Source organism: Pseudorasbora parva, chromosome 19 (assembly GCF_024679245.1).
Source record: "Pseudorasbora parva isolate DD20220531a chromosome 19, ASM2467924v1, whole genome shotgun sequence".
NCBI lineage: Eukaryota > Metazoa > Chordata > Actinopteri > Cypriniformes > Gobionidae > Pseudorasbora > Pseudorasbora parva.
The window spans coordinates 30,833,312-31,085,811 of NC_090190.1; the positions used below are offsets into that span (position 1 = coordinate 30,833,312).

Consider the following 252,500-nt stretch of genomic DNA (forward strand, 5'->3'; position numbering starts at 1 on the left):
ATTTATAAGACTGGAAAATATGCCAGGTTTCACATGAATTATATGCGTGCGTAAAACGCCCCCTTTTTTTTTTCCTGATCGTGGCGAGACTAAATTCAGCACCAGGCGCAGGAGATCCATCATCTGATCTGCTGCAACCATAGAGAGCACACCTGTTAGCCTATTCCATTATATTTAGAGGAGAATAAAGAATATTTAAATGGATGCAAATAGTTATTTTTTTTCCCTAATGAACATGATGATGAAAAAATGATCAAAAACTGAACAGACAGAGCAAGCAAAGTTTCAAGAGGTATGAACCGCATTTACGTCAACTCAACGGAATTAAAATTCTTTTTAATCTGATCTTTTTGAGAATGGAGAACTTCACAGTATTCGAGTACAGTAACGAGACCCTGAAAACTTGGACTGACCGCGGTGTCGAATACAAAGTGTTCAGCGTCCTCATAGTTTTCCTCATATGCGCTTTCGGGATAGTTGGAAACGTGATGGTCATCCTGGTGGTCCTCACCACCAAACATATGCGGACCCCGACAAATGGCTATCTGGTTAGTTTGGCTGTCGCAGACCTGATGGTGTTGATCGCAGCCGGACTGCCGAGCATAGCGGACAGTTTGTTCAGTTCATGGATTTTTGGGCACGCGGGGTGCCTGTGCATCACATACTTCCAGTATCTAGGAATCAACGCATCCTCCTGCTCCATAACAGCCTTTACTATAGAGCGATACATCGCTATATGTCACCCGATCAAAGCGCAGTTTTTATGCACGCTCTCGCGCGCGAAGAAGATCATTGTCGGAGTTTGGGTTTGCACGTGTCTTTACTGCATAATGTGGTTTTACCTCACCGATATCCAACATGTTCTCTACAAGGATGTGACTATAATAACGTGCGCTTACAAAGTGTCCAGAAACCTTTACCTACCCATATATTTTGTCGATTTTGGCATCTTTTTTGTACTGCCACTCACTCTCGCCACTGTCCTGTACGGCCTTATTGCGAGAATCTTGTTTCTTAATCCTCTTCCGTCGGACAAGAACGGCCATGACAACTTCTCCAAAGCCAAAAAGAACAAAATGAACAATTCCAGCCGCTGCTCCAGTACAACCGCAGCATCCAGACGACAGGTGAGAGCATCTCCTTGAAGTTTCAAAACTTTCATATTTGGAAACAGCAAAATATTCTTTTAATGTATACAAATACAAATCATATTGCAAAACAAATGTTGTTTCAGGTGTAGTGGCCTTTGTATTGTTCTTCATTAATGAATACATTTAAATAAATAATTATTAGAAAACAGCAAATTATGCAGTTTATTTGTTCCAGAACTATCTATCTATCTATCTATCTATCTATCTATCTATCTATCTATCTATCTATCTATCTATCTATCTATCTATCTATCTATCTATCTATCTATCTATCTATCTATCGTGTAGACCAACAGAGAGACAGGCAGGCTGGCAGGCAGACAGAAAGATAGATAGATAGATAGATAGATAGATAGATAGATAGATAGACAGACAGACAGACAGATAGATAGATAGATAGATAGATAGATAGATAGATAGATAGATAGATAGATAGTATAAAAAATGTAATATTCAAAAATTCAAATTTGACTTCGATAGATAGTAAAATAGAAGTCAAATAAAAATAAATTGTACATTTACATTTTGTAATATTATCAATTATCAATTTTATCTATCTATCTATCTATCTATCTATCTATCTATCTATCTATCTATCTATCTATCTATCTATCTATCTATCTATCTATCTATCTATCTATCTATCTATCTATCTATCTATCTGCATTTATGTCTAACTAACTGCCTACCCATATATATATATATACACACACATCTATGTGTATATGTACATCTGCATATATATGCACATATATATATGCACAGATGTACAGAGAGACAGATATAGAAAGATTGACAGACTGGTAGTTACATGATATCAACATTATGTATTACACTGAATTTCTGTTTCATATCATGGTTATTGTGATTTCTTCATCAAAGGTTACAAAAATGCTGGCAGTGGTGGTCATTCTTTTCGCTGTGCTTTGGATGCCGTACCGCACTCTGGTGGTGGTTAACTCTTTCCTGCAAGATGCCTACCTGGACACCTGGTTTCTGCTCTTCTGCCGCACATGTGTCTACCTCAACAGCGCCATTAACCCTCTTATATACAACGCTATGTCTCAAAAGTTCCGTGCTGCCTTCAGAAGGCTCTGCAGCTGCGGACGCGCCACTCTGGTGAATAAGGCAGCCTATAGTGTGGCCCTAACCTATAGTGTTGCCAAGGAAACGTCAACGGTGGAAAGCATTGGGCATTTTTCAACTGAGATAGATGATTTGACACCAACAGACGAGCTGTTTCCTGATAAGAAGCTTCTGTATCCAGAGAACTGTAACTTTAGCCAGGAGGCTTTCAGTCAGGCCTGATCAACTCACAACACACTCACCATGCATCTCTGAGTACTAGCAACTACACATTAAACTGCAGGGACAGCACTTTGAAAGTTTCACTTTATCTTTAATTAAAATAAAGTCATGCGCAAAACAGCCACATTCATCTTCTCATCTCATCAAACAGTTCCCTGGAAACTGAAAAGAAACCACCATAAGTTGGTTGCATTATTTGCTAAAGTCATGATTCTTAATTAAAATCAGTGTATTGCATATGTGACGCAGGGTAAATTGAATACATATTGATCTGAAAACATGAGGGTTACCATTGTGATTAATGAGTGGCCTTCTTCTCCAGACCCCTGGGAAAAACAATGCTGAAACTGCTTTATTCTGCAGTTGCATTTTGTTTTAAGAATGTTCAATTAGTGTCAACTTAGTTTACATCCCACTATATATATATACACACTGTCAGAAAAAAAGGTACATTTCTGTCACTGGGGCGGTACCCTATAAGGTACAAAACCGAAAAGGTACTAATATGTACATTTAAGGTTCCACTGTGTACCTTTAAGGTACTAATTTGCACTCTTAAAGTACTGATATGTACCTTTTAAGGTACTAATATGTACCATTTAGGGTACAAAGATGTACCTTTTAACTTTTGTACCTCAGGGTACCGCCCCAGTGATAGCACTGTACCTTTTTTTCTTTTTCTGAGAGTGTATATATATATGTGTGTGTGTGTGTGTGTGTGTGTGTGCGCGATGGTGGCCTTGTTTGTAGTACATTGTGGGGACCAAGTGTCCCCATAAGGAAAGATTACAGACCAGCTAGCGGTCCCCATTTTTCAAAAGCTTATAAATCATACAGGAGTTTTTTTGAGAAAGAAAAATGCAGAATGTTTCCTGTGAAGGGGTAGGTTTAGGGGCAGGGGGAGTGTAGGGGGATAGAAAATACTGTTTGTACGGTATAAAAACCATTACGTCTATGGAGAGTCCCCACAAAGATAGTGAACCAGACGTGTGTGTATGTGTGTGTGTGTGTCTAATGCAAAATATTTTGGATTTAAACTTAAAATAGAAGTATAGATATTTTGGTTATTTTGATGGATATATGTTTATTAATGTTTCATTGGCCGTCTGACAATGTCACACTGAAATATATTTAGACTCAAGTTGTAAATGCACTTTTTATGTAGGTTTATTGTAAATAAGAAATAAACTTCAGGATGAACGAATTAAAGGAATGCATGAATAGATCTATTTATGTCAAATGTTGAATTGTAACCATGTGCCATTAGCGCAAACAAATGTAAATTCAAAAATTATCTTTTTCGCACGTTTCCCAAAACACACCCCTTGATTGCCATTGGTCACTCAAAACAGATAGCCCCAAACGCTATTGGTTGAGCCAATGTCCGCCGCCAGCTCAGGTGAATACATTGCTTATATTTAATGACGTTACTCCGAATATTAAACTAGGGTAGATCAAAGTAAAACATTTAACATCAAATATAAAGACTGTTTTGACTATAGCTTATTTAATTACTTAATAAATGAATGTACCTATGAAAAAATGTCTAAAAAAATCTGACGAATGAATATTTCACCTTCTCTCTTGTATCATAAATTGATAGACAGCATATGATTGTATTTGTGAGCTGATAAGCTAAATCCCACTGCTTGGGTTTGTATATTGTTTCTCAACAAATGTGCAAATGTGAAGTTGCATATTTTCTCACTTAACTGTTTTCAATTATTTTTAAATTAATATGCTGTGTTTTAGGTTTTGTTGATAATATATTGGTGGTGTTTATGTGGAAAATAGTCTCTTTATGTCTGTTTCAATGCAGTCCAGTGTCAATGAATAGGCTTTTCTAGTGATATTTAGTGAATAGGCTTGTTTAGTTCAAACTGAGGTTTGCTGAAAGTTAGTATAAGAGAGCATCTACACTGTAAACAAATTAAATATATGATCAGTAAGTTATGACAATGTGTTTTTACATTCAAGATTCAACTCATTTTTTTTAAAGCCAGTTTAATGTAATTTAAGTTGAAATGACAAACATCCAAGCAACCTTTTTTATTATATTTTTAATTTTTATTTTTTTTAGATACAGATTATTTAATTTTTCAAAGTCTCATAAATGATAGATTTATGCTACAGTTTGCAGTTAATGGGTTTGAATCTTGTTTGTCACACACTGAGACGGTTTCAGTGGAGTGTTCTAAAGTGTTCAAGCAAATCATATATCATTTTAACAGCTCTTTTCAGCCTACAAAATTATAAATTATTCAGTATGTTTAATTGTGCTGTAATTGTTCTTTTAGCTTGGCAAATGCTTACCATTATTCTTGGTATACTTTAGTGTACTATTACTGAATCACTCAAACATGTTAATATTCATATTATAAATATTATATATGTATATTTGCTATGTTGCATTTGTGTTATTATTCACGGTTTAACAAAACACAAAAGTATATTAAAAAAAATCTATTTTAAAGCCTCTTTCTGAATAAAATAAATGTATTGGCTAATGAAAGACTCAGTTTAATTCATTATTATGCATTGTCTGGTGACAGTTTCTGAAAATCTTTTCTACTGTTTTACATGAATTTTAATACATGAATTTTAAAACGGTACTGAATAATGCTCTGCATAGATACACTGATCAGACATAACATTATGACCACTGAGAGGTGAAGTGAATAACACTGATCATATCTTATCACGGCACCATGTTAGTGGGTGGGATATATTAGACAGCAAGTGAACATTTTGTCCTCAAAGCTGATAAGCAGGAAAAAATGGGCAAGATTATTATTTGAGCGAGTTTGGCAAGGGCCAAATTGTGATGGCTATACGACTGGGTCAGAGCATCTCCAAAACCAACAGCTCTTGTGGGGTGTTCCCGATCTGCAGTGGTCAGAATCTATCAAAAGTGGTCCATGGAAGGAACGGTGGTGAAACAGCGACAGGGTTATGGCTCATGGCCAAGGCTCATTGATGCACGTGGGGAGGGAAGGCTGGCCTGTGTGGTCTGATCAAACAGACGAGCTGCTGTAGCTCAAATTGCTTGAGAAGTTAATGCTGGTTCTGATAGAAAAGTGTCAGAATAAACAGTACATCACATTTTGTTGAGTATGGGGCTGCATAGCCGCTGATCAGTCAGGGTGCCCATGCTGACCCCTGTCCACCCACAGTGGGCACGTGAGCATCACAACTATGGAGAAATGGAAGAAGGTGGCCTGGTCTGATGAATCACAGTTTCTTTTACATCATGTGGATGGCTTGGCACGGGTGCGTGGCTTACCTGGAGAACACATGGCACCAGGATGCACTATGGGAAGAAGGCAAGCCAGTGGTGGCAGTGTAATGCTTTGGACAATGTTGAGAGACCTTTGGTCCTGTCATCCATGTGGATGTTACTTTAACACGTACCACCTAAGCATTGTTGCAGACCATGTACACCCTTTCATGGAAACAGTATTCCCAGGTGGCTGTGGACTCTTTCAGCAGGACAATGCCACAAAGCAAAAATGGTTCCGGAATAGTCTTATAACAACTACAACTCTTTACAAGAAAGGTTGAATTATTATCACAAGGGGAGTCTGACTATTGTTTTCTTTTACTAATCTTGCAAAAATGCAATACACAAAAAACAGCGGGATTTCAACCACAACAACCCCCCCTCACCAATGCCACCTCTGCTTTCAAAATGGCCGCCCTTCCCCTTTATTGGTCAGCACATCACAATAAGAGTCCCTAGAGGCCAACAAAAGTCCCCTTAACCCTTGTATGGTGTTCGGGTCTGCTGGACCCGTTTTCATTTTTTATCGAAAGAAAAATGATATGAATAATTATTTTTTCAAACTGAGATTCATTGGCCTTGGCTCATTTTCTGTGAGGAATATTTATCAGAACACATTTTCAATGACCACACACGGTACAGCCCCCCTACACATTTATATTACACACAGGATGTTCGGGTCCACTGGACCCGGGGGTAATAAAAGTGTGGGAATTGTAGGTCCTGTGTACCTTTACTCTGTCCTTCTCCTGTCAGGGCCTGCTGTTAGTGTGTGTGTGTTCATGTATATGGTTTATGAGGACACAAATGTGTATAATGACATGGGTATTACAACGTAAACATGGTATATGACGACATCTGTGTCCTCACACTAAAACATACTAAATGGTGTTTTTTGAAATTCAAAAAATGTCAAAAGTTTTCTGTGATGGGCAGGTTTATGGGTATGGTTAGTAGTGGGATAGATTATACAGTCTGTACATTATGTATGCCTATGGAGAGTAACCATACACCACATATCCAAGTGTGCATGCGTGTGTGTGTGTGTGTGTGTGTGTGTGGGTGGATATATATACATACATACATACATACATACATACATACATACATACATACATACATATATATATATATATATTGAGCATGGTGCTGGGCTTTACTGTGACAGTGTTACAGTCTGCGGAGAACAACGAGTTTGAGATGTTGGCTTGCCCTCCAAATTCCCCAGATCGAGCATCTCTGGGATGTACTGCATCAGTTTACATGCATCTACTTAATCTCTGTAATTATTCTTTAATTCCACACAAAGTTAACTTTAAGAAACTGCTGCTACCAAGTACCAAACATTCATGCAAAATTCTCAGCTAATCAATTCAACATTGTGGCAAATGAATGGAAGGACAAATTATATTTTATCAATTGCGTGACCAGTTTGTATACTGGCAAGCTCAGCAGAAAAAAAACGCATAAGAAATATTAAATTTGATGTCACCTTGAACCTACAAGTGCATTATCAAATTACATTTTAGTGAACACCCCAGAGATGTTCATGTGCTCAAAGGCTCCAAGGCACTGTCAGAAATATAGGAATTGACAGTGTGAATATGTTGTTTGGAGCCCATTGTTCCCTCAAAATTCTTATTTTGTGTTTTGAAAGAAAAATAAAGCCCTAGGGTTTGGAATGAGGGTGACAGAAAATACATTTTCAGGTAAACTATCATTTTAAATATGATATGAAATAAAAACATTTTAGTGTTCTTTTTACAAAAAAAGTTAATAATGTGCATTGAATTTTGAATTCTGAGTGTACAGTTAAAATTTTGTTTGATATTCCAGAATAACAGATTATCATTGTACTTTAGCTCTTCTAAACAATGCTGCTTATGCAATAGACCAAGGCTATTTTATCTCATGCAAGAATACACTTTCTGTTTGTCCCTCTAATTACCTCTGCTTTTACCTATTCTTCTTCCTCTTTGAATAATTTCATCCACATATTATGTTTCCTGACACATAATTCAAGATGATTTCAAAATTTGATTCTGCTTGTAATGAAAATAATGGGCCATTCATCAATTAAACGTCAAATTATCTCACAGGCTGCATATGTAAGTATCATGAAGTTGAAGAAAATTCATAGTCAGATCATCCAACTCCGTTGAATGAAATCTGACAAAATTACCATAATTACACAGCATTACGGCGATTACGTAACCATGACTACAACACAGTCAAATATCATTTGATGTCTAGACCTCACCCAAACAGAAATCCAATTAAAATTGAAATATCTATTGCAAACACTGAAATGCATTTAATCCAGCAAAACAACATCAAAAGGTCTTCGAAGAAATACATGCAAATTCTACAGCAATCTCTCTGAAATTCAGCCACTCAAAAGCAATGTACCCAAATAAATCCAAAATATTGGGGGAAATTGGAAAGGCCTGAAGATAAACTGTCCTGCTGTTTTCAGTCAGAATGAAAATAAAACAGTGAAACGAAAACTCCAAACATGCAAAAGTTACTTATAAGTTACTCAAGTCAATTATATAATGTCAAGGTCCTTTTAAGACAGTTCAGTCAGTTCACTCAGCGGCCATATAAGAAAAAAACCATGGGCAACTTTTAAGGCATGCACAGTTTGTCAGGAGTATCATAAATGTTGCTTATTTATTATTAAAGGGTTAGTTCACTCAAAAATTAAATTTCTTTCATTAATGTATTGATGTACAGGGAAGCCCTATACTTTATGTTAAATATAAATATATTGCCTACCGCAAAAAAAACGTCAGCAGTAGCCTATTGACCATACATATCTATTGCCGTCATATATTGACGGCAAAATAGGCTACAGAACATTTTGTTCTGTATTGACAGGTTTAATATTTCAAAATCGATAATTATGTTGTTTTTTATTATTACAATTAGGCCTATATCTGCATTTATGTTAACCTACAGACTTTCAAACACGAAAATGTCATTTTTTAATATGTATTCGTGTCAAAATGGCATATAAACATATTTTCCCATTCTATTTTGCCTGGAAACCCTTGTGTGTTGCGTGAAAAATAGGCGTCTCTTCTATTTGAAGCATGCACGCGTTTTCCGCGCGGCTCACGCAGGCAGTGTGCAAGGTCTAACCGTTTAACATGAGAGCCGAAATAAAAACGGACACGCCAGGCAGCCGAGACGTGACGGCACGCTTGCTGTGTGTCCCCGGCCTAAGACCTCCGTTCATCCTCGGAACATTTTGGTCCAAAAATAACAAAAAATATGATTTTATTCAGCATTGTCTTCTCTTCCATGTTCCTCAAACAAAGAATCAAACAGTCATGATTCAAGATTCGGATCGCGTGTCGAACTGGCATGTCACGTGACATTGGCGATAGAATCACGAATCAATCTGCTGATTCGCGACCGTTTGATTCTTTATTTGAAGTTTGAAAACAAACGCAGAAGAGAAGACAATGCTGAATAAAGTCGTATTTTTGGTTATTTTTGGACCAAAATGTATTGTCGACGCTTCAAAAGAGTCTAACTAACCAACTGATGTCACATATGGACTACTTTGATGATGTTTTCATTACCTTCTGGACGTGGACAGCAAGTGGGCATACACTTACATTCAAAGGACAGAAAGCCCTCGGACTAAATCTAAAATATCTTAAACTGTTCTGAGGATGAACAGAGGTCTTAAGGGTGTGGAACGACATTGGGGTGAGTCATTAATGAAAGAAATTTCATTTTTGGGTAAACTAACCCTTCAACGTCCCTCAAATCTAAAAGGTGATTAGCTTTTGCTATAACTGACCACTGGGAATTCCATTCCTACATATATGATTATTAAAATAACATTCAAATATATTTTATATAAAAACAATAAATAAAACATTTTCTCTAACTGAAAGCTGGGACTTCCATTCATACAGTCACCATTATATTTTCTTTTATTGTACAAGTGCTCGATCTCCTCCTGTATGGAAAATTAGAGCTTTGTATCCACCAGTTACATATGTGAAACGATAGAACCTTGAAAGATTGAACGTTTAGTCTTTAGAACATCATGAACTGGAGAGATTGTATTACTCACCATGGTCACTCTTAGCATTGTGCCAGGGTCCCATAAGGATGACCACACTGATGTCATCTCACTTCCTGTCCACTTTAATTTAAAAAGGATTGAAGTAGATATAACTAGCTCTAGCTAAAAACAGCTTCATACTGTGCTTAGATTATATACCGAAGTAAAATCAAACTCAAAAGAAGTCTGCACCGCTTCAATATGAGCCTCAAAATATACTGAAAATTACACTCATTAAAGAGTCACTCTAAATATAAACTTACAACCAGCAATTTAACAAATTACTCTATAACAGCGGCTTGTTGAGAAAGCCATAATTTTAAGTTTGATATGATCATCACCACGCTACAATCTGGACCACATACCTCCAGTCACAGTTTTGCTGATTAAAACAGTCTAAAATGATCATGCACTCACTTGCACAGATATAGTACGTTGTGCTTCACAAAACCTGACAATGGAAGGACACATTTCCTTCCATGCATAGCCGCAGACCAGTCAAGGTGCCTATATGCTGACCCCTGTCCACCACCAAAAGGCGGCACGGAGCAATGGAAGAAGGTAGCCTGGTCTGATGAATCACTTTTTTTTTTTAACATCACTTGAACGGCCGGATGCATGCGCGTTGCTTACCTGGGGAACCACCACCAGTATGCACTGGGCAATGTTCTGCTGGGAAACCTTTGGTCCTGTCATCCATGTGGATGTTACTTTGGCACGTACCACCTACCTAAGCATTGTTGCAGAGCAGACCATGTTCACACTTTCATGGAAACGCTGTTCCCAGGTGGCTGTGGCCTCTTTCAGCAGTAATGCACCCTGCCACAAAGCAAAAATGGCTCAGGAATGGGTTGAGGAGCACAAAAATGAGTTTGAAGTGTTGACTTGGCCTCCAAATTCCCCAGATCTCAGTCCAGTTGAGCACCTGTGGGATGTGCTAGACAAACAATAGCGATCCACGGAGGCCCTGCCTCACAACGTACAAGATTTTAGGGTCTGCTGCAAACAGAAATAATCAAATAATAAATATTGATAATTTAATGACCACCATTATTACCTCTTTTAAATGCATAGATGTCACCACAGTTATTAAAAAACATGTATTGTGTACAGATGGGTATGAATGACACAGTTGCACAGCAACCTCTAGTGGGCATTAGTGCATTATCCCATACACTGCCAACAAGTGGCAAGCTGTTGTTTGTGAATTCTTTTTTTTTCTCCCAACCAAGATGGCCGACGGCCAGTTAAAAATGCCAAATTGCTCTCGAATATTCATCTATTCCTACTATAGGAGACTCTTGCATGTAAAAAAGTCGTATCATTGTTTTTGAGTATCAGTGTCATCATTATTTATTTTAGATTTCAGCTACAATTCCGTTTACATTTCAAATTACTGTGACTGTTATTCCTATTTTTTTGTTTGTAAATTTTTTGTGTGTTGTCCTGTAATTTGCATGTCAAAAAAGCAATCTGATCACATAATGCACGCTGCTTTACACGTAACATCGAAAATGTAATCTGATTATACTTTATGTACTTTACTCGTTACATCAAAAAGTAATCTGATTACTTAATGTACTGTATCTTACTTGTAATTTGTTACTTTACTCATTACATCATAAAAGTAATCTGATTCTGTAATGCATGACACGTGTAATGCGTTACTTTAACACAAAAAAATGAGTATGTAATGCATGTTACTTGTAATGCGGTGCTTTACTCGTTATGTAAAAAGTAATCTGATTACTTAATGTACTGTATCTTACTTGTAATTTGTTACTTTACTCATTACATCATAAAAGTAATCTGATTCTGTAATGCATGACACGTGTAATGCGTTACTTTAACACAAAAAAAATGACACACAGCTCACACAGCTCATTTCAGATGAGACTGAAAACACCTCAAAGAGGAGAGTTCTAACCCTAACTCTTGCCGGGCCAATCACATTGTGTATAGAGTCGGTGGGCGGGGCCATAATGACGATGGCCGAGTTGCGTTTGCGTGCTTCTAGTAAACACAGAAACTGGCGAACGGTGGCCTTTCGAATCAGCTTTGACCGCGATTCTGGAAGACTTGGAGTTAAGCTTTTCTCTGAGAAAAGAACAAAGAACGGCACTGAAGTCATTCTTAAAAAGGGAAGATGTGTTCGGAGTTTTGCCGACCGGATACGCCGAATGTTTAATCAACAAGCTCTGCTTCACCTTCGTTGCTCTGGTTGGTTGTGTACCGTATCCTATCGCGTGCAGAGGGAGTTTGAAAGACAACCGTTTATCCCGCCCCTCGGATTGAGCCCTATCAATGGTGAGTTTCCAGACCAAACATCTTGATGTGGGTCTGGCTTGTCAGGCTAAATTGGGATTCCACAGTTCTGATATCAAAGCTTCGCGACATTCAATTTGTATGAAGTACTTCTCCATCTTCTTGTTGAACAGAGAAACAAACCCAATTGCATTTAAAATAACTGAAACGGAATTATATTTTTTGTATATTTTACAGTTTATATTTAACACACTTTTATTGACTGGTTCGTTAAATGCACAGTATGTATGTTTTTCCTCTATTATATTTAGTACAATATATCTTAAGGTAAAAACAAAAACGCATACTCACTCAAATGGTGTATAAAAAAGATAGGTTTTTCTTTAAGCAAAATATAATCTGAGAAATTCTGGACATATTCCTGACAGTTTTTTTTTTTTAGATACACCCTAGAATCTCAAGTTGAACTCATTTCATGTTTTGGACTATAGCCAACAAGATACTATTATGACACTAAATCAATTAATCATACAGAGAACACTGCCCCAAAGCCCACAGTTTTGTTCAGTGTCATTGTTCCTCCGTCCACACGCTTTCTCCCCAGATGTAATTAGTCACAAAAGATGGACATGATCTACTGCAGGAAAAAGGACTGTAATTATATATACTTGGCTTTGAGTCACTTATAAAACCTGTGATAAAGTTGCGGCCTCTCTCTCTCTTTTCTTATTTTACTACGCAGAGTATTCAGTCTGAGATTAATAGGCCAGAAAATAAGTTGTTCTTGAGATTAATACATCCATTACGGCTCCTTTTCATACCTCATTTATCCCTGCATCTCCCTTTTCATATTTCTCATCAATTCACAGTTTTCTCGCTCTTTCCCGAAGCATTTCACATCTAAAATAACAGTTTACCATGACATGCAGTTTTATAACCCAGAGCTTATCAAACACCCAAAAGTACAAAATAACAGTGTTTATTTTATGTGCTAGACCACCAAATAACTCTGAGGTCTTGGATATCTGAGTAAACTGCTCAGAAATATCACAAGACAAGCACAGTCTGCTTCAACCTTATAAATAAGCTGCCCTCAAAACACTCACAAATTTCCACAACAAGCATTGCTTGATATAAACCGTGGCTCAAACAAAAGATTTAAAATTGTCACTTGTAAAATTGCTACTTATGTGGGCGACCCTGTTAATATTTACACGATGTACTTGACAATGACATAGAACATAATTTCTTGTCACGAATAATCATACCGTATTTGTCTACTGTTGTTACTTAATCCAATCAAATCCTAAAGGGTTCACATACTTTTTCCAACAAATTTCACTGTGTGATTATCCACTATTACAATGTTGTTTTGTCACACCGCCGACAGTGAAAGATAGATTTTAATAACATTAGTCTTTACTGCTGCTTTGATGTTTATAGTGAGTCCCTGAAGTTAACAGCGATATAAAAGCTAAACATCTACCGAGGTCATTATTTTATTAACATTTCTAATATATCCCTTTGAAGCTTCACAGTAAAAGCCAAGCAGCCATTCCACATCCAAATCCCCTGTCTTTCCATGGAAACAAACACAGAAATGCCTTGCAAAAGAGCATGTCTGCGCCCAAGGGTAAGCTAATGCATCCCAGAAACCCCTGTAATGCAATCCAGAGCATCTTATTGACTGGCCCTCAGGTTTTGTTTGGACACTTGCAGAGATGAACAGATAATTGATACAGATGCTTAAAATTCTATGGCTTATCTGTATTTCTCTTTATAACCTTGTTGTTGTTGTTGTATATAGCACCCCTTCCGTATGAAACACTCCACCTCATTGGAGTCTCAAGACGAGAGTTTAATCCTTTAGGATTGTTCAGTAATAATAAATGAAGAGAGGTGCGCATTCAAAGCGAATACTACAAGGTGCCGAATTCAAAGGCGGGAAAACAAGGGCGCACAAGCTGATGCAGCATTGCAGGATGTATAAAAATATCAACACCAGAAAGAAGAGCACTCATTGCTTTTGATGTTAATAAATTCAGTTTGCGCCATTCACAGTGTGAACGCAGATTATTTTGGGTAAACCGACTGGAGAAAACGGGCTCTGGAGAATAGTTTATCCTTTAAAGAGTAAACATTCCCCGCTCTGTCGGCATATAGTGGCTGCTTTTCTGTATTCTAATGTCTTGTGATGTCATACTGCTTCAAAATGACCATGGCTTTTTTTTTAATGACCGAAAGAGAATAAGGCTCTGTTCTTTTGAAACATCTTTGTTATTAGGTAGACATCATCATAGATAGATATCTCTGAAGATTCCTTTTTTCTCTCTCCTTTTTCAGGTGTCCGAAGAGTGAAATGATGGATCTCAAATTTATCACTGCTGGAAACTGTTCAAATATGGAAAAAAGGCTGGAAAACCAAGTAATTTGCAGGACCTGGGGGATTTTTCTGAAGAACAGTTGGTAGTTTAACTGTTCAAAACAAACAGAAAAAAAAGAAAGAAAAAACTGAAATAGTAACATCCAAAATAGTAAAAAACATAGGAACATCCAGGTAAGTACAAACAGTAAACGTGGTATTTTTTATAAATTGAGCTATTATAGATATTGAGCTATTACAGGACAATACCAAATAAAAATAACATGAATTTGTTTCTTTCGTAAAAATAATTAATATTTTGCAGATTCTGCAAAGTATTTTTTATTACTAATTGTATTGTATGCTAATAATTCCAAAATACATAATAAATTAATGCAAATAGTTGTCAATTATTCCTTGCTAAAAGTAGGGAATCCAGCCTTGACGGAAGAGCATCCCCTTTTCCAGAACTGATCTTCCTCTCAGCTGTTCTGGTGCAGATAATGAATCCAAACATCACAGCCTAATTTAATAACTAACACATGATTTAATCGGAGGCCTGAACAAATAAGCTTCACCCCACTAAACAAAACAGCTGAGACAGATCTATCTTCTAGGCACATCTCATATGCCAACAAATTCTATTTGAAAGGCCTGTAACACAAGGTGAAGAACAAGATTGCAATAGTCTTTACAGACGGGGAGATTAATTGCAAAAAAAAACAAAAGAGAGAAACCAGAGAGAGAGAGATAGAGAGAAACCAGAGAGAGAGAGAGAGAGAAACCAGAGAGAGAGAGAGAGAGAGAGAGAGAGAGAGAGAGAGAGAGAGAGAGAGAGAGAGAGAGAGAGAGAGAGAGAGAGAGAAAGAGAATATGTTGCTTAGTGGTTCAGTTTACAGTTTTTCTTCTGTTCCATTGTTACAGTTAACAAAGTCACTTTTCTTGCGGTAACAACTAGAATAAATGTTCAAATCAAATCAATAAAAAATATTGTTACCACTTTATTTTTACCATAGTGATAACAGTAAATTAACCAAACCCTAATTAATACTACTTAGTACTTAAATGTATAAATGGCACCGTCAAATAAAGTGAAACCTTTATTTTGTGGCCTTATTACAGTGTAAGTATATCTTTAACCAAGTAATAATAATTAATTACATAATAATAATAATAATTCATTACATTTATATACCGCTTTTCTAGGCACTCAAAGCGCTTTACATAGAAGGGGGAATCTCCTCAATCACCACCGATGTGCAGCATGCTCCTCCTCTTGTGACTGGCATGCGGATGATGTGACGGCAGCCATATTGCGCCAGAACGCTCACCACACACCAGCTGATTGGTAGAGAGGAGAATGAAGCCAATCAGGATACGGGGATTATTAAGAGGCCATGATGGACAGAGGGGCCAGTGGGCAAATTTGGCCAGAATGCTGGAGTTACACCCCTAATCTTTTTTTGAAGGACATCCTGGGATTTTTTAATGACCACAGAGTCAGGACCTCGGTTTAACGTCTCATCCGAAAGACGGAGCTCTTTGACAGTATAGTGTCCTCATCACTATACTGGGGTGTTAGGACCCATACAGACCACAGGGTGGCCTCACTAACACCTCTACCAGCAGCAACCTGGTTTTCCCAGTTGGTCTCCCATCCAGGTACTGGCCAGATTCAGCCCTGCTTAGCTTCAGTGGGCTTAGCAAACCAGTCTACGGCTACAGGGTGATATGGCTGCTGATACATGTACAAACAAGATTCAAAAAAAAAAAAAAAAAAATTGGGACTGTACAAATTGTGAATAAAAACAGAATGCAATGTGGAAGTTTCAAATTTCAATATTTTATTTAAAATACAAACGTAGATGACATGTCAAATGTTTAAACTGAGAAAATGCATCAATGAGAAAATAAGTTGATTTTAAATTTCATGGCATCAACACATCTCAAAAAAGTTGGGACGATGCCATGTTTATAGCTTCTTTTTATAACAGTCTGCACGGGAGGGACAGACCAGGGGGGGACGGGAGGGACAGACCAGGGGGGGACGGGAGGGAAAGGGGAAACAGACAAGGAAGGAACAGACAAGGGAGGGGTAAACAAGGGATGGACAAGGAAATCAAAAAGTTCAGGAGGCCATGGTGGCCCACAAAGTTCGAATGGCCAGGGCGGCCCGCCGAGTTTGGGAGGCCCACCGAGTTCAAGTGGCCGGGGCGGCCCGTAGCGTTCAGGCAGCCAGGGCGGCGCGGGTAGAGCAGGGCGCCAGGGAGGCACGGGTAGAGCAGGACGCCAGGGAGGCGCGGGGAGAGCAGGGCGCCTGAGCGGCGCAGGGAGAGCAGGGCGCCTGAGCGGCGCACGGAGAGCAGGGCGCCTGAGCGGCGCAGGGAGAGCAGGGCGCCTGAGCGGCGCAGGGAGAGCAGGACGCCTCAGCGGCGCAGGGAGAGCAGGGCGCCTCAGCGGCGCAGGCAGAGCAGGACGCCTCAGCGGCGCACGGAGAGCAGGACGCCTCAGCGGCGCACGGAGAGCAGGTAGCCTCAGCGGCGCACGGAGAGCAGGGCGCCTCAGCGGCTCACGGAGAGCAGGGCGCCTCAGCGGCGCACGGAGAGCAGGACGCCTCAGTGGCGCAGGCCGAGCAGGACGCCTCAACGCCGCCGGCAGAGCAGGGCGCCTGGGAGGCGCGGTGAGAGCTGGACGCCTGGGAGGCGCGGGTACAGCTGGACGTCTGGGAGGCGCAGTGAGAGCTGGACGCCTGGGAGGCGCGGTGAGAGCTGGACGCCTGGGAGGCGCGGTGAGAGCTGGACGCCTGGGAGGCATCTCCGGCCCAGCGGCGTCCACCGGAACAGAGTCCACCGGCATAGGGACAATCAGAACTGGGACCACCGGAACACAATCCACCGGCACAGGGACCACCGGAACACGATCCACCGGCACTGGGACCACCGGAACACGATCCACCGGCACTGGGACCACCGGAACACGATCCACCGGCACTGGGACCACCGGAACACGATCCACCGGCACTGGGACCACCGGAACACGATCCACCGGCACAGGGACCACCGGAACACGATCCACCGGCACAGGGACCACCGGAACACGATCCACCGGCACAGGGACCACCGGAACACGATCCACCGCCACAAGGACCACCGGAACACGATCCACCGGCACAGGGACCACCGGAACATGATCCACCGGCACAGGGACACCCGGAACACAATCCGCCAGCAGTGGGACCACCGGCACAGGGACCACTGGAACTGAAACCACCGGAATAGGCACGGAGGGAGACTTCCTTCTCCTCCTCCGTTTCAGGACCACTGGGACACGATCCGCCGGAATCGGGACCACCGGAACACGATCCGCCGGTACTGGGACCACCGGCATACGATCCGCCAGCACTGGGACCACCGGCACAGGGACCACTGGAACTGGGACCACAAGAACAGGCATGGAGGGAGCCTTCCTTTTCCTCCTCCTCTTAGAGACCACCGGAGCTTGGGCCACTGCAACTGGGGCCACTGGAACAGGAACCACCGGAGCTATCCAGCCCCTGGTCCTACAGGGACTGGAGTCCAGCTGTTCCACAAACTCCCAAAAGTCCGGGGTTCCCATTCTCTCAACCTCCATGGGGCTGAGAGGCATGTCCAGGCAGAGGTTAAACACCTCTGCCTTCTCCGTCTCATTGAGGTACAGGTGATGCACCTCAATAAGGAATTGGCAGGCGAACTCTCTTACACACGCCCCCTGTTGGCGGATGTATTTAGAGTTCACCTGCCGCATCACCTGTAAGTGCCTGGTTAGCTCCATAGTCCAAAGAGAACAAAAATAAATAAATAAACAAAACACCTCCTGCTGAGTCCTCCTAGTATGGTTGGATCCTTCTGTCACGTCACAGACAAGGGAAAATGGTGCGAGGACTCATGTGCAAAATAAGTGATAGTTTATTATAAAAAAAGAAACATAAATACAAAACAAAACCCACAAGGGGGCAAAAATACATAATCAAAACACAAACTCAAAAACAAACTAAACTGGAATCACGGGGAAGACGGGAAACGCAGACATTACACAAGGATCCAACACAGACTAACAAACACAAGGAGCTTATAAGGGGAAGAAATCAAGAGGGAACAGGTGAGAGAAATCAACACTAATCAGATAACAAGGGGAGGGATCAGACAATGACAGGAGCACATGCTAGACATCACAAAACCCACATGTGCACACAAGACAGGACAGGCATGTGACATGCAGTATGTGGTCTGGCATTGTCATGTTGGAAAATGCAAGGTCTTCCCTGAAATAGATGTCTGGATGGGAGCCTATGTTGTTCTAGAACTTGGATGTACCTTTCAGCATTGATGGTGCTTTTCCAGATGTGTAAGCTGCCCACGCCACACACTCATGCAGCCCAATACTATCAGAGATGCAGGCTTGTGAACTGAGTGCTGATAACTTGGGTACTCCTTGTCCTTGTCCTCTTTAGTCTGGATGACATGGCGTCCATGTTTTCAGATTTTTTTTTTATTCATCTGACTACAGTTTTCCACAGTCCATTTTAAGTGAGCCTTGGCCCAGAGAAACGCCTGCGCTTTTGGAACATGTTTAGATATGGCTTCTTTTTTGACCTATAGAGTTTTAGCTGGCAACAGCGAAATGCACGGTGGATTGTGTTCACCAACAATGTTTTCTGGAAGTATTCCTGAGCCCATGTTGTGATTTCCATTACAGTAGTATTCCTGTGATGCGGTGCCGTCTAAGGGCCTGAAGATTACGGACATCCAGAATGGTTTTCCGCCCTTGACCCTTAGGCACAGAGATTGTTCCAGATTCTCTGAATCTATGGATGATATTATGCACTGTAGATGAGGATAACTTCAAAGTCTTTGTAATTTTTCTCTGAGAAACTCCTTTCTGATATTGCTCCCCTATTTTTCATTGGGGGCATTGGTGATCCTCTGCCCATCTGGACTTCTGAGAGACACTGGCACTCTGAGAGGCTCTTTTTATACCCAATCATGATGCCAATTGACCTAATAAGTTCCAAATTGGTCCTCCAGCTGTTCCTTATATGTACATTTAACTTTTCCGGCCTCTTATTGCTACCTGTCCCAACTTTTTTGGAATGTGTAGCTCTCATGACATGAGCCAATATTTGTCATTTCAAAATCTCACTTTCAACATTTGATATGTTATCTATATATTATTGTGAATATAATATTTTTATAAAAATAATATAAATAATTTATATAAATAAAATATTGAATTACTTTTTTATTCACAATTTGTACAGTGTCCCAACTTCCTTGGAATCGGGTTTGTATTTACTATTGGGCTAGGGTTATGAAAAAAGTTTGGTTCCCTCTCTGCCAGGGGTTATATTTGGGAACCCCATACACATCTCATATTTTGAGAAAAGGCCAATGAAAATTGGCAAGTGGAATTTGCAACTTCCCTGGACATAAAAGGAGCTGGCATGCATAGTACCAGAGCAGTACAACCTCTCTCCACGTCTTGCATGGATAAGTGCAGAAAGAATGTGTGTTTCAGCAATCTGAAAAAGCAAGCACAGACAGACAGAGTATTTTTTTTAAAAAAAGCCTTTCTTTCTGTGTTTCAGCATGCGGTCAATATCTCTCATCCTCGGACGGTCATGATCTCACGTGTTTGGGTTGCACCCAAGACAGCATTCATGGATGGTTCTTGTTCACTGTGAGAACATGAACATGGTAACTTTGCAATCGCAACCGTCTTTTCTAGTAATAGGAGTCACCTTAGCTGCTCCTAATCCCGGTCCTTCTGCAATGCACAAGGCCATGCCAGCTAACGCTCTGGGCAGTCCGATGGCAACAATGGGAGCTTTTCCACTTGGCAAATCCCCATGGACCTCCCATTCCTTGTCTTCCGCGTTGCACCTGTTGGAGCAGAGTTCTCATTTTGTGCTCCAGATGAGGATGAATTATCGATCACAGCACATGTGAATGGGCTAATGCCTTCAGACGCTGAGGACTCAGCTGGACTCCCACCTTCAGGTGGGGTAGCCCAGCTCAAGTTTGATGCTGAGTTGGTGGCCAGTAGCACCATATTTGGCTGATCCTTTCTGAGATAGAGACAGAAAAATTTGTCTGCATCCTGCATGCCCCAATCTTCGAGTCTGGCCTATTCGGATGCAAGCAGGCCACCTTCTCATGTCCAGACACAACTCACACAAGTCCCCACACAAGTAATGTGGCACATTTAGAGGATACGCAGCTTACTCACCTGTCATAAATCAGTTTCAGTTGGGGCTTATGGAGTAAGGTAAGTGTTTCACTCCACCCTGGAGGTACAGTTAGCACTTCCCAACCCATCGTGCTGGCTTATCAGGACAGTCAGACTCAGCTATGCGATTCAGTTCGCCAGACACCCTCCCAGATTCAGCAGTGTTCTCTTTACGGTGTGCAGAAATTAGTCCTATTGGTATAGGGCACAATAGAGACTGTCCATCCAGCTGAGATGAAGGGTTTCTATAGCCCTTAATTACATGCCAAAGAAAGGCGGTGAGTTGCAAACAACACAGTGGCAATAGCATATATAAACCGCCAAAGCAGGTAACACCCACAATGCATGTCCAATCTCGACAGCCATCTCCTCCTCTTGTGACTGGCACAAATATGTGTACATATGTTTCCCCCAGTGAGCCTGATTGCAAAGACGTTGTGCAAAGTCAGGGAGGATGGAGAATGGGTCTTGTTGGTTGCAACATACTGGTCATCTCAGACTTGATTTTTAGAGCTCATGCTCCTTTTCTCTGAGAAATTCTCTGAGTAAGGACGTCCTGACCTACGAACTGGTGTTCTTCCCAAGGGGAACCCCAAAGAGATGCACAATCTGGTCAGTGCTTTCCTTCCTGCAAGATGGGCTATAGTGCCAGCTGTCCCCCATCCACCTTCTAAGTGTATGTGGCTGCTATTGAGGCACATCCCGACTCAATGGATGGTAAATCTCTAGGGAAGCATGACCTGCTAATCAGGTTCATCAAAGGCACCAGGAGGTTTTCCTAGGTCTTATTTCCTCATGGGATCTCTCTGTTGTTTTGCTGGGCCTATAGAGAGCCCCTTTTAAGCCACTGGAGTTAGTCGAGCTTAGGGCCTCTCATTGAAGATGGCACTCCTGGTCACACTCACCTCCATTAAAGGGGTCATGAACAGGCTTTTTAAAAATTATTTTATACTGTTGTCTGAGATCAGCTTATGTTTGCATAATTTTTACATTTAAAACCATTATAACGAATAAGTAATGAACTATTTTTTATCCTGATTTTAAGCCTCTCTCATGCAACATTTTTATGGCCGTGCCGCACTGGAGACTTGGAAGTAAACGCCCACTGCTATAATTGGATAGCAGTGATTTGCATATTATAATGAGCTTCATGTTCCCCCTCAGTTAACACGTGGGAAAACGGCAACCGGAATGATTCGTCCCACAGGACTCGCAAAATGTCTTTAATCAAACAAACACAATGATTTATCTCTCAACGAACCTCAATTAATTGGAATGTTCTTTTTTTATTACTTGGCCCACCTGATCAGTGGATATAACTGAGTACAGTGCATCACTAACACAGACACACACGCATCCCATTATACAAAAAACATTTTCTGTCTTTTCTCAGTCTAGAAGGCACCAAATTCAAAAATAATTTCACATTTCTTCTACATAAATGACCCAGTTAAAAAAAAAAGATTAATCTTCCCAGCGCTGAAGTACCCCTTTAAGCAACATCACTACAAATAAAGGATTTTTCAGCCTGCGGCAGCGTGCTAAGTTATGTTTAGTTAGACACATAATCAATAAATATCAAACGATCTGTAATAATGCAATACTCTCACAAATAAAAAAAAAATTACTCACAAAAAATTTGTTATTGAAATGAATTCTTTCATTCATTTGTGTAATCTCATCCAGTGTGGAAATCCAGTCTCTTTTACAAACAAATCCGTTGTGAAATGAAGGAAGAAATGCGCAATACCAATAATATTGGTATCCAAATTAAGCTTATGTGGAATGTTTATCGCTGGGAAGTTTGATCGGGTTTAGAACCAGGTAGATTAAATAATTAAATTATTTATTTATAGCATGTCAGACACAAGTTGGTGGGCGGGGCTACAGAATCAGGCAATCTTCGTCTTCTGTTGAGGCGGTGTTTCACCACACTCTGACGTCACAGCCTGGCACATTCAGAGATCTCTTGTTGTCTGGGTCTGGTGTCAATTAAAGCTTTTCTTTGACTAACAAGGAAGTTTTCACTTCTGCAACATACAGGATATTCTTATATTACCATGACCTTTTATATATCAAAAGCTCAAGGGAAAGTTGATCTCTCAATTCGTGACCCCTTTAAGAGGTTTGGTGACCTGCCGGTGTTCTCTGTAAGCAAACCATGCCTTGACTTCAATCCGGCATACTCACAAGTGATCCTGAGACCCCGGCAAAGTTGTTCTCACTACTAATTTTAGGGACCAAGTAGTGAACTTGCAAATGCTGCCTTAGGATGAGGCAGACACATCCTGGTCATTGCGGTGTCCAGTACGTGCCCTGCACGCAAAAATTCAGCTCTGAGTAGCTCCTTGTCTGCTTTGGGGGAAGGCAGAACCCCTTCTGCTGTCTCCAAACAGAGTATGGCCCACTGGATAGTGAATTCCATGAGACATTTAGGGTTAGTTCCATACAATTATGCATCATTTGTAGTTATTAGTATCGTGAGTACATGTAATGTGTAAAAAGGACTTAAAAAAAAAAAAGGGTTATCAAATTATTTTATATATGCTAAATACATAAACTATAGTGAAAAATTAAACTATATACTACATGTTTTTTTAATTCAGTTATTTTTAAATTATTTTATAAATTATTATTTATTAAAATGTATGGTCAAGTATGTTTTTTTTTCTGAAATGTGCCACATGTTTGTACAATTTTGATAAATTCTCGTGGCATTTAGTATATGTTGATCTTTGACTGCTGACTCGCGTCTGGTAAAATAATTGCTTTGTCAAAAAGGGTCGCAGGTTTGTTCTGATGGGGTCGTGGCCTGCAGGAAACAAGCAATGATAAATGTAAATACTTCTCAACTTTTGCAATGATTGTGGTCAAAATGTAAAAAAAAAAAAACACTACGAACGAAAACAGACAGGGTCTTACAGATGCTTATTTATTTTATGTATCCATCATTCTAATGGAATGGAATGTGACATTCATGCTCTAGATCGTGCTCTGGAGGAGCATATGGGCATGATATTTTACATATAAAGACAAGTACTAACACACACAAACACTCTGATACATTAGAGAAGTTCATACCAACTGACAATATGACAGCCATGTACACCAATGAAATGTATACAAATGATCAGCAACCAACCCAGGAGCAGAACTGTCAATTCATCCGGCAGAAATACCGGAGAGTTTTAATTGTTCACTTTCAGCACAAACAAGTTGTTGGCAGTCAACACAAACAGTCTCTCATTAGTGGCCCTGAATCCAAGTACAGGGTCATTAGTGTCCACGTTGGCTACCTGTTGTTTGGCGACCTGCCCGACCTGTCGACCCTGTTTCCGGTTGAAGAGCACCGTGTCGACCGGCAAAGGCTGACGGTAAATGAAGACACGTCTGAGGCACTCACAGAGAGCTGCGTAGGAGAAGTTGGGGGCACAGGTCGCAAACTTTTTATCACGTTTTGAAGCCTGAACATACCCTAAATGTGGGATAAGATGAAAGAATTAATATTTATAAGAATTTTGCAAAAGATCATCTCAATGTCTAATTAGACATTAAAAACATCTCTTTACAGGTGTTGGAGTATAGAGAAGACTTCAGATGCTCCAACTCCTGTGAGGACTTCGGATGATGCGGCTCTAAATCAACATGCACCAATGCTAAATTCTGTTATATATCCTAATCATTTACTCTCATTATGTCAACATGTACTCTCATTATGTAGCTCATAGAATCTGACTTAATACGCTTTTTAAATGAATACTTTATTAGCTTACATTACTGAAATGCTTAAAGGTGGGGTAAGTGCTATTTCAAAACCGTTTTACAAAACGGACTCGGGCCGGGTGCAATAACAAACTTGTAGCCAATCACCAGGTAAAGGGCTATTGACGAGAAGAGAGCGCTCCATGCATGCATTGAGTGATGTCATTATTCAAAACACAAGACACACATAATAATGGACATTAGTCGACAACTAATATATGCTGGCTTTAGCTTGAATATGCTCATGTGTCATTTTCGCTTGTTTGCGATCGTATTGTCACTCACTTCAGTGATGATAAAGACCGTTCATTTCCACACCCTATTGAGCGTCTAAATCTCCTCACTGTCTGTTTCAAGTAAGATACTATAATCCTAAATTATGTTTATTTCCTCTTTTCATGATCTATATAACCCTTATCCGGTCATACTTGTAATATGTCGTTAGCTGGACTGTCGGCTCGTGTTCTATCGAGTTGTTCATGAGAAAGGTTTGTGTTTTTGTGATGGATATTCACTTTTTCATAGAATATTCGACCTGGATAATGCTGGATTAGTAACATAGAGACTCTGTCATAACCGTTGCCTGGGATACGTATGTTTGGGGCCGAGCTATCAAAATAGGGGCGAGACCCTTTTTGGGGGTAGGGGCGCGTTTGTTTTGGTGATTTGAAATAACAACGGTTAACAGAAAGCACTTACCCCACCTTTAATTTGGACAGTCACCTCTGATAACATCCTCAATAAACCCATCTCCGGCATGACGAATCCAATCTTATGAATAATCTTACAAAAATCTATTTACCTAATATTAAGACCTGCAATGCCAGAATCATAATCATACACTGTTTGTTCGTCGGCCAGAAGAGTACTGGCACCCCGACTGAGCCTGTTTTCTCCCAAGGTTTTTTCTCCATTCTGGGCCTGAAGGAGTTTTGGTTCCTTGCCACTGTTGCTTTTGGCTTGCTCAGTTAGGGACACCTAAATTTCAACTAGATTACCAATCTGCCCGCATTGACACTATATGTCAATTGAAATTAGCTGGATAACATCACCCTTTTTACCAGAGCGGCTACAGCCAAATAAAATTCTGTTGCATTATCTTCCTGTTAACACTGTGAAGCTGCTTTGAAACAATTAGACTTGTAAAAAGCACTATATAAATAAAGGTGATTTGATTTGATAACAGATCACTCTAAATTGTAGATATGCATTTTCTGTAAAGGCCGTCACATACTCCACAAGAACAGAGAAAATAAGTTCTCGGAGCCCTGGTTTGGGAGTCCTCGCAGCTTGTTCTCGACGCAGCATGTGAGCAGCAAGAAATGTGACTTTTTTTTTTGTGGGTGTTCGAGAACTAATATGTGATTGGTCAGAAATTTGAATGCAGAGAAATGGAGATGTTCGGCACCTGCTTTTCTCGTGAAGCATGGCATGTACTGGACAGAATGAACTTTGTTCTTGTTCTTGCCACCTCGAGAAAACAAACTAATTTCTTTGTTCTTGTGGAGCATTGTACCAAACTTAAAGCTGCTTTAACCATTTTACAAATAAATGTGAAAAGAAAATTGCTTGCCTCAGCTTATAAAAAACAAAATCAGAAGGAAGCTTTAAAGTTTTAAAGTGATGTTTCACGTTATTCACAAACAACTTGTCTTACCGAGTGCATTAAAAGTAGAAATGTGCTCCCATATATTGTCGTCCTGGTTGGCACGGGGCTGCCAGAGCAGTGCATCGACATCGTGCCGTAAGCAGAAAGCAGGCATCTCAGACGGGTCAATATGCACAGAGAAGAGGAACTGGTGGCTTCCAAGGCTCACCTAAAGGTCAAGAAAAGACATGTAAATAATCAAAAATGATCGGTGTATCTAATAAAAAAAACAAAAACAAAAAAACAAAAAAAAAACACTACAATTTAAAAGTTTGGGGTTGGTAAGATGTTTAAAATTAGTCTCTTGTGCTCACAAAAGCAGCATTTATTTGATCAAAAATTGTGAAATATTACAAATGAAAAGAACCATTTTCTTTTTTAATATATTTTCAAATGTAATTTATTCCTTTGATGGCAAAGCTGAATTTTCAGCAGTCATTACTCCAGTCTTAACAAGATGCTTCAGAAATCATTCTAATATGCTGATTTGGTGCTAAAGAAACATTTCTTATCATCAACTTGAAACCATGTTTTTTTTTGTCTATTAAAAAAGAACAACTTTTTGTCTTCCTTTAAAGGGGTGGTTGCATGCGATTTCACTTTTTTTTTAACTTTACTTAGTGTGTAATGTTGCTGCTTGTGCATAAACAGTATCTGCAAAGTTCCAGCGCTGAAAGTTCAATGCAAACGGAGATATTGTCTTTTAAAGTTATGGCAGTTTATTGCCTACAAAAACGGCCAGTTTGGACTACAACAAGCTTCTTCCCGGGTTAGTGACATCATAAACCCTTGCTAGTCACTGCTGATGTGACTTCTGCCCGTAATGGTAAGGGCCGTGGCGTTTCCAGACAACCGGTGCTTGGCACTTCAGCCAATAAAAATACATCAAACTACATTTGACCATCTAACCAATCTAAGACCATTGCGTTTTTCGAACGGATGGGATTCATAGAAGCAGGAAGCAGACGAGCCACTCAAAGGACAGTGGAGGCAGCGGTATGGAATAAAGGTCAAATATAAGAAATATACAGCATTTTAAAAAAAAGAATATTAAGACATGTTATACTGCGCCCCATAAACACAACAAAGCCTTAAAAAAAACACTTTAAAAATCCTATTGACCACAAACTAAAATGTCTAAAGAACATGTAAAATGACAAGCTTTATCTATACCTTGTTAAAAAAAAAAAAAAAAAAAAAAACATAGCAAAATATAACTATTTTCTGTGCTGTTGCCTCTTTAAAATATCTTCTCAGTAGAGATAAAGGCCGGCAAGCAGAATGGATATTGAATTCTTTTGACTCAAATGTTCATTGTGCTGTCTGTCTATTATGCCGTCACTAGCAGAAAATGAAATGAGAAAGAAAAAAAAACTTCATACATATTCTCATAAAAAGATCCCATCTGAAACGACAGCAGGATTGAACCATCGAGAGAAAACAACAGCAATGCAAGATGGTGGCAGCTGTAAGTCAACCATTATAGTCACAGACATGATGTAAAATCTCTCTCTGGTTTTCATGTTGTACTGAGAATGATAAACGTTATGACTTCAATTGTCAAGTGATGTTTTTGTACCTCTGCTTTTACACTTGTCCAAAAAAATCCATTTGGTGAATGCTGGCTCTCCTTAAAAATGCCATTTGCGAAACCTCATCTTGCTCTGCTCACTGGTCTAACGGCACATTAAATTCAAAGCAATGTGACGGTCGCTATTCACAAGTGCTGACAGCTTCACATGCTCAAATGCCTCTTAAAACGGCCAACACTATCGTCCAGCTGCTAAATTACCTCTAGAAAACGGTCTCTACAGATTTAGTATGGAATTAGATTAATTGTTGATATTTATCAATGTAGAAAGGGAATGGGTGATGCTACACTACAGGATTATTTGGTTTTGGCAACCGGAGATTAAAGCTGAAATGACAAATGTATTTCAAGATGAGCAGTGAAAGCTCTATCTAAACCAAAATAAGCTGCCTTGACAGAACTGCATTCACAGAAAACTGCCTTCTAAGACAGCATCCTACCTGAAACATCATACTGTGTATGAGTGACTGATTTGAAGCCCTCTAAATAAGCAGCAATTCTGTGCTATGTGCCACACTAAGTAGCACAACAACTTCAAAGTTTTGGAAGATTCGATATTACTTTGGATAATTATGTAGCAATTTCAGCTTAAAGGAATAGTTCACCCAAATATGAAAATCATACCAAAACGTACCCACCCTCAAGCCATCCGAGGTGTATATGACTTTATTCTTTCAGACGAACACAATCAGAGTTATATTAATTAATAACCATAGGCTTTTGTAAGAAAAATGTCCATATTTAAATCTTTATAAACTATAAATCACTGGCTTCTGGCAACGGCCTTACCCCCATTCACAAGAACAGACTTCTGACCCAACATATGGACGCTTCAGAAGGCATGCATTAATCCACTAGAGATATTTATATAACTTTTATGATGGAAGGATGAATGGATGTTCACCTCGTCATTTACTCACTCTCAACTTGCTCCAAACCTGTATGACTACTGCTGAACACAAAAGAAGATATTTGGAAGAATGTTTGTAACAAAGCAACCATTAGAGCAACTATTCACTACCATAGTATTTTTTCCTTACTATGGTAGTCAATGGTCGCTCTATCTTTGTTATAAAAATTCTTCCACATATCTTCTTTGTTCAGCAGAAGAAAGAAGCTCATACAAGCTTGGAAGAACATAAGGCAAATTAAATTATGACAAATTTCATTTTTTGGGGGAAGTATCCCTTGAAGAAAGATATATTTATCCATCTTCATTGAGCAAGTGCAAAACATTCTAAAACTGCTTTATTCAGGATACACACAATGCAGCAAGAACTTGACCAAGATTAAGTCTCCTAATATCATAACGTTGCTGCCAACCTTTTGTAACAGCTTTTGCAAAGAGCCGTCTCCACTTATGTGATAAAAAGTAACACACAAAGCCAAACACTAGACACTGTAAATATGAGGGTATTATGAAATGTTTCCCTGCATTGTTTATGAGAGCAAATGTACCTGACCCCCTGATGTACACATTTATGCCATCAACAGAAGCCCTCAAAGAGAATAGGAGGGCCGATAATGAAACGCATCTTAAAATAAAGGCCCTTAAAAACCTCTTTTTCATTATGTTCAGAGTCATACTTACTACTGTTTGGTCTCTCAGTGAGAGGTCGAAATGTTTATGGCTCTCCACAAATGGGCACCTGGCTGTGCCAGAACTGCTTCACAAGAACATCACAGAGTCTCATGTTTAATTCATGAACGCAGAGGCTGTGAAGAGCTCAACAATAAAGATGTTTTTCTCTGCTGGTCTGTAGTTCAGATTTTTACTTGGCTTGCCAATATTTACACTGCTTCAGAAGGCATGCATTAACCCACTGGAGATATTTATATTACTTTATGATGGAGGGATGAATGGACGCGCTTCAAAAAATAAAAAATAAAATAAAAAATAAAATTTAAAAAAATCGGGCACTATAGTCAATGCCATTACAAATCTGGGAAGAGCCAGAAATCAGGATATTAATTAATATAACTCCGATTGTGTTCAACTGAAAGAAAGTCATATACTAGGATGGCTTGAGGGCAAGTAAATTATGGGATAATTCTCATTTTTTGGCAATTTTCATTCTTTATAATTTATAAATAAAAATATTTAAATAATACCAAAAATATGAATTTAAAAGCATTACGTGATATGTGCTAAGCATTTCATTTCCCAAAAATGAAAATTCTGTCAATAATTACTTACCCTAATGTCGTTTGACACCCATAAGACACCTGTTCATCTTCAGAACACAAATGAAGATATTTTTGTTGAAATCCGATGGCTCAGAAAGACCTCCATTAACACCAATGTCATTTCCTCTCTAAAGACCCATAAAGGCACTAAAGACATCATTACAAAGCCCATCTCACTACAGTGGCTCTACAATAATTGTATGAAGCAATGAGAAGTAGTTTTTGTGCGAAAAAAAAAAAAAAACTAAATAAATTATATAGTGATGGGCCGATTTCAAAACAAAGATTAGAACGGTTATTAATCAGTGTATCGACTTAGGATTCGGATTGTGTGTGTCAAACTGCTGAAATCACGTGACATTGGCGATCCGAATCCTGAATCGATGCGCTGATTAATAACCTTTCAAAACTTTGTTTTGAAATCGTTCCATCACTATAGTCGTTATTTCGGGGTTTCGGCACACAAAAACTATTCTCGTCGCTTCATGAAATTATTGTAGAGCCACTGTATTGAGATGGACTTTTATCGACGTCTTTAGTGCCTTTTATGGATCTTGAGAGAGGAAATGACATTGGTGCCAATGGAGGCCTTTCTGAGCCATTGGATTTCAACACAAATATCTTCATTTGTGTTCCGAAAATCAACGGAGGTCTGACGGGTGTCGAACGACATGAGGGTAAGTAATTAATGACAGAATTTTCATTTTTGGGTGAACTAACCCTTTAACCTGTTCTTTAATTAACGTAGCCTTATGTTTGAATAAATCAGTCATGTTTTTATGACAGCCTCCATTTCTATTTACAAACCCCCAAATGAGTAGAAACATAATTATGTAATTAAAACATAATTATTATAAAGACTTCTTTATGTGTACTTTAAAGGCAAGTAGCCTACAAGTCAGTTAATTGTAACCTTTAATATTATAGTGATGTACCAACTGGGGTTCCCTGCATAGTTTACAACATTAGTAAAGGCTTGTGAATAGGAATCAAATCCTGAAATGTGTTAATTCACAAAACTAGAGTCCAAAACTATTTGGGGAAAAAAACACACTATTTTTTAAAAACAAAAGCTTCGTTTTTGTTCCACAAAAGAAAGTCATGCAGGTTAAAATATAAACAAAAAAAAATTCAAGTGACAGCTGAAAGGTTAACCATTTCATTTAGAAAAGATCTCATCTCAAAAAATATTAAAATAACCACCCATCACTGCATCTCTAGCATTAGTATGTCTGTTTAACAGAAAGAAAAGCTTATCTCAAATGGTGGTGAGGAGCTCTTGAGATGCACATCATTCACATATACAGTAAATGTCAAACCCTCTTCTTCCCTTGTTGCTGTCACGGCTCTAGTTGAAAGATGAGTGCGTGTCTCTAAAGAGAGGTGCCACTCTTCAAGAACACAAAAAGAAATACAAGTTCTTACAGGTATGGTCTGGCACCCACTGAGGGACACAAACATGCAATCTCTGAAGAGGTCGACATGGGAATGGCTCTCCTCAGTACCTGGAGAGACGCAGCTTTATATTGCAATCTGTGAGCGAGTGCACTCAGAAAAGGTCAGTGTGTTTCGCTGCATCAATGCAAGTGATTTAGATGTGAGAGCAAGAGAGGAAAGGGGGGGGGGGGGGGGGTCTACAGGGATTTTTATTCTGTGGCAAAAGAAAATACAAACATTTGAAAGCCTTTACGAAATGTACTGCATGAACACAAATGTAAAATGTAGGAGTAATGTGTAAAAATAAAATGAGAAGACCTGTACTGAGTTAAAAGAAAAAGGCAGGAAATGATAATTATAATGGATAATAATTAATAATAACTAAATGCGTACTGATTATTATTTTTAATAATGATGATAATTATAGTTGAATCAAATTATTTAGATAAGTGTCTGCAAAAGGGTAAGATTTTTTAAGGGTAAGACTTCTGCTCATCAAGGCTATATTTATAAAAACAAAAAATAAAATAAAAAGCTGTAATACTGTGCAATATTAATAAAATGTAAAATAGCTAAACGTTTCTATTTGAATATATTTTAAAATGTAATTTTTTTTGTGTTATGTCAAAACTGAATTTTGCGCATCATTACTCCAGTCGTAAGTGTCGCATGATCCTTCAGAAATCATTCTGATATGATGATTTGATGATCAAGAAACATCTTTTTCTGTTCATCTGAAATAGAAAGCTTTTGTAACTAAGATTCAAAAGTTTTGGGTCTGTAAGAATTATTATAATCTCGGAGAGAACTCCAAATAAATTAATACATTTAATCAGCAAGGATGCATTAAATGAATCAAGTGACAGGTTAGACATTTATAATGTTGCAAAAGCTTCATATTTCAGATAAATGCTGTTCTTTCTATTCATTAACCCCTTAAGTGTCACCCCCCTTTTTGAAAATATACATGAAAATTCACTATCCAAACTTAAATGGTTGCAATTCAAGAATGCTTTGGAATATAGACATAATAAGTATAGACATAAGTTTGGTCTCATTTTAAAGAAGACAGTCAGCAGAGTATTGCTCAAGTGAAATCACTTAAAAAAATTTAAGTATAAAAAAGTTATGGAAGTTTAAATGTACTGTAAATCAAATACTGTACTAGATATTTAATATTTAATATAAAATATATATGTTACAAAATAATGTGTACTCTAAAATTACTATCAAATCAAAGCCATATGTCTAATCAATTTGTGTTCCAAATTTGAAGTTGATATCACAAAAATTGAAGTTCCCATGAGATTTTGTTTAGGCGTTGTACCACAAATAGCCACCGGGTGTCATTGAAATTCCATTTATTTTTTTTAATGCAATTTCCTGTGTCAAATGTATATATTTTTGTGTAAATATCACAAAACAGTTTGCAGATATAGAACCGTGAGACTAAGACCTTTCCGACGATATGCATTTTGTCAAGATTAGAAAAGGTTTTTATTTTAAATTAAATAAATATGTTAAATAAATATGAAACATGACAACGCCACTTGGGGAGGAGCCCTGCTGGAATAATTTAGAGCAGTGTTTCCATGGTAACGCAAGGTCTGATTTCAAATCGGTTAGCACAGGATGAATCTTGAGTTCGTAAGCTTTCGAATGATATATAGTTTGTCAACATTAGATCAGGATAAATATAGGATATATTGTTTTAAACATGCAGTGGCAAATGGGCCCACTGGTGGGCCAGTGACACTTAAGGGGTTAAATAATCCTGATTTTTTTTTTGTACACAACTGTTTTCAACTTTGATAATAATGTAATAATGATGTTTCTTGAGCAGCAAGTCATCATATTGTGCATCAATGAGCCTTGGCCGCCCGTGAGCCTGTCTCCGGTTCACCACTGTTGCTTCCTTTGACCACTTTTGATAGACACTGACCACTGCAGAGCGGGAACACCCCACAAGAGCTGCAGTTTTGGAGATGCTCTGAACCAGTCGTCTAGCCATCGCAATTTGGCCTTTGTCAATCTCGGACAAATCCTTATGTTTGCCAATTTTTCCTGCTTCGAACACATAAACTTTGATTACAAAATGTTCACTTGCTGCCTAATATATCCCACCTATAAAACCTTACGCTTGTATTAAAGATTAAAGAACTCTATGTTTTAAAAGCGATCATTTAATAACCAGGTGTAATTAGGCTTTTATTTCGTCTTATATGAATATGTACAGTATACTCAATCCCTATACGGAATGACTAAAGTGACTCACAGCTTGATTCTCACAGCTGCACCTATAATAAAAGCCATTTTTGAAGTGTTTAGAGGGCAAAATTATTTATTGTGATTAAATGCGATTTCTGGCATGAAAGAGCTATTGAAATTTAAAAGTAAGCCATCATAATATTAGTGACTTTGCTTTCAGCAACTTCACTTTTAGGTGACTGATCCCTTGATTACATGTCAAAGCACACATTTAGCGCGATATTGTGCCGAACCATAAAGTGCAGGAGTTTTTTCTTGCAGCACAAGACGTCAGGAGAGAAAAATCAATATTGCGCTTTTGTCCTCACACTCTCTTAAATCACAGCTTATTTCATTTCAACACGCTAGCACAGATCGTTCCTTTTATACAAAATAACAGCTGCATTAGGTCAGTAGCAATTTAAACACTGATCTGAAAGCAATGATATCTTTAAGAACACACCAAATTATTATTTTTAAACTACTGCAGCAATTTTCTAAAGCAGAGCTGACGGGTCCTGTAGGTGATATAATAGGTGGTCACTCAGAGCACCAACATGCTGAGGGTCCATAATAAATTGATCTTCCAATACGAAGATGCTTAATGCTCAATTTAACAGGGTTTCTGTATGTTTTATGAAGGTAAACTTAAGATCATTTCAAGACTAAGTAAAGAAAACTTAAGGAAAATAAAATTAAAGAGAAAATACATCACATAAGGCTACATTAACACTAGAGTCTGGTATGGTTACACCTGCTGTCCACATTTCTCAGGAGTCCAACACTATGTCCAACAGCCTTTAGTGCGTGATCACTTCCAGGTCAATGTACACGATATGGCGTAGAGATATGAGCGAGAAATCAACTACGCCATATCGTGTACGTTGTACATTGACCTCACTTACCGAAAGTTGAAGGCTGTTGGACATAGTGGTGTATTAGAGGTAAAAAAAATATATATATATATATAAATATTGTTCGCTTTCTTGCACAAACCGATCGTTTCGTGTCTTAAGACATCAATGTGTCGTCATGAGCCGCAGGGTTTAATATGGATTTGTATGTGCATTTTTTTTAAACTGTCATGTGTTACCATTCACATGCATTATACAACTGACAGACTGCAAAAAAAAAAAAAAAAAAAAAAAAATAATAATAATAATAATAATTTTCAAGACTTTGTACTTAATAGCTTATTGGGAAAAGATCTTAAATCCCATAAAGCACTGCAGACAAATAACAAAAACTTTATGGCTATAATAAATTTTACGTTTATTTGGATATGAGAGTGTAGTGATCGACTCAATTACGTCATTCGCATTGCTTTATGGGAGTGGGCATTTTCTGCAAGCTTTCTTGGCGCGATTTGCTTGTCGCGACTCTCTGATTAGTACAGCATCATGGGTAATGTAGTTTTTCACCAGAAATTCATCTGTTACACGATTATTTTAAAAATAAGTTGAAATAATCTGAACAGATAGATTCAACTAAAGCGTATACTATCGACTGACAACCTTCTGAAATCCCAGTAGGTCTATATTCTAAAGTGTTTGAGTTATTGTTAATAATAATCATTAAAAAAAAAACAAAGCAAATGGAGTTTCTACGCCTGGAACCCGAGTGTTTCACTCAATTATATTTCTATGGCCTTACCACATGGGTGGGCTTCAGAGTGGCACCATCAAAGCGCATCAGTGTAGAGCTGTCCTCTGGAAACATGTCACAGTCCTCCAGTTCCTGGGCATTGCAAGGGGGCTTGTCCTTCTCTGGGTTTGAATTCTGTCAAATCAAATAAGATACAAATATTAACATTTTGGAAACTTGCTCAATGTCTTCATGATGTATTTGTGCTACTTTTGAAATATATTTTATTCAAACATTTTATTGGCATTAAATCCTAAAGGGGTCATGACACAAGAAGTTAAACTTGCCTTGATCTTTTGACATATAAGAGGTATTTGTACCATTAAAATATCCTGCAAGTTTCATAGCTTAAAACATCCTCCTCATTACAAACCAAGCATTTATTTAATCAAGCTCCCGAAACAGCCTGTTTTGATCAAGGGTCAAAATCAAATAGAATCCATTATAAATTACTGACACTGTCCACACTGGATGCGCTGCAGTATAGAGATGTGTGTTCAGTTTCTGACATACTCTACGCATTTGAGTCAGTCAACAACAGGACAAAAGTAAGAATAAAAGAAAGGTTTAAAGTGCCCCTATTATGTTTTTTTTCTTCTTGAATATTCCCTTTCATGCAGTGTGTAATATATATGCAGTATGGCATCATGGAACTTAAGGGTAAAGATATATTATCGTAAATAAAAACAGCTTTAAAGTGTTACAGCTTTAAAACTTGTCATTCTGAGTTGACATTTAACTGGAACAGGGGATTGCTGCTTTGAAATCAAGTCCTTTCGGGCTTATTCTTCTAAACTGTCAGTAGTTGTCAGGAAAACACTTTTACGCCTCAAATGGTGCCTTTTTTTCACCTGTCAAAAACCGCTCTGTGTGTAAAGGAACTGCCTGAGAACCACTTTCGCCACCGTCATGGAAAACATACAAGATGACAGTATAATCGAGTAAAATGTTGATGACATTCATTATCATGTAAACATAATGGGCGATATATTTAATAACAAAAGATTTTTGAGGTCATGTACATATACTGTGCGATATAGCGATATATTGATCATTGAAAATAACCTCTTAAGTGAACCTCAAGGAACATGTTCAAATAATAAAAATTAAAAAATCCTCATGACCCCTTTAAACTATGAAAATCCATCATAAAATGATGAATTTTTATAGCCTAGAAATCTAGACGCACCCTAGCGGCAGCAAATTTAATCTGGCCGCAAGTGTCGTCTAGGAACTCTCAATACCCTTCTGAGCTGTATTCCTCACAATCTGGACGGGCCAATCATGTCGTGTATAGAGTCGGCGGGCGGGGCCATAATGACGACGAGTTGCGTTTGCGTGCTTCTAGTAAACACAGAAACTGGTGAAGGACGGCGGTCTTTCGAATCAGCTTTGACCGTGACTCTGGAAGACTTGGAGTTAAGCTTTTCTCTGAGAAAAGAACGGCACTGAAGTCATTCTTAAGAAGGGAAGATGTGTTCGGAGTTTAGCCGACCGGATACGGTGAATGTTTAATCTATCAACAAGCTCCGCTTCACCTTCGTTGCTCTGGTTGGTGTAGCGCTATCCTATCGCGTGCAGAGGGAGTTTAAAAGACAACCGTTTATCCCGCCCCTCGGATTGAGCCCTGTCTATGGTGAGTTTCCAGACCAAACATCTTGATGTGTGTCTGGCTTGTCAGCCTAGAATTTTTACACATTTAAAGATAAATCTAAACAGGAAGTGAAATAAACAATTGTATTATTTATTGTGTGAAAATTATGTATACATTTTCAAAAAAATGAACCACATAGTCCTACTGCTGTGGTGTGATTCCCACCGAACAGAGCAATTTTGCCCCAATATGTTTCAAAAGTTATTGAAAGGAACTGACCAGGTCCTCAGCAGTGAGATACGAGAGTTTCTGTTGGAGCTGCGATTTCTGTTCGTCATTCATTAGATACTCTCCTCTCCGGTCCCCCAGAACCACCTCGGACCAGAGTGGGCCTTCACTTCGCTTCTGTAGACTGACCTCCAGACTACACACACAAAGACTCCAAATAATTCCAGATAAACATGATTGAACATCTTTTCAAAGTGCATAATAACAGAGCAAAATGATTCATTTGAACTATTACACAGATGACTGAATAAACCCATTTTGGTGTTGGTAGTTCTGTCATTAATAAAGGACTTAATCAAAATTGATTCAGTTTTTCCCTTTGTGTACAAGTACTATTAAACTGGAATATTTCCAATCTATTCGATTGCATCTGATAAAAACAATTCCTTTCATATATTCCATTATATTGTATATGCCTCATAAACAAAGGTTGCTTTGGGTTTCCCCATACAAATGCAAATGATTGATACATTGACTGTAAAAACAACAGAAAGGGAAAACATAAATGCAAGTATAAACACTCGAAACAAAACCCAGACGGAGTCCGACTCACACACTCAAGAGCACAAGAGGGCCCATCAGGGGCCTCTTATTAAAATCAAGGTTTTGGAAACACAGACGAGAGGACCGAGAACAATGCAGAGGGAGGGGGTTGTTTGTGTCTCCGGAGGAGGTGGTGAGTGAACGAGACGTGAGATGATGCTTATTAGAAAGAGGAAAGGACAGCGGATGAAGGGACGGATGTGGAAATTCAAATTAAATGAACAACTAACACTCTAATCATGTTTTTTGAGAAATGACTAGTTCGTAAAACCTTTCAAATCCTGATACATGTGATGAATGTGAACGGAGGCACAGTGACAACTCACACCTCTCATAAACATACAACAATGTGGGCGGTTGTTCTCCATATGCGTTGCTTTAGCTAAGCATTTGCCAAAATCCTCTTGTGCAGATCCATAATATATTTAGACTTTGTCGAAACATAATGTGCAACTTCATAAGCTTTACTAACGTTTTTTAAGTTGGCCACATGAGAAAACTGTTGAGTGCAACTTTCAACAAAATTTTCTTCATCATTATTCATGCCGAACACTTTTTTTCCCCAGTGCAACAAAGGAAAATGTTTAGCAGTATGTCCAGGCTGCTCTTTTCCATATAGTGAAACTATATAAAAAAAATTGTTTAATTTAAATTAAATTAAAAATGTAAAAATTAATTAGTTTAACCATAATTAAATTAAATTTGTTCATCATATAAAGTAATCGTGTCTCTTTAGAAGATTTGGACTAAACCACTCAATTCATATGAATACGTTTCACAATCTCTTTATGAACTTTTTAAAGCTACAAAATGGTGGTTGCATGGACTGTCAATGGAGGCACAGAAATCTCTCAGATTTCATTAAAATATCTTCATTTGAGTTTTGAAGATGAATCATGGAACGACGTGGGTGATTGAATAATGACAGAATTTTTTGGTGAACTATTCAAGTTACTTTATAATACACTTTGTATTATCACAACAACAAAAAAATCTTCACAAAAGTTTAATTGCAAAGCATTACTGATTTTTTTTTATTACAGATACTTCCAAAACAATCACTTTTTGCAATTTCAACAAAAGCCTAGCTGGCTTTATAACATTATTTTGGAAATGAGATTTGAGATCTACAATAGATTATTTTGTTATTTTGTTAAGTTATTCCTGTCTGATCCTCACACAAAAACTTTTGTATGGCTTTAGAAGTCATACAAAATACACAGTCATAAAGACTACTCTTTGGACTTTAAAATATTATAAACACCCTTTTACCTCTTATCATCTTTAATGATCCAAGTGCTGGCCTCAGGATCTACAGGAGCAAACAGCTGCCCATTCAGCAGTGGTGCATAATCTCCTACTCCAACACGTAGACAATCAACAGTGAGCTTGAAGCGGATGTCATCTTTGGTGGTGCCTTTAGGTAAACGCACACAAACAGTCACATCCTCTTCCGTTTGCTGCCAGAAGTAGATGGGATCTGTGATAGGAACAATGGAAGAAGTGATACCTGATTCAAAGCAGATTTTTACAGATGAATGCATAATTCAATTGTTGAGATATCTGGTAGACTTTCACGTGATTTTTAAAACAGGTAAGAAACGCTCCTGGCAAAGATTTGAGTACATCTTAAACAACTCTATAAGTAATAAAACAACAGCTGTTAAAATAATGAGGCCAAGCTGTATTTTGTTATGTAGCCTTGTCTGTTCAATTCCATTGTCTATTCCTTCCATAACATTATTCAGTGTACTATGTGCGTAATACAAAGTATGACGAGTTCTGAGACTTCTAGGCCACTGTGACACTACAGCAAAAGATGGCAAACCAGCATATGCATGACATCCTGTGTAAATGTGTGGCTTTATTTAGTAATGGAAGTCAGAAATCTCTGTGCCCTTTAAAAAAACATTTTTCTACATACTGTTTTTTAAAGGGTGGTTGTGTGTGTTTTTTAAAGCTTGGTTGTGTTTATGGGGCACAGTATAACATGTCTTAATACTTCTTTTTCTTTTTTTAAACGCCGTATTTTTCTTATATTTGACCTTTATTCCACACCGCTGTCTCCACTGTCCTTTGAGCGGCTCGTCTGCTTCCTGCTTCTATGAATCCCATCCGTTCGAAAAACGCAATGGTCTTAGATTGGTTAGATGGTCAAATGTAGTTTGATGTATTTTTATTGGCTGAAGTGCCAAGCACCGGTTGTCTGGAAACGCCACGGCCCTTACCATTACGGGCACAAGTCACATCAGCAGTGACTAGCAAGGGTTTATGATGTCACTAACCCGGGAAGAAGCTTGTTGTAGTCGAAACTGGCCATTTTTGTAGGCAATAAACTGCCATAACTTTGAAAGACAATATCTCCGTTTGCATTGAAATTTTAGGGCAATTCTCAGGGCAATGTGGCAAACCTTTGGCTTTGTGTCAATATAAAGTAAATTACATTTTAAAATGAGAGTAATGATAATAATGCTACAAAATATTTTGATCTCAAATAAATGTTTTACTTCTATTCATAAAATAATCCTGAAAAAAAGAAACATGGTTTCCACAAAAATGGTTTTCAACATTGATAACAATGATAACAATGATGATAATAATAATAATAATAATAAATACTTTTTAATAAGCACTAAATCTGCATATTAGAATGATTACTGAAGGACCATTTGGCACTAATGGCTGTTGAAAATTCAGCTTTGCCATCATATGAATAAACTGAAAATAGATGTTGAAATGTAATAATAATGCAATAATATTTTATAAATATAAATTTAATTTATTTTAAATAATAATAATACTTCACAATATTAGCGTTTTACTGAATTTTTAATCAAATAAATGCAGCCTTGGTGAGCATGAGAGAATTCTTTCAAAAACATAAAAAAATATTTACTGACCCAAAACTGTTAACATATTATAAGTGTTTATGTATCTCATAAGTGTTTATGTATCTTCATTGCATTTACTGTATTTAAGAACCTTACATATTTTACAAAGTAAAGGATTAATTCACTAACAAGTTGTAGTATTATATTATATGTATATGTAGTACTAACAACGCAAAATGAAATGGACCAGAGTTAGAAAAATGGGTTAGCGTAAGGATTTTAGCGAGTTTGATAAGGACCAAATAGTTATGGCTAGACAACTGGGTCAGAGCATCTCAAAAACTGCAGCTCTTGCTAGCCTGATGTGGTCATACTCAATTCTAGTCAGAATATGAGTCTGAAACTGCTCAATTGGGCTGTGATTATGAGGCGTGTTTCAACCGAACCAGGAAAGCCATCAATTGGATAGACCTACAACCAATCAGAGCAACGAAGCGACCCATTGTCAAATGTCAACAGAGCTCAACTGCACTGTGTTGCCAAGTCTGCGTTATTTTTCCCGCGGGTTGTTTTCTATGTCCGCGGGTTGAAGCGACTATTATGTGATCTATAGACCAATGAGTGCGAATTTTATCAGGCAAACTTGCCAAAATAACACACATTTTACCCCCCAAACGCCATTTTCCCCCCGGAGAACCCCCGAGAAGCTATTGTTTAGAGCTAGTAGTTGGCGGGTTTTGTTGTAAAAACTTGGCAACCCTGTCTGCATGCGCGCTGGAATCAGGCTGGAATACACGATCTTGGCCGGTATGGTAAAAAAATAAAAATAATTAATGATACACAGAGTACTTACCCAACATAATCATCATTTGAGAGAAATTGTGAAGGTGAATGCATATACAAACAAGCTCTCCGTTTAGGATTCGAAAAAATATAATCCAAGCCCCTTTGATGACGTGCATGATTACGTTTCTGTTGATCATCTGTCCGTCATCGTCTAAAGCCCGCCCTGATGATTTCATTGGTCCGAACAGTTTCTGTTCGGGGATAATTACTCCTCTATGGAGCAAGGCCAGACCGAAATGCCCGATCTAAAAATGTTGTGGGCGGGGCTAAGTTCGGCTGGCACTGATGTCTACAGTGGTCTGCAGTGGTCAGTATCTATCAAAAAGTAGTCCAAGAAAGGAACAGTTGTGAACCGTTGACAGGATCATGAGCGGCATAGGCTCATATATGCACAAAGGTTGGACAGTGTGGTCTGATCAAACAGACGCATTGGTAGCTCAAATTGCTCAAGAAGTTAATGCTGGTACTGATAGAAAAGTGTCAGAATACACAGTACATCACAGTTTGTTGTGTATGAGGCTGCATAGCCGCAGACAAGTCAGGGTGCCCATGCTGACCCCTGTCCACCACCGAAAGCTTCAAAAGTGGGCACGTGAGCATCAGAAGTGGACCATGGAGCAATGGAAGATGATGACCTGGTCTGATGAATCACATTTCCTTTTACATCACGTGGATGGCAGAGTGCTTGTGCCATGCTTACCTGGAGAACACATGGCACCAGGATGCATTATGGGAAGAAGACAAGCTGGCAGAGGCAGTGTGATGTTTTGGGCAATATGTTCCTTGGGTAAATTGGGAATTTTTTCCAACATTCCTTAACACATACTTAAGCGTTGTTGCAGACCATGTACACCCTTTCCTGGAAATGGTATTCCCTGGTGGCTGTGGCCTCTTTCGGCAGGATAATGCGCCCTGCCACAAAGCAAAAATGGCTCAGGAATGGTTTGAGAAGCACAACAAACTTGAGGTGTTGACTTAGATCTCAATGCAATCGAGCATCTGTGGGATGTGCTGCACAAACAAGTCTGATCCAAGGCCCCGCCTCACAACTTACAGGACTAAAAGGATCTGCAGCTCACATCTTGGTGCCAGATACCACAGCACACCTTCAGCGGTCTAATGGAGTCCATGGTATTTGCATTCATCACAGATTTTTGGACTTGTATCACATTTTAACTAGTGAATCGGATGATAAAAAGATGGATACAGCAAGTGCTAATACACAGCGCTAGAAGCAGGCTCAAATTATTTTTTTACTGAATTCCGCACAAAAGTTTATGGTAGTTGATCTCTTAATCAGAAACTGAAGGTTAAAAGTGAGGTGGATGAGAAAATAAAGGTCGGAGTCTCACCCACAGTCTTAGCTGTGCTGGCAAAACCTTATTACTGAAATTGGAACAATTTTCTCAAGCCATAATGCTGCTTTAGAGTGCAATGAGGACAGAGAGCAGTATGCTCATTATCTTCTTTTGTTGCAGGTCTAGTCAACTTGCGCCTCAACCAGAATCTTGCTGAGCAAAACAGGATAATGAAGAGAAGGGCAAAGATGTTCCATGACATTGATATATCACTCCGACTGTGTGTTTAAAGGTGACATATCATGGAAAAAAAGGATTTTGCTCTTTTGAAATAGAAGCTTGATGTACTATGTTATATTGCACACTGTAAACATAATCAAAGCTTCAAAAACACGCGAAGAATGAGACCTTTAAACTGATCGTAGTGTTTATATCTTTGTATATCTTTGGTAAATCTATAGAACAATTTTAAGGAAAACTAACTTTACCACACTCCGAGAGCCCCCTAGTGGTCGGGAGCATTTCCGTCGTGTTGTGGCTTGATTTCGATATGTTTTCGTTTTAAATTTCGTTGTATTGTGCACTACTGGGTCTCATAACTATCCCTTTAAGTGCTGTGCTGCACATTTACTGCTTTGAAAAAAAAGTGTTTTAACCTGTGTTTGTGTGAGCGTGCGAGATTTACATAATTATTGATATTAGCTAAAATGTTATCGATTTTGTATTGTCCATAAAGACTCCTAATTCACACCACATTGATTCCCCAAACCCTCTGATGACAGTGTTCACCGTACAAGCTTTGGCTTGTTCATTTACCCTGAAATCAACACGCCATCAACAGAATATCAATATCTGGTGTGCGTGTGACCATTAATAGCCTTTTGTGGCATACAAGGCCGACCACTCTTTCTGAAACAAGCTAATGCACCTCCATTTTATCCACCTACCTATGGAGTCTCTCAGAACTCTCAGCCTCTTAAAATGAGAGAAAGAGGAAGAGGATGATGCAAGATCACTTCTTTGTCACAGAAAAAAAAAGCTCAAAGGGTTCACAGGAAACAAATGGCCTTTTAAAAGTTCCCTCTCTCCCAGGTTCAGATGACTAATACAGGTATTAGAGGGGAAAACAGGAAATGACCGAAAGAGGACATTAGATAATACATTTATTAAGATAATCATTTCCTGTCAATATGTTTTGAATTTTTGTTGTATAAGCTTCTGGTGATTTAGAAAGGAAGAACTCTAACACACAAAAACTAATTTAAATGAGGAAATAAACAAACATTTGACCAAAAGGGACTCTACCGTCCACGTCCGAACACCACTAATGAAGCAATATTTGCAATTAGCACTCTCTGACAAAGAAAATGTCAAATGCTCATGAAAATGAGGTACTAGTTTATTCAATATGCCAGACCAATTTCACCACAGAATATATAAATAAACTAGAACTGCTTGGCAGGATTCAGTATATGATATTGCAGCTATTAATTAAACCTTGTTCTGTCACATTGAAAAGAAATTAAAAAGGTATTTTGTTCATGCATTTTTTTCTACATGTCATGCAGCTCCCCTATATTCACATAAAACAAACCGGCCTACTTTGCATAAACTTTCTTTCCAAAATGCAAAAATTAACCCAAATGATGACCACTGCAGCACAGAGGCGCATGATCGTCTCCTGTCCTCATCATAGTCTATTTGAGGAATTCTATTCGAATGATTCGTTCTGATGTTTCTATGGATACAGCAAGCCTCTGATTCATGATTCTATGAAAGTGTGCTTCCTTGAGACTGCAGCACTTGAGAGTTTCTAGATTGATTGGTGACTACTTCAAACGTCTTTTCTTGCAGGCTTTCAGAATTCTGTCAAAGTGCAACCTAGAGCAGTGGTGAAATTGTACCTTCTAGATAGAAGGTCCTGGGACTATTTCAAATCAGCAGCAAAACCACACACACACACAAAAGCCCAAGGGATATTGTTTTGTCTATCCAAATGTAGTTTATTCCAATATGACCCGTTTTCCTGGCAGTTCTCACCTGAGTTTGCCACCTCCATATTCTCAGCAGGTGGTTCTTCTAGCGGAAGCCCGTCCACCTCAGTAAAAGTGAATGGCTTCTCTGAGGCTACTACGACTCCTTTACCCTGAGGCTCCACTGCAGCATAGTGTGGGACAGCCTTGCCCTTCATCACCCTCCTCTTCCTCATACCATATTTCCTCTCCTCACCTGTGAGAAAGAAAGCACTTTAGTAGCTGTATTTTTATACATTCTATAGTTTTTCCTTCTTTTTAAATTTTACTTCTATATCTTTAATTAAAATATTACATTTTTTTTAAAAACCCTTCCCTCGCATCCGAAGCTCTAAAATTATACTTAATTATTTATTTGCCCACAAAGCAATTTTATTTAATTTTGATAATATTTTTTCTATTTTTAATGCAATTTTTTGGGAGTTTTTTTTTTTTTTTTAATTTGCCTTCAGATTTTAATAAATAAATAATACATAAATAGTTATTTAAATCACATAACCCTTATAATTCAGCACAAAATATCTTGCATTGGGTGTCTTTGCGACTATATATCAAATTGGGTCAAATTGACCTGTGATGGAAGGATTTGTTAAGTTTCAACCACAAAATTCCTCGAATCCAGTAAAAAAAAATTTGTGCATTCATGTGACAAAAGTCCTAGTGTCTTGGACAACTCCAATGAACTTCATGAATTTTTTTTTTTTTCATTAGTTTTAAAAAATGTTAGCATAGTAACTTACTCTCATTATACATAGCAAGCAACACAGCTAAACGTTTCCTAAAATATTTTACAAAATGGAATTTTCTTTGAAAAAACAACAACTCAGAGGACCCTGTACAGGGACGGGAATGACATTGTCATTTATATACTTTCCATTTTAAATGTCTGTGGAGGAGCTATGATGTCATATGTGGTACCATTTGAAAGCTTAGAGTCTCTACTTTATGGAGATATGCATCACTTTGGCATTTGTTTTACAACAAGTAATGTATTTACACTAAATTACTCTGGTGCCATTTCCGCCTGGATTTGGCCTACCCAAATTAAAAAGCTTCCTATACACACATACAATGGTCTAGGTTCAAAGTCAACTCAGGCCCTGTGTGCTCTAGGACCCTGCAGACAGTTTGGGATGTTTCCAGCATGTATAATTAATTTAATGACATTGGAATATTGCATTTATATCACTGTATATGGTGGTGGGAGGGGGTTAGCAGGGTCGGGGGAGGGGGGAAAAGGGGGGTCATCCCTTCAGACCCATTTGAATAAATCTGGCATACAACATGACACAGACAAACTTCTTTTTTCCACTATTTTTTGTAATTTAGTGGAAATAGCCCAAACTGTCTGCAGGTTCCTAGAGCACACAGGGCCTGAGTTACACACTTTCAATAAATAATTTATGCAGGGTTCGTACACCTTTTCAAAGGTCAAATTCAAGCACTTTTCAAGCACTTTCAAGGTCAATTTTAATGATTTTTCCAGCACCTAACACCACTGTAAATTACATACCAATACATTGTCAAAATTATTATTTAGTACACTTTATCATCACATTAAAAAGATAATAATGCTATAAACAGCCAAAATCGTGTTTCGTAAAGCAGCAGGATCAGATATTTAACCAAATCACAAGTTTTATTTCTTTTAAATGTATCACTGTCTAAGTAGATTTTGCTTACTATCTAACCTGCCTTTGGGGTAACTGTAAAAACAATTACCCTAAACAAAATCACTCGACGGGTTCACTTAACTTTCAATTCATTTATTGAACATTTTAAAAATGAAAACATTCGTCTTTGAGGTAGACAGTCAATCACATGTACCTCATTGACCTTTTCTATTTTTAATTAAAAAAAATTTGTGTGTGTATGTCTATTAAAAGTCTAGGCAATCAAGTATTTCTTCTGAAGAGATCACTTTATATGATCAGTAAAGAGCAGCAGGTAATCTTTTGTCTTTTTGTAGTTTGAATAACTGCTGCCCCTTTAAGACCTGACGTGAGTGTGGAATCAAAACACTGTTCCTGTTACTCATTCTTCTGAATCGTTTACGGCTGTATTTAGGTTAATACACACCCAGATGAACAGTGTAACATTTTTTGTGTGTATTTGACCATTAATTAGCTGGGAAAAGGAGCTATTTTTTATTTTATTTACTTGTATGTCAGAGGTCGGCTTTATAACGGTATGTGCCCACTTCAGATATGAGCGCAAAATCTGCAGGAATTTGTAGAATTATGTGTCTAATCCCGTGCTAAATTCAGACCGATCGAAAAATACATCAATATTTTTGACAGCACTAAGTTACTTGCAGGGGCAAAGCCATCTTTTCAGAAGTGAGTGGGACAGAATTTTTTTTTTTTTTTTGGACCAATATAATTTATTGCATCTCTTGCTTTTAATTGGGCAAGATATCAAATACACTGCTGAACAATAACCACTAATTAATATCTATAATATTATTCTCCTATTTTTTGTGCCAATTTTATAATTGGTTTATATACTAGCCTACAAACACTTGTGCATTAACTCTCCATAGATTTTATTCAATGTAAAAATATATATATATATATTCTAATGTAAACCAGCTGTTCTCTGTGTGAATATATAGTAAAGTGTGATTTATTCCTGTGATCAAAGCTGAATTTATCATCATTACTCCAGTCTTCAGTGTCTCATGATCCTTCACTAATCATTCTCAGATGAGGGTCTGATGATCAACACACATTTATGATTATTATCAGTTGTGCTGCTCATGGTGATGCTTAATTTTTGATGAAACCATCTAAACATTTGTGGTAAAATTAAAAAAGTGAGAAATTAATACTTTTGTTGATCAGACATGCATTAAATTGATCACAAGTGATATTTTTAATATTACAAAAGATGATAATTTTTAATGAATGCAAATAAATGCTATCCTTTGAACTTTCTATTCATTAAAGAAACCTGAAAAATAACATGTAGGCTATCATGGTTTCCACAACATTTTTAAGCAGCACAACTGTTTTCAGCACAGATAATAATCATAAATGTTTCTTGATTATTAAATCCTGATATGAGAATGATTAGTGAAGGATCATGTCACACTGAAGACTGGAGTAATGATAAATTCAGCTTTGATCACAGGAATAAATTACTATATATTCACATAGGAAAAAAGCTGTTTTAATTTGTAATAATATTTCAAAATAATACTGTTTGAACTATTTTTGATTACATAAATGCAGCCTTGGTGAGCAGAAGATACTAAACATTAAAAGCTGCATTATTCATATGATAGCCTACTTTATTGTCATCAATAGCCTACATTGAGATGGCTTGAAAAACACACATAAAGCATATATATTTTCGCAATCGTCTGATTGTCGTCGTCACGTTTCATCATCATAACGATTGTTTTCCTTCAGCTGCAGCTCCAGCGTGACTGGATATTACGAATCCGCTTTTGGACTTTCCGTGAGAGAGCGCCTCCTCATATTTAGATACGAATAAAATGACAGCAGGTCATGCATAGATTATTTTTTGTCTCTGAATTTAAATCTTGATGTATTCACATTGGTTTCTATGTATACACTTGCCCGTGACCTCAAGAAGCGCCCAATCAACCCAGATTAAAGAAAGCTGTTTTTAGCGTCCCTGTTAACTTGCCCGCCCCCGCGCAGGTAACGCCGGTTCGGATCCCGCTCGGAGCGGGTCGACTAGCATCGGTGAGACCCAGTAAAAGTGCGGGGGACGAAAATACATTTTATTAAAAGTGAGGGGGACACGTCCCCCGCGTAATCTACGCCCATGGTTACTTGTATGATCATCTGACACAATTTTTATGCACTGAGCTGTTTGTAGGTTTAAATTTGTGGCTACGTTCACTGCCTATTCCACAAATGAACATGTCATAACGGACATGCTAATCTTACATTATCACATTATACATATACTCTGTCACTAATGCGAATTCCTAGCTAGCAGTTAATAGCGCAAGTTAAACAAATAGGCGCTAATGTGTAGGCTACAGTAACGTTAAACTACTTTAGTTAGCTTACTTGAAAGTCTATGACTTAGCCTACCTTTCATGTGACTCGAAAGAGCAGACTCGCCCATAGTGAAAAGCTGCATGTATTTTTGCAAACTTTACAGGAGGTACTTCGTGGGGTTTGTGCCAGTTTGATCCAAAATTCGTATTTAGCATCTTTCAGCCAACGTTCAATGAAACGACAACATGGGGGCGGAGTCACACGGAGGCAGATCGCGAGCACAGCAGGTTTCATTTTAGGCTCTCCAACATTTTATTTCTAAATTTAATAAACGAACTATTTAGTCAGATAGGTATTTGTTGTAAAAGAAATAGTTACAATTTCAAGCATTTTTAAGCACCTTATCCAAAATTCAAGCACTTTTCAAACCTTGAAAACACAACATCAAAATTCAAGCACTTTCAAGGATTTCAAGCACCCGTACGAACCCTGTTTATGAGAAAGAATTTTTCTGTATGTGTGTATGGGAGGCTTTTCAATTTGAGTAGGCCAAATCCAGGCCGAAATCCCAAAAGATAGCAAGGAGTGTAAGAGTGTAAGAGAGAGAGATTAAGAATTAAAAATAAGTAGGCTATAATATACAATACATATTAGTAGCCTATTATAAACAGAATATAAAAAATATCATTACAATAAATATAAGTGTAATAAAAATATAATTATCCTTTTAAAAAATAAGTTGAAATAATGGAAATTGATGACTCAGACTATGATTAACCGCCGCAGATAGTTACAGGTCTGCTTACAGTAGGTCTGTCTTTAACAGTTATGTGTTTTCATTAAAAAATAACTTTTCCTATGGAGAAAATTAAACACAATGAAAGTAGTTTCAGTTATGACTTGTTATGGCCGCATGCCACTGTTATGCACCTATATTACATTTCTATATTTATTTTGAACTTTATATTCATCACAGAATCCTGAAAAAAAATGTATTGTGGTTTCCACAAAAACATGTTTTCATTTTTGATAATTATAAATGTCTCAGTTACCAAATATCAGCACATTAGAATGATTTCTGAAGGATCATGGGGCTGAAGACTGGAGTAATGACGCTGAAAATACAGCTTTACATCAGAAAAACTAAATTGTATAAATATATTAAAATAGAAAATAGTTATTTTAAATTGTAATATTTCACAATATTAATCCAGTGTAGCGTCAGTTCTGGTAGGTCCCGTTAGTCAAGCTTGCATCAGCTGACTGTCAGTTGATCACGTCTACCTATAGGAATACGACGTCTATTACATAATTTATATATAAGCTCCTAGGCGAGTATAAGAGAATTACCTTACCAACCCCAGACCTTTGAATGGTAGTGTTTATTTCTGTCCCTATATAGAGTGAAAATGCTTTAAATTTAAACTAACTGATAGTAATGTACAGCTGTAAAAAGCAAGAAATTTCAAAACAGCATTACAATGCTTTTTAGTGCAGTTCCTGTTTATAAATAAGAGCTGAAATCATTTGAACTGAACAACAGGGAGACACTTACTCTCGTCCTGCCCAACAGAATTGTCCACAGTGATCCACTCCAGTGAGATTGAGAAACCGCTTCCTTTGGTATCTGACAGATCTTTTTGGACTCTCAGAAGCAGCACTTCAATGGTATGAACATGAGAGCGCACATGAGCCAGGCTGTGAACAATGATGAACGGCTCTCCCAAATGCTCACTGAACACCGGCTGAATAAAAAACAGCATACATGCAAAATGTAAATGAGGAAAATGTCATAGGAAAATAACAGATAATTTAAACCGTCTAAATCTGATGAGCGTAGATTCATAGGCGGTGTCGTCTTCAACCTCGTTGGAAAGGTATCCAATGGACATTTAAAGGGTTAATTCCCCCAAAAATGAAATTTCTGTCATTAATGACTCACCCTAATGTTGTTCCACTCCCATAAGACCTCCGTTCATCTTCAGAACACAGTTTAAGACATTTTACATTTAGTCCAAAGGCGTATGGAAGTGTATGCACACCATAATGTCCACATCCAGAAAGGGAATAAAAACATCATCAAATTAGTCCATATGTGACATCAGTTAGTTAATTAGAATCTCTTGAAGCATCGAAAATACATTTGTCCAAAAATAACAAAAACTACTTTATTCTACTACTTTATACGACTTTATTCAGCATTGTCTTCTCTTCCGCGTTTGTTTTCAAACCTCAAATAAAGATTCAAACGATTATGAATCAGCGGATTGATTCATGATTCGGATTGCCAATGTCACATGATTTCAGCAGTTTGACACGTGATCCGAATCATGAATCAATCCGCATAACCGCTTGAATCTTTATTTGAGGTTTGAAAACAAACGCGGAAGAGAAGACAATGCTGAATAAAGTCGTAGTTTTTGTTATTTTTGGACCAAAAAGTATTTTCGATGCTTCAAGAGATTCTAATTGACTAACTGATGTCACATATGGACTACTTTGATGATGTTTTTATTCCCTTTCTGGACATAGACAGTATAGTGTGCATACACTTCCATACGCTCTCGGACTAAATATAAAATATCTTAAACTGTGTTCCGAAGATGAACGGAGGTCTTACGGGTGTGGAACAACATTAGGGTGAGTCATTAATGACATACATTTTATTTTTGGGTGAACTAAACCTTTAACATTTTATTAATGTTACGGTGGCATGAAGAAGGGTGCACCGAGAGCAATGGGAGCGAATGCTATGAGATGAGAGAGAGACCTGCGCAAAACACCGGTCTCGGAGCTTTTATTATGCTTATACTGCAGTCGGCCTCTTCCTCTATTTTCGTTGTGTGTGTGTGGTAATGCAGCACTGTTTTACATGGTAAAAACAAAACATACTAAAAACATTTGAGTGTATTAAAAGTTATGTTATAACATTACTCTGTGCATTCACTTGGTAGCTGGTATGAGAGACTTGTTGCGCTTTGCAGTAATCTAGATCAATATTCAAATATCATTAAATATCACTAAATGACATGCAATTAATTTTAAAATACATTGTATGATGGAGAAAGCTCTCTCTGATTATGCAATCTTAGCTACTTGACAAATTGTAACAATTTTGATTGTAACAATAAGACTAACCGCTGTGCGGTGAATAACGATTCATTTTCTGTTGATAAATGTATATCCAAACAGTTGCTCACCTGTCTAATAAAACATACTATATTAAAGAGTCTTTGGTGTTTCAATGGATTCTACGGAAATTAAACGGTACTTCAGCTCTGGGAAGATAAATCTTTATTTAAACTGGGTGATTAATGTAGTGAAATTATTTTTTAATTTGGTCCTTTCTATACTAAAAGACAGAAAATGTATTTTTGTCTCAAGGGGATGAAAGACAACAATTCCCAGAATGCTTCACTGCCCTGTGAGGCCACTCCCAAAGCCACCGCTACTGAATCACTGTGACTGGTGAGAGCTGAGCGTTTTCAGTTTATGCCTTTGGAAGCTTAACTTTTAATCGGAATTAACTTGAGAAGTTATAACACTTACATTGCTCTGCCGGTCGCTCCGTTTACATGAATGCCTGCAGCTGCGAGCTGAGCTGTGAGTGCGAACCCACCCTCCATGCGTGGGTGGAAAACATGCGGAAATAGCTTCCTCTACTGGCTGTAGTCTTTAGCTTTTGGCCCAAAATTTTACCGATAACGCAAATTGACGATATTTCTGTCATCGGAGTAATTTTTCCAGAAATAAAATGCATAAATCTCTCATCTCAGGTGGATATGAAAGGGATGGAGCACGATCATTTGAATATACTCCAGGGTTTCTACTGATAGGAGGCCATATGCTAATCGCTGAAGTAACCCTTTAAGGGTAGCTCGGATATGGCGGCATTGACAGGCGTCGCAAGGACAGGGTGCATAACGCTGGTTAAAATAGCTGATTTCTCTGGATTTCATTATTGTTGGAAACAACAAAATATATAACAGTTCTAGTGGTTTTTGGATATTTGAATCTTAAAATCTTACATACTGTGTCTTTAAAAATGAATAATTTGATGAATGAGAAATGTAAAAATACTGGTCAATTTTCCCTCACCTCCCATTTAAGATGTGAACTTTCTCCCCTCTTGCTGGTGCGCAAAAGAGTCAACTTTCCGGTTCCATCGGAGAGTGCGGCCCAAGTCGCAGAGGTCAGGCTCAGGGAAGAACACAACTGCTCCCCCTCACACAAGCTTGGGTCCAATTCAAAACGGAACATCTCACGAGGTTTGCCCAAAGCTGTGTCCTGGGAAAATTATTTGATGGAGACCTGTCAATTATGCCGTCTATAAAAAGCACACCTAGACATTCTCTAAACCATAAGAAACAGAAGTCTAAGGGCATTTTCAGACCTAAAATTGTTACAGTGATGCAATTTCTTCTCGGTTCAGTTTGCTTTCACAAGAAAAAAATTCTAAACTAACCAAAATTTGTTAATACACGTCACATGCAAGTTTATTAGTCCAAGTGCACCTATTTATGCTCCTAGCGGTCAACTATTTTTAACAAAATAAGAGGGATCGTACAAAACGCATGTTATTTTTTATTCTTTAATAAAATATTTTACATAAAAGATGTTTACATATAGTCCACAAGACAAAAAAAAAAACTGAATTTATACAAATTACCACATTAAAAAGATTACCTGGAAGATCCACAGCTTTTTTTTTTTGTTTAACTGCCCAATGTTTCCATCATCTTTTGCATATTTGAACCCTCTCCAGCAATGATTGATTTTGAGATCCAGGACAATTGAAGGACTCAATCACAACTATTAAATGCTGGATGCTGGAAAACAGAATAATTTGCAGGACCTGGAGGATCTTTGTGAAGTGCATGGGGAAGTTGCTCAGGACAAACAAAGGACTCATGAACAACCATCACAAAACAAAACAAAAACAGCCGTGGCCGTGGATCATGCAGGTAACGACACACAGTATTGAGAATCCAAGGGTATGTAAACTTTTGAATGAGGTCATTTTAATAAATTAAGCATTTTTTTTAGTCTTGTGAACTATATGTAAACATCTTTTATGTTAAATATCTTATTCAAGCCAGTACTAAAAAAAAATAACATGCATTTTGTAGGATCCTCTCATTTTGTTGAAATAATTAACATTTTGCTGGTTCTGCCATATGTATTATTTTGAGCATGACTGTATATGCCTAAACAAACCAAACTACGAAAATGTGCCAGGTTCTGTAACAATCACTCCAGACGAGCCACGTGTGAAAACGTTTTGTAAGCATGATTAATCTGTGTATGTATTTTGGAGGGCCACAGGGGTGAACAATCCAAAAAGAAATACATGCAATTACAGTAAGGTAAGAACATTAATGGATCATTCAGCAAAGGCTATGAATGTCAACTTTCTGGTTATCAGTTCACATGATTAAATCTAATAAAGTACTAAGCTAGCTAACATTGCAGCAAATCCAAGGTTAACATAAATTCAACCCCTAATGTGAAGTAACATCTTTTGTGTACCACAACGACCCACCATCGTCCCACTTTTTAATTCAAGGGCTTATAGAATCAACGTCTTGCCAAAAATCTTTAAAACAAATGAGAGTTCAGCCAATGAAACTTTTAACAAATAAAACTAATAAGTGTCATGCATCCAAGTCTGCATGTTCTTGAACTTCAAAGGCAGCAATTTGAAAAGGATTACAATGAACTTAATAATAACCAATTACACTCTATATAAGCTAGCTATTTTTCCAAAGAATTGGGCAGCAATTGGCCTTTGGTTGCCATGGAGCTTCACACAAGCATTAAGAGAGATCCATCTCAGTTTTCACTTATTTCCCAAAGGTAAAATGCCCCCTGTGTAGTACCTTTGAGAGAATACAAACAGTCCCCAAGTAGAGATAATTGCAGTATGTTAACTGTAATTATAGCGCAACTGGCACATTTCATAACGAGTAATTTCTTAACCCAGCATGTCAGTAGCAAGAATGACATAAATTGCAATCAAATCATCAGCATGATTTAAACTACCTCAGAACAAACCATACTGTTGAGACGCTGCACTTCATCTTTATGTATTTGTGAATTGCATCATATGCATTGGTGACATATCTTATTAAGAAATTGTTTGATTCCGCTGAAAGTAATACATTTGAGAACAAACTCTAATTGAACTCTAAATTCAAAACACTAAATAAAATGAAAATAATCTTAACCCCTTAACTATAACCCGCTTTTTGAGAATAGAATTTATTAAAATTTATTAAAGGGGGGGTGAAATGCTATTTCATGCATACTGATCTTTTTACACTGTTAAAGACTTGGAATCCCATACTAAACATAGACAAAGTTCCAAAAGTTAAGGTGGACGTTTGATGGGAGTATTTCTTTGTCAAAAATACTACTTCCGGTTAGTCATAAGTTTCGGCCAAGCGGCAACCTCCCGCGATCTTGAAGCCAATACGGAAGTAATGTAAACTGTAATTCCTTAACTGGCCACTAGAGGCAGGCTCCAGAAGGGAGCAGAATCTCATTGAGCCCCATGTTAAAATTCTCAACTTTAAAGCAGAAAAAAACATGTTTACAGCCTGGTACAAATTGTGGTTTTGGCTTATAAGGCTAATTTTGATCTTCATGACAACTCTGAGGGGGGTGAATTTTTTTATAACTCATTCGTTTCCGTTATATAAAGCCTTAAGGTTCTGCATAATTAAGGGCGTGGTTACAAGTGGATAGCCATTTATCCGCCGTCTATAGTTATTGCGTCACCTCAGCTCCGCGCACATCCCGCCTTTTTGCCCATTTTCTGTTATCCGGGAGTGACACGCGTTGACTCGCTCACAAGATGGCAACGCCCAGCTCGCCCCTACTTTAAGCTTCAGAACGGCTTATCAGAATCCGATGGGTGACGTCACGGACACTACGTCCATATTTTTTTACAGTCTATGGTTTCGGCAAGTTTTTCGAGATCATGCGTCCCCTTTGACGTTAATGGGGGCGGAATTTCCTTGTATGGGCCTTACGGACAATTCTACCGGAAGCGCGTGAGAGAGAGAGAGGGAGAGAGCGAAAGCAACAGGCTACGCCCATCAAAGCGCTGGCTTGTAGGATGCGCTGAACAGGTGATGTGCACATAACAATGTCACCAAAAAAGTGCGCAGATTCCCCAAAAACCCCGCGTTAAGGCAACAGTGGATGTAATTTGCTTTTCCGGATCAGCAACTGAGTTGCGCGAATGTTTATATCTGTTCGCTGCATTTCGGTGCCGACTGTTTCATAAACAAGGCCCAGCTCGACGCCGGATTTTCCCAATCGCCTAATGCTGAATGATGGAGCAGTCCCAACGTTAGAAGGGTGAGTGAGACTGCTTCAAATGTCTGTGTTTTTTTTAGTCCGCTTACTGTCTACACAAACCATGCGTAAACACACAAACACACGTGCACAACTGCACTTCCCACATGTCCACCTTCAAAGACAAAAATACGACGATATAATTCAAGTATAAATATGTAAATAACACAAGCCGCTAAGCATATTATATAGTTAGTGTATAACTTGTACCACATAGAGACGTCCTGCTCTAGTCGTTTTTGCTGCTGCTCCTGTTCAACTGCAGCCTCGGGGTCTGATTCCGGATCATAGATGTATGGCTGTATCTGATTAAAAGCCATATTTTTATTTTGAATAAAGTTTTTTTCCCGCTGTTGACACAGCTTTACGACGCACTCGACTCAACATAGCAGCAGCGAGCACACGTCATTATTTAGCTCCGCTCACACGACACGCCCCCACCCGCTCGGCTTTTTTCGGAAAGACTCGGAACAGCGCATCTTTCTTATATAATTATTAAAAAAATAAAGACTTTTCGGAGATATGCAGGATGCAATGCTACTCTATAGGTACTCAAGATTGACATGACACTGACTGAAACTGAGTGTTTCACCCCCCCTTTAAAATATTAAAATGCATTATCCAAACTTAAATGGCTGTAATTCAAGAATGCTATGGAATATATGAATATTCTATGGAATATATGAATAAGTTTGGTCTTGTTTTAAAGAAGACACCCAGCAGAATATCTGAAATGAAATGTACTGTACTTAATCGTTTTATTTTATATAAAAAATATTTTTTACAAAATATTTTTTACTCTAAAATTACTATAAAATTAAAAGCCATAAGTCTACCCAAGATGTGTTCCAAATGTGAAGTTGATTTCACAAAAATTTAAGTTTATATTTCCCAATTTTGTTTAGGAGCTGTACCAAAAATTGTCACCCGGTGTCATCCACATTCCATAGATTTTTTTAAAAGTAATTTTCTGTAACAAATGAATAAATGTGTCCAAATATCATTTCTATCACAAAGAACCCACCAAATATGGAATCTTAAGACCCAATATGTGTTTTGTCAAGATTCAAAAAGGTTTTGATTATAAAGAAGTTAAAGTTTGTAATTTGAAACCTGACACCACCCACTAGAGGAGGAGCCAGCTAGAAGAATTTAGAGTAACATTTCCATGGTAATGCTGCATTCACACCAAACATGAATAGAGCGTCAACTTCGCGTCTAGTTGGACGTTTGAATCCATTTGCGTGAATAGAGCGAATAGGACGTGCAAATAAATCGAGTGTTTGAAGCTAAATAGATGCGCGTCTGGATGTCCTGCGGCGTGAAAGACACGGTTAGCTCCTGGAGCGATTCGAAAGCATGTCTATTTAGCTTCAAACACTTGATTTATTTGTGCGTCCAATTCGCTTTATTCGTGTGTTTACATTGACTTAAAGGTCAATGGCTGCTGGTTCACCCAAAAATGAAATTTATGTAATTAGTTTAAGATATTTTATATTTAGTCCGAGAGCTTATGGAAGTGTATGTACAGTATACTGTCCTTGACCATAAAGGTAATATCATCAAAGTAGTCCATATATGACATCAGTTGGTTAATTAGAATCTCTTGAAGAATCAAAAATAAATTTTGGTCCAAAAATCACAAAAAAATATGACTTTATTCAGCATTGTATTCTCTTCCCTGTTTGTTCTCAAATAAAGATTCAAATAGTTGCGAATCAGTGTATTGATTCATGATTCGGATCGCCAATGTCACGTGATTTCAGCAGTTGGGCAGATTGACATGCAGGCATACATACATGACAACATAAAGCAGACAAACTGCTTGCACTATTTTCAGGCGTAATATCATTGCACCGCTGCACCCATAGTACAGCAGAAAAAAATTGTGAACGTTTTTGGTCATTTTTAAGAGAGATGCTAACGGTCTAATCAGATTCAATGACCTATGCTAAGCTATGCTGAAAGTTTTACTGGCTGAATGGTCTATGCTAAGCTATGCTGAAAGTTTTACTGTTGGAAAACAGTAAAACTCAACTGTTTAACTCTAGGGGAGTTGGAAAATGAGCCTATTAACAAAAAAAAGTGGAGTGTTCCTTTAACATGAAAACCATTTGCTCCAGGTGATCTATTCGCATTCGGTGTGAACGCAGCATAAAACATTTTCGAAACTGAATTTTCAAAATTTTCACAGGGTGGATTTTCAATTTATATGCTTTTGAATTATAACTAATTTATGATGCTTACTATAGTATGTGATATGAAAAAGGCAATAAAAAAAGAGCACCAAGAGCCTTGCTTGCAGAACCGATTTAGGGACAACAACATGATCATAAATTGCACATTTACCAATCTTAATAAATTAGTTTTTAAAGATTTTTAGGTGAAGGTAATCTAAAATAGATTGAAACGCACACATAAATATAACAAAAAAAACACACTAATCAATAATACTGGCCAATAACCAATGAGGAAATACTGCAAATTCCTAGATTAAGGCATTAAACTGTGAGCACTATAAATTGCTTTCTATTATTTATAAAATGACTGCGGTTTTAATAAAGTAAATCAGAAAAACAAGATAAGCAAGTTTGATACCGGTGAGCTCAGGATTTGATCAACATCTCAAAATCAAAAAGATAACTTCTGCCCTGACACAACTATAAACCATGAATGCCCTCTGCTGGTAATAGAAGCTACTTCTTTCCTAGTCCAGCCCTCCTCAACATTAAAGGGTTAGTTCACTCACAAATGAAAATTCTGGTCATTCATTAATGTCCTCATGTTGTTCCAAACCCGTAAGACCCATTCATTTTAAGAACAGTTTCAAGATATTTTTGATGAATCCTCTGACTCCTCCATATACATATATTTATTTAACACTTTCAAGGCCCAGAAAGGTAATAAAGACATTATTAAAATAGACCATGTGACTCCCGTGGTTCAACCTTAATGTTATGAAGTGACCAGAATACTTTTTGAACGCAAAATAAGAATAAATAAATAATGACTTTATTCAACAATTTATTGTAGCCTGTCATACTCTTACTCTGTTGATGCAGTGTTAATTAATTGTCTATAGAGGGCTCAGAGAACTTTTGGTTCTCACATTTTTTGGTGAACTAACCCTTTAAACACTAGAATGAGATGATCGTTCAAATTGACACATTCTTGGAGATGTGGCAGCTGACATAGGACACTGATCGAGAAGCACCCACCACTATATCCCTTGGTTCAAAACATTTACCCCGATTTTAAGAGACAATAACTAGTCTTAGACTAAAATGCATGTTTGAGGCATTTGAGGCACACCTGAAAGCAACTAAAATATATCAGTTCCATTGTTTTGTCTCAAGACGCACACCAGTAATGTTTTTTTTTTTTTTTTTCTAAGGCAGGTTTATAAAATTTACTTAAATGTCCTAATTAAACGAAGGCCTAATCCTGACTTAATCTAAACCCTGTCTGTGAATCCGGGCCATACTGTGCATAGAAAAATGTTTTTTAAAACTTTTAAACGCGAAAGCCCCCCATTTTTCAACACACTATTCAAAGGCCCTCCATATTGGCTGTTTTTCCTCTGCTTCTTCTTCTGCTGTAATTATGACAGAATTAATTGTTTTCAAACTTCCTTATTAACAGAAACTGGTGTTGATATAAGTAATTGAAGGTAAAAATAATTTCTGTTACAAATGTTAATTAAGTATTCATTTTTTCATTTTTATTCAATAAATACAATTTAACAATTAACCTAGTTAAATAATGTGATATTCTACATTATGCGATACAATATTGCTATTAGTGTGTAAAATCTATTTAAATTACTATTATTTTTTTTATTTTATTTTTTATTAAAAACTGAGAATGATACCATTTGTGTTTTACATTATTTCTGGTCTACAACTTCTGAAAGTGACTAGCAGTGTTTTGGCAAAAATGTATGTTAAAAAAATGTATTTGGTAGTTTGAGTGTGTAACAAAACACGAAACAGAACTGAAGGGGTCACATGCTTTCAGAGAGGCCACTTGTATGCACATTTTGGTGTGTGGGTCAGACAGCAGACAGCATCAGACTGCAAGTTGTTTTTCGCAAGTTATTGCATATAATGACTCTTTTTAACATTAAGCAAGTCACATAAGTAACAGTCATGTGCCCAGTCGATTCTCTGCTACGTGTATGCCGACCTAAAACATAAACTTTTCACAATGTTGAAGTAGCCTATTAAAATCATTTCGATATTTCGTGCCGTTGCGATATATTTTTATAATTTCGATATATTGCACAGGCCTATTAGGCAGCCACCAATTGTGCAAGTTCTCCCACTTAAAAAGATGAGAGAGGCCTGTAATTTTTATCATAGGTACAATTCAACTAAGAGAGACAGAATGAGTCTCTCACATTGTCTGATTTTTAAAGAATTTATTTGCACATTATGGTAGAAAATAAATATTTGGTCAACAACACAAGTTCACCTCAATACTTTGTTATATAACCGTTGTTGGCAATGACAGAGGTCAAATGTTTTCTGTAAGTCTCCGCAAGGTTTTTACACACTGTTGCTGGTAGTTTGGCCCATTCCTCCCTCCAGATCTCCTCTAGAGCAGTGATGTTTTGGGGCTGTCACTGGGCAACACTCCCTCCAAAGATTTTCTATGGGGTTGAGATCTAGAGACTGGCTAGGCCACTCCAGGATGCTTCTGACGAAGCCATTCCTTATTGCCCGGGTGGTGCGTTTGGGATCATTGTCATGCTGAAAGACCCAGCCACATTTCATCTTCAGTGCCCTTGCTGATGGAAGGAGGTTTTTACTCAAAATCTAGCAAAGCATTGCTACTTGGGCGCAGAGATATCATGGCTCTCATCCTCACGTCCTCTGGCTGTTCAGCGATCGCAATGTGTTGCGTGATATCTCTGCACCCAAGTAGCAGTGCTTCGTCTGTGCTTCCTCATTATATAGTCTCAAGTCAATATCTGCCTAGGAAATCGCTTAGTTTTAATCTGCATCGCTATTTGTACTTGTGAATACGCAGGCCACAAGAAGTAATTAGGTGGGTGGGTTTTTTTGGGACCACTTTTACTCAGGACATGCTAGCTGGGAACATAGGATTCCATTCATTATGCTAAGCTAAGCTAGCGGCGACCCTGCCAAACTAAAAAAAATGCATGCACTGAGACGAAAATGTGCTACTTTGGTCCCAGCTCTCTGCAGGTCACTCACTAGGTCCCTGTGTGGTTTTGGGATTTTTGATCAACGTTCTTGTGATCATTTTGATCCCACAGTGTGAGATCTTGCACGGAGCCCCAGATTGAGGGAGATTATCAGTGGTCTTGTATGTCTTACATTCTCTAATAATTGCTCCCAAAGTTAATTTCTCCACATCAAGTGCTTACCTATTGCAGACTCAGTCTTCCAAGTCTGGTGCAGGTCTACAATTTTGTTTCTGGTGTCCTTCGACTGCACTTTGGTCTTGGCCATTGTGTACTTTGGAGCAAAGTCCTGCACAGGTTCGGGTACCCGCTACCCCGACGGGTCGACCCGCGAATTTTGCTGAAACGGGTGAAAAACATCCAACTGTGTCGGATACGGGTGTGGGTCGGGTCGGACAAGGGGGAAACACAGGTCTAACACGGGTTTAAAACAGTCACGTGCGAACGTAAAAATATATGCATATTTTTAGGAACACATCTACAAAAATATGTCTTGCCTGTATTTCAAGTTAATAAATTAATTTCAAAAGAATATCAGGTTATTTGTGCTCGCACCCTCCCAGGATACTCTCACTTTCAAAAAATCCCTCAAGGCTTCAAGGGGGTCGCACACCGGAGGGGAAGCTCAGCGCCGGACGCGCACATTATATATGCCACACGCGAGCTCAGTTTCGAATCCACTTCTGACAGAAGAGGTGCATAATGTGTAATACATAATCTTGTAGCACAGGGCGAAATCAGTAGGCTACATTGGCACGGCAGGATTTTGAACAACTTCCTGAGTCGCCGTGGACAGGCGGCGAATGCCGCGGCCAGTGTGTGTACACTCATTGAAAACAATGTGTTCGGATTTTAAAGACATGGCACGGTGCTGTAATTACTTTTGACCTGTCAACCAATGTGTAGGACTATATAATGCTTTTCGGGTGCAGGTCGGGTGTCGGTTCTATTTTAAGCAGGTTGAGTCGGGTGCGGACTTTAATTAGTGCTCCATGTCGGAAAACGGGTCGGATGCGGTGTAACACACCGCGGGTACTGGCGGGTGTGGATTTACAAAATCGGACCCGTGCAGGACTCTGCTTTGGAGTCTGAATGTTTAAGGTTGTGGACAGGTGTCTTTTATACTGATAATGAGTTAAAACAGATGCCATTAATACAGGTAACCACTTTTTGTGTTGAATAAAGTTGTAACAAAATATCAACTTTATTCAACAATTTCTTCTAGCCTGTGTCAGACTCGTACGTTGACACAATGTAAACAGTGCAGGGGGTTCCAGAACACCAATTTATCATTGGCTGTAACAACTCACGTTAATCAATCAATCAACTTTATTTATATAGGGCTTTTACAATCACGATTGTGTCAAAGCAGCTTAGTAGTAATAGGATGCACCTTATGACAAAAAGATTTATGGCTTTGACCTTTTGACCTTTTGCCCGATTGAACTTCCGGGGTCACGGTCATGGAGGGGTTTCCGGTATGATTTATGACGTGACCTTTTGACCTTCCGGGGGTTATGGGGATTAGGGGTATAATTTATGACGTGCCCTTTGACCTTCCGGGGTTTATGGGGATTACGGGTATAATTTATCACGTGCCCTTTGACCTTCCGGGGGTTATGGGGATTACCGGTATAATATATAATGTCTTGACAGATGGTTTTATCCTTTGAAGTGGGTATGATATATTTGTGACGGAAAGTTTTATCCTTTGAAGAGGGTATAATATATGATGTTTTGAAGTCGTTAATAATATATGAAGTCGTTAATAATGATAATATATGGTGTTTTTTATCCTTTGAAGAGGTTATGATATATATTTGTGACGGAAAGTTTTATCCTTTGAAGAGGGTATAATATATGATGTTTTGAAGTCGTTAATAATATATGAAGTCGTTAATAATGATAATATATGGTGTTTTTTATCCTTTGAAGAGGTTATGATATATATTTGTGACGGAAAGTTTTATCCTTTGAAGTTCGGGCTATCAGGACCCTCCTCCTCCTCATACCATATTATCATGCTGTACTGTGAAGTGTATCTCTCACAAGCATTCTCTTCTTTTCAAATAATATAAACGAAAATCTACCCCGCAAAAGTTGAATGTTTATAAAATAGTTTAATAAAAACAATATTTAAAAAACCCTGAACCAACCATTTCAGTTTTAAATAAAATGGAGTCACAAAAAAAAAATTGCAAATTGCATCAAAAAGCGTTTATAGATTCGAAGTAAAAAACACACTGCTTATAAAGCAATACAATGTATGAAACGGTTCACACAAAATCATTTAGAGATATTATTTAGTAATATTTAGACAGTCTGCGTCTAACATTTCACATCTTTTAAAAACAAAGTTCCCATACCATCCAGGCATCCTATTTCCTGAATGTCTCCCGAAGCAGCCTCTCTTACCCGTGGGCTGGGGTTTGCGGGTGTGTATTCCTGACACCTTGTTGCCATCCGCTTCAGACCTCGCCTAATATATGGCACAATTATCCATTTTGAAACGTTCCTCATCTGTTGGAGTTGGACTATAGGGCCTCACAGGTCACGACATGCGTTAAATGTTTATAGAGTTGAAGAAAAACATACTGCTTATGAAGCAACGCAATGTATGAAACGTGTTCACAAAAATCATCTAGAGATATTATTTAGTAATATCATAATCATAATATTTAGAGAGTCTGCATCTAACTTTCCACATCTTTTAAAAAATAATTAAATAATACATTAATTAATATAATTTATAAGCTGTTTTGCTCATGGGTCAAAGTTTGATCAGGGGAATACCTGAAACGCACACGCACACACAAACACGGTAATTGGTTCTATAAAATTAACTTTTCTCTATTTTAAATGAATAAAAACAAATGTTACTAAAATTATTTGAACACTTTTAGTTATAGTTTTAGCAAAATATAATAATAAATAAATATAAAAATACCTTTAATTTTTAGAGAGTTGAAGAAGATAAAAAGCAAATAGTATCAGCCAAAACCCCCTCCGATCCTCCCAGAGTACTCCACTATGAAACGAATGCTTCAGACCCCCCTTGGACGGGAGGGGTTAGAGCTGAGACTCATGTCACAGCACATGTTAAGTTTGTCTGCCAATGCCTTTCCAGAGCCAATATTTAGTTTGTACTAATTTTCTTTCAAAGTATAATCTTTAAAGTTTAAATGAGATCTAAATCCAATCTTTAAAGTTTAAATAAAGTCGTATCTTCTTTATCTACCTATGAGACAACCGTATAAGATCTGATGCCACATTGTAGGAATGATTTTCCTTAAATTCAACCTAAAGTATATTCTTACTAAAATCGTCTGTTCAAAAACTTTAGCTTGTTTAAAATGTAAAATCTTAGATCTTATTTCTACAAATATTCAAAGCAGGTCTTAAACTATTAACCTTGTATGAACCCCATGCTATGAAACACATCGACAAAGTTTGCCATCTGTGGTCAAAGACACTGCATAAGTAACGTTTAATTTTACTCGTCTTAGTCTAAGCACGATCTTTAAATAATAACCGGTCATATCTTATACTACTACTATGGTAGCCGTGATCTAGGATTGTAAGTCGCATATGATTTTTATTTTCTTGCGTCTTCCAAACTGGTCTTCATCAGTGTGGAAACATACCCTTTACATAAAATATACTATCAGTTATCTACTCAAAATGCATAGAATTTTGAAAATGTAATGCTCATGTATGTTGTATGTTTTTGAGACAGTTTGTCTGTTGGACAGCATGAACAGACTTTGGAGAGAGCGGATGACGCTAGGAGGGAGATTGCCCTTTGACCCCAACGATTTTGCAGGCTGTTAAAGACCCTGCAAGGTAGTCATTCATTTCAGTTGTTATTCACCAAAACAGCACAGAGTGAATCTTTAACATTTAAAATTGTGCATAAAAACCTTACAATTAAACTTACATTTAAAGATGGTACATGTCCCATGGATCTATATTTTACTTTTCTTAGTTCTACAAAGTTTTAATATCAATTAAACTCCTAGTTGACAATAATGTTTGCTGCAATGCTCACAACTGTAAGATACACTACATATGTAAGATAGCAAAATAAAACACTGTATGACACTAGTTTAACATTTGAAGAAAAAGTTTACCAAATGCATCTACATATCCGTTGTGTTCTGACACAAAGCCGTTAATTGGGACGTATTGTTTTATAAAATGTACTTTTCCTATGTCTGCAAAGTTTCATGCTACTTTTACTAGCCTGATAAAAATGTAGTTAATACATTGTGAAACAAGACAATCACGCTACCAAATACATTTGATTTTAAGAAAAAGGGGTGTTTTAAAATACAACTGAACCAGATTATTTTCTCTTTTGACACACTATTAGAAAAAAAACTTTCTCTGTGATGTTGGAATAGGCCTAGGTCTTTTTAAAGTATCACATCAGGCATGTAACAATCATGCAGTGCAATGATCCAGATGAAGCTTCTTATCAAACAAAGACAATTATATTTATCTTTCACTTGTGAATATTTGTACGCTAGTATCACACTTGCCATTTTTAATAGTCTTTACTATTGCCTTACGCATCCCAATCCAGCTAAATTATCATTTGTTTCACATGTTTATGTCTTTTTCCCTATATCATTTTTGGCTCAATTAAATCGATATCGATTAAAGTTTATGGTCATTGCATCTTCCCTATACGGATACAATCCAAACATGTTCTTTGTAGGAATTATGTGGGACACAAAACTCGGCGTAAATTCAAGAGGCCTAGAGGAAGAAAGCAGTGAAATTGTATAAGAAAAAATGTCCGCTTTATTGCGATACGCATTTTTCCCCCATTGCCTATTCTTAGTCATATGATCAAGATTACTGTTCGCATTTTATTTGCGAACAGTAATTTGTTTTTAGGTAAAGATTCCTATCTGGTCGTTGTCAGTGCAAGTTTGTGCAAATCATTTTAAGCATTTTTATTAAACGTCAGACTAAACTTATTTGTTTTCTTTTGACAAACCTACATTTCAAACGATTCACCTCCAATGCTCCACAACCACAGGGACAACACTCCTGAAACCTAATCTTGGTGAATTTTTCTCACCTAGAACACAAAACTTTGTTCATACCAAACAAGTACGTTTTACACATGTTGACTATTTAACTATTTTTGTAGGTATCATGACATTTTAGAGGAATTACTAAAAGATTAAAACACCAGAATCACAATGTTTGTTGACGATGTGATTGTCATATTTAGTTAAATTTCAGATGACCGTTTTGTTTGTTGAACTTTTTGACAAAGGCTCTTCTTTGAGCACCATCAACATTATAGGAATAAATGAAAATTAAGAAATGACGAGACAGTCTTTCTATTTGACCGTGTTTGACTAAAGTGATATTTCTTTTACTGTCACTACAGTCTCAGTCTCATCTACGATGAGGAATCACATGAACCGTCACCGTGAAAAGTAAGTCTGCTGTTCTACAGCTGAAACATATACGCCTGTTGCATTCATTAAAGTTTGCGCTTGTTAAACCAAGTTAGACTCCTCTTATAAAGGTTATAGACACATTTTGAACATTAGCCTTATACGCGTTTTATCCATGCACAAATCTCTATGTAATTCGAGAAGTACATTTACGAAAGTATCATTTTATAATCAATTTAGGAAAAAAACATTCACAAGCAACTGTCAAAGTTTGTTATTTTGGATTTGTAAATAATGACTTTTACTACTCCACCAGATAGGCATGAGGTTTAGATGATTTTAAATGTGTGACCAAACTCTTCTTTTGACAAACCAACATTTCAAATTATGTAACGAATCGTTTCTTTCAACATCCCACTTGACATTAAAGATTGTGACGTGTCGTCAACTATCATCGACATCTGACCCTGACGTACGACACATCGGTTGTAATAAACAAGATGTGCTAAAAATTCTGTCCGATTTGTTAGCGGGATAATACCGCATCAACATAACCCGTTCCTGTTTTAGGTTCTAGGTCAATTCAAGCATAATCTTTATGCAACAATTAGTACGCGTGCACAATTTACCACAAATGTTTACCGCGGATAAGATAAGAGACATTTAGCTATAATGAAATCATAATACAGAAATCCTTTCTTCTGATCTATTGTAAAAGTTTGTAAAGTAGATTTTTCCCTGCCAGTAGAGGACAGTTTTACATTTTGTTTCAAAGACTACCCTTTGAGCAGAGTCAAACAGGCATAATACAGCATTAAAAAAAAAATTAAACTTATGTTATTTTAGGGGGTCTGTCTGCATAATGCGTCAACATGAAAAGCGAGTCTCGTGTTCTTTGAAATATTACGCTTACCATCCACAGAACAGGGGTTAGAAGCCGTGACATGATTAATCTCACTGAGTGTGTTAAAGCGGCTGGTGTTTTATGGCTATCGAAAGCACCACATTCTTGTTAGTCACATCAAAGCCCCTACCTACTGAATTTAGTATTTAAAGAAGTTAGGAAACGGTCTGCAACTCTAGCGTTACAATGACTACTGAAACATCTTTGGTGGGTGTAACACCGACAAGAAGTTCTGTTGAAACGGAAGAAAACCTTCCTTACGCACTACAGAAAAAACAGAGGATCCATTTGACCAAGTTTCTTCATGAAGATGATTTTGTCAAACAGGAATTTCTGCTAGGTGACGTTTATATCGGGGGGTTTGTTTTTGACAAGACATCACACACGGTCAAACTCTACGCCATGGAATTTTTTGAAGAAGAACTTACATCGGAGACACCTTGCGTGCTTTTCCCCGCTAAAGACTGGTCATTTTTCTACAACCGTGTTTGGAGCGATCTTAATGGGGTTGCTAGTAAAACCTATTACATAAACGAATGGGATGGAGCGACGCCCAATGTGAGGTACAAGGTGACAAAGGACAGTAAGGAACCAAAGCCTGATGATTACGTACTCGTATCAACCTGCAGGAACAAGACGCTACATGAACAAAACCGCCTTAAGGTGCGTAAATGTTATGAGGAGGCTGAAATTCGAAATTCAAAGTATTGGCTTCAAAGCAGCAGTGATTCCGACTCTGATAATGACTTCCCAATTCCAGAGGACTACCCTTTCGAATGCTGTACAAAGAGTCTCGTCCTCTTGTGGAGAGACATGTCTACGCTGCACAGCACCTTTTCACTAATAGACATGTTCTTTAAGCTGAGTTATATGTTGAGTGATACTGAATGATCAATCAATCAATCAATCAGTATTGGCGTATTACATGGTTAAGTCCTTTGTATAGAAAATATTAATACGTTTCAGTAAAACCATGCAGTATTTGTGCAATTACATTGTAATTGTAATGTTCCTTGTTTTGTGTTACTTGACATTATCTTAGTTTTTTTGTTTATTGGAAACAATTTCAATCCCCTCCGTTACAGGCTTAATAATGATTCACTCAAATTGTAGAATATTGTTTAAAATTGTGTGTATTTTTTGAAAAACATTAAAATTATTATTGATGTGTTACATAAACTATGCGCATTGTGTTTTAATTTTACTTGAGACAAATCAATATGACTATGTCAGTAAAAGTCTTTAACTGAAAATATCATCTTAGCATTATCTTAAAAGTCTGCACAAAAAGAAATTTCAACACTATCTAATTTCTGTTTTTTGTTTTGTTTTGTAAATCATAACTGGACTGAGTTACAATTATACACTTCTCTCTGGTGACATGTAGGACTTTTAACATGCCGGTACTTGTAGGACACAATCTGTAGGCGCATTTTCCAAAACTCGAATCACAATTCGCGCAACGACCTTCTGTTTTTACCACACATTAACACAATCCATGTTGGTTTCACACAATATCCAGTCGTTTAAAATAATTCTAAAATGCATACATTTTCTGTTCATACATGCTTAGCCAATACCAAAAATCATGGTTTCTTCCGGTCTTATTTACAAATGCTTAAACAGTACGTCACAAATGAAGAGCTAATGGTCCAATCTTTAAATATAGTATAAAGCCTCTACTTCTGCAACAACAGCAGCATCTTGAACGTATTGGAATACCGTATAAAAGAAAGACCGAAACAACTGATAAGCATAGTAGATCTCTGAAATATTTTCTTAATTGTATTAAATATTTTAACAGCTTCTATGTTTGAAATCATTTAAGATGATTATTATTTACCTCCTAAAGAATCAGCATTGCGAGCTGTCTAATACTGTTTGTAACAAGCTCAGACATTGTTCATAAAATAATCACAAATGATTGAACCTTTTATTTTTTAATAAACCGTTTCTGGACCTTGATACACTTAAGCTCTCTCCTAAAGTTGAAGAACAAGCTGCTCAAACAAGCTCTTTGAAAAACAAGCTGCTTGGTTGACTTGTTTCTTTTTTTGTACTGTGAATGTTCATAGGCATTTATATGCCTTATTGACTTGCTTTTTTCTTTACCCTGTGACATCTAAAATGTTCATTGTGTGCAACCTTTACACTTACATTTCTATTAGTTGCATGTACTGCACATTATTTAATAATGAGGGTTGCCATCATTTGATAACTGTTTTGAAAAAATATTTGTACATTTTAAACATTTCAGAATTTTATTTCAGGTTTTTGTTAGTTTTAAAGGCTTTCCAAGTGTTCTGATACTGAGATGACACTATCTATGCATATAACTGCTAGGATGATATTTTCAGTTAAAGACTTTTACTGACATAGTCATATTGATTTGTCTCAAGTAAAATTAAAACACAATGCGCATAGTTTATGTAACACATCAATAATAATTTTAATGTTTTTCAAAAAATACACACAATTTTAAACAATATTCTACAATTTGAGTGAATCATTATTAAGCCTGTAACGGAGGGGATTGAAATTGTTTCCAATAAACAAAAAAACTAAGATAATGTCAAGTAACACAAAACAAGGAACATTACAATTACAATGTAATTGCACAAATACTGCATGGTTTTACTGAAACGTATTAATATTTTCTATACAAAGGACTTAACCATGTAATACGCCAATACTGATTGATTGATTGATTGATCATTCAGTATCACTCAACATATAACTCAGCTTAAAGAACATGTCTATTAGTGAAAAGGTGCTGTGCAGCGTAGACATGTCTCTCCACAAGAGGACGAGACTCTTTGTACAGCATTCGAAAGGGTAGTCCTCTGGAATTGGGAAGTCATTATCAGAGTCGGAATCACTGCTGCTTTGAAGCCAATACTTTGAATTTCGAATTTCAGCCTCCTCATAACATTTACGCACCTTAAGGCGGTTTTGTTCATGTAGCGTCTTGTTCCTGCAGGTTGATACGAGTACGTAATCATCAGGCTTTGGTTCCTTACTGTCCTTTGTCACCTTGTACCTCACATTGGGCGTCGCTCCATCCCATTCGTTTATGTAATAGGTTTTACTAGCAACCCCATTAAGATCGCTCCAAACACGGTTGTAGAAAAATGACCAGTCTTTAGCGGGGAAAAGCACGCAAGGTGTCTCCGATGTAAGTTCTTCTTCAAAAAATTCCATGGCGTAGAGTTTGACCGTGTGTGATGTCTTGTCAAAAACAAACCCCCCGATATAAACGTCACCTAGCAGAAATTCCTGTTTGACAAAATCATCTTCATGAAGAAACTTGGTCAAATGGATCCTCTGTTTTTTCTGTAGTGCGTAAGGAAGGTTTTCTTCCGTTTCAACAGAACTTCTTGTCGGTGTTACACCCACCAAAGATGTTTCAGTAGTCATTGTAACGCTAGAGTTGCAGACCGTTTCCTAACTTCTTTAAATACTAAATTCAGTAGGTAGGGGCTTTGATGTGACTAACAAGAATGTGGTGCTTTCGATAGCCATAAAACACCAGCCGCTTTAACACACTCAGTGAGATTAATCATGTCACGGCTTCTAACCCCTGTTCTGTGGATGGTAAGCGTAATATTTCAAAGAACACGAGACTCGCTTTTCATGTTGACGCATTATGCAGACAGACCCCCTAAAATAACATAAGTTTAATTTTTTTTTTAATGCTGTATTATGCCTGTTTGACTCTGCTCAAAGGGTAGTCTTTGAAACAAAATGTAAAACTGTCCTCTACTGGCAGGGAAAAATCTACTTTACAAACTTTTACAATAGATCAGAAGAAAGGATTTCTGTATTATGATTTCATTATAGCTAAATGTCTCTTATCTTATCCGCGGTAAACATTTGTGGTAAATTGTGCACGCGTACTAATTGTTGCATAAAGATTATGCTTGAATTGACCTAGAACCTAAAACAGGAACGGGTTATGTTGATGCGGTATTATCCCGCTAACAAATCGGACAGAATTTTTAGCACATCTTGTTTATTACAACCGATGTGTCGTACGTCAGGGTCAGATGTCGATGATAGTTGACGACACGTCACAATCTTTAATGTCAAGTGGGATGTTGAAAGAAACGATTCGTTACATAATTTGAAATGTTGGTTTGTCAAAAGAAGAGTTTGGTCACACATTTAAAATCATCTAAACCTCATGCCTATCTGGTGGAGTAGTAAAAGTCATTATTTACAAATCCAAAATAACAAACTTTGACAGTTGCTTGTGAATGTTTTTTTCCTAAATTGATTATAAAATGATACTTTCGTAAATGTACTTCTCGAATTACATAGAGATTTGTGCATGGATAAAACGCGTATAAGGCTAATGTTCAAAATGTGTCTATAACCTTTATAAGAGGAGTCTAACTTGGTTTAACAAGCGCAAACTTTAATGAATGCAACAGGCGTATATGTTTCAGCTGTAGAACAGCAGACTTACTTTTCACGGTGACGGTTCATGTGATTCCTCATCGTAGATGAGACTGAGACTGTAGTGACAGTAAAAGAAATATCACTTTAGTCAAACACGGTCAAATAGAAAGACTGTCTCGTCATTTCTTAATTTTCATTTATTCCTATAATGTTGATGGTGCTCAAAGAAGAGCCTTTGTCAAAAAGTTCAACAAACAAAACGGTCATCTGAAATTTAACTAAATATGACAATCACATCGTCAACAAACATTGTGATTCTGGTGTTTTAATCTTTTAGTAATTCCTCTAAAATGTCATGATACCTACAAAAATAGTTAAATAGTCAACATGTGTAAAACGTACTTGTTTGGTATGAACAAAGTTTTGTGTTCTAGGTGAGAAAAATTCACCAAGATTAGGTTTCAGGAGTGTTGTCCCTGTGGTTGTGGAGCATTGGAGGTGAATCGTTTGAAATGTAGGTTTGTCAAAAGAAAACAAATAAGTTTAGTCTGACGTTTAATAAAAATGCTTAAAATGATTTGCACAAACTTGCACTGACAACGACCAGATAGGAATCTTTACCTAAAAACAAATTACTGTTCGCAAATAAAATGCGAACAGTAATCTTGATCATATGACTAAGAATAGGCAATGGGGGAAAAATGCGTATCGCAATAAAGCGGACATTTTTTCTTATACAATTTCACTGCTTTCTTCCTCTAGGCCTCTTGAATTTACGCCGAGTTTTGTGTCCCACATAATTCCTACAAAGAACATGTTTGGATTGTATCCGTATAGGGAAGATGCAATGACCATAAACTTTAATCGATATCGATTTAATTGAGCCAAAAATGATATAGGGAAAAAGACATAAACATGTGAAACAAATGATAATTTAGCTGGATTGGGATGCGTAAGGCAATAGTAAAGACTATTAAAAATGGCAAGTGTGATACTAGCGTACAAATATTCACAAGTGAAAGATAAATATAATTGTCTTTGTTTGATAAGAAGCTTCATCTGGATCATTGCACTGCATGATTGTTACATGCCTGATGTGATACTTTAAAAAGACCTAGGCCTATTCCAACATCACAGAGAAAGTTTTTTTTCTAATAGTGTGTCAAAAGAGAAAATAATCTGGTTCAGTTGTATTTTAAAACACCCCTTTTTCTTAAAATCAAATGTATTTGGTAGCGTGATTGTCTTGTTTCACAATGTATTAACTACATTTTTATCAGGCTAGTAAAAGTAGCATGAAACTTTGCAGACATAGGAAAAGTACATTTTATAAAACAATACGTCCCAATTAACGGCTTTGTGTCAGAACACAACGGATATGTAGATGCATTTGGTAAACTTTTTCTTCAAATGTTAAACTAGTGTCATACAGTGTTTTATTTTGCTATCTTACATATGTAGTGTATCTTACAGTTGTGAGCATTGCAGCAAACATTATTGTCAACTAGGAGTTTAATTGATATTAAAACTTTGTAGAACTAAGAAAAGTAAAATATAGATCCATGGGACATGTACCATCTTTAAATGTAAGTTTAATTGTAAGGTTTTTATGCACAATTTTAAATGTTAAAGATTCACTCTGTGCTGTTTTGGTGAATAACAACTGAAATGAATGACTACCTTGCAGGGTCTTTAACAGCCTGCAAAATCGTTGGGGTCAAAGGGCAATCTCCCTCCTAGCGTCATCCGCTCTCTCCAAAGTCTGTTCATGCTGTCCAACAGACAAACTGTCTCAAAAACATACAACATACATGAGCATTACATTTTCAAAATTCTATGCATTTTGAGTAGATAACTGATAGTATATTTTATGTAAAGGGTATGTTTCCACACTGATGAAGACCAGTTTGGAAGACGCAAGAAAATAAAAATCATATGCGACTTACAATCCTAGATCACGGCTACCATAGTAGTAGTATAAGATATGACCGGTTATTATTTAAAGATCGTGCTTAGACTAAGACGAGTAAAATTAAACGTTACTTATGCAGTGTCTTTGACCACAGATGGCAAACTTTGTCGATGTGTTTCATAGCATGGGGTTCATACAAGGTTAATAGTTTAAGACCTGCTTTGAATATTTGTAGAAATAAGATCTAAGATTTTACATTTTAAACAAGCTAAAGTTTTTGAACAGACGATTTTAGTAAGAATATACTTTAGGTTGAATTTAAGGAAAATCATTCCTACAATGTGGCATCAGATCTTATACGGTTGTCTCATAGGTAGATAAAGAAGATACGACTTTATTTAAACTTTAAAGATTGGATTTAGATCTCATTTAAACTTTAAAGATTATACTTTGAAAGAAAATTAGTACAAACTAAATATTGGCTCTGGAAAGGCATTGGCAGACAAACTTAACATGTGCTGTGACATGAGTCTCAGCTCTAACCCCTCCCGTCCAAGGGGGGTCTGAAGCATTCGTTTCATAGTGGAGTACTCTGGGAGGATCGGAGGGGGTTTTGGCTGATACTATTTGCTTTTTATCTTCTTCAACTCTCTAAAAATTAAAGGTATTTTTATATTTATTTATTATTATATTTTGCTAAAACTATAACTAAAAGTGTTCAAATAATTTTAGTAACATTTGTTTTTATTCATTTAAAATAGAGAAAAGTTAATTTTATAGAACCAATTACCGTGTTTGTGTGTGCGTGTGCGTTTCAGGTATTCCCCTGATCAAACTTTGACCCATGAGCAAAACAGCTTATAAATTATATTAATTAATGTATTATTTAATTATTTTTTAAAAGATGTGGAAAGTTAGATGCAGACTCTCTAAATATTATGATTATGATATTACTAAATAATATCTCTAGATGATTTTTGTGAACACGTTTCATACATTGCGTTGCTTCATAAGCAGTATGTTTTTCTTCAACTCTATAAACATTTAACGCATGTCGTGACCTGTGAGGCCCTATAGTCCAACTCCAACAGATGAGGAACGTTTCAAAATGGATAATTGTGCCATATATTAGGCGAGGTCTGAAGCGGATGGCAACAAGGTGTCAGGAATACACACCCGCAAACCCCAGCCCACGGGTAAGAGAGGCTGCTTCGGGAGACATTCAGGAAATAGGATGCCTGGATGGTATGGGAACTTTGTTTTTAAAAGATGTGAAATGTTAGACGCAGACTGTCTAAATATTACTAAATAATATCTCTAAATGATTTTGTGTGAACCGTTTCATACATTGTATTGCTTTATAAGCAGTGTGTTTTTTACTTCGAATCTATAAACGCTTTTTGATGCAATTTGCAATTTTTTTTTTGTGACTCCATTTTATTTAAAACTGAAATGGTTGGTTCAGGGTTTTTTAAATATTGTTTTTATTAAACTATTTTATAAACATTCAACTTTTGCGGGGTAGATTTTCGTTTATATTATTTGAAAAGAAGAGAATGCTTGTGAGAGATACACTTCACAGTACAGCATGATAATATGGTATGAGGAGGAGGAGGGTCCTGATAGCCCGAACTTCAAAGGATAAAACTTTCCGTCACAAATATATATCATAACCTCTTCAAAGGATAAAAAACACCATATATTATCATTATTAACGACTTCATATATTATTAACGACTTCAAAACATCATATATTATACCCTCTTCAAAGGATAAAACTTTCCGTCACAAATATATATCATAACCTCTTCAAAGGATAAAAAACACCATATATTATCATTATTAACGACTTCATATATTATTAACGACTTCAAAACATCATATATTATACCCTCTTCAAAGGATAAAACTTTCCGTCACAAATATATCATACCCACTTCAAAGGATAAAACCATCTGTCAAGACATTATATATTATACCGGTAATCCCCATAACCCCCGGAAGGTCAAAGGGCACGTGATAAATTATACCCGTAATCCCCATAAACCCCGGAAGGTCAAAGGGCACGTCATAAATTATACCCCTAATCCCCATAACCCCCGGAAGGTCAAAAGGTCACGTCATAAATCATACCGGAAACCCCTCCATGACCGTGACCCCGGAAGTTCAATCGGGCAAAAGGTCAAAAGGTCAAAGCCATAAATCTTTTTGTCATAAGGTGCATCCTATTACTACTCAGCTTCACAGTGTCAAACAGGATAATATTGCAACAAAATTAGATTTGGCTGTACAGTCTTTCCGGAGAAAACAGTGATGTTATCAGCTTATTTTCATTTAGCATATAGCGACAATGTTGGCAGATCTGTATTATAGTTTATAGAATTAATTAAAACCTAATTCATACATTTTATTTGTATAATTAGTTGAATAACTTTGATCATAATTGTGAGCATCGTGAGCATCATGGCCCAAGCACAGTCATTCTACCGCAGAACTAGGAAGCGGTGCACTGTTTACACTGCGTCGACAGCTTAAGAGATCTGACGCAGGCTAGAAGAAATTGTTGTATAAAGTTATTTTGTTACAACTTTATTCAACACAAAAATTACTTCATAAAATTAAGGTTGAACCCCTGGAGATGTTTTTAACTGTTTTTACCACCTTTCTGTGCCTTGAAAGTGTTAATTATATAGCTGTCCACAGAGGGTTCAGAGAGCTCTCGAAATTTCTTCACAGATTTCTTCACAAATATCTTCACAAATATCTTAATTTGTGTTCCGAAAATTAACTTACGGGTCTTACGGGTTTGTAATGGCATAAGGGGAGTAATTGATGGCAGAATTTTCATTTTTGGGGTGAACTAACTCTTTACAAATGCATATTGGTTTTTTGACCCACATATATTCGTTTCTGACCTACATATGCACATGGAGAAATACAGTAGCTTTGTCCTCCTGGAAGGAAATGTAATTGCTCAAAATATATGGCCCTTATCCATATTTCAGAAATTACATAACAAAAACTTACCAATGTGACTGTTAGATTGAGTACCCGGCCTTTGCTGTCCACAAAGTAGACGCTATCTTCATACCAGGGGTCTATATGGAGGTAGTTGTACATACCAAATGCTCTCACATGGTCCAGGGTATACTGACTGTCTTTCAGTTTAACCTCAGCCACAGCTGAAAGAAACAAAAGGAAGATTTGCATGACCAATGCCGCAACAATGCTTTGGGCTACCTTTAAGATCATAACAAAGATGCACAGATCTAGTTGTTCATAAAGAGTTGTGGTTTATAAGGACTGTTATAATGACAACACTGCTCTCACAGTGTAGTTAATGAAAGCCTTTTAGTTCATATACTTCACGCTACATTGAATAAAAACTTAAACAATTTATAAATCAGACTATAACAGGTCAAATAAAGAATTTGCTCACCTGCATCCAACTCAACATTGTAAGTAGGAATAGAATCCAGTGAAAGCCTGTAACTTTCAAAACTGGTATCCAGCAACTCTCTGTTTACCTTCAGTGAGCAATTCGGTAAAGCCATATTTCATTAAAATTATATTCCAAATAATCAGTATTCAGTTCGAGAACATGGGTCTCTAATAAAACCAAAATGTAACGTTGCTAGCAACAGGAAATAAGCTTTAACTGTAATGCACTCGCTAAAACCCGGACTAGTTTTCAGACGGACCGACCCAACAGGATTCTGGGAAATTGAGTTTTTTTCAGTTTCGTTTTTATAGTCTCTGTAATACATTAAAGGCCAAATACAATTTTTATATTTGTTTACATTTTATTTTTCATTTGTTTACACCTAAAAAGTTTATTTTTTTGGCCATTTAAAGAAAAAATGTGTAGGCTACTGGAAAACGTCAAATTAAATGTGCTATGCAAATAATCAGGCTGTATTTAGCAATGCATTTTAACTTGTGACCTTTACAGTCTATGCTTGTGACTCATACTGGATTGTATTCACATTTTGTGAAGTAGCCTATTTAGCACAATGTTCTTTTTATGGTAGCCCTCAACGGGTTCAAAATAGAATAGCCTACCGTCTGTGTGAGTTAAAAGGGTGATTTTGCACGAACACTGGCAATTTGTTTATTTTTCATCAATTTCAACACTGATAATTAATGGCTGTGGCTGCATGTGTCATGATCTATGTCAGCTACATCAGGAATATTATTGTAAATGATCTTGAAAGTAATTTGCCATTACTGCAAACGAGTAAAAAATACTTACACTTTAGTCAATTTGGTTTAATTATTTGGCTGTTAAATAAAAAACTACATTTTATTCATCCGGAAAATATAATCTTAATAATCTTAAGTAGTATGACTTAATCACTGAACATCACTGAATGAATATGACAAGATTCAACATTTACATTTACACTTATATTTTGTTTACATCTGCTGTAACTGTACTGTATCTTACTGTATCTTAGTCTCAAAATAGGCCTTTTCCTTTTTTAAAAAGACAGTTTGTTTTATTTTGTACACTTAGCTGGAACCCCCAGCTTCTTGTATTTTCCCCTATCCATTTCAGCTGCTGATATTTGGTGGCTGTGACAATCTGTGCTAGCATGACAGGGATTGCATTTGATCTTAAAGTCATTCATTAGCATTACAGTCTTTATCTAACTTTAATTTTAATTATTTACTTGATAGAATTTCCCTGGAGATAACTTTTGCATGCTTCACTATTCAAATTTGGCCTGTTATGCAAAAAAAAGTTGTAACCTTACACGCAACACAACAAAGAATGAGATCACAATTGGATATAAATACCAGCACAACACACTGCTGGTAAATTATAAAATCCTGCGAATTAGGACCTGATCATCTAAATGACCTGTAATCATCATTATTTTATTGCAGCTAAAGGACATCGAATAGTCTAATTTTCAGGTTTAGTCATCATTTTAATAATATAGAAGTAATGTTGACCGCACAATGATAAGTGAGTTTCAAATAAGTGTTGTTAAGGTACACTGGGAAAGAATAAATGTCTTTGTAGAGTGACAGCAATGAGAGAGAGAGAGAGAGAGAGAGAGAGAGAGAGAGAGAGAGAGAGAGAGAGAGAGAGAGAGAGAGAGAGAGAGAGAGAGAGAGAGAGAGAGAGAGAGAGCAAATCTCCTCTTGCCACCCTGTGGGCAGGTAGTATAAAAAGGGTGAGCTCTTTTTAACAATTGAGCCACTGCAGTTTGGATTTTCCAAGAGTGCTTTAACAGGTATGTCAGTCTTATTGTCTGTGTGAGCTTTGAGCAATTATATATATATATATATATATATATATATATATATATATATATATATATATATATATATATATATATATATATATATATATATATATATATATATATATTCTGGGTGTAAACATGCTGTTATTAATGTCCTATATTAATTTAGCCTATGATATATCTATATTAAATATAGGTAATGTGCTATAGCCCAATGCTTTCACGTGTTTTCGGAATTATCGTAAGTTTCATAGGTAAAAATTGCACACGAACGCCCTATGATGTCGTGTTTACCACTGGGAAGTTCTAAAAATAAAAAATAAACATAGAACTACTGCTGCAGCCTATCAAGTATGATTTTTTAGTTTTATTTTCACCCCAGCTTGTCTGGTCATTAATGCATTGCATATTTTAAAATTTGAATCGTATTATTGTATGAATTGTGAAATTTCCGATAGCACGTGAAGGCTGTTTTAATATGTAAATTAATTAATAATGTTAAAATATAATATATAAAATATAATGTTATGTTAACATATATTTCGCAAGGAAATACAAATGACATGGGTAAACACAAATGGATGTGAATATTGTGTGTGCAGAAGGGATCCAGTAACTGGAGGAAGCTTTGTTTTGAAGCGCGCGCACTGCGAGTCTATCAGGATGAGGCACGTGCGACAGGAGCTTCACCTGCTGCTCATTGTTTGTATTTTACTCTGGAGTCCCGCAGGTACGCACTGGCTTTATTTTCCATTTTTTCCCCCCCACCTCAGTCATTCTGAAAGTTTTGCGTAATTTCATGTAGTTGGTTTCAGGCTTAAAGCATACAGACATTCATGCATTACAATGAATATATATTTTCGTGACTATATCCAATCTCTGTCCTGACAGGAGCGCAACGTGTCAACAAAGTGACCCCAAAATACGGAAGCCTCAATGGCGGCACGAGACTGACTATAGAGGGACAAGGTATTAAAAAAGTAATAAAAATGGTTTTAAATAAATGCAGGCATTCTGGTTTAGCACGTGTTGGTATTACGGTTTAAATCTCTCTCAGGTTTTGCACAAGCCAATCAATTCAATCTCAATGCCAATGACCCAAACTTTGGCAACCGTGTGACGCTGGTGTCCCGCACCAGATCTATCCCTTGTGATGTCGAGAAAGACTCCACTCACTCCAATCAGATCATGTGTTATACAAGGTATCAATGAATTTAGATAGCCAAGTCTTCTTTGATCTCTATTGTAGTCATTGCATTGTATTAAGTGCTCCTGTAAATGAGGAGTGTTCTGAAATGATGAGGCAAAGTCCAAAGTTTATATATAAAATTATTAATGTTGTCACATCTTCCTGGTTAAATAAACTTTACATAAAAATATAAACCAAATGTAATTTCATTTTGTACTTCTACATTAGCTGTGTAATGTTCTATTCATTAAAATTAAGTATAAATGAAGTTATTGTTTTTACATATGTTTGACCTTTATTCCGAAATGATAACTAAAGGCACAATTTTATCATTATATTTGATGATGAACTGATGTTCGTCTGTTCTTTTTATAGTAAACTTTATTTTTCAATAAATTTTCGCCCTTATGTTGATCCAAACCTACATGTATGAGACTAGTTTTCTTCTTTGGAATGCAAGCACAGATGTTTTTGAGGAATATCCAAGCAATAAAATTACCATAAGACCAGTCCATTTGACTTGTGTGCTATTAGTTCTGAATTCTTACAAGTGTGAGAAACAGACCAAAATTAAAACACTTTAAATCTTCCCCCGCTCCTGTAGCTCCCAAATATTTTTCTTGCAATTTGAAAATTACATTTTTTGCATGAACTTTCTTTTGATGTCATTCCAAATTCTTCTATAACAAATCCCATTGCATTTGATTGTATAACATGTTTATTAAAGAATACTTTAGTCTGGCATATTTGTGCATAAAGGAAGTTAAGCCAAATGTAATTCTTTGAAATAGCTGTACCGCATAATGTTATGAAAAATTTTAATGACTTATGTGTTTCTCAAAGTAAGCTTTGTATTGCACCATATTCAGAGCTCTGCCAGAGGATGACTATGAGGTGCGGGTCAGCGTGGATGGTGTGCCCATTCCTTCCAGTAACATTTGTTCTGGATATCAGTGGTATTACTGGTGCATGTTTTATGTAAGTGAGATGGACTTCATTGTGCTGCTTATTAATACATATAATCATATCATCTCAAAATATAACAATATATATAAAAACATGAACTACTTTACAGAGCCGATCATACTATACACCTAGCATTCAAAGGATCAGTCCACTCTCAGGTCCCCCAGGTGAGCTTTGTTATTTTTTGTCATTACTCTGTGATGCCTATATGAAAATATTTTGGTGAAAATATACCTTTCACCAAAAAATAAAGAACATAATGGAATGAACTTTAGGGACTGTGGTGACACTGCGGGGAAGAATCTATACCGATGTGTACGGAAGCAACACTGACAAAAGCTCCAATGGCTTGGATGTGAGATTTTTAAGGTCAGGAAGTATTTAATAAAAAATAAAAAAATATAACTGTATGAATGTTATATATATTCTTTGTGTTGACATAAGGAACTATTTTCTTTGAACAGAGCTTACATGGGAGGCATGCCTTGTGAACTTCTTAAACCCAATTCAGATGAAAAGTAAGTGTGTCTCAGTTAATTCATTAATGATTGTAAACATTGAATGTGAACGGAGTCAGACCCTCCAAAAATAATCATTATTTTTTCTTCAGGTATGGCCTCTCTTTGGATTCTGAGACCAGCCAATGGGGATATATGAGCTGTAAAATGACTGGAACGTATGTTGGTGAGGAAACATTATTAAAACGTTCAAGAATTATTCATTCACTTTAGATTCTTGTCAGATTAAATGTCATTGCCTTGGTTTTCAGGTCATCACAACCTCAGTTACATTCTCGACAGTCAATTCGGGAGGTCAGAAAAGTTTGATTTAAATTCTCTGCTTGTTGACAGAAAAGTAGACAAAACACATATTTTCTTGTTTTAGGAGTTTGCCAGACTTCGGGGTTTTCAGCATCTCAGCACTGAACACGCTTGCCATGTTCCAAACATATGCAGGTGTGGACAACATTTAGTCTTCTTAAATAGTACATCATGGAATTGCCTGCACAAAATCAGATGAAAAAACAAACAAAAAACATGCCCTGGTCTCTTTCAGAGGTGACAGGAGTTTCTCCCTCTGAGGGCAGCATATTGGGCGGCACATTACTGACCATTCAGGGAAATTACTTTGATGAGACTGACCAGCCAGCTATGGTTTTAGTAGGAGGTAACCCTCTAAAAATATAAATTAAATATATTATTTGCTATGTGATAAACCATTAAAACATATATATATATATATATATATATATATATTAAAATGAACTATTGTGAATAATTATAATTATCAAAATTATTATATAAATTATTTATAAAATAATTTTACTATATTTTTTAAAATATATTGTTTTATTATATATTTTTTTCCTTAGGTCGTGAGTGTCAGATTCAGAGCGTATCAAATGAGAGGATTGTCTGCATAACACCTGGTTATGAAAGAACCAATATGACTGTGTTTCCTGGTGAGAACCTTATAATAAATTTGATATTTTGTGGTGACGTATATGTCTTTTCATAGACATTGTTGGCATGACAGTGGAATTCTATGGATGTTCTCCACACGCAAGAACATCTGACACTGTGGACGTGTCACACGTTATCACAATCAACACCATAGCTCACATAATTGATGGCAACGAAACTGGAATTTTAACAATTTCCTTTGTATTCCTCTCTTTAATCTTTCCATATATCTGAACTAAAATAATTGCTGTGATTTCATTTTCAGTATTTTTATTTATTTATTATTTTATATGCAGAATATTTTTTCCTGGTTAATAATGGTAAAAAATAAATAGCCCCAAATATATTAATTTAAGTACAAAATGATGCAAACAAGTTCAGGTCTCCCCTGCTATTTATAAAATGAATTAAAATGAAAATTCCTATAAACAGTACTGTCTTGGTTATATTGAGTGATAATAAAAGGTTCATGTTTGTAGGTGGCAGAGGTTTTAAAATGGAGATGTGGAACAACTCTTCTCCAAACCTTCTGGAGGACGTCCTGAAGTATAATTCCAGTAGGCCTGGATATTCCGTCCAGTGGGTGGATTCCCTGTCCTATGTGTGGCCCAATGAGATTGATAACTTTGTGGCACGATTGAGTGGTTTCTTTGTTCCAACGGAGACCGACAACTACTATTTCAGAATCAAAGCTGACGACCGATGCCAGCTATATTTCAGCAAGACAGGTCTTCCCCAGGATAAGGTACCCGAATGTCAATAAAATAATAATTTCAGTTATCAATGTAAGCAATTATCCTGTTAACTGCATACATTGTTTGAAATTTATGAATGCTTTGGAATACAAGAATATATTAAGTTTAATTTAAACTTAATCTTTTTGTTTTATTTCAGGTTAAGATTGCATCACAGCCTTCCTATACAAACAGTTTCTTCAGCTATAGCACTCAGAGGTCAGAGGTCATGCGCTTGCTGAAGGGAAAACCGTAAGTTGAGGTTTTCAAGTAGTAAATAGTGTGCAAAAAGTCATAAGGTTAGCTCTCTATTAGTCTTTTTGTCACTATTATTCTTATCATTGACTATATTGACTGCAATCATTATATATTTATATATATGTATATATATATATATTACAGGTACTACATTGAGATTCTAGTGCAGGAGTATGGAGTAGTAGCATCAGTGGATGTGGCTTTTTTTAAAGAGATCAGTCCTTTCACGGCCCAGCAAACAACAGAAGCTGTAAATGAGAAACAGCAAATTAACGCAAACTATAATGTTCTACCTGAAAAACAGGTAAGTGAGCTCACAGGAACAAGTTCAAAGATAAGATAAGCCTCATGGATTCATTTTCTGCAATGCACCTGCAGAAACTGAGCAAGTCTCAGATTTGAGTTCCTCTACCTGCTATGTACATTTTTGTTTAAAAAAATTATTTGTTAATTTAGGTGATTCGTTTCATGGGATGGATGCCAATAACCCCCATTAATGAGGTGCAGACTCTGAGAATCAGCAGTAATTGTTTCTCTCTGAGCGTCTGTGAAAATACATACTACTTCCTGACATATGGAGGTCTTAAAACAGGTGCATTAGTTCACAAAGCAGTATGAATGTGTGTTTAATGAAGCTACAATATTTAATTTTCTTTTGCTTCTAATTTTTGCATTCACCCTTCTGGACTACCTCTAGGGATGTCTTTTTGTTTGCATATATGTAATGTTTACTGGAGTTGCTTTGCATGTTGTAGGGCCGATCTCAGTTAGTGCATCAGCGATGGAGTTGCAGAACGCTCTGAATGATTTGTGGACAATTAAACCAGACAGTGTGACGGTCACAAAGAAAGAACTGGACAATGAGTCACTGTACAATGTGACATTCAACTCTAACAGAGGTGAACTTTGAATGATCTTTTTTATTAATATTCTTTTACTGAATTCTGTTTTATGACTTTTGCTCTCAAAATCATATGTAATTTAACAACATTGCATGTGACCAATTACCATCTTCACTAAATTTCAATAAAAAGATAAATTGTATTAAAAATGTTTTTAATGAAAATAATTTATAAATGCTATGGTTAAAACCTAATGTTCTTACTGGTTAATTGGCCAACTATGTGTCACTCTTTATTAAGTCTTCTTTCTTTCTCTCTCTCTCTCTCTCTCTCTCTCTCTCTCTCTCTCTCTCTCTCTCTCTCTCTCTCTCTCTCTCTCTCTCTCTCTCTCTCTCTCTCTCTCTCTCTCTCTCTCTCTACTAAATATATAACTATATAATAAATATAAAACTAAATATATAGCCTGATGATACTATATTTCCAATGTGCACTTTTATGATAAAATTAAGTTAAAATAAGATGTTTGTTAGTAACCAATACAGTAACACTTTAAACTTATATTTTATTCACAATAGAATATAGATTTTGATTTTATTTTGATTTAACCTTTATTTAACCAGGAGAGTCCCATTGAGATTAAGAACCTCTTTTTCAAAGGAGTCCTGGCCAAGAGGCAACAAAGTTATACAATTAAAAACAGTTACAACGTACATACAACATTAAAATAACAGCTTATGGGATAACATATCAAATGTTGAAAGTGAGACATTTTGAAATGTCATGCCAAATATTGGCTCATTTTGGATTTCATGAGAGCTACACATTCCAAAAAAGTTGGGACAGGTAGCAATAAGAGGCCGGAAAAGTTAAATGTACATATAAGGAACAGCTGGAAGTCCAATGTGCAGCTTATTAGGTCAATTGGCATCATGATTGGGTATAAAAAGAGCCTCTCAGAGTGGCAGTGTCTCTCAGAAATCAAGATGGGCAGAGGATCACCAGTTCCTCCAATGCTAAGGCGAAAAATAGTGGAGCAATATCAGAAAGGAGTTTCTCAGAGAAAAATTACAAAGAGTTTGATGTTATCATCATCTACAGTGCATAATATCATTCAGAGAATCTGAAACAATCTCTGCACGTAAGGGTCAAGGCCCGAAAACCATACCGGATGCCCGTGATCATCGGGCCCTTAAACGGCACTGCATCACATACAGGAATACTACTGTTATGGAAATCATATGGAAATCACAACATGGGCTCAGGAATACTTTCAGAAAACATTATCAGTGAACACAATCCACCGTGCCATTAGCTGTTGCCAGCGAAAACTCTATAGGTCAAAAAAAAGTTATTTTTGGAAAACTGGGATGCCACGTCATCATGTTTCTAAAGAGGACAAGGACAGTCCAAGTTTTTATCAGCGCCCAGTTCAGAAGCCTGCATCTCTGATGGTATGGGGTTGCATGAGTGCGTGTGGCATGGGCAGCTTACACATCTGGAAAGGCACCATCAATACTGAAAGGTATATCCAAGTTCTAAAGCAACAAGTGCTCCCATCCAGATGTTGTCTCTTTCAGGGAAGGCCTTGTATTTTCCAACATGACAATGCCAAACCACATACTGCATCAATTATAACATCATGGCTGCGTAGAAGAAAGATCCGGGTACTGAAATGGCTAGACTGCAGTCCAGATCTTTCACTCATAGAAAACTTTTGGCGCATCATAAAGAGGAAGATGCGACAAAGAAGACCTAAGACGGTCGAGCAATTAGAAGCCTATATTAGACAAGAAAGGAACAACATTCCTATTCCTAAACTTGAGCAACTTGTCTCCTCAGACCCCAGACGTTTGCATACTGTAATAAAAATAAGAGGGGATGCCACACAATGGTAAACATGGCCTTGACCCAGCTTTTTTGAGATGTGGTGATGCCATGAAACTTTTTTCTCCCTTAAAATGATACATTTTCTCAGTTTAAACATTTGATATGTTATCTATGTTGTATTCTGAATAAAATATTGACATTTGAAACTTCCACATCATTGCATTTTGTTTTTATTCACAATTTGTACAGTGTCCCAACTTTTTTGGAATCGGGTTTGTATATTAGGGTGTTTGTTGTTGCCTTTATGTTGCTTGTAATGTATTCCAGTACATTTAAGAGTAATTTGGAATGTTGTTTTCTTTTTGGTATTATCTCAGGTGACTTTGAGGATCTTGACTACTCGATCATGGGCGCAGATACGAACATCACAGTTATTGAGAACGTGAAAGGCCAGGCCAGCATGGAGACGGTCACACTGCTGTGGGGTGGAGTTCCGTCCCTTCCTCTGCCTTTCAATGCTTCTGAAACTGAGGTTTTAGTTTGTTTAATATATATTCACTAGAATAAAATAACAGTACTGTGTACAAACATTTTAAATGCTCTCTTAAAATAATAATTTTCTACATGATGGGTTTTAACTCCATTTTGTTTTGTTAAATCAAAGGTGCGTTCAGCACTGGATATGATGATCACCGCTAAATGTCCAGCAGAGATTCCAACCATGGAGAACACTAATGTGAAAATTTTCAGAGATTATGAGACCAACGCCACAGGGGTAAGCAAAGCTGCAAAAGCAGATTATTTGGGGCCAGCTATTAGCTTGGGCCAGTGCAAACCTTTTTTTGCCTCTAAAAGTATATAGTATCTATCAGGGTTGGGTGAGGGATGAGGTGAGGACTCAAGTGCAGAGCAAGGGGCTTTTTATTTGAATATAAAATTAAGGCAGAAAACAGGACCGGCAGGAGGACATGCCTTGATGTGACTCTTTATGAAAATGATCTGGCTGCGTCTGTTCCTTAATTTGCGCATCATCTGTAGATCATGCACAGAACTTCCCACTCCAATTGGCTCTTTTTGCAATTATGCTCTCAGGCTAATTTGCCTTGTTTAGTAAATCTGGCCCCAATGTTTCTACATGGAGAGGAAATTCCTATTTATTGCCAATCAAGTCAAGTTTCCCTTGCAAATAATGTGTGACACTAGATCTAGCCTTATAGATAGACATCAGTTATTTTTTTGAAAACATCACCTTTTTATCCAGCTTGAAGAGCTTTCTCCTTGTCTAAACAGTTTTCAGGTGATCTAAGTCGCAGAGGGGTCCGGGTCACTGATTCAGAGGCTTTCTGTGGCCGCTGGTCTCTGAAGAATCCAGAAATTATCTTCAATGCCAATGACACTACAGCTTCCGGAGCGATCTACAGCCCAATACTGCTACAAACATACAACACTGTAAGCTCCACCAAACACCTCAGTGATCCTTACGAATGAATTTTTCTCAGTATGGAAATGAACTTTTCAAAGATGAAAATATATAATATATCTCTATGTTTTGTAGCTCTGCCTGGCCTACAAAGGGAGTCTGGTTAATGAACTGGGAATATTGTTCAGTTACCTGGCTGCGAATACTTACCGGGAGGAGAACATACGTATATCTGTGCAATTTGACTCATCAGATAAGTAAGTTTAATCTACTAAACATAAAAAGTAATCTGATGAGCAAAACATACACGGATCGGACTGACCAATTTTCTTATACGATTTGTCTTTATTTATAACAGAATCAGATTTGTCTTTATTTATAACAAAATTAAACCAATAACAAGGTCATTTTTATTGTAAGTATAATATTGATGTTGTCATTCTCAGGTGGAACTACAAGTGTGTGGATCTCCTGAGCTCCATACAGACAAACTACATAGGCTCCAACTACAAACTTCTTCAGTTCAGTGTCTACGGAGGGGCCGCTAACTCTGTTTACTTCATAGATGCTGTTCACATTGGACGCGCAATGAATGTTTTGGATCCTAATGGTGAATAGGAAGTTTTAAAAAAAATTTTTATTTTACTTTAAAGTGGCCTTTGTGAATGTAATGTTCTATTTTCTCTGTCCACTTCAGTTATAATCAACAGAAGAAGACCACCTGCTCTAGCTAGTTCAGGGCTTTTCTTTTCAAACATCACTGTGAGCAAACAAGCAAATGCTTCACAAGTCAGCTATGAGATCACCGCGACACCTTACAACTGTGGCTTTGGTGCCCCACTGTTTCAAATAGGCTTTCTGACGGTAAGTTACAGTTAAAATGGAAGACATTTTACAATGTCTTGAACCTTCTGATTTCTCTTACGTGACAGGCGATAGCAGAATATTTGCTTCATAAGATCTGTCTTTGACACTTGAGTTATTGCTATATCTCTGAATTGTTTCTTGCAGATTATGTGGACATAATTGAACAGTTAGTTCACCCAAAAATAACCTAACCTCATGTTGTTTCAAACCCATACGAATTTTGCTCATCTTCAGAAAGAAAGATAATTTTAAAGAAATCTGAGAGATTTCTGTCCCTCCACTTAAAGTCTATTCCCCCAAAATTCTAATGCTTCAATACATTCATATTCACACATTCAAGTGGTTTAATCCAAGTCTTTAGAAGAGACACGATTGCTTTATATGATTAATTTAAATGATCCAAATATCCGAAGATGAACAAAAGTCTTATGGGTTTGAAATGACATGAGGGTGAGTAATTGATTTTAATTTTGGGCAAATTATCCCTTTAAGTGATACATGTAAGCCTTCTGTATTCTCAATCTGTTTGCATTTTTGTCCAGCAGAAGATACTAAACAGCACGGGAGACCTACGGATTCAAAGCCAAGGGAATGCCACCGTCACCATTATGCGTCCTCAGAAAGCTAGCCCCCCTCTTACAGGAACCTTTGACGTTGAGTTCTTAGCCCGTCGTGTTGAAGGTAAGCATGTTGGCAAAAACATGCAGCAAACTGGACTTCTTTCTACATAAACCACAGTCATGTGGTACATGTGTTAAATGTTCCCAGGCCTGGCAGTAGACATAAGTGCTGCTGACCTGCAGTATGCCCTGCAGGGGATCCCAGAGCTCGGACAACTGCAGGTCCAGAGATCTGGAGACTGTAGAGGCTACAGCTGGAACATACAGTGGCTCACCATCCCTGGAAATCAGCCTCTGTTAAAGGCAAGAAAGAGTTCAGAATGCTATAACAATAAACTGAGGTGGGGTTTGCAAGACGGCAGGGAAACCGCTCGTGAGCAAATGCTGTCACCTTTAAGTCAAGTCGTTAAGTCAAGTCACCTTTATTTATGTAGTGCTTTATACAATACAGAAGCTTTACAGCAATAAACAGAAAAATAATGATCAATGGTGCAAACTATTCCAGGCTATTCCAAAGATGCGGTGCTGCCACCACAAATGCGCAATCTCCCTTGGTTTTTGACAGAGATTTTTGGAACATTTAAAAGAAGACTGAGATGATCTTAGGGGTCTAGCAGCACAATGATGCTGTAATAACTAGAGATGCACACTATATCGGCGAAAGTTTTGGGGCGTCTGCCTTTACAGGCACATGATCTTCATGGCTAATTAAATCCCACTATTAATCCATAGGGTTTAATGTGGAGTTGGCCCACTTTTTGCAGCTATAACAGTGTCAACTCTTCTGAGAAGGCTTTCCACAAGGTTTAGGAGTGTGTTTATGGGAATTTTTGACCATTCTTCTAGAAGTGCATTTTTGAGGTCAGGTCTCTTTGCAGGCCAGTTAAATTCCTCCACACCAAATGTCATTATGGACCTTGCTTTGTGCACTGGTGCGCAGTCATGTTGGAACGGGAAGGGGCCATCACCAAACTATTCCCACAAAATTGGGAGCATGAAATTGTCCAAAATGACCTCTTTAAATAAAATAAGCAATTTAAAGGAAAAAGCAGGGCCAGACTTTCTCCAGTGGGAACAAAAATATTAAGCAATTTTAAAAGTTGATAATAATAAGAAATGATTCCTGAGAACCCAATTAGCATATTAAAATGGTTTCTGAAGGATCATATGACTTTGAAATTAAGTAATAACTGCGGAAAATTAATTGCTGATTTTACTGTATTTTTGACCAAATATTGCAGCCTTCGGGAGCATAAGAGGCTTTTTTCAAAAACATTAAAATTCTTAATCGGTAATGCAAATCTTCATTGACTCAAACTTTCCATTTCATAACTGGCTGAATTAACATTTTTTGATCATGTTAACTAGATCAATGCTTCCAATGTGGTCGGCGTGAACCCTTCATTGACATCATGGAAGATCGAGCAAGGAGGCCTCTTCAAACAGAAAATTATGGGAGACTTTCTGCGGGTTCCTACAAATAAACCACAGGTGCATTTCTTACTGCTTTTGTTGCAGTAATTGTGTTTGTACAACATACATTGGTCATTTAAATGCAGCTTATTTTCAAAGGTTGTTCCTCATGTTACCTGATGCCACGTAGTGTGTAGATTTCAATAGTGCTACATATTTGGTCAGATAAAAGGGCTTTTCCGATTGTGTTACTCTGTTTGAATATCCACTGTTCTGGGGATTTAGCATGTTTAGAGTATTGGCTGAACTTAAGACTGAAAGGTGTATTGGTATTATTACTAAAGGTCAGGTTTGTATTCTGTATAGTTTGCGTGTGCATGATCCTATTAATATTTTATTCTAGGAGTTCTCAAGAATGCATTACAAACCAAGTTTATTGGTAAAAGGGGTATACTTTAATATTATTTTCATGTAAATGTTTTAGATTTTCTATTTTAGTACTGGCGTTCAGTCTCCTGTATGCATTTACAGACTGTAAATGTAAACTTAAAGATCACTGTAATATCTACGTACTGAAGCAAAACCAGTTGAGACACACAAGTTTAGGATGTCTAATGACAAAAATCTATATTTCTGTTCTTATATTTAAGGTGGAAGTTTTCATCAACGGTATTTCATCATGGTGCTCGGGGGACTGTGGTTTCACCTGGAGTGAGTCAAAAACCCCAAAAGTGACCGGGATCTCGCCTACAAAAGGTTGAGTAAATGACCAAGTCTCGCATAAAAGCTGTAATCTTCATTCATGTTGGTTTTTATTGGTTTATATTACTGATATAACTTGTGTTTCAGGATCCAGTGGTCTGGGAACAGTTCTTACCATAACTGGATCTGGTTTTGATGGTGGAAACGTCACTGTAATGATTGGAGATGTGGAATGCTCTGTTCTACAGCTTACCAGTAAGTCAAAACCCAGTAATGTCATAAAGTCAATTTTTTTTGCATGCCCACTAATAGTCGACTAAACATTAGTCAATGAGAAGAGGCTTAGTTGCTCAAAATTGTATTCGTCGGTTAGTAGCAGAAAAAAAAATCTGGTGGGCTAATGAAGTCACAGTTCATGTTGGGATTGTTAATGGTGGGTTTACAACCATTAATTACAGTATATCAAGCAGGAAATATAAAATCCATCTGTAAAAGTCAAATTGTTTTTGGTTCTGTTTTCTCTGTTTGCCTATTTGACCTATTTTCCCGTTCAGCTGTTATGCTAAATTTTCTTATTAGCTCGTTTGTTTGCTCTATGTATTTAAGCCCTCAGTTTGAGTTAGTTCCCTTAAGCTACTGTTGTTTTCAAAAAAATTTGTAAATAGTTTTATACTTTTATAATGTAGAGATACGCTTTTTTGGGCTTCAAATTTTGGGCTGCCATTATAATGCTTGGATTAGCCAGGACATTTTTTAATATAACTCTGATTGTATTCTTGTAGAAGAATGCCATATACACATAGGAAGGCTCGAGGGTAGGTAAATAATAGGATCATTTTCATTTTTGGGTGAACTATCCCTTTTAGCAGTGTTGGGGTAGCGATACGATATAAAATTTCGTTTTTCAAGTAACGAGTGAAGTAACACATTACATTTTAATTTACAACAAACATATGCAAAGAAAATAAGCCATTTATTGACTGATACCTCTTCTGTTTCCATATTGAGAGAAATCAGGACTAATGCTGCCTTCGTGTGCTATCAGAATTAACGTAAATAAAAGTTTCCTGGGTAAAAATTGCACATGAACGGCCTGTGATGTCGTGTTTATCACAGGGAAGTTCGGAAATAATTTTGAACCCAAATTCCCGAGATGGGCTTGCCATAAAGTTTTAACATGGTGGCGGGGAGAACTACTGTGGCTACTTTATGTATTTAATTTCACTTTATTAAACAATGTCTTTGCTGACCTTGATGATGATGACCTTTGTTGTAGTCAAGAGCATGACAAGGAAGATAGAGAACCAAAATAATCTTTAATAGGAAATCCACAGCAGGCAGCAGGTGTGCGTGATGGTATAGTGTGTGGAGGCGTAGTGCTGCCGTGACTGGAACTGGTGACTGGAGAGTATGACAGCAATGAGCAAAAAATGGCTTAGTATAAACAAATAATTTTTTTCTGTAATCCAGAAGCAGCTGAAAGGTTTGTTTGAGCTGCACCCTATACTGTACGGATGTGAATTTGCATTTCCTCTCTCCTGAGGCTTATTTGATTCACTTCTGGTGTGAAAGGGCGTTTACATTTCCCAAACATAGAAATAGCTAAATTAACATATTACTTTTCATAAAATGTAACTAAGCAATGCAATTAGATACTTTTTTAGGGAGTAACACAATATTGTAAGACATTACTTTTAAAAGTAACTTTTCCAAACTCTGGTCTTTGGTGCATGTAAACAGTTGAGAAAGGAAATGGATATGTATTATTATATTGGATCCGTGTGTCAGTCACAGGTTGCAGGAAAAACGCACGATGATGAAGAGTATAAGCACAGTCTTTAATAATACTCTATAAGGTAATATAACAGAAGGCAATAGGAAATCACAACATCGATGAGACTGGACACACACAACTGAAACAAAGCAACTTAAGATGGCAAACAAAGATGATAATTACACACACCTTTACTGAATGACAACTGAAATCTGTAACCATAGAAACACGAGTAAAGCTTGGGACATACTCTCAAGAACAAAGAAATGTGTTCGTTTTCTCGATGTGGCAAGAACAAGAACAAAGTTTGTTTTTGCCAGTACATTCCATATCTCACGAGAAAAGCAGGTGCAGATCATCTGCGTTTCTCTGCATTAACCACGCCCACATTAAATGTCTGACCAATCACACAATAGTTCTCGGACACCTGCAAGAAAAAAGTTCTGCTCAGGCGATGTGTTGAGAACAAGCTGCAAGAACTCCCAAACCAGGGCTGCGAGAACAAAATGACGCCCTGGGAGCGAGAACTTTTTTCTCTGTTCTTGTGGAGTATGTTGCAGCCTTAATCAAACAGGCAGGGAAACGGTGAAGACTGAAAACAGAAACGTCCAAACACAACAGAACCATGACACTGTGAGGCTTTTAAAAGATTGCACCATAAAAGTGTTGCCAATAACACAACCTTTACACTATATATGTCAAGTCTTCAGAAGTCACACTATAGCTTTGTGTGACAAAAAATACAATTTTATTCACTCCTTTTAGGTGAGTAAATGAGACCATTTTCCTTTTAGTGAACTTTTTTTTATAACCCAGAAAAAAAAAGATTTTCGAAATTTGTATTTTTTCATGTCATTTAGAGCATAAGAAACAAATGGACACATCATTTTTTTGGAAAGTTATATTGTATTCATATGTTATGATATGTCCTCTGTAGTTGACATCAGGACTCAGTTGTTAAAAAAATTTAATGAAATGAAACTGCATGTATAGGCAAAAACAATGGGATTTATTTTTAATTCACGAATACATTTTTAAGTTTCAGGATTTTTTTTAAAACAAACTTTTTTAAAAGATGATTCTGAGCTATGTTATAAAAGATATAACTGAATGCTTTGATATACCATCTTACTTTATGCAATATGTGGGTAAAATGCCTGGTCATACTTGGATTTTCCCATTCAATACAATGTATCTGTATATTGCATCTAATTTGCATATTATTGTGTTCTTGCTGCAACATGTAATGAAAAAAAGAAGTGTAATAAGGGGAGTAATAATTGGCAACATTTTCATAATAATATGTAATATTTCATAGGAATATTGATATGTAATTTATTTCCCTATTTACTGTTTGTGTCTCCAAAATGCCTGATAAACATGATTTATGTCCTGGTGTCCTCTACAGTGGATATTTATGAAATCAATGCCCTGTTTTGTAACAAAAAGTCATATTTTTATTAGAAACCCCATAGCATTTTCCTGAGATGTTGATTTATAACAAACAATTAGAAAATTAATCAGATTTAAATTATAATTACAAAATATTATCATATTTCCATAAGAGTGCTAGTTGTTGTTGTCCTGGTGAAACCTCCAAACATTTGGTATCTGTGCAAAGCCCTGAATGTGCTCTATAAAGGACATCCTACCTCAAAACTGTGACGTCACAGAAACTCACTAAAATATAATGTCCACTATAGTGGACAAAAGTCTATTACTGAGTCCCAGGAGGTTAAGCAAAGATCTGATCAAAGTGTTTATTTGTTTTTTAGATACTTCTATAACCTGCCAGGTCGGTCCTGCAAGTGCAGGTGTACAGCCAGTCTCTCTGAGTTTCTCTGTGCTGGGAAGAGCCCAATACCAGAATAACAACAGCTTTACACACCTGTTAGGAGTGACTTCCATAAACCCCACAACAGGAAGTTTAGCAGGTACATGTAGCATTACACTTCTCTACATACATATTGTAACAAATATTTTTTTTATATTCACTGAAGTGATGCTTGCATATATGTCTTTCATACATATTGCACATCAGGGTACAAAGGTCTATTAGTAAAAATGCTTCTATTTTATATTTTGGAAATTAAATGTTTTTTTTATTTATTATTAAAAATGATATCAGCAGAACAATTTTAATGACAAGTTGAACAGACACTTAACTTTCAAAATAGCACTTGGTGTGACTAAATCCTATTTACATTAGCTACTAGCGTGATCTCTTTCTGTATTGCTTCACAGGAGGGACGATTCTGACCGTGTCAGGCTATGGATTCAGTAATGATACCGCAGTCACCATTGGCTCTCAGCCATGTAACATTATAAAAGTGGAACTTTTGCAGCTCAGGTGCATTGTTCCAGCTGTAAGTAAAAAGCTTGATTTCCCAAGAAGATTTGAATATATATATTTTTTAATTATTATTATTTATATTCTTTTATTAGTATTATTAACAGAACTCTTAAAGGCGAATTCACTAATAAGTTGTTCCACTTTAAATGAAATGTAATTTTAAAAAAGTTACACAATTTGACTTTCAGAGCTGACTTGAAAGATTGGAAATTGTCACATGCAAATTGCACTTAGTACATGTAATTTTTCTTTCCTTTGGTAAATCCAATATAGAGACAACATTGACAGCTCATCCAAATAAACATCATCATTGGGTACAACACAATCTTAGTGAATTCTCTTCCTTAATGTACCTGTGTAAAAAAAAAACTGTATGCTGTAAAATATTGAATCCATGAAATGTTTATACATGAAAATACATTGAGATTCTTCGGAATGAAAAGTGGTTATAAATAAAATATATTATTTATTATTATTTATTATGTATGACATCAATCAGGGACCAGAAGGTGAACAGACAGTAAAACTGACCACGGCAGAGATGACAGCAGTATCAAATGGCTCTTTCACGTACAGCACTTCTCTGACAGCCTTAATCACATCTATGAGCCCACAAACTACACCAGTATTCGGTGAGATATTAATATTTACATTTTTACCCAATTCTGTTCAGGTATGTTTAACAGTTCATGCATTCCATAGGAATTGAACAGTGCAGATATGTTTAACGTTCCATGCATTTTCCATGTAACAGCAAGTATTCCCTGCCTGGGAATCAAACCCATGACTTTAAAACATTAAAGAAGCTGGGCCCTATTCATTAGACATTACATTAGACCCAGACCGTGTCATTGACAAGTACCCTGGACAGCTTTAGATGTTCAAATATGTTTTTCAATACCTATTCATCTTGTCAAAATTGGTGCCCTGTAGTTGGTCTCATTGTATGTTTGCAAACAGCCAACAACTGATTGTATTCCGATCCGAGATTTTGCTGTAATCCGATACTCTGCCTGTTGAATATATTCTATTCTTAGAACAGCGTTCACTTGCCTCTATTCACAAGAGTGTTGAGTAGTAAATAAGGATCACTGTGCTTTCAGGGCAATTCATTCAAAGATTTAATCCCTTCAATTTACAACTTGGAATAGCAGTGTGTGTGTGTGTGTGCTTGCGTGCGTGTGTGCGTGCATGCGTGCATGCGTGCGTGCATGTCCTTGTTTATATTACATTGTGGGTAGATAAGATAGTAAAACCTGAGGTTTAGGGGCAGGGGCAGTGTATGGGGATAGAATGTACAGTTTGTACAGTATAAAAACCATTACGTCTATGGAGAGTCCCCACAAAGATATGTAACCAGACGTGTGTGTGAGGAACAAAAACGTTCGGTGTCCTAGATAAACACTTGATGGTAAAATTTCTAGTAAGGAGTATGTCAAAAGAAGAATTTTTACTCCCATTTAGCCCTTTGTGAGTGTCCATTTTGGACCATTTATGTAAAAGGGAAATATATGTTGTGATTTCGATCTACCAGTTGCTTTTATTCCAAATAGTCTGTAGTCATGTTACCCTTTTAACTATTGATAGCAACAGAAGATTACAATTTCAAGATGTACGTGACAGAAACTGTAGAAACTGTCAATGTAATTAACCTTAAAAAAGGCTCCAACCTATAATTGATGAATTCCACTGCTTCTATTTTCAAATAAACACTGGTTAGCTTCTGTTCTTAAAAAGACATTGTAATGGGTAGAGTCACATTCAAGTGTCAAGTGTCTCTTTCCATCCCATTGTTCTGATCTGCATTTTCATCTTGTGTACATCTGTAACCCCCCCATATGGCCTCTAGGCAAACTTCAGCTACTAGTATTTTCCAGCTCTTTTGTGCACAATAGATAATTCCACTGGCTTTAGCTGATGTCACGCAATCAGAAAAGCCGGTTTGGCTGTGAAGGACAATAAACAGTGTGATGTTTCTTAAAAGGATCTATAAACAACACTGAAATCTGCTCTAAACAAGCTCAGCAATAAACAATCATAGCCATTGTAATATCAAACATTCACACGGCAGCCATCCAACAATATTACCTGAACAACTGTTAATTTTACCCTATTTTCACTTATCTTTTTTGATAAAGGGCACAGGATCCTCACCATCTTGGGAACAAATTTTGGCAGCTCTAATGGCAGCTCTGTTTTGATTGGTGAAGCTGAGTGCCTATTGATGCAGTGGACCAATAGAAACATCACCTGCCTGTTACCCACACTTCCCCCAGCTATGTACAATGTCGGTGTGAGAATTGGAAACCAGGGTTACCCCTTAACCAGGTCTTGTATCACTTACTATACTCAATATTTATATGTCAATGTTATGCTACAACTGTAGAATCGAGCTGTGCATCAACAGGAATTGTGCATTTACAATGACATTTAATCAAAAGTGAATGTTGTTTGTGTGCAGTGCTGGCGTTAATACCACCATAGAGTATGTTCTAGAGGTCACAAGTTTTTCTCCATCTCTGGGGTCTTTGTACGGCGGAACCACCATCACTATCACTGGCTCTGGGTTCAGCCCTGTCGCAGCAGACAATAATGTCACTCTAGGTAATACAAAGCTAGAATGGAAAAAAGTATCTTTAAAATATTTGATTTAATCTTTGATCTTTAACAGTGTATGACTGAAACCAATCATTTTCAGATCATTTAGTACTGTAGTCATAGTTGTGTGTTTCATACAGGGAACACACAATGCCGAGTGACAGCCGCTTCAGATCATCAACTTGAGTGTGTGACCCAGTCTAGAGATAAAACACACACTGTGACGAACCAAGGTTTCCACCCTGGTAATCTCTTTACTTTTATCTCTTTTTGTGTCACGCACAGAAAACCTGAATACATCAGAGACAGTGAAACAATGAATGTCAGCACATTGACACGACTGATCAAATGCACTAGATCTGTTCGGAAAAAAACAAGATATTCGATAGCACTGTTTGAGTGAAATGAGATTTATTCCCACACAGAATCTGTAACGCCGGAATTCTGTGAAATCCTTAGCAGTTTTCACAAAATATCATATTAGCACTTGTACTAATAAGATGTTTATGTTACCAATTAGACAATTACAGAGATTCTCCCCAACAAGTATTTCATCAGTATTGGTTCCTGAAGTTATAAAAAATCTGCAATTTCAGGGATTTTTTTTAAAATAATTACTTTTTACTTTCCTTTTTAAATTAAAATTTTAAGAAATCATAACACTAAAATAAGTTAACATATTTTAGATTTAGTTAATGTTATCTTTTTTTACAGAACTTAGTAATCTTTGTTAATGTTAGTAAATAAAAATGCAATTGTTCTTTGTTCAAGTTAGTTCACAGTAATACAACTTTTGCCCCCGGTTTCACAGACAAGTAGGGCTGTGCGATCAATCCTAATTAATTTTCAATTTCGATTTTGGCTTCCAATGATTATGAAAACAAGATAATCGACAATGAAATGCCTCATTCCGTCCTACGCCTTCCTTTCCTTTACAATGGTGCACCTTCGTTCCTCCCTAAAAGCCCAAATTTGACATCCAAATCAGCCAAATAAGTGAGCGTTATAAAATGCAGTCTATTGTTGCTAAAGACATGTGGCTGTGAGACATGCTCGATATTAAACAGTGTTATTAAAAGCGTATTATGCTTTTATAAAAGCAACTTAAAGGTGCACTATGCAACTTTTCCATCCGCTAGAGGGCGCCAATTCAAAACAAAAGCATAGTTTGATGTTGCCTACTTTGAGTGCAGCATCTTGGGACATGTGGTTTTCACCTCACAGCCAGTGGAAAAGAATCAGGTTAGGACTCTGGCAGAAATCATGTTCATGGATGCGGTTATTAACGTTACTGTAGTGTAAAGCAGAGCAGGACCGAGTGTTGTGGAGCTGAGCAAGGCCACTGGAGCGATTTGTTATTGAGTTGAACAACACGCCTCATGAGCAGCGGGATTTTTATTATGAAGGGACACAGTCGCCGGGCGCCGGCGCTATTTTCGCTCTTCCGGTCATGATTATGAGGTCACGTAGCTGTGTTTATCATATTAGATACATTTGAGTGTGTTGTTAAATTATGTTATGACGTTATTCTGTGCGTTCACTCAGTGGCTGCTGTGACACTTGTTGCACACTGCTAAGAGTTAAGCGCATCTGCCAAATAAAACCGGAAAATCCAGGGTAACGCAGATAAAATGCAATTGACAGGCGACTACCTCAGACGCTATGCTCAGACGTCCCGGCTCCTTGGTTAAAATAGCAATTGTCTCACAATTTACAAATAGTTGGAAACATTTGGGATATTGTAAGAACTCAACTGAACAAAATATGTAACACTAGCCTAGTGGTTTTGGGGTATTTTACTGCAAAAATACTACATAGTGCACCTTTAAATGCCCTAAATGAACTAAGGCTTAATCTAAGCCGTGTCTGTGAAATCAGCCCTTAATTTTAAAAGAGCATAATTACAGTAAATATTGAAATAAACATTACTAAATGCTGTAGTATTGTTTGTTGCTTATATTAATGTACAGTATTTAACAAATGCTAACAAATTAGAGCTTATCAAAAATGGTTACTGATAAAAACGTATTAATAAATGATGGAAATTTTAAATTGTAATGGAAATACTGGAGATTAAATGCTGGAGATTAAAATCTTAATGTAAAGGAAAAGTTATAGAAATGAATACAGTCTCAACAAATAAAATAACAGAAAAGGAATGAAAAATAAAAACTTAAGGTTTTCTAATTATGTGAAGTCAAATACTTGTTTATATATACGTGTACGTGTACAAATATGTGTATATATATATACATATATATATATATATATATATATATATATATATATATATATATATATATATATATATATATATATATATATATATTATATATATATATATATATATATATATATATATATAATTATTTATTTATTTATTTTTTGAGTTGTGACTACTACATTTATTTATTTGTTTTTATTTGATTGGGACAGTGCATGTTAATGAACACAACATGGAGTACATGCATGTAAACATGCCGGATTGTAGCCGAGGGCTAATTTCCATCCGTAGTCCCACGAGCTAAGGTCACATAGCTCACAAAAACAACCGTTATCAAATGTCCTATAAACTATATTTACATAAGAATCAAAAGTTAATTAGTCATCAGAAATACATCCATATGCACATGACGAAATACAAAAGTTAAAATACGACGCAACATACTCACTAATGTGTGCAACTTTGGTTTGCCCATAACCATTTTTTTAATTGGACTTTGAACAAACTGTATGTAGGGCTGTATGTAGGGCTGTATGTACATGTTCTTGTTTGTCCCCTTTCATACATTTAATGACATCATATGTGTTCAGTGTATGGTCAGGGTTACGCCTGGAGTCCCTCTGCGATAATGGCCTCAGTGGGGGACACAGTGGTCTGGCGTTGGGACGCACCAGCTTTTGTGCCTGGTCTGGGTTACAGGGTCTTCAGTGTGTCCAGTCCCAGCAGCACAGACTATGATGGCATTGCTTTCAGCAGTGGAGTCACCCGAACCGCCAAAGGTACAAAAACTACAACAACAACTATCTGACAACCAATTTAACAAAATCTTATGCACATTAAACTGACAAACAATGCTACACAAAAAATTTGTGAGAGAAACATTTTCTTGAGCACCATTTTTAAAACAAGTCCCTGCTTAAAATTGTACTTATTCTAGTCTCATTCTTATAAACAAATAAATCATATAATACTTTTATATATAAATCATATAATAATTAAATACATCATATAATTTGATGATTTTTATAAATATAAACATCTATTTTTATGGGGTTCCATTTGTGCCAAAAATAAGTTGACTGCCCAGTGCTTTGTACTACATTTGTCCTTGTCATCAGTCTTTGTCAAGTTGTTCGGAAAAATTGGTATATGTTGATGTGTGTGTTCACTGTTTATGTCGATTTGCTCGGTTGTCCTTACTGTATTGATCCTATTTTTTCAGATAAAGTCCGAGCTTTAACTGTATACTGCTGTCCCTACAGTCATCTTAACTGTCGTCCTGTTCAGTCATCTGAACTGTCGTCCTGTTCTGTCGTCTTGTTCAGTCATTTGAACTGTTGTCCTGTTCTGTCATCTTAACCGTCGTCTTGTTCAGTTGTTTGAACTGTTGTCTTGTTCAGTCATTTGAACTGTCGTCTTGTTCAGTCATTTGAACTCTCGTTTTGTTCAGTCATTTGAACCGTCGTCTTGTTCAGTCATTTGAACCGTCGTCTTATTCAGTCATCTGAACTGTCGTCTTGTTCAGTCATCTGAACTGTTGTCTTGTTCAGTCATTTGAACCGTCGTCTTGTTTAGTCATTTGAACCGTCATCTTATTCAGTCATCTGAACTGTCGTCTTGTTCAGTGATTTGAACTCTCGTCTTGTTGAGTGATTTGAACCGTCGTCTTGTTCAGTCATTTGAACCGTCGTCTTGTTCAGTCATTTGAACCGTCGTCTTGTTCAGTCATTTGAACCGTCATCTTATTCAGTCATCTGAACTGTCGTCTTGTTCAGTGATTTGAACTCTCGTCTTGTTGAGTGATTTGAACTGTCGTCTTGTTCAGTGATTTGAACTGTCGTCTTGTTCAGTGATTTGAACTGTCGTCTTGTTCAGTCATTTGAACTGTCGTCCTGTTCTGTCGTCCTGTTCTGTCGTCTTAACTGTCGTCTTGTTCAGTCATCTTAACTGTCGTACTGTTCTGTCATTTGAACTGTCGTCTTGTTCAGTCATTTGAACTGTCGTCTTGTTCTGTCATTTGAACTGTCGTCCTGTTCTGTCGTCTTAACTGTCGTCCTGTTCTGTCGTCTTGTTCAGTCATCTGAACCGTCGTCTTGTTCAGTCATTTGAACCGTCATCTTATTCAGTCATCTGAACTGTCGTCTTGTTCAGTGATTTGAACTCTCGTCTTGTTCAGTGATTTGAACTGTCGTCTTGTTCAGTGATTTGAACTGTCGTCTTGTTCAGTGATTTGAACTGTCGTCTTGTTCAGTCATTTGAACTGTCGTCCTGTTCTGTCGTCCTGTTCTGTCGTCTTAACTGTCGTCTTGTTCAGTCATCTTAACTGTCGTACTGTTCTGTCATTTGAACTGTCGTACTGTTCTGTCATTTGAACTGTCGTCTTGTTCAGTCATTTGAACTGTCGTCTTGTTCTGTCATTTGAACTGTCGTCCTGTTCTGTCGTCTTAACTGTCGTCCTGTTCTGTCGTCTTGTTCAGTCATCTGAACTGTCGTCGTTTTCTGTCGTCATCTGGTTCAGTTGTCTTAAAGGGATAGTTCAGACAAGCTTTTTAGTTTTTATTATGTAACGTTACTCACCATCAGGTTGTTCCAAACCTGCATGAATTTATTTGCTGAACACAAAACAAGTTATTTTCAAAAATATGGCTAACCAAACAGTTGTGGTGACCCTTTGAATTACATTGTATTTTCCCCATACCATGGAGTCAATGGGGCAAGATTTTTTTTTGAAAAACATAATGTTTTAGGGTACAATTTAAAATGAGTAAACTTAGTAAATAATGACAGAATTTTCATTTTTCAAAAACTCACTTTAACTGTCTTCCTATGTTCATCCTTATAGGCTACTATCGTTTAAAATGTGTAGACTACAGACACAACAAATTCACGCAAAATGTAAAAATAAAAGCAAAATAAACTGGACGACAGTGCAGATGACAGAATAGGACGACAATTAAGATGACTGAACAGGACGACAGTTAAGATGACTGAACAGGACGACAGTTAAGATGACTGAACAAGACGACAGAACAGGACGACAGTTAAGATGACTGAACAGGACGACAGTTAAGATGACTGAACAGGACGACAGTTAAGATGACTGAACAGGACGACAGTTAAGATGACTGAACAAGACGACAGAACAGGACGACAGTTAAGATGACTGAACAGGACGACAGTTAAGACGACAGAACAGGACGACAGTTAAGACGACAGAACAGGACGACAGTTCAGATGACAGAACAGGACGACAGTTCAAATGACAGAACAGGACGACAGTTAAGATGACAGAACAGGACGACAGTTAAGATGACTGAACAGGACGACAGTTAAGATGACTGAACAAGACGACAGTTCAAATGACTGAACAAGACGACAGAACAGGATGACAGTTAAGATGACTGAACAAGACGACAGTTAAGATGACTGAACAAGACGACAGTTAAGATGACTGAACAAGACGACAGAACAGGATGACAGTTAAGATGACTGAACAAGACGACAGAACAGGACGACAGTTAAGATGACTGAACAAGACGACAGAACAGGACGACAGTTAAGACGACAGAACAGGACGACAGTTCAGATGACAGAACAGGACGACAGTTCAAATGACAGAACAGGACGACAGTTAAGATGACAGAACAGGACGACAGTTAAGATGACTGAACAGGACGACAGTTAAGATGACTGAACAAGACGACAGAACAGGATGACAGTTAAGATGACTGAACAAGACGACAGAACAGGACGACAGTTAAGATGACTGAACAAGACGACAGAACAGGACGACAGTTCAAATGACTGAACAAGACGACAGTTAAGATGACTGAACAAGACGACAGTTCAAATGACTGAACAAGACAACAGTTCAAACAACTGAACAAGACGACGGTTAAGATGACAGAACAGGACAACAGTTCAAATGACTGAACAAGACGACAGAACAGGACGACAGTTCAGATGACTGAACAGGACGACAGTTAAGATGACTGTAGGGACAGCAGTATACAGTTAAAGCTCGGACTTTGTCTGAAAAAATAGGATCAATGCAGTAAGGACAACAGAGCAAATCGACATAAACAGTGAACACACACATCAACATATACCAATTTTTCCGAACAACTTGACAAAGACTGATGACAAGGACAAATGTATAGTACAAATCACTGGGCAGTCAACTTATTTTTGGCACAAATGGAACCCCATATATTTTAAATCTAAATTAAAACATTCTAAAAGATATCTTGACAAGACAAGTGAATCATTTTTTGTTTAATTTAAGTATTATGTTTGTTTATTTATTTATCAGTCTAAGGTAGTTTTCCTGGACACAAATGACTTGCCCGAAGGCACTGTATAGTTACTTTGAATGGTGAAAGTATCTATACAAATACATTTGAAGTGAATTGAATTGAATTAGTAATTAGCAATTCTACATTGGAAACAGCAGCGGTCTAAGGATATACTATTTTGAATAAATAATTTCTCACTTTTTAAGTGTTACTTTTACTTTTAATGGATGCCAACTTGAAAAGTTATATTTTTGTAAAATAATGTATTTCATTTAGTCACATACAGTACAATATTTTGACTCTGAAACAGTGTTGGTGCGTTTTGATTGTCTTTACCTTTGGGAGCTTTTGCACCGGGTAGTTTGAGGAACTTGTTGCTCCCTGGTGGCTAGTTCCCCGAGAACTAAAAGTTCGCCTAGGAACATTTTCCTATTTGCATTCGCACCACCAGTAGCACCAGTAGGAACTCTGAATTGACGTAAGCCGTGCATGGTGCTGTGACTTTTATTTTGACGGCGTGGCGGATATAAATTTTTACTTCGCTGAGAATGCCAGAGCCTGAGCTTACAGTGCTTCCATTCTCCCTCTTCATTAGTTTAGATCTCTTTAACAGTCCTGTCTGTCTACGTTATTAGATAGAACTGTTAATATATCTATACAAAGAAAGTAGACAGTATATGAAAAGTTATTAACATTTGCTGTGTGGTTGATGCCCAATGTTTTGCTTGGTCCCCTTAAAGTTGGATTTTCTCCTGAAGGTCGAGAGTTCCATCTATCACTGTTTTCCATGTTCATACAGTTATATTGTGGAGCAAATATATAAGATATAATCTGTGTGTGTGTGTGCACAGCTTTTAAAAAAAATAGCAGGTGCTGGTTTTTCGCTCAGCCAATCAGCATACACATTGACTAGTAGTTCCTATTGTGCTGGGTTAGACACTAGTCTGACCCCTACTCAGAGCTAATTTAGTTCCCCCAAGAGGCATACCTAGAACTAAAATCATTCCCAGTTCCTACAGTGCGGACATGCCAAAAGGTGGGTACTTACGCCATTAGTTATAGGAACTATGAAAAGGTTCCACCAGTGTGAAAGCCCCTATTGTGACATTAGAGACTGGTCCTCTGGGAAATGTAATTAAATACCCCTGATTCAGACAAGCAAGGCAAGCAGAGATTGTCAGATTTAATAAAGGGTAATCTCAAGGTGTCTGAACTGTAATTAGCTATAATTCTGACATAATTACACACCTGTCATTGTACAAAAAACATCAAAAAAACAAATAATATACTGTGCTATTTTGCATTTGTTCAATGCCTTTTGCTGTAGATGTTAAAGTTTGTATTCTGTAAAGAACTGAAGAGGACAATAAGAGCTGGAGGGGTAATGCTATTTTGATTGAGGAGGAACAAAATCTGATCCTTCTTTTCTTGGGTCTGTTTCATTGTTAGGGTTTTTCGCCTATCGTTTCACATCTCCTGGAGTTTACTACTACAGTAGCGGTTACATCGACTCTGGCAACCAGAAGATGCTGCAGGGCGTGGTGACTGTTACGCCTCTGGAGGAGAGCACTGTTGAGCTTCAAGTGTCTGTGACGGGAATACAGGCCTCTATGAATAGAGGTACAGTGGCTACCTATATTCAAGTAATTTAACTCAAAATTAATTTAAATTTAAAATGTCAAATTCAGCATAAGCTATGGCTTTTGGGTAAGGAATTGGTAAGTAAAATCCTCATTATTGTCATTTGTGTCCACCATGTTTCAGGACAAATGAACTCCTCCAACTCTAAGTGTGTGGCCACTTCAGACTGTTTTCAAGATCAGCTGAAATTTAATGACACCTCAGACGGTCACTCCTTCAGTTTTACTTCCTGCGCCAGCCCTGCTGTGAACCACATTACGCCTGACCATGGCACCACACATGACATCATCAACATCATTGGATCTGGCTTTAGCAACATTAACTGTGCAAACGAGGTGAGCGTCAGTGGTCAGCTATGACATTAACTTGAAAAATTATTTTTCTTTTTTTTTAATTCTAATTTAACATTAGATGCTGTAAAGGATTTTTTAAATACTACACAGAAATGTTCCAAACACCTGACAGATGTCGCTGAAATACAATTTAAAAAAGAAAGAGATCCTACCTTTTTTCTTATTTTTTACTTAAAATACTTAAATACCTAAATTAATAATTATTAATAATTAGTTATCATAATCTATACAAAACAACAAAAACTTGTTTATTCATATAACTTTTATTCATATAACATATAACAAGTAACATCACATTAATTACCGTACTTTATATTGACACATTTAGGCCTAGAAATAAAAATGTATACTATTCATACTATTCTATTAAAAAAAATACAATTGTCTCAATCCTCAAATTTTCAAATACTGTCAGTTTTTTCCAAAAATATTTTTTCTCCACCTAATATACATTGAAAAATAAAATAAATGTATTCAGATATACTTTAAATTTAATTTAAATATTTTTTAGCTTTCATTTAAAAAAAAAAAAAAAAAATATATATATATATATATATATATATATATATATATATATATATATATATTTATTTTATAACCAAGTTTATCAGGGTATTTAATATTTATGGCAATAATTAATGTGCATTCACTCACTTTTGGGCAGTATGGGGTGTAAACATTTTTGAATTTTTTATTTTTTTTCCCAACAAAAGGTCAAAGTTGGAGATCGTCCATGCAACATCATCAACAGCACCTCGACTGAGATTAACTGCCAACTCAGTCCTGACAGCGAAGCACCAGCTGGAATCCCCTTACCTGTAAATGTCCGAATCAACAACCTTGGCACCGCCATCCTGTCCATGCCTAAAGAATATGATCGCAGATTTGTAGTTCTACCCGTGGTCGATTCTGTCTTTCCCTTGGTGGGCAGCACCACAGGCTACACGCGTCTCTTCATCTCTGGTTCTGGGCTCTCAAACGGTTCAGTTACGGTAGCAAACATTCCATGCAACACGGTTTTCATGAACTACTCTTATGTGGTGTGCGATACCTTGCCGTCTGTGGCTCGCAGGGGAAACGTCGCAGTTTATGTCAACGCCATCTCTTCCTCATGCAGTTTTAATTGCATGTTTGAATATTCCAACTCCATCGCACCGTACGTCTCCACAGTGCTCCCTAACTCGGTTACTGGAAACGCTACCACCGTTAAGATCAGCGGCAGTGGATTTGGGAACAATTCTGCTGATCTAATGGTATCTGCGGCCAACATTCAGCTGAAGGTCATAGAAATCACTGATAGTAACATCACTGTATTAGTTGGTGCCCTTCCCGCTGGCACACACGTCCTACGGCTGGTGGTCATGAGCAAAGGTCTCGCCACTGGGAACGCAACCCTGACCAGCATAGCACAAGCCAGCGTCAACCCAACATCAGGCAGCATTGCTGGAGAAACTCCACTCTTGATTACTGGAAATGGCTTTGTGGCAGGAAATACAACCGTGACGCTCGCTAACTCCCCCTGCAGGATTTTAGATGTGACTCCTGACACGGTGAGGTGCATGACACCTCCACGTGCAGAGGGACAGGTGCAGGTGAACATTAAGGTGTTTAATGTTGTGTATCCACCTCAACGTTTCAACTACTCTAGGGGACAAACTCCAAACATCACCTCTGTCAGTCCTAAAACAGGTATGTGTATTCCATTTAAAAAGAATATAATTAGTGGCATTTACTGGGGAGTGCTGCAGTGATAACGTATTTTTGTAGGCCAACCCAAAAGTTAGCATCACCCTTGTTTCTTTAACAAAAACCAAATAGGAGTTTTCAATTGGCTTTGGGATTATTGCATAAAAGAACTGTGCCCAACAAAATGATTTTTAGATGTTTTGTTCATAATAATCTTGATACTTTCACAAATAAATTTTTTATGAAATGTAAAAATGTAATATTATCGCCAAAGGTATAAAGCTAAACATAGGCTATAAATGGTCGCATGACCTCAATGGCACCAATTAAGCTTCAGAATTGTCTTTATTTAAAAAAAAAGAAAAATAATGTTTGATGTGAAAATGTTTAATGTCTCCAACAACCTCTGTAATCCCATTTTGACATTTGTTAGCAACCACCTTTATCAAAACTTTTTTATCAAAAAAGGATGATCCAGATGTGCTAAAAAACTTGTTTCTATGTTTTGGCCTAAAAAAATACGTATTGACTAGCACAACACATTGTAATATTACTACGTACGTAATCCCTTCTTTGCAGGTCCGGTTGGAACAGTGATCACCGTCTCTGGTTCTGGCTTTGGCACGGATGTAGCACTCGTCTCCTTCAAGATCGGTGGTGTGGCTTGTAGTGTGACATCCGTCACAGATACGCAGTTGGTGTGTATTGTTGGGGAACACGCAGGAGGAACTTTCCCAGTCATGTTCCACCATCAGGTCAAAGGTCAAGCCTTGAGTCAGTTTGTCTTCACCTATGAGCTTCTGCTGACAGGAGTCACGCCGAATGAGGGTAATTAAAAACAATTTCTCTATAGTAAGAGATTTGTTAATATGGACAAAATTAAAATTGTATTTAGGTTCCCTTTGTACGGGGTTTATAAAGGTGTTTGTTAATGATTAATAACTAAATTTACAAAGTCATTGTAAATGGTTGATAAGCAGTTATAACTGCATGAATAAAAAGTCAAGTGTATTTATACATTGCTTTTTACAATGCCGATTGTTTCAAAGCAGCTGCACAGTGTTAAACAGGAAAATAATGCAACAGAATTTGATTCGGCTGCACATCCGCTCGCTGATGTCATTCAGCTTAGTTCAAATATCATATAGTGACAATTTAGTGTCCCCAACTGAGCAAGCCAAGCCAAAGACATTACAGGTCAAACGTCATATTAGATAGGAATATTCGAAAGATAGGAGTCATCATGCCGGAGATGGTTTATGGAGAATGTCAATGGGAGTCTAATTGACACAGTTCAAAAAAGGCAAAATACCTGACAAATAGTAATATAGTAAAAATATCCATTTTTAACTCGCATGTTATACATGCTTAATATATGTATTTATTCACACGTATTTAACTCAAAACCAGATTCCTGATTTATTTCATGATATAGCAAAAACAGTAGCCGCGTTTCCATTACCCTTCAAATTGCGCAAATTTAAATTGCGAATTGAAAATACGCCCAATGGAAACGCGATGGAATATCACAAAAAAGTTTTTACGCTCTCATGAGGTGGTTTTTTATGCAATTCGAAAAAGGACATTTTCGCAAAACTGCAATGGAAACGTTTTTTTCGCATTTACATGTCACCTGTTGCGGTGACGCATTGCTGCAACATAGGGCCTATATATTATATTTTCCACTCAATTGTGTCTTAATAACAAGATATAATGTAGTTAAAAGGACAACATTTTCTCCTAATAAGGACTACAGGCTATATATACTGTAATTAAGACATATATTCAAGAAATGTATTAAAGCAGCACTTGGCAACTTTTGCTCTCGGGGTCCCCCTACAGTTGGGAAAAAATAATGTCCTCAACTACTGTCGTAAGCTCTGTCTTCCTACAACAGGGGATGCCATCGTGTGTGCATTTGTTGACATGACAACCCTGATAGCCCTGAACTAGTGATGCACGGGTCGTCTCATAACCCGCGGACCCCAATTTTTTACAATCGATCAATGATTCGGATCGCCAATGTCACGTGATTTCAGCAGTTTGGCACGCGATCCAAATCATTGATCAATTCACTGATTCACAACCGTTTGAATCTTTATTTGAGGATTGAACACAAACAAGGAAGAGAAGACATTGCTGAATAAAGTCATAGTTTTTGTTATTTTTAAACCAAAATGTATTTTCGATGCTTCGATAGATTCTAATTAACCAACTGATGTCACATATGGACTACTTTGATTATGTTTTTATTCCCTTTCTGGACATGGACAGTATAGTGTGCCTACACTTAGATACACTCTCTGACTAAATATAAAATATCTTAAACTGTGTTCCGAAGATGAACGGAGGTCTTACAGGTGTGGAACGACATTAGTCATTAATGACATAAATAAAAAAAAATGGTGAACTAACCCTTTAATAAGAGAAATGAAGAGTAATAAGACACTACATGATGCCTTTGCTCTGTCTTGATATAGGAAGTTATGCTGGAGGAGCTGTTGTTGCCGTTCAGGGCACTGGATTTGACCCAAACATCACAAGAGTCCTTATCTGTAACAGAGAGTGTGCCGTGCACCTGCAGAACTCCTCATCTACCCATCTGAACTGCGAGGTCCCACCCAACGATGGCATGTATCAGTTAAAAAGCATTGCGTATGCGTCTAGAAATGTTCAGTTAGCATTACAAAGCTTAATTCATCAAAGTCACTATTTATATGTTCGAACTCCTAGTAAAAAAGTTTTGCAAACGCAAAACACGCCAGGAATGCTTAAACTGACAGACATCAGTCACAGAGAGACAATGACAAATGTGACAGCTCAGAAACAGGTCACAGATGAATAGAACTGAAATAAAGACTATCAGTCTGCCTACTTGCATCTTAATGACTGCTTTTGTCTCTTGCAGGAAGTGAAGCAGAGCGTGCCTGCACAGTCGTAGTGATGAATGGAGGTGACACCGTCAACCTCACGAACAGCTATACTTACAGATCCTCCCTGACCCCTGTTATCACTAACGTTACACCACGCAGAGGAGGAACTGCTGGAGGCACCAGACTCACAATTACCGGCTCAGGTTTCAGGTGCAGAACTTGCATTGTAGCTGATTGTCCTTCAATCATGCTTAGATACAGTGTTTACTGGGACATTCGTGTTTCTAAATATAACATTTATATGTATTGGAGAGCCAAAACCAGTATTTTTTTGTTATTTTTTATTTTAATATTACTATTTAGGTTTATTTTATTATTTTTATTTATTTCTAAATAGTAATTTTAATGATTCAACTTAAACTTATTTTAATTAGTTTACAAAGCAAAATTTCTCATTTTTATTTAGTTTAAAACATTAGTTCACTAAAAATTAAATTTGGTAAACGTAAGTTCAAGCATGCTTGCTTGACGTGCTTAAAAATCACTTTAATAGTTTTAGTTTTAGTTAATGGTAATAACCCTGGTCAATACAAGTCCATTTTTTAAAACAATAATTCACCCACAAATGAAAATTCCCCCATCATGTATTCACCCTCATGTCATTCCAAACCTGTAACACAAAGAGACGTTAGGCATAATATTAGAGCAGCTATTCACAAACATTCACTCAATGTTGACCAGGTGCTATCAATCACAAAAAGTACCATAAGTATTATAAAAGTGGACCATACAATGTGTACACTATCTCACATCTACTAAAGCAGAATCCTTGACAGAATCCTTTTTAAATCCTAATGTCCACTGGCTTTTTCTTCCTAATCTCACATGTAGCTCAAATGTCAATGAAGTGACCGTCACAATCGCGGGGTCTGTCTGCGATGTTCAGTCGGCCAATGAGTCGCAAATCATCTGTGTGACCAACTCTCAGCCCAAATCTCAAGAAACTCAAGTGCGCGTCCAGCTGGGGAACAGAGGAATTGCCAGAATGGTAACAGCAAATGTGACATCAATATATTTGATCTTCTTAAACAACACAGTGACAAACTAAATACTTATGTATTCTAATTTTATATATATCTAATTGTGTGATTATGATTATTTACACTCACTGCCAGGAATGTCTTGTTTCTCTCTCAGAATAATGCTACCTTCTTCTACATTGACGTATGGTCATCTCCCTATACATGGGGTGGTCTCTCTCCTCCTGAGGAGGGCATGTTTGCTGTAATCACTGCTGGCCAGACCATCCTCCTGGACACCAGCACCCCAGTACTTAAGATGCTCCTCATCCAGGGTATGCTCATTTAGAGAAATACTACCTATATTAAACAAAGCCTTGGTACACTTACACTTATAGTTCTGTGAATGTCTCTTTTCTATTTAGGCGGGAGACTGATTTTTGATGAGGCAGATATTGAGCTGCAGGCAGAGAATATTCTGATCACAGATGGTGGAGCTCTGCAGATCGGAACAGAAGAGGCCCCCTTCCAGCACAAGGCCATCATCACACTGCATGGACACCTGCGTTCTACAGAACTTCCTGTCTATGGCACCAAGACCCTGGCTGTCAGGGAAGGGGTGTTGGATCTGCATGGTATGGAAATAAACAACTATTCAGGTTCAAATTAATTTTACATTTAATTATACATTATTGTTCAAAAGTTTGAGGTCAGTAAGATTATAAAAATAAATTAGTAATTTAAGAAAGACATTTATACAAAGCAAGAATGCATTAAATGGACCAAAAATGACAGTAAAGATTTTTATGACAAGGGACATGACGTGAATGCCAAGTATGGTAGCCCATACTCTGAATTTGACCTCTGCATTTAACCCATCCAAGTCAGTGCACACACAAAAGGAGCAGTGAACACACACACTCACACACTTCAAACCATAGACACACACCTGGAGCAGTGACCAGTCATTTTGCTGCGGTACCCAGGGAGCGATTGGGGTTAGGTGCCTTGTTCAAGGGCAACTCAAGGGCAGCACATTTGTTCTTAGCATTAATAATAATAGTAATATATATTTATCAAGCAAAAAAATCAGCATATCAAAATTATGTCTAAAGAATCATGTGACCCTGAATTTATATCGCCTTTTGCTGCCAAAACAGCGAAACCCTTAAATGTGTGCAGTGGTATCTGGCACCAAGATGTTTGCAGCAGATCCTTTACGTGTTGAAGTAACAAGATGGGGCCTCTATAAATCTGACTTGTTTGTTCAGTACATCCCACAGATGCTCGATTGGATTGAGATCTGAGAATTTGGAGACCAAGTCAACACCTCAAACTCGTTGTTGTGCTCCTCAGACTATTCCTGAACCATTTTTAGTTGTGGCAGGGCGCATTATCCTGCCAAAAGACCGCCTGGGAATACTATTTCCATGAAAGGGTGTACTTCGTCTGCAACAATGCTTAGGTAGGTGGTACGTGTCAAAGTAACATCCACATTGATGGCAGGACCCAAGGTTTCCCAGCAGAACATTACCCAAAGCATCACGCTGCCTCCGCCGGCTTACCTTTTTCCCATAGTGCATCCTGGTGCCATGTGTTCCACAGGTAAGCGGTGCACACACACCTGGCCATCCACATGATGCAAAATAAAATGTTATTTATCAGACCAGGTTACCTTCTTCCATTGTTCCAATTCTGATGCTCACAAACCCACTTTTGGCGCTTTCAGCGGTGGACATGGTCAGCGCTATCCCCATCAAACTGTGATGCACTGTGTATTCTGACACCTTTCTGCCAGAACCAGCATTAACTTCTTGAGCAAATTTGTAATAAAAATATAAGTATTCTTTTAAAATAATTTGAAATAATGCAAATTGATGACTTTAATAAATGCATAGACTCGATTAGTCTTGGATAGTTGCAGTTAGTCAGCAAATACTATGAAAATAGTTTCAGTTATGATTTTTTTCCCCCACCTGATTTAGTTGAATTAGTTTTGTATCAAATACATTATGATTTTCATTGATTGAGATCTGGCAACAACACCACATTTTTCCACTTGGGCTAGCGATTCACAGACAGCGTTCCCTGTGCATTAAACCAAGCAAACAAATAAGATTGCAGGACAATGAGGATGATACATTACAACAGAGCCTAGGCGCCAAAGCTGTCCTGGATCCACTTACCAGAAACCCTTCTTCGCCTCCTGGCAAATAAATAAATGACATAGTTACATACGTATTGCCAACATTTCATCATGCAAACTTTGTTGCACCTCAAACAAGGAAATGTATTGTAATTTATAATCTTAATGTTAATTAGCTAGTCCACGAATGGCTTGTGTATGCAGAGCATTCACAGCTTATATGGACCACATGCCCCTGGTGTAAATATTAAATAATTTGTATAATACATAATCGTAAACATTAAATAGATGTACCTGAAGCTATTTTTTATTATTACTTTTTTTTTTTTTACTTGACTAAAGAAATAGAAACCTTTCTTAAGATACTTAAACATTTAAATCTAAAAAGTCACAATGTCAGAAACACAATCCCTAGAAAGTGAAGTAATTCTCAGAAACATAGAGATGACCTACATAACATTGCCAGAAGGCTCAGTTAAGTCAGAAAGCCCCATTTGGTGGGCTTCACAGAAGGGCTAAATTTCCCTGATACAGACACCATAGTGCGAAATCCCTTCCCTGCAGTGAGAGATTTTGTTTAGGGCCTAACTACTATCCTACTTCTCCAGGCATCCCCATCCCTATGCCGTGGACTCGCCTTTCTCAGACTGCACAAAATGGCTCCAACACGCTGACACTGATGAATGCCGTCACCTGGAAGACTGGTGACGAAATTGTCATCGCTTCCACTGGGCATAGGTATTGATGCACCACCTAAATCTACATTTCATTTCATGGCCTACAAATGTTACTTTTTAGATAGAAAGATGCTGCAATTATTCTCTATAAAATTGTCCCAAATGAATTTCTTTGACTTCATTTGAAAAAACAAAAAAGAAATTTTTTTGATTTTTTTTGTGCATTTTTAGGTGATATAATTAAAATGGTTTTAGGGATAAGAAACAAAATGATAAACTTACTGTTTCAATTCTTCTTGTTCAAATTGAATATGGTAAATGCTATAAAATATGCTAGTAATGATGCTAAAAAATGTTTTGTCAGTGTTAATGCTAATAATGAAAAAATATGTTTTGACTGAATTTACAGACACAGTCAGCGTGAGAATGAGTTGATGAGAATTGCCTCAGTTTCAGCTGACGGTCTGACCCTCACTCTGACTGAACCACTGAGATACACTCATCTTGGTGTGTCTGTCACACTGCCTGATGGGACAATTTTTGAAGCGAGAGCAGAGGTGGGCCTTCTTACCAGAAACATTGTTGTCCGTGGATCCAACAACGTGGAGTGGAATGATCAGATTGCAGCTTGCCCTGATGGATTCAACACAGGTTTGGATGTTATTTCCTCAGCTGTGGATGGAAAGACAAACAGCTGAAAGTCATGTGATTAGCTATTTTATCAAATTGTATGAATGCTTTTTCTTTTAGGGGAATTTGCCACCCAGACTTGTTTCCAGGGTAAGTTTGGAGAAGAAGTAGGAAGTGACCAGTTTGGTGGCTGCATTATGTTCCACGCACCACAACCGAACCAAAATTTGGCAATTGGCAGAATTGAGTATGTTGAGGTAAATGTTAATTTTGTTTAAAAAATATTTGTTTCAAAACTCTTAGAGACCTTTAAGACTAAATATTTTCTATAAAATTCAATCATGGTATTATGTTTATCCTTGTCCTCCTTTAGCTCTTCAATGTTGGACAAGCGTTCCGTCTGGGACGTTACCCAATCCACTGGCATCTAATGGGTGATGTTAAGTTTAAGTCTTACGTTCGTGGATGTGGGATCCACCAGTCCTACAACCGTGCCATCACCATCCACAACACCCACAACCTGCTGGTGGAGCGTAACGTCATCTACAATATCATGGGCGGAGCCTTCTTTATCGAGGACGGCATTGAGACCGGCAACATTCTCCAGTACAATCTGGCAATATTTGTAAAACAGAGCACCAGTTTGCTAAATGACGACGTAACTCCAGCTGCATACTGGGTCACCAACCCTAATAACATTATTAGGCACAATGTCGCAGCTGGTGGGACGCACTTCGGCTTCTGGTACCGCATGCATGATCATCCAGATGGCCCTTCGTATGATGTCAACATCTGTCAGAAGAGAGTACCACTAGGAGAGTTCTTCAACAATACGGTGCATTCACAGGGCTGGTTTGGCTTGTGGATCTTCCAAGAGTATTTCCCAATGCGTACTGGCAGCTGCAGCTCCTCTACACCAGCGCCAGCAGTCTTCCGCCGCTTCACTTCCTGGAACAATGAGAAAGGTGCTGAGTGGGTGAATGTAGGAGCAGTCCAGTTCAGTGAGTTCCTAATGGTCAATAATGAGAAGGCAGGAGTGGAGGCCAAGAGGATCATCCAGCCGTATGTCAGTGGATGGGGACTGGATGGAGGGGCCGCCGTGGTCAACAGCACCATGGTGGGCCATGTAGATGAGTTGAGACTGGGGAGTGACTACTGCACTGCTCGTGGTGTCGTCCTGCCCCTGGATGATGGTATGAGCGTCATCAACACAAAGTTTGTGAACTTCAACCGTCCATCGTGTGCTGCAGTTGGGGTGGCAGAAATAGTTGGAACCTGCTTGTTCCGCTGTGGAGGCTGGAGCGCAAGGTTCAGTGGGATCCAGTTCTATCAGTCACCCAACAAGGCCTGGTTCAGATGGGAGCATGAGGTGGCGCTAGTAGATTCTGATGGGTCTCTGACAGGTATTATAGACAGTATAATATATAGATCTATAACTTGAAAAAAAATGTATAAGATCTTAATGGATTCGTAGGTTTATTGGCATATTAAAACTCAAACTTTACAATGATGAAGCATTGGTAACTAATAATGAATATAAATATTTTATATTTCTGAAAAGGCAACATTAGCTACAAGGTGGTACCAAGGAATAACCTACTTGATCCGAGACGCTGCTTTCCGGGAACAGAGTGGAGTGTTGGCGTCCCTGCTGCAGTCTGTGACAACACCATTAACTTCCACCGCTTGGTGGTCAACAATCCCTCACCCCCTTCACTTAAAGCAAAAGATGTGATTCTGACCAACTCGTATGGTAGGGTGAAATATTCTGGGCAATTGAGCCATTAAAAACAATGTGTATGCATATGTTAGACATGTTTCTATACAATTGACTCTTTCTTTAGTAACTTTTTTGGTTTACAGAATGAAATTCTTAGTGAAAAATCTTAAGGGTCATTCACAAATAATGCCCCAAAAAGCCAGGGCAGGCGGATTGATATGTGAATGAAAAATGGGCTTTAATTTGGACACATGAAAAACAGGATGAATCCTCCTGTACGCAGGAGGCAGTTAGAGGCGGACTGTCACCGGACTAATAATTTTGTAACCTGACAAGCCAGACCCATATCAAGATGTTGGGTCTGGGAACTCATCATTGACAGGACTTAATCCAAGGGGCGGGATAAACGTTTGTCTTTCAAACTCCCTCTGCACGCAGTAGGACAGCGCTACAACTAACCAGAGTAACGTGAAGCGGAGCTCGTTGAAAGATTAAACTTTCACTGTATCCGGTCGGCAAAACTCGAACACATCTTCCCTTCTTAAGAATGATTTTAGTGCCGTGCTTTGTTCTTTTCTCAAAGAAAAGCTTAACAAGAAGTCTTCCAGAGTTGTGGGCAAAGCCGATTCAAAAGACTGCTGTTCGCCAGTTTCTTTGTTCACAAGTAGCACGCAACTCTGCTGTCATTTATATTAAGCCAGCCCACCAACTCTACGCAATGTGATTGGCCTGACCAGAGTGTGGTTTTTCCAAATCAGAAGTCTATTGAGAGTTGCTAGACTACACTCGTGGCAGATTAGATTTACTGCTGCTAGGGTGCATCTAGATTTCTAGGCTAATCATTTTGGTGACAGGGAACGGACCAATGAATTTGGGAGCAAACTTATTGAAATGAGTCAAGAACCTTCGAGATGAGAAATGAGCCTTCGAGAACTGGTCTACTACGGTTAAAATGACCGCCTTGCCCTGGGAGGGTGGTGACAAAATCAAGCGCTATGTGGGACCAGGGTCTTGAAGGGACAGACAGCAGTTGGAGTAACCCACCCTGAGATCGATTGGAAGTCTTACCACAAGCACAAATCCAACAGGCCAAAACAAAACTTTGAATGTCACAAACTATCCCCGGCAACCAGAATCGTAGCTTGACCAAAAAACTGGTATGGTTAACTGGATGGCATGCTACATTGGAGCAATATGACTGTTACCAATGTCATAGTTATGTTTGGCTGGTGATAAACGACGGGACAAAAACTTGTCATCCGAGGAAGAGCGTTGGGGAAAAAATGCACCTACTTGACGTGATGGATCGGGGCAATCAGAATTGGAGCCGAAACAAAGCAGCTTTTAAGTTTGGAAAATCCAGCTTTGGCTGCACCAGACCACCTGGACGTTGTTCCAGAGGAGGTCAAAGCTGTCAGAGGATCGGCTACATGGCTGAAATCAGGAATAAAACGTTGGTAAAAATTGGCAAACACAGAAGGCCTCTGTAGGGCCTTACGGGAATCTAGATGTGGCAAATCTACCACAGACTTACCCTTTTCAGCATCCATGAGCATTCCCTTGGATGAGATGATATACCCTTGGAAAGGAACAGACTGCATGAAAAGCGCATTTCTCCGCCTTGAAAAAAAGACCATTCTCTAACAACCTTTGGAGCACTCGTCTGACGTGCTGAACATGCTCCTGGAGAGAAGAAGAAAATATCAGTATGTCGTCCAGGTAGACATAAACTGATCTACTATATTTCTCAGCACATCATTGACGAGTGGTTGGAAGACCGCAGGGGAGTTGGACAGCCCGAAATGCATGACCCAAATGTTCAAATGGCCCCTGGGGGTATTAAACGCAGTCTTCCACTCATTCCACTCCCTTATGAGAACCATATGATAAGCATTCCGTGAATACAATTTTGTGAATACAGATGCTCCCTGCAACCTCTCAAAGGTTGAAGACATTAATGGCAAAGGATAAGGATTATTGACCGTGATGTTGTCCAGCCCTCGGTAATCAATACAAGGTTGCAGAGAACCATCCTTTTTACCCACACAAAAAAAGAAACCCACCCCCGCTGGAGAAGAGGGGTGGATGAACGCGGTTGCTTAGAGAATCAGAAATGTATTTCTATGGCCTCCATTTCTGGAACAGGCCTATTTAACTTGCCCTTGGGTGGAGACAGAGGTGACAGTAACTATATAGCACAGTCATAAGGGCGATGCAGAGGTAGAGAAGCGGCCCTGGACTTACTGAACTCTTCCTTCAGGTTGAGGTACTCCTTGGGCACATTTGACAAATCCACGACTCATCCTGTAACACAGGACGAGACCTAGATGAACAGGCAGACACAAGACAAGCCATAGCACTGATTGCTCCATGCAGAAATAGAACTCTGGCCCCAGTCAACCTTGGGAATATGTAGCTCCAACCAGGGATGACCAAGGACGATGGAAACCAGCGGAGAGTCGGTGATCAAAAAATCTTGTGGTGGGTTATCTCTGAAATCTTGTGGGTGAGGGGAATTAAAGAATCCAAAAAATTACCTTAAGTTCCAGAGTCCAATAAGACCTGGCACTGGTGAAACCTGGTTGCCCATTGCAGTCTTACCAGGAGGAGAGTAACAGATGAGGCTTTTCCTACAGATAGACTGCCCATCAGTGACCTCTGTTCTACTGGCAGATGCAAGCTCCCAAATATATACACACTTTATTGCTAAAAGGTTTGGGATGCCTGCCTTTACATAAACATGAACTTTAACCCTTAAAGACAGAGACAGCCGCCCATGGCTAAAAATAACTATCATTTTAAAATGTTTAATAACTTTTAAACCGCTAATCCAATCTGTATGCTGCACCGTGAAGAGGAGAATCTCACCTTTTCAGAAGTATCACATTTCTTGTGAGTGATCATTCAGAGGCTCCGTAGCAAGCATGGACGCATCATTAAAAAAACTGCATTGATTTGTCAAGGAAACGCGTGTGTGTTGTTCCCCTGAGCCAAACAGAAACGATTGCTGATCAATTGTCAATGATTCTAAAAAAAATAACTAAAGATTCCATACATTAACATTCGGGAGCACTCTGTGTTTGTTGGGTTGAAGTGAGCGGTGATGTTTAGAAAGCATTTTTGTTGGTATAACAACTCTCACTGTCATACCTCTCTTTAGGGAGATGTGTGCTTCCTTTCCTTGAAAAACTTGTGACCCACACATTTGGATGGATGGCAATGCTGCCAACTGGCCAAACTTATAACTGGTATTTTGATAGTGCTTCCCAAATCTCCAATATCTCATACAATGGAATGGTCTACGGTTTTCAGGTAAAGTGTGCACACTACACATTACTAAATAATTCTATATACTTTTAAATAAAACTTATTTATTTTTATTTTTTTGGCATTTTGAATTACAGCCTGGTCAATAAAAAAATTAGTATTTATAAAGTACGTTTTCCTCTCTTTCTCCATGACAGCCAGCAAATTATATAATCATGAATCACAACCTGACTCAGACACCTGACCGCTTCCGCATTATAGATGACAGGAATGGTTCCTCCCTGCCCCTAAACCCCACTGCGAATGTAAATGGGGACTGGTACTTCAACCAGTCATCCAGAAGCCTCTATTACATGGGTAAAACTACTCATCTATCCACCCAAGACATCTATGCTATCTTTGTATTTAAAGAGGACACACACAGTATCATGCTCAAAGCTGTTCAGTACTGTGCAAACAAAATTAGATTTTGAGTTTGTGTCTACAGTGTCTGGAAGAGACCGTGTGACTAGTCGGAGGAGGAGGAACAGTGTGGACCGCTCAACTGTTGACAGATCATTGGACTTCAGAGTGTATCAGTGTTACTATCCCAACTGTATTCAACCTACCTCTCCACCTGGTCCTGTAGTCAATCCAGCCAACACAACTGGCCGCAGACCTACAAACTATGTGTATGTTACCACACACCACATTTATAGAGAACCACTCTTCTATAATAATAATAATAACAATCTATTGTATCTATTAACTTTGCTAATAAAAAACATCCTTTTGGGTTTAGTCTCTGGTCGAACACATCATTTTGGCGGTCAAGCTCAGAGAATAACTTCAGTGTGCCACAAGAAGGTTCTGATGTGGTCATTTCATCTGGTAAGCATCTCTAATGTGACATATTCTAAGCAATGACAGATAGAAAAAACTGTTCAGCAGTACTAAATGCAATTTCTGGACGTAAAAGGTACACAAAGTTTAAAAGATCAAAGTAGACGATAAATTGTTTGTCTTTTAAAAGTCGTCTACTAGTTGATGTCTGCTAAAAGAGAGAACCGATTCTGACCTGCCTGAAATTAGTTGTCAGTATTCCAACCTTCATTTCTTAACTAACCTACGTAGACTTCTAATAGAATTGCATAATCATAGCCTACAGTCTTCATTGGCTACTTGAGAAGAACATCTACTTTGACCTGTAATTGACTGTAGTTGAAGCTCAGGTCTGGAAGTTTTTGGTTCATGTTGCTGACCTGTTGAGAAGACGCTGTTTTCTGTGCTGCAAATTCAAATCCACTTGCACAATAGACTGGGCCCTCTGACATATTATAGCAGAGTAGGCTCTCGGAAAGGAGAGGGTTAGTGAGACTGAATCCTTTTGAAACACTTTGAGAAAAGAGATGATGTACAGAGTATACTACAAGATTTTGTTTTTGTTTTTGTAAAGCTATTCTAGGGGACCTCCAAACAAATAGAATAATAGGGGCATTTTAAACCCTATAGTGGCCAAAAATAATGAAAAATGTCCCATTCTGTCTTGAAGGCATTTGGATGGTTCTGGATGTTGTAGCCCCCTCCCTGAACAAGCTGAAAATAGTTGGAGTTCTGGAGATTCCAGACACAAACAATGGCACCTCCACCAGCAGTGTTTCTCAATTTAATAACATTGTTTTGAATGCCACATACATCTCCGTTCAAGTAAGCACATGATTACATTCAAACTGCATCTTACTGCTATAGATATCCTAGGATCAGAGCATCAAATCAGAACCACTGACTCCTGTGTGCTAATTTCACTTACTTTTGTCCATAATTAAAACAATTTTTTATGTACATGTTCAATCCAATTAGGGTGGACGTCTGATAGCGGGGTGGCCTAATGAACCCTTCAGAGGTCAACTACAGATCATACTTAGAGGAAGCCATTCCACACCAGACTGGCTATTACCATCTGGACCAAACCAAGGGTCCAAAGTTCTAGGTAAATCAACATTAAAACAAAAAATCTCATTATTGATTGTATCTGCATCAGAGACGTTCCTCTCATTTTTTTTAGTAACTTAAAAGTTTTGATTTGAGTGGGAACATTGTCTTCTAGGTGTGTTTGGATCTCTTGAACTTTATGGTATGCCGCACAATGTATATCACACCAAGTTGGCTAGCACGTCCCAGGCAGGAAACCGCACTCTCTCTCTACAGGAATCTGTGGACTGGAAGGTCAGAAGCTTTTTGAAAAATAAGACCTTAAAGGTTCAGTGTGTAGTATTTATGAGGATCTATTGACAGAAATGCAATATCATTTTCATAACTATGTTTTTAGTGGAGTATGGAGACCTTACATAATGAACCATTACGTTTTTATTACCTTAGATTGAGCCATTTCTATCAACATACATTGTGGGTGTATGATATCATTTTTACTGTGAAATTGCCATTTTGCGGTGTCATGTCTTTACAGTAGCCCTAAATGGACAAACTTCTCTACAGAGTGCTAGTCACTCTCTGCGCTCTCCGATGATGACATTTTTGTCCTGTGTCAGCCCCTCCTGTTTCTCTATGTGCTCCGAAAGAGAGGGGTTTGCGTTGAGTGATGCAATTCACAACCTCACTTCTAGATGCCACTAAAATTCAAACACTGCACCTTTAAGAGAAAAATTTAAACACATTTTGTGATTTGGTGATAACAAGCTTTAAGATAATTTAGATAACAAGCTGCATTTGTACTCTAACCCATTATTCTCGTTGTTTGAATACAACCGTCTTTTATTCCCTCCAGGTTGGGGAGAAGATCCTGCTGTCCACCACCAGCTATGACCCTCAGGAGACAGAAATCCGCACCATCTCTGCAATCTCAGATTATGGCCGCACACTGACTCTGGACGAGCCTTTATCATACACACACATCGGTTAGTGGCCTAGATTATAGATAATTCCATCATAGCGATAACAGGCATTATGCTGTATCAATAAGCTGTTAAAAATAGGTACACAGATTATTACACAGATTATTTTGGTCCCCCTTGAAAACGAGATGTTGCATCTCAAGGGGCTTTCCATGAATAAAAATTTCACAAATTTCACAAATTAATATTTATTTGTAATATTTTATTAATGTAGTGTCATTTATTCATATGTCATATCAAAGCTAAATTTAAGCAACAATTATGCCAGCCTTCATTCTAATATGCTGCTGCTGCTGATGATGATGATGATGATGATGATGATGATGATGATGATGATGATGATGATGATGACCATGATAGATTTTTACATATAGAAATACATAAAGTAACATTTGAAATGCCTTTACTGTCACTATTGATTAAATGCATGCCTTCTGAATAAAAAGTTTAACTTCTTCTTTTAAAAAAATTGATTCAATTAATATCAAATGTATTTGGCCATATAGGGGAGAGCTACAGTGTGCCAGGTACTTCAAGAAGTTATCAGCTTGCAGGTAATGTGGCTTTACTGACCAGGAACATCAAGATCATTGGTCAGGAGTATCCAGAAATGTACTCGCAGTCTTATGGAGCAAGAGTTCTGGTGGGAACCTTCTCCAGTGGAGGGATCGATTACAGAGGTATAATCTTTATGAAATACTCACATTCATGAAACACAATTATGACGAATCACATGACGAAAAAACAGTCTTACATAAATTGATGCATTTAATTAAATGAGACATTTAATGTACAAATGTTTATATGATTTATTAATGAAAATGGATTAATGTATTAATTACCTGGAAGATGAGAGAAAGCAGAAACAATAATAAAGTTTTGTTTTAAGTCTTCAAGTTCATGTCAAAATTATATTACTGTATTTGCACATTACATCAGGCTAATTAAACTTTTTTCAGCACAATGTAAGTAATTACTTATTTACTTACGATGTAAGTTAAAAAAAAATCACTAAATCTGATGATGACTTGCCTTACAGGAAAAGCACAGATCAGAAATGTTCAATTCTACCTCACCGGGCAGGAAGGATGGAACGACCCGTCAGACCCACGTTACTCGCTGGTGTTTTATAACCTGGGAGGGGTGAGAGAAAGTCTTGATACAGTACATGTCCATTCCTGATTTTCACACGTTCCTTTCAAATACTCACTGTCACAATATTTTTAGGTGGTTGGTGAGTCTTATGTCAAGGGATGCGCTTTCCATGATGGCTTTGCTCCTGCTATTGGTGTTTTTGGAACAGATGGATTGAACATTGATGACAACGTGATCCATCACACTGTTGGAGAAGGTGCAGATTCATTAGCAGCTTCACTCTTTGCACAAAAAGAAAATACTATTAAACAAAATGTAATCATTATGGAATATGATTAAGCACTTTTCTGTTCTGGAATTATTATTCAAATTTCCCAAGGAATCAGAATCTGGGGTGACAGTAATGCCATCCGGAGGAACTTGGTTACCCTGACACTGTGGCCTGGATCGTACAACGGCAGAGCGGAGGAATTTAACTTAGAATGGAATGCAGCCATTGAGGTAACCCTTGAAGAACACTTTTTTTTTTTTTTTTTTGATGGCACACCATGGTACAAGAATGGTAAATCCCACAATATTACCATGGTACATCATTTTGTGTACATGGTACACAAAAATCTGTTTTTTGATTTTTATTTGACTGGCTGAATAGATTAGTACAAGTTAAATAACTGATTTACTGTTGATGTTGTAGGTGAGTGAGGCAACCAATGCAATTCTTCAAGGAAATATTGTTGCTGGCTATGAACGAGTGGGATTCCGAATTGATGGGGAACCATGCCCAGGTATAGAAGCCAATAATTATTTTCAAAAATAATTATACATAAAATAAAATATATATAAAAAAATTGTTTTCATTTTATTAAGGCATCACAATATTATAATGTATAGTAAAAAAATATTAATTTTGAAAATTGCTAAATATTACGATTTACTATGCTATTAAATTATTATTTTTTACTACTAACTTTATTACGAATTTATTCACGTATTCCAACAATATGTCAAAAGGATCTCCAAATTCAGTTGCTCAATGGAGTCAGAATGAGGCGCACGGTGGTCTGTACGGACTCTACATGAATAAAGATGGACTTGCTGGTTGCTCTCAAATCCAGGGCTTCACTGTCTGGAGGAGCTTTGATTTTGGCATTTATGTTCAAGTATGATAAAGGATCTGCAAACTTACTACTATAATACCCTAAAGTAACTGCAAAGCCAAGTGTTTTATTGGTCAGATAAATTATTAATTTCTAGTTACACAAATGCACTATACTGGACTGGTGAGCCCTAATGTTTTCCTCTCCTCCATCCCATTCCAGGTATCCATGAACGTGTTGGTTTCTAACGTGAGTCTGATTGATAATGGAATGGGTATCATGTCTCTCATCTACAGTCCTCCCTCACTCAGCCACGCATACTCTGACAAAATAGTCCGTGTACAGGTAAGGACACACTATGTCTCTTCGGTCAAAAATAAAGGCCAATTCAAACTGCAGCAACATACACTTTGTCGTTTCAGTCTGTTACCCCACGTGGCATCAGTTGACTTTCATTTTTGTCAATTGAACATGTTGAATCTGCATTTGTTGGGGATTTGGAATGTCTGAAAAGTAAAATACTGTAATCTGGTGATTGTCAGCATTGGTCGGCATCTCTCTGTGCAGTGTGAATGGGTCTGAAGAGAATAAAGGATTCTTATACTGTTAATTATTTTGTTACATTTTTCAAAAATCATCTTTACAGGGTGCCCTTATTGTGGGCAGCAGCCCCAACTTCAGCTGTTTTGACAGTCTGTCCACGACCATGACCTACATTATGCTTAGCCAAAGCCACAGGGCCCCTCGCCCCCCCAATGGTACAATATATATTAAAGAATCATCCATGCACAACTGAATACATTTGTTTGATGTAACTGATCCATTTTCCATACTGATTCTAATTGCATTTTTCTGTGTGCAACAGGTGGAAGGTCTGGAATTTCTTGGCCGACATTTGAATCTAGCCACAATAATGCACCACAAAAGCCTCACCCTGGACTGATGAGCTACAATGCCATAGCTGGTCTAATGACTGTCTCTGGTGAGTCACATTCCTTCAAAAATTTGTATGAATCTTCAGTTTAAAACTTTCTAGATGGCATAAAAAAATCATAATAAAAAATAATAATAATATATATACATAAATACAATGGAGATCAAAATTAGAGAAAATTTTAGAAACATTAGATTTTTCTCAGAAATATTGTTGATATTCATTGGTGGAAATTTGAAGGAAGATTAGCTGTGGGTATACCATTGTTCTGCTAGCATGTTTTACAAAATACCAAGGTACTTCAACAAAAACCTTTATTATGTCAAAAACACTGTGATCAAAATTAGAGAACAATAACCAATGCAGCACAAAAACAACAACATTGCAACTAAAATTTGATGCTTATAGCAGTCAAAAATTAGTAGGAGGTATAAAGACGCTTGCTTTGAATGAGCTCAGCACATCTGCAGCAACAGGACATCACTACTCACACTGCTCCGGTGTGATCTTAGTCCACTCTTCTTCCAGTCTCTTCCACAGTTCGGTAACTGTAGTGGGTTTCTTAGCCATAACTTTGTTGCCAATGATTTTACATAGATTTTCAATGGGGTTTAGATCATACTCTGTGCTGGCCATTTGATTATTTCAATGTTCTCACGTTCAAGGAACTGCTTTACCTGTTTTACAGTGTGATAGGGGGCATTGTCTTGCATAAAAATTGCGGGCTGATTGGGAGATGCTCGCAGTGAAGGAACCACATGTTGCCGAAGGAGGTTCCGATAAACAGGTTCTGAGGTTCTGCCATAGTTGTATAATAGGCCCAACTCCTGCTGCAGAAACATTCCCAAAACCATGCCACGTCCTCCTCCACCTTTCACTGACTTCTTTGGGCACTTTGGGTTCAATCTTTCCCCAGTTTGATGCCGAACATAATGTTTCCCATCGGACCTGAATAAATTAAACTTGCATTATCACTAAAATTACCAGTTCTCCTCTGTTCACACAACATGCTCCTCAGCAAAGGTTAGTCTAGCCTTTTGATTCTTTCTGCTGATAAGAGGCTTGGTTGCTGCAGAGTGAGCTTTCAGTCTGAATTCTCTGAAATGACAAGACACTGTATGGTAAAACAGATCCTTACTGTGTTCAGCTCTGAACTGGCGAGTAATTCCAGCCGCAGTGTTATACTGATTCCCCATTGAAAGTCTCTGTATTGTCCTGTCCTCTCATGCATTGGTCTTGTGTACCTTTTGGGGTACTTAAATGAATTAGTGTCTTTGTAAAGCCTCAATATTCTAGAAATTACAGATTTGGAATGACCAACTTCTTTTACAATAGCTGAAAGGGTCATCCATAGGGTTTAAGTCACCTTAGAGCGGCTTTCCATCTTGCAACGTCAGTGAAAATTGGAAAGTTTGCTTCAATTAAATAGGGTTTGGCAGATTATTACGGAAATTAGCACCAGGTATTTGAAAGTGTTCTCTAATTTTGACCAGCGTTATTTTTCAATTGTCTTATTTAAGTTGTATGTACTGTACTTCAGAATATATTTAACGTGTGAAATATGCTAAAAAAAAAAAAAAAACTGCCCTTCTGCTCCTGTTAGGGTAATTTCAAAAAGGACTAAGCAGTGACCTTGTAATTTAGGAAATTGTATGTTGTTCTCTAACTTTGATCTCTACTGTATATAGTATATTTGATCTGTACTGTTTATGTCTGTTTATGTTACTAGACACAACTTTTGTTGGGTTCAAGAGTGTGTGCTTAAAAGAGACAAATTACATGTTCATGACCAACCCGGGAAATGAGGATCTACAACATCCAATCAGTGTTGAGAGGATAGCCAAGATAAACAGCACAGAGGATGCTCTGGCATACATTCATCGGCCCGATTTGAGGTAAACTAAAAGCTTATAGTCAATGTCATATCACAAAGATAACACTGAATAAGGCACAATGATGGTCCAATGATGGTTTCCAATAGAGCGGGTGAAGAATTCCTGCGTATTGTTTATTTTCATTGCGCAAAGTAATTTAATTCCAATTAAACTTTTATCTACTCCATCACAACTTCAAGTTCAAATTTAGGTTGAAATGCCAATTGGTTATTGACCATTTATATAATAATTTATCTAGACACTTGATTATTCTATTAAACTTTTTGCTCTTACTATACTCGATCATTCAGATACCAATGTCGCGCAGGCTGTTCTTTTATGCCGATCCCACGGTTGGAAACTCGCCAGTCTTGGTCACTCTAGACAGAGGACTATACTATTTAGATGGTCACTCCAGTGTTTGCTCTCTCTAAAAGTGTATTGTTTAGTCCCTATAGATTCGTATGCAACACTATCTCTAGTTAGAGGTCACAATCACTACTACAGATATAAGCCTTTTACTTTGTCTGATAGCAGCTTTGGTTTGGTTTGGCCATGCCATGGTTTCCCATGGTCACTTTAGCTTGAATAACATTACATTAAACAGAGGTAAGGCTCACCCTATTTTGGTTGGTCAATCAATATTTCTAAAATAGTTGGTGTGCCCTAAGCTCCACTCAAAGCTGGACTTTAGTCCTTACTAGTCTAAAAGTAGATTTGTGGTAACAATGTATACAATGCAATTTACTACTGGAGGACACTCAGCATTACAGGCTCTGGCTACAGCATCACACCTGAGCCTTTTGCTTTGTTAGTTTTGAAATATTCAGACCAAGACAAAAAATTCCACAAATGGAGATATGACTTAACAATAGGAATATACCTTTGGATGGAGGCCATTGTAGGCCAGAAATATTTCAAATCATATCAAACATTACTGTTAATTAACTTGCATTGACATAGAACATTATAATTTGTAAAGGGAAGTGGGAGTAAAAGAAGTCCTAAAAGAACAAACAAGAAACATTATTAAGAAGACAAGAATGAGAGAACACCATTGAATTATTTTATTCTCTCTCGTCTCAGTAAGGTGAACCCATCAGATTGTGTGGACATGGACTGTGACGCTAAGAAAAAGACAATGTTGAAAGATCTGGATGGCAGTTTCCTGGGTGCAGTAGGAGCAGTGGTGCCCCAGTCTGAGTTCGAGTGGAACGGAGATCCCCGACATGGACTGGGCGATTACCGCATCCCTAAAGTCATGCTCACCTCTCTCAACGGCAGCCGGATACCAGTGGATCAAATCGCTCCTTACAAAGGTACAGTACATCTGGTAGCTGTTCTTCTTTAACGGTGATCTAAGAGAGAGGACTTAAAATGATAGAGATTATTTTAACGAATGGTATGACTGTTTTACCTGTGCAGGTGTGATCAGAGACACCTGTACGTACATGAACACCTGGCAGAGCTACAAGTGCTTTGGGCTCAACTACAGGATGCTGGTCATCGAAAGTTTGGATGCAGACACAGAGACCAGACGTCTTTCACCTGTAGCCATCCTGGGGGACAAATATGTGGATTTGGTGAACGGTATGACTCATACATCCCATTGTACCACCTACTAATTTATGCATAATATAGTTTATGATTTTATACAAGCAGAAAATACAGGTCCTTCTCAAAAAATTAGCATATTGTGATGAAGTTCATTATATTTCCATAATGTAATGATAAAAATTTAACTTTTATATATTTTAGATTCATTGCACACCAACTGAAATATTTCAGGTCTTTTATTGTTTTAATACTGATGATTTTGGCATACAGCTCATGAAAACCCAAAATTCCTATCTCAAAAAATTAGCATATCATGAAAAGGTTCTCTAAACGAGCTATTAACCTAATCCTCTGAATCAATTAATTAACTCTAAACACCTGCAAAAGATTCCGGAGGCTTTTAAAAACTCCCAGCCTGGTTCATTACTCAAAACGGCAATAATGGGTAAGACTGCCGACCTGACTGCTGTCCAGAAGGCCATCATTGACACCCTCAAGCGAGAGGGCAAGACACAGAAAGAAATTTCTGAACGAACAGGCTGTTCCCAGAGTGCTGTATCAAGGCACCTCAGTGGGAAGTCTGTGGGAAGGAAAAAGTGTGGCAAAAAACACTGCACAACGAGAAGAGGTGACCGGACCCTGAGGAAGATTGTGGAGAAGGACTGATTCCAGACCTTGGGGGACCTGCGGAAGCAGTGGACTGAGTCTGGTGTAGAAACATCCAGAGCCACCGTGCACAGGCGTGTGCAGGAAATGGGTTACAGGTGCCGCACTCCCCAGGTCAAGCCACTTTTGGGCTATACAGAAGCAGCACTGGACTGTTGCTTAGTGGTCCAAAGTTCTTTTTTCGGATGAAAGCAAATTTTGCATGTCATTCGGAAATCAAGGTGCCAGAGTCTGGAGGAAGACCGGGGAGAAGAAAATGCCAAAATGCCTGAAGTCCAGTGTCAAGTACCCACAGTCAGTAATGGTCTGGGGTGCCATGTCAGCTGCTGGTGTTGGTCCACTGTGTTTTATCAACGGCAGGGTCAATGCAGCTAGCTATCAGGAGATTTTGGAGCACTTCAAGCTTTATGGAGATGAAGATTTCGTTTTTCAGCACGACCTGGCACCTGCTCACAGTGCCAAAACCACTGGTAAATGGTTTACTGACCATGGTATTACTGTGCTCAACTGGCCTGCCAACTCTCCTGACCTGAACCCCATAGAGAATCTGTGGGATATTGTGAAGAGAAAGTTGAGAGACGCAAGACCCAACACTCTTGATGAGGTTAAGGCCGCTATCGAAGCATCCTGGGCCTCCAGAACACCTCAGCAGTGCCACAGGCTGATCGCCTCCATGCCACGCCGCGTTGAAGCAGTCATTTCTACAAAAGGATTCCCGACCAAGTATTGAGTGCATAAATGAACATAATTATTTGAAGGTTGACTTTTTTTGTGTAGTAAAAACACTTTTCTTTTATTGGTCGGATGAAATATGCTAATTTTTTTAGATTTTCATGAGCTGTATGCCAAAATCATCAGTATTAAAACAATAAAAGACCTGAAATATTTCAGTTGGTGTGCAATGAATCTAAAATATATAAAAGTTTAATTTTTATCATTACATTATGGAAAATAATGAACTTTATCAAAATATGCTATTTTTTTGAGAAGGACCTGTATTTCATTGTGTATGGTGGATTTTAATCTTACTGCGAATATCTTGTTTCAGGCCCACAAGACCACGGCTGGTGCGCCGGCTACACGTGTCAGAAGCGAGTATCTCTCTTCCACGCCATTGTGGCCACTAATAAATCCTTTGACATCTATTTCACCAGCACAACACCACAGAAGCTGAGACTAATGCTACTGAATGCTGGACCATCAGAGGTTAGTAAGATGCATTGTACTGACAATAGACACAAAATGCATACAGAATTATACAAAATTTAGAACGACAAACGGCATATTAGAAGAAAAAAAACAAAAAGAATCTTTAACAAATTTATTTTGAATTATGTTGTTAAAAATATCACATATTATTTCCATTTTGTCTTCTAAATTATTTTTTAAAGATTTTTAAAGATTTTTTCTTTTTTTCTTATTTGTTTTTCTGAATTGTGCACATTTTGACCATTGTTCCAACCATTAAAACACGTGGTTTGGGAATTTATGAGATTGATACATAATACACAAATATATACAAACATATGATATTTATGAAATAATGTATAATAATAATTATAATAATGTATTAATTAACAAATATCATGTAAAATAATATAGTAAATAAGAACATAGAAATCAGTAGTTTATTAATTAATTGATGTATATTTATGTTATATTACTTTATATATTTGTTAATATTTTATTACTTTAAAACAACAACATTTAAACCAAAGCACACTCCAGGAACATTAATAGGCTAGTTGGGAATGAATCCTAAAATGAATAAAATCAAAATAAATGAGAATGGAAGCCTGCAATTATAAGGGTGTAACAGTAAATGTTTTCATCTCAAACCATCATGGTATGGATGCCGCGGTTTGGTGCATACAGTCAGATGACGAATACAGTCAGTCACAGACTATCCACACTCCAATCCAGAATGGGACATGGATGGTAATGCTACGCTGTTTGCTAACTGCCACAACAGGAAACGGCAATAGAGGAAAAGATGGTCTGTACACTAATCCAAAACAAGAGTTCAGATGACATGCAAGAGCTTGCTAGTATCTTATACTCTGAGTTTCAAATCATTTTTGTGTTGTGCTCAACAAACTTCACGGAAAGGAAACCGGAACGAAAGCAGCATACTTATTGTTTTCTTTATTTTACAAAAGCAACATGCTTTGTATTTATTGTAAGTGTACACAAATAAAAAAACATCCTTTGCAGTTTCGAAAGATGAATTACGAATTACTGTTATCTGTATGCCCATAAATGTTGGAGTATTTTAAGTTTCTGCTGTCATAATGAGGCAGCTAGGCAGAAAAAAACTACAGGTGTGCAAAAACGAATCTCTGCAAGTTTTATTTTTCATTATTCTATTTATTTTATTTTTATATTTTATATTTACTTTTATAACACAAGAGATGCACAAGAGATTCCGTTTTGTAGCTGATTGTGACCAAATAATGTTTTTTTTTTCAGTCATACAAAAAATATTCTATGCAAGACTGCATTGCTGTTTACTGCTTTACTGCTTAACACTAAAGGAGGCTGTACTGTACTATCTCAGGGGGACTAAATTCCAATTCGGGGGAACAAACTTTAATTTGCACTATTGTCTATTCAAAATAACAATTTAAAAAAACCTAGCATTGAGAATTTGTTGCTTTTTCCTGTTGTACTGAACTCATGACCCCAAAACAGAGGTACCCTACTGTGACTTTTGTGTGTATATAAAGATATACATATATACAGATATGTGTATATATACATATTATGTAATTATTTTATGTTTCTTTTTTCTAATGTTTTATAATTTGTTTTATTTTAGCTTTGATAATATTACTGTAGAATCTTGACAACAGTTATTTTATGTTGTTCTCAGGCTGTCAGGGTGGCTGTATTTTACTCAAGCCCTCAACGGCTGGATGTGTACGTTAACAATAGTTTGGTTGGTCCAACAAATGCTCAGTGGAATGCGGGCAAAACTGACTACACTCTGCTTGAGCCAACTTATACAGGTATAGTACAGCACAATAATGCAAGTTAATACAGCTCCCCCTGCAGGCCAGAAGTCAATTCTTCAACCTAAACAACACATAACCATTCTTACTTTGATTTCTCTCTGCAATCCTCAGGGCAGTACGTTCCCAGTTTAAGCTCCAGTCACGGCTCCAACTTCTTTGACCAGGACTACAAAATGTTGAACGTGCTACTTTGTGGCTCAGAGCCGGTCCAAATCCGCACCTCCCCGGTTTTACTCCTGGCCTTCAACCTCCCTGCCATGACTGAGGCGGAGTTCTTCGGAGCAAATCTTATCACCAATCTGGCTTTATTTCTGAAAATACCAGCGAACAAGATTCGAATCACCAACATCATCCGTGAGGGCACTAATGCGAGAAGGAGGCGTTCGACTGGACTGACGGTGCAGGTGGAGATCAGGGAGCCCCCTGTTCAGACATCCACCAATAGCACCACTGGTAAGAACAAGAATAAAATCCATGAAAAATATAGAGTTTAGATAACAATATGTATATAAATATTTATATAACATCTGCAGAAGGAGACCAACAGTTTGCGGTCCTGAAGAACATTGCTGACGATTTGGGCCGCGCTGCTGTCTCGGGCAATCTGAGTCAGTCTATCGGCTTCAATGTTTCATCCCTGGGCATCATTCCTCCTCCACCCTCTTCCAGTGACCCGTCCTGGAACAATGTAAGATCCTAATCCGTTCACATGATCAAACCTTTTAAAATGTTATAATGACGTCAAGCAGCATATCGAAATGTTAACTGTTAAAGGAATATTCTGGGTTCTATGCAAATTAAACTCAACTGACCAAGAAAAAATGTGGGTGAAACACAATGGAAGTTAATGGGACCAATCCATAAACAGTAAAATACTCACTTTTCAATCTACTTGTTAAGTTTGACATCATGAGGCATGGATCCAAGCAATCTATTAGATGACAAAAGCAAACAAATTGTTAATATACACTCACGGTATACCGTAATACTACTGAAAAATCAAGATCTTAACATTTATTTCTATACCGAAATCCTAGATGGCCAGACAGTGAATCATCTTTTATGAATTGCTAAAATACTGGGAAACACTTTAGAATATTGATCCACCATTAAAGGGTTAGTTCACCAAAAAATGAATTTCTTTCATTAATGACTCACCCTAATATCATTCCACACCCATAAGACCTCTGTTCATCCTCGGAACACCGTTTGAGATATTTTAGATTTAGTCCAAGGGCTTTCTGTCCTTTGAATGTAAGTGTATGCCCACTTGCTGTCCACGTCCAGAAAGTAATGAAAACATCATCAAAGTAGTCCATATGTGACATCAGTTGGTTAGTTAGACTGTTTTGAAGCGTCGACAATAAATTTTGGTCCAAAAATAACAAAAATTATTCAACATTGTCTTCTCTTCCGTGTTCCTCAAATCAAACGGTCATGAATCATGATTCGGATCGCATGTCAAACTGGCAAACTGCTGAAATCACGTGACATTGGCATTCCGAATCATGAATCAATCCGCTGATTCATAACCGTTTGAATCTTCAATTGAGGTTTGAAAACAAATGCGGAAGAGAAGACAATGCTGAATAGTCTTATTTTTGTTATTTTTGGACCAAAATGTATGAACAGAACCCTGAATGTCCATTAATATTTTTTTTATCAGCTCAAGCTCCACTAATAGTTGCTGTACTGGAAAGCACAGAACATATCTGAACTGTAACGTTTTTTCTCCCAGGTGGCCACTCAGGAGGTGACCCGTGAAGACAAGCCGGTGGAGACGGTCAAGACGGTATCATCCCTGGTAGTGGTGGTTCAGCCAGTGGCTGGATCATCTCCCGGACCCCTCAGTGTGCAGCCCAGCATCATGGCTCTGGACGCAGCGGTGAGATTAGCATCACATATTCTTAATGCAGTTTTCAGGGGTCGGTTGCACCGGTAAGGAGCTTAGTTTTGACATAAAGTGGCTCTAAGTTACAACTTATGTCTTTATTCTTTCTGTGTTAAACTGATGTGTGTCATTTGTTCAGAGATTGCAGTGCTCGTAAATATAATGGAAATATTATTAGACCTTTTATATGCTCTTCCTCATTTGATTTGTTGATGATTGTTGTTAGTAGTTAGCCTAGAAATCTAGACGCACCCTAGCGGCATCAAATTTAATCTGCCGGCGAGTGTCGTCTAGCAACTCTCAATACCCTTCTGAGCTGTATTCCCCTAACTGTTGCTGGGCCAATCACATCATAGATAGAGTCGGTGGGCGGGGCCATAATGACGACGGCCGAGTTGCGTTTGCGTGCTTCTAGTAAACACAGAAACTGGCGAACGGCGGCCTTTTGAATCAGCTTTGACCGTGACTCTGGAAGACTTGGAGTTAAGCTTTTCTCTGAAAAAAGAACAAAGAACGGCACTGAAGTCATTCTTAAAGGTGGGGTGAAACACTCAGTTTCAGTCAATCTCATGTCAATCTTGAGTTCCTATAGAGTAGTATTGCATCCTTCATATCTCCGAAAAGTCTTTAGTTTTATTATATTTATAAAAGAAATATGGGCTGTACCGGAAAAAAACGAGTGCCTGAAGGCGTATCGTGTGGGCGGAGCTAAAGAATGACGAGTGCGCACAAAGCGGTGACGTCCTCAAGCGTGGAGCCTGGAGCCTGTCCAGTGCGATCCATTTTAGTATTCTTTGATCATTTTTAAGTTTCAATTTTTTAATCAAAGAGAACCATATCTCAAGAGAGAATTTAACTATAGGATTCAGACCCTTCCTTAAAGTGTCATCTAGGCCTTCCTCCCCCAACAGGGTTTGAACATTATGACCTGGTACAGAAGTCTCAATATCTTTCCATCGTGCAATATAAGAGTTATCACACCAAAGGCACAAAGGTCGTAGTTGTGCAGCTTGAAAGTACAGTTTTAAATTTGGCAAAGCCATTCCACCTTTCTATTTTGGCAGATGTAAAGTAGAGAGACGTATTCTGGGACGTTTCCCCCCCCATATGAACCTTGACACCATTTTGTCCCATTGTGCAAATTGTTGAAGTGGTATTTCCACTGGAAGTGACTGGAACAAATACAGGAGCCTTGGCAGAATATTCATTTTTATTACAGTTATTCTGCTACTAAAATCTAACGGGTAGGTCGACCATCTCTCCAAATCTTTTTTTATGTTATTATTTATTGGCTTATAGTTTGCTTTGTATAGCAGCTCAGGGTTTTTTGTTATTATTACGCCTAAATATTTCAGTGTTTTTGTTTTCCAATTTATATTTAATTTATTTTTAATTTCTTCTCCTGGACAGTAATTAAAGTGAATCATTTGAGTTTTTGTGATATTTAGTTTATAACCGGAGCAAACATGAAACTGTTCAATTATCTCCAAAAGTTTAGGGAGAGAGGTGTCCAACTCCTGCAAGTATAGCATAATATCGTCAGCGTATAATCCTATTTTGTGCTCCATTTGTCCCATAGTGATACCCTTTATTCCCTCCTCTTGTCTGATAGCCTGTGCCAATGGTTCAATGTACAGAGCAAAGAGGATGGGGCTCAAACAGCAGCCTTGCCTCGTCCCTCTACTAAAAAAAAAACGATCTGTTAGAGACCCATTCACCTTGATTCTGGCAGTAGGCTGCTGATAAATTGCCCTAATAATTTTTATTGAGTCTTGATTGAATCCGAATCTTTCAAGCGTCTGGTACAGGAATTCCCACCCCACCCTGTCAAACGCCTTTTCAGCGTCCAAACTTATAAGAGCTGTACTTGATTTATCTCTGTTGATTTTTCCGAGTATGTGTAAAGTTCTTCTAATATTATCCTGTGTTTGTCTAGCTGGAATAAACCCACATTGATCCTCATCAATCAATTCTGTAACAAATGATTCCAGTCTTTTAGCAATAATTGAAGTATACAATTTATAGTCCACATTCAAAATGGAGATGGGTCTGTAATTAACACAATCCTCTCTATCTTTCCCCTCCTTGGGAATCAACGACACAATGGCCTCTTTCCAAGATGGTGGAATGCAGCCTTCCTTTATCGTCCAGTTAAAAGATCTTAATAAAATTGGGTTCAGATTGTCACGAAATTTTCTGTACCACTCCGCAGGAAACCCATCACCACCTGGGGTTTTATTAGTCTTCATTTTTCCCAGCGCTTTATTTAGTTCTTCTAGTGAAATCTCTTTGGTGATTGTTTTGTTCTGTATCATCCCAATGCTAGGTAAATCTAATGAATCAAGGAAATTTCTTATGTACCACTTGTTCACGGTCTCATCTTGTGAATACAGTTTTTGATAATCTTCCCTGAAAATCTTTTCAATCTCCTCAGGTTTAGTTTCAATTTTCTGTGATATTGGGTTTTTAATTTTGTGAATTGCAGTATCCGCATATTGTTTCCGCAGTCTACGAGCAAGTAGCTTTGCTGACTTGGGACCAAGTTCATAATAACTTTGCTTGACGTATCTTGCCTTTTTCTCTACTTCTTGATTAAGTAATTCTTCTATTTGTATTTTTACTTCCTTTATCTGTTTTTGTATATTTAATTCTCTTTTATGCTTGAATTTATTTTCTAGCTCTTTCAAAGTAATCATCAATTTTTCGTACTTCTGTTTTCTAGCTCTCTTAAGTTGTGCAGTTCACGAGTTCACACTTACAAATAATTCAGATAGAATAAATAGTATGCGTATTTGGCGTGCTGTCCGAGGAGAGGGCTCCGAGCTCGGTATTTGGCCCGAACCCAGAGTACTCCCCCCGTATCTCTGGTTAGGAAAGTTAACCAGGTGCGTGTGAGGTAGACGGGGTGGTGGAGGGATGCTGCAAACTTTGTCAAGGAACATTGGTGAGTTGACTGGCTATTTATGTGATCCTCTACTTGAGCTGATTGGTAGACATGAGGATTACTGATTGTTGACAGCTGGTTGGAATGACATCATGATTAGGTAGATCATTTGCACGTGCTTCTCCCGAACTTAGTTTTTTAAGAAACATCATTTATAGCTATTAGTTTTCCCCGCAGCACAGCCTTCAACGCATCCCAAAGGATTAAAGGGTCAACTTCCCCATTATCATTTTCTCTAAGAAATGTATCAATTTCTTGCTTAATATCATTCACAATTTTCTCATTGTTGAGAATACCCACATTGAGCCGCCACACAGAGTTTTTGGGTGTGGAGTCTATTTGGATAGTTAAAAAAATTGCATTATGATCAGAAACATCAGCGACTCCAATTCTACAGTCCAACACTCTGTAGCATGTTTCCTTTTGCATTAGAAAATAATCAATCCGTGTATGTACAGAGTGCGGGACAGAATAATGGGTATAGTCTCTTTGTGTGGGGTGTAATAGCCTCCATACATCTACAAGTCCAGTTTCTTTGAGTGTAGTGTTTACAAATTTTCCAATTGATTTTTTACTTCTGATTTGGCTAGTTGTGTCCCCACCACAAATACAAATTCCCTCAGATTCTAGAGAGATCATATCAAATAAGTCTTTAAAAAAGTGTCTATCACAATTTGGAGGTGCATATATACAAACTAAAGTCAATTTGCTGCTTTCAACTTTGCCTTTCACTATAACGTAGCGCCCCTCTTTGTCTTTTATTTCTTTATATGTATCAAATTTCAACGACTTCGATATGAGGATGGCTACACCTCTTTTGTGACTATGAACATGAGAACTGTGGTATATTTTCTCGTATCCAAATTTTTTTAATTTCTCGTGCTCTTGTGGTGACAAATGGGTTTCCTGTAGAAAGATAACGTGTTTATTTTCTTTCTTTATTTTTGTCATTACCCTTGCTCTTTTGATTGCATTCCCAAGACCGTTTACATTCAGTGACATTATTTCAAGTTTTTGTATCATCCGATAATAAAAATAAAATGTAGCTCTTCCTCCTCCCAAAGCCTCCCAAATAAAAAGCAATGAAAAAGAACTAATGAACATACAGAAGTATATTTAGAATGAACACAATGACTTCCAAAATGAGGTACTAAAAGTACACTCTGGGTTGTAATCCCAACATTAAGTGAGGGGGAAAAGCCTCGCACGAAGCGAGGGCCCCCTCCCAGAACTAGTGATAACGCAAAATGAGTTTCACTCATTCCAGGTCAGGTTTGTCATCCTCAAAGTAGGGTAAATGTATTCCTAACGCCTAAAGTAGCATCAACTTCGTAGACTACAACCGTAGATCTAATCAGCACATGTTTTATGTGTGGGTTAATGGTCCCAAAATAAACAAGCGAGAAGCACTTGTAGGACATGCCGACATTTAGCTAGTGCGGGGAACGTTGAAACTCCTGTAGTCGATCGCGTACGCGTTTGATAACTCCCTTGTCTCTGTGGCGAGGGGCGGGTTGCCATGGTGATGCGCTCTCCAGCTGGTCCAGCAGGACAGCCGAATCGAGACCTCCGCGATCCTTGGGTTCTTCCACCTCGATTCCCTGATTTCTCATCTCACGTAAAGCCTCCGCCGGGGTGTGGTACAACCGTGGGCCCGTGTCCCAATGGATTCGAAGGTTGGTGAAAGGTGATTGAAATCGGATGCCTTTAGCCTTCAGCGCGCTCTTAATATGTTTATAAGCTCGGCGCTGTTGCACCACTGCCGTGGTATAGTCATGGTCAAACGTTACGGGCTTATCTCGTATGAGTATCTTTTTTTGCCACGCGTTTTTTAGTACGGTCTCCTTGATCTTAAATTCAAGAAAGTTCACGATGATGGATCGCGGGGGAGCATCCGCGGGAGGGTTGGGGCCAAGGGAGCGATGAGCTCGTTGTATTTGCGGGTCAGTACCCTCGCTGATCAACTTTTCACTTCGAAGTAGGTTTTCAACGAAGGTCATTGTGGAACTGCCCTCTTCTCCTTCGCGGACCCCATAAATTCTCAAATTATTCCTTCTCCCCCTTGATTCCAGGTCGTTAATCTTGTCCAGCATCTTCTTTTGCTCCTTAAGTAATTGTTTGACCGCGTCGTTAGCTGCCGTTGACCAAGTCTCAATTCCTCCTATGCGATTCTGAGCTTCTTCGAGTTTTTCACTCTGTTCCTGCACCGCTAGCTTTGTCACTGTTAGTTGTTGATTGATGTCATGTTTAAGAGTATTCATCTCTTGTTTTATGTCTGCTTTGAATGCATCAAGATCCGATTTCAGCTCAGTCCGTAGGCCACTTATCTGTTTGCTAATACTTAGCATTGTTTCGTGTAGGGTCTGCGTTGATGCCTCGCCGTCGTCATCTTCTATTTCAGCGTTCACATGTGCTTCGCCTAAATTTAGCTGTTCTTTATCTCCTTGCATTTTCCTAGGCCCTCTCTTGCCTCCCCCTGGCATATTTTCGGACAAAATTTGTCTATTTCAAAAGCAATTACTTTGTATTTCAGGGGAAAGTACAACCCAACTTTGAGGAGCTCAAAGACTAATCCGCCATACTGATCAGCCGTCAACCGGAAGTCCCGCTTATATTTTAATATTAATTTGTCTGTATAATGAGTGTGTAGTAGGTCTGTGTTATATTGGTTGTTGTCTTCCCTCTTCCTACCCTCAACACTTTTTAAAAAAAATCTTAGGTGTGATCAGTGCTGAAACAGGGGGGTTTATGACCCTTTATGTAAGAAATAGCTGGTCCTTACCATGAAATGGAGGAAAGGGACGCTGACTCAATTGATTAAGTTGGATCTAATAGATAAATTATCCCTGTGTGGTGTGTATCAGGCAGACGGAGGGGTGGGTGGATGGGTTAGAGGGCTTTGTTTAATTTTTTTCTGTATGTCGGAATAGGCGCATATGTTAACTTATGTACTATAGATATACTTAGGTGGCATGTGCATGTATAGGAATGTTATCTATGCATGTATGTGTAGTTGTGTACATATGTATGTAAAATGTATAGTCAATATCTGCAGAAGAATTATAACTTTGATAGATTTTTTGTTTACATAAGGAAAATATGGAGGATCTGGATATTTCTGTTTAATTTATCTGTACCCTATATATTTCTCCAATAAAAAAATAAAAAATAAATAGCTGGTGCAATCCTGCCCAGGTGATTACTAGGAAATCACACCTGGTATTGAATAAGGAGAGAATCTTTTTTGTGCATGTCTGTTTTCAGGGTGACTGTGTGTCCGTGGGTGTGACGACTCTAACCATGTCAGCTGAGCTCAAAGATGCTAAAGGGAATCTAACAGCGGGGCTTTACGGAAACTCCACCATCCCGTTCAGTGGCTGCTGGGCCAATTACACTGACCTAGCCATCTTTACAAATGGTGGGTTGTCTCCATTATATGATTTTGATTTTGGGAGGTCTCTGTCATGTGTTATTTTAAGCATTTATGATAATTTCTCACTCTCTCTCTTTCTTTTAAAGGTGACAACTTGACGTTGGCCTTTACTCTGAATGAATGGAAGGCTGAGTCCAGATCTTTTACACTTGGATCACAGACAACCCCATCTTCTGTGGTCGTCACTACAGATGACTTTCCCAGCATCTTTGACTCCAGTCCAGCTGTCTCAACATCTGTGTATCTGCTCATGCTATTGAGTAGTTTAATCCTCCTGTTCAGGGGACTCTAGGAGCAATGAATATGTGCACTCTTATACATATATTACATCGTCTTCCAATGATTTGCCTTTGTCTATATACTTCTGGTGTTTTCTCATATGATCTGAATCTGGTTGCTTCAATTAACTATTAACTACTATTAATTCTGAGACTGTAGAACAATAAATACAACTGTTACTGTTAACAAACGTATTTTTATATTTAAATCTATTCCTATTACTTTGGATTATTATTCATTTACTCTTTTTTATATTCTCAGTAAAATTAAATTCTCAGCATACTTCTGTTGTCTTTTTTACTGCATTCAATCCTTGAACATGTAGAATATAAACTTTAAAGTCGGCATGAAAACAAAGTTTGTGATCTTTTCTTCCTTAGTCTTCAAGTGACAAGTCTTGTCCTCGGTCCAGTAAAAATGTCTTTAGAGAAGAGATATCTTGATATTCCTGTTATATTAATACATAATGTCGTATGTATATAATTGAATCATTTTAAATGCATTATAACAACTGGCATATATTACATTTAATGGCTGGAGGATGAAACGACTATATATTAAGCAAAACCGTAAATACTTATTACTTATTACGTGAATCTCACTCAGAAAAAAACAAAAAATTTTGCACCACTAGAGAGAGCTAAAGTGGTGCTCAATCCTCACACTGACACCTGCACAACTGAGGAAAAAAAGACTGTCAATCACATACGATTACAATTCATTTAAAAGAGGAAAATTAAGAGAAGGGTTTTTTTTTCCAATCTAAGGACTGTATCTCACAGCAGTAGGGGAGAGTGGGGTAAGATAAGCCATGTTTCACTTATGTGGTCATCAAGACAAGATGAAAAAAACCAGAAGGACAATACAAGTATCGAAAGTAATTGCACGGTGTTTGCTATCGTTTTAAATTATCAGAGTACTACATCTATGACAAAGGGTGCTAAAAATATGGCTTCTTATATATTAAAAAAAATGTTTATGTGGCTCATTTTACCCCAGGTTAAGGGTAAATTGATCCGAGTCGGTGGTTAAGTTGCACCTTCTGGATAAAGGAACATCTAATTTAATCTGAATCAAACCGAACTGAAATTGTAAAGATAATTTACCTCTTTTAAAAACACCTTCAATTATCAAATTTCCTTTTGCAAACAGTCATATTTCTTAGCTTAAAGCTGTGAAGTGAAGTTAAAACTTCAATATCTTTAATTGTTTTTATTTCTGAAACAACACGTTGAACACCAAAGTTGTAGCAGGAGAACATCAGATCATTTAAGTGTAGGCTATATGCTGTTGAGCGGATGGCATTAGAATGAAAGTTAATCAGAACTTTAATTTGCAGCGACTCTGTCTCTGTTCTGCAGTGTCTCAAGACTTGATTAAGAATCATATCCCTGCCCAAGAAATCAGAGCCCACGCTCTCACATCTTCTCACCTGTTCCCACGGCTGCCCGTCACATATTTCTCAGAGTTTTTCAATATGTCGCTCTCTATTTCTGCTGCTTCTCCCGAAAACAGCACGCCACGGGCCTGCCCGGCTGAACGCTGCAAAGGACCTTCATCCATTCTGCATGGTTTGCTTGGGCCTCAAGCGCGCAAAAGAGGCCTTTGAGAACCCAGAGAATTCCAGTCACTGCCTGGTGCTGCTTAAAAAGCTCCCACAATGTCGCCATGTTTCAATGCGAGACTGGGGACCTCCCGGGGCGCAACAACTTTTATCTGGGCTGACCAGCGGTCAACCTCCCGCCTGCCGATGAACCGGCCGGGTCCGGTGACGACGATGCCCTTCTAGGGGTCTCAGATGATGAGGAGGCCATCCCGACCCAGACCAGCGCCCCCCGCGGCCTAGCCTCAGTCTATCCTCCTGGAAGTGTGTGAGCGAGTGGTTGAGAGGCTCGCCTCAACATTGAGTGAAAGGAAAGGGACATTTATGACGGTAAAGTGCTAGGACCCCCTCCCGATCGAGGAAGCAACTCTTCCCCGTCCTTCCACCGTACGCAAAGCACATGAGGCACTACTGGAGCATCTTGCAGGTCTAGAGGTAAAGGATATGGCCGCTCTTGGCATGGGCGACCCGCCCGCTATTGAGCCCTCGATCGCCAGGCACCTCAACCCAGTCAAGGGAGGGCTGCTCACTCCCCTAAAGCTGGTCTTGTCTAACAAGATGGACTGTATTTCTGCCTCAGTGCACCGTGCACCAGGTCGCCTATAATCCTATTAGGATCTTCATGCTAAAGAATATGGACAGTAGAAATCGTGTTAGTGGAGGCACTGTGGTGCTTTAGGAGCTATAAGCGTTCAAAACTTACAGTCTTTCCCTTCCGTTAAAATGAATCAGATTTTCATGACATCATCGCAGACTTCACCTTCTCGTCAAATCTTCTGTCCAATCAAATGCTCTCTAGAAGAATCTAAAGGAGATTATGATGAAAAACAGTTAGAGGAAACTGGCTTTACCAAACAAAAAGGCTCTAGTCAAACTGACACTGTGTATTAACAAAACGCTATTGGCTGTTTCAAAAAAGGGGAGGAGCTGCTAACAGCTGGAGCCATTTCAGGGGAAATTACATCAACACGTTGAATAATGCGGCTCGTTTCAAGGCACTTCAGTGGGCCTTTAAAGTTGCTGTCTTTCAAACAGCTTTGCTCTTGGCCTTGGCATCAGCCAAAAGCGTTAGTGAGCTACATGCACTCTCGGCCCATCCCTCGTGCATTAAATTCTCTCTGGGTGGAGATAAGGTTTTCCTTAAGCCTAATCCGGCCTTTATGCCGTAATGTTTCTCTGCGTTCACATCGGAGGTGTTGTAGCTGTCCGCTTTTCACCCTCCGCCTTTTTCCTCCGCTGAGGCTCAAAGGCTGTATGCCCTGTGTCCAGTCCATGCATTACAGACGTATTTGGCTAGGACCATTGCTTTCCAGAAGAGTGACCAATCTTTGTTTCATGGGCTCCTCTCCACAAACGGTATCCCCTATCCAAGCAATGCCTCTCACATTGGCTTGTGGACGCTATAATTTTGGCTTATAAATTAAAGGTAGTGCAGCCCCCAGGGGGCATCAGAACTCATTCCACAAGGGCCTTGATGCTTCTTAGGCTCTGTTCAGGGAAGGATCACTGCAGTATTTCTGCTCTGCTGCATGTTGGGCTTCTCCCCATAGGTTTGTGTGTTACTACAGGCAGGATGTCACCAGACCCTCGGTAGCACATTCGGTTTTGGGGTTGGGCTGCTCTTAACCCTTCCTCTTCTTGTGTGTGCCTAAGAGCAGTAGCCGGACACACACCGCAAGCGTGGCGTTTCTGCTGCGTGTCGTTTTCTCCGTCTTTGCACGCCAGAAGAGTGTCTGACCCGGCGCTGCTGCTGGTATTAAGCCCTATACTTCATATTAAATATAAATATATTGCCTATTGATACAGAAAAGACAACGTCGGCCGTAGCCTATTGGCCATACATATCTATGGTATTGACGGTAAAATAGGCTACACAATATTTTGTTCTGTATTGACAGGTTTAATATTTCAAAATCGATAATTATGTTGTTTTTTATTATTAGAATTAGGCCTATATCTGCATTTATGTTAACCTACAGACTTTCAACCATGAAAATGTCATTTTATTAATTTGTATTCATGTCAAAATGGCATATAAACATCATTTCCTATGCTATTTTGCCTAGAAACGCTTCCAACACGCTCGCGTGTCGCTTGAAAAATATTTTTCTTACACAAATGTGCCACTTCGCTTCAGACAGCCCTTATTAACCCACTGGAGCTCACCCCTCCATTTTGAAGCACATAGAGAAGCTACACTGGCCTACACAGGACAAAGATGTTGTTGAGACAGCCATAGACAGTAAAAGAAATGGACAGAGCGTTCCCATAGACTTCAACGGTGGAAAATGAGGTCAATCAGAGGCACTCACTCCTGATGGCTGAGCGAACTGCGCAGGCTCAGACTGAGCTTGACGACGTGGATGTGACGTGAGCAACCTGTCTGACAGCTGTAGGTCTTCTAGTAGATGTGGAAAGTGAAATCTGAATCACGCTGTTTAAATGTTTTGTCCTGTTGCTTTTGGCTCACTATCGGCTTCTCCCCATTCTTCTCCCTTGACTTTATCGGACTTTATGTCTCCACGTCTCCCCGACTGTCTCATAGACAGTAAAAGATTACTTCTGAGCGTCTCCTCCTGTCTATACAGTAATTTCTCAACTGTGCAACAGTCGCGTTGGTTATGACGCATTCGTTACAACAAAAAAAAACGCTTCTACGGGTCGATAGTGTAAGATACAAGGTAATGGAGCCTTATATGCATTGTCGTGTTTCTTTATAAATAAACAATGGACAAATGGAGTCTTTAAACGCCTCAGATGTAAAGTTATTCACTGTCAAAGTGACTCAAAAATGAATGGGAGTCAATGGGATGCTAACAGCAGGTGATGGCTTGGTTAGCAATGGCCGCCCCTATAAACGCTTTCCGAGTGCTAGATTACCCTCTTGGAGACAGCAGAGAGTAGCTAGCGCTCTGTAGAGCAGTTTGTCCATTAAGGGCTACTGTAGAAACATGACGCCGCAATATAGTGACTTCACTGTAAGAAGACCCGCGTTTTTTTGGCTCGTTCTAAGGTAAGAAAAATATAATGGTTTATCTTTATACACCACTGAAAACATAATTATTATATTATTTTGCATTTTTGTCAATAGATCCTCATATATATTACACAATGCACCTTTAAATCCCAACATGAAAGAATTCAAAAATAAACAATGACTTGAACTTGACTAAACTTGAACATTACCAGAATCACAAAACTTACCAACAATGGTTACCGGAAACAAATTAAAACCAGAGACAATGGTAACATGAGGGCTACATGGGCATTACAAAATAAGACATTACAAAATAAGAAAATATAAACATGAAACAAAACCCAAAACAATGTCACATATTCCCAATAAAAGGCATGAAAATATAAACATGAAACAAAACCCAAAACAACGGTTGCCATGGAGTGTCAGTTTCTACTTCCTTCCCAGAATTAAAATGCCCCCTGTGTAGCATCTTTGAGAGAATACAAACAGTCCCCAAGGAGACATAATTGTTAACTGTAATTATAGCGCAACCGGCACATTTCATAACAATTAATTTCTTAACCCCGCATGTCAGTAGCAAGAATGACATAATTTTGTAATCAAATCATCAGCATATAATTAACACTGACTCAGAACAAACCATACATAGACTCTGCATTTCATCTAATACATCGGTTTCATTCCTTTCAGAAAGTAATGCATTTGAAATCAAACATCTCAACAGAATCATAAAACATCTGAAATTACATTTTGAAAATTATAATTTTGCATGACATTTGCTGTGCTGTGCTGAAGCGTTGAAGTCGCTTGATGTCACCCATAGGAATAAAGTGGAGCGCGGCGCGGACTATAACCGACATTAGTGTTCATGGACGACTGGATCTGCACCTGAGAGAGTGTTTATGGGCGTGCATTTCCTCTCTCGCTCTAGTCACGCGCGCACACCCTACCGGGAGAAGAGCCCGTACGGCCCCTACAAGGACCTTCCGGTGTATCGACGTCAAGCCGACCCATACTCGAAAAAAACTCTCCGAAACTTGTGAGAAACCGGAAGGAGTATTTTTAACACAGAAATACTCCTTCAAATGTCTTTAACAGTTGTAAAGTCTTTAACAGTGTAAAAAGCTCAGTATGCATGAAACAGCATTTCCCCCCCCCCCCCCCCCTTTAAATACGATACACTGGGCCTTAAATCACAGAGCTTAAATCCTGTTATGCGTCCGAGCTCCTCCGTGAGACACGTGACCGGTGCGGCATGGCGCTCATTTTTACTCAAGCCACCGGCCTCACTCCATTCTCACGGTGCGTCTGCCTCGACTGCTCGCCACATATACCATCAATGGCGAAGCTGAAGATATCCTGAATTTCTTCGCATATCTGACGAGGAGAAAAAGTCATATTAGACAGTGTAGATGGCATTCAGACAGCATTGTGTAAGCAAACATAATGTGATTTTTGAACGAGCATGTTTTAATAGACATAATCAAGAGGCAAGAGAGAGTATAGGAAGGATGAAGTCTTGGTAGGATGCAGCATTCTGTTTGAGGAGCACCAATATCAAATGATGTCATGGGTATTACAAAATAAAAGATGTGAAAAGAAAAACATGAAACAAAAGCCAAAACAACGGTTGCCATGCAGTGTGTCAGTTTCTACTTCCTTCCCAGAATTAAAATGCCCCCTGTCTAGCATCTTTGAGAGAATACAAACAGTCCCCGAGGATACATAGGCCTATTGTTAACTGTAATTAGCGCAACTGGCACATTTCATAACAATTAATTTCTTAACCCAGCATGTCAGTAGCAAGAATGACATCAACTGTAATCAAATCTTCAGCTTAGAACAAACCATACATATAGACTCTGCATTTCATCTAATACATCTGTTTCATTCCTTTCAGAAAGTAATGCATCTGAAATCAAACATCTCAACACAATCATAAAACATCTGAAATTATATTATGAAAATGTATTCTCTATGTTCATATTCTCCCTTGCATTACTGCTATCATTACAGAAGGCCAGACTGATAAAATGGACTTATCAGGAGTTTTGACTTTTGCACAATATTTCAAGATGGCAGGAGAATAGAGTACATGGAGGAATTCCTGGAGTTACCGGATGGCATGGTATGATCATGTTCTTGTCCACTGCTTTTAATTTAAACTAGATGACAATGCCATACTCTGTCAACAACAGTTCTGTCCCTTTTTAGTTCATCACAATGTGTTGCCAGTGCATGTACAGCAGTAATGAAAGCAAAGAAGTAGCTTATGACTTAATCAGACAAATGGATTGTCTGTAGTGCACTATTCAAGTTTTGTCACCATTTATATAAAAATAATGTTGATAAAGAAAAAAAGCAATAGCAAAAATTTCCTCTTGCCTGTTGCCACCCTGTGGGCAGGTAGTATAAAATGAGTGAGCTCTTCTTAACAAATGAGCCACTGCTGTTTGGGTTTCCCAACAGTGCTTAAACAGCCAATCCCCTCTTGCCACTCTCTGGGCAGGTATAAAAGAATGAGCTCTCCTTAACAAATGAGCTGCTGGTGTTTGGATTTCCTAAGAGTGCTTTAACAGGTATGTGAGTCTTAATTATGGTCAGTGTGAACCATTGGCGAAACCAGAATTTTATCTTTGGGGGGTCCCATCTTAAAATAAGGGGCCCACAATGTATATATATATATGTAGATTAGTATTAATTAGTAATTCGTTATAATTTTTCCTTGTTGCCTATTAGTTATTACTTATTAGTGACGCCAGTCTCATTCAGTAATTATTAATTAGCTAATAAGGAACTATCTTAGTCCTGAATTCAATATTAGGTTACTTACTGATTAGTTCAGCTTGTTTCTATATTAGTTAATAGTAGTAGCTGAAGTGTTAATGTAGTGCTACTTATTAGTCCTGCATTACTTCCTGCATAGTTATATTAATAACGGAGCATTATTCTAGTGTTGGTAAACTTATCAATTTGATCAAAAGCGGGTTAGTTGTAACACGCATGGTATAAAACTTCCCACACATGCCAGCATGACAAAACTTGGAAGAAGCATTTACTAGTTGACATATCACCAATATGTAGAGAAAAAATTGACAAAATAAAAAACAAAACATTTTTTTTGTGTATATATATATATATATATATATATATATATATATATATATATATATATATATATATATATATATATATATATATATATATATATATATATATATATATATATATATATATTTGGATAAGATACTGAACATTTATTTAACCATAGCAAAAGTAAATGTTTTCCATTCCTGTTTTTTTTGTGTTTGTTTAAAATAAGACAAATCTGATATTATTAATTATATATTATTTATATATATATATATATATATATTATTGATTATATTATTAATCTTTTATATGTTATTTAACAGTTGATATACTTTATTATTTAATGCTGATCTAACAGCGACACAAGCTAGCGGAGATTTAAATCGCAGGTGGGGTGTGTTGTAGCACTGGGTTTAAATCAGCCCCCATTACACTATTATATTCTATACTTTTATGAATTCTTTTGAGAAACAATGAGAAAATGGTGAATAATGACAAGGTGACAATGGGTGAGTGAATGTTCAAAAATGATTCATTATTATTATGTGTTTAACTAGCTGTATTTAGCGATGTGTTTGTTGTCAAACTCAAACAAAATTAATTATTAAAAATAACATTTTTTATTTTAAAAAGTTAAAAATTGTATTTTATTTAACAAAATATGTCTTTTGTCTTTGATTATTATTATTATTATTATTATTATTATTATTATTATTATTATTATTATTGATTATATACAATTTTTAAGCTGTCATTTGGTCTTGTTATAATGTAACCCACATAGGGGTACATAACATTGTCACATTTCACTTCCATTCTTTCGGGGTAAAAAAAAAAAAAAAAAGTACACACTGTATTAATTAAACAAAACCACATAATTGTTCTAGAAATGTGGGAAATTAAAGTCTGAACCCCAAGTGGATTTACACAAACTGAGAAAGTCAAAAAGCGTTAGGTTGTGCCCCGCTCTCCCGTTTATTGAATGTACGCTAAAGTACTGCCTGTCTGTTTAGCAAGACGAACAAGACATATTGTTTTAATATGAAAATTAATTATTAATGTTATTTTTAAATGTTAACTTGTTTTGTAATAGAAATGCAAATGGCAGGTTTAAACACAAATGGGATGTGTTTATTGTTTGTGCAGAAGAGATACAGTAACTGGCACTGCAGGAATTTGTTTTGAAGCGCGCGCACTGTGACTCTGTCAGGATGAGGCACGTGCGACGGAAGCTTCGCCTTCCGCTCATTTTTTGTATTTTACTCTGGAGCACCGCAGGTACGCGTTGGATTTATCTTCCTCTGTATTGTTGTATACCTCAGACATTCTGCACCGTTTGCGCAATTTAGGATAATTTGTCATCCTAAAAGCGTTACAGACATGTATGCATTGAAATAAATAGATTTTATTTTAACTCCATCCTGACAGGAGCGCAGCGTATCGACAAAGTGACCCCAAAACTCGGAAGCGTCAATGGTGGAACCAAACTGACCATAGAGGGGCAAGGTATTAAAAAAGTCCCCAATATGCTTTCAAATGAATCCCACACTGGCTCTATTACGGAATCTCTAATATCGTTAGTGATTTCCCCCCCCCCCCAGGTTTTGCCAATCAGTTCAGTCTCAATGCCAATGACCCAAACGTTGGCAACCGTGTGACGCTGGTGTCCCGCACCAGATCTATCCCTTGTGATGTCGAGAGAGACTCCACTCACTCCAATCAGATCATGTGTTATACAAGGTAAGCACATTGAATTACAAGGTAGGCCTATAGTCATTGAATTTTATTGAGTGGTGCAAATGAGAATCATCAGAGATGCAGGCTTCTGAACTGGGCACTGATAACAACTTGGGTTGCCCTTGTCCTCTTTAGTCCGGATGACATGGCATCCCAGTTTTCCAAAAAGAAGTTCAAATTTTGATTCATTTGACCACAGAACAGTTTTCCACTTTGCCACAGTCCATTTGAAATGACCCATGGCCCAGAGAAAATGCCTGTGATTCTCAATCATGTTAAGAGATGGCTTCTTTTTGACCTATAGAGTTTTAGCCAGCAACGGCGAATGACACGGTGAATTGTGTTCACCCACAATGTTTTCTGGAAGTATTCCTGAGCCCATGTTGTGATTTACATTACAGTAGTATTCCTGTATGTGATGCGGTGTCATTTAAGGGCACGAAGATCACGGATATCCAGTATGGTTTTCTGGCCTTGACCCTTACGCACTGAGTTTGTTCCAGATTCTATGAATCTTTGTAAGAAATTATGCAGTGTAGATGATTCCTCCGCAGCATTGGGGGAATTGGGGATCCTCTGCCCATCTTGACTTCATGTCTCACTTTCAACATTTGATATGTTATCTATATTCTACTGTGAATAAAATATAAGTTTATGAGATTTGTAAATTATTGCATTACTTTTTTTTAACAATTTGTACAGTGTCACAACTTTTTTTGGAATTGGGTTTGTACTTTAAATCTTTCCCGGTCCTGTAGCTCCCAAATATTTTTCTTGCCATTTGAAAATTTCAATATTTACCTTTTTGCATGAACTTTCTTTTTATGTCCTTATTTTAATATTTTGTGTGTTATAAAAAAAAAATCTGTTGCATTCGATTGTATAACATGTTTATTATAGCGGAATTTATATTCATGCATAAATGAAGAAGATATGCACATTTTAATTCTCTGAAATAGCTGTACCGCATAATGTTATGTAAAAAGTTTCTCAAAGTAAGCTTTGTATTGCACCATATTCAGAGCTCTGCCAGAGGATGACTATGAGGTGCGGGTCAGCGTGGATGGTGTGCCCATTCCTTCCAGTAACATTTGTTCTGGATATCAGTGGTATTACTGGTGCATGTTCTATGTAAGTGAGATGGACTTCATTGTGCTGCTTATTAATACATATTCTAATCATATCTTCTCTAAATAAAGCAATATATTTATAAAAACATGAACTGCTTTTTTTACAGAGCCGATTATACTATACACCTAGCATTCAAAGCATCAGTCCACTCTCAGGTCCCCCAGGTGAGCTTTGTTAGTTTTTGTCATAATTGTCATTATTGCCGCTTTGGTTTATAAAAAAAATACCCCAAAATATTTTAACGGTATGAACTTTAGGGACTGTGGTGACACTGCGCGGAAGAATCTACACCGATGTGTACGGAAGCAACACTGACAAAAGCTCCAATGGCATGGATGTGAGATTTTTAAGGTCAGGAAATATTTAATACGAAATGGAAAAAAATATATAACTGTAAATATATTCTTTGTGTTGACATAAGGAACTGTTTTCTTTGAACAGAGCTTACATGGGAGGCATGCCTTGTGAACTTCTTAAACCCAATTCAGATGAAAAGTAAGTATATTTCAGTTAATTCATTAATAATTGTAAACATTGAATGTGAACTCTCCATAAATATGCATTCATTTTTCAGGTATGGCCTCTCTTTGGATTCTGAGACCAGCCAATGGGGATATATGAGCTGTAAAATGACAGGAACGTATGTTGGTGAGGAAACATTATTATTAAACTGTTCAAGAATCATTTATTCACTTTAGATTCTTGTCAGATTAAATGTCATTGTCTTGGGTTTTAGGTCATCACAACCTCAGTTACATTCTTGATGGTGAATTTGGGAGGTCAGATAAGTTTGATTTCACTTTCTAAACTTCTAACGTCTCTGCATGTTTTTTGATGTTGACAGAAAAGTAGACAAAATACATATTTTCTTTTTTAGGAGTTTGCCGGATCTCTGGGTTTTAAGAATCTCAACACTGAACAAGCTTTCCATGTTCCAAACATATGCAGGTGTGGACAACATTTATGTTTTGTAATTTTTTTGTGTAATTAATTCATTAAAAAAACATGCCCTGGTCTCTTTCAGAGGTGACAGGAGTTTCTCCCTCTGAGGGCAGCATATTGGGCGGCACATTACTGACCATTCAGGGACATTACTTTGATCAGACTGATCAGCCAGCTATGGTTTTAGTAGGAGGTAACCTTAAAAAAAAAAAAAAAAAAAAAAAAAAAAATATATATATATATATATATATATATATATATATATAAAAATGTATTTTTTGTTATTATAATTTTATTTTCTTAGGTCGTGAGTGTCAGATTCAGAGCGTATCAAATGAGAGGATTGTCTGCATAACACCTGGATATGAAAGAACAAATATGACTGTGTTTCCTGGTGAGAACCTTATCATAAATCAGATTTTTTTATGGTGTAACAATTTTTTCATAGTCATTATTGACACGACAGCTGAATTCTGTGCTCCATGTGCGAGAACATCTGACTTTGTCACTGTTGAAGCATCACATCCTATCTCAAACAAGACCATGATTTATTTTATATTATTGATTTATGTTACTTTTCAAAAAAGCATTGTATATTAGAGGCCATCAAACAATGAACAGCAAGGGAATTGGAATTTTAACAGTTTCTTTGTATTCATCTTTGATAATGCCATAAAAATATTTAAACCAGGGGTTCATAATTCCAGTCCTCACGCCTCCTCGCTCTGCACATTTTTGTATGTTTCTCTTATCTGGCACACTCAGTTAAGGGGTGGATTCCATGTGACCATACAGTCCCTGACAAAAGTCTTGTCGCTCTAGATCTATTTTCTAGAAATACCTGATATTAACCTGACTTTTAATTAATTAATTGGTGTTAAATAAATAATTTTCATAGAAAAAATATTTATCATTTAATCAAGACAGAAAGGTCAAATTTTGGCAAGACAAAAGTTTTGTCGCCTATACAGAAATTGAACAAATTTACTGCAAATACAAAAATATGTCTGCAAATTAAGTTGTGGTGCTGTGAGATCCAAATTTAATATCTTGTATGACTTCCATGAGCTTGAAGGACTGCATCCATGCGGTTTGGCAAGGATTCATACAATTTATTGATGAAGTCATCAGGAATAGCTAAGAAAGCAGTCTTGCATGCCTCCCAGAGTTCATCAATATTCTTTGGTTTCGTCTTCCATGCGTCCTCTTTCATCCTACCCCACATGTGCTCAATGATGTTCATGTCTGGTGACTGGGCTGGCCAATCCTGGAGCATCTTGATCTTCTTCGCCTTGAGGAACTTTGATGTGGAGATGGAAGTATGCGATGGAGCACCGTCCTGCTGCAGAATTTGGCCTCTTTTATGGTTGGGAATATAAGAGGTAGCTAAGATTTCTTGGTATTTTAGACTATTGATGTTGCCTTCCACCCTGCAGATCTCAGACCATGATTTTTCCGCCACCAAACTTCACTGTTTTCTGGGTGAATCTCGGGTCCATTCTGGCTCCAGTAGGTCTCCTGCAATATTTGCGGCGACTGTGGTGTAATTCAACTGAAGATTTATCTGAAAAATCCACCTTCTGCCACTTTTCCAGCGTCCATCCTTTTAGCAGGCTGTGGGCCTTGGCAAATGCCACACGGTTTTTCAATTGTCTTTTGTTTAGTGCTGGCTTCTGGGCTCTGATTCGACCATGGAGGCCATTTCGAGACAGAATCCGACAAACAGTTCTGGTTGACACAGGTACTTCAGGTGACCAGGTCTCGTGGAGCTCTGCTGCAGTGGAAAATGGGCTGGCCTTGGATTTTCAAGCCAACAAACGGTCCTCTTGAGCAGTTGTCTTGCGGGGTCTGCCTCACCTGGGCTTGTCAAAAACGTCTCCAGTCTCTTCAAATCTTTTTTTTATCTTCTGTACTTGACGCTGAGACACATTGAAGGTGTCTGCCACATCAGCAGTGGATCTGGTCTTCAGCCTCTTGATAATCAAAACTTTAGTCTCTGGGTGAATCTTAGGCATGTTTGCAGAGGTCTAGTTGCAGTTGATGTGAAGGTCTAGCGTACTGGGGTTCTTTTTATACACACTTGAGACCTAATTGATCCATTATTAGTCACAGGTGAAGCTCATATGACAAGGTGACAACACTTATGTCTTTGCAAAAATTGACTCAATGGGCTTTACCAAGCTGTGAATATTAGAATACTTTTTGAAAGTTTAGTTTTTCACTGAAACATTATCCAAAAGCTGGTGGGATTAAAATGAGCCATTTCTTGTAAAAAAATCTTGATTAGAAATATATTTCAGCGGCACTTTAGGTCAATTTGTACACAAGCGACAAGACTTTTGTCAGGGACTGTATGTGCATTGTGAAATGGACTTAAAAGGGTCCTTAAAAAGGTCATCTTAAGGGAGATTCCCATCCAAAGCAGCTATGTTGTGGTATAGTCTGTTTGCGGATGTAAATTAAGTGAGATGCGACAGTTAGTCAACTATCACGATTACGGTTAAATAAGATAAAAAGACCAAATTATGTTTATTTTCATATTAGACATGAAATTTGAAAGATTGGATTAAGTGAAATTTATAATTAATATATAAATGGTTAGTATATATCAATTCAATTAAATCAATAATTATATGGATCAATAATTATATTTATAAAAAATATATTCTCCAATATGTGCGACTTGAGTTTTTCAGCAAGGTGTTGCGAATGAACGCATTTTGTTAAGTAGAGTGAACTTCAACAGATATCCCGGGCTCAGGGAGTAGTGAACACTGCGTGGTGATCTGAATTAGTTGTGTCAGAAAAGAGAGACATACACACTGTACAGAGCCGGGTGGTGCGAGGACTGGAATTGGGAACCCCTTATCTTAACTAAATTAATAGCTGTGATTCATTTATTGATCACAGCTTATCACAGCAATATTCAATTTCATTTAATTTAATTTGCAGTATAGAATGTTTGATATACTTAACAGAAATATTCATTGAAGTAAACCTTTTGACAACAAGCTCAAGTCTCCCCTAGTATTTATGAAATTAATTACACATGTAAAATGAACATTCCTATAAACAAGTACTGTCTTGGTTGTATTGAGTGATAATAAAAGGTTCATGTTTGTAGGTGGCAGAGGTTTTAAAATGGAGATGTGGAACAACTCTTCTCCAAACCTTCTGGAGGACGTCCTGATTTATAATTCCAGTAGGCCTGGATATTCCGTCCAGTGGGTGGATTCCCTGTCCTATGTGTGGCCCAATGAGATTGATAACTTTGTGGCACGCTTGAGTGGTTTCTTTGTTCCAACGGAGACCGATAACTACTATTTCCTAATCAAAGCTGACGACCGATGCCAGCTATATTTCAGCAAGACAGGTCTTCCCCAGGATAAGGTACCCGAATGACAATAAAATAATAATTTCATAATTTCAGTAGTTTCAATAAACAAACAAAAGGAAATCCCGCACACTATCAGTACTTGCAAAAATCAGAAAGTTTTTATTAGCAATGTTTCGGTCTCATGACCTTCATGAGGCATATATGATATATGATAATTTCAGTAGTTATCAGTACAAGAAATTATCCTGTTAAAGGGATAGTTCACCCAAAAATGAAAATTCTATTATCATTTACTCACTCTCAAGTTGTTCCAAACCTGTATGAGTTTCTTTGTTCTGCTGAACACAAAAGAAGCTATTTTGAAGAATTTTTGTCACAAAGCAGATAGAGCAACCATTGACTACCATAGTATTTTCCCTACTATAGTAGTGAATGGTTGCTCTATCTGCTTTGTTACAAAAATTCTTCAAAATAGCTTCTTTTGTGTTCAGCAGAACAAAGAAACTCATACAGGTTTGGAACAACTTGAGGATGATTAAATAATGACAGAATTTAAATTTTTGGGTGACCTATCCCTTTAACTGCCATAAATCTGAGCATATACAGTTCCTTCTAAAAAAATTAGCATATTGTGATAAAGTTCATTATTTTCCATAATGTACTGATACAAATTTTATTTTCATATATTTTAGATTCATTGCACACCAACTGAAATATTTCAGGTCTTTTATTGTTTTAATACTGATGATTTTGGCATACAGGTCATGAAAACCCAAAATCTCATCTCAAAAAATTATCATATTTCATCCGACCAATAAAAGAAAAGTGTTTTTACTACACAAAAAAAGTCAACCTTCAAATAATTATGTTCAGTTATGCACTCAAAACTTGGTCGGGAATCCTTTTGTAGAAATGACTGCTTCAATGTGGCGTGGCATGGAGGCAATCAGCCGGCCTTAAGCTCATCAAGAGTGTTGGGTCTTGCGTCTCTCAACTTTCTCTTCACAATATCCCACAGATTCTCTATGGGGTTCAGGTCAGGAGAGTTGGCAGGCCAATTGAGCACAGTAATGCCATGGTCAGTAAACCATTTACCAGTGGTTTTGGCACTGTGAGCAGGTGCCAGGTTGTGCTGAAAAACGAAATCTTCATCTCCATAAAGCTTTTCAGCAGATGGAATAATGAAGTGCTCCAAAATCTCCTGATAGCTAGCTGCATTGACCCTGCACTTGATAAAACACATTGGACCAACACCAGCAGCTGACATGGCACCCCATACCATCACTGACTGTGGGTACTTGACACTGGACTTCAGGCATTTTGGCATTTCCTTCTCCCCAGTCTTCCTCCAGACTCTGGCACCTTGATTTCCGAATGACATGCAAAATTAGCTTTCATCCGAAAAAAGTACTTTGGGCCACTGAGCAACAGTCCAGTGCTGCTTCTCTGTAGCCCAAAAGTGGCCTTGACCTGGGGAATGCGGCACCTGTAGCCCATTTCCTGCTCACGCCTGTGCACGGTGGCTCTGGATGTTTCTACTCCAGACTCAGTCCACTGCTTCCACAGGTCCCCCAAGGTCTGGAATCGGCCCTTCTCCACAATCTTCCTCAGGGTCCGGTCACCTCTTCTCGTTGTGCAGCGGTTTTTGCCACACTTTTTCCTTCCCACAGACTTCCCACTGAGGTGCCTTGATACAGCACTCTGGGAACAGCCTATTCGTTCAGAAATTTCTTTCTGTGTCTTTCCCTCTCGCTTGAGGGAGTCAATGATTCTGGACAGTAGTCAGGTCGGCAGTCTTACCCATGATTGCGGTTTTGAGTAATGAACCAGGCTGGGAGTTTTTAAAAGCCTCAGGAATCTTTTGCAGGTGTTTAGAGTTAATTAGTTGATTCCGATGATTAGGTTAATAGCTCGTTTAGAGAACCTTTTCATGATATGCTAATTTTTGAGATAGGAATTTTGGGTTTTCATGAGCTGTATGCCAAAATCATCAGTATTTAAGCAATAAAAGACCTGAAATATTTCAGTTGGTGTGGAATGAATCTAAAATATATGAACGTTTAATTTTTATCATTACATTATAGAAAATAATGAACTTTATCACAATATGGTAATTTTTTGAGAAGGACCTGTAGGTGTATCTGTAATTCATGAATGCTTTGCAATAAAGACCTAAGGTGGCTCTATTTTAAAAAAGACACTTTAATATATACAGTTTAATTGTATTGTAAATCAAATTTATTCAACTAAATATTGTATTTTATTGGATACAAAATATATATTTTACCTAATTAATTAGACACTAAATAAAAATAAAATACAAAAATCAAAGCAATGTGCTCCAAATTTTAAGTTGACATCACAAAAATTGAGCCACTAAGAGTAAGACATTTTTTAAATACTCTTTACATTGTAACACATTTAAAATTGGTTTCACAGGATGATATGAAAAAAGGCATGTCAAGTGTTCCACTACAGGCTTTGCAGGCTTACAAGCATATTTTAATACATTATATCCAATATTTGTGTAAAATGCAGTGCAACATTTTAATTTTCATTTTTGGAATATTTGTATGAAATGCAGTGTAACGGTCTTCTTTAACGCTAAGTCTTCTTTATTTTTATTTTACTTAGGTTAAGATTGCATCACAGCCTTACCAAACAAGCAGTTTCTTCAGCTATAGCACTCAGAGGTCAGATGTCATGCTCTTGGAGAAGGGAAAACCGTAAGTGGAGGTTTCCAAATAATACATACTGTAATGATCAAAAGTCATAGATGTTTTCCATTAGTCTTTTTGTCATTATTATTGTTGTCTCCAATATATCCCAATCTTGGATATAATCCAATTTTTTGCATACGAAACATCTCTCAATGTGTTACAGGTACTATATTGAGATTCTAGTGCAGGAGTATGGAGTAGTAGCATCAGTGGATGTGGCTTTTTTTAAAGAGATCAGTCCTTTCACTGCCAAGCAGACAACAGAAGCTGTAAATGAGAAACAGCAGATCAACGCAAACTATAATGTTCTACCTGAAAAACAGGTACGTGAGCTCACAGGAGCAAGTTCAAAGATAAGATAAGCCTCAGGGATTCATTTTCTGCAATGCACCTGCAGAAACTAAATAAGTCTCAGATATGACCTCCTCTACCTGCCATGTGCATTTTTTTTTACTCTTTATTAATTTAGGTGATTCGTTTCATGGGATGGATGCCAATAACCCCCATCAATGAGGTGCAGACTCTGAGAATCAGCAGTAGTTGTTTCTCTCTGAGTGCCTGTGAAAACACATACTACTTCCTGACATATGGAGGTCTTAAAACAGGTGCATTAGTTCACATTCACCCTTCTGGACTACCTCTAGGGATGTCTTTTTGTTTGCATATATGTAATGTTTACTGGAGTTGCTTTGCATGTTGTAGGGCCGATCTCAGTTAGTGCATCAGCGATGGAGTTGCAGAACGCTCTGAATGATTTGTGGACAATTAAACCAGACAGTGTTACGGTCACAAAGGAAGAACTGGACAATGAGTCACTGTACAATGTGACATTCAACTCTAACAGAGGTGAACTTAAAAAATTTTCTCTGTCAAAGAATGTTCTTACTGGTTAATTAAATAACACTGTTTATTTAGTCATCTAGCTCTATATTTCGAAAAAATACATTTAACAGGACTTTAATACACATGTAAAAAAATGTAATATGTATATTTAAGTAAAAAATATAAATTATGATATTGGTTTTGGGTGAAATATGCTACATTTTTAAATGTGCTTTTTTTACAGTAAAATAATGTTTTGCTAGAAAAAAAAAAATATATATATATATATATAAAATAGTCTTATTTTTGTTATTAAGTTTTTTATGTAGCTTTTAAAGTATGCCAGTATATTAATTTCCAGTATATTATTTATTTATTTTTTAATCTTGGTATTATCTCAGGTGACTTTGAGGATCTTGACTACTTCATCGTGGACTCAGATACGAACATCACAGTTACTGAGGACGTGAAAGGCCAGGCCAGCATGGAGACATTCACACTGCTGTGGGGTGGAGTTCCGTCCCTTCCTCTGCCTTTCAATGCTTCTGAAACCGAGGTTTTAGTTTGTTTTATATTTCTTAATATTTACTAATAACATAACATTTTTAATGCTCTCTTGGAATATTCCTTTTCTACATGTTGGGATACACCTCTGTTTTGTATTTATGTATTTATCAAAGGTGCATTCAGCACTGGATAGGATGATCACCGCTAAATGTCCAGCAGAGATTCCAACCAGAGAGAACACTAATGTGATATTTTTCAGAGATTATGAGACCACCGCTACAGGGGTAAGCAAGGCTGCAAAAGCAGATAATCAAGTATGTACATGCAGAGGACATGCCCACTGTACCTTATTTCAAATCAAATCAAGTCAAATTAGGCTTGCAAATAATGTGTGACATTAGTTCTAGCATTATAGACATCAGTTATTTTTTGTCCAGCTTATAGAGCTTTCTCCTTGTCATACAGTTTTCAGGTGATCTAAGTCGCAGAGGGGTCCGGGTCACTGATTCAGAGGCTTTCTGTGGCCGCTGGTCTCTGAAGAATCCAGAGATTATCTTCAATGCCAATGACATTTCAGCATCCGGAGCGAACTACAGGCCAATACTGCTACAAACATACAACACTGTAAGCTCCACCAAACACCTCAGTATCGCATCCTTTACTAATGAATATTTCTCAGTATAGTATGGAAGTCCGTTTCCGCCACTAAATCAAAAAAATAAAAAGAGTAATTGTGACTTTTATCTCCGAATTCAGACTTTTTTCTCAAAATTACGAGTTGTAAAGTCACAAATCTGACTTTTTTTCTCAAAGTTGCGAGAAAAGGTTCATAATTTTGCTAGTTATCACATAAAGTCACAATTCTTAGTTTTTTGTCTCACAATTGTGAGTTATAAAGTCAGAATTCTGAGATATAAACTTGGAATTGCGTGATATAGTCACATTTCTGATTTTTTTTTCTCAGTCAGAATTGACTTGCATATCAATTGCATATCATGCAATTGCGAGTTAATATCACAGAATTCTGTCTTTTTTTCAATTGTGAGAAAAAAAGTCAAAAATCTGAGATAAAAAGAATAGAAATAAACATTTCATATAAAAAATATTTCTTATGTATTTATTATTTTATTTTATTTGTGTAGCTCTGTTTGGCCTACAAAGGGTACCTGGGGAATGAACTGGAAATATTTTTCAGTTACAAAACTGATCATAATTACCAGGAAGTGAACCTGCGCATCTCTGTGCAGTTTGACTCAACCAATGAGTAAGTTTAATAAACTGAACATAATGCAATCTTATGTCTTTCTTTTTGAGGATTTGTCTTTATTGCCAATGTTAGGTCATTTTTTGTGTGATTATAGTGTAAAATTTAAATTGTCATTCTCAGGTGGAACTACAAGTGTGTGGATCTCCTGAGCTCCATACAGGCAGACTACATAGGCTCCGACTACAAACTTCTTCAGTTTAGCGTGTATGGAGTGGCCGTTAACTCTGTTTACTTCATAGATGCTGTTCACATTGAACGTACAAATGATTTGGATCCTAATGGTGAATAGGAATATGTTTTTTTTAAATTTTGAACAGTGGCATGGATGTTACTATTTAATAATGTTGAATGTAACTCTACACCCTTGCTTGTGTAATTAGCCCAGCCTTTTGAAATGGTGTTTTTAAATGTAATGTTCTATTTTCTCTCTCCACTTCAGTTATAATCAACAGAAGAAGACCACCTGCTCTAGCTAGTTCAGGGCTTTTCTTTTCAAACATAATTGTAAGCAAACAAGCAAATGCTTCACAAGTCAGCTATGAGATCACCGCGACACCTTACAACTGTGGCTTTGGTGTGTCACTTTTTGAAATAGGCTTTCTGGAGGTAAGTTTGAGTTGAAATGAAACTTGTTCTACAATGACTGTCTTGAAGTGCTGGATCTTCCTGATCTCTCTTATGTGATAAGTGATGCTCGACAACAAAATATTTGCTTGTAATAAAATCTGTCATTTGGGTTTATCACGTGTCTCAGATTTTTCCCTGCAGATTGTGTTTTAATTGATTCATTTAAGACTTCCATGTCCTTAATATTCAGTCTTCATTTTTCTTTAACAGAAGATGCCACATAGCACGGGAGACCTACTGATTCAAAGCCAAGGGAATGCCACCGTCACCATTATGCGTCCTCATAAGGCTAGCCCCCCTCTTACAGGAACCTTTGACGTTGAGTTCTTAGCCCGTCGTGTTGAAGGTAAGCATGTTGGCTGTTGATGTATCTGTTACTTTATTGTGTAGCTGCGGGAAGCCACTGAATGATTCACATTCAATGCCATAGCACATGGAATTTCCTGTTGTTGCACAGGAGATTCTTGATGTCGGACACTGTTGATCATGTTTCAGTCCCAAAATAAAATGTATTAGAATAGCAAACTGGACTTCTTTCTACATAAACCACAGTCTCCCAATAGGTTATCTAGGCTTTCTACATAAACCACAGTCTCCCAATAGGTTATCTAGGCTTTCTACATAAACCACAGTCTCCCAATAGGTTATCTAGTTTTTCATGTGGTACATACATGTGTTAAATGTTCCCAGGCCTGGCGGTAGACATAAGTGCTGCGGACCTGCAGTATGCCCTGCAGGGTATCCCAGAACTCGGACAACTGCAGGTCCAGAGATCTGGAGACTGTAGAGGCTACAACTGGTATATCCAGTGGCTCACCATCCCTGGAAATCAGCCTCTGTTAAAGGCAAGAAAGAGTTCAGAGTGCTATCAGTTCAATGAACTGAGGTTCCCCAAACGAAGCTGAACAACTTTTTTTTTTTTTTTATCTCACTTATATCTAACTTTTCATTTCATAACTGGCTGAATTAACATTTTTTGATCATGTTAATCAGATCAATGCTTCCAATGTGGTCGGCGTGAACCCTTCATTGACATCATGGAAGATCGAGCAAGGAGGCCTCTTCAAACAGAAAATTATGGGAGACTTTCTGCGTGTGCCTACAAATAAACCACAGGTGCATTTCTTACTCACTGCAATAATTTTTTTTACAACATACACTGGTCATATAAATGCAGCTTATTTTTAAAGGTTCTTCCTCATGTTCCTGATGCCATGTAATGTGCAGATTTCAATATTGCCAGTTAAAGGTCCGATTGTGTTACTCTGTTTGAATATCCACTGTTCTGGGGATGTTGCATGTTGAGAGGATTAACTGAATTTAAGATTGAAAGGTGTATTTGTATTATTACTAAAGGTCAGGTGTGCATTCATTATAGCTTGAGTGTGCATGATCCTATTAATAGTTTAATCTAGAAGTTCTGAAGAAAGCATTACAAACAGGTTTATTGGTAAAAGTGGCATAAATTAATAGTATTTTTATATTAATGTAAATGTTTTAGATTTTGTATTTTCTATTTTAGTACTGCGTTCAGTCTCCGCTTAATGTAAATGTTTTAGATTTTGAATTTTCTATTTTAGTACTGCGTTCAGTCTCCTCTTAATGTAAATGTAAACCTAAAGATCACTGTATGTAATACAGTTCGTAGATGGAAAGGAAGGAGGCGGGAACCGGCGAACGTTTTACAAACATTTATTCAAAATAAATAAAATGAAAGTAAAACCGCGGGCAGCCCCTCACGGACGACTGCCCGCAAACACACAAAATAAAACGTGGGCAGCCCCTCACGGACGACTGCCCACAAACACATAATAACACGTAAAACAAAACATAACATAAACTCCAGGCCTGGTCCTCTCTCGTCTTCCGCAGCCCTTGCTCCTCCTTATATGCTCCCGTCACATGGCCGCGAGACGAGACCGGTGTGCCACGCAGCTGGCACTCGTGAACATTAATCTTCGGCCCGCTCTCGCGGTCCCTCGCCCCGCTGCCTGTCACACCACACTGTTATATCTACGTTCTGAAGCAAAACCAGTTTAGGATGTCTAATGACAGAAATCCATATTTCTGTTCTTATCTTTAAGGTGGAAGTTTTCATCAACGGTATTCCATCATGGTGCTCAGGGGACTGTGGTTTCACCTGGAGTGAGTCAAAGACCCCAACAGTGAGCGGGATCTCGCCTACAGAAGGTTGAGTAAATGATCAAGTCTCGCATAAAAGCTGTCATCTACATTCATGGTGGTTTATATTACTGATATAACTTGTGTTTCAGGATCCAGTGGTCTAGGAACAGTTCTTACCATAACTGGATCTGGTTTTGATGGTGGAAACGTCACTGTAATGATTGGAGATGTGGAATGCTCTGTTCTACAGCTTACCAGTAAGTCAAAACCCAGTAATGTCATCAAATCAGATGACAAGCTGCATTCAGATGGCATATCAATTTATTTTAAAAGAATGTAAAAACATCACATCATTGGTCATTTTTAACAAAATATGATTTTGTCATAATTTGCTCACTTTTATGTTCCAAACCCATATGACTTCTGTGGCACACACAATAAAACATTAAACTGTGCCTATTATGCTATTCTAAAGGTTCCTAATTTTGCTAGTCATCACATGATTTCTCAAAGAGTCAGAAAACAGTTAATTTGGAAGTCTCTCTAAACCAGGGGTGTCCAATCCTGCTCCTGGAGGGCCGCTGTCCCGCAGAGTTTTGCTCCAACCCCAATGAAAAACAGCTGACCAGCTAATCAAGGTCTTACTAGGCATACTAGAAACTTCCAGCAGGATGGATGAGGGAAGCTGGAGATAAACTCTGCGGGACAGTGGCCCTCCAGGACCGAGTTTGGACACCCCTGTTCTAAACCCATCCTTTCCTCGAGCCTACTCTGCTCTGATTGGTCAAACATCCTAGTCTGTTGTGATTGGTCTGCCGTTAACAGCAAGTGTGGGAAACGCATATTACCATATCTGAATTTCAGCTCTGGAAATCTTCTTCAGTGCTTGATACACAGTGATTAAAACAGTAATGATAGTGTCAGTTTTTCCATACCAAATCTCAACCTTTTAAAGTGCATTCAAAGTGGATTCCCAGTGCTGAAAGCATTGTCTTCTCCACATGTCGACATCTCGAACCAAACTCTTGCAGGCCTCAGCTACTTAAAGGGTGGGTCAAAGTAGATGTGAAGACCATACAGGGGGGTTTATGTCAATTTAATAGATTATTATGTAGGTCTGTAACAGGATGTGAGACTGGAATTGATGACTCGTTTCGGAAAGTTAGAATCAGTTCTTTCTTTTAGGGGACAATAGGTTTTTTTTTGTCGTGCACTTTGATCTTTAAAACTTTGCAGACTTTTTACATTCACAAACAGCTTATATTACACATGCACGAAAGGTAATAATATTAAAAAAATCTTAATAGTGCCCATAATTAAGAGTTATAATAGTCAAGCTTTTCCAAACAGTTACTATGAATTAATACTGCTTTAAAGCTTTAAAAAAAATGCAAATCACCACAAAAGCATCATAAAAATGGTTCACATGACTTGCAATGTTTATTCAAAAAAAGTCTTCAAAAGTCATTTGATTGCTTTGTTTTTATGATTTCCCTCTTTTTATTTTTCACAAAATAAATGATGACAGAATGTTCATTTTTTTGTTTTTCTTCACGCATTATTTAAGCAAAGATCTGATCAAAGTGTTTATTTGTGTTTTAGATACTTCTATAACCTGCCAGGTCGGTCCTGCAAGTGCAGGTGTACAGCCAGTCTCTCTGAGTTTCTCTGTGCTGGGAAGAGCCCAATACCAGAATAACAACAGCTTTACACACCTGTTAGGAGTGACTTCCATAAACCCCACAACAGGAAGTGTAGCAGGTACATGTTATATAATATAAATAAATTAAAGTATTTGATGCTTGCATATGACTTTCATACATATGATGCATTGGGGTAAAACAGGTCTAGTACTAGTAAAACATTTTATATTTATATATATATATATATATATATATATATATATATATATTTTTTTTTTTTTTTTTTTAAGTTAAACTTACATATAACTTTCAAAAAAGGATTTAGTGTGTTCTGAAAATCTCCTTTCTAATGTTATCTCAACATATCTTACAACTGTTACTTAGAGTAAGCTACTTGCATGATCTTTTTCTGTATTGCTTCACAGGAGGGACGACTCTGACCGTGTCAGGCTATGGATTCAGTAATGATACCGCAGTCACTATTGGCACTCAGCCATGTAACATTATAAAAGTGGAACTTTTACAGCTCAGGTGCATTGTTCCAGCTGTAAGTAAAAAAATTTGATTTCCCATGAAGATTTGAAAAATCTTTACATTTTAAATTTGTATTAATAAATTTGCATTTGTATTATTAACATAAATCCTGAGGGCGAATCACTAAAAAGTTTCCAATTTAAATGGAATGTAATTGAAAAATGTTTGCATCCCCATACTCCACAACTCGGCTCTCAGAGCTGACTTAAAATATTGGAAATTGTACATGGAATTGTTTTTGTTTATTTTATTTTGTATTTTATTTTTACTGCTGTTATAAGTATAAAAATAAGATATTTTACATAATTATTTTTACATATAGTCCACAAAATAAAAAAGTAGCTATACTTTAGTTCAAAAATGAATAAACCATTGATTCTAAGTACCTGAATGATCCACGGCTAGTTTTTTGTTCATGAGTCTCTTATTTGTCCTGAGCAGTTAAATTGCTCAATGTTCTTAAGAAAAATCCTCCAGGTCCTGCAAACTTTTCCAGCATCTTTTGAATATTTTAACCCTCTCTGGCAATAACTGTAAGTCCCTCAATCATCCTCAATGTGAAAAGATGGATCTCAAAATCATGCAGTCACTGCTGGAAAGGGTTCCCATTTTCAAAAGATTCTGGAAAACTGAAGAATGTGCAGGACCTGAAGGATTTTTCTGAAGAACATTAGGGAGTTTAATTGCTCAGGGCAAACAGGGGACTCATGAACAACCATCACACAAAAAAAACAGCCTTGGATCATGCAGGTAACGATGGTTCATAAAGTTTTGAATGGGTCATTTTAATAAATTAAGCAATTTTTTGTTTTCTTGTGGACTAGATATAAACATTTTTAATGTAAAATTTCTTTTAGGACAGCACTAAATAAAAAATAACATGCATTTTGACGGATCTCTCTTATTTAGTTCAAATTATTTCAATTTTCACATATTCTGCGAGCGGTTCACATACTTTTTCTTGCAACTGTTCCTTCAAAAATAAACCTTATGCTGTACAATAATGAACCCATAAAAAGTATACATTAATTTTTGTATGACCAATCAGGGATCAGAAGGTGAACAGACAGTAACACTGACCACGGCAGAGATGACAGCAGTATCAAATGCCTCTTTCACGTACAGCACCACTCTGGCCTCAATCACATCTGTGAGCCCACAAACTACACCAGTATTTGGTAAGATATTTTTACCTGTCGAAATTGGTGCCTTATAGTTGGACAAACTATATGTTTGCAAAAAGTCAATAACTGATTGTATTCCGAGCTGAGATTTAGAGCTGTAATCCGATACAGAGTTTGCTTGTCTTTATTCACAAGAATGTCAGGTAGTAAATAAAGATGAACCAGCATTCAGGGCAAGTAATACAGTGATTTAAATCCTTCAACATACAACTTGTAATAGTGTATCATTTACCTGTATGTGTCACACAAAGTCCATCTGGAGAACTATGGAGGCCATTTGGGGATAGTGTACTCATTTTCATGTTCAAGAAACATGTTTGAGAAGGTTTGAGATGATTTGAGCTTTGAGACATGGCACGTTATCCTTCTGGAAATAGTCATGAAAAGATGGGTACACTGTGGTCATAAAGGGATGGACATGGTCAGCAACAATACTCAGGTAGGCTGCAGTGTTTAAAGTGCTCATGAAATCAAAATTTATTTTATTTCCTTTATCCTTATTTGTTTTGTTAGCAGCTTTCACTGGGCTGGTGGTTGTAATTATCCCACTAGGATTTCTTTGTTTCTTTCACTGGCATCTTTGTTTTTTTGTGCATTCATTGAATGACAGTTACATACTTCTGACTGTTCTTGTCCGGGCAAATGATAAATCATTCGGGCTTCAGTTGCCAGTTGCCCTCTTTTGCTCTTCATCCCACATGCAGATGCACATCAAACCAGACTTTGTTGACAAGACCCTTAGGTATATTTGGAATGAGAGCAGCAGGCTACTTGTTTTTTGTTTTTCTGCCTCCGTTAACAGAAGATGGTGGGATGTTTTGTCATGTCCTTCTCTGTAAAGATTTTTTAAGTACACCAACGAAGCTATAGTGACTTTGGATATTTTAACAAAAAAACAGGATTGGCTGATCAATGGATCATTTATGTATCTGTTGTAATACTGATGTAAAGAGGTCGCACTTACAAGTGTATATTTGTAGAGTAATTCACAACAGCACACTTTCTTTTTTACGTTACCATCAAAATCAGTTTGTACTCAGTTTGGCATTTTGCAAGTGCCCATTTTGGACCATTTATGTAAAAGGGATCTACCAGTTGCCTTTATTACAAATAGACCGTAGTCATGCTAACCTTTGAACTATTGATAGCAACAGTAGATTACAATTTCAAGATGCACGTTACAGAAACTGCAGAAACTGTCGCATGTCTAAAGGACATTCAAAGAGTTTTCCAGTAACAACTCCTTTGTTAACTTGGCGTTGAGCTTAGGGTCGGTGTCCTGTTGGAAAATGAACATTTTCCTCAGTCTGAGGTCCAGAGCGCTCTGGAGGAGGTTTTCATCAAGGATTTTTCTGTACATTGCTGCATTCATGTGCATTCATACTAGGGGTGTCCCCGACTAAGGATTTACACATTCGAATCATAATTTTCGAATCTCTCTATGGTCGACCAATAGTCGAATCATCTCTGTGTGTGTAAACCATAGACAAGAAAAAAATAAACGGTATAAACTAGTTGGGAAAGGCAGGACACTAGTCAGTAGGAGGCTAAGACTATTTTTATTTTACTTTACACACGGCACACAGCCAACACTTTTAATAAAGTGATCAAAACTAGGCTACACTACACATTCGTAAATTAACCGTTCTCTCATAACATTTAAATGCCGCGATCGAAACACAGAACATCACACAAATATATAAAAGAACATTTTGATAAATAAACCTAAAAAAAATACCTGCCTAGAGAGGAAAAGAACACTTTGAGTGCGTTTATATGCACATTCTTAAGCCGATTGTGCCTAAAGGGGGTGGCACACCGGACTGAAGCTCAGCGCCGTCTCTCACACCAGGCAGACGTGAACATACTCGCGAGCTCAATTTTGAATCGACTTCTGACAGAAGAGCTGCACGATGAGTGTATCTTGTAGCACAGGGTGAAATCAGTATGTGCATTCACGATTTGAGGGAAATATACATTTAATCGCGCGGACAGCGCGTCGAATGCCGCCGTCGGTGTATTTGTGTTTGATTTTTAAAGGCGCGCACGTCCGGTGCGAAGCTCAGTGCCCTTAAAGGGGCGATCACTCAGCACCGCGACACGTCTTTATAACACTAATATTGAGCACACCCATATTGCCAAAATGGTATGATCCTCGTTTCATAACACCCGCGAAGATTCGACCTTGAGATCAGTGATCGAATCCGGTCCTGCATATCGATGCATCGAATCTTCGACTATTAGGGGTCACCCCTAATTCATACATTGCATACTTTCCCTTGATCCTGACTAGTCTCCCAGTTCCTGCCGCTGAAAAACATCCCCACAGCATGATGCTGCCACCACCATGCTTCACTGTAGGGATGGTATTGACCAGGTGATGAGTGGGGCCTGGTTTCCTCTAGACATGACAGTTGCTATTCAGGCCAAATAGTTCAATCTTTGTTTTTTATCAGACCAGAGAATTTTGTTTCTTATGGTCTGAGAGTCCTTCAGGTGCATTTTGGCAAACTCCATGTGGGCTGTTATGTGGCGTCTGGCCATTCTATCATACAGGACTGATTGTTGGAGTGCTGCAGAGATGGTTCTTCTGGAAGGTTGTCTGAGAGATGGAGCTCTGTCAGAGTGACCATTGGGACCTTCAATGCTGCAGAAATGTTTCTGTACCCTTCTCCAGATCTGTGCCTCGTTACAATCCTGTCTCAGGTCTACAGACAATTCTTTAGACTTCATGACTTGGTTTGTGCTCTGACATGCACTGTTTATTGTGGGACCTTATATAGACAGGTGTGTGCCATATCCAATCAACTGCATTTACCAGAGCTGGACTCCAATCAAGTTGTTGAAACATCTCAGGGATGATCAGTGGAAACATGATGCATCTGAGCTTAATTTTGAGTGTCTTGGCAAAAAAAAAGAAAAAATAATGCATTTTACTCCATTTTGGAATAAGGCTGTATCGTAAAATGTGGAAAAAGTGAGACACTGTGAATACTTTCCAGATGTACTGTATACCCTTTAAAATGGGGTCCGATAATGAATTAATTCCAATGCTTTCATATTCAAAATAAACATTGGTTAGCTTCTGTTCTTAGAGGAATTATAATCTAGGTGAAAGTCATGGGATACAAACAAACAAATAGGTAGAATCCCATTCAAGTGTCAAGTTTCTCTTTCCACCCCATTGTTCTGATTGGCATTTCCATCTTGTAAACCCCACATATGGCATCCAGACAAACTTCAGCTACCAGTATTTTCCAGATCTTTTGTGCACGCTATATAATTCCACTAGCTTTAGCTGATGTCACGCAATCAGTAAAAGCCAGTTTGGCTGCAATGAAGGACAATGAACAGTGTGATGTTTATTGTTAAACAAGCTCAGCAATAAACAATCACAGCCATTTTAATATCAAACATTCACACGGTCACCACCCAACAATATTACCTGAAGAGCTGTTAATTTTACCCTGTTTTCACTTATCTTTTTTGATAAAGGGCACAGGATCCTCACCATCTTGGGAACAAATTTTGGCAGCTCTAATGGCAGCTCTGTTTTGATTGGTGAAGCTGAGTGCCAATTGCTGCAGTGGACCAATGAAAACATCACCTGCCTGTTACCCACACTTCCCCCAGCTATGTACAATGTCGGTGTGAGAGTCGGAAACCAGGGTTACCCCTTAACCAGGTCTTGTATCACTTACTATACTCAATATTTATATGTCAATGTTATGCTACAACTGTAGAATCGAGCTGTGCATCAACAGGAATTGTGCATTTACAATGACATTTAATCAAAAGTGAATGTTTTTTGTGTGCAGTGCTGGCGTTAATACCACCATAGAGTATGTTCTAGAGGTCACAAGTTTTTCTCCATCTGTGGGGTCTTTGTACGGCGGAACCACCATCACTATCACTGGCTCTGGGTTCAGCCCTGTCGCAGCAGACAATAATGTCACTCTAGGTAATACAAAGCTAGAATGGAAAAAGAAACAGCATTCTTTAAATTATTTGATTTAATCTTTGATCTTTAACAGTGTATGACTAAAACCAATCGTTTCCAGATCATTTAGTACTGTAGTCATAGTTTACTAGTTTAATAGTTTAAATACATTTCATACAGGGAACACAGAATGCCGAGTGACAGCCGCTTCAGATCATCAACTTGAGTGTGTGACCCAGTCTAGAGATAACACACACACTGTGACGAACCAAGGTTTCGACTCTGGTAATATCTCTTTACTTTTTTCTATTTTACTGTCATGCACACAAAACCTAAATACACCAGAGACAGTGAAAATATTTATGTCAGCACATTGACACGACTTATCAAATACACTAGAGCTGCCTGCAAAAAAAACAAAACAAGATATGGGACTATCTATCTATAGCACTGTTTGAGCGGGTGAATTCCAATAGCTGTCATTCACAAATGTCTATGCTGCCCTTTGAGTGTTCGCTTAAGTAGTTGTGCTACTATGTTGTTTCTGTTACCAGTTTGACTGTCAGATTCGTTGATCAGATTTTTAACATTTTCAAATATATTCCAGAGAATCCCATAGATTTTCCCCACAATCAGAGCAGAACATTTGAAAATGTACACAGTTTCTGTGTGTACATATTTACATTCATGGTTCCTGAAGTCATGATAAATCTGATGGAATATCAGGGATATATTTTTTAAAGTATGATTACCAGACCTGGATAAGTAATTATAATTTAATACATTTATTTTAAAAAGACTAAAGTAAAAAAAACTAAAGTAATAAAATAAGTCCACATTTGTTAACATTAGTTCAAAGGATTTTTATTTACATAATTTATCAATTTGTTTTTATGTTAATAAAATGTACTGTTGTTTTTTATTCATGTTAGGTGCTAACAATAAAATGGAAGTTCCAAACCTAGTTTGGAAAAACATTCTTATATATTATATTGTCGTAAAATGTGCAGTTTTGACTACATGTTCTTGTTTATTCCCTTTCATACATTTAATGACATCATATGTGTTCAGTGTATGGTCAGGGTTATGTGTGGAGTCCCTCTGCCATAATGGCCTCAGTGGGGGACACAGTGGTCTGGCGTTGGGACGCACCAGCTTTTGTGGCCGGATTGGGCTACAGGGTCTTCAGTGTGTCCAGTCCCAGCAGCACAGACTATGATGGCATTGCTTTCAGCAGTGGAGTCACCCGAACCGCCAAAGGTACAAAAACTACAACAACTATTAGTATCTGATAGCCTGCAGACAATCAAAACTATACAAACTATTTGAGTGAACAACATTTGCCTGAACACATTCCTTGCTTAAAATGCTAAATTTTATAGTCTAATTCTAATAAAGAGACCTTATGTAACTAGAGAAAAAAACAAAACAAAAAACACAAATCATGAATATTAATATGTGAATAAATAGATAGCTTTCATAAATGTGCAAGATATCTTCATAGAAAAAAAACAGTGTTCGCCCAGGTATTTTTAAAAAAAATTATCAGTCTAAAATTGTCTTCATAAACACAAATGAGGTTTATTCATATATATTCTGTTGAAAAAAAGTATCTATACAAATACATAAACAAATAATCTACACTGGAAAGATCAACAGCCTGGGAGATACTATTTTGAATTCATTCTTTCTTATTTTGTAATGACTAGATCCTATAGATTGTTAGTTTTGTTCAAAACAGGGAATTCATTTGTTACAATGTTGCATTTTCTTCTTGGCTCTGTTATGAATAATAATACATAGTTTCTTCACTTCCTGTTATGAATTATAAGACCTACCATTTGGTTTGTTGGATCGGATTGCTTTCACACCTCAAGCGAACCGTCACAGTTTTTTTTCAATCGGGCCGAGACCACCTCGTTCAGGCGGTCTTGGAGTGATTGTTCTGGTGCGGATCCGAGGGCGATTGTCGTGTTCACATATGCCTAAACTAACTGAACCAAGGGAGAAAACACACCAGGTTCAGAAACAAATGCTTTTACTTATTAATGGCTGCCAACTTGAAAGTCGACATTTTTGTGATTTGTAGATTATTCCATTTAGTCAAATACAGTACATTACTGACTCTGAAACAGTGTAAGTGGTTATTGATTGTCCTGAACATTATGACATTAGGGGCTGGTCCTCTGGGAAATAGAATTAAATACCCCTGATCATGACAACAATTTTGTTTGTGAGAGTGTCAAATTTCATGAAGAGTAAGCCCAAGGTGTCGGCTCTCAAAGTAACTATAATTACAACATAATTACACACCATTTATTTTGCAGAAAACAATGTACTGTGCTATTTAGCAAGACAAACATCATAAATGCCTATTGCCATAAATGTATTGCCGTGAATGTTTGTATTTCTGTAAAGGATAAGCTGGAAGCAAGAAGTGTGTGACGCTTGTTTGATTGAGAAGAAACAAAATTTAATCTTGTTGGGTCTGTTTTATTGTTAGGGTTTTTCGCCTATCGTTTCACATCTCCTGGAGTTTACTACTACAGCAGCGGTTACATCGACTCTGGCAACGAGAGGACACTGCAGGGCGTGGTGACTGTTACGCCTCTGGAGGAGAGCACTGTTGAGCTTCAGGTGTTTGTGACGGGAATACAGGCCTCTATGAATATAGGTACAGTGGCTATCTATATTCAAGTAATTTAACTCAAAATTACATCCAGAATTTCAAAATTCAGGATAAGTTGTTGTTTTTGAGTACAGAATTGGTAGGTAAAACCATCATAATCATTTGTGTCCACCCAGTTTCAGGACAAATGAACTCATCTGACTCTGAGTGCGTGGCCACTTCGGACTGTTTTCAAGATCAGCTGAAATTTAATGACACCTCAGACGGTCACTCCTTCAGTTTTACTTCCTGCGCCAGCCCTGCTGTGAACCAGATTACACCTGACCATGGCACCACACATGACATCATCAACATCATTGGATCTGGCTTTAGCAACATTAACTGTGCAAACGAGGTGAGCTTCAGTGGTCATCTATGACATTAAAGATGCTATAAGGGATTTTTGGAATACTACACATAAATGTTCCAAACACCTGACAGATGTCTGAAATACACAGCAAATAAGTTTTTTTTTTAAATTATTGACTTTGTGAGGGCATTTGTGAGGTCAGGCACTGATGTTGGACAGCCTCCGCTCTAATTCATCCCAGTTAAGAGTTTCTTCTTAACTGGAACTAAGGGGCCAACCACTGAAAAACAACCCCACACTATAATCCCCTCTCCACCAAACTCTACACTTGGCACAATGCAATCAGGCAAGAACCGTTCTCCTGGCAACCACCAAACCCAGACTTGTCCATTCGATTTCCAGACAGAGAAATGTGATTCGTCACTCTAGAGTCCAGTGGTGGCGTGCTTTACATCACTGCATCCGATGCTTTGCATTGCACTTGGTGATGTAAAGCTTGGATGCATCTGCTCGGCCATGGAAACCCATTCCATGAAGCTCTCTATGCACTGTTCTTGAATTAATCTGAAGCTACCACTTGAACTATCACTTTGTGATTAAGTTGCTGTTGTTCTGAATTGCTTCCACATTTGTTATAATACCACTAACAGTTGACTGTGGAATATTTAGTAGTGAGGAAATTTCACGAATGGACTTATTGCACAGGGGGCAACCTATCACCGTACCATGCTTGAATTCACTGAGCTGCTGAGAGCGATCCATTTTTTCACAAATGTTTGTAGAAACAGTCTGAATGCCTAGGTGCTTGATTTTATACACCTGTGGCCATGGAAGTGATTGGAACACCACAAGTCAATTATTTATAGGGGTGTTCCAATATTAGCAATATAATGTATTCAATGTATTCAAAAAACAGTCTTTGTTTTTGTCTTAATAGGAGACTATGCATTGTTTTTTTTCCCCAACTCAATTAATCTTGCTAAACTCAACTTGTTTTAAGTTTTTTTTTTTTTTATATTGTTACTGGGGATTTTTTTTTTTGCTTTTCCGTTTTTTCAGTGGTTGAAGTTCGAAAAATGCCTTAAATCATTTACAGAAAGTTATCCTTGGCATATCAAATCAGTGGAAAATTCATAATCGGAGAAAGGCTTATCTTGAGTGACCCAATGACCTATGCTGTTGTATAGTGTCACACATACAAAATTCCCAAAAACAACAACAAAATATTTCAATTAAAATACAGTTTATCATGGTGGATATGAAAAATTTATGGCAATATTTAATGTTATTTCACTCGCTTTTGAGCAATGTGGCCAAATTATATAATGATTGTTTGTCAAATTATAATATACATTTCAGATTTTCCTATTTTTTTCCAAACAAAGGTCAAAGTTGGAGGTCATCCATGCAACATCATCAACAGCACCTCGACTGAGATTTACTGCCAACTCAGTCCTGACAGCGAAGCACCAGCGGGAATCCCCTTACCTGTAAATGTCCAAATCAACAACCTTGGCACCGCCATCCTGTCCATGCCGAAAGAATATGATCGCAGATTTGTAGTTCTACCCGTGGTCGATTCTGTCTTTCCCTTGGTAGGCAGCACCACAGGCTACACGCGTCTCTTCATCTCTGGTTCTGAGTTCTCAAACGGTTCAGTTACGGTAGCAAACATTCCATGCAACACGGTTTTCATGAACTACTCTTATGTGGTGTGCGATACCTTGCCGTCTGTGGCTCGCAGGGGAAACGTCGCAGTTTATGTCAATGCCGTCTCTTCCTCATGCAGTTTTAATTGCATGTTTGAATATTCCAACTCCATCGCACCGTATGTCTCCACAGTGCTCCCTAACTCGGTTACTGGAAACGCTACCACCGTTAAGATCACCGGCAGTGGATTTGGGAACAATTCTGCTGATCTAATGGTATCTGTGGCCAACATTCAGCTGGAGGTCATAGAAATCACTGATAGTAACATCACTGTTTTAGTTGGTGCCCTTCCCGCTGGCATGCACGTCCTACAGGTGGTGGTCATGAGCAAAGGTCTCGCCACTGGAAACGCAACCCTGACCAGCATAGCACAAGCCAGCGTCAACCCAACATCAGGCAGCATTGCTGGAGAAACTCCAATCTTGATCACTGGAAATGGTTTTGTGGCAGGAAATACAACCGTGACGCTCGCTAACTCCCCCTGCAGGATTTTAGATGTGACTCCTGACACGGTGAGGTGCATGACACCTCCACGTGCAGAGGGACAGGTGCAGCTGAACATTAAGGTGTTTAATGTTGTGTATCCACCTCAAAATTTCAACTACTCTAGAGAACAAACTCCAAACATCAACTCTGTCAGTCCTATAACAGGTATGAACTTGCATTCCATTTAAAAATTATATAATTTGTGGCATTGACTAGGGAGTGCTGCAGTGAAATTTAGCATAAGGCCTATATCTGGCCACTTGACAAAAAACAAATGGGATTTTTTGATTGTCGATCACTGGTTATAAATGGTCGCATTACTTCAACATTTTAGTTGAGTTTACCTGTTTGGTGTGATAATGTAAAATTTTTCAGACAATCTTAGCCACTTTAGCAATCGCCATTATCAAGATATGTATAAGCTTTTAAAAAATCACAAGGGGTTATTACTGATGCATTTTGTGTTGTAGCTTGTGTTCACCACATATCTTATTTCAAGGATTTAAACAAAAACTTTTTAAAAATTGACAAGTGACCAGAAAGCTAAAATGCTAACTTGTTTCTAGGTTTAAGCCTAAAAATAGAGACGTCATCTCTGCAACACTTTATTGAACTATTGACCAACACAACACATTGCAATATTACTACGTACGTAATCCCTTCCTTGCAGGTCCGGTTGGAACAGTGATCACCGTCTCTGGTTCTGGCTTTGGCACGGATGTAGCACTCGTCTCCTTCAAGATCGGTGGTGTGGCTTGTAGTGTGACATCCGTCACAGATACGCAGTTGTTGTGTATTGTTGGGGAACACGCAGGAGGAACTTTCCCAGTCATGTTCCACCATCAGGTCAAAGGTCAAGCCTTGAGTCAGTCTGTCTTCACCTATGAGCTTCTGCTGACAGGAGTCACGCCGAATGAGGGTAATTAAAAACACTTTCTCTACAGTAAAAGATTTGTTAATATGGACAGAAAATGGCAAAACTGACTGCCAAAGTTTCAAATCCTGTGTAAGATTTCAGCAGAGTTAAAAGAAAATGTTCCTAGTTACATGGTAATGGCTTATTAAGAAGCAACACTTGCCATTTTACAGAATATACTGTAGAAAATATAGGGCCAAGTTAAAACTAAAATATATATTTATTTTAACGGCACTAAATGTATTAATGCGTGATTAACGCAACACGCATTTTCTTTCTGATCCGTGGCGTAGCCCGTAGTTGGAGAAATCAAGATAGCCTATGCCATAGGCCCTGTCCCAAATGGCACACTTCATGTGTACTTTCAGTCTTGTGGACTTACAATGGCCGCTGCATGCGCATGTCCGTTAAGTCCATGAGACCGCAGGGTGTCCCATTTGTTATTTTAGGTCTCTGAAGGGTGCTCGCGAGCCATTATGCGTCCTCTATGCGCACTTCTGCTGAGTCCGCACTGGTGCGTGTTATGCAGCGGACTTCTTTCCGGCAGTCAAAGCGACCTTACGTTGTGAAAGTGCGGACTCAGAGGAAGGTCATGAGGATTTAGGGTGTTATTTGGGACAGGGCCATAGACGTAAAGGATGCAGCAGCACATGTTAGGGATATTACTATTATTAATATTATTAATATTACTATTCTAAACCAAAAGTGCAGTTATTGCCTACAAGCTACCACATTTCCAGTTGAACTTTTATTAGACTCTAGGTCAAAAGAAAAGGGCGTTTTTACACTGAGCACATTCTCTGCAGTCCGAGTACGATGCACTGCAAGCTCCCTCTCGCTCATATCCGAGGTAAATCATTAACACCATCATCACTTACAGTACATGTGTTTTATTGAACTAAATACATTACAATCAGCTTAAACAAATGCACAGGTTACTTTTTTGAACAAGAGCGCTCCCAAGTCTGCACATTCCCTATTGAAATGCCGGTATTTTGTGTGTGTGTGTGCCGAACTGTGTCACGCGAACAGTGTGAAGAACACGGACTCGGGAGCGCTCTTGTTCAGAAAAGTAACCTGCGTATTTGTTTTAGCCGATTATAATGCATTTAGGCCAGTAAAACACATGTACTGTCAGCGGTGATGGTGTTAATGATTTACCTGAGCAAGAGTGAGATTCAGTGCATCACGCGCGGACTGCAGAGAATGTGCTTGGTGAAAAAATGCACTTTTCTTTCGACCTGGAGTCTAATAAAAGTTAAGCAGACAATATGGTAGCTTATATAGGCTATAACTGCACTTGTTTCAGAGTAATGTTTTTGTTAATCCTTTTCTTTTCCTATTAATGTTTGCTGTTGCATTACGTCTATGGCTTGTCTCGATTTCACCATCTATGGGCCATGGATCAAACTGAAAATGAGCACTTGCGGCAAGGCTGAAGTTTCAGCAGCCATTACTCAGACTTCAGTATCAAATGATCCTTTAGAAATTACCTTAATATGCTGATTTGTTTTTTAAATACAAAAACAATATTTATTTGAAATAGGAATTTTATGTACATTATAGAGCTCTTTACTTTTGCATTTGATCAATTTAAAAGTATCAATAAAATTAATTTATTTCCAAAAAAAAAAAAAATTATAATCTTACTGATCCCAAATTTTTAAAATATTACTACTTATTTTAATAGTATATTTTAATAGTATGAATGTATGGCAATCCAACACAAAAGGAGGAAAACACTTAAATGGTTAGTTCCATCATTTACTCACCCTCAAGCCCTCCTAGGTGTATATGACTTTCTTTTTTTAGACACGATCTGAGTTATATGTAAAAATGACCTTGCTCTTCCAAGCATTATAATGGCAGTGAATGGTAAATTAGATTGTTTGTGCGATTCAAACAAACTCAAGCCCCTCCTCTCTTATTTCATAATTCTGACGTTTCTCGGAAAAAAAATCTTGTTTTTTCTAATTCGTGACCTGTGTTTTATTTTGCTCTTTCCTCTGCGCTTCTGTATTCATCAATGTCATGCATCAGGTCAGGTTAATCTTTTACCTCAAGTCGACTTGTGTACGATCATCTGCTGGAAGCTAGTTATTTTATACTATAAAGATTTAGATATTTTTGTTACAAAAAAGCATTGATTTGCTTCAGAAGGCCTTTATTAAACCTCTGGAGCCGTGTGGAGAACTTTTAGATTGGATGCATGCGCTTCAAAATCTCATATACCATTCACTGCCATTATAACCCTTGGAAGAGCCAGGGTATTTTTTTAATATAACTCTGATTGTATTTGTCTGAAAGAAGAATGCCATATACACCCAGGGTATATGGTATTAAATTTTTGGGTGAACTATCACGCGATGGAGTATGCTTTGTTGTTGATGTCAATCAAACTAAACCTTTCTTGTCCACGCTTATTTGTCAAATATATGTGCCAAATTGGTCAGGTTGTGGGTTGTTCTCATCATGGAAAAACAAAACATGAACTTTCAGTTAAATGTGATTATGAATTGTATTTATGCAGTGAATTGTTTGCTGCCAAATGCATAAATCAGAAACAAAAATTGTTGTTAATGTTGATCATTTTTGTATACTGTTGGGCCCATGGAATTCTTGGTAATTTTAGGGACAGCTTTGTTATGTCCACTGAAAGTTCTGGGTCCTGAATCAGAACTAGAACTTTTCCATATTTGCTGTATTATTCACACAAGATTACAGGGTAATAAGACACTACATGATGCCTTTGCTCTGTCTTGATATAGGAAGTTATGCTGGAGGAGCTGTTGTTGCCGTTCAGGGCACTGGATTTGACCCAAACATCACAAGAGTCCTTATCTGTAACAGAGAGTGTGCCGTGCACCTGCAGAACTCCTCATCTACCCATCTGAACTGCGAGGTCCCACCCAACGATGGCATGTATCAGTTTAAAAGCTTTAAAAGCGTATGTGTCTAGAAATGTTCAGTTAGCATTACAAAGCTTAATCCATCAAAGTCATTATTTCTACATCTGAACTGTCAGTACATAGTTTTTTCTACAAAATCAAAACATACCAGAAATAATTATACTGACAGACATCAGTCACTTAGAGAAGATGACAAATGTGACAGCTCAGAAACATCAGTCTGCCTGCTGATTGCTGTCGCCCCTTGCAGGAAGTGAAGCAGAGCGTGCCTGCACAGTCGTAGTGATGAATGGAGGTGACACCGTCAACCTCACGAACAGCTATACTTACAGATCCTCCCTGACCCCTGTTATCACCAACGTTACACCACGCAGAGGAGGAACTGCTGGAGGCACCAGACTCACAATTACCGGCTCAGGTTTCAGGTGCAGAACTTGCATTGTAGCTGATTGTCCTTCAATCATGCTTAGATACAGTGTTCACTGGGACATTCGTGTTTCTAAATATAACATTTATATGTATTGTACAGCCGATACCAGTGTTATTATTTTATATTTTATATATATATTATGAATTAGCTTTTATTTTTATATTGTTTATTTTTATAGTTTAATTTTTTTTAAATATATTACTATTTAGGTTTATTTTATTTATTTTTATTTATTTATAGATAGTAATTTTATTGCTTCAACTTCAACTTATTTTAAAACATTAGTTCACTTAAAAATAAAATTTGGTAATTGGAAGTTCAAGCATGCTTAATAGTTTTAGTTTTAGTTAAGGGTAATAACCCTGGTCAATACAAGTCCATTTCATTTTTATTTTTTTTACAATTCACCCACAAATGAAAATTCACCCATCATTTATTCACCCTCATGTCATTCCAAACCTGTAACACAAAGAGACGTTAGGCATAATATTAGAGCAGCTATTCATAAACATTCACTCAATGTTGACCAGGTGCTGTTAATCACAAAAAGTACCATAAGTATTATAAAAGTGGACCATACAATGTGTACACTATCTCACATCTACTAAAACAGAATCCTTGACAGAATCCTTTTTAAATCCTAATGTCCACTGGCTTTTCTCTTCCTAATCTCACATGTAGCTCAAATGTCAATGAAGTGACCGTCACAATCGCGGGGTCTGTCTGCGATGTTCAGTCGGCCAATGAGTCGCAAATCATCTGTGTGACCAACTCTCAGCCCAAATCTCAAGAAACTCAAGTTCGAGTCCAGCTGGGGAACAGAGGAATTGCCAGAATGGTAACAGCAAATGTGACATCAATATATTTGATCTTAAACAACACAGTGACAAACTAAATACTTATGTATTCTCATTTTATATATATCTAATTGTGTGATTATGATTATTTACATTTACACTTACTGCCAGGAATGTCTCTTTTCTCTCTCAGAATAATGCTACCTTCTTCTACATTGACGTATGGTCATCTCCCTATACATGGGGTGGTCTCTCCCCTCCTGAGGAGGGCATGTTTGCTGTAATCACTGCTGGCCAGACCATCCTCCTGGACACCAGCACCCCAGTCCTTAAGATGCTCCTCATCCAGGGTATGCTCATTTAGAGAAATACTACCTGCATTAAACAAAGCCTTGGTACACTTACACTTATAGTTCTGTGAATGTCTCTTTTCTATTTAGGCGGGCGACTGATTTTTGATGAGGCAGATATTGAGCTGCAGGCAGAGAATATTCTGATCACAGATGGTGGAGCTCTGCAGATCGGAACAGAAGAGGCCCCCTTCCAGCACAAGGCCATCATCACACTGCATGGACACCTGCGTTCTACAGAACTTCCTGTCTATGGCACCAAGACCCTGGCTGTCAGAGAAGGGGTGTTGGATCTGCATGGTATGGAAATAAACAACTATTCAGGTTCCAATGTATTTTTAGTGAATTTGGTATAATTAAAATGTGTATAACTATTTATTATATTAAATATTTATACAAATAAATATTTTTAATTTATTTAATATTCATTATCATTCAAAAATAGGCAGTAAGATTATTTTGAAAATAAATTATTACTGTATTCAGCAAGGATGCCTTAAATTGACCAAAAAGGACAGTATATAAAGATATTTATGATGTTAAAAGATTTGCATCTCAAATAAAGGCTGTTCTTTTGAACTTCCTATTCATCAAAGAAAAATGCATCAGTTTCCACAAAAATATCAAGAAGCACAACTGTTCTCAGCATTAATAGTAAAATAAATTATTTTTAACAATAATGTTCCATGTTATTAATAATAAATGTTTCTTAAGCAACAAATCAGCATATAAAATGATTTCTGAAGAATCAGGTGACACTAAAGACTTGCGTAATGAGGCTGAAAATGTAGCTTTGCCAACTCTATCCATACATATACATTAGTGCTGACAGTTGATTAAAAAAAAAACGAATTAATCACACATTTCCGCGATTAATCACACCTAACATAAAAAAAATTGATATATTTTTATATTGCAATAATTTAAAAGCTGTTCTGTGGTCAGACAAATCAAAATTTGAAGTTATTTTTGGAAAACTGGGATACCATTTTATCCGGACTAAAGAGGACAAGGATAACCCAAGTTGTTATCAAAGCTCAGTTAGAAGCCTGCATCTCTGATGGTATGGGGTTGCATGAGTGCGTGTGGCATGGGAAGCTTACACATCTGGAAAGGCACCATCAATACTGAAATGTGTATCCAAGTTCTAGAACAACATATGCTCCCATCCAGATGTCGTCTCTTTCAGGAAAGACCTTGCATTTTCCAACATGACAATGCCAGACCACATACTGCATCAATTGCAACATCATGACTGCTTAGTAGAAGGATCTGGGTGTTGAAATGGCCAGCCTGCAGTCCATATCCTTCACCCATAGAAAAGATTGGCGCATTATAAAGAGGAAGATGCAACAAAGAAGACCTAAGACAACTGAGCAAATAGAAGTCTGTATTAGACAAGAATGGGACAACATTCCTATTCCTAAACCTGAGCAACTTGTCTCCTCAGACCCCAGACGTTTGCAGACTGTTATAAAAATAAGAGGGGATGCCACACAGTGGGACACATGGCTTTGTTCCAATTTGTTTGAGATGTGTTGATGCCATTTTAACAGGGCAGGTAAAAATCTGAACCAGGCTGACTGTTTTTTAAAAATAATATATACTTTTTTTCTGGCCCAGTAAGCCTGGTTCAGATTTTTACCTGCCCTGCTAAAATGCACAAAAAAGTGTTTGTGTTTGACCCATGGCAGTGTAAATAATAAATTATCTGCAAAATGCATAACTATAAACATTTCACATATACCTGTCCTGTACCTGTCTGAAACTATAATTTATTTTTATTTGTATTATTATAATTATTACTTGTTGTTTCTAACTTGAATTAAGTGATAGAGAAAATGTGCAACTAAAAGGTCACAAAGACAGCAAAACTGCAAAAAACTAAATTAAGTCATCCTTACAAATATAGGAATGACTGTTGGTTGCATTCCCAGAAGGCTTAATTAAGTCAGAAAGCCCCTTTGTGGGCTTCACAGAAGTGCTAAATTTACCTGATACAGACACCATAGTGCAAATCCCTTCCCTGCAGTGAGGGATTTTGTTCAGAGCTTAACTACAATCCTACTTCTCCAGGCATCCCCATCCCTATGCCGTGGACTCGCCTTTCTCAAACTGCACAAAATGGCTCCAACACGCTGACACTGATGAATGCCGTCACATGGAAGACTGGTGACGAAATTGTCATCGCTTCCACTGGGCATAGGTATTGATGCACAACCTAAATCTACAGTGAAACTCAGTTTCAGGTTTATTTAATTGAAGCCACTGACTTGTTACAGAAACTGAACCTTTTTTTTTTTTTTTGCAGTTCTCAATAAATTGGTTGCAAATTAATTAATTTGACTTTAGAATTGTTTTAGGTAATATTTGTTTTGTTTTATGGGTAAAAAAATTAAACTTAGTTTTCAAATGTTCTTGCTCAAATTGAATATGATAAATGCTATACAAATATGGTGGGAAAATTATGCAAAAATGTTGTCTGTGCTAATGCTAATAATCAAAAATATGTTTTGACTGAATTTACAGACACAGTCAGCGGGAGAATGAGTTGATGAGAATTGCCTCAGTTTCAGCTGACGGACGGACCCTCACTCTGACCAAACCACTGAGATACACTCATCTTGGTGTGTCTGTCACACTGCCTGATGGGACCATTTTTGAAGCGAGAGCAGAGGTGGGCCTTCTTACCAGAAACATTGTTGTCCGTGGATCCAACAACGTGGAGTGGAATGATCAGATTGCAGCTTGCCCTGATGGATTCAATACAGGTTTGGATGTTATTTCCTCAGCTGTGGATGGAAAGACAAACAGCTGAAAGTCATGTGATTAGCTATTTTATTAAATTGTATTTTTTTTTAATCAAAAATTATTTTTCTTTCAGGGGAATTTGCCACCCAAACTTGTTTCCAGGGTAGGTTTGGAGAAGAAGTAGGAAGTGACCAGTTTGGTGGCTGCATTATGTTCCACGCACCACAACCGAACCAAAATTTGGCAATTGGCAGAATTGAATATGTCGAGGTTAACATTAATTTAGTTTAAAAAACATTTGTTTCAAAATTCTTGGAGACCTTTAAGACCATATTTTCCATGAAATTCAATCATGGTATTATGTTTATTCTTGTCTTCCTTTAGCTCTTCAATGTTGGACAAGCGTTCCGTCTGGGACGTTACCCAATCCACTGGCATCTAATGGGTGATGTTAAGTTTAAGTCTTACGTTCGTGGATGTGCGATCCACCAGTCCTACAACCGTGCCATCACCATCCACAACACCCACAACCTGCTGGTGGAGCGTAACGTCATCTACAATATCATGGGCGGAGCCTTCTTTATCGAGGACGGCATTGAGACCGGCAACATTCTCCAGTACAATCTGGCAATATTTGTAAAACAGAGCACCAGTTTGCTAAATGACGACGTAACTCCAGCTGCATACTGGGTCACCAACCCTAATAACATTATTAGGCACAATGTTGCAGCTGGTGGGACGCACTTCGGCTTCTGGTACCGCATGCATGATCATCCAGATGGCCCTTCGTATGATGTCAACATCTGTCAGAAGAGAGTACCACTAGGAGAGTTCTTCAACAATACGGTCCATTCACAGGGCTGGTTTGGCTTGTGGATCTTCCAAGAGTATTTCCCAATGCGTACTGGCAGCTGCAGCTTCTCTACACCAGCGCCAGCAGTCTTCCGCCGCTTCACTTCCTGGAACAATGAGAAAGGTGCTGAGTGGGTGAATGTAGGAGCAGTCCAGTTCAGTGAGTTCCTAATGGTCAATAATGAGAAGGCAGGAGTGGAGGCCAAGAGGATCATCCAGCCGTATGTCAGTGGATGGGGACTGGATGGAGGGGCCGCCGTGGTCAACAGCACCATGGTGGGTCATGTAGATGAGTTGAGACTGGGGAGTGACTACTGCACTGCTCGTGGTGTCGTCCTGCCCCTGGATGATGGTATGAGCGTCATCAACACAAAGTTTGTGAACTTCAACCGTCCATTGTGTGCTGCAGTTGGGGTGGCAGAAATAGTTGGAACCTGCACATACCGTTGTGGAGGCTGGAGCGCAAGGTTCAGTGGGATCCAGTTCTATCAGTCACCCAACAAGGCCTGGTTCAGATGGGAGCATGAGGTGGCGCTAGTAGATACTGACGGGTCCCTGACAGGTATAGAAACATTAGATATTTCAATATATAGATACATGATAACTTTATTCAGGTCATAAAAAGACTCAAGAAAGGATACAAAGCTTTATTGGTATGGTAAAACTCAAACTTTGCATTACCAAAGCATTGGTAAGATTAAAAAAATATATAATAATGAATATAAATATTTATGTATTTTTTAAAAGGGAATGTTAGCTACAAGGTGGTACCAAGGAATAATCTACTTGACCCGAGACGCTGCTTTCCGGCAACAGAATGGAGTGTTGGCGTCCCTGCTGTAGTTTGTGACAACACCATTAACTTCCATCGCTTGGTCGTCTTCAGTCCCTCACCATATTCACTTCAGGCTAAAAATGTGATTCTGACGAATTCATATGGTAGGATAAAATAATCTGGGCGATTGAGCCATGAAATAAAATGTGTAGCATAATTAGACATGTTTCTATAAAATTCTTTTTGAATGTACATTTTTGGTTTTCAGGATGTTCTGTGTTTAGGAAAAATCGTAGAACCCCTCATCCCACCCCTGAAAAAATAACTTATTGATTCTAGACCAAAAATAAATAAATAAATGACTACAGATTCCGTACATTAACATTTGGGAGCATTCTGTGTTTGTTGGGTTGAAGTGAGCGGTGATGTTTAGAAAGCATCTTTGTTGGCACAAATACTCTCAATGTCATACCTCTCTTTAGGGAAATGCGTGCTTCCTTTCCTTGAAAAACTCGTAACTCACACATTTGGATGGATGGCAATGCTGCCCACTGGCCAAACCTATAACTGGAATTTTGATAGTGCTTCCCAAATCTCTTCCCTTGCATACCATGGAATGGTCTACGGTTTTAAGGTAAATGTGCACACTACACATTACTAAATAATTCAATATGTTTTCAAATGAAAAGTTGAACATTTTGAAAAGTTGAACTTATATTGTTGTCATTCATTTTAAGATGTTTTTTGGGGGTTTTAGTATGACATCCCTTGTACAATAAAATAATTACGTTCCATTTAATTTAGGTTGTTATTTAGCAAGTAATTTTTTTCTCTTTCTCCATGACAGCCAGCAAATTATATAATCATAAATCACAACCTGACTCAGACACCTGACCGCTTCCACATTATAGATTACAGGAATGGTTCCTCCCTGCCCCTAAACTCCACTGCGAATGTAAATGGGGACTGGTACTTCAACCAGTCATCCAGAAGCCTCTATTACATGGGTAAAACTACTCATCTATCCACCCAAGACATCTATGCTGTCTTTGTATTTAAAGAGGACACACTCAGTATCATACTCAAAGCTGTTCAGTAATGTGCAAAATAAGTAAAATTTTGAGTTTGTGTCTACAGTGTCTGGAAGAGACAGTGTGACAAGCCGGAGGAGGAGGAACAGTGTGGACCGCTCAACTGTTGACAGATATTTCTACTTCAGTGTGTATAAGTGTTACTATCCCAACTGTATTCAACCTACCCCTCCACCTGGTCCTGTAGTTAATCCTATACCTCAACCTGGTCCTGCCAATCCAGACAACACAACTAGCCACAGACCTGCAAACTTCATCTATGTGTATGTTAGCACACACATGCTAATACTTGTAATAATAATAATAATAATAATAATAATAATAATAATCACTCTATTATTATTATTATTATTATTATTATTATTATTATTATTATTATTTATTGTATCCATTGACATTGCTAATAAAACATATCATGTTGGGTTTAGCCTCTGGTCAAACACATCATTTTGGCGGTCAAGCTCAGAGAATAACTTCAAAGTGCCACAAGAAGGTTCTGATGTGGTCATTCCAGCTGGTAAGCATCTTTAATGACAGAAAAAGCTATTTATCAATATGGTGTGCTATTTTTTTTTAATGTCCCAATCATGTCTTGAAGGCATTTGGATGGTTCTGGATATTGTAGCCCCCTCCCTGAACAAGTTGAAAATAGTTGGAGTTCTGGAGATTCCAGACACAAACAATGGCACCTCCACCAGCAGTGTTTCTCAATATAAAAACATTGTACTGATTGCTACATACATCTCCATTCAAGTAAGCATGTGACTACATCTAAACTGCATCTTACTGCTATAGATATCCTAGGATCAGAACACCAAATCAGAACCACTGACTCTTCCTGTGTGCTAATTTAACTTAATTTTGTCCAAACTAAAGACACTTACTCTATATGTACATGTTCAATTCAATTAGGGAGGACGTATGATAGCGGGGTGGCCTAATGAACCCTTCAGAGGTCAACTACAGATCATACTTAGAGGAAGCCATTCCACACCAGACTGGCTATTACCATCTGGACTAAACCAAGGGTCCAAAGTTCTAGGTAAATCATCATGAATAAAAATTAAGAAATCTCATATTTGCATCAGAGACATTCTCAAATGTTTGCCAACAAAGTTTTGATTTGAGTGGGAACATTGTCTTCTAGGTGTGTTTGGATCTCTTGAACTTTATGGTATGCCGCACAATGTGTATCACACTAAGCTAGCTAGCACGTCCCAGGCAGGAAACCGCACTCTCTCTCTACAGGAATCTGTGGACTGGAAGGTAAGAAGCTTTTTGACAACAAAAAAAGAACAGAGAACTTAAAAGGACTACTGAACATCCTCTTGTGATTTGGTGATGCCATTTAGATTCCAAGCTGCATTTCTGCTCTGAATCATTATTATCTTTGTTTGAATACACTCTCTGTAAGCACTTTGAAAACACTTTGTTTCCTCCAGGTTGGGGAGAAGATCTTGCTGTCCACCACCAGCTATGACCCTCAGCAGACAGAAATCCGCACCATCTCAGCAATCTCAGATTATGGCCGCACACTGACTCTGGACCAGCCTTTATCATACACACACATCGGTTAGTGGCCTAGATTATAGGCAATGCCACAATGCAATAATAGTCATTAAGCCATGATGCTGTATCATAAAGGTGTTAAAAACAGGTAATATTAGGACACCTCTCCAGGGAATTTAAGTGTGGTATCGTGATGTAGTCTGAGAGCATATCTAAGTGTAGGCACACCATACTGTCCATGTCCAGAAAGGGAATAAAAACATCATCAAAGTAGTCCATATGTGACATCAGTTAGTCAATTAGAATCTCTTGAAGCATCGAAAATACATTTTGGTCCAAAAATAACAAAAAACTACGACTTTATTTAGCATTGTCTTCTCTTCTGCGTTTGTTTTCAAACCACAAATAAAGATTCAAACGGTTATGAATCATTGTATTGATTCATGATTTGGATCACGTGTTAAACTGCTGAAATCACATGACATTGGCAATCCGAATCATGAATCAATACGCAGATTCAAGACCGTTTGAATCTTTATTTGTGGTTTGAAAACAAACGCGGAAGGGAAGACAATGCTGAATAAAGTCCAAAATGTATTTTCGATGCTTCAAGAGATTCTGATTAACTAACTGATGTCACATATGGACTAATTTGATGATGTTTTTATTCCCTTTCTGGACATGGACAGTATAGTGTGCCTACACTTAGATACGCTCTTGGACTAAATATAAAATATCTTAAACTGTGTTCCGAAGATCTTACGGGTGTGGAACGACATTAGGGTGAGTCATTAATGACATAAATTTCATTTTTGGGTGAACTAACCCTTTAAACCCTACGGATTAAAAATGGGATGTCATTATAGTTCATGTAAAAGCAGACTTCATATTTCTTATTATCAGTGTTAAAAACAGTTGCTGCTTAACCATTTCTGTGGAAATCAGGATGCATTGTACATATGGAAATATATAAAGTAACATTATAAATGCTGTCACTTTTGATTAATTGAATGCATGCCTGCTGAATAATAATTATTTATTTGTAAAATAATTACATTCAATTAATATCAAATGTGTTTGGCTGTATAGGGGAGAGCTACAGTGTGCCAGGTACTTCAAGAAGTTATCAGCTTGCAGGTAATGTGGCTTTACTGACCAGGAACATCAAGATCATTGGTCAGGAGTATAAAGAAATGTACTCGCAGTCTTATGGAGCCAGAGTTCTGGTGGGAACCTTCTCCAGTGGAGGGATCGATTACAGAGGTATAATCTTTATGAAATACTCACATTCTTACATAAATTGATGCATTTAATTGAGACATTTCATGTACAAATGTATATGTTTTGTTGTTTTAATAAAAGAAAAAAATATTGCAAGCATATTCAAATAACTTAATGTCATAATGATATTTCTATATTTGCACATAACATCACTTGCTAAACAGACCTTTTCAGCACAGTGCAAGTAATGAAAACTCACTTAATCTGATGATGACTTGCCTTACAGGAAAAGCACAGATCAGAAATGTTCAATTCTATCTCACCGGGCAGGAAGGATGGAACGACCCGTCAGACCCACGTTACTCGCTGGTGTTTTATAACCTGGGAGGGGTGAGAGAAAGTCTTGATACAGTACATGTCCATTCCTGATTTTCACACGTTCCTTTCAAATACTCACTGTCACAATATATTTAGGTGGTTGGTGAGTCTTATGTCAAGGGATGCGCTTTCCATGATGGCTTTGCTCCTGCTATTGGTGTTTTTGGAACAGATGGATTGAACATTGATGACAACGTGATCCATCACACTGTTGGAGAAGGTGCAGATTCATTAGCAGCTTCACTCTTTGCACAAAAAGAAAATACTATTAAACAAAATGTAATCATTATGGAATATGATTAAGCACTTTTCAGTTCTGCAATTATTATTCAAATCTCCAAGGAATCAGAGTCTGGGGTGACAGTAATGCCATCCGGAGGAACTTGGTTACCCTGACACTGTGGCCTGGATCGTACAACGGCAGAGCGGAGGAATTGAACTTTGAATGGAATGCAGCCATTGAGGTAACCCTTAAAGAACACATTTTTTCCCCATTTTGATGGCATATCATGGTACAAGAATGGTATCGTACATATTCAAAGAAAACCCACAATATTATCATGGTACATGTCAAAAAATCAGTTTTAGATTTTTATAATTCTGGCTGAATAGATTAGTACTAGTTAAATAACTGATTTACTGTTGATGTTGTAGGTGAGTGAGGCAACCAATGCAATTCTTCAAGGAAATATTGTTGCTGGCTATGAACGAGTGGGATTCCGAATTGATGGGGAACCATGCCCAGGTATAGAAGCCAATTTTTTTTTTTTTTTAAATAATGTACAGTAAAAAAATATTAATTTAGAAAATTGCTAAAGATTACAATTTACTATGCAATTAAATTATAATTTTTTAATACTAACTTTATTACTAATTTATTCACGTATTCCAACAATATGTCAAAAGGATCTCCAAATTCAGTTGCTCAATGGAGTCAGAATGAGGCGCACGGCGGTCTGTACGGACTCTACATGAATAAAGATGGACTTGCTGGTTGCTCTCAAATCCAGGGCTTCACTGTCTGGAGGAGCTTTGATTTTGGCATTTATGTTCAAGTATGATAAAGGATCTGCAAACTTATTAATATAATGCCCTAAAGTAACTGCAAAGCCAAGTGTTTTATTGGTCAGATAAATTATTAAAGGTCCCATGGCATGACATTTTTATTTTATGAGGTTTTTCAACATTAATATGAGTTCCCCTGGCCTGAATGTTGTGCCCAAGTCGCTAGAAATTTTGATCAGTATAAAACGAGTTCAGGCTGTCTTTCTCTACCTTTGAGAAACTGAGAGCTCAGATGAGCTGATTTTGAATTCTCCTGTTATGACGTCATACCAGTTAAGGTTACCGCCCCTTCCTCTGCTTTGCCCGCCCAGAGAATTAGTAGAGTAAGGATTCAGTTTATCAGTGGACGTCAGCAGCACAGGCTTAACCATACGGATTCAACAGCACCACCACAAACAGTGAGTAACAGTGTTCATTAATGCCTGATCTGGGATCAATGAGTTCTGATGTGTAGCTAATCATTCAAGTTCACACAGACTTTCTTTCTAAATCGCTTAAAACTGTCAGTCCTGCAGCTGGCCGTCTTGATTCATCAGTGAAGCAAACCAGTGACTAAAACCATCAACGTAACGTTGTTTCTGTTAGCAGCATGAAACAAATCTGTTATTTAAATGATTAAACTAGAGAGAGCATTCAAAGAACACTCTTCATAATGTTTGGATTGGTCAATCACACGTTTGAATGACGCTGCTCATTATGCTCAACAGAAGCTCTTACTGTATTCATGTCGATGTCGTGTTTGTCGTTAGCTGTGGTGAAAGCATTTTGTGAGAGAAATAACATTGCAAAGTTCACTCGTGTTTATTCAGAGCTCTCAGATACATTCAAAATAAACGCGCGCTCTCAAAAACTTGGTAGAATAACACTTCCTCAGCAATCTTTCCCCAGCTCCGTTTCTGTCTGTCTCTCTTTCGACTGGCAGCGCTGCAGCTGCTCCAGCTAACCCACACCCCCATCCGCACGTTATCTAATTTTAAATGCAAAGATGTCAGCCAATCACAACAGTGGGTGTTTTCACTGAAGACTCACAGCAGACACGCCTCTTGAAACAGAGCATTCTAAGCAGAGGGCTAATATCAGTATAGAAAAAATGCCTTTTATTTCTAAATTATGACATTTTTTTATGTAAAAACCAAACTATCAATATAAGTACACCCCAGGAAACATTATAAAACAATAAAACAACCCATGCCATGGGACCTTTAATTTCTAGTCACACAAATGCACTATACTGATTTGGTGAGCCCTAATGTTTTCCTCTCCTCCATCCCATTCCAGGTATCCATGAACGTGTTGGTTTCTAACGTGAGTCTGATTGATAATGGAATGGGTATCATGTCTCTCATCTACAGTCCTCCTTCACTCAGCCACGCATACTCTGACAAAATAGTCAGTGTACAGGTAAGGATACGATGTCTCTTTGATCAAAACTAATTCACAGAGCAAACAGACGGCAACAGACACTTCATCAGGATTCAGTTTTTTGTTAGATCAGTTTCGGCTTTTGTAGGGTCTTGAAATGTAACATACTGTAATCTGGTGACTGTCAGTGTTGGTCGGCATCTCTATGTGCAGTGTGAATTGGCCTTAAAAGAATAAATGATTCTTATTCTGCTCATTTTTTAATTTAAAAAACATCTGTACAGGGTGTCCTTATTGTGGGCAGCAGCCCCAACTTCAACTGTTCTGGCAGTCTGTCCACGACTACAACCTATGTTATGCTCAGCAAAAGCCACAGGGCCCCTCGCCCCCCCAATGGTACAATATATATTAAAGAATCATCTATGCACTACTGGAAACATTTTCCATATTGATTCTAAGCTAATTTTCTGTGTGCATCAGGTGGAAGGTCTGGAATTTCTTGGCCGACATTTGAATCTAGCCACAATAATGCACCACAAAAGCCTCACCCTGGACTGATGAGCTATACTGCCATAGCTGGTCTAATGACTGTCTCTGGTGAGTCACATTCCTTCAAAATGTGTATGAATTTTCAGTTTAAAACTTTCCTAATACAAAAATAGCATCTATTTATTAGTCTTATTCTATTTCCAGACACAACTTTTGTTGGGTTCAAGAGTGTGTGCTTAAAAGAGACAAATTACATGTTCATGACCAACCCGGGAAATGAGGATCTACAACATCCAATCAGTGTTGAGAGGATAGCCAAGATAAACAGCACAGAGGATGCTCTGGCTTACATTCATCGGCCCGATTTGAGGTAAACTAAAAGTTTATAGTCAATGTCACAAAGATAATACTGTTAATTAGGGATTTGCAAGACAGGCCGTCTAAATGGTATTAAACAACATTGTACAACTGAAAACTAAATATTTTCATTTTAACTAACTCATATATGTCACCCCTAATATATAATATAATCGATTATCGATTTTGAATAATATTTAAATTCGATATATGCATGAATTGGGGATTGCTTTGAGAGACCAATCTACTTTGAGTTTAAACTAAATGAGCCAGTGCAGTAAACCAAACCCTCCTGTGCTCACAACAGGCTTGCACTATCATCCTGTTTATGAGCCACGGCCATTTCCCTGTGCACCTCAAGATGTCATTCAAGCCGTGGGCTTCTGGATGTGGTCATTTCCTATCCTCCTTTGACAGCCACTTTCGCTGTCTTACATGCCTGGGCATAAGCATGCTGAGACTGTGGGTGGTTCATGTTCTCTCAGGAGAACATGACTATATCGATATGTTGTTTTTCTTGCCTTTCTCGTAAGGGCTTAAGTGCTCAGCATGCTGTGTGCTGTCAAGCTGCCGGCTGACCACATGGGTTGTCACAGCAACTCGTGTGTCTTAAATGGAGTCCCATCGCCTATTCCCGATCTAGTTTCTCTTCTGGTGGCCACCAGAAAAAGGGCTACTTCAGCTAATAAGCCTTGGTGACCTGAGGATTACAGTAGGCCAAAGCACTCATTATTCATGAGGGTAGTTCTGAGCCCAGGCTGAGCTGTGCGGGGTGACACAGTTAAAATCATAGTGCAGGCCCTTGGCCAGACAATGTCCACCTTGGTGTTCCAAGACATTGCCAAAATACGCTTTCTTGACTCTCCCATCTCATAAGGTGCCCCTTTTCATGTCACTGTAGAAGATTGTCATCATCATCCCAATCCTCTGGTCTTCAGCTGCGCGTGTTGCATCAGGACACTCTGTACGTCATCAGCACACTGCTGCATTGGGTAAATGTAGCAACAGAGCCTCTAGCGCTGGGAGTAATGTAAAACATGGAGTGGAACACAGTGTACTGCAGAGCTTACAGAGATATCCACCATCAGCTCTGTCTCCTGCCACTATGGATTTATTCAACACACAATCCCTCACCATAAATCCCTGCTCATCAATGACCATATTTTGGATAAAGGACTGGACTTCATGTGCCTACTGGAAACTTGGCACAAAACAGGAGATCACTCAGTGCTCAATGAAGCCTGCCCCCAGGGCTATGGCTACATGGAAAAAGCCCTTAGCTCCGGTCGTGGGTGTGGTTTGGCTGTCATTCATCGGGATGAACTGAAACTTTCTCTCCTGCCACTGCCTGATCTTACCTCAATGGAGTGTTTAGCCTTCAAATGTAAACCCTCATACTCTATGACAGTTCTTCTCATATACTGTCCCCCCCAAACCAAACTCCTCATTTCTCCCTGAAATTCATGATGTTGTCACTTCACTCTGTTCCATGTCAACCAGACTTGTTATTCTTGGTGATTTTAATATACATATTGACAAACCCTCCTGTCATCTTGCAACTGAGTTCCTGAGTTTGATTGACTGTCTTGGTCTCCAGCAACATGTGAAGGCTCCCACGCATATCAAGGGCCACACCCTAGATTTGGTCATCACCGACGCGGCCCCCATAAACAGCCTGGAGATAAACGATCTGGGTGTGTCTGACCACAAGTTGGTCTCTATGACCATTACATTTTCTGTGCCTATTATCAGACCCAAGCGCCAAATATATTTCCGGAACTTGAAACAAATTGACCAAACCTCCATCACTGTAGACCTTCAACCCAGTATCTGCAACAATGGACGGACTGGTGGATCACTAATACATCTCTGAGCAGTGTTTTTGACCTCCATGATCCTATCAGGACACGGGTAGTCAACTTTGAACGCTCTGCTCCCTGGTTCACACAGGGACTGAGGCAAATGAAAACCGAGGGCTGTATCCTGGAACGCCGCTGTAAACAGTCTGGTCTAACTGTCCACAAGCTTGCCTTCCGTGACCATCAAATAGCTTATCTTAAGTCCTTGAAGGGTACGCGCTCTTAATTCCATTCCAACCTCATCAATAAAAATACTGGAAACTCTAAGCAGCTTTATTCCACAGTTAACTATCTCCTGAAGCCGAAGTCATCTTCATCTATTGAAACCACAGTGGAGCGATGCAACAGCTTTATTGACTTTTTTAGATAGTCAATTTTCTAAAGTCAATAACATTCACTCTTCAATATCTGGCTCTTCCTCCCTGTCTTCACCGTCCTCCAACCATTCACCCAGGAGATTGCCATCCCTTCCACACTTTACTAAGGTTCAGCAGAGCCACGTTGAGGAAACCATCAAAAAAATTAAGTCGTCCACCTGTAACTTGGATCCCTTCACGACTGTTGTGCTCAAGTCGTTCATTCCCATTGTCAGCCCAATCATCACCCAGTGTGTTAATCTCTCTCTTAAAACTGGTCATGTGCCTCTTGACCTTAAAACTGCTGTCATCCGTCCTATACTTAAGAAACCAACCCTAGACCCGGAGGTCCTTGCTAATTATAGGCCGATCTCCAACCTCACCTTCCTGTTAAAGGTTCTAGAGAAGGAAGCCGCCTCTCAGCTCCACAACCATCTAAAAAACAACTATTTATTTGAGATATTTCAATCAGGCTTTTGCTCGGCCCACAGCACTGAAACTGCTCTGCTTAGGGTGACAAATGACCTTCTCATGACAGCTGATTCAGGATCACCATCGCTGCTCATTCTCCTCGACCTATCAGCGGCATTCCACACTGTGGACCATACCAACTTCCTGGATCGCCTCCATAATACAGTTGGACTATCTGGAGCAGCACTGCAGTGGTTTCAGTCCTACCTTTCTGACAGGACTGAGCGTGTTATATTGGGAGAATGTGAGTCCAGGCTGCCCCCTGTTACATGTGGTGTTCCGCAGGGGTCAGGTCTCGGCCCAATCTCATTCATCCTCTACATGCTTCCCCTCGATCCTGTCATCAGCAGACATGGACTATCTTTTCAGTGTTATGCTGATGACACCCAAAATTATATCAAAACTGCCTCGAGCCCCTCCACAGCTCTGTCACGACTCACCACATGTCTTGAGGAGATGAAGGCATGGATAGGAACTAACTTCCCCGAGCTGAACTCCAGTAAAACTGAGGCACTACTGGTTGGCACCCCTCATCAGATCCACTCCTCTCCCTTATCCCAGCTCATCTTTGACGGCCAGGTCATCACTTTCTCCTCCTCAGTCACAAATCTAGGGGTTCGGTTTGACCCACAGCTGACCTTCAATGACCACATTAAGCACATTTGTAAAACTTCTTTCCACCACCTTTGAAACATCTCCAAACTCCGTTCCCTTTTAACCTTTCCAGATGCAGAGAAACTTGTCCATGCCTTTGTCTCCACCAGATAACTCCCATCCTATAATCATTGCACTGGCTTCCCGTTTTATCCCGGATTGACTACAAAATCCTCCTGCTCACACATTAATGCATCACCGGACATGCACCTCCATATCTACAGGAACTCATCACTCTGAAATCCTCCACCTGCACCCTCAGATCTTCAGGCCACCTGCTTCTTCAAGTCCCCACCACCAGGCTTCGTTCCATGGGAGAACGAGCTTTCTGCTCGGCTGCACCGCGGCTTTGGAACCACCTTCCCAGTGAGCTGAGAGCAGTACAGAGCCTGGACCAGTTTTAAGCTGAACTGAAGACTTTTCTGTTCAGAAAGGCTTTTATGTGTTGATTCTTTGTATTTTTCTTTATCTTTACTTTTTATTCATTTTTGTTATTTTTTCCCCCTTTTTCCATTGTTGCACTTTGAGATTCTTCGGAATGAAAAGCGCGTTATAAATTAAATCTAATATTATTATTATTATTATTATTATTATTATTATTATTATTATTATTATTATGCACCATTCAGAAGCAGGCTAAGGCAATCAAGAGCTTGCCACGATGTGCTTTTAGAAAAAAACGGTTCTGTACCGCTGCTGGCTCCCCGGTACTCCCTTAAAGAGCAGTTTCCTGAGGGATGGCAGTGTGTGATGCTGTAAAAATGCCACTCATCCCCCTCTTCTATCGCCAGCAGGTCCTGCTTGCACAGTATCTGGGAGTCTGGCTATCACTCCTCAGCCTGTCTCGCTGGCTCATCTGTACCATCAGGCTCATCCAAACCATTATTGAATCTGGCGTTTACAAGCTTCCATTCAAAATGTTAACACAGAAAACGTATCTTCGGGTGTGTCCGTCCCCGCAAATTGGTTTGCGGCCATTGACCTGTTCCCCTTTGGGCTGTCCCTGTCGCCCCGAGTCTTCACAAAGATCAGGGAGGCAGCCATTGTTCCACTCAGAAAACATGGCATTTGCATTCTCAACTATCTCTGGATCAGTCTCTGGATCAGTTGTGCGAACACAGGGCCATGGTGCTCAGTCACCTCACCCAGTTGGAACTTGGGGTTAACTTGATTTATTGGATTGATTCATATGGGGCTGCTTCAACACTTTAGATTAAGTAGGCTATTTCAAATAGATATTTACTGTATATACAGAATTTTTTTTTATCTTGAGCTAATAAAGTTTAAATGTATTTAACATTTATGACACATTATTAGAAAAAACAGACCCTGACTGGGAGAACTACACATTTTTTCCCCTCTCGTCTCAGTAAGGTGAACCCATCAGATTGTGTGGACATGGACTGTGACGCTAAGAAGAAGACAATGTTGAAAGATCTGGATGGCAGTTTCCTGGGTGCAGTAGGAGCAGTGGTGCCCCAGTCTGAGTACGAGTGGAACGGAGATCCCCGACATGGACTGGGCGATTACCGCATCCCTAAAGTCATGCTCACCTCTCTCAACGGCAGCCGGATACCTATGAATCAAATCGCTCCATACAAAGGTACAGTACATCTGGTAGCTGTTCTTCTTTAACAGTGATCTGAGAGAGAACTTAAAATGATGGAGATTATTTTAACGAATGGCATGGCTGTTTGACCTGTGCAGGTGTGATCAGAGAAAACTGTACCTACATGAACACCTGGCAGAGCTACAAGTGCTTTGGGCTCAACTACAGGATGCTGGTCATCGAAAGTTTGGATGCAGACACAGAGACCAGACGTCTTTCACCTGTAGCCATCCTTGGGGACAAATATGTGGATTTGGTGAACGGTATGACTCATATAGTTTAGGGCCGGGCGATATGACGAAATATATCGTCTAGACAATAGAAAATGTCTATCGTTTTATATAAGGCTCTATCGCTTACGCCACGATAAGGCGTTTACGGCAGAATTTTATGTCAAGATGCACCTCACGCCACGGCATGCCCATGCACGCTGCAATACATAAACAACAAACATGGAGTAGTAGACGCGGTTCAGACCAGGGTAATTCTCAGAGTAATTAGCCTATGCCAGAGGGGTGGCATAAGCGCTCCAAACAAACTTCAGACACAGACGCTGCAACGGGCTTTTACGCGTGGCACACCAGCCATATATTGAAATATTTTAATGGCAGGTAGGGATGGCGAAAACAACATTTTCTTGACCGACCACCGAGCCTCATTAGCCGGTTGAAACCGGTTAACCGATTAGTTTAAAATATGCTGCGCTATTTGAAATAACAGCTGCGAGCCTGCTCTCTCTCTCTCTCTCTCACACACACACACACACACACTCACTGTCCTAGCGCTGCCGCCTCCCTACCACTCACGTCACTTTTTTAAAATCCCCCACAGCGCGAAACATGAGTCCCGCAAACGCGCCGCCGAGGAGCTTGTTTGCAATCTAAGGACAAATGGCTCCTTAGTTTCGAAATGATTTGGGTACAAGGTGATCGCGTTGAAAATAAAGGCATTTGTCTAGCGTTAGAAGCTCATTTGTAACATTGTCGCGGCTCATTTAAGAAAATGACAGCTCCGAAGAGACGTCGCTTTAGTTCGAGTTAGAGCTTACAATAATAAAGTAAGACGATCAACACCTTATGTGTTACCACTGAAATGTAGATGTAATATACATTTCCAAATGTAAGCCCATCTTAAGCGAAATGCACGCTTCACTGTCGTCTGCCCTGGCTCTAACCTCGAGTGTTTAGCCTGTTTACTTTTTGCAAACCTTGTGAGCGCGCAAACCCAAACGCTGTGACCTCGCGCCAAATGTTTTTATTGGTTTATTATGTACAAACAGGTGAGTTATGAAAAATTGAGTGCGAGGGATATGTTCACTTCACACAAAAAGATTTTGGAATGAGATGGCTAACTGTAGTAGCGTTTAGTCCACTGTATAATAGCCTAATTTAGAGATCACTTTTTTTTTTTTTTCAACCGACAACTTTGATCGGTTAACGTTGATACGGTCAGCCATTGGTCATCGGTTAACATACCTAGGCAGGTGTTAACTTTACCAACAGTCTTGCTTGAAAAAAGGTTCTAAATAAAATAAAAATGTAGTCCATACTACCTTTATTTGTTTTGTATATCATTTCAAACTGCATTTCCACATAGCAATTTTGTATAGACTATTCATAAACTGAATTAACAGAAAAATTGCTTTATCGTTATGCATATCGTTATCGGGATATCAAATTAGCTATATCGGGATATGAAATTTTGGCCATACCGCCCAGCCCTAATATAGTTTATGATTTTATATAAGCAGAAAATATTTTATTGTGTATTGTTGGATTTTAATCTTACTGCGAATATCTTGTTTCAGGCCCACAAGACCACGGCTGGTGCGCTGGCTACACGTGTCAGAAGCGAGTATCTCTCTTCCACGCCATTGTGGCCACTAATAAATCCTTTGACATCTATTTCACCAGCACAACACCACAGAAGCTGAGACTAATGCTACTGAATGCTGGACCATCAGAGGTTAGTAAGATGCATTGTACTGACAATAGACACAGCATCTACAGGTGATACAAAGTTTAGAACAATAAAAGGCATATTAGGAGAAATTTTAATTAGTTTTATTCTGCATTATGTTATTAAATATTTTATCTCCATTTAGTCTTCTAATGTATAAAGATTTTTATTTTAAATAGCTTATTTGTTGTCTCAGACTGTCAGGGTGGCTGTATTTTACTCAAGCCCTCAACGGCTGGATGTGTACGTTAGAAATAATTTGGTTGGTCCAACAAATGCTCAGTGGAATGCGGGCAAAACTGACTACACTCTGCTTGAGCCAACTTATACAGGTATAGTACAGCACAATAATGCAAATTAATACAGCTCCCCCTGCAGGCCAGAAGTCAATTCTTCAACCTAAACAACACACAACCATTCTTACTTTGATTTCTCTCTGCACTCCTCAGGGCAGTACGTTCCCAGTTTAAGCTCCAGTCACGGCTCCAACTTCTTTGACCAGGACTACAAAATGTTGAACGTACTACTTCGTGGCTCAGAGCCGGTCCAAATCCGCACCTCCCCAGTTTTACTCCTGGCCTTCAACCTCCCCGCCATGACTGAGGCGGAGTTCTTCGGGCCAAAACTGATCACCAATCTGGCTTTATTTCTGAAAATACCAGCGAACAAGATTCGAATCACCAACATCATCCGTGAGGGCACTAATGCGAGAAGGAGGCGTTCGACTGGAATGACGGTGCAGGTGGAGATCAGGGAGCCCCCTGTTCAGACATCCACCAATAGCACCACTGGTAAGAACAAGAATAAAATCTATGAAAAATATAGAGTTTAGATCACAATATGTATATAAATATTTATATTCCATCTGCAGAAGGAGACCAACAGTTTGCGGTCCTGAAGAACATTGCTGACGATTTGGGCCGCGCTGCTGTCTCGGGCAATCTGAGTCAGTCTATCGGCTTCAATGTTTCATCCCTGGGCATCATTCCTCCTCCACCCTCTTCCAGTGACCCGTCCTGGAACGATGTAAGATCCTAATCTGATCACATGACCAAACATTTTAAAATGTTATAATGACATCAAGCAGCATTTGGAAATGTTAACTGAAATACAACAAAGTTAATAGTTAAAGGAATATTCTTGGTTCTTTGCAAATTAAACTCAACTGACCAAGTAAAAATGTGGGTGAAACACCATGGAAGTGAATGGGACCAATCCATAAACAGTAAAATACTCACTTTTCAATTCGCTTGTTAAGTTTGACATCACGAGTCAATGTTTTTGGGTCCAAGCGATCTATTAGATGACAAAAGCAAACAAGTTTTAATATACACTCACGGTATACCGTAATACTACTGAAAAATCAAGATCTTAACATTTATTTCTATACCGAAATCCCAGATGGCCAGACAGTGAATCATCTTTTATGAATTGCTAAAATACTGGGTAACACTTTAGAATACTGATCCATAATTAAGGAATTAGTAATACATTATTAATACTCTAGTAACTGATATTAACTAACAAGAAACTCTGATGAATAAATTAGTAAGTAATAGTACTTAGCCAATTGTGGTAGTTCACTATAAGTTAATCAGTAATTACTATTTTTTTCACTCTTCCCAGAGGACTACTAAGAACTACTGTATACAGGTTCATAATGTGAATAATGCATAATGTATAATTCATTCTAAAGTGAAGTCTATAGTTACCAGTAATGACTTAAGTGTTACTACATCCTTCAAAATGAATTACTAATGATTTGGATCAGTATTCTAAAGTGGAAAAACAAGATAACTATTCTACTGATCCATATCATTAGTAATTCCTTTAGAAGGATTTAGTAACACTTGTGTCATTACTAGTGGGTTACCATTACCATCACTTTGTAATTAATTCTATATTATGCATTATTCATGTAAATTATGGACCTGTATACAGTAGTTCTTAGTAGTCTTCTGTGAGTTGTGAAAAATAGTTATTGTTTAGCTAATAGTGAACTACCACATTCATCTGAGCTTTATAACTTACTACTATATTCATAAGAGTTTCTTGTTAGTTAAGAGTAGTTACTAGAGTGTAAATAATGCATTGCTCATTTGTTCCTGTGTAGTTTTTCATTAATGATGGATCAGTATTCTAAAGTGTTACCAAATATTGTTGTCCAGGACAGCATGAGCCCAGAGACTTTTTTAAAAGCTTTGATTTAATGTGTAATATGAATAAATCTGGACACGGTTTAAACAACAGATAGTATAATCTCAAGATGTGAACAATATGAGTGTTAATGTGATTTTAGTGTTAAAAAAAATCACTTACTAACCTATTCTGTGTGAAATTATACCATGGACAACACCATAATTCTTAATACTACTGAAGTAATTATGCTTTAAACAGCTTTACAACTCAAATGATACTAGAGTACATAATACAACTGACTAATTCATACAAGTGCTTTTATAAAATTAAAAGCTTTTTTCGGCATTAATTTGGCCTCATTTACTTATCGTAAGTGCCTCACCGTATCCTTAATTTTTGCTTTTTGTAAAGAAAATGAGGGATAAAATAAATTTTTGTTGTAATCAACACCGTCACAAATGCTGTTTATTGAGCTTCACTTGAACAGAACCCTGAATGTCCATTCTTTTTTTTTTTTATCAGATCAAGCTCCAATAATAGTTGCTGTACTGGAAAGCACAGAACATATCTGAACTGTAACGTTTTTCTCTCAGGTGGCCACTGAGGAGGTGACCCGTGAAGACAAGCCGGTGGAGACGGTCAAGACGGTATCATCCCTGGTGGTGGTGGTTCAGCCAGTGGCTGGATCGTCTCCCGGACTCCTCAGTGTGCAGCCCAGCATCATGGCTCTGGACGCAGCGGTGAGATTGCATTAAGAATATGTGATGCTAGTTTTCAGGGGTCGGTTGCACCGGTGAGGAGCTTAGTCTTGACATAAAGTGGCTCTAAGTTACAACTTATGTCTTTATTCTTTCTGTGTTAAACTGATGTGTGTCATTTGTTTAGAGATTGCAGTGCTCGTAAATATAATGGAATTATTATTAGACCTTTTATATGCTCTTCCTCATTTGATTTGTTGATGATTGTTGTTAGTAGTGTCTAATGATAAGATTGGTGTGTTTATTGTCATAGGGTTATATGTTTATCAAGTTCCTCTAACTTGTTTTTCTTTACCGCTTATATTTTAATATTAATTTGTATAATGAGTGTGTAGTATGTCTGCGTTTTATTGGTTGTTGTCTTCCCTCTTACTACCCTCTAAACTCCTTTTTAAAATCTTAGGTGTGATCTATGCTGAAACAGGGGGGTTTATGACCCTTTAAGTAAGAAATAGCTGGTGCAACCCTGCCCAGGTGATTACTAGGAAACCACACCTGGTATTGAATAAGGAGAAAACCTTTTTTGTGCATGTCTGTTTTCAGGGTGACTGTGTGTCCGTGGGTGTGACGACTCTAACCATGTCAGCTGAGCTCAAAGATGCTAAAGAGAATCCAACAGCGGGGCTTTTCGGAAACACCACCATCCCGTTCAGTGGCTGCTGGGCCAATTACACTGACCTAGCCATCTTTACAAGTGGTGGGTTGTCTCCATTATATATATTTTGGGGGTCACTGTCACTAGTTATTTTAAGCATATACAATAATTTCCCTGTCTGTATCTCTTCTAAAGGTGACAACTTGAAGTTGGCCTTTACTCTGAATAAATGGAAGGCTGAGTCCAGATCTTTTACGCTCAGATCACCTACAACCCCGTCTTCTGTGGTCGTCACTAAGGGCAAAGACTTCCCTAGCATCTTCCCCAGCATCTTCCCCAGCATCACTGACTCCAGTCCAGCTGTCTCAACATCTGTGTATCTGCTCATGCTATTGAGTGGTTTACTCCTGCTGCTCAGGGGACTCTAGGAGCAATGAATAAGTGCACTCTTATACATATAACCTCATCCTCTTATGATTTGCTTTTGCTTTCCCATATGATCTGTACTCTACAACTATTAATTCTGATACTGTAGAACAACAAAAACAATATTGTTACTTGTGACAAAAGGTTTTATTTATTTAAATCTATTCCCATTACTTTACTGGAATATTATACATTTATATGCCTTCTTATAGGCTCATTAAAATCAAGATCTAGCATACTTCTTTTGTCTTTTTTGCTGCATTAAATTCTTGAACATATAGATGCTACATTTCCATTAAACTTGATTTTGTCCATCTGGCTCAATTGGATCGTTGGTTTGCTATCGCTGTGATCTCATGTGAGCGACAGGTTGTCCCACTCTTGGCCCAGTAAGTATGCCGTCAGAGAAGAGATATCACTGCAAGAGATAGGGAAACGTATTTTGAGAGGAACATGAATTAAGATTACAAATAAAAAAAATGATGTACATTGATAAATGATTTAGTCTATGATAAATTCTGCAATAAAAGATTACATTGTTCTGGGATCATGTATGGAGGCAGGTGAATAAGATCTCTATTTGCAACAGAGTCTCTTCAGCTTTTCAATTTAGGATTGTACATAGATTGCACATCACTCAGCTCCTTAGAAGTCAGTTTGACCCAAGCAATTCTTCCATAAATGTAAGATACTCATTGCATTTGGGACTCATCTATAATTGGGATTTATTGGTCAAAAGTTCTTCAATATACAAGTGGAATATTTGGATTAGAGTTACAGTGTCGGAGCGCTTGGCTTTGCTTTTAGGTCTTCCAAATAGACGATGATTATTTGACATCCCCGCCTTTGCTGATAGGAAAAAATATATTGTTATCCCCTGGAAAAGTGATACATTTTTAAAGGGATGGCACACGGGCCAGCCTATGCTCTCCACGTGCATCACTGAGCTTTGGCCACACATAACCCTGACACTAGTTCACCACTGTTCCTTCCATGGGCCACTTTTGATAGATACTGACCAATACAGACCGGGAACACCCCACAAGAGAAGCAGTTTTGGAGATGTTCTGACCCTGTCGCCAAGCCATCACAATTTGGCCCTTGTCAAATTCGCTAAAATCCTTACACTTGCCCATTTGTTCTGATTTTAACACATCAACTTGTTCACTTGCTGCCTAATATATAATATAATATAATATAATATAATATAATTAATATAATATAATATAATATAATATAATATAATATATCCTACCCACTAACAGGTGCTGTGATGAGATAATCAGTGTAATTCACTTCACCTGCCATTATGTTGTGCTTGTGCTGTGTATTTCTACAAATAAAGTCTGAAATCAAATGTCTGAAATAAAGTACATACAGTCTTGTTCAAAATAATAGCAGTACAATGTGACTAACCAGAATAATCAAGGTTTTTAGTATATTTTTTATTGCTACGTGGCAAACAAGTTACCAGTAGGTTCAGTAGATTGTCAGAAAACAAACAAGACCCAGCATTCATGATATGCACGCTCTTAAGGCTGTGCAATTGGGCAATTAGTTGAAAGGGGTGTGTTCAAAAAAATAGCAGTGTCTACCTTTGACTGTACAAACTCAAAACTATTTTGTACAAACATTTTTTTTCTTTCTGGGATTTAGCAATCCTGTGAATCACTAAACTAATATTTAGTTGTATGACCACAGTTTTTTAAAACTGCTTGACATCTGTGTGGCATGGAGTCAACCAACTTGTGGCACCTCTCAGCTGTTATTCCACTCCATGATTCTTTAACAACATTCCACAATTCATTCACATTTCTTGGTTTTGCTTCAGAAACAGCATTTTTGATATCACCCCACAAGTTCTCAATTGGATTAAGGTCTGGAGATTGGGCTGGCCACTCCATAACATTCATTTTGTTGGTTTGGAACCAAGACTTTGCCCGTTTACTAGTGTGTTTTGGGTCATTGTCTTGTTGAAACAACCATTTCAAGGGCATGTCCTCTTCAGCATAGGGCAACATGACCTCTTCAAGTATTTTAACATATGCAAACTGATCCATGATCCCTGGTATGCGATAAATAGGCCCAACACCATAGTAGGAGAAACATGCCCATATCATGATGCTTGCACCTCCATGCTTCACTGTCTTCACTGTGTACTGTGGCTTGAATTCAGAGTTTGGGGGTCGTCTCACAAACTGCCTGTGGCCCTTGGACCCAAAAAGAACAATTTTACTCTCATCAATCCACAAAATGTTCCTCCATTTCTCTTTAGGCCAGTTGATGTGTTCTTTGGCAAATTGTAACCTCTTCTGCACATGCCTTTTTTTTTTTAACAGAGGGACTTTGCGGGGGATTCTTGAAAATAGATTAGCTTCACACAGACGTCTTCTAACTGTCACAGTACTTACAGGTAACTCCAGACTGTCTTTGATCATCCTGGAGGTGATCATTGGCTGAGCCTTTGCCATTCTGGTTATTCTTCTATCCATTTTGATGGTTGTCTTCCGTTTTCTTCCACGTCTCTCTGGTTTTCCTCTCCATTTTAAGGCATTGGAGATCATTTTAGCTGAACAGCCTATCATTTTTTGCACCTCTTTATAGGTTTTCCCCTCTCTAATAAACTTTTTAATCAAAGTACGCTGTTCTTCTGAACAATGTCTTGAACGACCCATTTTCCTCAGCTTTCAAATGCATGTTCAACAAGTGTTGGCTTCATCCTTAAATAGGGGCCACCTGATTCACACCTGTTTCTTCACAAAATTGATGACCTCAGTGATTGAATGCCACACTGCTATTTTTTTGAACACACCCCTTTCAACTAATTGCCCAATTGCACAGCCTTAAGAGCGTGCATATCATGAATGCTGGGTCTCATTTGTTTTCTGAGAATCTACTGAACCTACTGGTAACTTGTTTGCCACGTAGCAATAAAAAATATACTAAAAACCTTGATTATTCTGGTTAGTCACATTGTACTGCTATTATTTTGAACAAGACTGTAAATGCATCAAAGGAAAATGATGTCCTTGGTATAGGGTCGGCAATTTTGGGGAGGCTAGCATTCCAGCTTCCCTTCAGAGCGCTCTCCACAGCCGGTACGGTGCTACGGACAGATTGTGCTCCCAGCATCATATTCATGTGGTTTGAGGCTCTATGAACGTCCATACCTCCACCTACCCTTAAAACAATGCAAATACAGTGTCGGTTGCACAATAGACCGTTTTCACAGACTGTGTTCTTAGACACAGTTATCCTGCAATGTTTTTTGTATTTTAATTTCTAAAAAATGTAATGTACATTAATAACACATACTTTGTATTATATAACTTTTTAATCAAATTACAAAAACAAGTTTCCGCTGCTGTGAGGGTGTTTCTAATACAGCGTCTATGGGAGTGATGGTAAAATTAACATCTTTCTCTCGTTTCACTGCCGTTATCAATCTCAATATTTTTTCCCTCTTTGTAAAACTTGTGAAATCTCTATTGTGGACACAAATTGATTGTATACTCTCATTCACCGCTATAAATGTTAACCCGCTCTGAGAAACCTGGAAATGTGAAAAGGGTCTATCTGATAGGTAGCTTTATTCATCACCTGTAATCTGAGGTTAGAACAAATCATCATAACACTGGTAATTCCGCCCACACCGAAAACATAAATTCAGGCTATAATAGAATCATGCTTATTATGTACATCAGCATTCAAAGCTTTTAAGCTGTTTGAACTGAACAGACTGAGCATCTGGCACAATATGACTGAAGCAATTGTTTATTTTGTGTATATCTTTTTCTTTTGAGTTGTCAAAACTGACACATTTTAAGTAATCTGAATTCATAGTTTTGACTTGACGTCACACACTTATAGGAACGCCCACCTGGCGCCTAGAGGGTTAAGTGTTAAAAGTAGTATAGATAATAGTAAAGTAATATGAAGTGGTACATTGTTTTTTAACCAAGACTAACATTAAGTGGGAGATTTAGTAGTGTTTAATGATTGTTATGCTAATTTACAAGACTTTCTGCTAAGTTTATTTTTTTTTTTTTTTGTACGGTATGGTGACAAGTGGAGCACAAGTGGAGCCTGAGGTAGTTTGAGAACAGATACATGTTAAATGTATTATATTCCTGTCCTCATTCAGCCTGTGATGTGCTATATTAATGCTACCAAAGCATTGTGTAACTGATTAGCAAGGTGGCATTTATTGAATTAGCGAGTTAAAGCCGGTCAAGTTTCCACTACTAAAAATCTGAAAGTAAATGTATGAATTAACATACTCAAATATTTCAAGTTCAGAGCAATTACAATTTATATTTACAAAATGAAAATCAGCAAGTTCTGCTTGCTTAAATGTTACATTTCTTACTGATTGCATTTTTTTTTTTTTTGGACAACTTCTTTGGGTTTACAGTGTAGTTAAACAGTTACAAGAACTGTGTTACTTTTTCATAAGGTCAAGTATGAAGTTAGAATCAAGAGCTTTATGGACATTCTTGAAGTATTCACAAAACAGTTGTGTTCCAAAATGTGTTTTTAATAATGACAGATATTGTGTCAGATAGCCTATCAGAATATCAGACATTATGAATTGACAGGAAATTAACAGTTTCATTATGATAAAATGTTATAGGCTAAAGTTAGTTTGGCTTCCCATGGCACATAGTAAAAATACTTTATTGCAGTTACGTTATGAACCGATTTTGCATGTGTGGATGATGCCATAAAAAAATTATTTTGCAAAAAAAAAAGAATAGCCTAATAAATAAAGCTCATGAGGAAGCAGGCCCTGAGACCCCACTAAATGGTTCACAACTGCCCTCCAATATTCAAACCAAAACTATGCCTTTGCAAACCAAGGGAGACAAGTGCCTGAGTTGCACTGAAAATCTTGCTGTTTATATATATATATATATATATATATATATATATATATATATATATATATATATATATATATATATATATATATATATATATATATATATATATATATATATATATATATATATATATATATATACACACACACACATTGCACCACTAGAGGGCGGTAAAGTCCACAGTGCTCAATCCTCACACTGACACCTGCAGAACTGAGGAAAAACCACAATCTGTCAATCACATTCACAATGAACTTAAAAGAACGAAACTTTCAAAATTAGACTTTTTTTCAATATTTGTTTCTCGTAGTCTACACAGCAGTTAAATCCATATTTAAATGTTATCCGGTAGGCCTACTACACTTTGGTTCTGATTATAAACCATTTTAAAGTAATCAATCAAAATATAAAAATTTTCATACTTATGTTTTTTTTTTTTTTTTTTTCTGTTAAAATGACGCATGTTGAAATATGGGGACATGAAGGAGGACAGTAATATCTTATTATAATAAAGCTGGGTAGGAGAGTCTTTAAGTCTTGTTTGGATTGAGTGAGCGCTAATAATGTCATGACGGTACTTAAGGAGGCTGTTCTTCAGAAGGAGCTGCTCTCAGTCTGCGCTCCTCCACACACACACACGTGTGATGTGTTCCTGTTTTTTCCAAGCAGGTCCTTCTTTTTTTCTGGTGCATTTACAAGATGTGTTCTTGTGGAGCGTCTGGGATATTTTTGACTTTTACTTTCCTTTTGCATTTTCTGTGCGTTCCCTCAATAAATCCTCTGTTTCCAAACGCATCCAAAGGGATGAAAGTGTCCAAGTCTGCGCCTGCTGATGGACACAGAAGAGCCAAACACGGCAAAAGTATATTGTCAGCAGCAGCACCGTTATCTGGAGACATACAGTCACAGCGGGCGATCAAGGATGCGATTGAACCTCACGATTACATGATCTCCATCTACAAGACTTTCTCCGCGGCTGAAAAACTGGGACTGAACGCGAGTTTTTTCCGCTCGTCAAAAGCCGCAAACACTATAACGAGTTTTGTGGACGAGGGCCAAGGTTAGTTGTTTGATTTGTTTTTAATCTGGTCCATAACTTTAGCTTTAATAAATGGCCTTTTCTCCCAATAGTTTTTCCCATTTTCATTGAGTGGCAGAACAATTAGCCTACAGCACAGGTGCGTTTAAACACTCTTAAAAATAAAGGTTCTTAATGGTTTGTTGGCGGGATGTAGCTATGGTTCCATCAAGAACCCTTAATATCCAAATAACCTTTTCATTACACAAAAGGTTATTTGTAGTGTAGACAGGTTCGTTAGACTATAAAAAGGATAGAGAAAAAAAGTTCTTTAAAGAACCACTCACAAAACAGTTCTTCAGGGAAACAAAAATGGTTCTTCTATGGCATCACCATGAAAACTGCTTTTTGGTTCTTCCTGGCATCTTTATTTTAAAGGGTGTAGATTTTGGCGGAAAAAAATAAAAATGAATAATCCTCATGAAGGTTAAATTACTAAAGAAGAAGAAGATATGTTTTTTTAGTAGTTTTATTACTTTTTCTGAAATTCAATTAGCATTCTTTTTTCCTTGACAGAATAAAACATTCCGTTTACATTCTAAAAGTTTTCATTCCAACAGACCAGTGAGAAATAAAGGGAGGCACGATACATTTTCCTCATTTATTAAGTGTTAAAATAAGTAATAAAGTATATCATGCAAATTTCTAGTTTTACTTTGTTTACACATATAGGTAACACTTTATTGTTACATTACATGTACTTATACCATAGTAATTACAGTAAATTATGCATAATTACATACAACTAAACCTCAAACCAGTTCATGGTGTTAATATATCGCAGTACTTAAAGATATAATTAAACTGTAACAATAAAACCTTAAAATAATGTGTAACTATCCATAAGGTGGCATAGTTATTGTACTTACTCAAATGAGTACAGAGTAATATTAATTAACCGTATAGGCTTACTTACTATAGAGTTACAGTCAATGTTTGGTTTAAGGTTTGTTATTTGTAATTATCCATCATTAACTGTTATTACTATAGTAAGTACATGTAATAACTATAACTAAATCACCTTAAAATAAAATGTTTCCCTACTTTTATCTAAAACTCCAAGTTAAGATAACAACTTTTTAAAACGTAACAATCTAACTTTTACAACTTATTACAGCAAAGAAAGATGATGTAATTCCTCCTGATGCCTCTCTAACTGACATTGTAAATAAATGTACAGCCACTGTCACTAAATGTGTGCTCTTTTGTTCCAGATGACCTTTTGACCTCTCCACTGTGGAGACAGAAATACTTATTCGATGTATCGACACTTTCTGAAAACGTGGAGCTCCTGGGTGCTGAACTGAGGATATACACGAAGATCTCCGGAACGTTCCGAGCATCAGAGACGGGCCCGGTGGAGATACAGCTGCTCTCCTGTCAGTCGCACACTGTGCTCGACTCCAAAACTCTGGATCTGGAGGATGCACATAAACCAAAATGGGAGGTTTTCGACGTATGGGAGACTTTTAAGGAACGACGGCGCCACTCTCACGGGACCCGCTTCTGTTTGGAGCTCAAGGCGACGCTAGATAATCCTGAGAGGGAAATCGACTTGCAATATCTTGGATTTCACAGACATGGCCGTCCGCAACTAAAGAAAGCCATACTGGTTGTTTTCACAAGGTCAAAAAAGAGACAAAGCATTTTCTACGAAAAGAGGGAGAAGATTAAACTGTGGGGTCTGGATAGTCCTGGGAAGGAAAAAGGACCTCACTTGAAATCCCGACGGAGTAGACGGACAACCCTACCTAACCGCCATGGCAAGAGGCACGGCAAAAAATCCAAATCTAGGTGCAGCAAAAAGCCCTTGCATGTGAATTTCAGGGAGCTGGGCTGGGACGATTGGATCATTGCTCCCTTAGACTATGAGGCGTATCACTGTGAGGGCATGTGTGACTTCCCTCTCCGATCTCACCTGGAGCCAACCAATCACGCCATCATACAAACTCTAATGAACTCGATGAACCCCAGCAACATGCCGCCCAGCTGCTGCGTCCCCTCCAAACTCAGCCCCATCAGCATCCTGTACATTGACGCAGGGAACAACGTTGTATACAAGCAGTATGAAGACATGGTGGTGGAGTCCTGCGGCTGCAGGTGATCGTGCTGTTCAAACTAATGAGGGAATGTAAATAAATCCGACCGTTGTGTAAATAAATGTCTGACTTTCTCACGTGCCTTCAACACTACTGGAAGCCTTGATGTACTGTAATCACAGCTGTTGGCTAACACTTATCTGGAATTATGACTTTGGACTGGAATACAAGCACAAAAAGAGGAAGAACAAAGACAAAACTTCCATATTTTGCTGGTTATTCTGTTAGTGTACACAAAAACATTACTCTTAGTTCCACTTTACAGGGCATTTTATACTTCAAAATTGTTTTGTGTGTGCAAGACAACCTTATGTATGCTTTAAATAGCTGTATTTTATGGATTGATATGTAAATGAATGATTTCTTTTTAAATTGTACAGGTACTAATTTTAATTTAAGTTATTATTCTCTTTAAGTGCTATCATTTATTCAGTAATAATATTTCACACATCTAATAAGCTATTTTAGTTATTGTATCTATCCATCTCTCTACCTCATTGTGCAAACTATGTTACCATGTAAATGCCATCCTTTGAGGGATTAACATCAAGGGTCTGTAAATATTTCATACAATGTGTGAGCTAATAAAATACCAAGAAATGAAATATATTTATTTAATATTTCTTCTTGAATAATTACTTTTTGTTATTGCTTTCCATAAGCTACATAACTATTAAATTGAATTACTATTAGATTAATAATATGAATACTAAAGTGATTCATGTTTTAATATTTGAATGCTTAATATTTTTATTAATAATTTTGATATACAGTCCAGGTCATTGTTGGCAAACTTGGTATAAAAAAAAAAAGAAAAAAAAAATTTCAGTTAATAATTGGAACAACACACATGGGAACCTCCTTTTGCCAAGATACACTGTAAAAAATTATTTAGAAAAAAGTTACCTGGTTGCCTTAAAATTTTGAGTTCATAGAAATTAAAATTTTGAGTTAATACAAAGAACATTTTTTTAAATTCGACAACCTTTATTAAAATATTATTAAAAGATTTTGTAAGCATATTGGGTAATTGTGTGTTTTTTATTTCTGATGACGCTGTGAAACATGCCAAATAGTGCTATTTTCATGATTTATCAATTTTTTATATGGTTCAGATTCAATAATATTTTGAGTTTCTATTTATTAAACAAATGTCCTTCATTGTCTCAACTCAATTTTTTTATTTCAATAAACTCAAAATCTTAAGGCAACCAGGTTACTTACTTTTTTAAAGTTAAACCAACAAAAACCAACAAAAAATGTGTACGGTGTAGCAGCTCTGAGTTTTCTTTTATAATGCCTGATGAGTTTGGAGAACAACTGACAAGAGTTCAGAGACCAGTCTCTTCAGATCCTTCAGATTCCCAGTTCCATGTTGGTGCTTCTCCTGTTAACCCCACTCATTTTCTATAGGATTCAGGTCGGGGGACTTGGATAGTCCTGACAGAAGCTTCGTTTTGTGCTCAGTGGCACATTTTTGTGTTGATTTTGAGGTTTGCTGTGGCTCGGTATCCTGATGGAAGATCCAACCATGGCCCATTCTAAGATTTCTAGCAGAGATTTTTTTTATCTGAAGGTATTGGATAAAATCCATGATTTCATGTATCTGAACAAGATAGGACCTCCAGCAAAAAAATAGAATTATAACATTAAAGGGGTGATGAATTGAGAAATCAACTTTCCCTTGAGGCTTTTATATATAAATGTTAATCGCGATATATCCTGTAAGTTTTGGAGCTGAAAACGTCCTTGTTAGTCAAAGAAAAGCTTTTATTTACAACAGGCCCAGAAAACGAGAGTTCTTAAATCAATGACCTAATAGAACGGGAAACGCCACCTCAACAGATAAATATGTACGCCTGCTTCTGTAGCCCCGCCCACTGACTCATGGAGCTAAACGGATCACGAGCAGTAAACATGCCGAAGTGAGTAAGTTATTACGCTGTGCTTTGTTTGCTTAATTTCACTGCAGAATCGTTTGTAAACAAGAAAGGCAATACTGGATTTATAGACATGCGATTAAAACACAATGCTGTTCTTTCTATATTGGATCCGACAGGAATGTGTGTGTGTGTGTGGTTTGTACTTATATCCACCGATCGGAAGGGACAAGTAATAAAAAATGATATTCCAATCAATCGCGGATTGGATGAGAGATAAATCATTGTGTTTGTTTGATAAGGACGTTTTGCAAGCCCTGTGAGAGAATCAATCCAGTTGCTGCTTTCAAAACAATCCCTCCTTTATGTGAACTGAACTGACAAGGGAACAAGCTGAAGCTCAATAAACATGCAAATCTTATCCAATCCTAGCCGTGGGCGTTTACTTCCAAGTCTCCAGTGCAGCACGCCCATCAAAACACTGAGGAGAGAGCCTCAAAACCAGTGTAGAAAATAGCATATTACTTATTCATTATGATGTTTTTTGTATGTAAAAACCTCACAAACATCATTAGTTGACCTCAGACAACAGTAAAAAAGCCAGTTCACGACACCTTTAAAGATCCAGCATTATATTAATCTAATTATGTACTTTATAATTCCTGTAAGCACCAGACCCATCCGGTGGGTTTGCTGCTAACAAGTTTTTTTTGTTTTTGTTTGATTTGACCATAGAATCCGACCCATTTGAAATTCCAGTCGTGTCTGAAATCCTCTTAAACAACTTGGTGATGTGGTGCTGTTAGATATTTTTGTGGATTTTTTTCCTGACCCTAAGACTCAATTATTTTCTGCAATTCTCCAGCTGTGATCCCTGGAGAGTATTTGTCCACTCGAACTTCCCTGCTTGCTGTGCATTAAGACAATATAGACAGGTGTCCTTTTCTAGGCAGATTCCTAACATCTTTAGTTGATTGGCACTTCTTAATTATCGCCCTGATAGTGGATATGGGGGTTTTCTTTAATAAAATTTCTTTAGCTATTTTCTTACAGTCATTTTCTATTTAATTAAGCTCAACAATATTTTACTACACATCAGAACTATATTCTTTTGTTTTACTCAATGTGAATGATTAGATAATTCGGCCTTTGTGTTTCCTCAGATTTATACTCCTGTGAAAGTCATGGCTGGACAATTTTATATTCATAGTCACCCTGGTGTGCTAAAATTTAAACAAATGAATGGCAATATACTTCAGAGATTTTACTCATAAGAATTTCTAGGAGTGGCAATAATAGTGGAAAACTAGTGTATAAGAGAAAAACATTTATTATTTCATATTGTGACCCCCTCCAAACCTTGTGTGGCCTTCAGATTAGCTCAAGAACAGTGCATAGAGAGCTTTATGGAATGGGTTTCCATGGGCAGACAGCTGTATCCAAGCTTTACATCACCAAATGCAATGCAAAGCATCAGATGCAGTGATATAAAGCATGCTGCCACTGGACTCTAGAGCAGTGGAGATGTGTTCCCATAAACACACTCCTAAACCTTGTGGAAAGCCTTCCCAAAAGAGCCAACTCTATATTAAACCCTACGGAATAAGAATGGGATGTCATTAAAGTTCATGTGCATGTAAAGGCAGGCGTCCCAAAATGTTTGGCAATATAGTGCATTTAAGGCCAATAATAATTACCGGTATTAGGCTAATAAGGCTAATAATAATTCTGACCATGACTGTAGCTACTGTTCAAAAATGTGTGTCAAGTAAAAGGCATCACGATTTCCACTAAAATATAAACAGTTTTCTTAAGCACCAAATCAGCATATCAAAATAATTTCTGAAGGCTCACGTGACACGAAGACTAGAGTATATGATGCTGAAAATTCAGCTTTGCCATCTCAGGAATAACTCACATTTTAAAATATATTCAAATAGAAAACTGATAGTAAGTATGAAGAACTTAGTTATCAATTGAATTAATTGTGCTATATATGTATATAATATGTATGCATTATATTCATCATCATCATCAATCTGAGCCTTGAAAGCTGTGAATTCAGGATTAATGACTAATGTTTTGGCCAAAAAAGAATAACCGTCCTTTAGGTATGCAAGTGTAGTACCAAAAAAAAGAGAGACCTATATCTTGTGTCTACCCCAAAATGGGTGCATAAAAATACCTTCAGTGTGCATGTTAAGCACCTGTTATAGGTAGATAAGCTAAAAAAGAGGTGCACTTTTGATGTGTAAAGTCACAAGCTAAAGGTATGGATATACTCTGTGCAATAATATTATGACTGGTAGATTTTTAAAAGTTGTGCAGCTCTCTATTCTCATCTTTCTACACCAGTACTGGTCTGGCGTTACACAATGAGAACACTAACTGACAAGTGGGAAGGGAAAGAGTAATTCAAAACTGGGACTGCTCAAGAGAAATACCCGGCAGCCTGCTTTCATTTATGCCAACCCAAGATACAAAGATCCAAGTAATCTGTGTACCTTCCCTGTAAAGAGCTGAAGGGTGATAATTGCAGTGTTTAGCAAAGGTGAAAAGGGGGTCAACAGACACTCAGCAAAACCTTCCCTGGGTGGGCTGTGTGTTTGCGTGAATAGAGAGGAACACGTACACACACACACACACACACACACACACACACACACACACACACACACACACACACACCGAGAGAGAGAGAGAGAGAGAGACAAACTCACATCTATTGGTAAACAGAGAATAGTTGAACGGCTCTGACCCCGGTACCAAAGTTGCATTCATTCTCTGTCTGGGAAAAGACAATGACAAAAACCAAGGATGCTAACTTAAGATTAGGCTTGCTTTTAGTCAGAGGTCAAAGGTCAAGCATCTCTTTGTCTCTCGCCACTGTGTGCGTTTAACGCATCCAGTAAAGAGAGAGGAAGCAATCAATGCGGCAGAACAAGGGAAAGGAATGTGCGCGATGCTATTACACCAGTTCTCTGTCTCTCTGACACATTGTCAGTCCCCGCTCGCCCATAAAACACAAGAAACTATAAGACACACTATGCCATGCAGCTGCTGGACAACAATGGACTGGAATGCCGTCTTTCGCCGTGTGTCTCTAAAGGACATCTGTGGATGGATCATGTGCGATGATTCTGTGATGCAAACAGTGAATGTTATCAAGCCACATTCTACCATCTATTAATCAGCGTGATTTTAGTACAGTCGTAAAAGGATCCCAGCTTACAGGGAACACTACCAGAACAGGTTATGTAAAATGACAAGATAAAACATTCTTTAAATTACATTTGTAGAACGTTCTTACAATATTATTAATACTTGGAATGAGTTCTCATGATGTTGAGAGAACAAGATTTTCAGAACATCTATATGACGTTATTTATACTTGATGAATATTAACATTAAACTTCTTGGAGTATTACAAGAAACATTCAAATAAGGTTATATTGCAAATAATAATGTGTTTAGGTGAATGTTGTGCTCCTCATACCATTTTAAATAATGTTACAATCACAACAAGAAACCTGAACATTAGTCATTTCTCGCTTCAAACCAATACTGTTTTCCCAGTGCAATCTTATTAGTAATTGTAGGTATTGATACATGAAGTGAGGTTAGCACACATATATTTGCAAATGTTTGCACGTACACTGAAATATGCATTATTAATATACTGACAGCATTCATTGCTTTGGTCTCCTTTTTGCTGCCAAAGCCCAAAACAGCCCTGACCCGTCAAAGCATGCACTCCACTAGAACCCTGAAGGCGTGCACCAAGATGTTAGGAGCAGATCCTTTGAGTCCTGTAAGTTGCCTCCATGGATTGGACTTGTTTGTTCAGCACATCCCACTGATGATCGATTGGATTGAGATCTGGGGAATTTGGAGGCCAAGTCAACACCTCAAACTAATTGTTGTGCTTCTCAAACCCTTCCATTTGCTTTGTGGCAGGGCGCATTATCCTGCTGAATGAGGCCACAGCCACCAGGGAATACTGTTTCCATGAAAGGGTGTACATGGTCTGCAACAACGCTTAGGTAGGTGGTACATGTTAAAGTAACATCCACATGGATGACAGGACCAAAGGTTTCCCAGCAGAACATTGCTCAAAGCATCACACTGCCTCCACTGGCTTGCCTTCTTTCCTAAAGTGATGTAAAAGTAAACGTGATTCATCAGACCAGGCCACCGTCTTCCATTGCTCCGTGGTCCAGTTCTGATACTCACATGCCCACTGTTGATGCTTTCGGTGCTGACAGGGGTCAGCATTGGCACCCTGACTGGTCTGTGGCTATTCAGCCCCATACACAACAACTTATACCTTTCTATCAAAACCAGCATTAACCTCTTGGGCAATCTGAGCTACAGTAGTTTGATCAGACCACATGGGCCAGCCTTCACTCCCCACATGCATCAATGACTTTGTCCCTGACCCTGTCTTCGGTTCACCACTGTTCCTTCTTTGGACCACTTTTTATATACACTGACCAGATCGGGAACACCCCACAAGAGCTGCAGTTTTGGAGATGCTCTGACCCAGTCGTCTAGACATCACAATTTGGTCCTTGTCAAACTTGCTCAAATCCTTACACTTGCCCATTTTTCCTGCTTCTAACACATCAACTTTGAGGATTTTTTTTTTTACTTGCTGCCTACTATATCCCACCTATTAACAGGTGCCATGATGAGATTATCAGTTTTATTCACTTCACCGGTCACAATGTTATGCCTGATAGGTGCATAAAATAATAATATAAGTAAAACATATATTTAGTAAAGATCCATTAAATTTATCAAAACTGTCAGTAACACTACATATTTTTTTGTAAATAATTCTATTTCAAATAAATCTTTTAAACTTTCTAAAAGAATGGAGTAGGCCTAATGATTGCTGAAAATACAGATTTGTCATCACTCATCACAGGAATAAATGAGTATATTAAACAATATGAGTACTAATAAGATCAGAATGACTCTTTTCAGTACAACACATAGTGAAACGGCTGTTTAACAAAAAAGGATCAATGCATAGCCAGCATAGATTTGATTGATGGATGTAGTAACGAATCAAAATACATTATTTTGCGCAGTGTTTGTAAGATATGCCGTAAGCATTGATGAATACACCTCTTGCTTACCGTCTCCATAGCATCCATTAGTATCCAGCGTGAGCTGCTATTTTTACGCGCAGACTCAATGTCAGACTGTTTTTATTAACTAAATTAGTTTTTACACTTGTAAATTCTGTAAGTATAGTTGATTTAGTTTTTCAGGGACTGTTAATGCGTTATAATGAGCAGTTTATTGCAGATTCATTTGAATAAAAAAATAATCTTTACAATTACAAATATTTTGATATAAATGGCCACCTAGGCTTTTTTTTTTGTTTACATAAAAGCTTACAGAAGCAACACTTATGAAAGAATCATCCTCAAATTTGAATTAAAACATGATCAGACATTCAGCTTTATATTTAGGTTATTTTCAGGCCATTTACATTAAAATCTCATATTTTTCTCCCTAAGAAAAAACAAAACAAAAACGTGAGTCACTTACATGCATATTTCCCCTTGTTTTACTCTGTTCCTATACTATTTTGAGTTATTATGACACTTGTGTAACAATATTAAGTGTCTAGTTTAAAATAAGACCTGATTTATGAATTTAGACCAACAGGTTTAAGAGCTGCGGATCTTTTTATTTGGGTATGTGTAACGGAGGCCAGCTAATAGTAGTTGCTGTGCGAGTAAACCTCACTCCTCTGACCTCAAGAGACGACCGACGCTAGAGGTTGCAGCCTTAAGCCTCCTTGTTAGAGCGTCCGACTCTCATGCCGGCAGACCCAGGTTCGAGTCCCGGTCCGAACAGTAGGGGTTGCATTGGTGCCGTGACCCGGATGGGAGTGAGGCTTAGGGGGGTGAGTGTAACGGAGGCCAGCTAGTAGTAGTTGCTGTGCGAGTAAACCTCACTCCTCTGACCTCAAGAGACACTCTAGCGACCGACGCTAGAGGTTGCAGCCTTGAGCGTCCGACTCTCATGCCGGCAGGCCTGGGTTCGAGTCCCGGTCCGAACAGTAGGGGTTACATATGTCGTTTTCAGAAAACTCTAAAAAAAAATAGGGCCGCAGGTTAAGAGGTTAACAATATCAGTACTAATGAGATCAGAACGTTTTTTTTCAATACAACACGTAGTGAAAGGACTGTTCAACAAAAAAAGGACCTTCTTTACATTTTTGTGTTTGAACTTCCATTTTTGTGGTTGCTCTGTATATTTCTATGGCTTCGCTGTCGATGAGTAATTCGCTGGTGAAGTTAGAGTACACAAAAGATATTATGAGCATTGTAATGTTTAAAGCAGATGTCATAACATAACAAATCCCAGTAGACCAGGAAGATTTTAAAACGAGCAGTTCATTCATAAAGATCTTACCTTCATGCTGTGGAAATACAGAGCGCAGTGCTGAAAAGAGGCGGGGCTACTGTCTATACATAACATCATATACACTTATTCAAACATGCCATGTTCAAACGTGACATGCCAGCTTTGACATCTTTGACACCAAAATGGAAATGGCTCTTCTGTATCTCATAACCAATCACTGTAATAATCAATTACATATAACCATATGTAAAAGCGTAATTTGTCCATTTTGGAGCTGGATAACTAAAAACGCTAAAACTGATCTGATTCTGTTAAGCTCCTAGTGTCAATGATTAGATAGGCTTAACCAGTGACACAGATACTGCGACTGCTTTGTTTGTCAAGACTGTCTGCACTGATTCGGTCCTTTGTCTTGTGTGTTTGCGGAGACGCCATCTTGACATAGAGTCAAATGTTAGCGACCTACGAGTCAGCTGAATGGATGGAGAGCTGAGAAAAGACATTTGTAAAGTCAACATCAGAAAGGAAAGTGGAATGGTGAGTTTAGATGGTCGGGCAACACTAAAAGAATGGAAGGCAATAGGTTAATCTGCTCCACTTAGCCTCTGTACACAAACGACTAGTGAAGGATTAGCTTGGTTAACCCAATGCACATTCATCAGATATGTTAGCAAACAGTCAGATGCTCTTGTATAATGTCATTCAAATGTGCATTTGATTTTAATGTCAGTAAGCAAAATAAGCTTGTTTTAAGAGTGACATTTTAGAATAATGGTCTGTCATTAATAAGTACTAAGTAATTCAGGACTAAGAAGTAGTACAACAATAACACTTTAGCTACTACTATTAACTAATATAGAAACAAGCTGAACTAATCAGTAAGTTATATTGAATTTAGGAGACAGTTCCTTGTTAAGTAATCAATAATTACTGAATGAGATTAGCTTCATTAATGAATGGAGTTAACTAGTTAACCGAGTTTCGGGAGTGGGGCCATTCCACTGCTATGCTGATGATATTCAAATCTACCTCACCACCAGCTCCAATGCTCCATCTCTGCCTGACTCACTCACTGCATGTTTCAGGGACATCAAGTATTGGATGTCCCAGAATTTCCTTAAATTGAATGATAAAAAAAACTCATTAAGCATTCGTCATTGATTTGTAACCTTGGTATTTTATTCGATTCAAATCTATCTTTTAGCCCTCACATTTCTACTCTTTCATTTCCATCTTCGTAATATTGTTCGCCTCCGATCTTCTCTCACCATAGCTGATACTGAAACCTTAATTCACGCATTAATCACCTCACGTCTGGACTATTGCAATGCCTAATTTATTGGTCTTCCCAAAAAACGTATCGTAAGATTACAGTATGTTCAAAACTCAGCAGCAAGAGTTCTCACCTCCACTATAGGCGCTCTGCTCACACTACTCCTCTGCTTCATGACCTTCACTGGCTATCTGTAGCATCATGTATACACTTTAAGGTATTGCTTCTAACGTTCAAAGCATTAAATGGTCTTGCTCCCCAATATCTGTCTGACTAACTTTCCACCTACCGCCCTGTCCGGTCCCTTAGATCAGCTGAACTTGGTTTGTTGTCCATCCCTCGTTTCTGTTTGTCTACTGTTGGTGGAAGGTCATTTAGTAGAAATGCTCATCAATTATGGAATTCGCTCCCACTTACACAACAAAACATCTCATCTGAGGGTGCATTTAAGTCCCAGTAAAAAACATCTATTTAACAAGCATTTTGGATAATTCAATTATATGTATTATGTGATGTGTATGTATAGATGTAAATGTAGATGTCTGAATGTACTGTAATTGTGCAATGTAAAGCAACCTTGAGCTACGGAAAGGCGCTTAATAAATAAAACTTCTTCTTCTTCTTCTTCTTCTTCTTCTTCTTCTTCTTCTTCTTCTTCTTCTTCTTCTTCTTCTTCTTCTTCTTCTTCTTCGTAATTACAGCCCAATGGAGCAGTATCAGACTAACTAGAATTGAGTATGACCACGTCAGGCTAGTGTGTCATTTTTATTTTGAATAAAGTCCTGAAATGCATCCCTAATTACTTAAGTGCTACCTAGTCACTCAGCAGGAGTGATCTAGTAATCTGGACCATTATTTTAAAGCAAAAAGGCTGTTTTTCAACTTTAAAATAATGGTCCAGTTCACTAGTAGTCCTTGAAGAGTGACTAGGTACTTGAGTAATTAGAGATGCATTGAATGACTTTATTCAGAGTAAAGAAGGACAGTCGTCAAGCAGCTGTTTTCATCATTGATAATAATGTTTCTTGAGCACCAAATCAGGATATAAGAATAATTTCTGAAAGATAATGTGACTGCAGACTGGAGTAATGGTGGATAACATTTCAGCTTTGGCATTTTGCTATTTCACAACTTCACGTTTTTTACTTGTTGCTGTATTCTTGGCATTATTGTGCTTGTGTAAAAAAAAAACATAATGTAATTTAAATTAGAAGGCCTAAATTTGAGAAGGCCTACACAACATTTACACATTCAACCAATACTTACATATATTCATTGTAAATTTGATCCAAAGTAGCTTACAAATGAGGAATACAACAAGCGAACATGGAGGGATTTAGAAATAGTGAAAGCTTAATTATTTTCTGGTAGTTAAAGGTTCAACTGAAGTCTTCTGAGGAACACATCAGCACTTCTACTGACCAAACAAGTAGCTGACCTTCCTAAACTCCACAAAGCAAGTCAAAAATGATTCTCAGCGAGGTTCTGTAGGTCACCACCGACCCAACAGCTTTGCACCATCTAAAAGGGGATAAAGCGATGTGGGGATGTGCAGATGTTTGAAATAGGTAGCGCTCAGGAACATATGGCTTTGGTTGAGGCTACTGCAGTGCTTCGCATACTGGGTTTAGTTAGACGTGGATTAGGCTACTTAGCGGAGGACTCCGAGTCAACGCTAGACAGGTCTGACCCCGGCTCATGTGTTTTGACTGAATGATAATCAGACCTCTGGACTTCTTTTACACATTAGAAGCAGAGTTGATATGACAGGGGCTGCAGTGTTCCTTTACAGTGGTTCGGTGGAGAAAATGTGAAACAGATGAGGGGAGTCTACAGTGAGGCTTTCTCTCGCCCTTAATTAAAAGTGCCTGTCGAGGACGTTTGCAGAGAGTTCGGCTCCCAGATCATTGTGGCATTTGCACATCAAAAGGAAATGACACTGGACACAGGTTACCCATTAGCAGAAGAGTTTTATACAAAGATCACAGGCTTTCATTTGGCAGTAATGACCTACAGATTGTCTATCCCTAAACGTCCTTCACCTTGTCACAACAAGGCCCAATTGCAGGTAAAACAGCAGGTTAACCGACTCAAAGTCCTTTAATCCAACAGTAAGACCTTTCTGTGATGTCATGGCTGCTGAGCATAGTTGCGCAGCTTTGTAATGGCAATTCTTAGTATATACTTGACACAGAGACTCCCTGCACTTTTAACAATATTTATAGCACAGGCCAAAATCAAGTGGTTTCCCCTTAGGATTCGGTCAATATCCATACTCTGCGAAGCAAATGTTACTTTACTCATTCTATAAAGCTGATTTTAATGAGTTGCATGGAGTCCAGCAAAAAAGAAAGAAAAAAAAAGTAAGAGAGAGGGAAAAAGAGGTGGTATGAAACTGCGGTACTGCCTACTTTTTTAATACTTACATGAAAAATTCTAATTATTCAGTGACTGAGTATTGGAAATATTTTAGTTTAGCATTGTAATTGAAATTTGTTTAGAAATGTCAATAGATAAAACAGACTGTTGTTAAAGAATCTCAATTATTTTGCATCATTTAAATATGCACTATGTAGTATTTTTGCAGTAAAATATCCGAAAATAACCAGGCCAGTGTTTTATAGTTGTTCTGTTGCGTTCTTACAATATCCCAAATGTTTCCAACTATTTGTAAATTGTGAGAAAATTGCTATTTTAACCAAGGAGCCGGGACATCTGAGAGAGTCACCTGTCAATTGGGTCATATCTGCGTTACCCTCGGTTTCCGGTTTTATTCTGCAGAAGAGCTTTATTCTTACTGCTGTGTAAAACAAGTGTCACAGCAGCCGCTGTGCGAGCGCACAGAGTAACGCCATAACATAATTTTAAACACTCTTAAATGTATCTGAAACTGTTTAAAACTTACATTATAAACAGAGCTGTGTTAGCTCCTACTCCTGACTGGAAAGGTGAAAATGGCGCCGGCGACTGTGTCCCGTCATAATAAAAGTCCCACTACTCGCGTGCCGCGTGTTTGTGTAACAGCTGCTCCAGTGGCCTTGCTCAACTCTCTTAACACTCGGTCCTGCTCTGCTTCATACTACAGTAACGTTAATAATCACATCAACATGATTTCTGCCAGAGTCCTATCCCGATTCTTTTCCACCGGCTGTGAGGTGAAAACCACATGTCCCACGATTAAAATCCCTCAAACCTGGTGTCTTCAAACTATGCCTTTGTTTTGAATAGGCGCCCTCTAGAGGACGGAAAAGTTACATAGTGTAGCTTTAAATGTAAATAGAAGCTCTATCACACAGTATACTATGTTCAAAATGTCATATATTTCTATTTGCATGTACACAGTGTATTTGCATTCTATATCAGGCAACTGTTCAAAAGTTAGGGGTCAGTAAGATTTAAGGTTTTTAAAAAACATTAACACTTTTATTTAGCAAGGATGCTTTGAATTGATCAAAAGAGTAATTTAGTGACATGTTTAATACAAACAAGATTTGTATTTCAGATAAATGGAGAGTATGAAAAAAAATCAGTTTGCACAAAAACATAAAGAATTCAACCTGATAAGAAATGTTTCTTGAGCATGAAATCATCATGTGAGTGATTTCTGAAGGATTGTGTGATACTAACTGAAGACAAATGGCGCAGTAAAATATATTAAAATGGAATAGTTATTTAAAATTGTAATAATATTTCACAATACTGGTTTTACCATTTTGATCAAATAAACACAGTCTGGGTCATAAGACTTAAAAACATGAACAAATTCTTACCAACCCCAAACTTATCACCAGTTAGTATTCCAAATATAGCCAAAGTCGACTAGGTCATCCAAGATTTAAGTTTGTTCCAGTTTCTTGCACACTAAAGTGACATCTTTAAAAAAAATGCTACAGGAGACTTTAAAGGCTACATTAGCATCTATACGCACTATTATAATATCCTTTGATCACAAAACAAACCTTCAAGATGTTAGCATGAATTACATGCCACGAAAGTAAAACGGAACTTTATGGTCAATAAAAATCAGCAAAGTGTTCATTGATTGTGAAACCCTCAGTCCTCTGGAGGAAACCCAAAACCTGTCCCGCTCCGCTGGGCCAGTCTAGTGTCTGAATCCAGAAGGAAAAGGAAATGTGTTATGACATGAACAGGGTGGAAAAGGAAGTGTTTTTGCATTGAATTAAATAGGGGGAGGGGTTTTAAGAAGTTCGATTTACCTGCATACACAAAGATCCATATGTACACACAGTACATATAGACAGACACACACTTGCCTGCGTAACTACAGACTAAACTGCTGTAAAACCTGCTTTGTCAGGGACTTTTTTAATTCCAGGTGTGGAATTTCAAGAAGGAAAAAAAAAGTCCAATAAGTGACAGGGTACTATTTTCTAAAGCAAGTTCTTTTTTAGAAGCCACAAGCCTACCTATTTAGTCCTAATAAATCATATGTTACTTATCAATATAATGGGTAACAGCCTCCTCTGATACTGCCTGAGTATCTCAGGCCATCTTATCTATAAAACACACTGATAAAAAAGAGCAGGTTTCAGCATCTTAATATAACTCGAAGAACACATGAAAAACATGCTTCCAATTACAGCTTGCAAACTGCCTCGAGGAGGACATTAGTAAGGAAGTGTACAAAGGATATGATAAAAAGAAATCTTGGATAAAATAAAAAAAAATATTATGGTTTTAAACGGATAAATGGATAAAGTATGGAACTTGTGGGATGTTTAGACGCCACCCTCTGTTTTAAATCACATTCTGATTGTGTGACTAAGATATTGATTTATTTAAGAATGCAGCTTGAACTAAACCGTTCCTTACCCTGGAGAATGCGGGAAACATTTATTTATAGTTGCTTCGGTTAGGCTACTTGTTACTAGGTTACTAAAGAAAACTATCTAGACCACGAATTGAGAATAGCTTCTTTATTTCCATTAAAATGCATAGGTTATTAGTAGTCCACATTTAAGAAAATATTTGATTTGGATTAAACACAAGGCAAACTTATTAATAATATGCTGGTATGTATGTGGTATTTAATATTATGTAAATGATGAGAAATGGCCTCAAAAACAAACAAAAAAATCATAAAATGTAGCTCTTCTTAAGTCTTATTAAGTGTTTATGTGAAGAACAGACTGAAATAAAAAAATATATATATACAATGCAAATATTGACTTGACACATTCATTATTGATACACAAGAGATAGCAGCTATGTCTAATTCATGACCGGATTGTTGTTTTGAGTCAGATCTTTTAAATTCATTTGTTGAATGATTTCTTCCTGAATTCATCTGATGCTGTTCTTGAGATCAACCCACTGACTCATTGTTCCATCAAAGTAACAGTCTTCTGCCAAGAAGATTATCAATAAATAACTTTCTTGATTTTAGACCATTCATAACACAAAAGAAGACTTGGTCTATAGCACACAAGCCATATGAACCTCTTTTATGATGCTGTTAGTGTTGTCAAAAATATCCATATTTAGTTACGGTATCAATACCAAAATATCTGAGAGGGTTCCAAAACCTTTAGTGCCATATTGATACACTGATACCATGCTGCAAGTTCTCGCTCTCTTCTCTCTTACGGTGAAGTGACAAAATCCTGCCTCCTCTCACACTTGTCTCCTTCGCTCTGGTTGAACAGTGCTTGTATTACACATCATTTTACTTATTCCTGCAGGTTTCACACTCACACCAAAAGTGCACGCACCACTGATCTATCAAATTCCAAGTCGTTTGACTCAGCGGCCATCTTTGAAACACCTCTCGGGCAGCTATTTCAATCATGCAAGTGCAGCTCCTATATCTTTGAATGGGGAAACATCAATTTCTCCAAAAAACTGTTCACCAAGCATACAATTCAGTTTTATATTTGAACTGTAACCCAAATAAGGTTTCTATAGCAACCAGAGCCATCTTATTGCAGCTGCAGTGACCTGTGACTTTATCAATCGACGATTGGCTCCTTTATTTAGAAGGTGGGACTTATTCCACCATATTGCACGTTACACTTTCTCTTATTCATAGTAATACATGTGCGCAGTCTTTCTATAACGCATTTTGCCATTTCTCAATATGCATTATTGTCTGTACTTGTGTTCTTGTGGACTAGTGAGGTGAAGGTGAAGGACTTGTGAAACATCCCATCTAGCCAAGTGCAGTTTAGATCCCTGGATGTGTGTTCTTGATCTGCCCCTTTTATCAATGATGCATCGAGAGGTAATGTGTTTTGTGAATTTGATTTGCTATTTTAGCAGTTGTGAGATCCAGCCGATCAGTGCGTCCAGCTCAGCACTCATTAAATGGTTAGTTCACCCAAAAATGAAAATTAGATTTTTATCTGCTTACCTCCAGGGCATCCAAGATGTAGGTGTGTTTGCTTCTTCAGTAGAATAAATGAAATTTTTTAACTCCAATCGTTGCTGAATGATGCATGTCAATGGGGTGTTTTCTATGACAGTCACTACGAGAGTAAAAAAATAGACAAACAAATCCATATTAAACCATGTGACCTGTGGCGACACATTGATGTCTTAAGACACGAAGCGATTCTATGAAAAACCGAACAGTATGTGTCATTTTTTTTTTCAAATATCAGACGAATCTCATCTAGTATTCCCAATGCAATTACTTTCGTCAAGTAAGGTCAAAAATAGGGCTGTGCAATATTGAAGAAAAATGCGATATGCATTATCTTGTTAAATAATGCGATATTCGATATGCGATATGATATTGCTATTAGTGTGTGGAGTCTATTTAAATTATATTAAAATAATTATTTCAATTTTTGTGTTTCACATTCTTTCTGGGAAAAGAAAGCATCACTACAACTTCTAAAAGTCACCAGCCATGTTTTAGCAAACATTTATGCCACAAATCGTTCTCGTTTCGGTGTGTGTGTCAAATAGGGATGGCTCGATACCACAATTTTGGCTTCGGTACGGTACCACAATCTAATACCGAAGTACCGATATTAAATCGATACCACAAGTCTAATATTAGCGCGGGTATATTGCACGCGAATGAGAACAATTATGCAAGTTTTGAGTTTATAAAGTGGGAAATTACCACAAATGTTTATTAGTAAATTAATCAGCAAAGCTTATCACATCAAATCACTCATTTGAAAACTTTCTTGTGAGAAATAATTTCAGCAAAAATCTTTCAAAATTAGCAAATTGCTTCTGGTTTCAAAAGACATCGCACTACACTAAAGCAATCTGCATAATCCGATTCAACATTTCACGTTCGTCTCGGGATGGATAACGGAAATCATTTGAACACGCAAGAGATTTTATAGCATTTCGTAATAACTAAGTTACAGGAGATATGAGCTCATACGACACACACACACACACACACACACACACCTGTATAGTCACGCTCGCACATTACACATTAAGTTTCCTTAAACAGTCAAATACACAGAATTATGTACAAATGTCCATCTTTAGTGAGAGTGAGTACTCACATAAACACAGGCGGTTGTGTCTAACGCGAATGTAAATAGTGTAATAGTACGCATGCAAATATAATGAGATCTAAATGTCATTTGGTTGAAACGAACGCTGGAGATTGTGATATTCGATCTTATGTTAGGCTATGTGTGTGCGTTGATCAGTGTAAAAAGAAAATAAATGTCTAGATGGTTTGAATGATTCACTGACCTGTCGATCTCTTAAGAAGTCTTAAAGTCAGGATAGTGACAGATGCTTCTTGGCTAGGTTTGATGGTTCTTCATCAGTTTTATAAGCAAAGTCATTACAAATGTCACTTCTACTCCTCTCTTTATTAATTCGTTTTGGGCATCTTGAGTGAGATTCAACTGCTTTATCCATTTGGTCCGTCTATGTTGTTGTCACATTTGCCGGTTGTTTCGGGTCAGTTTGGGTAGAGCGCTGCCATCTAGCGGTGAACTTCGGAACAGCAGCATATACCGAAATGTGCCAAATCATGATATCGTACCGTTTTAAATCAAATATATACCGGTATTTTTCCAGTACCGGTATACCGCGCATCCCTAGTGTCAAATAGAGCGGGACTTCAAGTTAATGTTTTTTTTAGCAAATTATTGCGTTTAATAACTTAACGTTGCGCAAGTCCCATCAGTAACAGTCGTGTGCCGAGTCTATTCTTTGCTATATGCATCGACCTAAAACATACACTTTTCACAATGTTGAAGTAGCCTATTAAAATCATTCAGATATTGCATGCCTTTGCAATATGCATATTGCAATATGTATTTGCGATATTTCGATAATTTCGATATATTGATAGACAGAGGTTCGGATATGGGTAACACCCTTGTTGGCGAGGAAAGTGGTGAACTCCAAGGACTGAAACTGAGGACCATTGTCCGTGGTAATTGCACGAGGCAAGCCCCAGCGGGAAAACAGCTGGTTGAGAAAGTTGACCACAGCAGCAGAGGTAACCGTACCCATAGGAGCCACCTCAGGCCACTTGGAGTGCAAGTCGTAGACCACCACGAGGAACCTCTGATGGTGTGGCACATTGTACCATGGTGCAGACGGCCAGTCTACTGGCTGTAGTGGAGTTGAAGTGGGTGGCCCAGTCTTCCCGCTGGTGAGGCACGCTGCACAGGAGCAGATAAGTCCCTCCAGGTCACGGTCCATGGCGGGCCACCACGCGACGTCACGGAACCGTTGTTTGGCTTTGACGATGCAGAGGTGTCCCTGATGTGCCATTTGCAAGACACGTCCTCTGAGGGCCACTGGGATGACAGCACAGAGGCCAGGAGTGATGCAGGCCTCACCCCAGCATGACAGTTCATGCTTCACTCGATAATATGGCTCCAGTTCTGGTGGAACGTGAGCAGACCAACCATGTCGGATATAGTCGCGAAGCATGCTGAAGACTGGCTCAGCTGCTGAGGCGGACTCCAGGTCATGGAGGGAGACCGTGTCCTTCAGTGGTGAGAGGACCAGGTGTACTACCTCCTCCTCATCCTCTGGGGAGACAACAGAGCACTGGGCGGCGGCAGGGCGGGATAGAAAATCTGCTACAACGTTAGTCTTGCCAGGCGTGAATTGTAACTTGAAAGTCATACTGCTGTTGGCGGTCTGACCATCTGTAGAGGTGAAGGGGTCTGTGTCCTCCACCTGAAGTGGACATCAGGGCTGTCAGGGCCTGGTGGTCTGTCCGAAGTGTAAAATACCGTCCATACAGGTACAAATGCCACCTCTCACACGCCCAACTGCAGGCGAGGGCTGTGCTGATGGCTGCCACATTCGACTGGAGAGGGGAGATACCATCTGCCGAAACACGGAATCCAACAAAGTCAATGACCGGTGCGGATAACGTACACTTTTCAGTGTTCAAGGTGACATGGTGGCGGCTGAGGGGGTCAAGGACCTGTTCCAGCCGGGCATTGTGTGTGTCAACATCTGGCCCGCGTACCACAATATCATTCAAGAAGGGTACAGTACTGGGGCAGCTGGCGAAGATTGTGGACATGATCTTCTGGAAACAGCTTGGCGCTGAACTTAGCCCAAAATGCATCCTTGTATATCGGTACAGGCCAGTATGTGTGATAAAAGCCGTCAGGTTCCGACTCTCCGGGTGCAGAGGGATTTGCAAGTAGCCCTGACGTAATTCCAACTTAGAAAAGACCCGAGAAGACCCCTAGAAGTGGGTTGTGTATGAGCCAGAGGAACAGGCCGAAGGGGCTGGACCACGGGAGGCACGCTGTGGTCCAAGAGTGGTTTGTGTGTGAAGGCGGTGAGACACCCAAGGCCATTGAACAGTTCAGGCCGGCTTTGTTGCCAAGGGGAACCCACTTGTAATATTCGTGTTCCCTCTGTTGTCCTGTAGGGTAAAACCAAGGATGAGGAACAGGTCAAGGCCCATGATGTTCTCACCGTGGCATGTAATGTGGAATGGGAAGCGGTCCACGGTTGTAGAGGTGTAGCGAACTGGGAGGTAAAGTAGGCCAACAACGTCGATTTTGCTGCGGCCGTAGCCACAGAGAGCAGTGGATGGGGGCTGCAGCTGTCTATTTGGGAAGAGTAGGTTACAGATGTCGACATTCAGCAGTGACACCTTGGCCCCAGTGTCGAGGAGAAGAGGGACACAGCTGCAATCCAGGTATACAGGGCACCTGGAGAAGGCCCCTGGGTGGGGGCCTATGGTGCGCACTGGCACCACCAGGTCATGTGACTGTTCAGAGTAGTCAGCCGGAGCTGACCGGCACCATTTAGCAAAGTGATTAGATGTCCGACAGCGTCTGCATGTTTAGCTCATAGCAGGGCAGTCCTAAGCCCTTGTGGCATGACGGTTGGAGCCACAATTTCCACAGCGTCTCTGCTGGCGTGTTTGCTGGGGGCGCACGATCTGTATAGTAGCAGGGTCAGCCAAGTTGTCTGAGTTTGATAGCTGTTGCACTGGCTGTTCAATAACGGCAGTATGAGACCTGCTTTCTGCTATTTTAGCAGCACATTGAGTTGCTGCCTCCACTTGTAAGGCAAATGTTAATGCATCCTCAAGTGACAGTGTGGCGTCTTTGAGTAACAACTCCTCCTGGACTCTGGGATTAGACGTTTTTTCAATCTCGATTAAGTTCATCTCTCATGACGCAGAAATTACAGCACTGTGCTAAAGCTTTTAAATCTGCTACAAACTGCCTAAGCAGACTCACCAGGGCGCTGACATTTTCTGAACTCCAGACGCTGAAAGAGGATGTTCTGTGACTTCACAAAATGTCCAGTCAAAGCTGTAATTACAGCATCATATGTGTCCAGAGTGCCATGGAGCATGTTGAAAATCCTGCTCCCCTCCACTCCCAGCAAGTGTAGTAGGATAGCGTGCTTCCTCGCGCTAGAGGCATCATCCAATCCAATGGCTAAAAGATACAGTTCAAAAGACGTTTTCCACTGATTCCATGGAATGACAGGTTCGCCAGGGAGGGGCAAAAAATAGTCCGCAGGTAGAAGAGAAAAAACTGGGGCATCAGCCATCCTCATCGCCAATGTTATATTGGTGAAAAATTGACAACTTTTAATGCATCAATTCACTCGTTTATTTTTGGTGGAACCCACGAACCACAGTGCGCATCTACGGTGGCCTCACATTGTTATTATGTCAAAATGCCCGTCTTGGCGAGTATTCATAAAAAAACACAGTCAGTTTTGGAACATAAAAAGTTGAGAAAGAAAGTGTATGTTGTGTAGAATATCAAAATCAACAGCAGCAGCACCCACAACAGCAGTATCTTTTTCCTATTTGGCACCTAAACTCTGAAACAGTCTTCCAAATATTATTTTGGAAGCAGACACACTCTGTCAGTTTAAATCTAGACCAAAAACGCATCTTTTTTCTATGGCATACACATAGAACATTATCAATTTATATTATAACTTTCTATAACACCTGATGTACTAGTTACATCATAAAAAGAGTGGCATTTACACTAATGTTAGTCTCTCTGTTTATCCCTTAGGTTTACTGCAGTCAGCCGTATCCGGGCCGTATCCAGATCAAATTGTTGACTAGCGCCTGTAAGTGATCAACGCATCACTGAAGTGTCTGCAGAGACTGTGTCAATTAGTCTCCCCTCAGAAATTGTCTCAGTTAACCCGTTTGGCATGACGACTCAGATCCTTCGATTATTCCTATTTAATAATTATTCAATCGACACGTCATCCTCATTAAACCTGTCTCCGGCGTGATGCCTCCAATCTTTCGAATATTCAGTTCTAATATAACTTCTGACCTGTAAGTTTGCCAAAATGATAATAATCATACACTGTTTGTCAATAAGCCAATTAATCTGTATTTCATTTTTACAGTGAAGACTGTCCGATGTTATTTTACATTTGATTGCCTTTAACAGAGTGCCTGCTTACACTGAATTCAATAAGCCTGCTTTATTGGCAGAGGCTTGTAACACTATCTTTACCCACTAACATCTGGTTTGGGAAAGAGAAAATTACAAAAGACACTGGATCATCAACTCTAGCAGTAGTGTAGGGGTAAGGCGTGTGGTAGAAAACTTTGGCGCAAAACGACCCGTGTTTGAATCCACCGTTTTCTAAACTCGCTCTATTCCGTTTTATCATTACATATCAGATAGGAACGGCATATAACATATTTAAAAAGTATAAAATAAAATAAAAGTACAAAATAAAGCTTCATCCATTTAATAATTTTCATACTAATCATTTACACTTGTTATTATTGCATACTGTGTAATGTACAAAAACACTTGAGGTGCAAATTGTATCTGCCATAATTTAGAAATATAAATAGCATCTAAATACTATTCACACTTACTGCAAAGAAAATGCAGCTTTTTTTACAGTGTAAATAGAATCTATCACTACTTTTACTAAATATAATTAATTGCTGTTTAAACTTGCTGTTTAGTGTAAATAACATATATCGCTAAGATAATGTGCTATTTTTACTCTGTATATAGAATTTTGCTATTTACACAGTGTAGCATATTGGTATTTGCACTTAGCACAAATAGCCACTTCCTTACTTTCTTAATTTATGTATTTTATGATCTGAATATACTGTTAGACCCAAACTGATTTTTGTTGTTGTTGTTGTTGTAAATTTAGTCCAAAGATTCAAATAAAGCCTCCCTGTTCTATATGAGTAAGCTATTGCACACATTTACCCAAAATATCAAACACTCAAATCAAAATATCTGTATGGCAGTTATCCTATTATAAATAAGTTATCCTATTAAAGTTGACAATTCCAGTATCGTGACAACACTTAGTGCTCTAGTATCCTTTATTGAAATGTAAAAGCTCTTGTTTACTCCCATTTGCTCAGTGCAACTGCATGGAAAAGTGAGTAATAAAAGATTTTGGGGGGAAAAAGAAAGAAAAAAACATTTTCCATTCATGTTCCACACACAAATCTGTTCATACAGATTTGGACCAGCATGACAGAATTTTCAAGGAAGCTAAATATTCAACAAAGAGACTGGATATTGTAGCTAACCTAAGTTTTTCCAAGAATTGTACGTCAGATATCTTTAAATAGCAGCTAAAATGTTTTATTTTTTTATGTAACTAGAGACTTATCTCAGACAGGGAAAGATGATAAATCAAGCAACAGCCTGAGACAATTTCTTGCACTTAGATCTGAAAACAGCCCTAATAAAACACAATATACAACAAAATGGTTTTCCCTCAAATACCGCATTATTGGTTAAATACGACGTGCAATATGATATTTCTGTCAGCCAATCAGCAACATTCCTAAACAAAAATGCTTCCAAAAGGATTGAACTTGAAAGGCAAATACATTACACAATACACACGCAGACGCATAGAGTCCTGCATGCACACGCACACAGCCAGAGCAAAGACAGAAACTATTTAGCATGCTAGACTGACCACAAGGTTCAGGCTCACCCAACTAACCTCTAGGTGTTGATTGCTCAGGGGGACCTGATCCTGGATCAGGGAGGCCATTCCCATGAAGATTTAAGTATACACTTGAAAGCCGCTCCAACAGGTCGCTTGTAGAGGGTCAGGGGGTCAATTGCCTGGTGGTGCTTAATGGTAGCAAAAAAAAACGTCAGTCAACTTAAATGGGCCACAGTGAAGCCTGTGGCCCGCGACTGGAGGAATGCGAGGAATTCTGGGGGGTTAAAGCAGTGCCATGAGGTGGCAGACACCGACACGGGGCTCTGGAAGTTGGATACAATGTCACCGCCTCACCATCACTCAACATTAGCCACTGCTCTCTCAACACCGTGTCCCCGCTGTGGGTATTAACTGTTGTCCGTTTATAAAGGGGAAAAAAGCTTGATGCACTTCAAAGCAAGGATCGTCTTTAGAGTCAAAAGTTTAATATTAAAACTCGCTGATTTGTTTTTGTTTGGTTTTTTAATCATCAAATAGGTGTAGCTAAACCTAACCCTAGTCTACTTCAAACCTGAAGTAATTGACTGTGCAATAAAAAAAATAAAAAAAGAATGGTGCTCCATTTTGCATTGAGGAGGCCTGCATACAAAACAGGCACTCTGGAGGATTACCTAATGTTATTTTCACCTCTGTTATTTGAGTGCTTCTTAAAGCTGTGAAAACATATGTCATCATGCTGCAAGGGCCAAATATTATAATTATTTTCCAGAGAAAACGACAACAATTATTTTCAAGTGTGCATAAGCGATCGTTTATTCAGTCTCTTTGGCGGTCGTTGCGCATTTGCAAAGCGGATATTAAACATTCTAGAGCTTGACGTGAACGTCCCCTTACCTTAAAACTCTTCCTTTGACATCACATTCTTCTCCTGCACTTCAGAGTCCGTTCACTCACCTGGCCCGCTGACACCGTCGACGTGTTATTTCCTCCCTGAGCTTAAACTCATGATCTAACGACCTGCCTTTGGTCCAAAGTCAACATTGAGCAGAACTTGTCAATCATTTGATCCACTTCATTGGCATCAAGGCTTGATTGGGCACAATTAGTCCTTAGAAACAAATGACATCAATCTGCCCTGGATTTCCATTGAGGGAGGCTGATTATTTGCTTTAACCTGGAACACTGATTTCATTTTCACCCCTCTGTGTCCCCCGGGGGATTAACAAACAGTGGAAAACATGTACGACTGACATAAGATCCTTTGGCCTTAGCTTAGAAATTTTCAAATGCAATTTGGCCAAACCCGAAGGGAGTCCAACCACACAACAATTTTGGCACAGCTAATGCACTGCCTTGAGATTTATTTCAGTTTTTCTATGGGCTGTGTAACAGAGGGACCAATTGTCAGTTTCCTGTCTGATACATCTACATCAGACAGACTACGCGTTATGAGTTGCTGTGAAAACTGTCACAGGTCAAAATCTTGTTGACGGTCCTCAGACATAATAAAGGGAGAATTTATGGCCTCTGAATAAATGTAGGAAAATATAACACTTTACAACGACTTTAATTACAATAGTCGATGCATTAATTATCCTAAACTAATAATGACGATTTTTTTTACAGCATTTATCAATCTAGGTTTTATAAATAAAATCTATTTAAAATACATTATAAATCCAAGTCCAGATATGCTTGTTTATAAGTGCTCGTATGGAGAGGTTAGGTTCTCAAAAAGTTTGAGAACCCCCCTCCCTTCCTCCCCCCTCTGACTACCAAATAATTTCACCAAAAATTATAGGCTAAATAGAAAGTTTAAAAAAAAAATAGAAACGTGGAGTGAAAAACACTTTATTTGACTTTGTAATGTCATCGGATCATTGGAAATATAACATTAAAAGCACAATATGTAAGATTTTTGGATTAAAATACCTCAAAACAGTGTCATTTTGTTGACTTGAGTACTTATATTATCACAAATGTTTCCAAGTATTTTTAAATCCAGAAAAATAAGCAATTTTAACCAGGACACGGACCGTCGCATTACCCTGGCATTAACCATGCCTAATATTGATCTAGAGTACTGCAGTGTGCAACAAGTGTCTCATAGTTGCAGTCGAGAGAACACACAGACAAGCATTATAACATAACTTTCAACACAATCAAATAATGTATCAATACGATAAAACAGTGCTGCGTATGCATCACCGGAAAAAGCAGAAGCAGTCGTCTGCTGCATAATAACATCCAGGCGTCATCAAGCTACGCCTTGTTTTTAAAAAACGGTTCATGAATCAGTGAACTGATCAATGATTCGGGTCGCCAATATCACATGATTTTGAGCAGTTCGGATCGCGTCAAACTGCCAAACTGTTGAAATCACGTGACATTGGCGACCCGAATCATTGATCGATGCACTGATTCATGAACCGTTTGAATCTTTTTGGAGGAACACGGAAGAGAAGACAATGCTGAATAAAGTCATAGTTTTTGATATTTTTGGACCAAATGTATTTTCGATGCTTCAAGAGATTCCAATCAACCAACTGATGTTACATATGGACTACTTTGATGATGTTTTTATTAGCTTTCTGGACATGGACAGTAAAGTGTGCATAGACTGCATATGCTCTGGGACTAAAATATAAAATATCTTAAACTGCATGTGTTCCGATGATGAACAGAGGTCTTACTGGTGAGGAACGACATTAGGGTGAGTCATTAATGAAAGAAATTAAATTTTTGGGTGAACTAACCCCAACCCCACTGGCGGCCGCTGGTCGCTTGGTCGTCACTTAAAAAATTTAAACTTTAATTTAACAAACCAAAAAATGCTCTAAACATTTTTCCAAATTAACTCAATAAAGAAACTAAACAAAATATAACTAAGACATCAAAAACAATACTGAACTATTTTAATGGCTGCAACAATGTAAAAAAAAAAAAAAAAAATCTTACTCCAGTCGGACTCCCGAAAATTTTGATAAGCTGTCGGACATGGGCAGGGCTAGGGCCTCAACGTCCCGGGCCAGGGCCGGGCTAAGGCCTAGATTTGAAGCCCGTGAAAATCCCTTTGAATTTAAATAAACAAAAATATTGTACAAAATGTAATATTTCAGTGGCTGCAGTGAGCTCTTTTGACTGCATCTGACAAGCTGAGCTTCTTGTATATCTTTGCGTCGAAACAGTGCGTGCGTGTTCACAATAGCAGCTTGGGATGTCGTAGGCTGCTCTAAATAAGTGCTTTTCTATAGCAGGGAACGTCTACGACAGGTTTGTTCAGATGGTGAAAAGTCAGCAGTCTAAAGAAGAACGATTCAGATGAATTGACGTTCGGTGTGGTTTTGTAAAGGCAGAGCACTATTCACACATTTGAACATGTAGGCGTGCCCTACACTTTGTGTTGTTTAATATGTCTGAGGCAGTTACGTAACTGTAAATGTTAAAAATCCAAGCAAGAATTTTCATTTTGTAAAAAGGATTATCCTGACAGGAAGCAATTCTGCATTTAACTTTGCGGACTTCAATGAATTTTGCACATATGTGTCAAATAGAGAAGAGCAGGTTAGAATGGAAGTGCAATAATTTAACAAAAAATAAATAAATAATAATTCTAACATGCTTACACCCAAAATCACACCCAGATCTCTTCCCCCCAATTAGGCTACATCAGCACCATAAACTGCAGTGTACGTGTTATTTGCAGAAAAATACTTTTTTTATTTAAAGGCAGACAGTTAGTTCAATAAACCACTGTTTAATTTTAAAAAAATATTTTTTTTTTGCATGTATACTTACACCTCTAATAAATATATATAAACAATTTAAATGTTAAAAATGTATATCTATAAATTAATATTAACTTAGGTTATTAAATGCTGTAAAATGTTTTTGAGGCCTAATGCATTAGTGAATGTTAATTGACTGTATTGTTAAGTGCTCGCAAAATCATTAAATTAACTGCATCGATATTTTGCTGATCCCAAAATTTAACAAAAAAAGCATGCAATAGACAGCGGGTATGAAGGATTGTTTTAATCTTAATCACATTATTATTTTTAATTAATCACATTAAATTAACAGCCATCATTTAGCCCTAAAGAAATTAGGAAAAATCCAGGTCAAATCTTACTAGCGTCCATGCAAACACTCAGACGTTTAATGTTTATGTACAGGGAATTACTAATGGACCATGGTCCATTAACTATGTGGATTTACTTCCAACCACGCAGTGTTATGAAAAGGCCAGCACAGAGGCTCTAAACTCAGGCTCTGGCAGTTTTTCTGCAGACTGCAAGACTAAATTTACAATATTGACTCTTTGGCTGTGTTCTGTTACAGTAAAGAGGACTTTGGGTTACGGTAGAGACATACCAGGGTAACAGTGAGTAAATACAAACATACAGGACATTCACACCCAGCTCTGAAAATGTGGGCAGAGTTCCCTGCGGACAAACTTCATAACGGACAGTAGCCGTTATTTATAGCACATTAGATGATTTACCAGTCTTACCAGGTATTATAGCAATAGTTTTAAATGCATAATCAGACTGATAATTATGCTATACTATTAAATGTTATGTCAAAAACCTAATCTCAGCATACACTAACCCAAAGATAACCAATGAACAGTACCAAACATAGTGCTGATGCATCAGTACCATTTGGTGTATCTTTTACGTCATTCACACTGAACATTCTTAAAAAACACCAGTTTATTAGGTGATGATGCTCGGGTTGAGAGCGGGAATTATAGTGATGACCACGCCTCCTGGGCTGTATGAGGGGCTGTGTGTGGGTGCACTGACCCAAGGTAACCCTTTGCTGTGTTCTGAACTCTAAAGGGGAGGTAGATCAGAGCTGGTAATCAGAAGCTCAGCTGTAAAAGTCCTAATGAGTCTCAGAGGCGGTGGTAAAGCAAAGTGAAAGTCACCTAATGAGCCAAGAGTAATCTATGCCTATCCAATAATGCCTATAGTAAACTTTACAACTGACTTCAGTTATAAGCCTGCAACAATCAGAAATATGTATTTCAGATTTTTTGCATGGAAACAAACAAATAACGCCTACAGTATTATATGTGATATGTCGTTTTTAAATGGGGGGGGGGGGGGATCCTAATGCTATTTCATGCATTCTGACCTATTTTTACTGTTAAAGAGTCTAATTCTCATCCTAAACATGGCCAACATTTAATTTCAATATTTCTGTGCAAAATACACTCCTTTAGGATTCAAACAACTTTCGGAAAGTTTTTTTTCCAGAGTATGGCCCTGTATGACATCATAAAGGGCGGAATTCACTGTATGGGCACTTTCTTCTGGATGCGCGTGCGCACATCAATCAGAGCAAGAGCACGTCCATCAACGAGCTTCGGAAGCTGTTGGCAGCGTTGTTTTTAAGACCACAAACTCAACGACGTCAAGTGATTTTTTTGGTTTTGAGGGAAAGATAACCTTGTTCAGATTTCCAAATAACCCAGCGAAATGCTGTTTTATGCATACTGAGCTTTTTACACTGATAAAGGAACTGCATGTAAGAAATGTATTTCAATTAACCATTAAATGACCTTGATATAAGTATTTGAAATGAACATGATTTCTTAGTGACATTAAGAAATCATGTTAATTTCAAATACTTATATCCCTGACAATAGTAGTCCGGCCAAGATATTGTCATTTAAAAGTTGTTGTTGCAGCCCTCAACTGATGTGGACATTTTGTGTTTTGACCTGAAGCTCCGCCCTCCACCTATCTACCCATCACGAAGTCAGTAGTGTTTCGGCATCCAGGTTGCCAGATCTGCTCTAGTTACCACAGCTGCAGCTACAAACGTTCCAGCTGGATCCTGCAGCCTATCTGGTAACCTTGAGTCAGGGGGGAGGGGGAGAGGGGAAAGTGATTGCAGTACCAGTTTTGGCTAGCCTGGATGCCAGCCGAACTCAGCCCCGCCCACAACATTTGAGCTTGGGCGGTTCGGTCTGGACTCGATCCATAGAGGAGTAATTATGCCTGAACAGAAACTGTGCGGACCAATGAAATCATCAGGGCGGGCTTTAGACGATGACGGACAGATGATAAACAGTAACGTAACCATGCACGTCATCAAAAGCACTTGGATTATATTTGTTCAAATCCTAAACGGAGAGCTTGTTTCTATATGCATTAACCTGCACTATTTCTCTCTGAAATGATGATCATGTTGGTAAGTACTCTTTGTATCCTTAAATTCTTTCTTTTTTTACAACACCGGCAAAGATTGCTTATTCCAGCGTGCGTGCAGACAGGGTTGCCAAGTTTTAGCTCTAAACAATAACTTCTCGGGGGATTCTCCGGAAAAAATTGCGTTTGGGGGGTAAAATCAGGGCCGCGTTATCGTAATGACTCATATGAACTGCTTAGATATGCAAAGCAAATAGTTTGATCACGAATAGATCGCCTGTTATACATCCCAATGTTAACAGATTTCTCACACACACACACACACGCACACACACACACACGCCCGCACACGCACGCACACACACACCGCCGACAGTGGGCTGGTCAGGAGAAAAGGGAGCGAGCAAAGTTCAGTGTTTGTGGATCTCCAGTAAGGGCTGTCTATTCTATTTTATTAATTTTAAACTTCGGATGAAATTATTTCTCCCACATGCGATGCTGAGTCATTAATACATCACCAAAGACAAACAATTATGATGGCGATGTACAAGTCCGATGTTTTAGTGATTATTGTTTGGTAACATTAGCTTGTTGTAAGTCACCCACTACAGCTAACAAGGTAATAAGCCTGTGTGTGAATGTAGTTAATGTAGATTTACCGCTGTGTTGGGCTCAATGTTATATGGAAGAACTTTGAAGAAATACGGAAAGACTCGGCACAGATATTTTTCTATTGTAAATATAATAAAACTAAATACTTAGATCTGAAGGATGCAGTGTTAGATCTGAAGGAGTGTTTCTTTAGCTCTGCCCACTGCATGCCTTCACAATTTCAGCTGTTTTACAGTACACTGTAAAAAAATGTTGTTGGTTTAACTTAAAAAAGTAAGTAGCCTGGTTGCCTTAAAATTTTGAGTTTATTGAAATTACAAATTTGAGTTGATGCAATGAAGGAAATTTGTTTAATAAATAAAAACTCAAAATATTATCTGAACCACATAAAACATTTGATAAATCAATTTGACATGTTTCACTGCGTCATCAAAAATAAAAAGCACACAATTACCCAATATGCTTACAAAATCTTTAAATAATATGTTAATAAAGGTTGTCGAAACTCAAAAAATGTTCATTGTATTAACTGAATTTTAATTTCAATGAACTTAACATTTTAAGGCAACCAGGTAACTTTTTTCTAAATAAGTTCAAGATCAGGCCCACTGAAGGCACTGAAGGAAACAGGTAATTTCCCCTGAAACAGAAAGACAGGGCGGGACATATCAGGCAGCTCCTCCCCTTTTTCAAAACAGCCAATAGCATTTTATTTATATCACAGTTTCATTAGAGCATTTTATCTTAGGAAAGCTGCAGTTTTCTCCTAATCTCCAAACCGTCTCATAATCTCCTCTATATCTCTGAAGTATTGCTGTGCAGAATTCAAATGGATCCAATATATTTTTTTGTCTGTGCTGACTCAGGCATGTGATCCGCTCTGTGCTCTCCTGTCCCTGGACCGGGAGCAGAATGTGAGTGTGCTGCGGTGGTGTATGTGAAACTAGACATCATTGAAAGCATATTCGCACTGTCTGGATCGTTCCCTATTCCGTATATACGGTAGTTCACTATGTGCGGGACACTTTAGATTCTAGAGCGCATTTGATTGGACAGAAGATGTGATGAGAAAATTAAGTCTGTCGTGATGTCATAAAAATCTGTGAACCATTTTTGCGGAAGTGAGAAACTGTACGTTTTGAAGGCATATCTCTCCTAAATTATAATTTTGTCATTATTTTGGAACACACCAGCTTATTCATAACCTTATAACAATTATTTCATACATCAGGCATTACAGGGTAAAACAAATACATTCCACCTGCATCTCGCTAGCTTTACTGCTAGATAATGTGATGATTGTGTATAGGACACTTGCTCCTCTTCTCCCATAATGGTCACCCCTCCTCCTGGGGCAGCCAGGCTCCAGGGTAGACAAGTGATCTCAACTATTCTTTTATTCTGTGCTTAACCTCCACTACTACAATAAAGGTCTGTTTCCCTATTCACCCATCTCAGCATTGAACCTGATAGCACTTCAAAGTTCCACGCTGGGGACAGTGATTAGATGCTTCAGGGTGCTGCTTTTCACTGGGCATTAAATGCCATGGCTGTGTTTCACCAGGTAGAGCATTAAAAGACATGCATTTTGTAAAAATAAAAGAAACTTTAACCCTCTATGTTACGCAATATGATTTCAATGAGGAAAAAATTATTTGTGGTGTTTTTCCTGCTTAAAATAGGACACTTTAACAATAGCAATAAAAAAAATCATAATTTTTATTTTTATTTATTTTTTAAAAGTTTGTTGCCTCAAGGCAACATTGTACCACAACGGACAAATTTAAACTTTTTACGTTTTCATGTAGAAAAAAACTAATATATTTATTGAAAAAATCTATTTCTTTAACCAGAGACCTGAACAAACACATTTATCCAGTTTATAATGTATTACAAATTTCATATTTAATAAAAAGCAACATTTCAAATTCAGCTGTTGCTCTCAGGCAACATTGTACCATCGTGGAACACAAGTTTTACCAAACCATTACATCAAGCCATCACATCAAGTTATTACATCAAGTTATATCATATCATAACCATCTTCATCCTCATCTCCATCTTCGATCTCACCCTCACTCTCTCCCTAACGGATTGTCACTATGGCCTGATCTTCCTCATCACGACACCTCATCCTCATCAGTGGTGTTTTATACCTTTTTTGAGTGCTATAGAAAATGTGCAGATCATAATAAATGCAGTTATAGTATGTGTATTACTATTTTTATACATTGCAATACAATATTGTGCAAAAATGCAGATATATTTAGATAATTCTAACTCTTTTCCTTACAAATGAAACATGAAACAGCATTTCACCCCCCCCTTTAAAAGAAAATGTCCTCAAATAAATCTAAAATATCTTAAACTGTGTTCCGAGGATGAACGGAGGTCTTACGGGTGTGGAACGACATTGGGGTGAGTCATTAATGAAAGAAATTTCATTATTGGGTGAACTAACCCTTTAACATCAAAACGGAACTGCAAAAAAGAATCATTTTCAAACAGGTTTTTCAAACAGTTCAGAAAAACTAAATGTACTGCGCAAGCTAATGAAATGTCAGGCTGCTCAAACAAACAGAACAATTTTGAAAGTGCAATACAGATAAAGAGCTTGTTTAAAATAGGCTATTCGGATACTACTCTTACCACACAGCAGACGCTTTTATCTAAATCGAGTTCAAAAAATAAGGGAACATAATCAGTTTGTCACAAGCACTACGCCAGATTTCAACTATAGGTATTAGTCCACAAAAATCAAGCTGAAAATGGCTTACTTTGTCTCTGCACATCAGTCTGAGATGGAAAACATACACGACAACCAGTACAGAAGCTCATTGCGTAAGACTCACTGCAACACCTTGCCTTTCTCTAATGGAAATGTCACCACTGAGTGAGGCATAATAAGAGGGAACTCAACTGTTCTCAAAATAACTTAATCTGTGTACAATAGTTATGAATATGACATGATCCCTCAATTTTACCATGTATCTGACTGAAGGCCTACTTAAGCCTTTCCATGTCATGTTAGACATACACAGACAAGAATAGGCCTATTTTAGGACAGTGGTATGTTGTGACATCGCCCCCTAGTGATGAAACAACAAAAGCAACTTTAATTCATCATTTGTAGGATATTACAGAGTTTACAAGTAAATGATGATGGAGATGCATAAACAGAACCATATTATCTGTCACACAACTGCATGGAAAGATTTTTCAAGAAAACATACACGACATTACATGAGTCGCCAACTAGCTGATTTACACATACACCCATAGGATTCTAGACATGTATCCGCACGTTCACAATATACTTCATCGTCACTATTGGAATATAATCAAGTGAATATTGATCCACTCAGATATTCACTGCATCCACTTTGTGTTTGTAAATATGCTGCCTGTAACAGTTTAAGCCTACTCTGAGAAAGCGTCCTAAAAAAATTGTAAGAGGTTGGTGTCCAAATGGTCGATTCACCAACTCACTTCTTTTGCGATTCTGGTATGGCTGGTTCTGATTCTAAAAATTCGACGTGGTTACTGTTAGTCAGGTAAAATGTTATGTTGTAGCAAATATCAACGCTGGTACAACCCTTGAAATCAACTTGGGTTCAGTAATTGTGACAATAGACATCACATTTCTTCTTAACTTTAATTTGTGCAACAAGTGGTTTCCACTCCACCCATTTCCTTGCTATTTAGAGTTCAAAATATAACGTAGGCTTGTAGCCTACATAAATGTATGTTGTAACGGCCAACAACTGTCAGCAAAACTCACCCTTCTGTGTTTCAAAAGCATTGTCCATCTGTTGTTTATGCAAAACTCTTAACAACTAAAAGTTTCTGTTCAGGTGTTGAACATGCAGAGGTTTCATTAATGTGTCCTTCCAATTAGCTTTTTCTTGTAGTTTCAGTAGGGGGCAGTAAAACATTACAAGTTTCTTTCTCTGTTGTTGGCCTTTGGACAGTGTTGAGACCATATTTACCCAAAAAATTTTAATTGATTTACATTTATTTGACAGGTTTTCAGGTTGTGAGCAGCTGCCACTGATCTTATGGGCATCACTGATGGAAAGAATGAAAACATTGTTGTGAAATGTATAAGGAGTTTAATGAATATTGACACATACCTCCATCTTAACCATAAATAGGTTTCATATTTAGAGTTTACTTGTTTAATTACAAATTGCATTAATACTGCGTTGGATTGTAAATTAGACTATATGAAAGACATATAAAATATAAAGCTGTATAAAAAAATTTAATATATAATTGATAATTGTGCTTAAGGGCACAAATGCTTAAGATAATCACATAATCAAAATACAAATTTACATTAAAGTAATTGATTCTAATTGATTAGAGTAATTGATTAGTTCAAAAGTGTTTGTAGTAATAATTTAAAAAAAAGAAAAAAAATTTAGTAGATTTTGGAAATTATCATATTTAATGCCGCTTTGGTTTGTTTGTTAGTTTATGTTGCTATTAGTTATAAAAGAGAGAACTGGTTATCATCAGTGTCAGTTTTAGTGCAGGAGGTTTTTGTTCAGCCGCTGATGTGGTTTGTATCACTGTGGTGGACGTTCGGTGGAGGCACACGACTCTCAGTTGGCAGTAAGTACATCTCTATTTATTTCAAAAATAAACAGAATGAGAAGAACAGCAGAGTATTATTTTTTTGCTTAAAAACATTACGAAAGAACTGATGAGTAATATAAGAATAAATAATTTGAATGCTTTATTCTGGTGTGACATTACCAAATAATTTGCTAACTTCACTTATACAGACCAATTTATACCAAATCGCTTTTTGACTACTGAGCATTTTATCAAAATGGTAAATCATATTTGACAAAGAATATATATATATATATATATATATATATATATATATATATATATATATATATATATATATATATATATATATATATATATATATATATATATATATATATGAAATATAAAGCTAATATATGTGAGTCTTTCTCACATCTCTACATCTTGACAAACGAGAAAACATTCAACATTTTGCTATGGCCAAATATAGGGCAGCTTAGGAATAATAGAAAGTTCAAAATGTCTTATTAACATTTTTTAATTATTATTGTTTAATGAAAAGTTAAATGAATGTCACATGAGACAGAAATGTGTCTGGTGTTTCTTTCTATATACATCTGAAACTGCACTGTAAAAAATATTTTAAAAAATAAGCTACCTTGTTGCCTTAAAATTTTGAGTTCAGTTAAATAGAAAAATTGAGTAAATACAATGAACATTTTTGAGAATCGACAACCTTTATTCAAATATTATTAAAAGATTTTGTAAGCGTATTCGGTAATTGTGTGTTTTATTTGTGATGACGCACACTTTAAAAAATGTTAGTTTTTTTGTTTGTTTAACTTTAAAAAGTAAGTAACCTGGTTGCCTTAAAATTTTGAGTTTATTGAAATTAAAAATTTGAGTTGATACAATGAAGGAAATCTGTTTAATAAATAGAAACTCAGTATTATTGTATCTTAACCACATAAAAAAATTGATAAATCATGAAAATAGCACTATTTAGCATGTTTCACTGCGTCATCAAAAATAAAACACACACAATTACCCATTATGCTTACAAAATCTTTAAATAATATTTTAATAAAGGTTGTCGAATTGTATTAACTCAAAATTTTAATTTCAATGAACTCAAAATTTTAAGGCAACCAGGTAACTTTTTTGCTAAATAATTTTTTACAGTGTAGTGAAACATGCCAAATTGTGCTTTTTCATGATTTACCACATTTTGTATGTGGTTTAGATATCAAATAATATTGTATTTTTATTAAACCAATTTCCTTTATTGTATCAACTCAAAAAAAAATTATTTCAATAAACTCAAAATTTTAAGGCAACCAGGTTACTTACTTTTTAAAGTTAAACCGACAAAACCTTTTTGCAGTGTTTGTAAATACTGTAAATGTATAACAAGAAATAATTTAATAATTTGAACAAATGAAAAATAGATTCCTTAAATTAAAAATCCATGATTTAATATTATGAATGATGAATCTAAGTATAGATATGTGTGATTGTTGGTAAATGTGTTTTACAGGCTGTTGCTCTTGAGATCTGCTCAATTAACTCTGAATCTCTTAAAGGGAAGTGAAAGACTGATAGAGCTGTTTTAAGGAGAATGAAACTCTCACCACCACCACCACCCTCTCACTCCCCCCCTTCTCTCTCTCTCTCTCTCTCTCTCTCTCCCTCCCTCTCTCTCCCCCCCCCCCCCCCCCCCCCTCTCCAGCTGCCACTCGTCCCACTCTCGCGGTCCTGCCGCCCTCCGCCCTCGAGCTGCAGCAGGGTAAGGCTACAGTGCTGTGTGTGGGCAGTAAGGGATTCCCCTCTGACTGGAAGCTGAGCTGGAAGGTGGATGGCAGCAGCAGGAGCTCTGGTGTGAATCTGAGTCCCAGTGTGCTGCAGAAGGATGGACTGTACAGCTGGAGCAGCAGCCTGAGCCTCACTGAGAGTGAGTGGAGCAGAGCAAAAACCATCAGCTGTGACGCCACACACGCATCCCAGAATGCCGTGACCCAGAGCCTGAACACACAGCAGTGTGATGACCAGTGAAACACACACACATCACACACAAGACGTAGATAGACATGCATTCACACAAATACACACAAATGACTGTCCTGTCATGTTCAACAATTAATCTTTTGTTATTAGCATAATTTTCAAATATTCTTAGCTGTAACAGAAATGATGTTTGTTGTTTTATTGCTGCCAAATAAAAGCATTTTTACTCAAATATTGTTTTGACTTTCTTGGACATAATAAACACTAACATATAAAACGAAAACTACCTAAAATTAAATATACCACTTTTTAGTGATTTTTATTTGTCATGTCCATTGTGTTTATTTTGATGAATAGCATATTAAAATTATATTTTAATATTGAAAATCAATTACATTAAAATAGATATTTACGGTATATTAATCATATAATTGAATAAAATATGTTATCTACATTAAATGTAAACTCACGAGTTTGTGCGCCCATATAATCTTAGTGAAAGTGGTGAACAGATTTGGCTTGCTGTCTGCTATAGAGGGGCTCGGAGCGGAAATTCTACCCGAGCTCCGATTGCCCCCCTATAACAGGCAAACTGAATGAATAAAATAATGAATGAATGAGCCATTTTTATATCGCTTTTATATGTACCACTGTACACACATAGCGCTTTACACTCGTGTCAGGGATCTCTCCTTTCACCAGTATGGTGTTCAAAATTGTACAAAAGGAGGAGGGATGCTTGAGGAACTAAAAAGGGGAAGAGGTAAGCTGCTGGTTTTATACCTTGGTATTAATTGAAAGATTAGATGGGTGTACTTTTCCCGAAATTACGTTTATTAACTTCACATAAGGAATCACAGTGACAATAAAAAATATTGATTACTTTAATGTTTATTTTACAATAAATTTAGAGCTTAAAATCTGACTTCTGACTGTCAGTATGTATTTGAACAGAATGATTTTTGAATACACTAATGAGGCATTTTCTAATTAAATATGCACTAATATTACTAATAAAAATATATAATACTGATATTATATATTATTATTTTTATTATCTGTAGTGTTTATCACAGAATCATGGACAGAATGTGTAGATTGATTACTGATTTTGTTCATACTGAAGAATTAATTTCTCATTTTATGTAAATTAGTTCATGCTTGAGTAAATTCATTGTGTTGTCTGACTGAGGGAAGTTTTTGTATGAGGCTGTTTGAATACTGGACCAGAATAAACCCCCATACAGAAATAATCTCCTTCATCCTCAGTCTGGACTCCACTTATCTTCAACATGAATTCATATCCAGAATAAGTTCCACTGAACCAGTTTGAGACTCCAGATGCAAGGTAACTCGTTGTGTAGATCAGGAGTTTAGGAGCTTCTCCAGGTTTCAGCAGATACCAGCTCATGTAATAACCAATTCCAAAAGACGCAGTACAGCTGATAGAGACTGAATCTCCTGCTTTAACACACAGAGATTCTGGAGTCTGGACCTCTTGTTGAGACACTGAGAGAGAGAGATTAAAAAACAGTAAGTGCTACATTAAAATACTGAGATATTTACATCCTTTATAATAAAACAACTCAAAACAAAGCACAACAGAGCCAAAGCTTTAACTCTTTAACTCTGATAATGTAGAGGGAAATCAAACCTTGAGCAAGCAGAGCCAGTGGAGCCAGAATTAGTAAAAGAGCCATTATCGCTGTGTGTGTCAGTGACTCTGACGGGACTCTGAACACACACTGATCAGGAGGAGTTTTGAGTGTGGAGCAGCAAACATGCAAAACACTCCATTCAACAGACTCCTGTCAAAAACACATTCAGTTTCCTCCTGGATTTACTTAATATGAAAAAAAATCTAACAATGTAGACTGCTGCTCTTTAAACACTCTGGAGGTTTCTGTTCACTGAATGAGAATCATTGTGGACTTTCTGGAGGAACTAAACTGAGTGCTGGAAGTAAGTGCAGAATGAAATAAGAAATGTAATAAATGCTCAGTTTATCACATTATAAATGTCAACATGAAAAACTTAACATGGATTTTATAATAAATGGAATAATTGATATTTTAAAACTAAATGATGGGGAATCACTCAAGTATAAATCTACAGGAACTGATTACATGTACATGTATTTAGATCAATATCAAAATTGTATTGCTCGCATATTCCATCCATCCCTCCATTTGTGAAATGTTATAAATCTTTTTTTTTTTTCCTTTTTTGTGATGCTCTATTTTACATGAATATTTATTATTAGCTAAAAAACAAAGTGCCAGTTTCACATTTTGAAGGAAAAATGTTTCCCTTATTTGCCACGTTTCACATTTATTTTAAAACAAAATTAAAGTATATGTTTTGTTTGATTTTAAATTTCATAATTTAATCTGAAAAGATAAATCAAATAGAAATATGTC

General features: G+C 37.9%; 5 protein-coding genes across 6 annotated transcripts; 4 read left to right on the top strand and 1 right to left on the bottom strand.

Annotated features, from left to right (window-relative positions):
- Positions 1–115: 115 nt before the first annotated feature.
- trhrb (thyrotropin-releasing hormone receptor b) lies at positions 116–2,884 on the top strand. The gene is made up of 2 exons (XM_067425475.1): positions 116–1,127; positions 2,034–2,884. Exons 1-2 carry the CDS (start codon positions 357–359, stop codon positions 2,457–2,459), a joined length of 1,197 nt encoding a protein of 398 aa, XP_067281576.1. The 5' UTR covers positions 116–356; the 3' UTR covers positions 2,460–2,884.
- A 20,721-nt stretch (positions 2,885–23,605) lies between these two features.
- On the bottom strand, positions 23,606–77,527 carry nudcd1 (NudC domain containing 1). The gene is made up of 10 exons (XM_067425329.1): positions 77,285–77,527; positions 76,873–77,027; positions 52,739–52,927; positions 50,196–50,385; positions 44,671–44,859; positions 38,928–39,135; positions 37,104–37,248; positions 35,240–35,365; positions 26,134–26,293; positions 23,606–24,189 (listed from the first exon to the last, which is right to left on the bottom strand). Exons 1-10 carry the CDS (start codon positions 77,397–77,399, stop codon positions 23,903–23,905), a joined length of 1,764 nt encoding a protein of 587 aa, XP_067281430.1. The 5' UTR covers positions 77,400–77,527; the 3' UTR covers positions 23,606–23,902.
- A 1,545-nt stretch (positions 77,528–79,072) lies between these two features.
- Positions 79,073–142,660, top strand: pkhd1l1.1 (PKHD1 like 1, tandem duplicate 1). 2 transcript variants are annotated; one of them, XM_067425875.1, is made up of 77 exons: positions 79,073–79,088; positions 79,703–79,830; positions 79,992–80,069; positions 80,158–80,302; positions 81,159–81,267; positions 81,365–81,422; positions 81,531–81,624; positions 81,720–81,773; positions 81,866–81,939; positions 82,025–82,067; positions 82,141–82,211; positions 82,312–82,422; positions 82,628–82,717; positions 83,198–83,463; positions 83,613–83,704; positions 83,855–84,014; positions 84,167–84,302; positions 84,466–84,609; positions 86,757–86,911; positions 87,044–87,154; positions 87,670–87,828; positions 87,935–88,056; positions 88,246–88,409; positions 88,497–88,663; positions 89,209–89,347; positions 89,435–89,589; positions 90,655–90,777; positions 91,350–91,455; positions 91,549–91,656; positions 94,951–95,109; positions 95,420–95,541; positions 96,028–96,160; positions 97,667–97,856; positions 97,990–98,132; positions 98,267–98,371; positions 100,941–101,129; positions 106,095–106,265; positions 106,410–106,621; positions 107,353–108,328; positions 108,905–109,153; positions 110,806–110,959; positions 111,238–111,408; positions 112,090–112,246; positions 112,396–112,552; positions 112,643–112,852; positions 114,972–115,101; positions 115,450–115,691; positions 115,791–115,927; positions 116,044–117,073; positions 117,232–117,423; positions 120,551–120,702; positions 120,855–121,014; positions 121,145–121,328; positions 121,439–121,527; positions 122,189–122,343; positions 122,497–122,626; positions 122,744–122,862; positions 123,422–123,551; positions 124,055–124,228; positions 124,588–124,691; positions 124,776–124,899; positions 125,023–125,144; positions 125,338–125,428; positions 125,655–125,803; positions 125,963–126,085; positions 126,387–126,498; positions 126,606–126,722; positions 128,404–128,569; positions 129,635–129,867; positions 129,974–130,138; positions 131,820–131,977; positions 133,644–133,779; positions 133,897–134,238; positions 134,319–134,473; positions 135,524–135,670; positions 141,885–142,038; positions 142,140–142,660. In XM_067425875.1, exons 2-77 carry the CDS (start codon positions 79,764–79,766, stop codon positions 142,343–142,345), a joined length of 12,627 nt encoding a protein of 4,208 aa, XP_067281976.1. In that variant the 5' UTR covers positions 79,073–79,088; positions 79,703–79,763; the 3' UTR covers positions 142,346–142,660. The 2 variants fall into 2 exon arrangements, with proteins under 2 accessions (XP_067281976.1, XP_067281977.1); XM_067425876.1 differs by having other exon boundaries at positions 89,212–89,347.
- Positions 142,661–144,379: 1,719 nt separating this feature from the next.
- Positions 144,380–206,127, top strand: LOC137047387 (fibrocystin-L-like). The gene is made up of 76 exons (XM_067425021.1): positions 144,380–144,521; positions 151,437–151,514; positions 151,610–151,748; positions 152,768–152,876; positions 152,983–153,040; positions 153,134–153,227; positions 153,318–153,371; positions 153,451–153,524; positions 153,613–153,655; positions 153,754–153,824; positions 153,901–154,011; positions 154,123–154,212; positions 156,943–157,208; positions 159,790–159,881; positions 160,039–160,198; positions 160,345–160,480; positions 160,578–160,721; positions 161,099–161,253; positions 161,378–161,488; positions 161,670–161,828; positions 162,347–162,468; positions 162,592–162,752; positions 162,911–163,077; positions 163,309–163,444; positions 163,789–163,943; positions 164,092–164,214; positions 165,183–165,288; positions 165,372–165,479; positions 166,825–166,983; positions 167,291–167,412; positions 168,448–168,577; positions 172,079–172,268; positions 172,402–172,544; positions 172,704–172,808; positions 173,595–173,783; positions 175,027–175,197; positions 175,329–175,546; positions 176,887–177,862; positions 178,368–178,616; positions 181,382–181,535; positions 181,777–181,947; positions 182,634–182,790; positions 182,943–183,099; positions 183,190–183,399; positions 185,176–185,305; positions 185,629–185,870; positions 185,984–186,120; positions 186,235–187,264; positions 187,450–187,641; positions 187,960–188,111; positions 188,325–188,484; positions 188,615–188,831; positions 188,997–189,085; positions 189,167–189,321; positions 189,481–189,610; positions 189,716–189,834; positions 190,011–190,140; positions 191,167–191,340; positions 191,585–191,688; positions 191,773–191,896; positions 192,019–192,140; positions 192,331–192,421; positions 192,583–192,731; positions 194,020–194,142; positions 194,388–194,499; positions 194,584–194,700; positions 194,797–194,962; positions 199,660–199,892; positions 199,997–200,161; positions 201,706–201,863; positions 202,054–202,189; positions 202,307–202,648; positions 202,729–202,883; positions 204,590–204,736; positions 205,298–205,451; positions 205,545–206,127. Exons 1-76 carry the CDS (start codon positions 144,380–144,382, stop codon positions 205,775–205,777), a joined length of 12,753 nt encoding a protein of 4,250 aa, XP_067281122.1. The 3' UTR covers positions 205,778–206,127.
- A 5,230-nt stretch (positions 206,128–211,357) lies between these two features.
- Positions 211,358–213,840, top strand: gdf6b (growth differentiation factor 6b). The gene is made up of 2 exons (XM_067426099.1): positions 211,358–211,718; positions 212,951–213,840. The coding sequence occupies exons 1-2, from the start codon at positions 211,358–211,360 to the stop codon at positions 213,838–213,840; spliced, it is 1,251 nt and encodes a 416-aa protein (XP_067282200.1).
- Positions 213,841–252,500: the final 38,660 nt, after the last annotated feature.

Excerpts from the sequence above, each read along its gene's own strand:
- trhrb (XM_067425475.1), top strand. The coding sequence starts at position 357 with ATGGAGAACTTCACAGTATTCGAGTACAGTAACGAGACCCTGAAAACT. Across the intron at positions 1,128-2,033 it reads CCGCAGCATCCAGACGACAG|GTTACAAAAATGCTGGCAGT; the intron begins GTGAGAGCATCT and ends TCTTCATCAAAG.
- nudcd1 (XM_067425329.1), bottom strand. The coding sequence starts at position 77,399 with ATGGCTTTACCGAATTGCTCACTGAAGGTAAACAGAGAGTTGCTGGAT. Across the intron at positions 39,136-44,670 it reads TATGGAGGTGGCAAACTCAG|ATCCCATCTACTTCTGGCAG; the intron begins GTGAGAACTGCC and ends TTCCTATCACAG. Across the intron at positions 37,249-38,927 it reads ATCATTAAAGATGATAAGAG|TCTGGAGGTCAGTCTACAGA; the intron begins GTAAAAGGGTGT and ends TTGTGTGTGTAG.
- pkhd1l1.1 (XM_067425875.1), top strand. The coding sequence starts at position 79,764 with ATGAGGCACGTGCGACAGGAGCTTCACCTGCTGCTCATTGTTTGTATT. Across the intron at positions 98,372-100,940 it reads GAACCAAGGTTTCCACCCTG|TGTATGGTCAGGGTTACGCC; the intron begins GTAATCTCTTTA and ends ATATGTGTTCAG. Across the intron at positions 125,429-125,654 it reads TGATGGGGAACCATGCCCAG|GATCTCCAAATTCAGTTGCT; the intron begins GTATAGAAGCCA and ends ATATGTCAAAAG.
- LOC137047387 (XM_067425021.1), top strand. The coding sequence starts at position 144,380 with ATGGCCGCTCTTGGCATGGGCGACCCGCCCGCTATTGAGCCCTCGATC. Across the intron at positions 162,469-162,591 it reads CAGTTTGACTCAACCAATGA|GTGGAACTACAAGTGTGTGG; the intron begins GTAAGTTTAATA and ends TGTCATTCTCAG. Across the intron at positions 178,617-181,381 it reads AGGAGTCACGCCGAATGAGG|GAAGTTATGCTGGAGGAGCT; the intron begins GTAATTAAAAAC and ends GTCTTGATATAG.
- gdf6b (XM_067426099.1), top strand. The coding sequence starts at position 211,358 with ATGTGTTCTTGTGGAGCGTCTGGGATATTTTTGACTTTTACTTTCCTT. Across the intron at positions 211,719-212,950 it reads TTTTGTGGACGAGGGCCAAG|ATGACCTTTTGACCTCTCCA; the intron begins GTTAGTTGTTTG and ends CTTTTGTTCCAG.